Source organism: Meles meles, chromosome 1 (assembly GCF_922984935.1).
Source record: "Meles meles chromosome 1, mMelMel3.1 paternal haplotype, whole genome shotgun sequence".
NCBI lineage: Eukaryota > Metazoa > Chordata > Mammalia > Carnivora > Mustelidae > Meles > Meles meles.
The window spans coordinates 143,149,284-143,437,641 of NC_060066.1; the positions used below are offsets into that span (position 1 = coordinate 143,149,284).

Below are 288,358 nucleotides of genomic sequence, written 5' to 3' on the forward strand. Positions count from 1 at the left end.
TTAGGTGATCAAATGTCAGTTTCTTTGGTGTTAAGGTTCTACTAAGAGATTGGAAATTACCTTGGAAAGAAGGGAGAGGGAGGGGGAGAAAGAAGGAACCAAACTGTGATTCTAGAATCCTGTGATAATCACCCTTTGATCTGACTCCTAGCCTCACAGAGCCCTGGGGAATGACTGCACAGCTAGAAATTTCATAACATTCTTACAGTCCCAATACTTCTTGTATGTTGCCCGTTTGCTGGGAGGGCAGGGAGCATTTAGCAGTAAAACCTGAGTGCCAGGTCAGTTACTGCCCCGGAGCGCCCAGTGTTCTTTCCCAGTGTCACCGACAGGCGGACAGCTCTACTCATCCAGTTGCCCAAAGTTTGACTGCAGCTTTAAAATGAAAATTGATCCAACTTTGCTTCTTCTCTTTAACTTCCCAGTACTAATGATGGGAAAGAAATGTTTCCAGGCATTACTGTAATAATTTTGAGGCTTTGGGTTGGGAAAGATCACAGAGATAAGGCCGAGGCTACAGTCAATCGGTGTGTTGCACCAGACGCCATAGGGCAGTAGCAAAGTTTTGGGGAGGTTCTTGGCCACACCCTCACCCAGGTCAAGGTGAGCAAAAACAGGCATGGGAATCAAGTATTTGATGGCAAGACAGTGAGTTCTGTCTCTGTGATCCTAGTGTTTTGGGCAAACTCTAGCCTGTTTTACAAACTTTCACTTGGAAAATAGTCATCATTGCATAATTGGGGCAAAGGCAAGTCGAGCATTTGTAAGATGCAGTGCGTTGCAAACCCAAATGTCACTTCCCATCTGTCACCAAACATTGGGGTTTCTGACCCTGAGATATAACAGCTTCCCTGTTGACTGCAGAAGCCTCCTCAGAGGTTTTCGTGTCTCCCACCTTTCAGCTCGGGAGCCCATTCTCTACACCGCTGCACGTAGCTTTTGAAAACTCAAACGTGATGATCCTCTCCTTACAACCCCCATCACCCACTGGTTAAAATATAAACTGCTTAGCTCTAGAATTCAATACTTAAGTCTCCTTGGGGAAAACAGCAGAAAAACCGGAAGGGCAGAGCCCTTAGGGTCCTCCGCCTTAATAAGTCTCTGAATGCTTTCGTGGGTTGGGCCCACATGTATATTGGTTCTACATGGGTTTCAACCAACCAGTCTATCATGAATTCTGAAAGCACAATCTAATTATAAGATTCGGATGAAGTATATTGCTTTGAGTTGTTTTACTGATTTTGGAATTAAAATATATTGAAAATTCTATCTGAATGTTAGCATTGCCTCTCATAGTAAAAAGCTTATCTTTTTAACCTATGAGCCCAATTAGATGTCTAGAGAAGTGGGAGGACAGATTCATTTGTCATGAAATTAAGCCTATCAATGGACGAATATGGAGGTTTATATTTTGGGGCAAATTAAGGGGTCCCAGGCATCTAGAACTTGATTACCCCAGGTAGTTGGTGTTTCTGCTATCGCAAGGTTAAAACTAAGAGATGAGCTGTTAGGTGCATTAAATTAAAAGGTCTGAGAGGTGGGGTTAAGAATCTTTAACAATTACCTGTACCCCTGGGGATAAAAATACATTATATGTTTATAAAAAAAAAATTTGGAAGGGGAGGCGAACCATAAGAGACTATGGACTCTGAAAAACAACCTGAAGGTTTTGAAGGGTCAGGGGTGGGAGGTTGGGGGAACAGGTGGTGGGTCATAGGGAGGGCACGTTTTGCATGGAGCACTGGGTGTTGTGCAAAAACAATGAATACTGTTACGCTGAAAAAATAAAATGGTAAAAAAAAAAAAATCTTTAACAATTAAAAAATAGGTGGTTTACCAGGAAGGTAGGAAAGATTTTTGGTCACTGCTCTTCACTGCTCTTGGCCTCCTTTCTTCTCAAAAAAGAAAGGCCCAGCCTCTTTCGTCCATCTTTCCTATTCCTCACGCCCAGCACGTTCATGAATGATTCGGCACATATAGGCCTCCACACAGTGTGTCCAAATAAGTGAGTCCTTACCTTTTTCTTCCATCTTCACCACCGGAGATAACATGAGGACTTCTTCCATGCTTACTGTAACAGGAACTAAGTAAGTACTAAGTTAAGTGCACACACAAAACTGTTTTACAGATGAGGAAACAGCCTCAGAGACGTTGATTTGTCCAAGGTCGGATAGCTAGGAAGCGGGGCTGCTCCAGAGCCCATTTTCTAACTCCTATAAAACTAGATCTTTTTCACAGCCAGAGAACTATTTTGTAGCTGCATCTTTCAAATGTGACTTTTGATTGTCCCTCTCCGAGAGTCTGCAGAAGCAACACATGCATGGTGATTTGGTGAAGGGCTGTGGGGAAGAGGAGGGAGGCACTGGGTCTTACCAGAACACGAGAGATCAAGTGAAGTCTGAGACCTCTCTTCAAGGTGAATAGTAAGGACATCAAGTTTTTCCCAAAAAAGGGCATGTAGTCTCACCAAGCTGGTCATGTGGTTTTGAATAAACACAGGGCCAAAAGGCGGGAAGGAAGGAATAGCCCTTAGGGGTTATTTTCTTGTGAATCCCACAGTCCTTGTTTTCAACCCAAAAAGTCATCTATTCGAGGGACTTTATTCTTTCTCATAAAATGACACAGGTAAAAGGCAGCAGCAACAACAAACTCAGTATTTTTCCTGCAAGTGGTAACTGCATCATCGAAAAGTCCATTATACCTCATTTATGGCCTCGGAATATTTTTAAAGCTTGTGTTTAGTTTCATGCTACTAAAAGAAATAGAGCAAACCGCAGAGAGAACAGCCTTTAATTTTTCCTTGCTTGCTCATTCCTGGAGTAGAAAGGGGGAAAACTTGCACACTGAAGTCTTTGTTGGTGCCCCTGCTATTGCTTGTGTGAGGCACACCTGTGCTCTGTGCTAACAAAGCTGAGACAGGGCGGTAAGAAGACAAGGAAAAGCAGTGGGTGGGGAGATGCCTTCGGAGAAAACAAATGGACAGTGATCTGGGATGTGCATTTCTGTATTTGTTACTCGAGAGAAGGTTCCAAGAGCTTAACTGCCGCTTTAAAAAATAGTGACAGGGTGCCTGGCTCAGTCAGCAGACATGTGACTCTTGACCTTTAGGTCGTGAGTTCAAGCCCCATGTTGGGCACAGAGATTACTTTAAAAAAAACAAACTCACTAGCTTATTAAAAAAAAAAAAAGGAATGAACAAAGTACAGTGAGAATGTGAAGGATCAGGCGATAATCACTGCATATTAAGTTTGTTTTTCAGAGTATAAGCCCTCTTCCCCCCACTGAAAGAGGGCCAATCATTTTAGTCCGGGTTTCCTGAGCTTTACACAAGTATTTCTTGGCAGCGTACACTGTTCAAACAGAGTATGTGGACACAGCCACTTTCTGGAATATGCAAGTCTGGTCTCCTTTAGCACAATTAGCACCTACCATCTCCCACCTTTCTCATAGGAAATCTGTAGATAGAGACAAGAGTAGGAATCAGAACCAAGATTATCTGTGTTCTAGGCACACAAGGAGCCATTACAGTAACAACTTGTTGGTGAGAAGTAAAAATTCAGTGGCATTTGAAAATATTTATAAAAAGATCTTCTACAAAGTGACACGACTAGTGCTTTGCAGGGTCAGAAGGGCAGGCCAGCTTCCTAACAATATTCTAAAACAGTGTATACAAGCTATTAGTTATTAGTCTGCCCCAGGCCAGCACTTTGTATCCATGATGTCCAACCTTCACAACACTGTGTGCTCCATTTACTAAAGTCACACTGCTAAATGCAGGCCCTTCTGACTCTCAAATCCATGCTGTGCAGGTACAGACCAAATCCTGTTAAGAAAGTTTATCAGGGAACTGGTATGTTATTCATCACAATACTATACAATAAATATAAAAAGAATCAGTTATTTGCTAGAACTGTGAACTGGGAAGTGGCAATGTATGCAATTGAGAGTTTCTCCATTAAGGGTGAAAAAAAATCATTAAAAATGTGTATTCTGTAAAAACATTACGAGCATGTCTGCACTGTGTAATAAATGTTAATCAGGTTAACTACCCCCCCCATTTCTTTTTAATTCTAAACTGATAGTTTTCTTACTTCCTTTATTGTTCTACTTAAGTGTATATCCTAAGTATACTTGGTAAATTTTCTATATGAAATTTCAATACTAATTATGAAGTACCAAGCAAAAAGTGGCAGGGGCATGTCAGTCTGTCTGCATGTCACAAATAAGCCAGAAAACCACTACAGACCAATGATGATGCGTACGTTTCTGGTGGCAGTGATAGCTGAGACGTTCAACACGGAGTCCACTTGGAAGACGCCCATCAGTGCCAAGGCTACGGAAGAAAATATTAAAACAGGACACCAAACCATTTTTCCCCTTCCCACTGAGTGTTTATTTTATAGCATTTGCATCAGGTAATCAACTGAAACACTTCAACAACAGAAAGCTGGCAGAATGTTAAGGAAAAGGAGTGATTATCTCTCCAACAGATGTGACAAAATGGTTTCAAGTTGGAAACAGTATTGCATAAATGAATCAACTGAATGGGGGAGGAGGGAGGAGAGAGGAAGAGCTGAGACAGAGGAAGGAGTGAGCATCTTCCAACATGGACTATGAGGGGGGAAAGGCACTGTGTAGCTGTCTGTAGTATTCATAAAATAAAAGTCAAAATAGACAACCCATGTTTCTCAAAATTACATTCAACACTGCTTTAGAGCTGCTCACGCAACTGACTCAACAGAAAGCTGGGGAAGCTGTCTAAAAAATCAGATAGACAGCACCAGTGGGTCTAAATCACAGGCTCACCAGTAATGTGTTTTAAAGAGATCGTCACCATCAGGGTCCTTCTATAAATAGTACTGCAAAGGTCACAAAGCTGCAAGAACTTAAATTATAGGATAAATCTGACTAACTGATAGCCTATTTCAATCTCCAAAATTCCCACTGCGGGAAATCAGAAAGTAAGCTCCACTCCAGAGGAGCTGAATTGGCAGTGCATTTGAAACAGGGATACTCTTCCCTCAAAAGGCTGCCTGAGCAGCAGTCTGGTTGGCAGGGTACAGCAATTCTGCATAGGGTAAATGGATGCAAACATTTCGCAGAAATTGCCCTGCTTCCTCTCAAAATAGCACTAATTTATGGAGAGCAAATTTTCAAATCATAAAGTAGAAGCACCTGGGCCTCATACAGACCAACTTCATACAAGGTTACAGTACTGTACAGCACGCTACTTCTCAGAATAAAGGCTTCTAGGACCATAGATGTGTTTGAGAATATCAATGGGAAAACCCAGAGAGATGGCTTACACAGATGTTCTCTATGTGGAATTTGAATATAAATTAAAATACCAGCTTATGCACTTGGGAACCAGCCTTTAAATTCTCTAGTGCTTTTAATCATTTTTATTTCATTTTATTAGAAAAAGAGAATCATTGTCTACAAACTATTTTCTAACTATGCAAATACAATGAGCAAATCATCTACAATATCAAAATACTGTTTGTAAATCACTGATGGCACTAACAATTTTAGGAATTTGATAGGACAGAGTATTGAGAAAGACCAACAACAGATTTCAAATTATAGGCATTAACTGAATTTTAAGAATAGAAAATAAAATTTAAAGTTTAAAAGTCAGTAAGTTTAAGTTCTCTGACTTTCAATAATTTAAGCCCAATCATCAAGAATTCAGAAGCACCCAATATGTTCAAAGTTGCACAAATGGGTACAGATGATAGAAAAGTAATCCCCATGCAATGTTTTAAGTGTTGCTATCAGATATATTTAAGTGATACTTTACAGATTAAAGCTCCGTAAAATCAAAGTATATCCTCCCGATTACATTTTAAAACAGTCACAATAATTTATCAACAGTTGCCATTTCACAGCAATTAGAAAACAGGAGTTGATACAAGGTGAACAAAAAAAGTACTTTTTCCTCTTTTAGGAAACAAACATATGTATATATATACACACACACACTCACATACACACATAACATCATCTTTTAAAATTCAGAGTGGTTAATTTGCTTTTGTATTATATATATATATAAAAAAAAAATCCCTATGGTCAAAATACTGAAAAAGCGCAAAAGCTGAAAAAAGAAAACCACATTTGCCACTTTTAAAAAATACATTATTGTCTCAGTGGTTCTATTTTTTATTATTATTATTATTATAAAGTTAGGTATTATGAGGACTCTGCACTCGTCAGACTCCCAGGACTGTACTGGGCCAGACGAAATTCAATCTAACCCCTTCTCTGTCTCCAGGAAGGATACTCCCTAACCCATCCTACAAGATGATAGAATACATGCCTCTCTTATGAACTGTTAAACTGGGAAAGAAAACATGCCCACCTGGAAGCAATCTAAGTCATAAAAGTTCATGAATCTGTGGGAGAGACCGCCTGAATGAGAAAGCTATTCTTTGGATATAAGTTAGGAGCTTCTGGAAGTATATAAACTCTTTTAGGTCACTAGAATACAGACTTAAAAAATGATGTCTCCATATATACTGATCTATTACAGGGGTTGGTAAACTACAACCCATGGTGCCTATCTGGCATGTCACCTGTCTTGGTAATAAAGTATTATTGGAAATCAGCCGTGCTCACTCATGTATGTGTTGTCTATGGCTGCTTTTGTGTTCAAATGACAGAGATGAGTAGTTTGAAAGAGACTGTATAGACTGCAACGCCTAGAATAGTTATCCTCTGGATCTTTGTAGGAGGAGTTTACTGAACCCATAATGTAGGGCACCACGTGTACTCTAGTTTCCTAAGAATTAATGCACCTCAAGATTTTAGCATGTCCTCCAAGAATAACCTGCATACTGGGGGCTCCTTAGCAGATAAAATGTCAAACACCCTACCCTTGAAGTGGTGCTTGCCTTTTGGGTAAGGGAATAATTTGTATAGATTTTCAATAAATATCCATAAAAGTTAATAAATACACAGGAAAGAAAGCCAAATAAGGAAAGTATGCCTGTCGATGTTCTCTTGTTTTCCTATTACGGGGGTAGTGGGGTGGGTACTAAAACGATTCTTTCTGCCAGCTTCCTTCAGCTTTTCTTTAAATTTGGTTTTTGGTTTTTTTTTTTTGGTTTTTTTTGGTAAGTCATGCTTCCTCCTCACCTCCCATACAATTAATAACCTTTAAAGCAGCCTGCCTAAAAATGTTTATTTACCTAGTTTGGTGAGGTCTTGTTCAGGAATAGTATTTACTTAAAAACTAAACATAGTAAAGATTATTCTTTTAGAAAATATTCCTAAAATACTTTATCTCTGTTACTCTAAGAAGGGTAAGATGGTACAGGGAAATTAAACTCTGCAAAATATACCTTAAGAACCAGAGGTACAAAATAGCTACCATTTCTGAACGGTAATGTAAAATAAAAACAGACCAATCTCTCAAATTTGAAGAGCATATTTTCCCCTGCCCTGAGTCAGGTAATGAAGTCATTTTCAAACAGGGAACCTCCTGAACTCAAGCAGCTGTTCATGAATCTTTAAGAGTTCACAGGTGTTTCGTATTTCCATAGTTGTTGAAACAGGGAAGATAAAACAGAGAAGATATTTATCAAACACAAATTTATACCAAAATTAACCCTTTTTTTTCCACCAGCTTAGAAGTGGACTTTTCCTTTACTTTGTTAAAAAATGAACGGTACGGAACTGTACGTGATCGATGTTTCCATCACCCCTTACGTTTCTACAGTGCATTAGCGGATTCTCGTTTATTCCTCACAACACCCCTGTGAGGTAGGTACAGCAGGTATTAGTCTCCTCATTTCAAGACGAGGAAATTGAGGCAGAGAGGTTAAGTGACTTGCCCAAGATCACACAGCTGATAAGTGGCAGAGCCAGGACCAGAACTCAGGTTTTCTGACTTCTTGGCCAGTACTCTTCCCACTTGAATTACTGCCCCCAATTATGAATAATGTTCTGTGTATCAAAATTGAAAGGTTACTAAAGTCCATTTCAGTGATGTTTAACAGTAAAGTTAATTGAGAACTACAAGAACAGTAGGTCTGATGATTTTACTTGACATAATAAAACTGGTGCAAAACCATTTTTACCTAATTAACTTTAACCATTTTGGTCCAAATACATAAAATATGCAATATTTACAGCATTTTCCTTTCTTTTCTTTTTTTTTTTGTAAATGCAATGCTTTAAAACACATTATAAAGCACCTTAGTAAAAATAGTCTACAAGTTAAAGTACAGAAGAAGTAGGAAAATCCTACCCATACCACAGCTCACTAATGGAGTTATAATATGGAATCACCAATATGTCAGTATATGCTCTACAAATATCCCACGGAGGAACAAATACTAAACTTACTTTTCTGACATGAATGTAATGAAGCCTTAACTGAAACTCCAGACAATGTCAACATTCCTTGAAGTGTCTCCCCAGTCTTAGATACTGGGAAGACACGAATCAGAAATACTGCTTTGACTCTTTTAAAATTGGTTTTTAACACTAATGATCAATTTTTTTTAAAGAATATTAAAACGACCTACATAAATGTGGGCAATTCCAACTACCGCAGAAACATTCTTAGGATCAAACATTCCAATAAATTCCATGAGACATGATTCACAAAAACAAAGCACACACTGCCAAACAGTAACACTATTCAGTAGAGGTGTATGACCCAAAACCTCCAGGTGAAGGCGGAAGCAGCAAATGGATTAATCTTCATTCATGGTTAGCTGGGAAAAAAAATGTTTTGTCCAAAAGACACTATCAGAACTTACGTTTGAAATTGTATTTAGCCTCCAATTAGACCCCACTATGTGTTCATTTTAGGCGATGTGTAGGCTTTTTCCGGGCAGGAGGTTATAATTCCCACCAAAATTTAACCAGGAAAAAAGAAGAAGAAAAAAGAGGAAGAAAAAGGAAAAAAGGCTGAAACTGAAACCTCTGAGGCCACTGAAACTTACCAGCCAGCACCTACTTCCCGGGTGTTACTGCTCTCTAACTCGGCTCAACACACACTGTCTCTCACACCCATCAGCAACCCGACTTGTGGGGCTGAGGTGAAGACAGGGTCGAAGTTTTAGTTCAAGAACCCAACAGTCACACCTTGTACTCAGTTCGACTTAGGGTAAATCTTTTCATAGAAAAAGTTTTGTGCAAGGATGTAGAGGTCTCCGTCTTTTTCCCGTACAGCATGGGCTCTGATGAACTGGAACTGCTCCAGGGCAAATTCATAGAACTCGTTCTCCATTTTCCAAATGTCAGATTGCTGCAGTTTTGCAATGGTTTGTTTAGTTGGGAGTTTCTTTTCCGTGGTTTTCCTAAGATGAGATTTCTTTCCTACTTACGAAGGAAAAAAAGAAAAGGTGAATAATTCTAAGAACACACAAAAGAGCAGATGCTTCTTTATGTGGAGAGATGGATTAAGTTAATGTGGCACATTGAAGGACGGTAACATAACTGTTTTGCATTAATATCATTCAGGCAAGACTGGTGCCCTAATCATACTAAAACTGTGATTTATTCCTTTATAATGTAAATCCTTAACCTGTTAGAGACTTAATGAGATGTCAAATAAGAAAAGTAAGGATCACCACTCAGTAAAGTGCAGGCTGTCGCCTTACATGCTGTTCTAATATCAAATGCTTGGTGCTCTGACTAGTTTATTTTTTAAATATGATAAAATATCTCTTTTCAAACTTAATACATTCTCCATGTGTGAGAAGTTAGGGCATATGCATACTCTGGGAAGAGTTGCTATATTGGGTCTTACCAAAGAAGAGGGGAAAATCTCACATTAGATTGGACCAGAGCCCTGCCACTCAGCTATGTCATACAGTCAAGGCCCCTGAAGCACACTTTACCCTGGCAGACACAGCACCTGCTGATTATCATGGCTAGGACTCAGTTTCACCATCCCACCCTTACTCTAAATAGCATTAGGTCTAAACAGGTCTCAGGTGCAATACGGTCATAATGTTTGGTGTGTGGCATTAGTTAATATGACACATTTCTAACGAAGGCTGGTTCTGCAGCTCGTATCTTTCCACTAGTCCTACAATGCCTTCTAATTATTATCTAATGCATGTTTTATTTGCTCAAAAAATATTGAACAAACACCAGCTGTGCCAGGCCCTGTTTTGTATTGAAAATGCTAAGAAGGGGGGCGCCTGGGTGGCTCAGTGGGTTAAAGCCTCTGCCTTCAGCTCGGGTCATGATCCCAGGGTCCTGGGATTGAACCCCGAGTCGGGTGCTCTGCTTAGCAGGGAGCCTGCTTCCTCCTCTCTCTTTGCCTGCCTCTCTGTCTACTTGTGATCTCTGTCTGTCAAATAAATAAATAAAATCTTAAAAAAAAAAAAAAAGAAAAAGAAAATGCTAAGAAGAAACAGGCAATATAATATATCCGAGTTTCTGGAATTATTGGGCTTTACTCAAGAAATGTCAAATCACACATATTTTTCAAGTTGCAAACAAAGTTAAGGACAGCTTTAAAAAGAAACCTGTCCTTTACATACCTGTCCGGTAGAGTTCTGTAGCGCCCCTGAAAAACCGGGGCAAAGCTGCCTCCAGCAACATGATAAAATCTTCAAGTTCTTCAGTGACTCCCACCAGAAAATATTCATTAATTAGGTTATACTTGGCTTGATCCATAGCCCACCTGCTTCCCACATTCCTAAATCCAAAGAAAGGGAATTAGAAACCTGGCTGTGAAATCTGCTACCTATTTTTTTAATGCTGACACTAAAGATGATGGAGAAAATAAACACACATCCGTCCATCCAAAGCCTTAATGCCCTTTTATTACTGTCCTGGGAGCGGGGGAGTAAATTACTTGATTTCGAAGGTCCATCCCAGTTCTACGAATTTATGAAACATACTAAAGAAGTTAAATTAAAATCTCCTCACTAAAGTCCAAAAGACAATACCCTTTTATTGCTCTAAGGCAGGGGTTGGCAAACTTTTTCTGTAGAGTGCTAGAAAGTAAGTATCTTAGGCTTTGCAGGCCATATGTTCTTGGTTACAAATACTTAACTTTGCTCTTGCAGTGTGAAAATAGTCATAGACAGTAAGTAAATAAATGGAAATGGCTGTGTTCCAATAAAACTTCATTTATAAAAACAGATGATAGGCCAAATTTGGTCTCCAGATGGTAATCTGCCAATTTCTGTTCTAAAGATATGACTAAAAATTGAGAAGATGTTCTTCCTATACTTCCAGTTCTTCTTGTGCTGTTATTATGCTTTGATATAATGTATTGAGTAGGACCCTTAAGGTCCACAGTGATCCAGTAATATGTCTCACATAACGAGCAAAAGAATAAAGGCATTCCTTGCATTTCTCATCATGCTTTTAAGGAAGACACTAACTTTGAATGTGCTCCTATTTCTACTTTTCCTATTAAAACAATTAGGACAAATAAATATGTATAAAAATGTACCATTTTTAAAAAAAAAACTGAAAATTCTGCACATTCCGAGGAAATAAACTTTTTTAAAGATAAAAAAACCTTTATTTTCCACCTCATATTTATTAGCAGACCAAACCACAACCATAACCTTGGCTTTTCTCAAAGTAAAAGAAAATCAGTTAACAGTAAAATCAGGTGAATAATTTACCCACTAAGCCTTTTCTTGATAAAATGAATGGCTAAGGGACGCCTGGGTGACTCAGTGGGTTAAAGCCTCTGCCTTTGGCTCAGGTCATGATCCCAGAGTCTTGGAATCAAGCCCCACATCGGGCTCTCTGCTCAGCGGGGAGCCTGCTTCCTCCTCTCTCTCTGCCTGTCTCTCTGCCTACTTGTGATCTCTGTCAAATAAATAAATAAAATCTTTAAAAAATAAATAAATAATAAAATGAAAGGCTAAAAAATAAATAAAATGAAAGTCTAAAACAACAAGCTTAGGAGAAAATGAGTTTAATGAAATTATCCCTGGCCTCTAATTAGGAGATCTGCCAGAATATAGCAAAATATGTTTAACATCAAAACCAAAAAACTATGAGGCACCTGGATGGCTCAGTTGGTTAAGAGTCTGCTTTCGGCTCAGGTCATGATCTCAGGGTCCTGGGATGAATCCAGAATCAGGCCCTGCTCAGGAGGGAGCCTGCCTTTCCCTCTGCCCCTCCCCCTGCTTATACTCTCAACTCCCTCTGAAATAATAAAATAAAATAAAACAAAAAATGAAAAAAAAAAAAACCCCAAAATTAAAAACCAGCATCTGAGAAAACACTGCCAAGGATATGATGTATGAAGAATCTTTTCAATGCACTTAAAGGTAACTATGAAACTAGATTATTACTTAATTACATGTTATTTTTAGTCTGATCTTTCACTAATTTCCCTATACCTAGCCCTTGACTGGTATGTTCACACTTGTGAAACACAGATTATAGAGACAATAAAGATTATCAACTTAAGCTAACTTTATGTCCCTACCAGCATTCCGAGCTGTGGCCACAGAAGAACGGGATTTGAAGCCAGAGCTTCTCCGGAGCACAGTCTGAGCCGCCCTCGGCCACACATTCATCAAAGGTCTGGAACAGACACAAAACAGCACACAGGAGCCATAAACGCAGGTCTCACCTATCAAATACCTTAACAGGTTAAGTTATTAAATACACAGGCAGCAGCGGGTGGGATGAGCTAGTAAAATTAAAGAGATAGGCGGGTTACAAAAACATACTTGAGACATTAAGGAAAGTTAAATAGATTTTTTTTTGCCCATCTTTGTTTAATGCTGATGTATACAGGAGTTCTGTTTTGCTTTTACTGTACGAATTAAACCCTCCCCCACTCAGATAACAATTTGTCCTTGGGAATAAGTACTGCTTTATGTTGAATTTGTGTATTTGTACTTTCTAGCCACCTTCCAAAGGAAATTAAATAAAAACAAAGCTAAAGATATTCCACATGAAATAATCATTTGAAAAGAATAAAAGGAGGACTACACTGAAGTCTTCCCTCCTTTTCTCAACAAAACAAAACTCATTGTACCAAGCAGAAATGACCTCAGATACTGATAACTTGTGTGCCCTCCAGTCCAGGGCATCTGACTGAATTAATTAAAAGGGAAACAGACTCACAGGCTATGAATCTAAAATTAATCAGCTTCACTTCAAGTATGTACAGTCTGTCACAGGCATTTTACCAGTAGGCACTATCTATTTGAAATGATCCTGAGATGCCAGCGAACAAACTCGGGAGCTCCCGTTGTCCCAGTGAGACATCTACAAATGCCACCTGTTACTTCTGAGAAGAGAAAGTGTGGAAGAGTAGAAAGAGCGCAAGAGCTGAGTAAATACTCTGGAGCTTCTGGAACCAGGTTCAACTTTATTTTAAGTAAGTCTTTAAGGACTCCAAACCTCAATTTCTAATCTAGATAATTAGATACACTCCAAGGGTCCTTTTAACCAAAAATCTGTGAGACTAGAACCAGAAAATCCTTACACCTGGTGCCGGGTGGAGCTAGAGTGGAATGGTTCCTTATTGTGGTAACATTCAAAAGACAACAGCAGACCACAGCCCATAATTTGCCCATTCTTTTTATAAATGACCTTCTCCATGATATAGCAAAAAGGTCTATAACTTGGGTTTGAATCCTGAACCCAGAATTAAATTTTGTGTTTGTTTCCTTCTCTAAGAAAGGAGGACATGATCTTACTTTGAGGAAGAAATAAAATCACGGACGTAAGAGAATCTACCACAGTTGACTGTCCACTGCAGGCATGTGATAAGGGGAATGTGTCTATGTCTATGTGGGTCTCTCTCCCCACCCCACCTCCCTAATAGTCAAATACAATGTTTTATGTTTCCTGTTCTCCTTGACCTTCATGGCATCTGACCACCCTCCTCTTTCTGAAAATCTCTTGGTCTCTCTGCCCCTACTGGATCCTTATCTATATCTTTGGATACTCCCTGTTCTGGCTTTGTTGGTTCTCTGTGCCTTTGTGAATGTACTATCATTATCTTCTTTGAAGGCATATTTTGGTCCTTCTACCAGGTATGGAAATTCATCTCTGTGATCTTCTCCTTGCCCATTGCCTTCCTTAGCTTATTCACACTTCCTACTTCCTTGGTTTCATTTATAATTTCTAGGCGAAAGACATCTAAATCTCTACCTCCATCCAGATCCATCACTTCTCATCTTCTAATACCTAGGATGCATTTTCATTTGAATTTCCAATATTACTTCATGCTCAATACTTCTGGCAAAAGGATTATGCTGTCGGTGTAATTCAGACTAAAGATCTCAGAACATTTCCGAATCTTTCTTCTCCATCACTTAACATCAGATGAGGTAACATCTTTCCAATCCATCTTTTGTCAGTCTTGCTTCTATCAGGGTCCCACAATGCCATGTGTCTGTTCTTATAATCACTTTCTAATGGGCTCCCTGCCCTCCTTCCTTCAATTCCTTCAACGTGCTCTGTACAGTTACCAGATTAGTGTAAGGAGTCACTTCTGACATCCTCTACTCAGAAACCTTCAATGGTTTCCAATGTCTCAACCAAAAAACCCAAACTTTTTATCCTGGCTTTAAGAAATGTTTCATACTCTGACCTCGAAAAGCTAGTTATCTTATCTCTATGTGTAACTTCCGTGTTTACCAGATTAGCCTGTTTTGTAGTTTCTCAAGCATGTGATATATACCTTAAATCTAAATACCTTTGCTGATTACATTTTCTTCCTCTAAAAATGCCTTCCTTCACCAATCTGGTTTACAAGAAGACTATCTTTCCAATGATTCTGGTCCAAAGTTATTCTTACCTTCTTTGGACTGGTATAAATTAACTATATACTGCCTTATAACAGCCAGCTCTTAGGATGCAGTTATGTATATCTACGTATACATCTTTTTTTTTTTAAGATTTTATTTATTTGACATACAGAGATCACAAGTAGGCAGAGAGGCAGGCAGAGTTGGGGGTGGGGGACAGGCTCCCTGCTGAGCAGAGTGCCCAATGCGGGGCTCGATCCCAGGACCCTGAGATCATGACCTGAGCCGATGGCAGAGGCTTTAACCCACTGAGCCACCCAGGTGCCCTACATATACATCTTTATCTGAAGAACTTGCTTCATGTATTTTTTTTTTTAATGTGTATTATGTTCTCTCTCAACTCTTTGAAGGATCAAGCAGTATGCATTTGTGTCCTCCACAGCACACAATCTATTGCCATACAAATTGCACAATCGGTAGTTGCACATGATTGTAAAGACACCATTTTCAGGGATTTTCATAAATATTAAAGGCACAGTTCTAGTGAAGATGGAGTCAGGAACATTTTTTCATGAAGCATTCTGACAGTCCTTAGAGTTTTCTCAAATTCTTTTAGGATCTCTCTGTAGCTAGTTAGATACATATACCAAATTATAGATGCACACACACACACACAGACGTAAAGTGAAAACACCTGTTTACTCTTAAGACTCAATAAACCCCATATTTCAGTGGCCATAACATTATTTCTGAATTTTATAAGATGGTCCAACTTAGATGCACTGGCCTAAATCACTTTATAAAAAGTTTTATTATTATTTATGCCAACTTGTAGCTCATAACAATAAAGAAACCCGATGTATGTATCTATCTCTACCATGTTTCAATTTCCAAGAAATCTCTAGCTCAATGACCTGAGTGATGATATACTAGGTTTCTGATTCCATGCCTACCCAATTTAAAGAAGATCCTACATCACAGTGAGGTGCCTAAGGAGCTCAGAGGAAGTGCTCTGCCTCCTTATACCTCTATATGATTAGAGTCCCTGACAGAAAATAAACAAATTATTAAAATGATTGTGGGTGAATGCACAATCTCTGCTACCATTTTGTGTGCGTAAGATTCAAAGACATTGAAAAGATTTTGCTTAAATGTAAGAAACTAGGATATTAAAATGATGCAGTATTAAAAATTTCCATAGAGTTACTCAACTTTGGGAATTTACACATCCACTACTAGAATAAAAACTGATTAATGAATAAGCATGCATTAAATTCTCTAGTTAGCCAACTCCTAATTCCTGTGCTCTAAAGTGTTTCAGTATTTCAAATAAAACAATGTCTACATAATTTTTAAGTATATTTCTGGCTAGTAGTTTGAAATCTGCTAGCCCACCCGGGCACTCTCCAAAAGTCACTCTTCCATTGTTCCCAGAGTCATGGAGTTTTAGCCTCTCTTGCAGTTAGGTACAGGCATGTGACTAAGTTCTTGTCAGTGGACTTAAGGCAGAAGTGATATGAGTAGGTTCTGGGCCTCTTGGTTAAAAAGAAATTGCTTGCCCTCCATTTCCTTCCTTCCCAACAAGCTGGAAGGCAGAAGTAGTGGTGACCCTAATTCAACCAAGCACTTAAGGACAACTTCCTAAAGAACAGCAGAATAACAATATGGAAGGAAAGTAGGTCCCTGAATAACCGTGTGGAGCAGAAATTGCTCTAAGAGTCTGGACCCCCTCACTTTTAGGCTTTTAAGTATGATAAAAATGATCTAATTTAGGGGCGCCTGGGTAGCTTGGTAGGTTAAGCTTCTGATTTCAGCTCAGGTCATGAGCTCAGGGTTCTGGGATGGAGCCCCATTGGAGCCCTGTATCCCTCATGCTCCACACTCAGCAGGAAGTCTGCTCTCCCTCTCCCTTTCCTTCTGCCCCTTTCTCCCTGCTCATGCTCTCTCTCCCTCAAATAAATAAAATCTTTAAATAAATAAAATAAATAATCTTATTTAAATTATTTGGGCTTCTTTTAGAAGCTCAGTATCTACTTTAATTTGCCCAACAAATATTTTCTTAGACAATATAAAAGTAGAAAAATAGATTGGGTTTTGCTTCCTTTATCAGTTGGGGGAGGAATTTTGCTCCTATCAACTAAAAGAAACAACCCAAATGCAGCCAGTAGCAAGGAAGACATGGAGAAAAGAAGAGACCATGAAAAATCAGAAACTGGTGAATATACACGTGTGCCAGATTTTAGCATAACAGTAATTCTCCCTTTTCTACATATGTTTGATGAATAAAGTCAACCCGGTATTTCCTACTGAGAGAAGCCAGATGAAGACAACTCAATCCCATCTTTATCACACACACCTTGATGATTCAGTCCACTAAGATCACCGAGATGAGACGCTGCATTGACTCCCCAGCAGTGACATCAGCACTTGGGCTTCCATACCCGTAACACTTATGGCTATCACTCAAATCCATGACCATCAAAATCTTCCTATTAGCCTTCTCCTACATTTTGGTCATATTTCAGAAATAGGATTTTCTATACATAAATATTTCTCTCTTCTAAAATCTGAAGTCCTTCAAATAAAAGGCAAAAACAAAAATACTCCAGCCTCTCTTCCCCTCCCACAAAACCCAGTTCAGTACACCACAGAAACAAAAAATTATGATCAGTTTTTTCACTTAAAAACCATCTATGTTTAGAAAGAACAATTCATTGTGAGCAAGATCCAGATGTTTTTAAAAGCATGAATATCAAAATGTTCTTTAGACTATTTAAATTATTAGTTTAGATATTTAACTCCTAAAACTGAAGTTTAAAAAAACGTAATAAAAATGTGATGCTTGACAGTGATGGCAATTATATTTACATTGAAATCCTTTTCTGCAAAGGATCTGGCTTTACACTTTATACAGAAAACTGAAGCTAAGAGTAAGCTCCCCAGATTTCCTGCTTGGACAAAAGCTTATCTGCATCTCTAGCCCCCTGCTGCCCTCATCTTTCAAAAGGTATTTCCTTCTCCTATCTTTGAATACCATCCTCACCGCCTTCTGAGATCCTGCTCCAACAATTTTTCTCTAGTTTCTTATATTAGCCATCACCCTGCTCTCTTTAGATATATAATATGCCCAAGTGTCTGTCATCTTAAAGAAACATTTCCTGATGCTTTTTGTTCCTCCTAAAGCCAAACTTCTCTCTCAAGAGTGGTTTTTCCTCTAGGTCTTCACTTCATTTCTCAGTTACTCCCTGACCCTTTGGATTCTACTTACATCACTTTCTCAAACATCCCTAATGACCTCCCCAGTGACAAATCTAAGGGACAGTTTTAAATCCTCAATTTGCTAACTCCTTCACAAGTGAAATTATTTTCCCATCTATTTGGACTCATCGGGTTTGCCTTCTGATTCTTTTACCGCAGGCTCCTTGTCATGCTCCTCACTCTCTGCCTACTCCTTAAAGGTTAGCATGTCCCAGAGCTACATATTGGCTCCCCTTCTTTTTCATTTCGTCCTCTTTTCATATTCTAGGTCTTCCAAGTGCAATTTCATTCGATCTCTTGTTTCAATTCTCACCTAATGCTGATGACTCCCCAATCTATAATTTAGTTCAGACCTATTTTTTGAGATACAAATACAATTTTTAGTGGATACCTCCACTTAACTTATACATGACTAAGAAATAAGATCCAATTTGAACTCATCATCTCTTTCTTCAACTCCATGATAACTGACCCTTCTGCTTTCTCTCTTTTAATGAAAGGAAACACCTATGGTCCCATCAGAAACCGGGAAAGAAGACAAGTCAAGGCTGACCCTGGGTTGTGCACCTTTGGCTGAGATAGAGAATACTGGTCTATCTGAAGCGTTCAAATAAAAATGAGCTGTAAAGAATTATATTGCTATCCTGTGATGCTTTTTACATATAAAATACTAACTATCCAGGGGCGCCTGGGTGGCTCAATGGGTTAAAGCCTCTGCCTTCGGCTCAGGTCATGATCTCAGGGTCCTGGGATCGAGCCCCACATCGGGCTCTCTGCTCTGCAGGGAGCCTGATTCCTCCTCTCTCTCTGCCTGCCTCTCTGCCTAGTTGTGATTTCTCTCTGTCAAATAAATAAAAATATATAAAAAAAAATACTAACTATCCAAATAATACCTTTTTCACAAGCCTTTCTGAGACACAATTGTAAAATTCATGTTCCATAAACAAACAAAGGTCAGGGAACTGTGAATTGGTAAGAACGGTGGAGGCAGAATTTTGTAAGTTAATGAGAGAATCAGGCAGCACTAAGTATGGATTTCTTCTAACCTCATTACTACCTTTTATAAACTAATACATACTTTTAGGTAGAATATTCTAAATTCATTATAATACTTATAGCTGTCAATAAGTCTAGTTAATTTAGAGTAAGAAATTAAAAAAAATACAAATTGGAGTAGGAAGTGTAATCCCAAGAGCAATGAGTACTTTTTTTTTTTTAAAGGCTTTATTTATTTATTTGACAGAGAGAGATCACAAGTAGGCAGAGAGGCAGGCAGAGAAGGAGGGGGAAGCAGGCTCCCTGCTGGTTTAATCCCAGGACGCTGACTGAGATCATGACCCAAGCCAAAGGCAGAGGCTTTAACCCACTGAGCCACCCAGCCACCCCATGTACTTAATAAACTGATTCTCCTTTAGATTGTTATTTACAGCATGTAACTATTTACTCTTTCTAGAACTATGACCCCCTCCCCTTGGTGTTCCACTAACAAAACAAAAGTTAGTAAAAAAATTTAATAATCTATAGGGCAGTTCAAAACCAAAATATTTATGGGGCGCCTGGGTGGCTCAGTGGGTTAAAGCCTCTGCCTTCAGCTCAGGTCATGGTCCCAGGGTGCTGGGATCAAGCCCGGCATCGGGCTCTCTGCTCAGCGGGGAGGGAGCCTGCTTCCCTTCCTCACTCTCTGCCTGCTTCTCTGCCTACTTGTGATCTCTGTCTGTCAAATGAATAAATAAAATCTTTAAAAAAAAAAAACCAAAATATTTATAATATTTAGAAAATGTGAGTGATGAGAATTATAGGCACAGTTAATATTCCTTAGAAGCCATAAGAAGCCCTACGTTGAACAAAGAACTGAGGTTATTCAAACTTGGGTATCTGGCCGATATCTTCTCAAAATGAACAAAGTGTACCTGCCCCTTGGCAGAAAACAACTGACAGTGCTGGTAGCCCAGCGGTCCCCAAATGGAGCTGTTTTGACCCAGCAGGTGACATCTGGCAAGGTCTGCACACATTTTCAGTTCTCACCACTGGGGTGTATGGGGGGATGCTACTAGTTAGAGGTCAGAGATACTGGTTAACATCCTATGTGTACAAGCAGCCCCTTACCACAAGCTGTCTGGCCCAAAACAACAACAGTGTCGAGGCTGAGAAATCCTGTGGCAGCTGGTGACAAAAGTTAAGCTTTCAAGCAAAAATAAAAAATTTTGGAAAACTCAATCTGCCCCCATAAGTCTGATAGTTTCCCAATATGTAAAGACTTCTCTGATGAGATCAGTAATGATATTAATGAATGTCAATTTCTGGTATTGTATAATAAATGTGTCAACATTTGGAAGGTCCACATAACCTAGTGTATGAATATGTTTCCAAAGTCCAATGCATGATGATATACAATTACGCTCAGTTTAAAATATCCATTCAAAGTGTTTAAAAATATATAAATGGATTTTAATGTAGCAGAACATAAAAAGTTCACTGCTGTGGTTTCAGATTTCGTATTAGTGTAGTATTAAAGAAGAACACCCACAATCTTCTAAAAAAGGCTCTTAAAATCCTCTGTTTTCCGATTACATATCGGTGTAAACCTGGATCTTCTTTATACATTCAACCAAAAGAACATATTCAACAGATGGATTCAATAGCAGATATAAAAATCCAACTGTCTACATTAAGCCAGATATTTTTAAAAAGTTGCAAAAATGTAAAATACAACTCTATACTTTTTTGAAAAATGGTTATTTGCATTAAAATGCATTATTTATGTTACCGTATGATGGGTTTCCTACTGTTACTTTCAAATTAGTATTTTTAAAATTTCCCAGTAAACTGGGCATAAAATTTATTTATTGATACTGGCAAATGTCACACAAACAAAAGCTCTTTGGGGGGTCCCTAATAACTTAGGAGTAAACAGAGTTCTAAGACTACAAAGTTTAAGAATCACTGATTTCTCTATATAGTTCTTTAATGCTTGCCTCTGTATTATTTAATATACATCTTTTCCAGGTCCTGGACATTATACTAAGTAAATCTCCAGTCACAAATACAAAGAACAGAGTATATGAAATCACCTAAATAAAACAAATCATCTGTTCCTTACAAGATCAGCTGAAAGCTATCATAGATATACATGTCCCTGAAATGTGTTTGAAATTACTGTTTGACAGTGGAAGGAAGAAGCAGTTTAGATGATCAGGTACTGCAGTTTAAAACAATAGTTGCCGTGAGTGCTGAGCTGAATACTGCCTAATATACTTCGAGTATCATTTAATACAACTTAATGGAAATGAAGCCAATGCAAGGTATTTCCAACCTTTACCAGGTATTTCCTATGTCATCATAGCCACCTTTTAATCGCTCTTATCTTCAAATATGCTGCCATTTAAAAAATGTTATATGCCATCCACTCTTATCAACTCTATAGATATGAGTTTATTAATGAATGAAAGCTCTTTCCAGTTAAAAATATGGAGTTACTTGCATTAAAACAACATTATTTAACTAATTAGGTCCCAGAATGTTGCCAACACTTGTGTCATGAGAAACAAGACAAATTATTAAAAATGTGTATGTTTCAATACATTTCAAGACCAAAAAGGTCCATTTTGCCTATCATAAAGCAAAGTAATTGTTCTCTTTAATAAAGCATTTGTAGATGGCCCTGTCTTCATGAGAATTAATATAATACAAAAGTATTTTGCTGATTTACTAATATTACATCTAAATAAACAAGTATATTAATATGTATTTTATAATGACATAAAACCAAAGACAAAACCAAAAACAAACCAAACCCTATCATTATCAGGGTGAAGAATGGTTAAGTCTCCAGGCTTGGAGGGCATATCTACCTAAATCTTTCAAATATGAAAGGAAAATGATGTTAAAATATTTGCCTGAATTTTTCTGTGGGTATTGAGAATGCAACTTGGGAACATCTCTCATACGCAAATGTTGGGTAGAATGTTGTATTCCCTCCCTCCTTTTTAAAGGGAATAGAGGGCTTAAGACAGTGAGCTCTGGAATTAGAGTACCTGGATTTAAATTCCAGTTCTACCATTTACTGGTAGTACAATGCTGGACAAGGTACTTAACCTTTCTGTGCCTCAGTTTCCTTATCTGTAAAATAGAGACAAGAACAGCAGCTACCTCACAGAACCATTGTACAGGCTACCTGAAAAAATACATATAACTTAAAACAGTGCTTGTTAAAAAAAAACAAAAACAAACAAAAAAAACCCAGCGCTTGTTATAGATGTGAGCTAACAGTGTTTTATTAAGTGTTACTATTACCCAATTCCCCAAACAATCTAGGTCAGCCACCACTAAACCATGGTATCCAGGACTGACGGTGACAGACGGTGCATGCAGGAACCAATAGGACTACAAATCTTCTCTTTACCCACACTAATACTCCTTTGGTCAAAGGAGAGAGATGGATATTAACATCTATCGAGTAAAAACAGTGTAAATCAAAAGAAGGGGGGAAAAAAAACCAGTGTAAATCAAAGGGCTAAAATTAAAAAAAAAAAAAGGGGGAGGAGTCAAGATGGTGGAGAAGTAGCAGCCTGAGACTACATCAGGTAGCAGGAGATCAGCTCGATAGCTTATCTAAACATTGCAAACACCTACAAATCCAACGGGAGAGCGAAGAGAAGAAGAACAGCGACTCTAGAAACAGAAAATCAACCACTTTCTGAAAGGTAGGACTGGCGGAGAAGTGAATCTAAAACGACGGGAAGATAGACCGCGGGGGGAGAGGCCGGCTCCCGGCAAGCGGCAGAGGAACGGAGCACAAAATCAGGACTTTTAAAAGTCTGTTCCACTGAGGGACATTGCTCCAGAGGCTAAAGCAGGGTGAAGCCCACGTGGGGTCAGCGTGGCCCCAGGCCCCGCAGGGTCACAGAAGGATCGGGGGTGTCAGAGTGTCGGAGAGCTCGCAGGTATTAGAACGGAGAAGCCGGCTGCAGAGACAGAGCCGAGGACTGAACTCTCAGCTCGGGGTTACATTCAACTGGTCGCGGGCTGGGTGAGCTCGGAGCGCGGCTAGAGGCTGGGGATACGGGAGTGATTGGGTGCTGTCCTCTGGGGGCGCACTGAGGAGTGGGGCCCCAGGCTCTCGGCTCCTCCGGGCCGGAGACTGGGAGGCCGCCATTTTCATTCCCGTCCTCCGGAACTCTACGGAAAGCGTTCAGGGAACAGAAGCTCCCAAAAGCGAACCCGAGCAGATTACTTAGTCCGGCCGCCGGTAAGGGTGGTGCAATCCCGCCTCGGGCAAAGACACTTGAGAGTCACTACAACAGGCCCCTCCCCCAGAAGATCAACAAAATATCCAGCCAGGACGAAGTTCATCTATCAAGGAAAGTAGGTTCAATTCCTAAGACAGCAGAGCAATTCCAGAGGAGGAGAAAGCAAAGCACGGAACTCATGGCTTTCTCCCCATGATTCTTTAGTCTTGCGGCTACTTCAATTTTTCTTTTTCTTTTTTCAATTTTTTTTTTCTTTTTTCTTCTGCTAAATTTTTTAAAACTTTTACCCTTTTCTTTTTTAACGTTTTTTGACTAGTTCATCTAAATATATATTTTTTTCTTTTTTATATTTTTTTCTTTGTTTTATTTTTTAAATTTTTTTTTTTCCAGAACCTGTTTTTATCCCCTTTCTCCCCCCCACAATTAGGGGTCTCTTCTGATTTGGTTACAGCGCATTTTTCTGGGGTCTTTGCCACCCTTTTAGTAGTTTATTTGCTCCTTCATATCCTCTTATCTGGACAAAATGACAAGGCGGAAAAAATCACCACAAACAAAAGAACAAGAGACAATATCGAAGGCTAGGGACCTGATTAGGTGTTGATTAACACAGACATTGGTAATATGTCAGATCAAGAGTTCAGAATGACGATTCTGAACATTCTAGCCGGGCTCGAAAAAGGCATGGAAGATATTAGAGAAACCCTCTCTGGAGATATTAAAGCCCTTTCTGGAGAAATTAAAGAACTAAAATCTAACCAAGTTGAAATCAAAAAAGCTATTAATGAGGTGCAATCAAAAATGGAGTCTCTCACTGCTAGGATAAATGAGGCAGAAGAAAGAATTAGTGATATAGAAGACCAAATGACAGAATAAGGAAGCCGAGCAAAAGAGGGACAAACAGCTACTGGACCATGAGGGGAGAATTCGAGAGATAAGTGACACCATAAGACGAAACAACATTAGAATAATTGGGATTCCAGAAGAAGAAGAAACAGAGAGGGGAGCAGAAGGTCTATTGGAGAGAATCATTGGAGAGAATTTCCCTAATATGGCAAAGGGAACAAGCATTAAAATCCAGGAGATGCAGAGAACCCCCCTCAAAGTCAACAAGAATAGGTCCACACCCCGTCACCTAATAGTCAAATTTACAAGTCTTAGTGACAAAGAGAAAATCCTGAAAGCAGCCCGAGAAAAGAAGTCTGTAACATACAATGGTAAAAATATTAGATTGGCGGCAGACTTATCCACAGAGACCTGGCAGGCCAGAAAGAGCTGGCATGATATATTCAGAGCACTCAACGAGAAAAACATGCAGCCAAGAATACTCTATCCAGCTAGGCTATCATTGACAATAGAAGGAGAGATAAAAAGCTTCCAGGACAAACAAAAACTGAAAGAATTTGCAAACACCAAACCAGCTCTACAGGAAATATTGAAAGGGGTCCTCTAAACAAAGAGAGAGCCTAAAAGTAGTAGATCAGAAAGGTACAGAGACAATATACAGTAACAGTCACCTTACAGACTAATAATGGCACTAAATTCATATCTCTCAATAGTTACCCTGAATGTTAATGGGCTAAATGCCCCAATCAAAAGACACAGGGTATCAGAATGGATAAAAAAACAAAACCCATCAGTATGTTGCCTACAAGAAACTCATTTTAGATGCGAAGACACCTCCAGATTTAAAGTGAGGGGGTGGAAAACAATTTACCATGCTAATGGGCATCAGAAGAAAGCTGGGGTGGCAATCCTTATATCAGATCAATTAGATTTTAAGCCAAAGACTATAATAAGAGATGAGGAAGGACACTATATCCTACTCAAAGGGTATGTCCAACAAGAAGATCTAACAATTTTAAATATCTATGCCCCTAACGTGGGAGCAGCCAACTATATAAACCAATTAATAACAAAATCAAAGAAATACATCAATAATAATACAATAATAGTAGGGGACTTGAACACTCCCCTCACTGAAATGGACAGATCATCCAAGCAAAAGATCAACAAGGAAATAAAGGCCCTAAATGACACACTGGACCAGATGGACATCACAGATATATTCAGAACATTTCATCCCAAAGCAACAGAATACACATTCTTCTCTAGTGCACATGGAACCTTCTCCAGAATAGATCACATCCTGGGTCACAAATCAGGTCTCAACCGGTATCAAAAGGTTAGGATCATTCCCTGCATATTTTCAGACCACAATGCTCTGAAGCTAGAACTCAATCACAAGAGGAAAGCTGGAAAGAACCCAAATACATGGAGACTAAACAGCATCCTTCTAAAGAATGAATGGGTTAACCAGGAAATTAAAGAAGAATTGAAAAAATTCATGGAAACAAATGATAATGAAAATCTGTGGGACACAGCAAAGGCAGTCCTGAGAGGAAAATATACAGCGGTACAAGCCTTTCTCAAGAAACAAGAAAGGTCTCAAGTACACAACCTAACCCTACACGTAAAGGAGCTGGAGAAAGAACAAGAAAGAAACCCTAAACCCAGCAGGAGAAGAGAAATCATAAAGATCAGAGCAGAAATCAATGAAATAGAAACCAAAAAAACAATAGAAAAAATCAATGAAACTAGGAGCTGGTTCTTTGAAAGAATCAATAAGATTGATAAACCCCTGGCCAGATTCATCAAAAAGAAAAGAGAAAGGACCCAAATAAATAAAATCATGAATGAAAGAGGAGAGATCACAACTAACACCAAAGAAATACAGACAATTATAAGAACATACTATGAGCAACTCTACGCCAACAAATTTGACAATCTGGAAGAAATGGATGCATTCCTAGAGACATATAAACTACCACAACTGAACCAAGAAGAAATAGAAAACCTGAACAGGCCCATAACCAGTAAGGAGATTGAAACAGTCATCAAAAATCTCCAAACAAACAAAAGCCCAGGGCCAGACGGCTTCCCAGGGGAATTCTACCGAACATTTAAAGAAGAACTAATTCCTATTCTCCTGAAACTGTTCCAAAAAATAGAAATGGAAGGAAAACTTCCCAACTCATTTTATGAGGCCAGCATCACCTTGATCCCAAAACCAGACAAGGATCCCACCAAAAAAGAGAACTACAGACCAATATCCTTGATGAACACAGATGCAAAAATTCTCGCCAAAATACTAGCCAATAGGATTCAATAGTACATTAAAAGGATTATTCACCACGATCAAGTGGGATTTATTCCAGGGCTGCAGGGTTGGTTCAACATCCGCAAATCAATCAATGTGATAGAACACATTAATAAAAGAAAGAACAAGAACCATATGATACTCTCAATAGATGCTGAAAAAGCATTTGACAAAGTACAGCATCCCTTCCTGATCAAAACTCTTCAAAGTGTAGGGATAGAGGGCACATACCTCAGTATTATCAAAGCCATCTATGAAAAACCCACCGCAAATATCATTCTCAATGGAGAAAAACTGAAAGCTTTTCTGTTAAGGTCAGGAACACGGCAGGGATGTCCATTATCACCACTGCTATTCAACATAGTACTAGAAGTCCCAGCCTCAGCAATCAGACAACAAAAAGAAATTAAAGGCATCCAAATTGGTAAAGAAGAAGTCAAACTATCACTCTTCGCAGATGATATGATACTATATGTGGAAAACCCAAAAGACTCCACTCCAAAACTGCGAGAACTTGTACAGGAATTCAGTAAAGTGTCAGGATATAAAATCAATGCACAGAAATCAGTTGCATTTCTGTACACCAACAAGACTGAAGAAAGAGAAATTAATGAGTCAATCCCATTTACAATTGCACCCAAAACTATAAGATACCTAGGAATAAACCTAACCAAAGAGACTAAGAATCTATACACAGAAAATTATAAAGTACTCATGAAAGAAATTGAGGAAGACACAAAAAAATGGAAAAATGTTCCATGCTCCTGGATTGGAAGAATAAATATTGTGAAAATGTCTATGCTACCTAAGCAATCTACACATTTAATGCAATCCCTATCAAAATACCATCCATTTCTTTCAAAGAAATGGAACAAATAATCCTAAAATTTATATGGAACCAGAAAAGACCTCGAATAGCCAAAGGAATATTGAAAAAGAAAGCCAAAGTTGGTGGCATCACCATTCCGGACTTCAAGCTCTATTACAAAGCTGTCATCATCAAGACAGCATGGTACTGGCACAAAAACAGACACATAGATCAGTGGAACAGAATAGAGAGCCCAGAAATCGACCCTCAACTCTATGGTCAACTAATCTTCGACAAAGCAGGAAAGAATGTCCAATGGAAAAAAGACAGCCTCTTCAATAAATGGTGCTGGGAAAATTGGACAGCCACATGCAGAAAAATGAAATTGGACCACTTCCTTACACCACACACGAAAATAGACTCCAAATGGATGAAGGACCTCAATGTGAGAAAGGAATCCATCAAAATCCTTGAGGAGAATGCAGGCAGCAACCTCTTTGACCTCAGCCGTAGCAACATCTTCCTAGGAACAATGTCAAAGGCAAGGGAAGCAAGGGCAAAAATGAACTATTGGGATTTCATCAAGATCAAAAGCTTTTGCACAGCAAAGGAAACAGTTAACAAAACCAAAAGAGAACTGACAGAATGGGAGAAGATATTTGCAAACGACATATCAGATAAAGGGCTAGTATCCAAAATCTATAAGGAACTTAGCAAATTCAACACCCAAAAAACAAACAATCCAATCAAGAAATGGGCAGAGGACATGAACAGACATTTCTGCAAAGAAGACATCCAGATGGCCAACAGACACATGAAAAAGTGCTCCACGTCACTCGGCATCAGGGAAATACAAATCAAAACCACAATGAGATATCACCTCACACCAGTCAGAATGGCTAAAATTAACAAGTCAGGAAATGACAGATGCTGGAGAGGATGTGGAGAAAGGGGAACCCTCCTACACTGTTGGTGGGAATGCAAGCTGGTGCAACCACTCTGGAAAACAGCATGGAGGTTCCTCAAAATGTTGAAAATAGAACTACCCTATGACCCAGCAATTGCACTACTGGGTATTTACCCTAAAGATACAAACATAGTGATCCGAAGGGGCACGTGTACCCGAATGTTTATAGCAGCAATGTCTACAATAGCCAAACTATGGAAAGAACCTAGATGTCCATCAACAGATGAATGGATAAAGAAGATGTGGTATATATACACAATGGAATACTATGCAGCCATCAAAAGAAATGAAATCTTGCCATTTGCGACGACGTGGATGGAACTAGAGCGTATCATGCTTAGTGAAATAAGTCAATCGGAGAAAGACAACTATCATATGATCTCCCTGATATGAGGACATGGAGAAGCAACATGGAGGGGTAGGAGATAGGAGAAGAATAAATGAAACAAGATGGGATTGGGAGGGAGACAAACCATAAATGACTCTTAATCTCACAAAACAAACTGGGGGTTGCTGGGGGGAGGTGGGATTGGGAGAGGGGGAGGGGGCTATGGACATTGGGGAGGGTAAGTGCTATCGTGAGTGCTGTGAAGTGTGTAAACCTGGCGATACACAGACCTGTACCCCTGGGGATAAAAATACATTATATGTTTATTAAAAAAAAAAAAAATTTGGAAGGGGAGGCGAACCATAAGAGACTATGGACTCTGAAAAACAACCTGAGGGTTTTGAAGGGTCAGGGGTGGGAGGTTGGGGGAACAGGTGGTGGGTAATGGGGAGGGCACATTTTGCATGGAGCACTGGGTGTTGTGCAAAAAGAATGAATACTGTTACGCTGAAAAAATAAATAAAATGGAAAAAAAAAAGGAAGGAAGGAAGGAGGAAAGGAAGAAAGGGAAGAAGTGTTGGAGTGAATTTAGAAATAACTATCAGCAAATTCTAAAGTACTAGATCACAAAAGAGTTGTATTATTCCATTTTATAAAATGTTGTTGAATCACCATAATAACCTAAGTATATATATACATTTTAGAAGATTATCTAATACTAAGAGATCAGTGGATGCCTCCCCCCGCCAAAAAAAAAAAACCACAAAAGGTCTGGTCGATTATCTGTCTTTGGATCAGTACCTTATGCCTAAACCTTTGAGACTAAGGAAAGGAACAGCAATTTCTAGAAAAGAGAAAAAAGTAAATAAAACAAAATAAATCACCTCCTCATGTGACACACAAGGCACATATAACTTAAGTGAAAAATTAATTGCTGGATGTTAATTATTTTATCAGGTATCTCGCATCATGATTACATAACACTTTAGGTTCAAAAGGTGCAGAATTCACTCATTCAACTCATTTGCTAAAAGCACTTACCAGATGAACTAAGAAGCACTGTGCTAAACAATAGGGAAACAAGGAAGAATGAAATCTATCCCCTGCTTCAGGAAGTTTAGAATATCCTGGAGAAGACATATGGAAACAACTCAAATACCACAAATAAATGCTTTAAAAAAGGGGTTTGAATGGAGTCTCCGGGAGCCTTAAAAGCAATATGACTAACCTGTGGGGCACCAGAAAAGACTTCACCGAAGAGCTAACATCTGAGCTGGCCCTAAAAAGTGGATAGTTTTCCAGAGTGAAGGAGAAACATTCTAAATATGGGGAATAACACGTGTGCCCAAAGTACATGGTGACAGTAAGCATGGAGGACAGCAACACTTCTCGTGGCCGAAGCACTGGGCGTCTGAGGGAAAAGGCAGCAGGAGAAGTCAGTCTCAGATTGTGTCAGACTGTGTCTCCTGTGCTTTGAGTCAACTTGTGAGCAACGGGGTCCCAGGAAAGGTGTCCCACAAGCAAAGTGACATGTCAGTTTGGTTTCTCAGGAAAACAACACTGGTGCTACTCTGGGGATGCACTGAAAGAGAAGACAACCCAATTCTGAACCTGCTAATAAGTAAGAACTCTGGGACTATTCTCATCTCATCTGAAAAAACCCAGCTGCTTCAGCAAAACAGTGTTCCCAAACTGATGAGCACCAATCACAAATCAATATAAACTGCCACCATCGAGACTAAAAGAACCAAAGTACAATACACAAAATTCCTCATATGAATGAAGAATTACAACGGTCTCACAGAAAATTGTTAGGACTGTAGTAAGAGAAATATTCAGCCCTGGAACTAAAGTAAAGTATCTTTTTTGAAAGAACAAAAAACTATGTGTACACCAAAATATCAACTGTAAGTTTGACTTTTGCTTCTTTATACTTTTGGGTTCTTTTCAAAATTTCCACAATAAGCAAGTAGTAAGTAGTACATTAATAATAAAAAATTTTTTAAAAGCACACTGTTCATTGCAGTTGATAAACAATTATCTTTGTAAACATCCCCAAACTAAAATATTACCTTTTTGTCTCCTTGTTTTCGTCTTCTTAACCCAGGTCTATAATCATCTCCAAATCTCAGAAAGTAATAGTAAGAAACTAGCCTCTCGATAGGATCCCTTATGACATTAATGTAAATTGGCTTCTTCTTCACACCAAATCTGAAACAGAGCGAAAATGTAAAAGGTGAAATCTCTATTTTTGTTCTGTTTTGGGGTATCCTGAAATTAAAAGTTTGAGGTATAAATTCTATAAGGAAAGAAGAACACAAGTTTATTTAAATAAAATAGAATATGTGGAGATAAGGAAATTGTTTATGATTATTTATGTTACAATACAGTGAAACAGGAAATAAGAATTTAAAAATTACTGCTGAAGATAAAGAAGAGAAGGGAAATTTGAATGAAAGACAATTTTAAATTTTACTAGCAAGAATTATATAAAACATTTTAATTTTATGTAGCAATGATTTTTCATTTCTGGCCCACCAAACCAGACACCCGTTATCAATAGATACGTTAAATCCGCACAAGTGTGACCACTGGAGTCTACCTTCTGCTATTGCTGACTTTAAAGACAAGAGCGAAGGACATTTGGTTTCCAGCACTGTTTCCTTGGGGAATGAGAAAGTGAAGGAACAGGGGAGACAGAGAAGGCTTTTACTTTAGCAACCCATGCAACTCTGGGAATCATCCAACTGCCTCCTGTTCTAATATCCTCACTTGTCCCAGTCTTTAAACTTTTCGTGTTATCTTCACCTCTACTTTCCTTTATTCTTCATTTAGTACAGTTACCAATCATTTAGATTTTTGTGCTGTCAGCTTCCCCACAGATCTGACTTGTCCTCATCACTCCCTTCTTTTCCACCACCACCCTCTCCCAAGGTGTCTTGTTGGCATCACTGCAATAACCTCATTGGTTTTCTTGCAGCGGTGTCTCTCCTTTTCAATCTACCTTCCAGACCAATTCCCAACTGATATTACTAAAACAACATTTATTAGATCATTCTTCTTAGGAACTTGGAATAACTACTATTTGTGTTGACATCAAACTCAAACTCCTTTGGTTACTAATGCCTGCTGGCCTGTGTCTCGGGTACCATCTTACTGACCTTACTTTATTTTTAACTGTCCTTAAAGAAATCATCTGTTAGAGTTAGGCCCACCCCTTCTACCTCTCCCAGCATATAACACATTCCTATTTCTCCTTACATGACCCTGCTCATTCTGTCTTCCTTAACTAGAATGTCATTCTCATTTTTCTATTCTTTCTATTACATTAATTCATTTGAAAAATACTTTTTTGGTGCACCCAATACATGCCAGCACTATTCTCATACTAGGAGTACAATGGTAAGAAAAAAAAAAAGACAAAATTCCTTGCCCTAGTGGAGCCAACATTCTATTTGGGGGAGACAGAACATAAAAAATAAAATATGTGAGATGGTAAAAAGTACTAAGGAAAGGGGCGCCTGGGTGGCTCAGTGGGTTAAAGACTCTGCCTTCGGCTCAGGTCATGATCCCAGGGTCCTGGGATTGAGCCCCGCATCGAGCTCTCTGCTCCATGGGGAGCCTGCTTCCTCCTCTCTCTCTCTGCCTGCCTCTCTGCCTACTTGTGATCTCTCTCTGTCAAATAAATAAATAAAATCTTAAAAAAAAAAAAAAAGTACTAAGGAAAAAAATGATGCAGTGAAAGGGAATAGGGACTGCCAGAAGTGGGGAGAGTACAATTTGAAATAGGGATTTCCAGGCAGGCCTCTGGAACAGAATGTTCCTGGAGATGAAACTCCAGGAGTATGAAGCCCCCACCCCTTGCAAGCTGCGAACTGCCAGGCATTTTCAAGAATAGCAAGGAGATGAGCCTGGCTGCAGCAGAATCAGAAAGTGAGTAGGGAGAAGGGGGTGGGGTGGAACAAGTACAGATCAGAGGTTTACAAGCATCAGGAGGGAAGCCTGAGTCAGCAGAGAAGTGTCACGATATGGGTTGTAATGTATGAGACGGTGACTATAGTTACCAACAATGTATTGTAAACCTGAAGTTGCTATGGAGAACAGACTTCGAGCGTTCCTGCCATAAGGACAGCAACAGGATGGCAATTGTGTGACCTGAAGGATGTGGTAACTAACCTTACTGTGCTAAACACCAAACAATACATGTGTATCAAATCATCACATTGTACACCTTAAACTCACCCAATGTATATGTCAATACATCTCAATAAAGCAGGAGAGAAAAAAAACCACCATTGGCTGCTGTTTGGGAACACAATGCAGAGGGGCAATAAAGAAATCCTGTAAAGCCTAGGAAGCCTAGGGCTCAAGTGCTATCTGCTTTCACTGACACCTGCACCCGGGAGATAATGCTCTCCGGCGATTCCATTCATTGCTTGTCCTACTAGTGTTTCTCTTGTAAGTCTTACTAGCCATTAGAGAACAGCCATAGTACTGTACACTTCTTTTATATATTTCACAGGGCTGAGTATACATAAATACTTGCCTGCCGACTAGTACTAATTTGAAAGATTAAAAAAAATTTGCAATCTCTCCTAAAATAGGAATCACGATGAGAAATGAGAGACCTAAGCTTCAGTTGTGTGACTCTGATAAGAGAGAGTGAAAGTTGCTTATTCTTTTAACCACTCTTGATATGTTCGTTCATCTGTTCACAGAAACCTTCAATTTTAGCTCACAGCTTAGAACTTAAATTTCCTTTCTTACTAAAATCTTTTTCCAAAGGCACTAAAAAGCATATAGCTAAACTAACCAATTTCACATTTCCCCATTACTTCTGCCCACTGCAATCAATGTCTTACACTCAGCAGGCACTCTATAAATGTTTTCTACTTGGTTCTTAAGCAAATGAGCAGTGAAAAGAGAGAGTATAGAAGAGAAAAAGCAAGGTGCCTGGATAACACGATTCTTTCAGCCTCTGAATTACTGAAAATTAACAAACCAGGAAATTCCTAATTTACAAATAAGTTATATTCTATAAGAACCACTGGTGTGTGAGAAGGGGTCAGCGGTCATGACTTCTAGTTCTTTTCTCACCACTAAGTGACTTAAAGTCACTAAAATTCTGTGTATATGACGAAATACTGCAAACTACAGAAAGTCCCCTTTCAAACATCATTATAATATTAAAGCTGTAAGTTGATCAGAATAGGTATGCATTTTTTCCACTCAACTCATAAAACTGATAATGCAGTGAACAACTTTCTCACAAGTTTTTAAAAGAGGAAGCAGTATCATTGCCAAACATATGGCACTGCCACCTGAGGCATTACAGTAGAAGCTCCATGAGGCCAGGGACTGCTTCCCTCTTATTTACTCATGGCTTTATTGTTGGTGTTCAGCATAGTGCCGAACACACGGGTGTCAAATATTACAGAATGAGTTGAATAGACTGCTGGGAAGTAACCACTTAGTCAGCCTTTCTGTAGGACAGAGTACTCAGTAGCAAGAAGAGCCAGGGTGGGGGGGCTGGGGAGGAGCCATCAGAAATATACAGTTGAGGGGCACCTGGGTGGCTCAGTGGACTGAGCACTGGACTCTTGGTTTCAACTTGGGTCATGATCTCGGGGTTGTGAGATCAAGCCCCGAGTAAGGCGCCACGCTCAGTGTGGCATCTGCTTCAGATTCTCTGTCTCCGTCTCCCTCTGCCCTTCCCACTCATGCTCTTTCTCTCTCTCAAATCAATCAATCAATCTTGAGAAGAGAAGAAAAACAAAAACAAAAACACATTTGCTACCAGTGGAGAGTATTAATACTAGATAGCTATAAGGAGTGGAAAGCACAGGATGATGGGGCAATGACTCCAACCTTAAAATTGTGGGACTGCCTGGGAACCCTTTTACCATCTCTATTAGCCAGTGACCACCGCGAGTCATTCTCTTGGGAATAATCTCCCACGACTGCTTCCTCTTTCTTCCTCCCCACCCTCCCAAGTCCCTGACATGTGGGACAGACAGGAATTCTTACCAAGTGGCACTGAAAAGGAGATATGTCACTTTGCAAAATTCTTCTTGCTGTCTGGAAAATGACTTTCTGGGGCATGGCTCTGGTGGCATTTACATGTATGAAGTATGATTTTAATGAGATAACATGTACGAACTCATTCTGAAGATGGATAAGGCTGTTATTTATATATTAGGGTATGGTTATATAAACATGGAGGCAAGAGATTCTAACAGAAAACAGGCATGACAAAAATAGCATCTGGGTCATTCAACTCGGCTTCTTAGGAAACAAGCATCCTTTTAGGTTTGTGGATTTAATTCTTTTGCCAACGAGGTAGTTTTACACAGGGAGAAAATGTTCTCTATGGTTGTGAACTGCACATTTAACCCTGGCTGGGCATCTGAGCTGTCCTCAGAAGGGCTCAGATAAAGAAAAAAAGACAACCCATCTTCATTCCAGAGATATAAACTATTATTGACCTGTTAGAACATGATCTTCCTAGGAAGAGAACACCATATTTGGTAGGAATCTGCGATGTTCCATAAAGATCAAAAGGCAAAAAATATAATCTGAGCAGCAGGTTTGTAAGGAGATATTTTAGAGATCTTATTCTTCCACATCAGCATATGGGGTACAGCAAAGCAAGGAACATGATCTAGGCTCATGTTTTACGCCTACACTCTATATAGTTTGGATAAATGAGTAAACTTTGAGAATGGTTAAAAGAACAAGTGCATACTCAGAACATTTGAATGGGACCTTGTCGTCTAACGGGACAAAGCCTACATGGAACGTGATGAAGCTGCAAGAGGGCTGACTAGCCTTTGGGAAGCACAGTGCTTTGTGATTTCTGCTTCATACTAGATTTAACCTCTCTAGGAAAGCAGACACTGATATCTTATATATATTTATTCTGGACTCTCTAAGCCCCAAAGGGTTCAGAGAAACTGTCAAATCCTTCCCCATGTGGTACGTTCCCATGACCTTGTTTCAAAAACAGAGAATGACTTATTGGTATTTGTTGGTCCCACTGGTGATGTTGTGATTTTTTATAGTAGTTATTTACCTCTTAAAAAGGGCATTATCTGGGGCGCCTGGGTGGCTCAGTGGTTTAAGCCTCTGCCTTCGGCTCGGGTCATGATCTCAGGGTCCTGGGATCGAGCCCTGCATCGGGCTCTCTGCTTGGTGGGGAGCCTGTTTCTCCCTCTCTCTCTGCCTGCCTCTCTGCCTCCTTGTGACCTCTCTCTCTGTCAAATAAATGAATAAAATATTAAAAAAAAAAAGGGCATTATCTATTATGCATCTATGAGAATGGCCCAAACTTTAGAAAAAGAAAAAAAAAAGGCCCAACAATACCAACTTCTGACAAGAATGCATGGTACCTAGAACTCTCATACACTGCTGGTGAGACTGCAAATAGCACAGCCACAGGAAAAAACAGTTTTGCAGTGTCTTATAGAGTTACTCTACAACCCAGCAATCCCACTTCTATACACCGAAGAGAAATGAAGACATAGGTCCACATAAAATCTACGTGCAAATGTTCTAGCAGCTGTACTCAATTAGCACCAAAAACTGGAAACAATCTGAGTACCCAGAAATTGGTGGATGGATGAAGACTGTGGTGTATCCACACAATGGAATATTGCTCCTCCAAGAACTAACCACTGATAGATGCATATACTGGGCAAATGTCAAAAGCCTTATGCTAAGTGAAAGAAGCCAAACTCAAAAGACCTGGTGACTGATTAATGTATGTGGTGAAGAAAAGGGCTGTCCAAGATGACTCTAGTTTCTGGTTTTGATATCTTTTTTTTTTTCTTAAGATTTTATTTATTTGACGGAGAGAGAGAGAGAGAGAGCACGCGCACCAGCAGGCGGAACAGCAGAGGGAGAGGAAGAAGCAGGCTCCCTAATGTCGAGCTCTATCCCAGAACCCTGGGATCATGACCTGAGCCGAAGGCAGACGCCTAACCAACTGAGCCACTCAGGTGCCCCTGTGGCTTTGATGTCTTGGTGAAGAAAAATGGGCAAACTTCCCCAAAGGGAATAATGGGGGCAAAGACAGTCCTGAGCAATGCCTTATTAAGAGTTGAGAATAAGAAGGGCCAGCATAGATTCAGACAGGGAGAGGAAAACACCAGTAAGACAACATGGTAACTGAGAGAAGACAGAATTATAAAAGAACATAACACTGCTTTGTGTGAGACACGAAACCTACTGCTTCACATACATTATCATATTTAATCCTCACAACCACCAGGAAGTAGTTACTTTAATTATCTTCACTTCACAAATGGGGAAAAGGCAAATCTGCAGTAATGCGCCTGAAACCGCAGAGCCAGTAAGAAATGGGAGGATTTAATGGCAGATCTCCCTGGCTTGGGAGACTGCCCCCAAGCCATCTACAGCATCGGTGCTGTAGAAAGAGCTGGTCCAAGGTCAATAAAAAGGCAACTCTTGCATATTGCCTGTAATGATTATAATAACTTAAGAAATGCTCCTGTAATGTTATGACATATTTGCTGAAAGTGAGAAAAAATGGTGCAAACACAAACTTTAATAGGCCTAAAATACTGTCGCTTTAATACTCTCTAGGGTATTTCAGATCTAGTGAAGCATTCAGTTATGTGTTTCTTGCCCTGACATATCTGCTCTTTACTGAGTCACCTCAGTTTTTCTGAGACAACAGGGGTGATATGGAGAAACCAGAATGACAGTGGTAAACACCCATTTCTGGGGATAACCACAAAGGTTCACACCTGGCATGCACCTGAATAAGACTATTGTATCAAAAATAATTTTCACCAGGGGGAGGTGGCCCGGGAGAGGGTGGTCTGGTTATGGACTTTGGGGAGGGTATGTGCTATGGTGAGTGCTATGAAGTATGTAAACCTGGCGATTCACAGACCTATACCCCTGGGGCTCAAAATACATTATATGTTTATAAAAAAAATTTAAAAATAAATTAAAAAAAATTTCAAATATCTAAGACAGATGCTGACATGTCACCCATAGGTAGCTAGATCACAGAAAATCTCAGCAGATTGACAGAAACCAGCATTCACAAAGTTTTTTTTCAGCTGAATACTACTCATTATAAAGGAAAATATCACTGAAATAAATGAAAGAGGTGTTCTAATGTTTTTATTTTGTAAAATTTGAAATCAAAGTTGAGGTAATAGATGCTGCTGGTAAAGAAGGAGTATGAATGTAAAAAGGGAGGATGATCTGTAATATTTTCACTGTTTTAAATGAAATATAAAGAATAAATACAGAAAAATATGGGACTTCAGTGAACTGAGGATAAGAACTACAACTTATTTATTCAACTTTATATTACCTGCACTCTATGACATTTTGAAAATGTCCAATCTATACAAAATTTTTAGTGAAGAATTTCTAAATTTATGCCATTAATGATATCTGTATCATTTTAAAAACTGAGCTGTCCACCAGCTGAAATGAAAACAAAGGTAATTGAACACTAAAAAGAAAAATGGAAAAAGGAACCAGGAAATGTGCTTTTAAAAAAAAATCGGGAATAAGACTAAGTACAAAAAGCAAGACAGAACAGGAATACAGACTTGGAACAAGGAGAGGTTTCTGTTATTATGCTACAGTTTGAATAAAACCAGAAAACTACAGCCAAAACATGGCTTGAACACATATAGGCTTACAAATAAAATGTGTACTTCTTAGTGATCAGTCTAAACCAGAAATCACTTTTCATTTTTTATTGTCTTTACCTGCTTCCTGGGTTTCTTGGGATATACTGAGTTTATATGTTTTAAGGGACTCTTTTAAGGCAACTGAAAAGCTAAGTGATTAAACATTTCTTTCACCAAACTGGACTGTTCTCTCCTGAAGGCAAGTATTTTAATGGATTCCACAAAGTACTATGGCAGTCAAGAATATGTTTTGAAGAACAAAAGTATTCTAAAAATTGGTAAGGTGATGTTTCTTTTCTCTTCCTTACTCTTCACAGTCATTAGGTCTGTCAAACTAAAATTTATTGTAAAAGATACTAGTTACATCTACAATAGTTCTTGACTATATACATCAAAATACATTCCTGCTAGGTGATTTCTTTCAGGTATTTGTTTAAAATCTTGTAAAAGTCTATTGAAATTTTTCACAATACTTTTCACTTCCAAAAATATGAGACCAATTATAAAAATATTCAAAACCTTAAACATTCATGTTAGTATTTAATAAATGAGGTTAATCTTTTCAAGAAACTTTATACTTTTCAACTGCAAGAACCCCAGCATACACCAGAGCTTCAAGTACAAGACTCTTGCCAAAAGCAAAAGCACTCAATATATTATTTTAATAATGGAAACCTCAAGTATTAGAAACCAAGCTATGTGTGGAAAAATAAATCATTTAGGTGGAAGGGTAACAAACATTCAATTGAAGGATAATGCAGCCCTGAGGGAAAATACGCATATGAATGGAGTTTATGAAATTGGTTCAGTGCCTCTGCAAAGAAAAAATAATTAATTTATTTTAAAGCTACCTATAAAATGTTTTCAATATTGCAGTATGAATTATTTACAGAAAAATGTACATCTAATTTTAAAGTTACCATTTTACTGAAATATCTTGAGTACTGTGGAACTAGACATTGTTTTGTATATGTAATATCTGGGAGATTCCCTTTTAATTACATGCTCTTCAAAAAGCTATGGGTTAGTACCTAAATCAGTAATAATTCGTTCAACTCTTTTTCTTTTCAAATTTAGTAAGTTAAAATAACTGGGATATCAACTTAATTTTTAAATTTGACACAGAATACTCTAGAGTTGACAAATACATGAGAGTATTACTGTGAAGTTATGACTAGTAATGAAATGACTGAGGGAATATGTCTGAGCTTAAATCATTTTAAAAATACTTTTTAACTATGTCTTTCAAGTTAGTAAGGCCATTGGGGAAAAGATCTGGATTTGAAGTTTTACCGTAATGCTACAAAAAACATTCAAATGGATTCACAAAATAACCCATGTCTTGCTCTCCTAAAATAGTGTCACTTGCTTATACAAGACACATAAACAGAATAATAATAAATAACTTTAGAATATCACCTATATTTAGTCTACTGTGAATTTCTAAAATTACTGTGACAATAATCAACTTATGAACACTAGAGGGCAGTAAAACACCAAAAGGTGTATTTAAATTACATCTCTAAAAGTGGCAAAGGCAAGCCAGTACATTTTTTTAAAAATCAGAATCATAACAATTTAATAAATGTGTTTCTTTTTAGGTTGCTAAAGTTTAAAGCATTCTTTAGCAAGTCATTTTGGTACAACTTACTTTGCAAAATCCAAATAAGAAACATGTCCATGATAAAACCCTGGTTTCATCTCTTTCCAGGAAGTTATATTCTTTACGAAGCGTACCTAAACAGGAGAACACACTCATTACTGAAGTTCAATATAAAGGAAAATGAAATCTGATGATAGCAAAATACTTTCCATTTAGACATTTAAAACAAATCACACCAGTTTGACAATTACAGAGCTTGAAACACAGGTTTCAACTAAGGAGAGCACAGTGCGATCTGTAATTACCAATTCATCACAGAGGGAGCTATTATCACCACACTCAGAGGAGAGAGAGAGAATCCTGAAAGAAAAACCCACACAGTGCAATCATTACAATGCAGCACAGTGAGTAATTCACATGGGTGAGGGGAGGGTGGGTACCAACACACGCCCAAGTCTGTTTTTTACTCCCAGAGACTTGTTATTCATAAAAACTCATACTTATTAACGGCTCAACAAATAAAAAACAAAAAGTAATCCTCAAACCAAAATGATTAAAGAAAAGATGATGATTATCAGAGGACTTTAAATAATAAAGAGCAGATATCATTAGCTTGTTGATAAAAAAGTGTAAATATGCTGGAAAAAATTTTTTTAAACATTTTATTTATTTGACAGATCACAAGCAGGCAGAGAGGCAGGCAGAAAGCAGGGTGCGGGGGAGCAGGATCCCTGCTGAGCAGACAGCCTGATGTGGAGCTTGATCTCAGGACCCTGAGATCATGACCTGAGCTGAAGGCAGAGGTTTAACCCACTGAGCCACCCAGGAGCCCCTGCTGAAAAAAAATTTAAGAGCTGATTAATATAGAGCTTGACAAGCCTAAGTACCACTAGCTACAAAGCAGTGATACACTATTTCTCAAAGAAAAATGGCATGTACTTTTGATAAGCAAATTTCTGCATGATAAGCAGCAAGCAGTTGAGAATGTCTTCTGGGGACTAGGTACAGTGTGGTGGTGAAGGTGGAAAGGACAGGAACCCACCACCCTAAACTGCACTGAAAGTTTCTGCAAGCTGTGACCTCAGCCTGGAGCACAGGCCTGTGAACTGCGTATTTCTGACACCTTATCAATCTTGCATTTACATTTTTTTTTAAAGATTTTTATTTATTTATTTGACAGAGATCATAAGTAGGCAGAGAGGCAGACAGAGAGAGTGAGAGGGAAGCAGGCTCCCTGCTGAGCAGAGAGCCCGATGTGGGACTCGATCCCAGGACTCTGAGATCATGACCTGAGCTGAAGGCAGCAGCTTAAACCACTGAGCCACCCAGGCGCCCCTTGCATTTACATTTTAGAAGAGAGTTAATCACATGGAGATATATTGGACCACTTCTACCAGATTAGTCGATAAATTAATGGCAATGAATGATGATGGAGGCCTCCCAGAAAAGGCCTATTGGTAGTGCAGAGCACAAAACAGTGCAGAAGCAGCCACATGTCAGAGAAGTGAGCTAGGGAAGGTTCTGGGGAAATTTATTTATTTATTTATTTATTTATTTATTTTTTTTAAGATTTTATTTATTTATTTGACAGAGAGAGATCACAAGTAGACAGACAGGTAGGCAGAGAGAGAGAGAGGGAAGCAGGCTCGCTGCTGAGCAAAGAGCCCGATGTGGGACTCGATCCCAGGACCCTGAGATCATGACCTGAGCCGAAGGCAGCGGCTTAAACCACTGAGCCACCCAGGCGCCCCGGGAAATTTATTTTTTAGGAGAAGCGTTAATAACTCATATACTGGGGTGCCTGGGTGGCTCAGTCGCTTGGGCTGCTGCCTTCAGCTCAAGTCACAATTCCAGTGTCCTGGGATTAAACCCCATTACTGGGCTCCCTGCTCAGTGGGAGCCTGCTGTTCTCTCTGCCTGCCACTCCCCCTGCTTGTATACTCTTTATCTCTGACAAATAAATAAATCTTAGGGGAAAAAAAACCCCTCATATTAAGGGAAATAATGGAGTTCTTAGAAGGAAAGTTATAGGAACCTTATCTTATTATCTTATACGTACACACACATACTCTTAAATCTGAAAACTGAACGTAGATAAAATTATGTTGCATTAGAAAACACACAATTATATTTCAGCAGATATTTACGATTTTTCCCCACCGAAAAAAAAAAGAGCCAAAAAAATGTGTGATTTGAGGTTCTCATGTTCTTTCCTATCTGTTAAGGTTCCAAAGAGAATGAAACTATCAAATGGCAAATGAAAAAGAAACAGAAAATTAAAATTAGATAACCCAAAAACTGAATCCTCAAAAAAAATTCACATGTTGAATATGAAAAGTCCTTATAAACTGCCACTTACTGGTAAATTATTTCATAAAAGCCTTTGGTTCTGTGAAAATCAATTCTATTATTTCAGCCAAAAATGAGAGGGAAGTAGAAGGAAAAGAGAATAGGAATGGGAGGTGGTGGTTTAAGGATACTTTAAGGCATATTTAGCAACTCAGCTCTATTTTCCAGAAGCCCGGATTTAATGTGGATGTGATGGTGTGGGAGAGAAATGAAAAGAGGTGGCAGGTTGAAATCTGAGAAAATGGTGTTCTAGAAGCCACATGTTAGAGAGGATCAACAGTACCAACTTAAAAGTACACTGTAGTAAAAGACTCAGGTGGAAATAAGAGTTAGCTGTAAATATAAACTTCAAGGATCCTTCTTTCTTCCACCTTTCCTAAGGACAGTCAGGGTTAAACTGAACCTTCCTAAGGACACACCTTCTTGTTCCATGTGTCCTTCACCATCCAGTGTAGAGCTCAGGAAGCTAGATAATGCCTGGACTGCTTCAGGGCTTCTCAAACTCAAGATGCAAATGAATCATCTGGGATTCTGGTCAAAATGCAGATTTTGATTCTGTTGGTCTGGAGTGGGGCCCAAGACTCTGCACTTCTAACAAGTCTCCACAGGATGGCAGGTCAGTGGCTCACACGGAGGAGCAAGGTTTGAGCATAGGGAGTCACTGCTTGGCTTTATTTACACAAAGCTTGTTTTTGTACTGCTTTGCCAAGGGGCCCTGAGGTCTGTAAAAGCTCTTTGGCAAAGATATACTCTCATATTCACTGCTTTTATGATAAGAAAAAAAAAATGTACTGAAATAGAACAGATTTTTAAAGATTACCTTGTAAGCCACTGCACTACATCAAACAGAAGTAAGGGAAAGAGCAGAATGAACCCTGCCTACTCTGTCTCCTTTTACCCACACACAGTGATGCCTGAAGCATTCTGGAACCAGAGTATTCCAAGAAACGGTCTAAAAATGAATGAATTGGAAAAAAGGGTTGTGTTTCCAGTTGGGACTGAGGAAAGAGTTGAGTGATGGTGGAGAACAGAACAAGGTATGAATCTTCCATTGCTGTCATCAACTCAAAAGTCTCTTGTTTACAGAATCAGTATTTTAGAGGTTGAAAGGACTTAGGATATCCTGTCCTTTTTATTTTATAGATTAGAACACTGAAGCTCAAAACCCACATACCTTAGATTTTGGTCCAATCATCCTTCTATACCACAAGCTAATTTTCTTAATTTCTTATTGTTCAATTTAAGCAAAGATGAAAAAACCCAGAAGGATGTGAAAAGAAGGGAGAGTAGCATTTGCATCATTATTTTGATCAACAAACTTGGGCATTGAGAATTTCAAGTCTTATCCACTGCTAGGAAAACCCCTCAGGTCCAGTCATTCAAAACTCCTCATCCCACAAGCTCTCAAATTTCTGTTGATACGGCTCTCAAAATTGTTCATCTTCACCACATTCATTATAACCTCCATGTAGAATCCACCCTGTCCACTGTTCTCGTACTGGACAACCATTTTTGCAATTATGACCACTGACTTATTCTTGCCTTTTTATTATCCTGGGTAACCACAGGGATTGCTGAACACTGCTAGTCAAAAGTAAGAGACCTGGTTTAAACGTTTATATAAGACCTTGCATTTTATTTTCTAAATTCATTCTGAGGTAAATTCACATGGGTTATTATTGCTTTTAAATTCTCTACATTATTATGTTAAAGTCTGTCAAAACACACAGAATCTTTCTCTAATCTCCCAACTACGAGAATACTGAAGGTTCCATATTTAATATATATGTGCATATGTTTTTTCTTTCATCTCATCAACATTTAAGGTAATGTGTTAAAGTCTCATTAATAAAGCTGTGGCTAATTTACAATTTGCAATAAATCAGAAGATGCTGAGCTGAGACTGACTTTTCCTTTACAAAAAAGAAAAAAGTGCCAAGCAAACAAATGATGTCAATAAGGTTCAAGTGGTGGTTCAGACTAATTTGGAGACTAGGCAGAGCATTTAGAAGAGTCATTTACATACTGCTGAAATTCTATAATCATCCTTTGACTCCCTTTGAAGAGCAACCTTTTTAAAAAGTTTCCTTTTCAGGGCACCTGGGTTGTTCAGTCGGTTAGGCAGCTGACTCTTGATTTCAGCTCAGGTCACGATCTCAGGCTCATGATCTCTGCGTCTGGCTCTATGCTCAGCAGGCAGTCTGTGTCTTCTCCCTGTCCCTCTGGCACACTCCATTAAAATAAGTAAATCTCAAAAAAAAAAAAAAAAAAAAAGCTTCCTTTACAAAGTCTGAATTTAGCCACTTCTCCTTTTACCAAGTTAGCTGGTTCTCCCCAAAGTGCCCCCTGCAGAATTTTCTCTGCTTCTCTTCCCCCCTCCATCCCCACTCTCACCCTTTCATCTGTGAGCCTCACTGCAGTTCCCCTCGACCATTTTCTGCCCTCTCACCTCTCCTGCACTCTTAGTCTTTCAGTTTTTCTTCTGGTTTTCCCCTGCAGTGGGACATCCTGCTCAAGACCTCGAGATAAGGCTCTGGAACAGAGTGAGTGGAAGTGGAGATGAGGTGAGCAAACCGGCACGCCGTTCACTGTCTGGACTCTCACCAACTATACTTGGCACTAGTGAAAACGAAGGTGAGTAGGTGAAAGGAGCAAAGCAAAATCGTGGCAAATGGACTTAAGGAGACTGAAGACAGAAGAGACTGAACACAGTGGCTCAGGGAGAAGAAATAAAGTCATCACAGTGAATTTATTCAAGGAGTATTTCCATACTCTGATTGAAACAGGCTACCAAGAAGGATGTTTCAGAAGTAGTTGTTAGATATACTACATGAAAAGAGATGTTTTTATAGCTAGCCTGGAGCAGATCCAAAACTGTGATTTCTGTCAGGTTTTATAACTCAAGCAGAGTCAGGCAAGCAAGTCATCAGAGGAGACCTTTAGGGAAAACACAAGCGATGCAGGGAGTAGTGCTGTGATTTATCTGCTAGTGGACTCAGACCTGAACCAGTGTGGCAGAAAAAGCTCAGAAAGCACCATCTCTTAAGAGTATACCTAGACCTACATTCTTAATAAGATTCATCTCAACATTAATTATCTGAAAGAACTTGTTTTCACTATCTGTGAGTAGGAATGTCATCCTGACAATCCTGGCCAAATTCCAACTTTGTAATTACTACCTGGTGAATGAATACTACTATTAGCTTGGGTAATTACTATATACTAAACTCCTACTCATGCCTATACTTAAATAAACATCCATGGTACAGCTGTGTGTAGTTTTATGAGACTAAACTACAGAGGAAGTTTTTTACACAAAAAGGAAAAGTGAGTAACAATTGGATAAAATATAAAAAAGGTTCAGCAGCAATATAACATAATATTTCACCAAAGTCCAGAACTTTCTGTTCAGTCCTTTCTGCAGAAGGGTGGGTGTGTCCCAAATCACCTGAGCTAAGGGGAGAACATATTACCATCAATCAGAGGGGCTCATTCTGCCAGTAATCATCATCACTGGCATTGTGCTCAACTAAGAACTACTTTTAGAACCTAAGTCCATTCATTTGTTCTCTCTTTCATTCATTCATTCAACAAAAATTTTATGGAGCATATGTACTGTGTCTCAGACACCATTCTAAACACAAGAATACAGTGGTGAATAATATGATGAACAAGGTTCCTGCCTTTTAGGAGCTTATACAGAGGAAAAGACCAATAGAAAACAAATAAGTCAGTAAGTAATAGGAAAGATACATAAAGAATGATGATGGTGTACTATAACTTGGAAGAAGTATTTAATATATAGGATAGCCAAGTGAGGTTTTTCTGAGAGGGTGTCATCTAGAGGATGTTAAAAGGATAACATGAAGTCAATGGTGAGAGACCAGTCTAAGATAGACTGCTAAGCGCAGAGGCCTTGAAATGGGAAAGGTTTGGTACATTCAATGAACCAAAGGTCAGTGTGGCTAGTAAACAAGAAGATGAAGTAATTGACATGGGCTAGATTTAAAAGGACTGCTGGCCAAGGTAAGGAATTTGGATTTTGATGGGGAGGTTAGAATATGAATTTAAAGACAAAGTACTTCACCATCCTGGGAAGTCTATAATACGAATTTTCACATAACGCACTGAGAACTATGTTCTAGATGTTTGCTACTCAAACTGTGGTTCAAGGACCATAAGAATCAGTTTGGGCCTCAGGTTCCATCTTAGTCCTTTTGAATCGGAATGTGTATTTTAACTGGTGATTGATAAACACATTACAAGTTAGGAAGCACTCATCTTAGATGTGGTCTGGAAAATCAGAATCTGCAACAAACATCAAGTCATGCAAAAGACCAGAAGGTGCCCTAATAGCGAATTAAAAGAAAAAAATTACTAAGTTGTCCTACAGAGGATGCAAATTCTAGATATTTCTGATGTGTAGAAAGGAGTTAAATATGATCACAAACCTAAACAGATGAGTAGAAAAGAATTATGAAAGATCCTAAAAGACGCTGCCACTTAATACCTATCTGACAGTTACTTTAAAGACAAGATGTTCTCTAGAGCAGAGATATTTTCACGATAGCAGAGTAAACTTCATTTTCCAACTACAGGAGCTAATGAATCACCGGTCTCCTGCCAATCCCTACCAGTTCATTGAGTAAAGCATGCCTCAAAGAGAATTCCCATGACTGAGTCTGTCTCCCTCTCGTGGCTTACTCTTCCCATGCCTTGTATTCTCAAACGTTTATCTTTTCATTTGCCTGCTTGAACTTTCCCTCTTAATTTATTCCAATTTCTTAATTGTGAAAGATCCCTGAACTACAGAAAAGTTGAAAGAATAATACAGTCAACATCTGTATACTCATTCACTAAGATTCACTAACTTCCCATTTTTGCCTCTGTTTTCTCCACATGCACACACACACTTAATTTTTTTCTGAACCATCTGAAATCAAACAGCAGACATTTTTGACCAAGGATCCAGTTACAAATCACACATTACATTAGGATTTCAGATCTCTTAGTCTCCTCACCTCTAGAGAGGACTGCCTGGCCTCATCCCCAAACACACCTTATGTGGTTGTCACAATGTTGATACTTTACAAAAGTTCAGGATAATTATTCTGGAGAATGTTCTAACAAGATGGATTTGCCTGTTCATTCAAGATTAGGTCTGGATTAAACATTCTGATGAGAAACATTCTGGGTTAAATAATTTGGTGAAAGGGACGCCGGGTTGGCTTAGTTGTTAAACATCTGCCTTCTGCTCCGGTCATGATCCCAGGGTCCTCGGACCGGGTCCCACATTAGGCTCCCCGCTCAGTGAGAAGCCTGCTTCTACCTCTCCCACACCCACAGCTTGTGTTCCCTCTGGCTGTATCTCCTCTGTCAAATAAATAAATTAAATCTTTAAAAAATTAAATAAATAAATAAATACATACTTTGGCAGAAATATCATAAAATGATGTTTTCTTTAAATAATCATCATTTCTATATCTATGCTTTACGTTCCATGTAAGTTATAAATAAGCCTTCTGAAAGATGTGGCCTTGCTTTTTATTTCTTTAGGAATATAGCACAATCCCTGTATGTATTACATACTCAATAAATAAATGAAACCTTGAGAGCAGAGTGTACAACTGTTTCTAAGGACGGCAGAATATGCAGAGATAGCTATTACCTGCTCAAAAGTTCATACCTGACTCAACATATATGGACTTTGCCTCTAAAATTTGAGAAATAATTAAATATGTGAACAGTTTAGCACAGTGCCTTGTACAGTATGTATGAAATACATCCAAGAAAGAGCTGGAGCTAAAGAGTATTTCTCTACTTTGCCCCACACAAACAAATTTTAAATGCTGCTCATTATGTAATCTCACTGCTTTTAAGATAGTGTTTATGCTTCTCTTCTAATTTTTTTTCCTATATATAACTAACAAGCGATTGAAAGAAAAACAGCTTTATCTCATCCAAATGCAACTGGGAAAATCTATCACTACATGATGCCTGAAAATGTCATATGTGGGCAGCTTCCAGAGATTCTTATTTCATGAAAAAAAAAATGGTTAGTATCACTGTCAGACATCTTATAGCTGTCATACAACTTTGTAATGCTGGACAGAAAATAAGCAAGGTAACTATTTTTCTAAAAAATACTACTGAATAAGTCTAAAATTACTATAGGAGTATTAAGAGATGTTCCTTTAAGCCAAGATGTATTTTGAAAAGCAATCAAGTAAAGAAATTTAACATCTACCACACACTGTATAAAAATGGATTATTTAGGATACTTGCCCTTGGTATTCAATACTACATAATGAATAGTTTTTATGACCCACTTAGCTAAATAAGCTCATGTTTCTTCTCATTTACAGAAGAGTTATTTAGTTTGGCTGATGGATGTAGATTTTTGGTTTTATGAAAAAGAGTAACTGAGGATACTGCAGAGAGCCAAGAATTATATGGGCAGATGGTATGCCGTATACTATTAGACTTTACTAACAGCTCTTAAAGAAAGCAAACCTTAACCTTATGTATCAGTGTTACTCTCTTGCTTCAGAGTAGGATAAGAGTCAGCTCTGTAGTAAATAAATTCTGCTGTTTTCAGATACATTCTTAATTGTACGACTATCATAAAACATTTCTAATAATGCTACCTTAACATATTTAATCCTAGACAGTATTTCCAAATATTATCTTTTTTCCTCATAGGGCCCAATTCCCATTCACTTCAATATTTATAGAGAATTCTATTAATTTATAATTATAGTCAGAACTCCAGGTGTGGAGAAACTGTGCTACCATTGCTAAAGAGATAAGTGATTTTATTTCATAAGGTAATTTCCTCCACTTTTCTTAAGACTATGTCATATCTATCCATTTGTTTATCTAAAGTTTCTTGACAACTTAAAAGGCAAGGTTATGTTAAAAATAAAAGCCACATCGCTTCTCGGCCTTTTGGCTAAGATCAAGTGTAAAATAAAAGCCACAATTTCCGTTCTCCAGGAGTTTGTAGTTAATATTACATAAATTATTAGTAAAGATGAGATGAAGTTTAGGAGGCTAGTCACAAAACTGAACACAGGTATTCATTAAATAAAGATTTCTCTATCATAAAATGAGACAAAACAATGATTTCTATTGCAAGGTATCTTGCTGAAAATATTTCCTATTTTTAAAAGGATACCATAATAAAGAGCATTACTTTCTCTTCAAAAATTCAAGCTTTTAATAAGTTCATTAATTTCATAAATATTTAAATACATATAATATGCAAGAAAATATACCAAATATTGTGAAAATTTTTAAATTATAGAAAAGTTTGTTCAGCAGGGGCACCTGGGTGACTCAGTCAATTAAGTGTTTGCCATAGACTCAGGTCGTGATTCCACAGTCCTGGAATGGAGCTCCACATCTGGCTCCCTGCTCAGCAGGGAGGTCTGCTTCTCCTTGTCCCTATGTGCCTGTCCCCCAACCCCAACTCATGCACACACTCTCTCAAATAAATAAAATCTTAAAAAAAAAAAAAGTTGGTTTGTTACTATTCCCCAAGAGACTTACAATTCATTTGGGTCAGTACACATATCCCTTAGAGTGCTTTTGCCTCTTGAGATACAAAATATGAATGAGGAAATGTCCGAAAACATTTACTTATCTCCTACATGTTTACCTGGTCTTGTAGTGACATCACTGGATTATTTTTGGTAGTGTTGATGTGAAGAACATGATACTTATTCTTTGCACAAAGATCATAGGCAATATTGGTAAAGGAGGTGCTTGCAGTTTTGGGGACTCTGTTATAAATGATCACCATGTCCTCTTCCTCATCCAGCGTGGCCTCTTGCCGAGGGCCATCCATTGTATGTCGCTGCTCAATTTCTCGAACTTCATGTCTTGCAATTGCCCTTTCTACAAAGAAAAACAGTTGTGAGCTCACATTTAAAGACAATGAAAATAATTTCCCATTACTCAAACATAATTCGCCAATTTAGAAATGAGTAAGAGCACCTGAAGAAATGTTTTGAAGACCAATCAGAATTACTCTCTGAAGGATAATACACATGCATATACAGAAAAACAGAATAAACAGTCATCAAGTTTAGAATACCACAGTCCGGAGACCAGTGTAGTTCAAAAGTCACAGTTCATTTTTTTTTATTTTAGATTTAAAAAAATATATTTTATTGTTTATTTGAGAGAGAGTGCATGCACGTGCAGAAGTAGGGGGAGTGACAGGCAGAGGCAGAAGGAGAAGCAGGCCTCCTGAGGAACAGAGAGACTGATGCAGGGCTCCATCCCAGGACCCTGGGATCATGACCAGGGCCAAAGCCAGACGCTTAACCGACTGAGCCATCCAAGGTACCCCACACTACATTCTAATAGAATAGAATTTTACAGCCTGAATTAACTCTCAAACACACAAAGACAGATTGCATGGATACTAAACTTCACAGTAAGAAGTGCACTTAGAAAATAAGTCACTTGGAATTTAAGCAAAGATTTTGAAATTTATACTTAGTATTTAATTATTTCCTCATTTATCAAAAGGTAGCAGGGCAATGGCTATAAATGCTGGAGTGATTTTAGGTAACAAGAGTAGAAACTATACCAATACAAATCCTTTTTCTTTTTGGTGCTGTACTACATTCTAAGTTTGGGCTATGTTTGTTCGTTTGAGATTTTATTTATTTGAGAGAGAGAGAGGGAGAGGGAGAGAGAGAGCGCGAGCCTATAAGCAGGGGAGTGGCAGGCAGAGGGAGAGGGAGAAGCAGGCTTCCTGAGGAGCAGAGAGCCCAACGTGGGGCTCAATCCCAGGACCCCAGGATCATGACCTGAGCTGAAGGTAGATGCTTAACCGGTTGAGCCTATTACTATTATTCTTTGTTTAATATAAACTTCAGCTTTGAATGTTTTTTAGAATAAGGAAGCCAGCATGGGGAAAGAGATATCAGCGGATAAAAACCTGTAACAAGATTACAAGTTACCTTGCACAGAGACAGTTGCCCACACATACCATGCACCCTCCTACCACTAGATCTTTCTATAAGCTGTTTCACCTGCTTTGAACATTCTACCATTTTCCCTGTACCATAAGCTGCCTGGTGAACTCATGAACCTCCACATGGAATGTCATCATTGCTCAAAGGGGAAGCATTATCCAATCTCCCTAACTAGGTACAATCATACACATAACACATACATATGTCTCACATACCACATGTTTCATAATAGCAATTTTTTAATATTGTGTTATTGTTACCTGTCTACTATAAGGCATGACTTAATACAATGACATGAAAAAGCAATGAGGTAAAATTAGAGTTACAAGCACAGGCTTCAAATACTGTCAAACCATGCATTTTATATTTTGGTTCAGAAGATATGGTCACCACATTATAGACAATATACTCTGAGCTGAAAATCCACATTCGCAAGACTTGAATAAGAGTTCCAGGCCTGCTACTCACTAGCTGTGGGCTTTCCAAAACAGGAGGAGAAGTGCATATGTTCTATATGTATATGCATATATGTTTCCTTTTTATTTTCCTTCCCATTGGGACAGCTGGATGGGAATGTGCAGAGAAGGAAATGAGCTTAATGTTAAGCACACTGCTGGATTGCCTGGGATATCCAGGAGATGTTATGTAGATAATTGGGCACATAAGTCAAGAGTTGAGAATAAACATTCAAGTAGAAGACATCTGGGAAATCCATGGAATGCAACTGCCTACATAATATAGACTATGTAGCATGGGAAAGAGACTCTGGGACAGAATCTTAGGAAATACCACCATTTAAGGCGCAAGTAGAGACAATCTGTAGAAGGAGATTAAGAAGAAAGAAAGAAAAAGGAAGCAGGGCAGACTTTCAAGAATCACAGGCCACATGATAGCATATTACTTTTCAAATTGACAGTGCTTTCCAAATGGACCTATAAATCAAGGTAATATATGAGGCTATAAGCATCTACATAAGATTTGGAAGCTATCTCAGGTTAAATTCAACCAGTATTTATTGAGAACCTACATATATTATTATATTCAATAATTTTTAAGGACTCTTATCTCCCAAACAACCTCAAACTGTCATCAGATCCCAAATTATTATGATATTGTTACATACACACACTGTCCTCTTTCCACAAAGGGAAATAAAGCAGTGCTGCTGTCATTCAAGTGCTCACGGAAGTGTGAGAGGTCTCCTCAAGCAGCCCAGACATGCATGAAATTGCCTTTAGAAGATTCACCTACGGGGCGCCTGGGTGGCTCAGTGGATTAAGCCGCTGCCTTCGGCTCAGGTCACGATCTCAGGGTCCTGGGATCGAGCCCCGCATCGGGCTCCCTGCTCTGCAGGGAGCCTGCTTCCTCCTCTCTCTCTGCCTGCCTCTCTGCCTACTTGTGATCTCTCTCTCTGTCAAATAAATAAATAAAATCTTAAAAAAAAAAAAAAAGATTCACCTACAAGCAACAATGCTGGATTTACCTTAAATGGTTTTTCTGAAATCAAGTACTTGGAAAAGACTTTATGTGTTCTTTCATATATGGGTACCCATTTTACCTACAGAATACTCAATGACTAAACAAAAATCTGTGGGCACCTGGGTGGCTCAGTCAGTTGGGCATCTCTGCCTTTGGCTCAGGTCATTATCCCTGGGTCCTGGGATGGAGCCCCACATCAGGCTCCCTGCTCAGCCAGGAGTCTGCTTCTCGCTCTCTGCCCTTCTCCCTACTTGTGCGATCTCTTTCTCATTCTCTCTCAAATAAACAGATAATTTAAAAAAAAAAGAAAAGAAAAGAAAACCTGCAATATGAATAGTTTTTATAATTATTCCATCTACTTAATAAAATTTTACATACCCAATAACTGTCGGGAAAATTAGCTACTAAATTAAAAAATATTTTATTTTACTTTTTGAAGATTTTATTTATTTGACAGAAAGAACAAGCAGGGGGAGCGGCAAGAGGAGGGAGAGGGTGAAACAGACTCTCCACTGAGCAGGGAGGGAACCTGATGCCTGCCTTGATCCCAGGACCCTGGGATCATGATCTGAACTGAAGGCAGATGCTTAAACAACTGAGCCACCCAGACATCCCGCCTGGGTGGCTCAGTGGGTTAGGCCGCTGCCTTCGGCTCGGGTCATGGTCTCAGGGTCCTGGGATCGAGTCCCACATTGGGCTCTCTGCTCAGCAGAGAGCCTGCTTCCCTTCCTCTCTCTCTGCCTGCCTCTCTTGTGATTTCTCTCTGTCAAATAAATAAATAAATAAAATCTTTAAAAAAAAAATTTTTTTTTAAAAAGAAGCGTCCGTGGATATAATTTTTTTTAAATGATAAAACTCTAGCCAGATGTCACATGTAAAAATTAATCATAGGTCTTGGTTCATTATGTGTATTAAGTTACATGTACTACATATTAACACAATTTAAAAAGACACCTATGCAAGGTACAAATATGGGAGTCACTACTTTCCTCATTCAAATAACATATTTATATGCATTTTCAATTTTTCAAGTGTTTTTTACTTTGCTTTAACAAACAGCATAATTATTAACATAGTGCCTAAACTACATAAAAAGATGGAAATAGTGTGGAACATCAAGAACATTTTTGCTAGTAGTATTTGTTTATAAAATCAAATCTCGGAGTGCCTGGGTGGCTCAGTCAGTTAAACATCCAACTCTTGATTTCGGCTCAGGTCATGATCTCAGGGTCCTAATGTGGTGGAGCCCCAAGCTGGGCTCTGTGCTCAGCAGGGAGTCTGCTTAAGATCCTCCCCTCCACCCCTCCCCCTGTTCATGTTTTCTCTTCCTCTAAGGTAAATGAATCTTTTTTTTTTTAAATCAAATCTCACTTATTTGACTAATACTAATAACTGTTGATGGTAAAATACTAGTATCTATTTCCACCTTTGACAAATGTAAAGTCAGTACGTCCAGTCCAGCCACATTCTTTACTTCCTAGGTATTTGACAGTTCCAATTCTCTTTATCAAAGATGCTCTGCATCCAGTTACTACAGTTCCTCTGAGACTCTCTTAAATCAATGGGGAAGCTTTATTAGTTACAGCACGTTTGTAGTGTACTAGAGACTGTAGGCAGTAATTTAAAATACTCATGATGCTTTCTGAAGTAATTTTTTTCATGTTTGAGTAATTAATTTTAAAGAATCTGCTATGCAAGCTATTTCAGAACCCCCAGAAAATGTACAGCCTACAAACAACATGGGGGTGCAATCTGAGAGTCATGAAATTACAGACAGGCCAGGCACCACCGGCAGCTGGTACTAATGCGTCCAACACTGAGGACAGACCCAGAACTCCACGGGGTTCTAGTTCTAGACTCCTGTGCAAGGTGGCATGTATCTCTCAGCTCAATGAACTTTTCCCTGTGGCAGATTATCAACAAACTCAACTCTTATTTTTTTAAAGATTGTATTTATTTATTTAACAGAAAGAGAGATCACAAATAGAGAGACAGGCAAAGAGAAAGAGGGAAGCAGGCTCCCCGCCAAGCAGAGAGCCCAATGTGGGGCTTGATCCCAGGACCCCGAGATCAGGACCCAAGCCAAAGGCAGAGGCCCAACCTGCTGAGCCACCAGGCACTCCCAAACTCAACTCTTTTTTTTTTTTTTTAAAGATTGTTATTTATTTATTTGACTCAGAGAGAGATCACAAGTAGGCAGAGAGGCAGGCAGAGAGAGGAGGAAGCAGGCTCCCCGCGGAGCAGAGAGCCCAATGCGGGGCTCGATCCCAGGACCCTGAGATCATGACCTGAGCCGAAGGCAGCGGCTTAATCCACTGAGCCACCCAGGCGCCCCCCAAACTCAACTCTTAAAAGACCATTCATAACAGCAGTAATTACCTATTTCTGCATTGGCAAGGCATAAAAGGTCTTACTTCGTGCAAGAACGTAATGATCAAGACAAATATAAAACATGGCACTAAATACACCAAACCAGATCTACATAGCATCAAAGTCACAAAGATGTATCAGACCACAGAAAAATGAAAGGAAACAGAAGTGAAGAAAATATTTTTTTAAATCACGTCTTTAAATGATAATCTTTTTTTTTTTAACATTACGATTATTGTTTTGGGGAATACCTTTTCCCTTTGAACATTTACTAAATGTTAAATGTACTAAACAACTTATACATTTATAGAGAAAGAGAAATTATAGAGAAATAAGTTTTGTGTTTAGTACAAATTAGAGGACCCATGCATATATAACTCTCTCCCCCACTACAGTCAATTTTAAAATGGTCTTAGCAGAAAATAAATACTTCACAAATGTACAAAATGTATAGTATCTTTGTATTGTGGATAAGAGACCAGGACTTAAGGGAGAAAATAAAATAAGGAAACAGCAATACGTTGGCTTGTCTTAAAATACAGAAACTTATGCATGTTAAAGTTAAAAATTTATAGTTAGAATACAGGTAAATAAGTAATAAATAAAAGGCAAAGAATAATAAGAAAAAAATTACCAAATTTTAATATTTACAATATTTACAATTATAAGAAAAAAAAGAAATGAGCAATGACACCATTAATATCTCAGGTGATAATAAGCTAAGATGGTTTATAAGAGGTTTAAACCATATATGCAGGACAGTGCAAAGCAAAAGTATTCATGGCCTTATGACTTTTTGGGCCATGGAATCCTTTAAAATATGATGAAAACTATGGACCCTCTCCAAAAAAACTGACTTGTGCATTTCAGGAAAGGGGCTCTATGACCCCAGATTAACTACTTAAAAAAACAACCCTCCCCCCCCAAAAAAACCTCCAAGTACAGCAAGCCTAATAGTGTAATATTAAGTATAATAGTAAACTGCCTTAAGGCAATAGTGTATATATATAAAAAAAAAAAGTAGGTTGTTCATAAGGACTGTAGGTGAAGAAAAATCACTGAGGAAACTGGCAGTGTCCATCTGAGAATTGTCTATAGGTAAGGATGCCTTGGCACAAAACTTGACCCATCCAGACCCCATGGCAAGTAGGCCTGTTGCACAGCTAGATAAACTGGGCTCTAACAGCTTGATGCCATCATATCTGAATTAAAGGGGATCCTCAGCATTCTCTAGGGACAAACCTAGAATTGTGTAAATCCCCAACCATATTATGAAGTGTAATTTATTTCCCAAAATATGTGTATACTATGTAAACTAGGAAGAGACAAAGTTGTACCAAAAGTAAGTTATTATGAAGCTATTTAATGAATCCTTTCTTCAGCATCACTCACTGTAAATGTACTATCTAACCAAACACCACCTGATCCTCATGGATGCAGTACTTGGCAATGACCATAAATTAAATAAATCGGTTGTCTCATTGTATACATCATTTGTTTTAAGAATACTTTTCGTATGGATCAGTCTCCTTGAGCTCAATCACCATGGGGACTGACAAAATAAATTTCTACATGGAAGGCTGAAGGCTGGATGCTGAACACTGGCCAGTACTTTCCTGTGTGGTTTCCAGGCAGTCAACAAGGAGTGCTTGAGCTATCACTAAAAGTTATACATTTAAGTGGATCATCCTGTAAAAAAAAGAGCAGATAGCACCTTTCACTTTAAAGGAGCTGGAGTAGACCAATGCTTTGCTCTTCTTACCACTACGGACAACTAAAACCCCTGCACATTATATATAAGACAAGCGTAAGTCTCTAAAAGGTAGAGAGAGAAGGCAGCCAGCCAACTAGTTAGGGTTCTTGGGACTCAGGAATGACCAAGTGGCAAGTTCCCTTCGCATAGTCCAGCTTTGGAGCAATAGAGGCTGGTTGTCCAGAAATGGGCACACACAGAAAGAAGTAAAACAAAAGCCTATTCTCTCTAGGCAAAGGACCAAGGGAGGGACGGCAAAGCAAGACTGAAAACTCTCAGACATGACAACTCAACCTTAGTCAAACCCTACAGAAAAAACTGGTCCCATCTCCACCCTCACAGGGCAGGTAGGCAGCCCAGACTTCTACCCTCACAAGGCTGTAATGAGGTACTCAATGTCCCTGAGAGGGTGGTGTCAGAGAAGACCAAGCAGGGAGCCAGGACTTTCATTCCAGGCAGCAGGTATCAAGCCACCTCTACAGTGTCAGGAGACCAGGCAAACATACTTACTTCCACATGGCAGTGATGAGGGACCCTGCCCTTCCCCTTCTTGATAGTGTTAGAGGAGACAGAGTGGGGAATCAGGACTTGTGTCCTCCTCCAGTGTGATAAAGCCACTCCCACTTGCCCTGCAGCATCCATGAGCCCACCAGCTGTTGGCAGTGGCTGAGAGAGGACCTGGACTTCTATTTCCACTTGGAAGTGAAAAAGGATCTACCCTTCCCTTACCAGAGCAGCGTCAGAAAAAGTCAAATGAAACAGATTTAAATAAGATTCAGAGTCGCACATCAGAACAGAAAAATGTCCAAGTTTCAATTGAATACTATTCAACATATCAAGAACCAAGAAGATCTCAAACCCAATCAACAGAGACAATCAAGAAATGACAACATCCAGATGACAGAGATGTTAGAATTATTAAAGATTTAAAGTGGTCATGATAAAAAATGCTTTCATGAATAATTATGAACAAGCTTGAATAAGCTTGAACCAAATGAATAAACGGAAAGCCTCAGCAAATCGGCTGAGTGACAAAAAAAATATAAAAAAAGACTGAAATGGAAGCTTCAGAACTCAAAATTAAAACATCAAAATAAAAAACTGTGAGTAGACTCAATAGCAGAATAGTAGGTAGGAAAGGAGAAAAGTTTAGTAAATTATAAGACAGAACAAAAGAAATTACCCAACAGCAGCAACCGTGAGAAAATACATTGCAAACAACAGTAACAACAGAGCCTCAGGGAACTGGGGGATATAACAAAAGATCTATATATTTTAGAGAGAGAGAGAGAGAGCGAGAGAGAGCAAGTGCACACACAAGTGGGGGGAAGGAGCAGAGGGAAAGAGAGAATCCCAAGCAGACGTGACCCTGAGCACAGAGCCCAACATGGAGCACAATGTCACAACCCTAATCTCATGACCTGAGCAGAAACCAAGAGTTTGGATACTTAACCAACTGAGCCACCAAGCACCCCTCTGTAACAGAGTCTTGACAGGAGAAAGAAGGCAGGGCTATAAGGGTACTGAAAGAATTCACACCTGAAAATATGACATTCTGACAAGAGACCTAAGAAGGAAGATTCAAAATACTGAACAAACTCCAAACAAGGTAAACCAAAGAGATACATAATAGGACACATCATAATTAAACTTCTGAGAAACAGAGAAAAAAAATCTTGAAATTAGCCAGAGTATGAAGCCTTAACTATAGGAGAAAAGTGGAATAACAGTAGAATAACAGCATGAAATGGCACAATGTTTCTCAAGTGCTAAAACAAAAAAATCCTATACCCAGAGAAAATAATCTTCAGGAATGAAAATATAAATGAGATATTCTCATCTGAAAGAAAACTAAGCAAATTTACCACCAGCAGATCTACCTTAAAGATTAGCTAATGAAAGTTATCTAAACATTGTGTGATGTGGTTCTAAATATATACAGAGGAAGTATTAAAGACAATTATATTGTAAATGGCAGAAAAGGGATGTAAAGCTTTCCATACTTTACTTGGATTGGTAAAATTATGATACCAGGAGACTGTAACAAGTGATTTTTTTTTCTTTTAATTTTATTTATTTGTCAGAGAAAGAGAGAGAGAAGAGAGCACACAAGCCAGGAGAGCAGCAGGCTCCGCACTGAGTAAAAAGCCAGATGCAGGACTTGATCCCAGGACCCTGGCTAGGATCATGACCTGAGCTGAAGGCGGACGCTTAACTAACTGAACCACCCAGGCATCCTGTAAGAAGTGATATTTATATAAATAGAAAAAGCAACCATGAAAAAAGCTATATGAAGACTTTAAACTCAAAGTATATAAATCACAATTCTAAAAAAACATAAAACCTACAAGAATGCAGAAAGAAGAAAACAGAAACAACAAAACCAGAGAGAACAAACAAAAAATAAAAGTATCAAGGGACATTTTAAAAAGACATTGAAGCAAATTAAAAGAAAAGTTGTGGGATACAGCTCATGCAGGGCTGAGAGGGAAATTTACAACACTACATGTACACATCAAAAAAGAATAGCTTCCAACCAATCACCTAAGCTCCTACCTCAAAAACCAGAAAAAGAGCATGATAAAGCAAGAAGGAACGGAATAATAAAGAACAAAAACCAATGAAACTGAAAACAGAACAACAATATGGGGGAAAATTAATAAAACAAATAGCTGGTTCTTTGAAAAAATCAGTTAAATCGATAAAATTTTAGCAAGACTAATAAAAACAAAGACAAATTTTATTTTTTTTAAGATTTTATTTATTTGGCAGAAATCACAAGTAGGCAGAAAGGCAGAAATCACAAGTAGGCAGAAAGGCAAGCAGAGAGAGAGGAAGGGAAGCAGGCTCCCTGCTGTGCAGAGAGCCCGATCTGGGGCTCGATCCCAGAACCCTGGGATCATGACCTGAGCTGAACACAGAGGCTTAACCCACTGAGCCACCCAGGCGCCCCAAGACAAATTTTAATATTAGGAACAAAGAGGGCATAACTAGCGATTCTGCGGACATCAAAAGGATAGAAAAGTATACTACAAACAATTTCACACATATAAATCTGACAGCCTGATAAAATGGACAACTTCCTTGAAAATCAAACTGTGAGAACACATTCAATATGAAATTTGTAATTTGAACTGCTCTATAACTATTAAGGAAATTAAATTCATAACTTTGAAACTCCTAAAGAATGAAATACCCAGGGATCTGGCAAAACTGCATTTCTGTTCATGATAAAAACTCTCAGAAAAATAGGAATATAGAAGAAGTTCCTCTACAAAATCCTACAGCTACCATAAGAGTGAAAAACTGAAATTGAATGCTTTCCTTCTAATATCAGGAAGAAGGCCTACATAGAGTTTCATTACTCTTACTTAACATAGTGTTGGAAGTTCTAGCCAGTGCATTAAAGCAAAATAATAATACAAACAGCAGCAGTAGCAACAGCAGCATACAGATAGAAAAAGACAAAATAAAACTAACCTTATTTAAAAATGATATAATTTTCTATGAAGAAAATCACAAGCAATCTACAAAAACAATAGAAAACTAGAATAAGTCAGTTCAGCAAAGTTCTAGAATATAAAATAAAAATACAAAATCGAGGGGTGCCTGGATGACTCAGTAGTCTAAGTGTTCAACTACTAATTTTGGCTCAGGTCATGATCTCAGGGTCATGCCATCAAGCCTTGTGTCAGGCTCCATGCTGGGCATGCAGCCTGCTTGAGATTCTCTCTCTCCCTCTCCACCCCACCCAACACACACACTCTCTCTCTCCCCCCACCAAAAAAAAAATAAAAAATTAAAAAAAAATACAAAATACAATTGTATTTCTATACTAAACATAAAGACACAAAAATGACAATTCAATATCATTTACAATCACACACACAAAAAAACCCTGTTGTAAATCTAACAAAACATATACAGGACTTACATGCAGCAAAAAGGTTGCAAACCTCTAAAACTTGTTACAAGACATGAATCTATACATTCAAGCTCAATGAACTACAAGAAGGATGAACTCGAAGAGATCCACAGTGACAAATTAAATCAAACTGCTAAAAGCCAAGGCCAATGTGAGTATCTTGAAAGCAGCAAGAAAAAAGCCACTTATTAACAAAGGATCTGCAGTAAGATTAACAGTATATGTTGGTCCACTTGACCATGTCCCATAGAGTTCCTAAGGCTCTGGTCCCTTTCCTCATTAGTTTTTCTTTTCACCCCTGACTATAATTTTAATTGCTCTGGATGGAAACTGAAAATAGGAACAGATTGCTTGAGTCCCCATTTTCTATCAAAGTATTCATTTCAAGTGATTGAGATGCACGAAGAATGAAGTCTTAAAGTTGGTCTACCTATGATTTTTAACTATAATATTATATACTTAAAAAATAGGTGCCTGAAAAAAAGGTACTTCTATAATATCATCATTATGTATTTAACTATGTGGTTCAACTTCATCCCAATATACAAACAGACTAAATCTTAGACAACCAGTTAAATGCAGAGCACAGGCTCTGGAGTCAGATTAACATGACAACAGTATCCTGACATCAGTATTCAGGTGGGGATCTCTTCTTTGACACTCAGTTTCCTCATCTAGATGGCGATAATGATGGTGCCTCTTTGGGCTGTTTTAAAAAATCAAAACATGAGAATGTATACAAAAACTTACCACAGAGCATACATATAATAAATGACACATATAAAATTAAAATACATAGTGATAACTCCATGTAAGCTACTACCAATATTACTGTTTCATATAGATGATTAGTGTTTCTTAGATTGATAATAAAAGAAGGTTGTAACTTTGAAGAATTTCACATTTTTAATTTGTGTAATAATTGTAGTAAGTGTAAAAAACTGTAAAAATGCTTTACAAGCTTAGCAAGTATATTAAGTAAAATACAATTCATATTCTTTAACTTAGTAACCTAACAACAAAAAGAATTATACTGGTGGTCACTGGATTGATGAGACATTTAACAGCTACTTTAATGTTCTTACCTAAACATGTCAAGAGCATTAACCAATATATTTTTAGTGGCAGTTCATCAGTGAGATGAAGTTTGGAAAGAAATTTGATTTTTATAATGTATTTTCATTAATGTTAAGAATGGACGATTAATGCACAAGCATAATGTATATGTAAAACTGTATTACAAGGCCTAGAAGTCACTGCATGTAGAGGCAGTAAGTATTTGTTAAATTAAAAATAAATGAGTGTTTTATACACTATTGAGCGTCCTTCCCCCCCCCTTTTTTATTGTATTATGTTAGTCACCACATAGTACATCATTAGTTTTTGATGTAGTGTTCTGTGATTCACTGTTTGTATTTAACACCCAGTGCTCCATGCAATCCATGCCCTCCTTAATACCCATCACCTGGGTCACCCATTCCCATACTCCCCTCCCTTCTAAAATCCTTAGTTTGTTTCTTGGAGTCCATAGTCTCTCATGGTTCACCTCCCACTTCAGTTTCTCCCCCTTCATTTTTCCCTTCCTTTTCCTAATGTTCTTTCATGCTATTTATGTGCCACAAATAAGTGAAACCATATAATGATTGACTTTATCTGTTTGAACTTATTTCACTCAGCATCATCTCCTTCAGGCCCATCCATGTTGATGGAAAAGTTGGCTATTTATCCTTTATTTATCCTATTTATCTCTGAAGGATGAGTAATATTCCATTGTGTATCCTGACCACATCATTATCCATTCATCTGTTGTAGTGCATCTTGGCTCTTTTCACAGTTTGGTTATTGTGGACAATGCTGCTATGAACATTGGGGTGCATATGGTCCTTCTTTTCACTACATCTGCATCTCTGGGGTAAATACTCAGTAGTGCAATTGCAGGGTCATAGGGTAACTCTATTTTTAATTTTTTGAGGAACCTCCACACTGTTTTCCAAAGTGGTTGCACCAATTTGCATTCCCACCAACAGTGTAAGAGGGTTCCCCTTTCTCCACAACTTCTCTAACACCTGTTTTTTGCTTGTCAATTTTTGCCACAGAATGCACTTTATTGAAATAAATCTCTGCTAGTAATTTTTTTTAAAGTAAAATAAAGATATAATAATATGAAAGGTTTGAAGGTAGAAAAAAGTTCAGGGAAGACAAAAATTGTTCCTAAAGCATAAATGTAAACACTGGAGGAAAAAATACAATAGGAGGGACTCAATTATATGTAAACATTGCAATCCAGCTAAAATATTAACATTATACTGGCAGAAAGATTCAGAAATGTCCTCAAATTTTAGCATTAGTCCAAACTGCCATCAAAACAGATGTACTTTGATTACTGAAATAAATAGCATACCAATAAAATTAAAGCATTTTCAAAATCAAGAAAGAAATACCAATACTGTCTACAAAACTGAATTATTTTCAAGTTCAACAACTGCACCTATGCTCCACTGACTAGTAAGTAAAAAGGAGTAACTAGGACTCAACTCCAGGTTTGGAGATCATTAACTAAAACCTAATTCAATACCTGTTTGAGAACTGGAATTTGTGGTGCTGAAAACTTGCCATTATTTCATAAGAGCTTGATATATATCATTCTGTATAGCAATGGTTTTCAATTTGGCCATGTAACAGAATGACTTGCAGGATTTTTAAAGTATAGATTCCTGCCGTCCCACATTGTCCAGTTAACTAATTCAGGGCCCAAGGAATTTACATTTCTATCAAGTTCCAAGGTGATGCTGATATGATTGTCCACGAACGGAGAATTCAAGTTCTATACAGTATTTCTTTTGGTTTATTAAGAACACAGTTATAGAATTGTCTCTTTTCTATGTAAATAGTTCATTGCTATCCCAATTAATTTGGAATTTACAATAATTTTTGCAACAGTTTAGATCTGTAAAAAATAATAGTATTCAACTTCATGGTATAAACTAGTTGAAAGGGTGTTCCAGTTGAGATATCCATTTATGGCACTGATTCTTCTGAGCTAAGTGTGTGTCCCATCTCTCTCTCTGCTCCCTACCAACCATTAGGTCTCCAAAGCCTAGGAAATTTCTCCTTCAGGAATGCTATAACCATCATTATGGGAGGCATGCATGAAATATTTAAATTGTTCTTGAGAATAAACTGCTAACAAACCCATTTAATTGGAATATTTATTAATTCTAACTGACCTTTGCTGTTCCCATCCTTTTAGTCTGAAATAATAATTTTTGGATATAACCACTAATTCAAGAACCATGTTAAAGGTATTCATTTTGCTCAAAAAGTTGAAAATAGAGCTACCCTATGACCCAGCAATTGCACTACTGGGTATTTACCCTAAAGATACAAATGTAGTGATCCGAAGGGGCATGTACACCCGAATGTTTATAGCAGCGATGTCCACAATAGCCAAACTATGGAAAGAACCTAGATATCCATCAACAGATGAATGGATAAAGAAGATGTGGTATATATATATATACAATGGAATACTATGCAGCCATCAAAAGAAACGAAATCTTGCCATTTGCGACGACGTGGATGGAACTAGAGGGTATCATGCTTAGCGAAATAAGTCGTCAGAGAAAGACAACTATAATATGATCTCCCTGATATGAGGAAGTGGAGAAGCAACTTGGGGGGGAGGAAAAGAATAAATGAAACACAATGGGATCAGGAGGGAGACAAACCATAAGAGACTCTTAATCTCACAAAACGAACTGAGGGTTGCCGGGGGTAGGGGGGTAGGGAGAGGGTGGTTGGGTTATGGACATTGGGGAGGGTATGTGCTATGGTGAGTGCTGTGAAGTGTATAAACCTGGTGATTCACAGACCTGTACCCCTGGGGCTAATAATACATTATATGTTAATTTTAAAAATTAAATTAAAAAAATACAATAAAAAAAGGTATCCATTTTGCAGGATTCTACTACATATAAAGAAATTCTTTTTTTATTTTTTTAAGATTTTATTTATTTACTTGAGAGAGAGAGTGCACACACACACACACAGGCCGGGGTGGGGGAGGTCAAAGGGAGAGGGAGAAGCAAGCTCCCCGCTGAGCAGGAAGCCCAACACAGGGCTGAATCCCAGGCTCCTGAGATCAGGACCTGAGCTGAAGGCAGATGCTTAACTGACTGAGCCATCTAGGTGTCCCTATATATGAAGAAATTCTGATCAGATTAGTCTCAGTCTTACACATAAACTAGATATTACCTACAGTTATTGCTTTTTCTATTTTAATAACAAAGAGTTTGGATATTAATTTTTATCTTTTATAGTTTCATATCTTTGGAAAGTTGGTATCTGTATATTAAGAGTTACTAATACATAAACTACAATGAAAAGGAAGAAATTGTCAAACTGGATTAAAAAGGAAGACCCAACTATATCCTACCTAAAAGTAACCTGTACCTTAAATAAAAGAAAGAAATGATTTAAAAGGAAAAGGATGGAATGAAACATTTATCATGTTAACATAAATCAAAAGAAAGCTGGAGTGGTCATATTAATAATGAAGGATAGTAGGAAGACAGGCAGGCAGGGAACCCGTCCTAAGAGGAAACCACCCTTAAAAGGATTTTACACCACCCTGGAAGAAGCCTTTCACCCTTTCCCACAAAACAACTATCTGATATAGAGATGAACAAGTGGACAAAAATCTGGGTAGGTGACAGGTGCATGGAGTGGTTATCAGAGTAAAACAGCCCACCAATAAGTCCATAAAAACCCCTAGACTTAGAAACAGGTGGCAAACCTCTCACGTCCCCTCCCTCTTCGGGAGCTTTGTACTGTGGTTCAATAAACTTTGCTTTGCTGCCCACCATTCTTCGTCTGGCCTACCTCTTCATTCATTCTTCAAAGTGGCATGACCAAGAAATGTGAGAACTAAAGAAAAAGAAATCCTGCAACATTAATAACATGGACTTCAGAAGAAAGAATATTGCTGAGAAAAAAGGTTATTCTGTAATAATAAAGGAGTCATTTCATCAAGCAGACATAATGACCTTAAAAACCTGTGCACCTTCAGATTTCAAAATACACAAGTAAAAAACTAAAAATAAATAAATAAATAAAAGACAAATCCACAAGTGTAACTGGTGATTTCACCATAATGCTTTCAATAATTGACAGAATTATTAGAAAAGTAGACACAAACCCAGTAAATTGTTAGAAAGCCAGTAAAGATATAGAAAACTTGAATAATATTATTAACTAACTGCCCAACTGGCATTTGCAGAACACTCCAACCAGAACACAGAGACATATTCTTTTCAAGCGCACCTGGAACATTTAACAAGACAGACAATATTCTGAGTCATAAAACAAGGCTTGATAAATATGAAAGAATTCAAATCACACACTACAATGGAATTAAATTAACAACAAATAACAGAAAAGCTATTTGAGAAGTCTACAAATAATTCAACTAAACAACATGCTTTGAGTAACCCCAAATACAAGGAAAACACCAAAAGGCAACTAAAAAAGCAGAAGGAGAGATAAAAAGCTTCCAGGACAAACAAAAACTAAAAGAGCTTCTAAACACCAAACCAGCTCTACAGGAAATATTGAAAGGGGTCCATTAAGCAAAGAGAGCCTAACAGTAACAGACCAGAAAGGAACAGAGACAACATACAGTTAACAGTCACCTTACAGGCAATACAATGGCACTAAATTCGTATCTTTCAATAGTTACCCTGAATGTAAATGGGCTAAATGCCCTAATCTAAAGATACAGGGTATCAGAATGGAAGAAAAAAAAACAGGACCCACTGATATGCTGTCTGCAAAAAACTCATTTAAGAGTTTTTTAAAGTTTTTTAAAGACACCTCCAGATTTAAAGTAAGGGGGTGGAAAACCATTTACCATGCTAATGAACATCAAAAGAAAGCTGGGGTGGCAATCCTTATATCAGATAAAGTAGATTTTAAGCCAAAGACTATAATAAGAGATGAGGAAGGATGCTACAGCATACTTAAAGGGTCTGTCCAATAAGAAGATCTAACAATTTTAAATGTCTATGCCCCTAACATGGGAGAAGCCAATTATATAAACCAATTAATAAAAAAATCAAAGAAACATATGGACAACAATACAGTAATAGCAGGGGACTTTAACAGCCCCCCCCCACGGAAATGGACAGATCATCTAAGCAAAAGATCAACAAAGAAATAAAGGCTTTAAGTGACACACTAAACTAGATGGACATCACAGACATATTCAGAAAATTCCATCCCAAGGCAACAGAATACACATTCTTCTCTAGTGCGCATGGAACATTCTCCAGAATAGATCACATTCTGGTCACAAATCAGGTCTCCACTGGTACCAAAAGACGGGTTTCATTCCCTGCATATTTTCAGACCACAATGCTCTAAAACTAGAGCTCAATCACAAGAGGAAAGTTGGAAAGAACTCAAATACATGGAGGCTGAAGAGCACCCTACTAAAGAATGAATGGATCAACCAGGAAACTAAAAAAGAATTGAAAAAATTCATGGAAACAAATGAAAATGAAAACACAACTGTTTAAAATTTGTTGAACAGAGCGAAGGTGGTCCTGAGAAGAAAGTATATAGCAATACAAGCCTTTCTGAAGAAACAAGGAAGGTCTCAAATACACAACCTAACCCTGCACCTAAGCTGGAGAAAGAACAGCAAAGAAAGTCTAAACCCGGCAGAAGAGAAATAATGCAGAAATCATTATTAAAATAGAAACCAAAAGAACAGTAGAACAAATCAATGAAAGTAGAAGCCGGTTCTTTGAAAGAATTAATAAGATTGATAAAGTCCTCGCCAGACTTATGAAAAGGAAAAGAGAAAGGACACAAATTAATAAAATCATGAATGAAAGAGGAGAGATCACAACCAACACCAAAGAAATACAAACAATTGTAAGAACATATTATGAGCAACTATACACCAGCAAATCTGACAATATGGAAGAAATGGATGCATTCCTAGAGACCTATAAACTACCAAAGCGAACAAGGAAGAAACAGAAAACATGAACACACCCATAATCAGTAAGGAGATTGAAGAAGTCATCAAAAAATGTTCCAACAAACGAGAGCCAGGGCAAGGTGGATTCCCAAGAGAATTCTACCAAACATTTAAAGAAGAATTAATACCTATTTTCCTGAAACTGTTACAAAAAATAGAAATGGAAGGAAAATTTCCAAACTCATTTTATGAGGCCAACATGACCTTGTTCCCAAAATCAGACAGACTCCATCAAAAAGGAGAATTACAAACCAATATCCTTGATGAACATGGATGCCAAAATTCTCACCAAAATACTAGCCAATAGGATCCAACAGTACATTAAAAGGATCATTCACCACGATCAAGTGGGATTTATTCCTTAGCTGTATGGTTGGTTCAACAGCCACAAATCAATCAATGTGATACAATACATTAATAAAAGAAAGAACAAGAACCATATGATACCCTCAGCAGGTGCTGAAAAAGCATTTGACAAAGTACAGCATCCTTTCTTGATCAAAACTCTTCAAAGTGTAGGGACAGAGGGTACATACCTCAATATCATCAAAGCCATCTATGAAAAACCCACAGTGAATATCACTCTTAATGGGGAAAAACTGAGAGCTTTCCCCTAAGATCAGGAACACAGCAGGGCTGTCCACTATTACCACTGCTATTCAACGTAATATTAGAAAGTCCTAGCTTCAGCAATCACACAACAAAAAGAAATTAAAGTCATCTAAACTGGCAATGGAGACATCAAACTCTCACTCTTTGCAGATGGTATGACACTTTATGTGGAAAACCCAAAAGACTCCACTCCAAAACTGCTAGACCTCATACAGGAATTCAGTAAACTGTCAGGATATAAAATTAACGCACAGAAATCAGATGCATTTCTATACACAAACAGCAAGACAGAAGAGAGAAAAATTAAGGAGTTGATTCCATTTACCATTGCACCCAAACCGGAAGATACATAGGAATAATCCTAACCAAAGAGGCAAAGAATCTGTAAAGAAATCAAATAGAAAGAAATCAAAGAATCAGAAAACTATAAAGTACTCATGAAAGAAATTGAGGAAGACACAAGAAATGGAAAAATGCATTGTGAAAATGCCTATGCTACCTAAAGTAATCTAAACATTTAACGCAATCCCTATCAAAATACCATCAATTTTTTTCATAGAAATGGAAAAAATAATCCTAAAATTTATATGGAACCAGAAAAGACCTCAAATAGCCAGAGGAATGTTGAAAAAGAAAACCAAAGTTGGTGGTATCACAGTTCCAGACTTCAATTCTATTACAAAGCTGTAATCATCAAGACAGTATCATACTGGCACAAAAACAGACACATAGATCAATGGAACAGAAGAGAGAGCCCAGAAATGGACCCTCAACTCTATGGTCAACTAATCTTTGACAAAGCAGGAAAGAATGTCCAATGGAAAAAAGACAGTCTCTTCAATAAATGGTGTTGGGAAAATTGGACAGCCACATGCAGAAGAATGAAACTGGACCATTTCCTTATGCCACACACAAAAACAGACTCAAAGTGGATGAAAGACCTCAATGTGAGACAGGAATCCATCAAAATTCTTGAGGAGAACACAGGCAGCAACCTCTTCGACCTCAGCCTCAGCAACTTCTTCCTAGAAACAGAGCTAAAGGCAAGGGAAGCAAGGGCAGAAATGAACTATAAGGACGTCATCAAGATCAAAAGCTTTTGCACAGCAAAGGAAACAGTCAACAAAACCAAAGACGACTGACAGAATGGGAGAAAATATTTGCAAATGACATATTAGATAAAGGGCTAGTATCTAAATCTATAAAGAAATTATTACCTCAACACCCAAAGAACAAAAAATCCAATCAAGAAATGGGCAGAAGACATGAGCAGACATTTCTGCAAAGACGACATCCAGATGGCAAACAGACACATGAAAAAGTGCTCCACATCACTCGACATCAGGGAAATACAAATCAAAACCACAATGAGATACCACCTCACACCAGTCAGAAAGGCTAAAATTAACAAGTCAGGGAATGACAGATGTTGGCGAGGATGTGGAGAAAGGGGAACTCTCCTACACTGTTGGTAGGAATGTAAGCTGGTGCAGCCACTTTGGAAAACAGTATGGAGATTCCTCAAAAAGGTGAAAAGAGAGCTACGCTTAGACCCAACAATCATACTACTGGTGATTTACCCTACAGATACAAATGTAGTGATCCAAAGGGAAAAACTCACCCAAATGTTTATAGCAGCAATGTCCACAATAGCCAAACTATGGAAAGAACCTAGATGTCCATCAACAGATGAATGGATAATGAAGATGCGGTACACACACACACACACACACACACACACAATGGAATAATATGCAGCCCTCAAAAGAAATGAAATCCTGCCGTTTGCAGTGATGTGTACGGAACTAGAGGATACTATGCTAAGCGAAGTAAGTCAATCACAGAAAAACAATTATCATATGATCTCTCTGATATGAGGAATTTGAGAGGTAGGACAGGGATTGTGGTGGGTAGGAAAGGGAAAAAAATGAAACAAGATGCGTTCGGGAGGGAGACAAATAGTAAGAGGCTCTCAGTCTCACAAAACAAACTGAGTGCTACAGGGTAGGGGGTGGGGATACGGTGGCTGGGTTATGGACATTGGGGAGGGTATGTGCTATGGTGAGTGCTTTGAACTGTGTAAGCCTGATGATTCACAGACCTGTATTCCTGCAGTAAATAATACATTATATTGTAATTTAAAAAAATAAAAAGGAAAAGAAAATTACAAAACACTTTAAAAAAGTAAAGAAGACCTAAATAGAGAGATATACCATGTTCATGGTTAAAAGACTATTGTTAAGATGTCAATTCTCTTGCTAATTTATACATAGATGCCATGCACTTCTAATCAAAACTCTAGCAGGCTTTTTGGTATAATACAACTGTAAAACTTACATGGAAATGCAAAGGATCTAGAATAGCTAAAAACAATTTTGAAAAAGATCAGAATTAGTGAACTTACACTAGTTTATTGCAAGAATATTATCAAGTTACAGTAATGAAGACAGTGTGGTATTGGTTTAAAGAAACATCGAGATCAAAGAAACAGAACAGTTAATCTAAAAATATAATCATACATACATAACTGATTTTTGACAAAGTTAGCAAGGGAGTTCAATGGGAAAACTGATCACTTTTCAGTAAATGATATAGGAACAACTGGATGCTTAAAACAAATATGCTTAAAACATACTTCACACTACTTAGAATTCTTGCTTCACACTACATGGAAAAGCAAAATCAGAATGGATCATAGACCTAAACACAGAAATTAAAATTATATAACTTCTAGAAAAAATACAATCCTAGTAACTTTGGGTTTGCAAGTATTTCTTAAATTTACCATAAGCAGGAAATACAAAAACAAAAATCAATAGGTTCAACTTCAGTGAAATCAAAATACATGAAATTTAAAAGGAAAGTTCTAGAGGAGGAGGTAATATTAGCAAAATATATAGCTACCAAAAGATTTGCATGCAGTATATGCAGAAAACAACTAACCCAAGTTTTTTGAATGGACAAAGACCTGGATACTTCTCAAAAGGAGATACCAGTAACAGGTAAGAATGTGAAGAGATGGGGTGCCTGGGTGGCTCAGTGGGTTACGCCTCTGCCTTCAGCTCAGGTCATGATCTCAGGGTCTGGATCGAACCTCACATCAGGCTCTCTGCTTGACAGGGAGCCTGCTTCCTCCTCTCTCTCTCTCTCTCTGCCTGCCTCTCTGCCTACTTGTGATCTCTCTCTGTCAAATAAATAAGTAAAATCTTAAAAAAAAAAACGTGAAGAGATGTTCAAAATTCTTACTAGGGAAAGAAAATTAAAAATACAATAAGATACCACACATTACTTATAAAAATGGCTAAAATTTAAAGAATGCCCATACCATACTAAGTCTTCACAAGAATGTGGAGAAACTGGAATTCTCATGAACAGGTGGTGGGAATATAAAATTCGACAACTACTCTGGAAAACAGTTTGAGAGTTCTTAAAAAGTCAAACATACACCTGACCATACAACCCAGCCATTCTATGACTACGTATTTACCCAAGAAAAAATAAAAACATATATCCAAAGTCTTGTGACCAAATGTTCACTTTTATTTTTTTCTCACCTTTATTTTTAATAGTTGCAAACACAAAACATGAATATGTTCATCAAATAAATGACTAAACAAATGTAGTTTATCTATACAATGAATTACTATTCATTAAAAGGAAAGACCTATTGATATATGCACCACGAATCAATCTCAAAATATTATGGCAAGTTAAAGAAGACAGATCACTGCTTCCCTCCAGAAGAATACATACTATACAATATATACAGTAACAAAGAACAAAGTTACTAGTTTCATAACATTCACCTTTTGGTCAACTGTTCATCCACAAACTAGTTTACAGCCAGTTATATTTAATATTGTAATTGCATAAATCAGTGATACATGAGTATAAAAAGTAAGAGGGCTGTTGCTTCCATGAAAATCAAATTGGATGCTCTGGGAAGACCAAGTAAAAACTGCTCTTGAATCAGATATTGACAAGACAACTGCAAAAAATTTGAGAAAAAAAATTTGGAGATCTAGGCTGCTTCCCAAAGGTATTAGGGTTTTTTGGTTACTTATTAAAAGAAGCTCAAAGTGGAAAATACAGACCAAGTTTTGTAAGTGTGCTTTATAAAACAAAACTAATGTGGAACTCCCCTAAGTAGATTCATAGTCAAAGAAAAAAAAATTCTTTTATATTTCTGATATGTGCATGAATGAATGTACTCGTGTATTCTGACTTAAAATATTAAGGTATAATTCCCACATAAATCAAACAACAAAATAGGGGCTTAGCCTCGCTAAATTCGAAGAGTTTCTAGGGTCTTTTGAGTTTACTTTCTTCCAACTATAAAAGCTGATAAAAAGATGGATTCACAAAACCAGAAAAAATAAAATAATACAGAAGCTCACCATCCAAATACAACCCTTGTAAACACCTAGGATCATTTCTTCACTGTTTTCTTTTTCCCTATGCTTTTATTTAACAGTAATCATAACATATAAACACTTTTGTACCTGCCTCTTCTCCTTAACTTTACAAACATGGTAGTTCTCCCGTATCACTGAAAAAACTGTCTATTTCAAAACCTTGCAACTGGCCCAGGCTTTTAAAATTATAGAAGCCATACATGTACATACTAATGTCTATCTATGCTGAGGTACTAAGAGTCACTCATTTCTCTTTCTGTATTGAAAATCAGAAATTAAAGATAATATGGATTAAGAACAGCTAAAAAACTAGATTCCTGAAAGAGACATCCTAGGCAATAAACTGCTACTTTAAAAATAAGGCCTACCCAATTACTTCTTCCCTTTATTTTCATTTATCATCTCAGTTTATTTCAATCTATAAAAGCAGCTTCTTAGAAAGTCTGTAACAACCAGAAAATTGCTGCTCTCTCAAATAACAACCTGTGGCATTATCAAAGCACTTCCCACTTCAAAAGAGAACAGTAAAAATAATTATCTATGTGGACTTTTTAGACACCCTCACTTATGTGTCAAGACAGAAATAAATTCTGAAATCTCATGCCTGACGTCTAACTGCCACTTTCCTATGTTTGAATTCCAGAGAATCAATGAAATAAATATGATAAAGATGACATGAATGGTTAATGATGTCAACTAGGAAGCTAAGAACAGGTACAGCTGAAATGTCAAAAAAAATGTGCATACTGCCTATAATTGCTGTTTGTTTTTTTTTAATTGCTGTTTATTTAATGGCCTTCATTTTCTTATGTTCTAGTGCCATGTAACAAGAGTAACAGCACATTTCAAAAGTATATGACTGAACAATACTAGCATTCAATACACACAAAACCCTTCTCCTCCCAACTGGTTTAGCCTGTTGATTACCAAAAGTGTGTTGTAAGCTCAACTTCCATGGTTCTACATATATTTCAAAGTTTAAATTCTCTGAGACTTATAATACAAGGAAGGTATTTTCCAGTTATTTCCCAAACTGTCTAAAATAAGCATTACTTTCAGGAACCAAAGAAAATTTATTCTCAAAGAATGTATTATGGCACAAATATAGTCACTCAGCTAAGATACAGACTACTATATATTTCTATACATGCATTTTGTGGCTACATATACCCTTTTGTTGATAAACACTAAAGCCGATATTTAGAATCAGAGATGGTGCATTTAGTAAGGTCCTATTTTAGAAGCATTTTTATGGACTTCAGAACATAAACATCCACATTTTCACTAAGAAAGATGTCTTTTAGTTCCAAATGACCCCACTTACAGCATGGCACGGACTAACCGTGCAGAATATAAGGCAGGACTGTAACAATAAAATCTTTACTTTCACTTCTGACTACATTAGGATGGAATAAACAACAAATCTCCATCACTTGTTTAAGAAAGGGGGAAAGAACCCAGTAACTGTTTTGTTTTACAATAAATTTAGAATAAATTTTTTTGCTGTTGATTACTAAATCAGTTACTTAAAGTAAAAGGCACTTTAAAGAGGTTTACTTGGTCTATAAAATGATCCAATCTAAAGGCTTAACTTAAAGTCACATTTAAAGTAACACTAAAGACTAGTCTTCAGAATGCTCATCTTGAAAGTTTAACAGTTCTTGAATTTACAGAATTTTTACACTGTACCCAGAAATAGGATTAACTCTTAGGATACAGAACCAGGTTACTATCCCCTTCTATCAGTCCCGCTCCATACAAAACAGTGTTTAAATCATCATGAAGATCCTCCCTGGGATTACTTCTTTGCCTTGCAGCATTTTTTGAGTTAGAAGGCACAATTAACAGAACTGTTATCTATATAGAAATATTTGTTTTATGCATCTCCTTACACAGACATGTTGCTTTCCACAGGCAAAATCTAATCTTGAAGGGTGAAAAAAGGGGATAATACAAAGTAACATGGCTTCTCTTCACTTTCATTTTAAATAGCCACCATGAAAAGAGCTAGGTTTTAGACATGCAGTTAGCAAGGATGCACTCATTTAATTTTTTCATGTGGTATAAAGCTGAAAAAAAAGTCTGGAAAGGAAATTCCCAGGAATCATAGACTTTTTTACACAGTACTTCATTTAACATATTCCCTAACGTACAGTATTATAAAATATAGCCAATTATAATCTATTCAATGATGACTATGGAAATATATAATCTCCAATCAATGATATATTTATCAACTTGATGGTCTAGAAGAACTAAGTAATAACCCAAGCTCTCTTCATCAGGAAGTTAATTTGATTTGAAGGAAAAAGGCGTATATGTTTAGGCATGTTTGGTGGGAAATGCAAGAGAGCACTTTTTCTTTAACACAGCCAATACCTATCTGTACAAAAATACTAAAAGGAGGCATGGATAAAAAGGAAATGGGCTTTTCAGTTTTATTTTAATAACTGCTGTAAAAAGCAAATGCAACTCAAAATAGATTAAAGACTTAAATATAAGACTTGAAACTATAAGACTCCAAAAGAAAACACAGGGAAAAAGCTTCATGACACTGGTCTTGGCAATGATTCCTTAGCTGCAGTATCAAAAGCACAGGCAACAAAAGCAAAAATGGAGGGGTGCCTTGGTGGCTCAGTCAGTTAAGTGTCCGACTCTTGATTTAAGCTCAGGTCATGATTTCAGGATTGTGAGACTGAGCCCCACATTGGGCTCAGTGATGGGCATGGAGCCTGCTTGATATTCTCTCTCTCCTTCTCCCTGTGCCCCTCCTCCCACCGCTCACACATGTGCATGCATGTGCTTTCTGTTAAAAAAAAAAAAAAAAAGGAATATAAGCAAAAATAGATAAGCCAGACTACATCAAACTAAAAATCTACTGCATAGCAAAGGAAATAATTAACAGAGTGAAAAAGCAACCTATGGAATGGAAGAAATTACTTGGCAAACTATCGCAAGGAACTCCTATAACTCAGTAGCAAAAATGCAAAAGCCCAATTAAAAAAATGGACAAAAGACTTGGATAAACACTTTTCCAAACACATACAAAAGGACCAGAGGTACATGAAAAGATGCTCAACACACTCAGCATCAGGGAAATGCAAACCACAAAGACGTATCACCTCACACCTGTTAGGGTGAACATAATTTTTAAAAAGTGGAAAATAGTAAGTGTTAATAAGAATCTAGAGAAACTGGAATTCTTGTACACTGTTCATGGGAATACATAATGATGTAGCCACTACGGAAAACAGTACTGAGGTTCCTCAGAAAATTAAACAGAGGTACCACATGATCCAGCAATTATACTTTTGGGTATTTATCCAAAAGAACTGCAATCAGGCTCTTGAAGAGGTACTTGTACTCACATGTTCACTATAGCATGATTCATAACAGCCAAGAGGTAGAAACAACCTAAATATCTATCAATGGATGAATGGATAAAGAAAATGTGGTATATACACACAATGGAATACTATTTAGTCTTGATAAAAGAGGAAAATCCTGTCACACACAACAATATGGATGACCCTGGGGGATGTCATGCTACATGAAATGAAGCTGTCACAGAAGGACAAATACTACATGACTCCCACTTACATGAAGTATCTGAAGTGATCAAACTGACAAAAATAGAAACTAGAATGGTGGCCGCCAGAGGCTGAGAGATGGGAAAATGGGTGATTTTTTTTCAGTGGGTACATAGTCTCAGTTATGCAAGATAAAAAAAGTTCAAGCGATCAGGTATACAATAATTATGCTTACAGTTAGCAATAATATACTATACATACAAAAATTGTTATGAGGGTTAAAAAAATGCTCATGATTTTTTTTGCCAATTTACATTTTACATTAGAAATCTAAAAACAATTTATAATTGTACACAATAGGAATTTTATTAAATTATAGATTACTTTGACAAAGGGAAAAGCCATTTATTTGAATGTTTCAAATATTAATTAGTATTTTTTAAAGGATATGCAACAAAAGGTCTTGAGAGGTCTAGTTCCACCTACCCAATTTCCATTCTTCCTAATATGTAAGCACTCTTCTGATTGGTTATCCCTTCAGAAATCATTTTATACAAATATGAGCAAAAACAAATACCTCTTTTTGACACAAATATTAGGATAATATATATTTTTACACCTTACCTTTATTCCTTTTTAACTTAAATATATCTTAAGGATCTATCCATATCAAAACATAAAGACCTTCCTTGTTCCTTTCTTTTCCTCTGTAAAGCAGCACAGAATTTCAGTGTGTAGACGTACCATTATTTATTCAATCAATCCTACTGATGGGCATTTGGCTGGTTTCTGTTCTTTAGTCATAATAAAAATATCTTGCGATAATAGGGCCTATACATCAAGTTATGGAACTTTTCAGATCCTTAAGAACAATAGTAAGAGTGCTGAAAGCTTTGGATACAGAAATCTATTTTTCAACAGGTTTGGCTGACAACACTTCAGTGAATTTTTCCCTCATCTATAAAATGGAGTGCTGGGCTGGATGATAGCTCTATGGTCTCTATAATTTTTACCAGAATTTCCATAACATCTGTCACTACAGTAATTTTAGCTTTAGTTTTATAAACTTCAATTAATTTTCTTGACCTTATGTTTTTATTTGACACTTAATTTTGAATTTTCTCATGACAATAGCCTTAAAAGTAAATGTTAGAATAATATACAAGAGTAGTTTAATTACTTACACGTAGACTGAAGTTTCCAGAATGGCACACCCAAACCCAAAATAAAATGCATGGACTGCTAATTACGGTATGTTCTTAAGATAATTATTTCAATAGGTGTGATGGATATACACATCTGTATATTCAACGTATTTCAGTATTTACCTTAGTCATAAAAGAATCATTATAAGGTAACTGCTAGGTGTTAACAGGACAGCATATTGTCATAGAACAGACCACAGACACCCTGATCAAAAGAATGATCAGAGCAAAATCAAACATAATTTGATAACTTTTTAAATTGCAATATTAAGAGACAATAAAGTTTATGTCTATTTAGAACTAAACACCATTGGTTAAAATAAAGTATATTGCTCACTAATGCTAAAGCTTTTGCCTATCATTCTTCTCCCATAAAAGCATCTAAAATCAAATTCTACTAGATGAAACGAACACTGACCAAGAAACAAGATCCCAATAAAATGTTAAATGAGAAAAGAGGCCACAAAAATATACAGACAGTAGAATCTCAATTTTTATAGATATACACATACACACACAATATGTTGTGAGTACAAACTGGTACAAATCACACTGTGGGCAACTTTGCAATATAAAAATGTACATTCTTAAACCTGACGATTCATAGACCTGTACCCCTGGGGATAAAAATACATTATATGTTTATAAAAAAAATAAGAAATAAATAAAAAATTTTAAAAAATGTACATTCTGTGCCAAGAAATTTTATTTCCAGGCACCTTCTAGAAAAGCATTTGCTCATGTGTACAAAGAAATACCAACAATAATGCTGACAGCTGAACTGCTTATAATTGGTTTAAAAAAAAAAAGACATAACCTAAAATTCCATCAGCAGGAGAATAAATGAAACACAGTACATATAAGCTACATCATAGCTAACAGAACTAAATTTAGAAATATGAACATGGCTAGCCATCAGAATTGAGTGAAAATGAAAGCTGTATACCAAATGATGCATACAGGATGATAAACATCTCTGCAAATAAAAACATTTTTTCAATGGTTACACACATGTGAGAGAAAATATTTACCAAAAAATAGTAGATAAATACACATCCAACATATAATTACTTCTAAAAAAAAGAAACAGGGATCAGAATTAGAGATGGTCATCAAAAGGAACTTTAGCTTTATTTGAAATTTCTATACTTAGGAAATAATTGATGAAATTTTTAAAATGTACTGTGGTTAAAAGTCTAGAAGTAAGTATGCCAAAGCGTTAACATTTCATAATTCTGAGAGAATAGAAGTAATTTATTAATTACACTTTTCTGTATTCTCTTAATTTAAAAAAAATTTTTTTATAAGGAAACTATAGAGTACAACTTAGGTACATATTTATTAGGCCAGAGAATTTTATTTACAATTACAAACATGTAGAATAAACAGAATGACTAGAAAACATTTTAACTTGTGTTTTTCACAAGTTATGGTATGTTGAATAATCACAACAGTTACCCAACTCACAAACCACCTTAGTAACCTCCAATGGCTGTCTCACATCACAGGGAGACATCTTTCACTTTTGGACCAAAAGCAAACTATCACCAAGATAGTCAGTATTCAAAATATTATATAATTAGTAAACATTCAAGTGCCTCTTTTACCAGAAAATGAACATACTTCAAGTGACAAAGCAGAAGTTGTGAACAGATAAAGAAAATGTCAGTATCTGTGAATGTGATAAATTAAATAAAGAAATAAATCAATTCATATTATTCATTTCATTAGAAAAGAGGAAAAAAAACTCATTTCAATTACCAAAAATATATAACATGTCATTTAACAGATATTGCTGGGAAATGATGTGACATACACAAGTGAATTTTCTAGATAACTAGAACTCATCCTTTTAAAATCAAAACATTTTCATTTAACTATCTCAAAATTACATACGTCCCTGTGGTTTAAAACACTTACACCTTACACTTCAAGGTTTTCCTTGAAAACTACAAGTCAGCATTCACTCATCCATTCATTTAACAAATTAGATATGTCTTCGTAGACCTTGCAATCCAGATACTCTAATCTTGATATTAAATAGTCTGATTAAGGTAATTTTACTACTGATCAACTTCATTAAATAAAATAAAATTCTAAAAAATAGAATTTTTAAGCACTTTCACTTCATCTCCATACTCTACTCTTTCCTTGAATAAATCTTCTGGCCAAATTCCAACTATACTACGAATGGTATTTCTTATTTTCCCAATTAAATCAACAGTGCTAAATATCTAAGATAGTCACTTTTCTCAACAACTCATTTTATTTCCTAAACAACAGTACTGGAAGTTGAATTGTATTTTTTTTTTTTTTTAAGAGGGAAGGAGGGGGAGAGGGAGTAGATGAGAGGGAGAAGAAGAGGATGGAGAAAGAGAATCTTAAGCAGGCTCCATAACCCAGCGCAAGCCAAATGCGGGGCTCCATCTCACAACTCTGAGATCATGACCAGAACCAAAATCAAGAGTCATAACACTTAACCAACCCAGCCACCCAAGTGCCCTGGGAAGTTGAATTTTAAATCCTTCTGGGAAAAAAAGATTTACACAACACATATTAATTTATTTCAAGCTAAGTAGTCACTGGATCACCCTCAGGATCTTCACTTATAAAATATATATAATGCCAAACTTGCAAAATTATTATAGAACTTGTTGTATGTGTATATATAGTCTCTAAAGCAATGATGGTTATATAATGCATGAAAAATTGATAAATATAAACTATAATACAAATGGAAAACCAAGTCGAGAAGCTACTTGCCAAATTATCATGACAGTATTATTCTTTCATTGGCATGTAGGACCATTAGAAAATCTGGGCCATGGAATGCAACTATGTGATATGTCTAACAGAAAAAAAGGAATTTGCAACAGGGGCTCACTCATTTGAGTATGTGGAAAGTCTGAATTCTAAAGGAAAATATGTTTTTCAAGAAAAAACATTTTAAAAAAATGTTTAGGTAATGCTTAAAATAAGAACAGGTGACACTGTTGAAAATTACTCCTATTGCTGCTGCAATAAACTACCACAAATTTAGTGGTTCAGAATAGAAATTTTTTATCTTATAATTCCGGACCTTAGAAGTCCTAAAATCAAAGTGTTAGCAAGGTTATATTCCTTCTGGGGGCTCTAGGTAACATTCACTCCCTAGAATCTTCTTCTAGCTTCTAAGAGCTCTCTCGGTTCATTCCTAGACTCATGGCCTCTGCCTCTACCCTCCAAGCTAGCATCAGAGCATCTTCAAATATCTGATTATGACTCTTGATTCTATCTTCTCATCTCCTTTTCTATGACACTCCTGCCTCCCTCTTAAAAGGATCCTTAAATTACACAAGATTACCTAGATAATCCAGGATAATCTCCAGATCGCAAAATGCTTGATTTAATCATGACTTTAAATCTCTTTTGTCATGTAAAGTAACACATTCACAGGTTCTGGAACCTATTATTCAACCTACCACAATGGATATTTTTATCTATTTTTATAAAGATTACTGACACTTTAATTCTTTGATCCAATTTTAAAATAATCTTTTAAAAGGAAAAAGCTTACTACAAATACTTGGTAAAACTGCAATAGTTTCTCAACTGATAGAATTTGAAAGGTTTTTGAAAGTTCAAGATTCTTGCAAAACATTCTGATTTCTTAAAGCCTTACTCTACTAGCCTGACACTTTCTGAAAATGTAGTTTTCAAAAATTCACTCAAAAATGCATTTCTGAACATGTAATTCATGAAGTGGTCACACTTATTAGCACATTTACAACTTGAGGATAATTTTAGTGAATAATTTAAAATCCCATAATGAAAAGAGTTACAATTGCTTGAAGAATAAAATTATCAATCCATTATTAATTAATTTTCTCCCCTTAGAAATCTGAGAAAATCATATATAATAGTTACCCTGGAAGCCACAGATCACAGAAATTAAAGGAAAGAAAAAAAAAAAAAAACCCTAACTAGAATAATTATTTTCCAAGCATACAATATATACTGGTTAATTTTCCTGTAATACTAACATTTCCAATCTCAAAGAGCTTACATTTTCATCTGTCATGGAACAGTAACTTACTATGACTGTCTTCACTGCTATCTCATTAAGTCATTCTTACAACAAATCACATTTTTGTTTTAACACCCTGAAGTAAATTAAAAGGTAGGTGGTCTACTTTTTAGATTTAGTCAAGATTAAGAACTACTTCCCTCTTAAAAGGGGCAAGAGAAAAACAACTAGTGATGAACAAGGAAATTCCCCTAAGACTACTAGCTGATCTTAAGACAGAAACTTTATAGGCCAGAGAGAGTGGCAAAATATATTCAAAATGCTGAAAGAAAAACACAACCAAACAATACTGGACCCAGCAAGGTTATCACTCAGAATTGAAGGAGAGATAAGGAGTTTCCCAAAGAAAAGCTAAGAGTTCAACATCCAACCAGCCTTACAAGAAATATTAAAGGGACTTTTTTAAATGGGGGGGGGGGGTTAGGGGGGAAGACCATAAATAAGAGTAAGAAAATTATTAAAGAAAATATCTCACTGACAAAGGTAAACATATAGGAAGGGGAGATCAACCACATATACAACTGGTAGGGAGGTTATAAGACAAAAGTAGTAAAAATATCTAGATCTACAGTAATTAGTTGAGGAATACAGAAAATAAGACGTAAAATATATCAAAACCAGAAAATGTAAGGGAAAGAGTAAAAATGTAGTGCTTTGAGAATGCACATGAAATTAAGAGACTACCAACTTAAAATGGACTGTTATATACATAGGATGTTGTCTATAAACCTCTTTGTAACCACAAATCAAATACCTACAATAGATGCACAAAAAATAAAGACAATGGAATACAAACATAACACCCCAAGGAAAGGCACCAAATCCCAGGGGAGGCGAGCAAGAGAAGAAAAAAAGAAATGGAGAACTACGAAAACAACCAGAAAAAAATTGACAATAAGACAATGAGTACATAAGGGCACTTCATACTCATACTGCAGGGTTTTAGTAATCTAGTTACCATGTGACCCAGTCATTTAACTCCAGGAGAAAATTCATATTCCCCCCTAGCAAAGATTCTTCAAGACTTACTACTTCTGAAAACCTTACGGGGTTCTTGTAGTTCATTCATTCTAGTTTCCCAAATATGTGTCCATAATGCCTTTGAAGAGTATTTATGAATAAAATGATATGATGTCTCAGATATGCTACAGGGGGAGGTATAAATGAAATAGGATTGTATGTGAGTTCATATGCTGTAGCTTAGTGATAAGTAAATAGGGATTCATTTTACTATTCTAGTTATGCATCTTGAAAATGATTCACAAATATATATAATCTCAGCTTTCATAATTTATTAAAACATTTAAACAATGGCATTTATCATTATTATTTTTCAACCTAGAGCCTCATCATAATTAGAAGGCTGGGTTTACAACACACTAAATGGATTAGGAAAACCAAAGACTGAAAATGAGTCAGATGAAAGGGAGAAAATTATTTTTATAAAGGGCAGTCATCACAGATGGTCAAATGGAACCAGCTGTTCATCCATAAAATCTGTGGGAGTTAATCTGGAGCCTATTCAAAACTTTTAATTACACTGGTCTTCCAATATATATATTTCATAGCTTTTTAGGCCAAGAATATGTACTATTGGGACTACCTTTGTTATCAAATAATTGGGAAAAAATGCAACAAAAAGAAAGGAAAAGGAAAATGCATTCTTATTCAAAATAAGAATTCAGAATAGATGAACAGTTAAGCAGGATCATAAAAAAAAAAGAATCCTGACTACTTTGGAAATTAATCCCCGATAGTAAATAGCTATTCTAGCCAATCTAGAGAACCTACGACAATCTATATTTGTTCTGAGATAAAGTAAATAATTTCCCATAAACATCTACAAACGAATCAAAGTAATAAAGTTTCAAGTATATCAGTAACAGAAACACAGATGACCTTAACTTTGTGTCTTAAAAGTCAGTAATTCAGGAGCGCCTCGGTGGCTCAACCATTAAGAGTATGCCTTCAGCTCAGGTCATGATCCCAGAGTCCTGGGATCTAGCCCTACATCTCTCTCCCTCTGCCTGCCACTGCTCCTCCTCCTGCCTATGCTTGCTCACGCCCTCTCTGTCAAATAAATAAAATCTTTTTAAAAAGCTAGCTCAAATTAGAGCTTCAATTAAATTAGCATTTTAATGTTCAGCTCCATTTTGACCTTTAATATACAAAATTACAGAGTTGGGAAAGAGAACGGACATACCACAGTTACTCTAAAATAGATGAACTTTCTTCCAATATTGTTTATAGTAGTAACATCTTCTTCAAATATAAAGAAGTATATAAATTTGTAAGTTTCATGTCATATAACCAGTTTTAGTTTTTCTGTAATATAACTTTCTCATGAGCCTGGTATTCTCAGTCCACTCATGAACAGTCCTGTTGGTTATAACTTATTTGCAGAATAATGTTTATTGATTAACTGATACATTTAAGAGTAACTATTTTCTTATTTTTCTTCAGCTATCACTACCGGAGTCCTATTCAATAGATCACAGAATTTTTTACATTTTAAAACTGACCTGCAATCATTTTTAATAATTAACCATGTGTAATTCAATTATCTCTTGTGACAATGAAGAAAGAATGGTGCACTGAAGCAGTAAATTATGCCAAAAAAATTAAAATTATAATATCATGGTTGCAGAGTGGAACATTTTCCATTTTAGAGGACTGACACCTAAACTTTTTCATTTGTCCTTTAAAAAATTGTCACCCAATATTTTTAATCTTTCAAATTTTACCATTTCCATTATCTAAATAGCATTCTTTATTATGATTTAATATTGCAGTAGTAATTTAATCAGCAAATTTCAGACAACTATATAGTGAATATTCAGCCACAATTTAAGAACTAGGAAAGACCGAGGAGAAAGTGCTACTTGAAATGCTCATCAGAGAGCAGATAAGGACCCTGTGCCTGAGTATAAATTAAATTCACTACTTCCTAATCAACAAACTCTCGCTATCAAAAAATTTTTTTAGTCTAATTCAATACTGCACTAGTGCTCTAGCTGATTTACATTCTGGCACAAGCTCCCCATGTCCTCATGGACTGGTAATGAACATCTGTAAACTGGCAGGCAATCCTTGGACCACACCGAGGTGCATGACTTACAGATCATCTAGTTCAGTGGTTCTCCATCTTGAACCTACATGAGAATCAACCAGGAAGTGCTAGAAAATATGAATATCTGGGCTTTGTTGCAGAGATTCAGATTTAATTGGTATTGGCTGAGGTGTAAGTATTTTTGCTGATCTAGGCTCTCCCATTCTGTACATGAGAACACTGAGGCTTAGAGAACCAAACCAGTTATTCCCAATTTATGAGACCTGAGAATCAAAGAACATTCATTCATTACAAAATACTTTCCATTACACCCCAAACATAAGATTAGTTACAATTATTATACCACCATTTTACATTCAGGATACTGTAAGAATGGTAATGTTTATGAATTTGTTTCTTACTAATGAAATAAGGGATAATAAAGTATAAGGGAAGCATGATGTGGTTAAATTTAGGCTACCTAAATTTAAGTTAAATTTGGAATATCTACCTTAAGATACAAATAAATTTCCGTTACCAGAGAAAAATCCAAAAGGGGATAATACTAAGTTAAATACTCCGGGCTTTTCTTTAAAATACTGACTTTATTAATTCTTGAACAAGCTACTAGCAAATTAACTTGTTTTAAGTGAAAAGACATAAATATTTTTCTAATTTGAAAAGATCCTATGAGCATCAAAGGCAAATGGACTTTTTTTCTTTCTCTCCTGATTTAATGCTCACTGTGAAAACAGCCAACCAGCTCATCCTGGTCACTGATGAGGATGTTTTAAAATAAGGACTCTGGGGCTTTGTAACTCTTTCTATAAGGCTTATAAACCAGCAAAAGCATAGATGGGAGCAAGCTAGAACAAACATTTATAACTGCTGGAGTGCTTTGCTTCCTCTGCATTTGAAAATAAAACTGTATGAGGATTTGTTTTCATTTTTACTGAACTAATTTTTTTCTACAGCATGAAACCAAAAAGTAGTGTATATATTGTAAGTGAAACAGAATTCTACTTATAATATCAGTATATTTAACCTGGTCTTTATCTATCTGTATGTGTCCTTCAAAAACGTTTCTTCACCTTTCAGAGCTTCAGTTTCCTAAATGTGGATAAATCTTCTAGCCACTTATGCTAACATCATCTTTGTGGCCTCGATGAATTGGGTACCTCTCTCCTTTTTAGTTTACCCTCCAATATGCAGAGAGCTATCTCATTCTAATGAGTCTACAAGGAACCATTGAAGAAGAATATAAGGTAGCATATAACCAAGTATTCAACTGTATGGTTCAAAGAGTAAAATCATAAATTTCGGAAAAAACCGGGACAAACAAGAACTAGGACTTCTTTGTACATGAGATGGGTTCTGACCTGGGCTTTGAAAAGTAGGTAGAATTTTAGGATGGAGGAAAACTATGAAGCAGGGTGTACTAGCCTGCTAGGGCTGCTATAACAAAATACCAGACTGTGTGGCTTTAACAATACACATTATACAAATGCATAACAATATACATTTATACAATTATACATTTATACAATATACATTTATTTCTCATGGTTCTGGAGGAAGTCCAAGTTCAAGGTGCCACTAATTTGGCTCCTGGTGAGAGTTCTTTTTCTGGCTTGAAGACAGCCATCTTCTTGCTGGTGGAAAGAGTTCTCTGGTGTGTTTTTCTATTTTTAAGAGAGCACTAAATCCTATCATGAGGGCCTGTACCCATGACCTCACATAAAACTATCATCTCCCAAAGGACCCATCTGTAAATATAATCCACTGGGGGTTAGGGCTTCAAAACATGAATTTTGCAGGGACACAATTCAGTCCACAGCAGAGTATCCCATCAGAGAAGAATGACATTAGTGAAAGCATTGAAGCAATAATGAATATAGCATGTTAATGGAATGAGGCAGAGACCTGATTTTTTACATCCAATAAACCTTAGAATACGAGAAATTCCAAGAAATTCAAGGGATATAAAGAATGGGATCAGATTATGGAAGATCTAGAAAGTTAAAGATTTGACTGTGCTAGCAATCAGGAGACAGACACCAAATGTTACAGAGCAAAGCAGTGACAAAAGGAAAACACTCTAGCAATGGCAAAACTGAAGCTTGGCTTGCAGTAAGAGTTATAAAATATACCCCCAAACAACTTTAAACCAACATGTGCCCATAGTTAACTCAGTACAGGGGCCCTAGAGACTCAGAAGTTGCGATGGCCTACGGATAGGTATGAACTGAGATGTAAACCACACTGTAACCTGTAATTTTATACCAGATATTAATAAGTTATAGAACAACCTCAAAGTTGAAAATCTGGTTACGGACTCCTTGGATACTTTATTGTTTCACAATCATTGCTTTTGATTGACTTTTCTCAAACATCCTCATCCTCATCCTATCACCATCAAAACAAAATGAAAAAACAACCAAGTACCCCTTGTACCCACTTCTACTTCCCACCATCACAATGAATTTAATATAAAAAGAAAACACCTGGGAAAGTTTAGTTCTCATGTCTGAAGAGAGGATAATCCAGTTATTTCAACCAGGAACAGAACACTAGAGCAAATTTTGTTACCTTTGTGAAAACAGCTTCTGATTTCAGTAGAGGTAAAACAAAACAAAACAAAGCTACCCAACAACCACCCCCGCCCAACCAACTATGCTTTTTAGCTGAAACTTTATTTTTCAGTAGAAAAAAATGGTAAAGAATGGTGGCAGTAAACTTCAGAAATATAAGCGTTCCTGTTTTTACAGTGGTTTTTATTTTCATGTAATCCTTTTCAACTACGGAGTCTGAAAACGATGGGCCAATATTACCTTTAGCCTTGGAAAGAGCAATAACATTTCAGTTTGTAGGATGTTCCACTCAAATACAGTATCTGCTCCTTAGGAAATCTTTAAAATATGTTGCTAGGGCGCCTGGGTGGCTCAATGGGTTAAGCCGCTGCCTTCGGCTCAGGTCATGATCTCAGGGTCCTGGGATTGAGTCCCGCATCGGGCTCTCTGCTCAGCAGGGGGCCTGCTTCCCTCTCTTTCTCTCTGCCTGCTTCTCTGCCTACTTGTGATCTCTTTCTGTCAAGTAAATAAAAAAAATCTTTAAAAAAAAAAAATATGTTGCTATCCTCCCAAAACTAGGCTCTGCAAGGTGTGTATATGTATTCAATATACAGTATATTTCCCACTGTTAAAACTATCCAAAAGAAATTTTAATTTACCCTCTAATCTTTCCACTATTTATTTATAGGGTGGCAAACAAAACAATGTTTTCTGTTTTGTGTGGAAGAATAGAGAGCAAAATCTCTTTAGAAAAATTCACCAAACTGAGTATGCCAACCACAAGGGGCAAATGGTGTTATTTGTGGGAAGGCTCTTCCATGGTTATCCAAATTATTTTTTTATATTTTTTCTTCCCCTAGGAAAGTCTTTTCCAAGTAAACCGAATGAATAAAAAGCATAAAAACGTGGAAAAGTTCTGATTTGAAGGGTGATTCGAAGCCCAACAGGCTTCTAGCATGGCTCTCAGAGCTGGCAGTGAGGCACATTTGTAGGACCCTGAGGTTACCCGGTACGTGATCTAAAAATCACCATGCAGATTTACCTCAGCTGAGAGTTTCCTGACACGAAAATCACCTGACTGGTAGAGATATCTGAACGGTCTACTTAAAGTTTTGGTTATTGTCTAGTGTTAGCCTGTACCATTCAGCCCTTGAAAGGAATCTTATTAGACCTGGCAGAAGTAGGAGGGAGGTAAGTTAATGCCAGAAAACAGCCAGATATAATCTAAGGCAGTATTTCTTAATACTCTAAAAACTTCTGTCCCATTCTGATAACGAGATTTTTTTTTCCATTCTTCTCAGTTGAAGATCTGTAACTTTTCATCCCCACCAATTACTGAATTTTACTCCTGTGGGTTGTATTCAAAACACTATCTTCTTAATTTTCATTTTCCCAACATAAAATTATGCTATCGTGTGAAATATGCTTTCAAACAGTATCACCACCTATTCTGGTCTATCTCTAGGATACGAGTCTAGTTGAGAAAGAATGATATAAGTGCTTTATGCTGACTTCTCATTCAGGTTTTTAAAATTATGTCTCTTTCCTACAATTTTCAAACATGTTGTCTACTGTATGCTTCCCTTCCACTGATCAGTAGTAAAGTGATTTAATTACAGTGCTTACTTTACAAATATCTAAGACACAGAGTAACTCAGGGCATGAAACCACAACAATTTAATTAAGCAATTGTCCTTACTGGATAAAAGAAAGTGGACACTGAAGAAAGGATGTGGATGCAGCTCATGAGAATACCGGTTAGACAGACTTCCAGTTGGAGAAAAAAGGGCCGATACACGGAGCTATGTACAATGCTGAAAACTGACACTGCATTCTAATGTTATTCTATAACCAAAAATCTGCACTGTTCTCAACTAGTATTTTTAAGATCTGTTTATTTACTTGCAGGGGAAGAGCAGAGAGAGAGGGAGAGAGAAACCCAAGCACAGGACTGGATCTCATGACCCTGTGATTGGACCTGAGTCAAAACGAAGAATCAGATATTTAACTGACTGTTAACCACTCAGATGCCCCTTAACTAGTATTAACTAACTCACCTTCCTTATCTTCATGGCTGGTAAAAACTTTTCAGTCTGTTTCAGACTATTACCAACATAGCACTGTGGAGGGTTTTGATTAATATAAATGGGAAAAACTAATTTTAAATCTTACTACTAAAATCAACATATTAATAAATGGTTTCCATTAATTTTGGTTTTAATCAAGAATTTCCTGAACTTTGTACCTAATATCTTTTTTTTTTCTTCTAAGCTGGTAATTGAGTTTACTGTAGTTTTATGTTGCCATTCATGCAGAGACTGAAGTACAGACTTCACACATCTAAAGCGGCCAATATCCCCTAAACTCCACCCCTGAAATCCCATTAAAGCAGGTGCACAATTTAAAGCTTGCAACTGATGACATGGAAAGGAAACATCAAAAAGAACTTCCAAGAAACTGTGCCAATTTGTTTTCTGCTTTTTACTTAATCAGATATTCTTTACTTAACAATTGCAACCGAACTATAAATTCTAAATAATTTTGTTAAATGCTTCAAGTATTTGTTTTAATACTGTAAAACCTACCTTCCTTAAATAAAGGTATTGAGGTATTTTAAAGGCAGTAAGACTACTTACTAACACTTATGAAACTTCTATAAATCACTACAATGCCATGTGTGACCAAATCACACAATTCATCCAAAGCATTCCCTCAGGCAAAAGAAAAGGTGTTTCAAAAGGATGCTCAAACCTTATTTTTACAAGAGATGCATGCTAACACATGCTTAACAGCAACTAAAGGTTGCGCATTAGAAGACTCGACATATCTCAGTGACAGCAAGGGCCAACAGACAACTGTGGCTTCACTGAACTGAAATATAACTAACTGTATAACTAACTGAAATGCAATGGACATGTCCAGTTTTGTATCAGCACATCTGCTATGGATTCTAGTACCTGGGGGGGGGGGGGGGGGGACAGACTTTCTTCAAAAATACCAAACTATTCTTAATAAAAAATACAACTGTCATCTATTGGTTTACTTCTGTAAAGAAAAATGTATGTTTTAAATCATAAAGACAGCCTTATCCCTGTAAGTCCACCCTGCTCTAACTGTAAGAAACAAAACCCAAAAACCCACACTAGTAATTTTATTCAAATGATAAAATCTGTGTGAAAAGTCATACTTTAGGTTATAATTTCAATGTTACATTCTGCAATCTTAATTCCTGGAAGAATCACATAAAATAAAAAGAGTTTCTAGAGAGTCATGTTATTTTAGATAAAAATTTTTAACAAAGAGTTGAGGGGAAAGTAATTTGTTTGGAATTCTTGGTGAATCCAGTCATCCTTTCTGGAATGAGCACATTTCAAACCACTGATGAAAAGTGTGTGTACAGGTAAGTCCCTTCTAGAGAACAAAAGGACTTCAAAACACAAGTTTTCAACATGAAAAAATACATAAAAGTGGTATTAAAAACATGATAACAAAGATATTCCACTGAGATATCTCTGAGCCACTTTTTTTTTTTTTTAACATTTATTTATTTATTTGAGAGTGAGAGAGGGAGCACAAGTGGGATGAGGGACAGAGAGAGAGAAGCAGACTCCCTGTCCAGCAGGGAGCTCAATGTGGGGCTTGATCCTGAGACTCTGGGATCATGACCTGAGCTGAAGATGCTTAACCAACTGAGCCACCCAGCCCCTCTCTGAGCCATTCTAAACAATATTGTCTCTTAATTCCAAATTTACCTTTCTGTACTCTGCTGAGTGATCCTGGAGTTAGGGATGTGCAAACTTAACACTCATTCAACCCTCCAACACTTATTTAACCAGTTCCCTATATTAAGTTACCTTTATGGAAATGACCAGTGCATTTCTGTTTTAAACCCTGGCTGGTACAGTCTCTACAGTGATACCTGTACCTATGTAACCTTAGCTAGTCACCTTAACTGTAAAACATATCTTACAATTATTAAAATACACATTAAGCATGGTCAGCATACTATAAGGACATTTACTAAATTCTCCCATTTCAAAATTTTATTTTTGCTATTATAATTCAATCAAAGACACATACAAATTCAACCACAGACAATACATAAAACTTATAAAAATATCAGCTTTAGAATGGACGCTAAAAACCAAACAATATAACCTTGTATCAAAAAACATTCCTGTTTCAACGGCAACAGTTACCATTTATCAAGGGCATAATATAACACAGTTTTAGGTACTTTGCCTTTTCCTAATTCTGACAGCAATCCGATGAGATATTTTTTATTGTTCTTATCTCATAGTTAAGGAAATTTAAAAAGCTAAGTTTCTTGTCCAAGGTCACAATAGTTCCTAAGTGGCACAGCATTCAAACCCTAATACACTTGGTTCTAAAAAAGGACTACAAATCTCTCCATTTTACCATTAATCCTGACAGGAATCTCTGTACAAACAATTGCTACCAAAAGGCTTTATATCAATGCTCTTTCAATTGTTAATAGCTGTGAGCATGCTCTTACATTAGGCTGAAATGTGTCTCCCTGTACCTTCCATATCTATTATAGCCCTATTTTTGTCTTTTGGAAAATACAGAACATAAATAACGCCTCCTGATGACAACTCTTCAGATATTAAAAACTTAGCACGTCTGCCCTTCATCCTGTTTTCCTCCTCCTCCAATTTCTTCAATGGCTCTTCATCACTGTTTCTCTACAACGGATTATGTTGCAGTAGCATGACCCTAAAAGACACATTTAAACCAAAATCTGGATAACAGAATCATGTTCTAGGTATAGGGAAAGCTTGGTTGCTTGAAAACAAAAAACAAAACAAAACAAATCCCAGTAATTTGAATGAATACCTTAGTAACTCAAACGTCGTTAGTCTGTTTTACATTTCGTATTCTGTGTATCAAATTTTCTTACAGATATGAATGTTAAGAGACATGTCCATTTTCTCATTCAACATATCCTTATTTGTGTGCCTGGTAAGAGCTGGGTACTATGCACACCGTTGAAGAGAGAAACATTAATAAAACATGGTTCCTGTCCTTAAGGAACTCAAGATATTATCAAGATACTAGCACGGGCCTCAGTTCTATGCATATAAACACACAAAAAAATAATGTTTTCTATGTAAGTGGTAGCATGTTACACATACTGTTCTAAACTCTGGTTTTTAAACATATATTGAGGAACATTATGCACCAGTTTGTGTAAGTGGTTATCTTTAACAGGAGCACAGTACTCCTTAGATAAATTATTTAACTACTGACCTATGAACAGACGTATAAGATGCTTATAACCTCTTTCATTACAAACAACTGCAGCAATGAATATACTTATAAATGTATCATTTTGCATAAGTACTTATTATCTCTAGGGTAATGAGAATTTGTGGGTAAATTAGCATGTACATTTAAAATTTGATAAATCATCCCAAATTACTACCTATAAAAGTTAGGCCAAGTTCATGAATTCTGCCGTCTTACTTTGAAATGTTCATTTATTCCAACATAACTGATATACTGGGGTAAAGGTGAGCACAACACAAAGATTGTGTCTGCTTGTGGACTGATTTGATCCCTATGGAGCTCCTGATAAATGCAGAAAAATGTACCCAGTAGAACCGAGCAGGAGAGGAAAACATAAGTCACACATACCTCAAACATAGACAAGCTACCTCAGTCTCTACTGCTTGTGTCTTGAGCCTCACCCGTTCACACCTGATATTACAAGTTTCCGATCCATTTCAGATAACCTACCTTCTGCCACTTCACAATAACTCACAAGGTGCTACTCGTCCAACGTCCACTTCCACAAGAAAATGTCAGGTCTTTTTTAGGGGAAAAGGCCATTAAACACATATAACTCTGTGTTAAAATTTTTATTAGATTTGTTTATGTGTGTTTGACTAAAGAACAGTAGCTGGTGGGGGGGCGTCACAGAAATCAATCCTGTAAACACACCCTGATCTGACACTTCTAGCACAAAGGACTGTAAGAAAATATACTACGGTTGTTTAAACCATCCAATCTGTGCTAATTTACAATGGCAGCGCTAAGTAACTAATACAGGCCTAAAGAAAAGGGACAATGAAAACGATTAATCAAAGTCAGAACAGTAACTGAGTTAAAAACTCAGGAAACATAGTGCTACTTGGTAATTAAGAGTGCACTGGAACCATAAGAGACTATGGACTCTGAAAAACAACCTGAGGGTTTTGAAGGGTCAGGGGTGGGAGGTTGGGGGAACAGGTGGTGGGTGATGGGGAGGGCACGTTTTGCATGGAGCACTGGGTGTTGTGCAAAAAGAATGAATACTGTTACGCTGAAAAAATAAATAAATAAAAAGGGAAAAAAAAAAAAAAAAAAAAAAAAGAGTGCACTGGAAGGGTGCCTGGGTGGTGGCTCAGTTGGTTAAGGTTAAGTGTCTTACTTCAGCTCAGGTCATGATCCCAGGGTCCTGGGATCCGGCCCCACATCGGGCTCTCTGCTCAGAGGGGAGCCTGCTACTCCCTCTCCCAGTCCCTCTGCTTCTGTTCCTCCCCTCTAACTCATGCTCTCGCATGCCCACTCTGTCTCAAATAATCTTGTTTTTAAAAAAAAGAGTGCAGAGTGGAGCATGGAGGGCCGGAAGTAGGGTTTTCCTCACTTACTGTAGCACTGCATCTGCTGGCACAGAAAACAGATAAAAGAATGACCAGAGAGCAGTCAGTCAGACCTCAGAATGAGAGGTGCATGTGCAGTAGTGTGACAGAGGCAGCAGACACCGTGGGAACTCAAATCGGTTGGAAATGCTCAACACTTTATGTACTCCACGGACCATTATTTTCAACACCTTTCTTCTTTCTACTCTCAACTATAGAGCCAAAGAAATGTGAAATGGTTAGAGTTCCATATGATAAGGGGAACTGTTTTTATTTGGTAAATGTGAACACATTCCCAAAATAAAATTTAGCAAAAATTATACCGTCACATAATTAAGAACTCAACACCCCACCCACTCCTATAGCTAAACCACACAAAATAATGGAAGATATCTCCATGGTAATAGAAATAAGATATTTTCAAGGATATTCAAATTGACTTACTCTATTCTCCCCACCTGCCCAGCTTCCATTATTAGTATACATATGAGCAAACTGATCAATTTCTATGGGAGTCAGAGAAAGTTTTTATTGTTGACAGCACAAACACACACTTTAGAGCAGATGCTGCCATCAAATTGTAGTATTCAGTTACTCTGCTTTGGGAAATTAAGTGAAGTACTTATTTAAAAATGTTTAAAAATGTTTTCTCATTAGAATATACAATGATCATTTTAAATTCTATCTGCTGCAATAGGACATTTCTATCACCCTACAATCTGGACTATGCCGTAAACACTATTGTACTTGAACAGATGGAAATCATAAAGTGACATTTAGCTACAGATTTCCTGTCATATAGTTTTGCAAACTGAAAAAGGAGAAATCAACATTTGCAATCAACTAAAAACAAATTCTATCTCGTAAGCTACAGTGATGCTAATGTGACAGAGGAATAGAAATGCCCTCAATTTAATATACTGTAGCATCCAGGGAAAAGAAAATACTAAAATGATACCTCACAAAGTTAGTCAAGATAGTGATGTGTGGGGACAGAGCTAGCGAAAGTGTGATTTGTAAGATATCTACAATAAACTTGCCTGGCATTGTGCATACTAGTTTTAACTGATCAAGGGAAAGATGTTCCACTGAACTTACCATCTGATGGTTAAAACACCCAACAGTTTTAGGGAATACCCCTTCAAAATCAGAGTATTAATTTATTTTTATGGAAAATGGGGTGATGATACTTGCAACCTAGTTCATACAATTACTAAGGAAACTAATAAATTTATATAGTGTACTACAAACTGCATAGTTTTGTTGTTTTTTTTTAAACTTGGTAGATGGGTGGCTTATCTATTCACCATGTGACACAAATAAGGTCATATTGCTGATGCATATATCTGAAATTGTGAGTTCTGAATTTACAGCTTAAAAAATCAACAGAGCTCAAAATTAACATTATGATTAAATATATTCCACTCCCATGCTCAAGAACAGCAATCTAAAGAAACATCTTAATGAGAAATTTATATGTATTAGACTTCACGCATTTTACAAACATACAGTATTTCAGTCAAGATCCAATTAGGAATTAAAAACCACCCAGCAATTTGAACAGAGCAAGTGTTTTGGTTTTTGTTTGTTTTGTTTTAAAGTGGGCTCCACACCCAGTGTAGAGCCCAATGAGGGCTGAACTCTCCACTCTGAGATCAAGATCTGAGCTGAAATCGAGAGAGGGGCGCTTCACCGACCAAGCCACTCAGGCACCCCAAGGTTAAATTTAATGTAAAGAATTATTAACAGGATATTGGAGTAACAAGAGATTGCATACCAAGAAGAGAACTCTGAAGACTAAAAACAGCAGCTGTAAGGAGCAATCACTACCCACAGGACTGAAAGAGCGACCGAGAGAGAATGCCATGTCCCATGCCTGGCTAAGATCCAGACACTGTTGGAAAGGTTACAGCTACAGTTCACCCGGGGCACCGCACCAGCCGAACGTGCAGGAAATCCATCCTCCAGGATGTTAAAGAAAACCGTCCCTGGGGAGGTGTCTTACCAGAAGCCCTCCGTCAGGACAGCACGCAGAAGCCCCGCTGTTGCTACAGGCGCTAGAGGCGACATCAGGACTGTGCCACACAACTGCCTTGGCGGTGGAGGAGCGGCTGCGGAAGAATACACGGAGGAAGCCAGCAGCTGCTGGGGTTGCTGGGGCTGCTGGGGCTGCTGATCACCGCACACTGCAGGAGCCGGGGAAGCTGCAAGCCCGCCAGAACCAGGAAAGAAGCTGCCTTTCTCCTTCACTGGGACTGTGCCCAGCACCCTCCTCACTGACAAAACTTGACACTGTGCAAACTGGGAACGGAAAACAATTTAAAAGGTTCACCTCAGTTTTTCCAGAGCAGCCAGTGAAAGGTGAATATGGAGTTAAGAGGTAATACACTGATGAGTGGGATGCCCAGCTAGAAGTCTAAACTGCTGTAACATTTTACTTTCAAAACTAAAAGATATAAGTGAATGAGTCAAGGACAAAAGAATCTTAGATAAAACTCATTCCTCAAATCCCAATTTCCCTAATTTATTGAGGAAAGAACAATCATTCATATTTAAGACTCATCCAAGGGTGAAAGAATGATAAAATACAGAACTAGATTCTCATTTGGCACCTGTTTCTCTCAGAAACTCAGAGTAAGCCAGGAGGAAAAGCACACTTGTGAAAAAACAAAAACAAAAACATGCTCCTTCCTTATCAGGTGCAAGAGGAATTGGATGAGAGAAGAGAGACGAAGAGGGAAAAGCGCACAAAGAACTATATAAAAGTTTACATGTGTATGTCTGATTACCTACAACACAGGGGGAAGAATCCAACTAAAGCCAAAGCTACTAATTTTGGTTTTAGATAAAACCAAGGTATGCCGGGTGCCTGGGTGGCTCAGTGGGTTAAGCCTCTGCCTTTGGCTCAGGTCATGATCTCAGGATCCTGGGATCGAGCCCTCCATCAGGCTCTCTGCTCAACGGGGAGCCTGCTTCCCCCTCTTTCTCTCCCTGCCTCTCTGCCTACTTGTGATCTCTCTCTGTCAAATAAATAAAATCTTTAAAAACAAACAAAAAATCACACACAAAAAAAACAAAAAAACCAAGGTATACACTGAAACAGTAATGTTTTTGTTAATTTATTAACATAAGTTATACTGAGCTTTTCCAATTAATAAACCATCCTGTCATTCCTAGGAAGGATCTTTCTTAGCCTTTTTCCAGTTTTACTGAGATATAACTGACAGACATATGACATTGTATTAGTTTAAGCAGATGTATGGATCAATTCATTCACTATAATGAGTTTAAGTTAATACATCCATCACTCATAGAGCTAAAAAATTTTCCTTGTGATGAGAACTTAGGATTTACTGTCATAGCAACTTTCAAATATATAATACAATACTGCTAACTATAGTAACCATGCCGTGCATTACATCCCCAGATTCCTCTTGATCATACCTCCAGAGCGCCTTGGTTACTGGCATAGAAGTACAACAACTCTACTTGATTTTTTGCCCCCAAACAGACCCTCACCATCTCATGCCCAGATTATCAGAGTCTACTAGTGAGTCTCTCTGCCTCCGGCTCCTTTACTTTTATGTACTGAATGTTTTTAGATACTTGCTCTCTTCCAAAAGAGAAAGCTTATTTTAAAAAGACATCTGCAACATGATTGATAAAAAGGAAAAAAAAAGAGAAAAAAGAAAACAACTATGTCCCTTAAAGGTCAACACACCTGCCCTGTGAAGCTTCCAAGCACTCAAGGCAGAAAAGAAAATTCAATCTTTCACAGAAATCTTCATTACTAAAAATAAGGAAACATGCCATTTCCTGTAAGATTTACCCCAAAATAAACTCTCTTAGAACTTGTCATGGGGGATTGCCTGGCTGCTTCAATCAGTTAAGCCTTCGGCCCAGGTCATGATTCCAGGGTCCTGGGATGGAGTTCCATGTCCAGCTCCCTGCACAGTGGGGAGCCTGCTTGTATCCTGTCAGATAAATGGATAAAATTTTTTTTTTAAAGGGAACTTGTCATGTGTGAAATTACATAATACAATGAACAGTGTCCTCAACAATAATTTTCCAGTAAAGAGAATTCACAAAGCTTGTTTTTCCAAAGACTTCAACCAAAAAAAAAAAGGAAAGTTTAAAACTGAGGTACAGCTCAATAATTTTATAGAACAACCAGGGTGATTTGGTCCAAGTACATATTCTCCTAGGAACCCAAATAGATATAAGGAAAGGATTTAGAGTGCCTAAGGAAAGGATGGACTGCCTGTTCTTTGGACAAAATGTTTCCACATCTTATTCTTTAGATTCTAAGTAGTAGCCCCAGAATCCCAAAACGGGCAGGCTGATCTACGGCACATAGAGAAAACAAGGTAGGATTCTAATCCCCTTAGTAAATCATTGCCACTCTACCTCTATGTCTTCATACAAGCATTTAAGCCATAAGGTATTATATGAGTCCTAGGAAAAAACATTTTGTCTTCTACAAATTCACAGACTATAAATAATTGGCCTTGGGAAGAAAAACAGAGTTTGTATACGCCATTCAAATGCTATGCAATTTGAACCAGAGAACTAAAAGACATAATCACTACTCAAAAAGATAAGGTAAATAAAAATACTCAAATAAAGGGGCGTCTGGGTGTTTCTGTGGGTTAAAGCCTCTGCCTTTGGCTCAGGTCATGATCCCAGGATCCTGATATAGAGCCCCTCATCAGGCTCTCTGCTCAGCGGGGAGCCTGCTTCCCTACTTGTAATCTCTGTCGGTCAAATAAATAAAAACAAAATCTTTTTTTTTTTTTTTTAAAGATTTTATTTATTTATTTGACAGGCAGAGATCACAAGTAGGCAGAGAGGCAGGCAGAGAGAGAGGAGGAAGCAGGCTCCCTGCGGAGCAGAGAGCCCGATGCGGGGCTCGATCCCAGGACCCTGAGATCATGACCCGAGCCGAAGGCAGCGGCTTAATCCACTGAGCCACCCAGGCGCCCCTAAAAACAAAATCTTTTTAAAAAAATACTCAAATAAAAAGACCTAATGAGTGCTCGCTTCAGCAGCACATATACTTTAAAAAAAAAAACAAAAACAAAAACAAAAACCTAATGAATAATTATAAATAATTACTTTAGTAAATATAGGGCCTTGTTTTAAAATAAAATTGAAGAGAGTGACCAAAGAGGATGTGACAAACAGTTGGGTTTTGAGGAAAAAGGGCAAAATGAATGAAACTGCACAGCACAGGAAGAAATCTTTTAAATTACAGCATGTAGTTAAAATCAAAAGGCAAAATGTGGGATAAATGAGCTGCGGGCAGTTTCAGGATTCAGTTTAAGAAGGTTTCATTCAACTTGGAGGTGCTGAGAAATACCACTATAAACCAACCCTACCTTCCATATTACACTGACATCATTCCCTTATTTACCAACTGTGTCTACGCCAAATGAAAGAACAGAACAAACTGTACTATGTTTCTCTGACATTTTATTTGAAAAAGAATTATACTGAAAGGAGGGAAGAGGGAAATATGGGAGGGGCAGAGAAAGAAAAAGGAAAGGAGAGAGAGGAAAGGAGTAAAACAGAGGGAGTAATTAATTTACTAATTTGGAAAACTGCTGTATTACATTATCTTTCCTAAAACCGACTTCTCCCATCCAGGTTTCTAATGGGAGGTGAAGAGGTAATGAACGACCTGAAAATTAAATACCACCGAGGGTATACTATGAGTTCCAGAAGCCATGCCACTCTGTTTTTAACTGGGTCTATGCAGAGTGGGTTGATATATTTGTTTGGTTTTTTAAGATTTTATTTATTTCTTTGACAGAGAGAAAGAGAGAGCGATCACAAGTAGGCAGAGAGGCATGCAGAAAGAGAGAGGAGGAAGCAGGCTCTCTGCTGAGCAGAGAGCCCAATGCAGGGCTAGATCCCAGGACCCTGAGATCATGACCTGAGCCGAAGCAGAGGCTTAACCCACTGAGCCACCCAGGTGCCCCGACAAATTTGGCTTTAAAATCTGAGTTAAATGAGATATAATACTTAGAAAAACTTTCAGTCTCCTTGAGAAAAACAGCTAAATTACTTTTCATTGGTGGTAATGTTCAACTCTGATATATATCCAAAACTGTATCACTCCAAACCATAAAGTTTAACCTAGAGTACAATAGGCCATCTTAAGGTATTTCCTTCCAAATGCCCTTCTAGAAAACACCTAACCTAAAGCTTGATACCAAAAAAAGTACTGCTGAGAAAAGGCTTATGATATAGGCATTCCAAAACTATACTTTGTGCAATGAACGTTAACAGTGATAGAGAAATCTATGATTTGGATACAAGTACCAATAAAAAGGTAAAAATACTGATGGGGAAGTAATTTTCAGGGAAAGAAAAAAAAAAAAACGGTGGACAACTTCTAAACATTATTGGCAGTTTCTATTATCTGAAAGCACTGCAACAATTATTATGGAGAGGTGTGAATCAATTAGTTATGAATAAATGCACTGCTCATATACTGAAGAAAAACTTAAATAATTACGTTACTACCCAGATCCAAAGAAAAGAATTGAGTAAGAATTCAAGTTAACCTTCCTGGCCACTAAAAATATATAAATTAATATGTCCTAGGTATGCTAGTTCCATCTCCAAAATCATGTATAAAGAAGAAAGTTACAGCATCAATTCCTCAAAGTACATACCTGAGACCTAAATCTGTCATTTTGACAAACTACCTTTAGCTTTGGAGTGTACTGCTACCAAGTAAGAAAAATTCTTGTCCCTGGTAGAGGTGCTCAGTATGATATTAAGATTTAAATTATGCTGATTTTGCTAGGTAAGACAGATGGCTGTCCTATAAAATAACAACACATAATGCCCTAATTCTATTATTAATGAATGAGTTGAGGAATGAAAAGGAAAGAGAGTAAGTTTACAGAATTAAACCTTTCAAACACTGGGGAGGGGCGCCTGGGTGGCTCAGTGGGTTAAAGCCTCTGCCTTCAGCTCAGGTCATGATCCCAGGGTCCTGGGATTGAGCCCCGCATGGCATCGGGCTCTCTGCTCGGCAGGGAGCCTGCTTCCCTTCCTCTCTCTCTCTCTCTCTGTGCGTCTCTGCCTACTTGTGATCTCTGTGTAGTTGTGATCTCTGTCTGTCAAATAAATGAATAAAATCTTTAAAAAAAAAAAAGAACACTGGGGAGAACAGCAGAAGTAGCTCATTTGGAAGGACGTTAGACTGAAGAAAGATGGGGATACAGTTTTGGCAAAAAGTTAAAGTTAATAACTACAGAACAACAACATAATGAAACCAGTGTAGAAAGAAGTTCAGAATCCCTATTTTATTTTTGGCATGATTTGCTGTTCATTAACAAGAGTATTTCTCTGCAACAGATGTGAAGAAGTCTCAAAAGTAGTTGGGTTATGGGACTGCCACTATTCTCACATATTCTAGTATATTTTTATTCAGGATAATTTTTTTTTAAATCTCATTGGTTATCACCAGGACACTATGCTGCCTAAAAATTTCCTCAAAAATCTTAACAATACTGTAAGATAGGTACTATTCTTAAAAATGAGAAGTTGTACCATAGAGAGGTTTAGGAACTTGTTCAAGATGGCAAAGCTGGTGAGGAACAGAGCTAAGATTGAAAGCCTAAAAGAGAACAGAAAAGTTTCTGGTTTCAATCCCTCCCATTTTCCTGATAGTTTTCTAGGTGAGTTGGTATTGTTAGTTAAATGCAATTTCCACAGGAAAACTAATTCTGAATTACATTAAAGAACAAATGTTACAGAAGAAAACCTCTTCTGTGACTTGGGACCTCCTTTTGTATTTCATCACAACTGGCAGCTCGGAGCCAAGAATACTGTAAGGAGTAAAGCATAGGTAGGCGCCTGGCAGGAGCCTGGAAGAGCAGAGGCAGGCAAGGGTGGCATTACAGAATAACAAGCTTTGGAGCTTAGCAAGCACATAATTCAGTCCAGTTTGATTGAAATACTAAGTCATAGTTCATGCTGTTTTGTTAAGATTTTATTTATTTCAGAGAGAGACAGAGCATGAGTGGGGACAGAGGGAGAGGAAGAAGCAGACTCCCTGCTGAGCAGGGACTACCCACCGCCCCCGCCCCCCCCACATGGGGCTCAACTGAACCTGGAGATCCTGACCTGAGCTGAGGGCAGAGGCTTAACCCACTGAGCTACCCAGGCCCTCCCTTTATACTGTTTTATTCTGAAGACTTTATAAAACTCAAGAATTAGAGTAAACAACACAAATTTGAGCTCTAATGTTTCTGTTTCTGATATGTTAAAATTTCCATTTGTTATTTTATTCATTTTCCTGCCTCGAGTAACTCCTGTGGCCCTAACTCGGTACTTTTAACAATTCTCTTGCCTCCTACTTTTATTTGGTTATTAATTCTTGGCTTCATCCCAGAAATCTCTGTCAAATCCTATCTTTTCTATCTACAAGGCCACTGTAATAGACTTTTAAAAATCTCTAGCATGAATATTAACTCATTCCCCTAAATGCAGTAATTCTTCATTGTTATTCATGTTCCATAAAGGAGACAGGATGTTATGATTAGAGGGTGGTTATTATTTTAGCCTATTTAAAAAAAATTCTTGGGGCACCCGGGTGGCTCAGTGGGTTAAAGCCTCTGCCTTCGGCTCAGGTCATGATCCCAGGGTCCTGGGATTGAGCCCCACATCAGGCTCTCTGCTCAATGGGGAGCCTACTTCCCCCTCCTCTCTGGCTGTCTCTCTGCCTACTTGTGATCTCTCTCTCTCTCTCTGTTAAACAAACAAAAATCTTCAATTAAAAAAAAAATTCTTGATGGCATAAATCCAAATTCCTTAGGTTGGCAGACTAAACTTGTGGTAATAAGCCCCAAACTAACCATTTCCACTTTATCTATCCCCATATTTCCTTCTCCACAGTGAATTTCTCCCTATTCTCTGGTAAATACAGTCTTGTACAGCTACCTTCACTCTAACTACTGTTCCTTCTCCCTGGGCTATCCCTCTAAACCTCCTACTCACCCTAAAAAGCCGGCTAAACTCCCACTTTTCTTGAAAACATCTGAGGAAGGCCTCTAGACATGAAGTTACAATAATTTGCTTCCATCTAGAATACAGCAAGAAGACATTTTACAGTTACTCACGATTTGTTAAGTCTGTCTTCCACCCAAGACATCTAGTTCATCTTTATAACTTAAACTTCACATCCAAAGCCTGGCATACAGTAGGTACTTGATTATTGTTCATTGTTCAAGCAATTAAGAGTACCATATTGGAGTGACATTAGCAAGACCATAGATTAAGAAGTCCTAGCCCTTATTTCCCCCATGGAAATATCAATTTAACAACATAAAGACCAAAATACTTTATAAGATTTCTAGAGTCCAGTTAAAAACTTGCAGTACCCCAGCCAAGCCCAAGGCCAAAAAGAGCTGCGCTGAAATGGGTAAAAAGAAAATCTCACTATCCCCACATCAATCCTTCCACCCAGCCAGGACAGATCAGCATCAGGAGACAGCTCTGGCTTTGAACTTCTCCCTGGGGGTAGAGGGAGAGAAAAATGCAGTTTGTATCCAAGATTCTAGATTTTTGGAAAGAATACCTGAGGAACTAGTTTTTGTCACACTCAACTCTTAATCAAGAAAACAAAATACTTGTGCAGTGAAAACTACAAACCAGGGGTGCCTGGGTGGCTCAGTGGGTTAAAGCCTCTGCCTTCAGCTCAGGTCATGATTCCATGGTCTTGGGATTGAGCCCCTCATCGAGCTCTCTACTCAGCGGGGAGCCTGTTTCCCCCTACCCCCTGCCTGCCTCTCTGCCTACTTGTGATCTCTGTCTGTCAAATAAATAAAAATAAAATCTTTACAAAACTACAAACCACTGTTGCAAGAAATTAAAGACAGCACAAATAAATGGAAAGACACCCCAAGTTCATCAATTAAAAGACCTAATATTGTTAAAACATCTATACTACCAAAAATGTTCTGTAGATTTCAATGTAATCCCTATCATAATCCCAATTACTTTTTTTCCCAGAAAAAAAAAAAAAATCCTAAAATTCACATGGAACTACAAAGGACCCCAAAGAGCCAAAACAGTCTTGAGGATAAAGAACCAAGCTGAGGGTCTCACACTTCCTAATTTCAAAACATATTATAAAACTACAGTAATTAGAAGAGTATGGTATTGGCATAAAGATGGACATATACACCAATGAAACATATACATCAATGAAACCAATGAAACCCAGAAAAAATCCACATATATGCAGTCAAATCATCTTCTACAAAGGTGCCAGGACAACACAGTGGGAAAAGGATGGTTGCTAACAAATCATGCTGGGAAACTGAATATCCACATGCAAAAGAATGAAACCAGACCCTTATCTTATACCATACATAAAAATCAACTGAAAATGGATTAAAGACTTAAATATGAGACCTGAAACTATAAAACTCTTCGAAAAAACACAGGGGAAAAGTTTCATGATACTAGTCTTGGAAATGATTTCTTGGACAAGATATCAAAAGCACAAGGCAAAATTAGACAAGCAGGACTATATCAAACTAAAATCTTCTGTTAATGACTCCTCCTGTTAACAAATCAATTAACAAAATGAAAGGGCAACTTACCGAATGGAAGAAAGTATTTGCAAACCATATATCTGATTAAGAATGAATATCCAAAATATATAAGGGTCTCCTATAACTCAATAGTGAAAATACATCTGAAATACACACTTTTCTAAAAAAGATATACAAATGGCATACAAAATACAATTATGTATTGGAAAAGACACCATTCATCAACAGGGAAATGCAAATCAAAACCACAATAAGATATTACCTCATACTTGTTAGGATGGCTACAATCCAAAAAAACCAAAAAATTAACAAATGCTGGCAAAAATATGAAGAAACTGGAATCCTGGTACACTGTTGGTAAGAATGTAAAATGCTGTGTGGAAAACAGTACTAAGGTTCCTTAGAAAATTAAATATAGAAATACCATATGATCTAGCAACTCGACTTCTGGGTTTTTATCCAAAAAAAATTAAATCAGGATCTTGAACAGATACTTGCATTCCCAGGTTCATTACAGCATGATTCACAATAGCCAAGAGATGGAAAAAACTTAAAGGTCCCTCAACAAACGAATGAAGAAAATGTGGTATATACATACAATGGAATATTATTTAGTCTTTAAAAAAAAAAAAAAGGAGGGGCGTCTGCCTTCAGCTCAGGTCATGATCCCAGGGTCCTGGGGTCGAGCCCCACATCGGACTCCCTGCTCAACAGGAAGCCTGCTCCTCTCTCTCCCGCTCCCTGTGCCTATGCGTGCTCTCTCTCTCTGTCAAATAAATAAAAGCTTTAAAATAAAAACTTTAAAAAAAGAAGCAATCCTGTCATATGCAACAAAATGCATGTATGTGGAGGACATTCTGCTAAATAAGTTAGTCACAGAAGGTCAAATGCTGCAGGATTACACTTTTTATGAAGTATCCAAAGTAGTCAAACTCACAGAATCAGAAAGAAGAACGGTGGTGGCCAGAGGATGGGGTGGTGGGCGGAAAGGAGGACTTGCTGTGCAATTGGGTACAGTTTCAGTTACACTGGATGAAAAAGTTCTAATGATCTGCTCTACAAAACTATACTTTATAGTTACAAATACTGTACTTTACACTTCAAAGTTTGTTAAGAGAGTGCTCTCATGTTACGTCTTTATGCTTTTTATCACCAAAACACCCAAACAAAACAAAAAACTAAAACACTACAATGTCAGCAACATATCTTTGGGAGCACTACAGGCAAAGAGTGTGCTATACAGGTTGGCCAGTCACAGGGGTTCAGGTTGCTAGGACTGAAATCCGTAATTTTACAAAGAGAAAAATTTTAAGCAGATGCAACTTTCAAAGTGGCAATACTAATCAGAATGGAGATTGTGTCAGGTTACTATTAAGTGTAAATTAGGATATGTAAACACAAGGAAGCATACTTAAAATCTGAACAGAAAGAAACTGAACTCTTCTGACAGATACGGCTGTACCCTTGAGAGGAGCTTGGGGATCACTTTCACTGTGTGGTAACCACAGATCTTTTTAAAAGGGGGCGGGGCGCCTGGGTGGTGCAGTGGATTGAGGGTCTGACTCTTGGTTTCAGCTCAGGTCATGATCTCAGGGTTGTGAGATCAAGCCCCATGCACCTGGATCCATGATAAATGCAGTGTCTGCTTGGGAATCTCTCTCTCCCCATCCACCTGTGTGGGTGCGCCTTCTCTCCCTCTCCTCCCCTCCCTCACCCTCTCTCTCTCTTTAAAATAAATAAATATTTAAACACACACAGGCGCGCATGCGCGCACATGCACACGCACACATATAACATGGGGGTGAAGGGAGGGTGGGAGCCAGAAGAGAACTGATATCCCAGATTCTGGATGGTATTTAAGGGAGAGGAGTCAAAGTACTTGATGGAATTCTTAGAAACAAACATTACTTCAGTTTCTAAGCCAAGAATTACTGAGGAATTTGATTTATTGAGAGCAGTGAAACCTATCATATCAAGCTTGAGGATGTCAGCTTTTTTTTTTTAAGATTTTATTTATTCATTTGACAGAGCTCACAAGTAGGCAGAGAGGCAGGCAGAGAAAGGGAGAGGAGGAAGCAGGCTCCCTGCTGAGCAGAGAGCGGAATGTGGGGCTCGATCGCAGGACCTGGGGATCATGACCTAAACTGAAGGTAGAGGTTTTAACCCACTGAGCCACCCAGGCGTCCTTGAGGATGTCAACTCTTAAGCACTGGCATGGATTCTCATTAAAAGAAAAAAATAATTTGGGACGATACAGAAACTATCAAACCCCACCTTAAACCCAACATTCTCTTAAATAAGACAATGCATATAGAAGTGCATGGTAAACTATAAAGTCTGACATGTTACTTATAGATATATAGGTTTATATAGTTACATATTAATAGTTTAGTAATACATAGCAATATTTATATATTGCTAATTTCTAGTGCAGTTATTTTATGACACAGATAATCTCAGCCATCTAGATAGCTTTAGTATCACATAAAAAATATTAATTCAATCATAGTTATTTTCTGTTTACTTAATCATAAAGGTAACACTTAACCAGTGTTTGGTATACCACGTTCTAGCCGAATTAACATTTTATTTTTATTAAAATATTTTATCTAGCATTTTATTATTTTTCCTTATACAGCCCATCTTCTATACCAATTCTCCTCACACAAAGTTGCTAACACTAAGCATATGCCACTAGATGGGCACTAAGTAAATAATTCCATCATAATCTCATATCATTTTGTAACAACATATCCTATATCCAAAGTCCCTTGCATTCATTAAGTGGCAAATGTTCATTTAACAGTATGTTCCTAAGTCTAAGCAGAAAATCCAGCACTGTTAACAATACCATACATTAATACATGTTAACATGTTAACACAAAATCCATTTTTAAAATTTCTAGACTCCTTTTTATTCTCTGAAAAACTACTTATAATAGACAGTGTAGACTTGAGGGCTTCTATATACACATTTAGTCTTTTCCTTTCATCTTTTTCTAGTCTAGATTGCCTCTTCCTTCCCCATAAGTTGCCTCAAATTCTCTGTGTATTCATAAAAGTTATTTTTAAAAATGTTTAAAAATAACATTTAAAAAAAAGATTTTTTATTTATTTGACAGAGAGAGAGAGATCACAAGTAGGCAGAGAGGCAGGCAGAGGGGGAGGGGGAAGCATGCTCCCCACTGAGCAGAGAGCCTGATGAGGGGCTGGATCCCCTGACCCTGAGATCATGACCCAAGCCGAAGACAGAGACCTAACCCACTGAGCCACCCAGGTGCCCCTAAATATAACACTTAAAAGTAAAACAAATGTGATTGCTCGGAAACTTTTTTTTAATTTCCACAAATATTTTAGGTTGAATGGACGGCATTTTGCAGTGATACAGAATTAGAGTTAGAATTTAGTGATTTAATTTTGGAGAAGACTGCATCAAGTAAACCAAGAATTCTGCTTCAATTACTCTAGCAACCAAACACAGCATTTATTATTACAATCATAACATCGGAAATGTGTTGACAACTTTTTAACCAAAACCATCAAGGATATGGGGGGATAAGGGGAAAAAAGCTATCTATTTAAAATGTGGCTTATTAAGGTTTATTCTGAATACTCTAACTTTGTCTATACTTCACCATCTTAAGACCAATTTTCTTCTCTAATCCTAGGAAGCTGCCTGAAAGACTAGGAAACATAAGCACAGTTTTTTAAATCCGGTTTAATGAAAGATGGGCAGGAAAGGAGCCCTGGAAAATCTGAAATACATCAATACTACTAAGTCCCAGTCACTATATACTGAAGGAGTAACCTTCAGGTTTTATTGGGCTTGGTTCGGATGGGAGAACTTGAGCTCAACAATCCCATTAATCTGACTGGATAAGAGAAGCCCTTTGTCCATTTACAGTGGGGAGAGAAATATACTGAAAGGTATTGAGAATACTGTTTCAGATCTGGTGTTGGTTAGGTTCCTAATGAGGCAGCTTCTAAGGAGTGGACTGTTTGTTTTAAGGAGCGGATTATAAGCAGCCTACGCAGAAGTGTGAGACCATTTTAACATTACCAAAACCCCAAATAGTTTAATAAATGAAATGGAACATGGTTTTATAATATATAAAACCACGAGGACAATTTAAATAAAATTTAAGAAGTTAAATTAAAAAAATAAAACAAAACCACTAGGACAAACCTCCATTATAGCACTTATAATTGTATATTTATTAACAGTCTTTTTCAGAACTCAGGATCTACAGATTACAATCATCAGTTGATAGTCTGCTAAATGCAGAATGTTTTGCTTTTTAAGACACTTTGAGTCTACGTTCTAAAATGTACTAGTTGGTTTTAAATCAAATAAATACAAACCAAGCAAAATTTTAAAATAATTTTTAAATTAAAAATAAAGTCAAGGTAAAAAATAAATAAATAAACAAACAAAGTCAGTCAGTCAAGGTATCCTAGTCAGATGCAGCAAATGACAGAACAAAGAAGGCAGAGAACTATTCTGATATAGTAAAAAACAAAACTCCCCAATCTACAAATGAAGTAAGACCCAAAATATACTAAGATATACCAAAAAGTAAGCTTTGTAAAAAAGACAATACAACTTATAATTAACCTTGACAATTTCCAGGGCAGAGTGATACGTATTTTGAGCAGCTGGTTGTTAAATTTGTGTGACAGATCTTTGTAACCCACTAAAATTTCAGTACTGCTCTTTTTCAAATGCTAACAACAAACACATGATCAACATTATGTAAATATACCCTTTCTGATCAGAACCAGGCAGAACATTTTATTAAGATATGCACACAATACACAAAAGTCAGTTCGTATTACCACAATAACATTTCTACAGTAATAACTAAGCATTAAGCAGAATCCAGGTTGGCTTACGGAAGGCAATACAATAAACAAATACCTAACAGTAAAAATTAGAAAATGTATATTGCTTTTATCAAAGTGAAAGCAAAGATGTATATTTTTATTTCTGTGTGCCTTTATTGAATTTTAATAATAAGAAACCTTACTTTAAAAGCTTTGGTACTTCAAAATATTTTAAATTTATATCCATATAAATACAAGAGAAGAATATCTACTTTTAGTCTACTTACGAAAATTCCTAATATGAAATATAAAATTATATAATATGAAGTAATTTGTTATTCTACATTTCTCTATTGGTTCCTTAAACCCATAAAAGGTACGCTATCAAATATGTAAGAGGAGTAAAAGATAATTTTTTTCTATATTACGATTAACTTTTTTTTTTTTAGTAACTCAGACGAGGTCACCAGTATGGATATCAATGACACCATATGCTCTGTAAACTAATCTGAGTACATTCACTATTGTCAATGATTTTACTGTTACTTCCTAATTCCTGTTCAATAATTCATAAACAGTAATTAAGGAAAAAAGACAAAAATCATATAAAAGCTAAAAAAAAAGTCTCTACCTCTCTATAATAAACAGTAGGGGTAAGTAAGGGCTAGTTGGTAAGGGTAGGAAGATAGAAATTTTAAGACCTATGTGATAGATTTTATTACTGTCCTAATATTAGCTGCCCCTCTTTCCTGGGTCTATTTCTACAGAAGAGTTGTATTTCCTGTTTCTGTCTGACCTGTTTTTACCAATGAAATGTGAAGTGACAAGCGCCAGTTTAAGACCCATCATAAAGTTCCATCACTTTTCCTTCTCCTTCAGGTCTCAGAATGAGGATGGCACCTTGCAGAGAGCCACAGCAGATCCACAAAATACACATAACATGAGAATAATTAAGCCTCAGAGCTTCAGAGTTGTGTAGTACCACATTATAGCAAAAGGTCTCTAATATACCATATCTATGGCATGTTAGAGAGGTACCTGATATTATAAATATGGACACTAAATCATGAAATGGTACATAACCATGACAACCATTCAATATAAAGCCCATTTCTGTATAAGCCCATTGTACTTAGGGAAGTACAAGCCTAGTTAAATGTCAGGAGACTGCCATAACAAGGCCAGCTGTTCCCATTTTCTTGGGTGTCTCTCCGATGTCTGCGACTGCATTTAATTTGAGCCTGCTTAACCTTTCTACCACTCTTCAAAGATTACGGAAGGTCAATAATCACACTTCTTATATTACACACAGGGTAAAGGTAAAAACATAATGCACATTGGACACAACGGAGGGGATAGCAGGCAGCTAGACATTAACAATCATGGACAGAGGAATTTTCTGATCTCAAACTCCTTCTCAATTTTGCATTTGGGTAGGTACAGAATTAGCTATTTAACATTGGTGTGAGGGATTTTTACTAAATTGGGCTTACCTAACCTTCTTAAGATATAGCTAACCAAATATAAACAGTTATTATATCTATATAAATTCTTTTTAATTCTGTTCAGTATTGTTTCGTAATAAATTCACCTACTTGCCATTTTAAAAGTCTTGTCAAAACATGAATTCATGTGCTGGGCTAAAAGGTTACATACTGCTGAGTTTAGAAAGTTCACTGGAGAAATGTGTTGAAGCTTTTAGATAACTGATAGTGGAATAAATGCTACTGAATAAGGCATTCACATGTCATTTTTGCTCAGCAATTATATTTCAAAATATCACAGTATATACTTTGTCAAAACATGGCACAAGCAATCAGTCTTCATTTTTGCTTGAGTGCTGGATATAATTTAATTATCAAATGTCAAATATGAGCCATTAACCAATGGTATATACAAACTTCAACATGTCATACATTATTTTGCTCTGAGAACATGAGCTATGGAAAGAAAAATGAACATTTTTATTTCTATGTAAGACTTGTTGAACTTGTCTTATAATTATTCAGTTCCCCAATGTATGTTGACTATTTAGGGAAGAATTTAAGTTGACTCTGAGATTTAATATAGGAGTTATCTGATTTAAACCACTTTTCAGGAAGCCTAGACCTAAAGCAGTCATCAAGAATGCTCAATTTAAGTAATCTTCTGATACAGTATTGTTTTCTTTTATCCACAATTCAGAAACATGAATACTTCTTTTAGCCATTATAGGCTATGATTTAAAGAAGCGTTTTTGCTTTTAGATTAATTTTGTAAATAAGGTTAGAAGACAGAATGATTTGTACCATTTTATTTTACTGAAAATAGAGATAACATAATTGAGATGATTGTTTTAAAACTGGATGAAGAGAAGTGTGCAAAAATCCTAAGTACAGCATTTAAAGGAGATTTCTATTCCACTGCGTTTATGTGATAGAGATAGCAACATGCTACTTAAAAATACTGAGAAGCCATGTATCATGGAGTAAGCTCAGTATTTTAAAAAAATACCATATCAGCTATAACACTTGATATGTCAGAGGAGTGCCACACATTTAGAAGTGAAAATCAAAAACAAAACTCTGAATGCAGAATAACAGATGAGAAGTAAAACGAAAGAGGTGGTTTCTCCACCACATTTTAACCAACTTTGCAATGCACGGGTACCAGTGTAACTGTCTCATAAACATTCAGTTCGCATCCTTCTGTGTGTTCTGATATCCAGAGGCCTGTGCCAGTCATTGTGGAAATCTTGGCAGGATCTACAAATTAAATATTTGGTAAATCTTTTCATTCATGTGCGAGGAAGCCAAGGACCACAAATTCTAAAGGAGACAGAAAGATGCAAGTACCTGTATGTGTATCACTTAGGATTTTATATGACTGTATGTATGTGAGGGTATATGTATGAAAGTGTATTTGAGAGTACATTTTTTTGGTAAGCTTTAGCAAATAGTCTCATAAACTCTGATGAATTGGAGTTCCTAAATGGCTGAGATCCATCAGCTTTTGGTAGCCATCAGCTTGAAGAAGAGAAAGAGGTTATCTAGGGGCAGTCCACAGATAATTTGTTAACCCACAAACTTTAATGGTATTATTAGAAAAGAATTTAATCTTCCTACTACACAATGGATATCCCTATCCACCTAGTTGAAAAGCACCATTTTAAAATGGTCTCTCTTTTGTAAGATTGCTATTTCAATCTATGTAACAGAGAGGGAAATAAGTTTCAAGTTAAAAAATAACTAGTAACCACAGGGGCACCTGGCTGGTTCAGTTGGTAGAGTACGCAACTCTTGATCTCAGGGTTGTAAGTTAGAGCCCAATGTCGGGTGTACAGATTACTTTAAAAAAAAATAAAATAAAATCAGGGTACCTGGCTGGCTCAGTCAGTGGAGCATACAGCTGGCTCTTGTGAGTTGGAGGTTGTGAGTTTGAGCCCCACATTAGATCCAGATATTACTTCAAAAAATAAAATGCTCAAAAAAATACTATTAACTACATAATGAAAGGACTAGAAAAGTTATACAACGGAATGTTAATAATGAACTTATCCCTAACTCTAACTCAGCAGCTGCTAGTAAACAAAAATTATTGCTGGGGCGCCTGGGTGGCTCAGTGGGTTAAGCTGCTGCCTTCGGCTCAGGTCATGATCTCAGGGTCCTGGGATCGAGTCCCGCATCTGGCTCTCTGCTCAGCGGAGAGCCTGCTTCCCTTCCTCTCTCTCTGCCTGCCTCTCTTATGATTTCTCTCTGTCAAATAAATAAGTAAAATCTTTAAAAAAAAAAATTATTGCTAATAAAGGGACTAAGCCAACATATTCTGCTAGCAAATATCTGAAGATTCATTTCAGATTAATCATATGTTAACATTAGAAAAAATTAACTAAAATCATTCAAACTTTACTTAGAATACTCATTGCATAAGTTACCTTTAAGTAGCAATTTTAAACTTCAATAATTTCAAGTAGAATGAGTCAATATAATAAAATGATTCAATCTATTCCAATCAGAATTTTCACCTTGACCATTTTAATTAATTAAAATCTATAATCATTTGACTATTAATCATTTGTGCACAGAATTACTGAATTGTTACCTTAATAAATGCAATCTAATGGTAATAGGCCTCAACAATCAGCAGGCAAGTATTGCTTATATATGCAAACCAGCCTCTGCTAACTGCTAAGTGCTCTGTGTGCATTATTTACTTTGATATCCTTAATTTAAGGATTCCCTGCATATTTCTGTAGTGCTATAAGGGCGAACTAGCTCAGCAACTCCTAGGGTTCATAGCATTACCTAATGTCTTCTCCTGGATATTTTGACAACAAAAAAATGAGCTGAGTGGGTTATGTCAATGCTAAAATTTTCATTAATTCACTACTGTCCCCAGGCATTAGTGGTGCATTTTAAGGTACTGGAAAACACTACAAGGAAAACAGTAAGTACTTCTCAAATCTTACTGGGAGGCTAAATAGCCTATGACAAAACTTACTAGCATGCTTTGAGAATTTCATAAAAATATTCACCTAAAATTTTGTTTTCATAATTAGAAAGGAATTTTTCCTGTTCTATCTGGTATTTAAAATATTATAAAAACCCCTACTTTTATAGGAAAATAATATGGCTCTAGCAATATGTTCTTTACATGAAAGTAGAGGCAAAAGTAACATAATCTTCCACTGATTGCAAAACTGCTAATAGAAATCTATTCTTAAAAAATAAAAAATAAAAAAAAAAGCAAACCATAAGAGACTATGGACTCTGAAAAACAACCTGAGGGTTTTGAAGGGTTGGGGGTGGGAGGTTGGGGGAACAGGTGGTGGGTAATAGGGAGGGCACATATTGCATGGAGCACTGGGTGTTGTGCAGAAACAATGAATACTGTTACGCTGAAAAAATAAAAAAAAAATCTATTCTTTTCTGCAAGTATACTCATTCTAAAAAAATTGGAACTAAATACTTACTTCACAGAAGAGAGTTCTTCCACATACACCAGATTTTGGTAATGCAATTAGAGGAGAACAAACGTTGACGTGTGATGTTTTTCACTGATTTCATTTTAGAAGCATCTCAGTTCTTCTAATAAAGGAGAATCTCTTAAACACACCACAAAAGCAATCTAAACACTCCTATCCAACAAGTGATGATTTGTAATGAGTCTTAAAAATATTTACCCCATTCCTATTGTACAATCCATGATTGACTGGGCTGAACAAAAACATTAAAGGCAAATGTATAGAATTTTGCCATTAATGTCTCTGCTTAATTCTGTTACTATAATCTTTTTAAGATTCTTCTCTTTATAGCTACTCTCCATCTCCCTAAATTATTTTCTCCCTAGTTCTCTCCATTAATGGAGGCTAACTAAAATACATACTCATTTAACCTTTAATTATTAAAACCAAGACTGCTTACAAGATCATATATAAGTGTTAACTATTCTTTCAACTGGTGTAAATCATTGACATCTATTTAAACACAGAACTTCTAATATCACTCAATTTTGGCTTTTATTGTAGTTAGTTTTTTAAAGATTATATATTACTGTTCACTGTATCATTAAATACAGCAATTCTTAAGGGTCAATTTTTTCAATACATGAAACTAGATTAAAATATTTTCTTTGCCTAAAAAGTTACTGGGATTAATCTGAACATTTAGAAAAATTACAGGATCAGTTATACGCCCCGCCCCCGCAAAGTTTCTCAAACTATCAAGGCATAAAACATGAAAAGCTCAAGAAAAATGACAAAGCCAACTTACATAGAAGAGACTCTGCCTATAAGTGGGTAAAAGAGAGTTTACACATAATAAATGATCCTTCTGAATTTGAATGTTATAGCCAAAGATACACACTGGGTATTTAAAAAACATTTACTGGAGGAACTTGATAACTATCTTTAAACAGCTCAACTGCCATCATGTGGAACTGCAGATGTGATTAGGCTTAAATTGTTAACTCAAAAAAAAAAGTTAACTCCAGAAGTCAAAACTGACACTACAGAATAGAAAATAAGAGGCACCTCTACTTTAACTAATAAGGAATTTCCCAATAATGACAGCTACTTAAAAGTGAAATTGACCATCTTTCACTAATGTTATTGTTTCTAGAAATTTTAAGTAGATGACTTATGCTGGCCTATCAAAAATAATATGGAGATTTCTACACTGATTTAGAGTGAACTTTGTAGCTTCTCTCATTCTATGCTTAATATTTGATAAACATGAGCTCTTTAGCAGCTTAGTGTTCACCATGAATCCCCTGCCAATATTGCTAGATAGGATATTTTTCTTTTATATTCTCATATCAAATTACGTATCAATGAGTTCAGGGAACACATCAAACTGGTACACAAATTTTTATTTGGTCATGACATCAAGTCATGACATGACTCAATACAGACACATATATTCCTTTTATAAAGACTTATAAATAATATTTGCTATATGATACACTCCTCTGACAGAGAAGCATCTCTTTAGTAAATGATGGCATATAGTAATAGCTCAGAACCTGAAGTTAAATATTTGAGATGAATGGCTATCATTCAATTATTTTTTAATCAATACTGTAAATAATAAATAGCAAAATATTATTATTTAAATAACAAAAGTATTTGGAAACTATGCCACCAAACATAGTTTCCAAATACATTTATTATTTAAATAATATTAGCCACATACTAAGAATCCTATTGCTAAAAAACACAAAATACACTAAACTGCAGACTAATAGCCACACAAATACATATCTGACAGTGCCTATAAAGGTAACCTATAAATTACATATCTGACAGTGCCTATAAATTCAAGACAAGCATAAAATTATAAAAATTGACTCTTTTTGTTCTAATACAAACCCAGAATAAGCACCCCTAAACACATGTGATTAAATGGGTCAATGGTAACGTAAACATTTAACTCTATAATGCCATTTCACAAAAAGGAAAAAAATAAAAGCATCTCAACAGCTTTTCATGTGAACACTATGCATTCAAATTTTATTTTTTAACTTTGCTTAACTGGATATAAAATCCCATCTAATACGAATACTATGATAAATTCCTATCCAACCCAAAGGCCGTGTAAACATTATTCTTTTTTTTCTGAACCTCAGTCTTGACTAATTTCATATCTAACACAACAAAGATGTAAAACATCTTAAACAGCTGTTGATTTAATCCTATCCCCTACTTCAAAGAAATCAACCATAACCAACCATTACTCAAACTTTTGAGACAACACGCCTTGCTTTCCCTTCTGAAAGATCCTTCTTCATCTGACCCATCACTTATTAAAGACCCATTCTTAGTCTGGACTGGGATCCTGGGACCATCAGGGTTCCCTAGCTCACACAGTACATGGAGTTCAAACCCCACCTCTGCACCTACCGCTTCAAAAGAACAACAATACATTAATACATGTTAAACTTCTATGAAAGATTTTAATGAGTTCCACTGCTAAAAAATTTGAGGAGCTACTGCTCTAGCCTATAGGCTAGACTGATCAGTGATTCCCAAAAAGCCTCCAAAGATCCCCAAAAGGTCCAATCAGGAGTAAAACAAGGATTTTCAGAATTGTTGGTGACCAAAAAATGGACCAAAGTATTCAGTGGGAAAAAATTTTAAAAAAATTGGTATTTTGTTGAAAAGGCATGTAAAAGAATAAGAATTTTATGTAATAATAATAATCTAAAAACTACACTAAGATAAGCAAGATACACAGGCTTACCATGTTAAGTCTAAATAGTACCTACATACAATGTTGTCACCTACCGAAGACTCAGAAGCAGGTGTTACTAAAAAAATACAATGGGAACTTATTACAATAAAAACCTCTCTTAGTCTTTTTAAAATTATAGCTTAAAGTTCTTTATTCTAAGGTCCAAAGTTCTAAAAGGCTCCTTCACTTAATTTCAGAGCATAACTGTTTTGAACCCAAAATAAAATGCAGACTATGAGTCAATAAATCTGGAATGGGACCCAAGATTCTGTGTTTCTAATAAGCTCCCAGGTGATGGCCAGAGAATTTCATCCCAAGGATCAAAGTCTCAGTAGCAAGGTTTTAGAAGAATTTCTAAACACAGGTCATGAGATAAGATTTTGGGTAAGAAGTAACAGTATCTCACACATCTGTGAATTTTATTGAAAAGTTCAGCTGAAGATGTCTGACACATGGCAACAACAAACATACATTGTGATCAAAAGAACACTAACTTTTTAAAAAGCTGTGTTGTGTGTACATGCATGCACACATGTATAGGAAAAGAAACCTAAGAAAACTGAAGACCTCCTCAAGACCTAACAAAAGCAATCTTAAAAAAAAAATTAATAATTCCAATTAAGGAGAAAACAGGAATGACTTTTGTACTTTTGTAGTAGAACTATTGTGACCATCAAGTAAATAGAGACATTATGTCACTTGAGAGAACATCAATTTTTTGAGTGTTTCTCTTTACGTATTGCTTGAAAACTCTCTAGTGCACTAGACTTATTGACCTAGACTAGCATATTTGAGAAGGTACTTTAAAAATAATTCTCAGAAATAGCTCTGTAGAAAATTCACTGACGGGGCGCCTGGGTGGCTCAGTGGATTAAGCCGCTGCCTTCGGCTCAGGTCATGATCTCAGGGTCCTGGGATCGAGCCCCGCATCGGGCTCTCTGCTCCGCAGGGAGCCTGCTTCCTCCTCTCTCTCTCTGCCTGCCTCTCTGCCTACTTGTGATCTCTCTCTCTCTCTCTCTGTCAAATAAATAAATAAATAAATCTTTAAAAAAATATATATATATAAAAAAAAAAAAAGAAAATTCACTGACCTGTAAAAAAAAAAAAAAAAAAAAAAACATGCTCCTCAGGGCTGTTATGTTCCTGTGGATGCTGAATGCATTTGGTCATGCCTTAAGTGTTCTGGTCAATTCTGAGCACATTTTAGTGCTTACATCAAATTTCCCTGACCACTTAAAAGTCAGTTGTATATGACAGCAAAGACAAATTGAAAACTTTTAGCAAAATAAAACAAACAAAAAGAACTTAAAGAATTATATATAAACCAATACAAGGATGTCCATGACCTCTAAGTACTTACCTTCTGTAACAATCAGGTACAGCAAATGAAAAGTTAGTAAGAAACATATACTGCTTTTCAAATAATGTGCAGTTATGACCCAAAGATATATCAATTTATTTAACCTCTAAAAACTCAAGCAATATTTGCATTTGGGACATAGCCTCCTCTGTATTTTATAAGACAAATGATCACAATATCTGGTCTATTATATTTCTTTAAAGAAATTCTCTTTCATCTTTAGGTCTTAAAAACAAAGTAACTATACACATGTGAATATATCCCTGCAGGTGTATATAGATAATGGCTTAAGTGTGCCACTTACTAGTTCTGATGGACTTGAAATCTAATCTGCATCCCCAGGGTGGCTGAAATTTCTGCTCAGCTCTTTATCCTCACATTCAGCATTGTCATATGGGTTTCAAAGTCCTATTCTGGGCCTGGTAGTTATTAAAGTACCACACTTGAGGAAGAGTTTACATGCAGATAATATATGTGGGATATTCAGTTCCCTACAACTTTGTCTCAGGGATTTGGCCTCAGTTCCAATTCTCTGGGCCCTTCACCCAGTGAAAATATTGTTTTCTGCCTGAGCTCATTGAGAAGCAGAAAATTTCCTCAAGGGAAAAACCAGAATAAAGATGGAGACCACTCATGAGCTTTCCTTTTCTGAAGGAGCACAGTCCCTCAAATCCTGCTTACACCGCTTGCTCTCCAAGGCCTTCAACTAGTTGTTCTGTATATATGGCCCAACTGTTGTAACTGGTTTCAGTAGAAGCATTCATCTGATGCAAGCCACCCAACACAGCCTGAACCAGAAGGCTCACCCACTTACTGTGCTTTTCACTTCTAAGTCTGGTTTCTTTTCAAATCTATGTTGCTTCGTATGGTTTCCTTACAGATATTTTCATGTGTGTCACAATTTGTAAGCACATTTTTTTTTAATATTTATTTATCAGAGAAAGGGGGGGGGGGCGGTACAAGGACAGACTCCCTGCAGACTCCCAGTGGAGGTGGAACCCATGACCCATAAGATCACGATATGAGCCAAAATCACAAGTCAGATGCTCAACCAACTGGGCCACCCAGGTGCCCCAGCACAGTTATTTTAAACCTGTGTCTAATAATTTCAGGATGTGAAGTATGCAGTTTTGATTCTGTTAACTCCTGTTGGTTCTGATTAGTTCAATTGCCTTGTAATCTTAGACCACCTGCTCAAAAGTGTATTTGTAAGTAAGAGTTCATTATAAGATAATGTGATTCATCTACAGAAGTTTACATTGGCTTTTGGAAGACACTACCAGATTAGACAATTGCCAACCAAGTTAGGCTACATGTATCTGCAACTCAAGTATGTATAAAAGGCAGTTGATGGCCATACTTCCCAGTTATTTCTTTTAAAAATATCTTTCCATTTAAATTCTCTATTCTGCTCAGCATTCAAATATTCCTATCTGGTTACAGGCTGTTATGTAAAAAGTGGTTATTTTTTTCAGAGCTTCAGTATTTTTAAAGCATTTAAAAATATATTTTATCCAGTATATTTACTCTCAGTGAAAAAGCTAATCTGAATAATTTAGCTTACCATTTTAAGAAACCAGACACCACTGGTACTATCTCATCATCATAATTATCACCCTTTCAGCAAGACCTTCCATGAGCACTAAATCTAAAATAACTCCCCCAATCACTCTTTATCACTCTATCCTCTATTGTTTCCTTCCTAGCACTTACTGCTCTATGAAATTATCTTGTTTATTTTTTTACTATCCCTGAATATAACATAAGCTCCAATGAAGCAGGAAGTCTATCATGTATCTTGTATAGCAACTCACCCCCAAAATTTACCTAGCACAGTTAATGATGTGGTATAGTTGTTCCAGCACATGTTAAAGGAATATAGTAAACAACAAACTAGGCTGCAAATCTGAAATTTCCAAATAAAGTAGTAAGATCAAGGGAGATGGGGCAGGGAATGGGGTGGAGAACACCTTTCATTTCATTTCTCTCTTTAGACAAACCTACAGTTTCTAACAGCTTAGTCCCAAGTGACCAAATCTAATCCGTTCTATCTAACTCTTCATCACATCTCTATGTTGCCAAGAACTGCTAATAGAGAAAGAAGAAAAATATAATACTGGTGTTAAGAGCCCTCAAGTATATTTAAATTTTATTTTTAAATATGTACTTCTGAAAACAAACAGGTCAATTACAAAACCAACTGTAAATGTTTGTTTTAATTTCCCAATTGAGAAACAAGAAATCCAACAGTTAAATAACCATACAGGTTTGGACTCTTTCATCTCAAAGCGTAATAATAAGATGAGAACTAGGTAAGGGAGAAAAACTTCCTAAGTTAAAACTTTATAATTTCTTTTAAAGATTTGAGAGAGAGAGAGAGAGAGAGAGAATGTAAGTGTGTGTGAATGGGGGGCAGGGGAGGGGCAAATGGAGAAGGAGAGAAAAATCCCAGACTCCCCACTAAGCACAGAGCCCAATGCATGCATGACCTGAGCCCAAATCAAGAGTGGGATGTTTAAACCAACTGAGCCACCCAGGCGTCCCTGAGAATTTTTAATTTTTAACATATATAGTACCTTTATGTTAAAAATATTTTAAACAAACAATAACCAACTTTATTCTTTATTCTTAGCATAACTAGTGTTACCAAAAAAGTTTTGTCAATGGAAAAGAACTAGAAATCGGAAATAATCACATTCCTATTCTACTTTTATTCAGTTAATAGAACCCCAGAAAACTTCATTATTTAACACAAATTTGTACTTTTTGTTGTTTGAAGGTCCATGAACAAGATACTGCAAATCAGAATGTTAAGCAATAAAGCATGCATTTTTAGTCTACTAATTCTTCAAGAATACAGCTTCCATTTTGGAATAAAAGACAGAGCCTAAAGCATTAGCTTCAACTTATCCAGCATTAGGTTCAATCACTGCAATCTCCCCTACAAGTCTCACATCTCCCAAAGATTACAGGCCATTCTCATACTCTCCTTTTGAAACCACCACTATTATCATTTTTTTTTTTTTAAGAAACCGAATACTCTCCTTTTGAAACCACCACTATTATCATTTTTTTTTTTAAAGAAACCGAATCTTCCAAAAGCAGGGGAGGGCATCTTTCTGTTAAAAATTTCAATCTCACATCACAGCCCTTATCACAAATATTTTGTATTCTAGAATTGGCCAACAGTCAATAGTCAAGTGTTTTCACTATGAGACCTAGTAAGCTGGAACAAAACAATTTTGCTGTCCATAATTAGAGAAAACAAGCACCCCATCCAATTTATCTACACATCACATAAATACACCCACTGAAGAGCAGTGAAAAGCAAACTGTGTAAAACTGCATATTCTGTAGGACATTAGTTTGTACCTATACAAACACCAGTTTATCAAAATGCATCAAGAGAGAATGCAATCATATTGAATAGATTATATGATTATGAAATGATCATATTAAGTTTTCCCTCTTGGCATAATTTGGCAAATGTTAATTTATGTAAATGTGCAATGATAATTTATACATAATAGAATTCATATAGAAACGGGGCTAAGGTCCCTCTTTAATATACTTCTTAAAACACTACATTTATAAACTAAGTATCAATATGGTTGTATAGTATATTATCAGCTTTTAAATTATCTAGAAATAATGACAATAATACTTTATAGATTTCATTTATTTAGGGGAGGTGGAGAGAACACAATCAGGGGGAGAGACAAAGGGAGAGGGAGATGCAGACTCCCTGCTGAGCAGGGAGCCGGTCACAGGACTCTACCTCAGGACCCAAAGATCACGACCTGAGCGGAATGCAGAAACTTAACCAACTGAGCCACCCAGGCGCCCCAAGACAACAAAACTTTAAAACAGAATGTGCTCACAGACATGAAAACAGGAGACAAAAATACTGCTGTGTTTTTGCAAAGAGGAAGCAATTTTGATGTAAGTATCAGACAAGCATGTGTAGATTTAGGGGCACCACCTCCCCATACTCTTGTGAGGTTTTAGACTTCTAAGTATGGCTACACAGATTACCAACAGGATTTTTTATCGCAGAGGATTCAAAAGCTTTTTAAATGAAAGCCAGTACATATAAAGCAACAGAAAATTAAAGTATTACCAAGCTCCAATTAACTTTCAGAGTATTAGTTACTCAAAAGGAATAGTTTTCCAGATAACTGCAATCTAATCTCCTTGAGACTCGAGGAATATTTAATAATTTTGGTTACTAAAATGTATCTTCCTTCTTAGAGTGATTGGATGTACTTTAAACTCTTGATACAAAAGATTAGCAGAAGACACCACCACAAAATAGGACCAGAACCTCAGGACATGCCACCTAATGTATGCTGCCTTGGTTATTGACGATTTTGAGCTGCAAGAACTTGTGAAATAGCAAATGCAGGGAGACGTTTTATCTGCCTAAAGACAGATCCTCTAAAAGGAACTCCCCTGTCACAAATTCCCTCCCCAGTTTCATCTACCAGAGCACTAACTCCTATCACAGGGAAGGAGACTAGAAGCCAACACCACACCCTGACAAACTTGGTCACAAGTGATTGTATCTCACATCTATTCTGTAAGGACCCACTTACCTTTGCTAAAAACCCTTTATTCTTCCCTAAAATGCCTCCACGTCCCTTCCCCTATTAAGACGGTAACTAAGCTGGGGCCCCTGGGTGGTTCAGTGGGTTAAAGCCTCTGCCTTCGGCTCAGGTCATGATCCCAGGGTCCTGGGATCGAGCCCCCCATCAGGCTCTCTGCTCAGCGGGGAGCCTGCTTCCTCCTCTCTCTACCTGCCTCTCTGCCTACTTGTGATCTCTGTCTGTCAAATAAATAAATAAATAAATCTTTAAAAAAAAAAAAAAAAAGAGGGTAACTAAGGGGGCGCCTGCATGGCTCAGTGGGTTGAGCCTCTGTCTTCCCCTCACGTCATGATCCCAGGGTCCTGGGACTGAGCCCCGCATTGGGCTCTCTGCTTAGCAGGGAGCCTGCTCCCCCCACCCCCACCTTTCTGCCTATTTGTGATCCCTCTGTCAAATAAATAAATAAAATCTTAAAAAAAAAAAAGATGGTAACTAAGTCTAAACCATTTCAGGAAGTTACTCCTTTTTCCCTGGGTATCTCTTATATATACATGAGGCATACATGTGAATAAAGATTGGTTTTCTCCTGTTAATCCATCTTTTATTACAGGGGACTCAACTGAGAATTCCCATGGATAGAGGGAAAATTATTTTTCCTGGTCTACAATACAGTATTATCGGTATCAAAGGGCCAAATTTGCGGGCCATTTTTATACATTTTCTCATTTAATGCATAAAACAGCTACATGAGACAGGTCTTATTTCCATTTTGCAGATGAGAAAATAAAGCCTTGGAAACATTTGTTGTCAGAGGAAATGGCATGCTAGGAATTTACCCTTAAGGAGGTTTTACTCCACATACAAACTTTCAAAATAAGTTGTTCACCCAATTAAAAAAAAAACTATCACCATGGTTTTTACCTGACATGCATATACACAGAGCTTATTTTTTTTTAATCTGACATGAATACAACCTCAATAGCAAAGGTAGACACACTATATACTAAGACCCAGAATCTTGAAAAATGTGGAAAATAGAGGTTATGTTATATTCTACTATTTCCTTACATTTCTTAATGTGAACAAAAGGTAAAATATATTTGTAGTATAAATTAAACTTCAAATGTCTTTAAGACAATGGGCCCATGTCCTTCTGAATCCCTCACCCCAAGAGAATTGGGATCCGTCTATTAACTGACTTAAAGAACGAAACGAAAAATAAAGAATGCATATCTAGGTAGACTGGGGTGAAGAGATAGGAGAAGAAAATAAATTCAGATATAAAAGCAAAAAGAGATGGAAAAAAAAATCAAAGGAGTAGCAAAATGAATTGTATTTCTTAAAAAGACTTTGGGAATGGAAACAAAAAAAAACCCATAGGACAGGGAGGTTCTTACTAGAGGTAATAAACACCCCAGAGGTTTAGGCAATGGAGATACTACAGAGGAAATACAATATAGAGAGAGGAGCAGAGTCTAAATACTTGTTGAGACCTATTACGTTGGCATTTGTGTTCTGCAATGTCATACTGTGACCTACAGTTCCCTCTTCCCACAGGTGTAGGTAAGGCAGGATAAAGTCGTGAACAACAGCCACAGTGAAATCTCTTACCAACCCTGCCACCATCCTCATCACCTTTGCTTCTAATCATGCAATTGGAAGAATTAGGAGACTATTTTTTTGTTGTTTTTAAATCTTACTTTCCACCTTCTTGATGTGACCTCAAAAGGACAGACAGACTTCGATCTTCATCCAGACCTTCCTCTCCACTGCAAATGAAGCAGAAGTGAGAGATACCAGCAACTCTAATTTGGAGCAGCAGGAGAAGTGAGTCTCTCATCCTGGAAATTTGAATTGTAAAGGAGGGGGAGAATGGCAACCCAGTGGCCACAGACTCAAAAAGCAAAAACCGAGACAGTGGAAATTAACAAACCCGGAGGAACAACGCTCTAAATTTAAAGGAAGAAGCTGTGTGTGCTTGGTTAAGGGTAACTTCTCTTATACATGGACCAAATGGGTTGTTACTATGCAGGAGAGATGTGCATATACTCTTAAGCACAATCTAAAAACTTAAATAGAAGAGTTTTCTGAGTAGCATGAAAATATTCCAGGGAATAAGAATGACCTGTATAGCCTCAAAAGAGAAGAGAAAAGAATATATATAGGTGCCAATAGGTACACTTAAAAGTTAAGTGTCAACAACACCTGTTCCTAAAAAATAATAATAGCTGTACTATGGAATTTCTCAGAATTCTGTTTGAGGATATCTGGGAAAATAAAGTAAGGAGGGCATGGTCAGAGTATGGACTGCAAATAATGTGAAGTAGGTCTATGAATTTTCAATATTTATTGTATGAGTAATGCCTGAGATCCACCATGATCCCTCATAGGAGCCATGATACAGTCAAATCACATACAAGCTTCCTTGACCATGTATCCACTATCAGCCACTTCTGTTAACCACTGATATTATCTAGCATGGAAAACTGATGGAAACAAGGGAAGAATAGTTGGTGATCTTTCCTCTTCTGACTAGTTTGGGAAATAATAGCTTTTCATGTTGAATGCTTAAAATTATTTGATCCACATGGATGGTTTAGGGATATCTGAAATAAACCTGCTCCTTATTATTAATTCCTCTCGTTTATACAGATCAAGCTCACTTACAGGGCAAGCAACATTTACCAAAACAAATAGGAAAAAGCAGTGTTTCTCCTACTAGAAAACATATAAAAGGCAAAGAATTGAGAGAATTTTAATACAGAGCTAAGGAAAAAGCATAATATGGATTTCTTGCAACCTACAGTTATCCATAATATGGTATAATATAACTGAAAAATTAAAATACAGATAAGCAAAACCTTCTAATTCTGACCATTATCTTCTAACTTAACAATAAAAAACTTTTCTTCAGTTGCTAAAAATTTGTAAGACTGATTCAAACTTTACTAGCATTCACTGCTAACCTGTGAAATATTAAAGAACATACAAAGACAAATGAGAGGTTCTGTTAAAAAAAAAATCTGTAATTCGGATAACTACTCTCTGAATGAATAGTGAGTTCACTTCATATGTGTACTTTGAAATGAGCATCAGCACTGTCTGTTTTTTCCTCCAGGGCAAGCAAACATTTATTTAAAAATATATATATCTAATAATAATAATCTCTCTGCAAAATCAAAAATAAAGATATCTTTTGAAATCTGTTCAAATGCTCTACCATATTATTTTTGGGTAAATTATGTCAGTAAAAAGTTTCTTATTCTACCACAGACAAACACTAGAATTTATACAATACTCGTGAAGAACTGTGAGGAAAGACTGAAAAGTGAGTGACCTCAGTCCGTTAAAGATTTAGATATCTGTGACACATGAACATGGCAGTAAATATAGTAATAGAAATAAAACTAAAAGTAATTCCTCTGAATTACCAGAACAATCTGGTAGGGTACTTATATTTCACAATAATCATGATTAATAAAACCACATTCAAAGAAAGTCTTATTTAGAATCAAAAAATCTCAAGAGACTGAAAAATATATAATGGGTTGTACAGCATTTCCAATTCCTGAAAAACCAAAAGCACTTTCAGAAATGTGTATTTACTTCTTCAAGAAATATTTATTGAGAACCCATAATATTTTGGCACTGTTACAGATACCAGAGATATATCAACAAAAATAATTACTCTAGCAGAATGAAACATAATTTTTTAGAAAACCAAATGAATAGACTACATAGCACATTAAAAGGTGATAAAGAGTAAGGAGAAAAATAAAGCTGTGAGGATTAGATGCACTGAGATGGGTTAGAACTGTAGTTTTAAACAGCATTGGCAGGGAAGGTCTTAATGCAATAGTGTTATTTAATGGAAAAGCCAAAGGTGAGGAAATCAATCATGCAGGTCTCAGAGGCAAGGGTGCCAGGTGGAAAAACAGCAAAAGCAAATGCCCTGTAGCAAAAGCAGGATATAGTCTAGAAACAGCAAGAAGACAATGTTCCTAGACCAAAGTGAATGGGGATAAAGTAATAGGAGATTCGGTCAGAAAGGTAAAGATAGGGTCAGACAGTTAATGGAAAAGTGGATCACAGTAAGATTTAGGTCATGGCCAAGGCAAAAGGAGCTGGAGCAAGCTGCTGTGTGGTAGCGGCCTCCAGATGCAGAGGCTTCCAGAGCAAAGCAAAGGGAGTAGCAACTTTTTATCTACTTTCGTAGTATACTTACTCTATCTACTTTCATAGTATAGTTTTGAGAGCCCTTCCTGGAAGCTCAATCTGTTCCTCTAGCCCAACAATCACCCTGGTTATAAGAACCTTTTTAAAAATCTATGTTAAAACTTAGCTACAGTGCATTCTTTATCTGTGACTAAGCATCCTGTCTAAACCAAACCTGATAAAGGAGAGCCTAAGGGCTGTAGCTCTGAAGTCGGCAGAGGAAAAAGCCCTCCCAGGTCCATTAGGGAGCATCACCTAGGCCTAGAGTGACTAACAAAAAGCAAAGGTCATGGGAGTTAGGTAGTGTATTATTTCTATGGATGCCATAACAACACACCATAAATTTAGTGGCTCAAAACAACACAAATTTATTATCTTACAATTCTGGAGATAAGTCCCAAATGGATCTCACTAGGCAAAACTCAAGGGGTCAATAGGACTGCCTTTCTTCGGAGAGTCTCTAGGGGAGAATCTGTTTCCTTGCCTTTTCTACTTTTTCTAGAACCCTCATTTTCTGGCTCATGCCCCTTTCGTCTTCAGGGCAGCAACACCAGTCAACTCTTTCTCACATGGCATCATTCTGACATTGACACTCCTGCTTCCCTCTTCCACATTTAAGGATCTTTGTGTTTACACTAGGCACATCTGGATAATCCAGGACAATCTTTAAAGTCAGCTGATACCAACTTTAATTTCATCTGCTACCTTAATTGCCCTTTATCGTATCTACCATAGGCAAGAGAATCAAAAGTCTGGCTGGGTAATATGGTACTCAGTATACAACAATTGTTTAGCAGTAAGATACCAATCTAGTGGAACTGATTCAACCCTGAAGTTGACAAAGTATGTAGCCAAGGTAACTAATACACAGGGGCCAGGAAAGGGTTTTTACTTTGTGGATTTACACATATAAATATTTATATAAAAAGTTATTTCAAAAATTCACTGCAAGATACAAACCTTAATTCACATATTTAATCACGTTTAATAACTTTAGAAGTAAAACAATATTTATCAAATGCACCAGATAAAATAATCCTTAACTATATGAAATTAGGGCTATTCTGAAAATCTGGGAGGCTTTTTCAATTTTTGAAGAAATAAAGCCAAGTTCATTAATGTATTACAAATATAAGGAACTCCTTAACATACAATAAACATAGAAAGTCCATAAACTTAAAAGGATTTTATAAAAGAAAAATAATTTGTGTTACTTTCTAAAAACCAGATGTCAATTCCTACTTCTAGTTAACAGAAATGGTTGATTTCCTTTGTATAGTTGCTGGATATCAAAATTATTAGGTAAGGGCTAAGCAAGATAGGTAGTCTAAAGGTAAAAACTTGTAGTTATAAAATAAATAAGCCCTGGATATGTAATGTACAACATGTGGATACAGTAATACTATATTTTATATCTGAAAGTTACTGAAACAGTAGATTAAAAGTTATCACAAGAAAAAACAATGTGTCATTATGTGTGGTGAAGGATGTTAAAAAAAATTATTAGTAGTATAAATTAAGGTAGAAGTAAGGAGGACAAGCCTGCAGTAAAATATTGTAAAAAATATTTAGATGCTCTGGTCTTTTAAAACACTTTTTTTTTAAACAATAAAATCTCTCTAAACTAGTTAAGACTTAAGATGTCAGATTTTTTTGGTCAAATAAACAATGTAGGATTTTTGGTGGGGGGGGATTTAATCCCACTTTTAAAAAATCAATTGTGATGTGCACCATGTTGGAAATGGGAATATTCTGTTAAGGTATATACGGCTGCCTGGGTCGCTCAGTTGACTAGGTGCCTTCGGCTGAGATCATGATCCTGGAGTCATCGGATCCAGTCGTCATTGGACTCCAGGGAGTCTGCTTGTCCCTCTGACCCTCCCCTAGCTCATCCTCTCTCTCTCTCAAATAAATAAATAAAATCTTAAAAAAATAAAAAATAAAAAAAAAAGGTATATGGGGCGCCTGAGTGGCTCAGTGGGTTAAGCCTCTGTCTTCGGCTCAGGTCATGATCATGATCATGATCACAGGGTGCTGGGACTGAGCCCTGCATCCAGCTCTCCGCTCAGTGACGAGTCTGCTTCCCCCTCTCTCTCTGCCTGCCTCTCTGCCTACTTGTCATCTCTCTCCCTCTGTGTCAAATAAATAAATAAAATCTTTAAAAAAAGTATATACTTTCAAAAACTATTTAACCACAAATTCCAGAAACCACACTATAGAATAGCTTTAAATTAACAACTTCCATCACCTTTACCTAAAAAACACTGGATCTAAACATACTGGCTTAGAATTGGCCAAGAACTGGCATTATACAGATTCATAAATAACTCTGAGGAACTAAAACACTTTAAAAAGGACCTTGATTTATAAACCAGAATGCCAGTCTATGGTATTACTTAATGGACAAAACTAAGACACGGGAGCCTCTACCCCTTTTTGTCAAAAGTCATTCAATAAGCATCTCCATATTAAAAAAAAAAAAAAAAAAAAAAAAGCTAAACTATTTAACTAGTAATTAATGAATATCAGTGATTAAGGAATAAAACAATAAATGAATATCAACATCTAGGGAATTGAGGGGGATTTATACATCTTGTAATTTCTTGCAAATGTTAACAGGATACTTAATAGTTTATTGTATTCAACTGGATTACACTGTTATCTCTAAGAAGTTGCCTAACTTACTTCTTTTAAACACAATGCAAATGAAGCTTTGAAAAATCCCATAAGAAAATAGGATTAAGCTGAGTATATCTTAAATCTCTCATTTCCCTTCCTTTTCAAATCCTAATTAATCACCTTACCTCTACTTCTTCTAATTTCAAGGTGGGATAGAGAATGGAAATGACAACAGGGGACAATCACTTTTGAGAAAAACTTCTTCCTAGAGAGCTGAGATGACAAAATGAGTTCAAAGCTAGGTATCATGTAAACTAGGCAGCTAAAAGATGTAGCTAGGAATTTTGAATCAGACATCAGAAATCTATGAAGATATCCATTTCTAGGCCTTATTGAACATTTTATCTAGTTTTTTAGTTACTGTTTTTCTAAACCTGAAATATACAATACTAACTTGTAACTCTGGAAAAATTGAGTCACACTACTAGGCCCCAAATTTCTCTTCTACAATATCTACTTTTACAGGGTTAGAGACACTGCCTGCTCTGTAAGACCTGGTGAATATCAGATGTCTAGTAAGTGGCTATTACTCAGCTGAAATTTATTTCTTTAGAAGGGGCATTTTTGTACTAGTCAGCAAAAGGTGACAGGAAGGGTTCACTGAAGAGTTCTCTAGCCCTGGTGGTCTTAAACAGTCAGAACGCCAGAGTCCAGGATAAAAGGAGTGAGAGCGCAAGTGTCAGGGCTAACCGGCTCTCTTCTTTCTTCCTTCAAAGACATCTGAAGCTCCAATTCCTGCTATAGCTTCCTTCTACCTCTGCTCCTCTGCCATAGCAACACACAGCTTCCTCCGCAGAGCCCCTTTCTGGAACATCATTTTATTACTACGTAATATATTGTACCTGCTATATATCCTTCCTACTCACGGATGATTCTGTCAAATCAGAATCTGACATCAATTTAGAATAACAAGGTTATTAAAAATTTAGTGATATTTTATGGTCTTATACATTACCAGTAGACATCTCTTCCTAGCTAAAATTAACATTCTTCTTTAATCACAATAAACTCTTGATTTACTTGGCATGAATTCAAGGTAAACAAAATGTTAATACTGAGCAACATAAGAGAAAGTAAAACTAAACAGCATCCCTAAATTCCTTTCCTTTATTGTATATGTAATTATTTGTAATTTCTAAAGTAATAGGATGTGCACACTGTAGAAATTTCAGGAAATTTAGGGGAAAAAAAAGAAGTGGCTCATCATCCTAAAACCACTGTTAGCATTTTTTGGTATTATCTAACAGTGCTTTTCATTTTTTAATATGAGGTTGTAACTGGAATATATACAACATAAAATGCTATAATACGTATGCTTTAATATGTTAACCATTTTCCCTGAATATTATATACATCATCTTTGAAGTCACTGTTTTATAAATAAATTCCACAGGAGTTATTATGTTTTAGTTTTGTGTTCATTAGTTTATGGTCTGTCTCTCTCACTGAATAGGTTAGACACTGTGATTCTCTTATTCATCACTGCATTCTCCCTGCTTAGTACAGTGCCAGGCATGAAGTAGGCATACGACACATATTTGTGAATAAATGAATAAATGAACATATTTAGCCATTCTTGTACTGTGAAATAATTCTTTGCCCTTAAAGCAACAGCTTATGCAGTATAATCTTTTACATTGATCAAAATTTTCTAAGGGAAACATAATAAATCCAGTGAAGAGAGGAATAATCCTAAGTAGAAGTAAAAAAAAAAAAAAGTGTGAAGGATACACTTCACACACATTAGGATGGCTACTACCAAACAAAACAAAACACAAAACAAAAAAAAAAGAAAACAGCAAGTATTAGTAGCAGGATGTAGAAAAACGACAACTCTTGTGCACTGCTAGTGGGATATAAAATGGTGCTGTGGAAAAATGGTATGGTTATTTTTCAAAACTTACACAGAGAATTACTATAAGATCCAGCAATGGCACTTATGGGTATATACCCAAAAGAAGTGAAAGCAGGGAATCCAACAGATATATTTGCACACCATGTTCATAGCAGCAGTATTTATGATACCCAAAAGGTAGAAGCAATTCAAGTGTCCACTGATTAATAGATAAACAAAATGTAATATACACATCTAGCGGAGTATTACTTAGCCTTAAAAAGCAATGAAATTCTGATACATAAGTATGAACCTTGAAGACATTATATTAAAGGAAGTTAAGCATAAAAAGGGCAAATACTGCATGATTCCTTTTAAATGAAATACCTGAAATGTCAAGTTCACAGAGATAAAACCAGAACAGTGGTTTCCAGGGATTGGAGAGAGAGGGAAATGGGGAGTTACTGCATAACAGGTGTAGAGTTTCAGTTAGGGATGATGAAAAAGTTGCAGCAATAGGAGTTGTGAATGTATTTAATGTCACTGAAGTATACATTTAAAAATGGTTAAAATTGTAAACTTTTATGTAATAAATATATTTCAGGGGCGCCTGGGTAGCTCAGTGGGTTAAAGTCTCTGCCTTCGGCTCAGGTCATGATCTCAGGGTCCTGGGATCGAGCCCCACATTGGGCTCTCTGCTCCGCGGGAAGCCTGCTTCCTCCTCTCTCTCTGCCTGCCTCTCTGCCTAGTAGTGATTTCTCTCTGTCAAATAAACAAAATAAAAAATAAATAAATAAATAAATATATTTCATCATAACAAAAAATAAAATACAGGAACGAATAAAGATAAAAATTCACAGTAAAACAAACCAACTAATCAAGCCAGGGATCAGTGTTTTTCAATTGAAAGATTTCAACTTTTAGGTAACACTATCAAAAGGAACAAAGATATAGTTCAATACCCATTTTATCATCATCAGTGTATTATATTCTCAATCACAAATAATTCCATCTCTATTATTATGCATGTGTCATTGTTCAATGAGGAATGTAATTATGGTGAATCAGATATCTTCAATGTTCAGATCTTCTGTAAATGCCAAATTATACAACCAGAGATTTATTAAACATTCAACTATAATATCATCTCATGATTTAGATGCTATTATTTAAATATTAAGTCTGACCCCTTGGCTGTATGAATATAGGGTACAAGAAAAAAAACATTTCTCAGGGGTGTCTGGGTGGCTCAGTTGGTTAAGCATCTGCCTTCAACTCAGGTCATGATCTTAGGGTCCTGGAATCCAGCCCCGCATCAGGATCCCTGCTCAGTGGGGAGCCTGCTTCTCCCTTTCCCTCTGCTGCTCCCCCTGCTTGTGCTTTCTCTTGCTCTTGGTCAAATAAACAAAATCTTAAAAAACAAACAAACAAACAAAACAAAACACTTCTCAACGAATTTAAAATTGATATTCTACACCTTAAAAACAGGATAGAAAAAAAAACAAGATAGAAAACGCCTTTTAATATTACATATTCCTACCTTTGAGAGTAAAACGTCTAGTATAGATATATATATGAATTTGTGCCACCTTTGACAATGCCCAATGTTATTTATTTACTAAAGCAGGCAAGATACATATAGTTGATAAATTCTTAAAATACCCTAAAAATTTAAAAATACTTAGTTCTCCAAGATTTTTATTAAATTTTACACGTGTCTGAACAACACAGTAAACAATGCTCTGAACTTTTCGTTTTACTTTTAAATTTCCATGATGTCCATCTCAATATTTCTGCGTGTCTCAAAAGCAAAAACAACAGGTGTTGCCTTCAGCTATTACATTCATTCCCTCAAGTACTTAGCCTTAAAAACATTACCAAATAGCTGAAAGAACAGAGAAACAAAGACTCCAATAAATTGGTGACACTGTCTTTCTTTTGTGCTTCAGATTAAAAGCCTTTCCTATTTGAAAGGTTAAATTTAAGTGGCATCCTCATTTAAATACGTAACTTCTAGTATTTTATTAGAGGTCTGTCACATGTTCAAATGACCAAAGAATCATAATCTGTCTCAGTAAATATTACTATAATCGCTTCATCATCTCAGAATATGACATTACAAATATGTGTCTTAAAGCTGCCAAGCCTATATGATACAAAATATATCAAATTAATCAAAGACATGGTTGTTAGCCTTACCATGCACTGAGACACTGAACATAACTCAGTGTGTACATTAAGAACCAAAATCACATAAATTGACAGTAATGCACACAGAAATAGTCATTTATCAATAAAGGCCTCTCTCCCAAATAAAAGAACGTGACTTTTTGAGATACACACAATGGAGTAAGAAGATTCTCTCCAGTATTTCTACACTGTCTGTTGACCAAAAATTCCTTAAGCAAAAAGACTACATTTTTAGTTGGAGGTTAATATCCATTACATAGATAATTATTAATCTGGCAAGAGTTGAACTAGCATTCTTCCTACAAATAAGGTAATGTAAAACAAAATATTCAGTTAGTCTTCAAAAATCACTTATACCAACCAGATTCTAATGCCATGGTTTTCAAAAGAACAAGTGGAAAGTGAAGGGCTATAGGGAACAAGAGATCCTGGGATATGTTACTTTCTTTTAAAAACATGGATATACAATTTTATAAAAAGATCAATCTGTACGTTCTCATGGTCTGGAATAATACTCAAAAGTAAACCCTTTCTTTACATACAATTTGGATATGTTTCACAGAATTAGTCAAAAGTAATATTGTATTATTTTTTAAATATTTTTCTTCTATATTTTTCTTCTTTAGAAATGTCCAGCTTTATCTGTTTTTAACTGAGAAGAATCCATTTTAATTATATCTTACCAAAGCCAATGGTTTTATTAAGCTTTAGTCTTTCTGACTCACATCCCATTAGGAAGTATTCAGCATTGTCCCAATGAAAGCTTTCTAACAGAACAGTTCATCCTTCCTACTCACGGGAATAAGCAGCCAGATAGATCACTTCAATGGCAGAGATAAAAGATGAAATAGCAAGTTACTTTGCCATGGCAACAACTTTTAAAATTCTAAACAGATCACTTTCTCCTATTTAAATATAAATGCAATCTAAAGCAGCTGCTACACTGACTGACAACTTCTCAATCAAAATCTATTACCATGAGAGTTTCCAAGTTAGGATGGTAACAATATCCGCTACTGAACAGATACAGAAGCTTAAAATATATCATCCCAAACTATGTTTCAGCTATAGATATCTAAATTGCAGCATTTGAGATTTATCTTTTTTTTTAAGATTTTATTTATTTGAAAGACAGAGATCACAAGTAGGCAGAGAGGCAGACAGAGAGAGGAGGAAGCAGGCTCCCCGCTGAGCAGAGAGCCGGATGCGGGTCTCAATCCCAGGACCCTGAGACCATGACCTGAGCCCAAGGCAGAGGCTTTAACCCACTGAGCCACCCAGGCGCCCCTTGAGATTTATCTTAATGATGTGTTTAAAGAAGTGTACTTTGGTTTTGTTCTAGAGAATTAAGACAAATAAACATCCCAAATACACATTTGCTATGGTTTTTTTAAGTATGGGGTTGGAAAGCTGGATCTTATGAGAGCTATTTAAATCTTCCAAAGTATTTGTCAAAATGTACAGCCAACAGAAATAGCTAGTAGAATATAACAGTAATAGAATAGTGATTAATAAATGTCATCAGTTACATTTAAAACAACATACTAGGAGCGCCTGGGTGGTTCAGTGGATTAAACCTCTGCCTTTGGCTCGGGTCATGATCTCAGGGTCCTGAGCAGGGAGCCTGCGTTTCCCCCCATCCCCCTCTGCCTGCCTCTCTGCTTACTTGTGATCTCTGTCAAATAAACACATAAAATCTTTAAAACAACAACAACAACATAGTATTTGGCAGAAGGTATAAAATATACAGTATCTTAAAATGAACCTAAATTTGGGGCGCCTGGGTGGCGCAGTCATTAAGCGTCTACCTTCAGATGCGGGATGGAGCCCCGCATCCTGGCTCTACTCAGCGGGGAGTCCGCTTCCTCCTCCTCTCTCTCTCTCTCTCTGCCTGCCTCTCTGCCTACTTGTGATCTCTGTCAAACAAATAAATAAAATCTTTAAAAAAAAAAGAATATAAAAACCAGCACTTACTTGCTTCTCATAGAAACTATGCAGGTTATATAGGTCAGCCTTCTGGGCTAACAGTGAACATTTTTCTGCCTCTTTCCCTCATCAGTTAGACTAAAGCTATACAGGTTTGACAAAAATATCACAGAAATGATATGGGTTCATGAAGTCAATATGTTTTATTTACTCATGATGTTGATTTTTTTTCACTTGGTTAAGGTTGTTTCTGCCAGTTTCTTTACTGTAAAGCTGTATCTTTCCCTTTGTAGATAAAAAAATTTCTTGGGGGATACTTTGAGACTTTGCAGATAACAGTCAAGGACCCTTTATCTTGCTTCCCCCCCCCCTTTCCCAAGACCTACTGATTTATTATTCAAAATTGATCTTTTTTTTCCTTGGGTCCCACCCAGTTTCAGGTCAGTTTCCTTAAATTCAGTTCTTTGTTTGAAGGATCAGGTATGTAAAATGCTGGGAATGTAAAAATGAAAAAAATGAGCAAAACCCAAATCCTGTAGTATCACTTAATAGTATGCTTTCTTGTCAGAGGAGCTTGATTTCAGATCCTCATTTTGAGTCTTGGAATTATGTAAAATTGTGCAGTTTGCTTAACTTGACTGAACCAAACATTAATCTCACGGAATTATTAATGAGAAATAAGTATGAAATTCTAGAAAAGGCAGAACTAATCTGTAATAATAGTGCATCATTAGATGCCTGGGGCTAAGGGTAGGAAGTTGAGTCCAAAGGGGGCTGAGGAAGCTTTTTGAGATGAAGGAAGTTCCTAAATCTTAATTATTTTTCCAAAACTCATCATACTGTACATTTGAAATTAGCATATTTTATTGTATACAAATCATATGTCATTGAAATTAATTTAAAAACCAAAGTTGTTCTTTTTGAACGTAGTTTTCCATTTAATAATGCAAGATATGATTACTTGGAATCCATAAAAGTCTTTGGTTTTCGAAATCATCTAGCTCACCTAGTTCAGAGGAGCCTTGTGACACCTTAGGTATTTGCATGGTGATCAAAGAGTTCATTCAAGTCTGTAGTCTTTATATTTTAGTATGTCTTAGGTCTAAGACTCTTAAGTCATGTTTTCTTAAGTGGATTCCAAACCCCTATAACCTTTGGTATGCTTAGAATCCAGAGTCTTTAGTCTTCTTAGAACTTTTTAAATGAATTATCTAGGAGGGGTTTGGGTTAATCATCCACGAGGTCAAGTTAACTAAAATCAACTTCTTGAGACACTTTGAGTACAGAGTTTTGTCTCTCCTTTGCAACTCTAGAACTTGCTGGACCCTGATGAGCCCGTCGGAGTTCTTATTTGGTAACTTGTAGTTTTTAAGATTCATTTTGTCAGTGTACCCAGGCACATATATACATATAAGCCTTATTTAATTTATTCTTAGACTGCTTAAGAACTGTGGTAGAGAAATAATTTTTATATGTGTATTTTACATTTTTTAAAGATTTATTTATCTTTTAGAGAGTCCGTGTGCGTGAGTTGGGGGAAGGGACAGAGAAAAAGGGAGAAGGAGAGAGAGAATCTCAAGCAGACTCCCCAGAGTGTAGAGTCTGACACAGGGCTCAATCTCAAAACCCTGAGATTACAACAAGAGCTGAAATCATGAGTCTGACGCTTAACCAGCTGAGCCACCTGGGCACCCCTTACGTGTGTATTTTAAAATACTGTGTAATTTAAGAGTCATAGCTATAGAAAGTAGATCAGTGTTTTATAATTCTGGTTTATTTTGATGTTAGGCAAAGGAAGCGATGCAGTTGGGAGTTGTAGTGCTCAAAATGCTAATTGGCAGCAGCATGTCAGAGGCCTTTAATTTTGTTTTTCTCTGAAGTAAATGCAGTTGGTAGCACTCCCCCTGGAAGGATCAAAGGCCAAGAGAATTAAGTACAAACAATGACATATAGTTTTTTTATATGGTAATATATTTAAATAGAAATTCTGAATCTACAGGTAGCTACTAAATGACAGACTGTAAAGGCAAGGGCAGAGCTTTCGATTCTTGAAGCTGATGCTTAATATAACTTTGTTAGTGATACCAAGATGACTTTGAACTGTGCTGGATAAATTACAACTATGTGTTGCTTTTACATCTGAAGTAAATAATCAGTATTGGATTTTTACCTCAAATTTAAGTTGGGTTTTTTTTTAAGATTTTATTTATTTGACAGAAAGAGACACAGAGAGAGAGGGAGGGAACAGAAGCAGGGGGAGTGGAGGAGAAGAAGGAGGCTTCCCGCAGAGCAGGGAGTCTGATGCTGGGCTTGATCCCAGGACTCTCGGATCAGGACCTGAGCCACACAGGTGCCCCTGGTTTGTATATTCTTAAATGGTCTCGTGACTGCCTGTATCTCTCACCAACAGTATCAAGCTGAATGGTAAGTTAAGCACCAGAGAAATCTTGGGAAAGCAGTTTTATGAAGTAGTAGAAATTCGAAGAAAACATTTATAATCTAATACTCCCTGCACATTCCCTCCCTCTTGAGCACTAAACCACCAGCTTCATACAGCGAAAGTACAGCTCTTTCTGCCAGTGGGTCCTGTCACCATACTACTTGAATAAACTTAAGCTTACTAAGTTGTGCCATGAAACATCTCAACAATTTTTTCTTTTTTTTTTTTTTTAAGATTGTATTTATTTGAGAGAAAGAGAAAGCAAACGAGTACAAGGAGGAGCAGAGGGAGAGGTACAAGCAGACTCTGCGCTGAGCACGGAGCCCAACTAGGGGCTCAATCTCATGATTCTGAGATTATGACTTCAGGAGAAATCAAGAGTTGGACACTTAAAAAAAAAAAAGAGAGAGAGAGAGTGTGTTGGACATTTAACTCACTGAGCCACCCAGATGCCCCAAGAATTCTTTCTTGACCTTAGTGCTCAATGATCCGGCAACATAATGAGAAAACACTAAACAACTAAGTAGAGGTCATGAAAGACAAAGAAAGTCTGAGGAAATATTACAAACTACAGAAGAATAAAGATGAAATAACAACTAAAAGCTATCTGGTTCCTGAAATGGATCCTGACCCAAAAAAGAGCATTAATGGAAAAACAGGTAAAATTCAAATAAGGTCTATACTTTACTTAACAGTATTGTACTAACGTTAATTTCTTAGTTATGATAACTGTCCAATGATTATGCAAGATGTTAACATCAGGTGAAGCTGGTAAGGGATATATAGAAACTCTGTCCTATTTTTGCAACCTTTCTGTTAAGTCTAAAATTAACTCAAAATAAAGATAAGAAAAGGGAGGACCTTGAATATTTTTCTGCAACTAAAAATACTTCAAAATCTTTTTTTTTTTAAGATTTTATTTATTTATTTGACAGACAGAGATCACAAGTAGGCGGGGGGGGCAGGGTGGGGACAGGAAGCAGGCTACCCACTGAGCAGAGAGCCCAATGCAGGGCTTGATCTCAGGACCCTGAGCTGAAGGCAGAGGCTTTAACCCACTGAGCCACCCAGGTGCCCCAATACTTCAAAATCTTATAGTAATGAATGCATTTAAACCAAACCTGTAATAAAACTATGTATAGTCAATTTTTGTTATATTCAAAACATGCCAACATTTATTGAACATCATCTCTATGTAAGATGGTATAGAATGTGGTGACATGGTGACTGCCTTCAAGCCACTTCTGATTTAATAAGTGAGCTATGAGAGGGGCTCATGGGTGACTTAGTCAGTTAAGCGTCCATCTTTGGCTCAGGTCATGATCTCAGGTCCTAGGAAGGAGCCCCATGTTGGGCTCCTTGCTCAGCAGGAAGTCTGCTTTTCCCTCTCCTTCTGTCCCTGTCCCTCATTTCTGCTCTCTCCCTCAAATAAATAAATAAAATTGTTTAAAAGAGAGAGAGAGAGAGAGAGAGAGGGAGAGAGAGAAATACAAAAATGTTGAAGGTCAAAATCTTGAAAGCATTGGTTCAAAACACAAAACCACTTACACTGAAAAGTAATAGTTTTCATATCTTCTGAGACTGGAATATTTTTGCTTTTTTCATCTTTTAAGAGTAAAGCATTGAACTTCAGATAGAGTATTAAAGGTAAGTACTAGATTCTAACTTTCAGAAAATTCCTACAAGTTCTTAATAAAAACATGAGATACTATAGAATACAATTTGAAAATCCTAACAAAACACAACATGTATGATCGGTATATGCTGCAGGGACATTGTTTCATCTGTAGTGAACAAAAGGAAACAAACTTCTGCTGTAAAATGCTCATTTCCATGTTCTTAAGACTGAAATTGTTAAGATGCTACCATTTGTATACAAATCCTACATGTTCATGAGCAAGCTGTCTATCCAGTCTTGGGGCAGACATCTGACCTAAGCAGAGTCCCTCATAAAATGACAGTCCAATTATACTTTAGTTAAGCTCTTTTGGTTTAAAACAAATTTAAGAAATTATAAATAAGAGGGAAGCAGTCAGCTTTATTGGAAAGATTGGAAGGATACTAGGTTAAGTTCACAGAACTAAAGAAAGAAATCATCAGAATGACAGAACCAGGGGAGTTCTGTAAAGATCTTAATAGTACTTATTTATGGACCTTCCTCTTGAACACCACCATCTCTATGTTAAGCCACAATTTAATCTGTTTCAGGAGGGCAAGAATTTTATCTGTCTTTTCCACAATATCTATCATATAATAGGCCTTCAACAGACATTTGCTGAATGAACTGATAAAATTAGCTAAAGTAATTCCTGAATAAGAAAATGCAATTGGCCCAGTTTATTTCAGGAATCTGCCCCTTGATCCTAGATAAGGTGATGCCATTTTGAGGCCTTTTCCATAAACAAGACACTTGTAAATGATGCTAATGGTTACCTACTAGATACATAAATATTAAAATATGGCCTGTAAATTATTCTATCATATCAAAGAAAGGCATTTTTATGTAGTTTAAAGGCCTCTAGATCTGCCTATTTGTATCACTCCTTAATTTTCTTATACTTTTTCTCAAAAACAATGTGCAAATCAAAACAACTTTAAACATGGACAATCACCCATGCCACTACTGGCAAAACTGAATAAAAAACATAAATGCTAAAATTAGGCTTAAAATCTTTTAACTTGGATTTTATTAAGCAGATTTATTCACTCGGTTTTTGATTCATAACTGATCTGTATTTCTTTCAAATTCTTCTCCATATTGTTAGATTACTAACATAGAATATTATCTTAACCATGTGTACTTACATTAACATATTATCATCTGTAAAATGTTCATTGATAGAATGAATAACCTAAACAAGGTTTAATCATTCTGTTATGAAATGTTAAAGTTATCTCTTTTACTGAATACTCTTAATTTTTTTAAAAAAATTTTTAAAGATTTTTATGTAAGTCAGTACTGTCAGTAAACAGGTTTAATCTGTTATAACTCACAAGCAAAAGCCAACTAAACAAAGAATAATTTATCAAATTGTATTTATAAATTTATAATATTAGCTCCTCTACTTCATATGATCATAACTCTAAATTTCAGAATACCTATATAAATGCCTATTTGTTTATAATGTGTTTTAAAATGTAACATTATTATAAAAGTCTAGCCTTTGGAAAGAAAACCATTAAAATCATTCCAACCTTCAAACTGAGAAGAATTATCTGAAATTAGCTGAGAAATGACTTGCAGCTGTAAGTCAACCCCTCTACCCCTCAATATTTTATACACATGCACAATTGTTTACAAAGCTACTTCAGCAAGTTAGTATCAGAGATATGGACTCCATTAGACAAATTAAGATGTTTGCTTCAGAAAGAGAAGGCACCAAAGGCAAATGTATCCTTAAAAGAAAATCTAACTAAGGTTTCGAATAAACTAACTAGATATTTGTGACCGGGAACAGAATTTTAAACCTGAAAAGCAATTTTAAACCTGAAAGATTAATGTAACTTTTGTATGAACAGGCTTTTAAGAAAGAATCTGTAAAGGTAGATCAAAGTAATGTTGCTATAAGTCAAGTAAGAAAATTATACTTGGGATTTTGGACCACGAAATATGAAATCAAATTACCTTCCATCCTGATTGACCTTGTATCAGATGTGTAACTTAGAGTAAATTACTTAACTTCTCTATGTTTCAATTTCCTGATTTGTAAACACCTCATAGGTTTGTAAATATCAGTGCAATGTTACGCGCAAAACATTTGGAACCATATTTAGCACTTAGATGTTAATACAGGCTACTAATTTTTTAAAAAACTGTTAGATAAAGTAAGGGAGATTTTTTTACATAAAGACATTGCTGTGGTGTATTTCTAAGGATCAATTAGTTGTCCCCTTTTAGAGCTCAACCTTGGATTAACCATACCAACCTAACAAAATAACTCTCATGAGGGGTGGTTCTAAGAAACTCCTTTTAACACTTACTCCCACCCTAAATTTTTCAAATAAGATCAAATGAACTAATTCTAGGAATTGAAAAAATTTATGTAAATGGTTGTTGACTCATAGCATCACTTATAATGCTGAAAAACTACAAATACAAATGTCTAATAATAGAGGACCAGTTAAAATTATACTCAATATTCACAATAATCAATAATCACAAATGAATATCACCACAACTAACAATTTTCATAAGGCTTTACTAAGTTCCAGGCACCGTTCCAAGTGCTTAGCATATATGAGTTCATTTAATCCACAACTCTATAAAGTAGATCATTTTTTTTCTCCATTTTAGATATGAAATGATAAAATAACCTACCCTAAATCAAATGACTAGAGAAAGAACCAAGACTTTAGCCCATGCAGTTCCAGTACCAATGCTCTTAACCATAGGCTAGGAAAGTAACAATGCAAAAAACTTAGGTTACTATCTTGATTGGATTGGGCATATTATACCTTCAGTACAGATGATCCCTGAACAATACTGGGGTTAGGGGTGGTGACCTACCCTGCACCCCCCACCCCCCCTCCCTCCACCGCACAAACACCTGCATATAACTTAACTATAGTTAAGTCGACCTAAAACTTAACTACAAATAGCCTACTGTTGACCAGAAGCCTTATCTATAATAAAAGCTGATCAACACATATTTTGTGTATGTGCTATATATTGTATTCTTATAATACAGAGAAAAGAAAATGTCATTAAGAAAATCATAAGGAAGAGAAAATACATATATAGTACTGTACTTATCAGAAAAAAATCTGTGTGTAAGTGGACCCATGAAGTTCAAACCCATGTTGCTCAAGGGTCAACTATACCTGTGGAGAGCTTTTGTTTTGTTTTTAATCTCTGCTTGCAACACCTATTCCGGATGTTCCCTCAAAGCAAACAAAGATAGTAAGTATACAAATGCTTTTCACAGAACTTTGATATGGTCCATAAAGGCTTAACAATTTTCAAATCAATGGCTCTTAATCTTAGATGAATATTAGAAGTCATCTGGACATTTATAAAACATACCAATACCCAGGTCCCACATCAGAGTTCCACTTTTAAGACTCATCCTTATCATAGTCCAATTAAATCAGAATCCCTGAGAATGGGGCTCAGACATATTTTTTTTTAATTCCTCAGTAATTCTTACTGGAGACAAGGTTGAGATCCACGGCTTTAAACACTAAGGGTCTTGATGGGAGGAGATATTTACGTGAGTTTTCAGCAGTTCCTACCAACAATCAAGAATACTATTAGCAAACATTAAATAACAGAAATATTGGCCAAACAACAACAAACAAACAAACAAAAAACCACCTCCGGAATCAAGAGCCGGAACTAATCAAGGCCATGAGATTAAAAGGAAGAAAAAGGAGGAAGGTCCATGAAGTAACTACTTCTAAAGTCAATGATCAATGCTTTACCCTGTGGATAAGAGCAAGCTGAGATACCAGCATTCCTTCTGGGGGTACTGGCTTATTACTGGTAGAAACGTAAAAGCGGAATGCCCTTGAGCCTGATACAGAAAACTTAAATTATGTGAAAGAAAAACAATGATGTGAAAGAAAGCCTTAGAAAAGAGGGCAGTGTAAAGGGCCACACTTGAAGAGCAATCATGTGACTCAGCAATGAACCAGTCCTTGTACAGCCTGGAGCACCCTGGCTCTAAATCATCTCCCTGGCCCAGAAAATCTCAAGTCCCCAAACTGAAGGGAATTCTAATTGCTAGTACTCCCAAGGAACCTGACACAGGTAAACACAGGAAAATCCTCCTTGGAGGAAAGTAATAACGTCCAAGGCTTCAAATTAGCTCTATAAATAATTTCTTAACTACAAAGCCCAACATACAATCAAAGGAGATGAGACCACTCTGTAAGACCCAACAGGGGGTGAAAATAAGCACAAAAAACGATCTACCAGGACTCCAGAATTGGAATTGTCTATCAGTGATGATGAACCAATTATGCTTATGTTCAAGGAGGTTTTTTTTTTTTTGAAAGATTTTATTTATCTACTTATTCATCAGAGAGAAAGCAAGAGCGCGAGAGCGCGAGTGCACAAGCAGGCAGGTGCGGAGAGAGAAGCAGGCTCCCTGACAAGCAAGGAGCCCAACGCAGGACCTGATCCCAGGACCCCTGGATCATGACCAGAGCCAAATACAGCAGCCCAACCAAACCACCCAGGCACTCCTGTTCAAAGAGTTTTTTAGAAAAGAGTAGAAAAGGGACGCCTGGGTGGCTCAGTTGGTTAAGTATCTGCCTGCCTTCAGCTTAGGCCATGATCCCCAGGTCCTGGGATCCAGTCCCACATCCAGCTCCCTGCCCAGCAGGGAGTCTGCTTCTCCCTCGGCCTCTTCCCTCCCCCCGCCTCTTCCCTCCCCCCGCCCCTCACGCTCTCTCTCTCAAATAAATAAAATCTTATAAAAAACAAAACAAAAAAACACCTAAGCAGACTTCAAAAAGAAACAACCAAAAATTCTATAGTGGAAAAAGAGGACCTAAAGAAGTCAACCAATGAGATGAACAGAAAATTAGATACATCTGAAGAGCTTTACTGAACTAAAATATCAAAATAAACTATGCTGAAAGAAGCAGAATGAGAAAGTAACAAAGTACAGAAAAGGCAGAGAAAACAATGAGATATTCTAATATACATTTAAGAGGAATGCACAAGAATAAAAAGAAAATATGTGGTAGAGACAACATTTGAAGAGATCATGGCTATGTATATTCCAAAAGTATGTCAGTCCATATTATCCCAGGAGCCCAATAAATAGAAAGGAAAATTAAGACCTACATAAAGAAAAAAATAAAAGTTTTTTTCAGGAAAAAGAAAAAAAAATCCCAGAAGTAGTAAAAGTAGAAAGTAAGACCAAATAAAAATGGACAGTCCTGGGGCATCTATGGAATGAAAACAAATCAGGCTGGGGTATGGCGGATGCAGAAAAGGGAGAGAGAAGGGGCGCCTGGGTGGCTCAGTGGGTTAAAGCCTCTGCCTTCAGCTCAGGTCATGATCCCAGGGTCCTGGGATCGAGCCCCGCATCGGGCTCTCTGCTTGGCAGGGAGCCTGCTTCCTCCTCTCTCTCTCTCTCTGCCTGCCTCTCTCCCTACTTGTGATCTCTATCTGTCAAGTGAATAAATAAAATCTTAAAAAAAAAAAAAAAAAGAAAAGGGAGAGAGAAAAAAGAGGGAGGGGAAGGGATGGGTAATTAGGGGTAAGAAGAGAAATCTGTATAAATTCCAGAAATGAAAAAAAACTTAAGTCCCATCATCTTGGTTCCAAACAATTACACAGGAAAGAAGAAAGAATTAAAAATCCCAAATTAAAACAAATACCCCAAAACACATAAGATATGGTATGAGATCTATGGTCCATAACTCCTCACCCTCAACCCTAGCACCACAGTATTTTTGATAAAAATCTAAACACAAACATAGTTCATCTTCAGAGAAAATACTTTAAAAGCTCATCTGGATCATAAAACCTAGATCATAAAACATTTTACCAAAGAAGTTACGACTGATGAACAGAGATCAGATTCCCAGTCAATTCCACAAAAACATACTTCACCTAAGAATTACAGGCTGCAATGACAATGACACAGTCTTTTATTTTTTATTTTATTTTATTTTTTTAAGTCTAAGATAAAATGTTTGAGAGTTTTAGTGTCAGGAAACCTTTTCCTCAGTTGCCAGGTACCAAGACATGCTTATATAACATCAGAAACCCTGACATCTGGTCTAGGGAATGGGGATAGACTATGTAGGTTCTGGTAGTACCCAAAAGTATTTGCCCTGCTTTTGGAGTAAGACATAGTTAAGCAGTTGGAAAAGAGAAGTCTATAATCATGAAGGGTGGTGAAATGATGAGGTCATGGGGTAAATCAGGAGGAAAAGCTGAAAAAATAAGTTGTATGTTTTTTCCAAAAAGAAGTGAGAAATACATGTTCCTACCTAAATGATACACATACGTAAAAAACTCATATATTTGGAACAATATTACTTACATGGAATTAGTACAAAGAATTTGACGAAAGTATCTTTATTCTATTCTTTCAGCAAAAAATCCAATTTTCTACCCTACTTAGCTGAATGGTACTAATGATTTCATATTCCTGTCTCAAAATAAATAATAGAGAATAAAATTAGTTTACAACTCTTATTTTCAACAGGGTTGAAATTAAATTCCCAAATATATGATTTTTAACATCTTAAATCTTAAAACCTAGCAGCATGAAGTTTTGTTTTTCAAGCAAACCAAAGATACTTAAACAGTCCACAGGAATAAAGGTCAGAAGAACCACTTGTGATTCAAACGTGACCTAAGCCAAAACCATACAAACACATTCATTTGTTTTTGCCAGAACTTCAAGAATATTGCCACCAAATACATATATATGCTTTGGATATCATGCAAAACCTATATCCGAATAAATAAATCTCCAGAGAGTGAAGTGGTCCCCTATTAACTAGTTAATAGGACACTTTAAAAAAACTACATATCCTAAAACTCGTTCAAAGACTACATAAAGAACTATAATTATATTAATAAACTTAGCAAGTATCTCAAGTGTAGCTGCTTTTGTTTATATTGTGTACCCAAGATCCCTAATAGTTAAAAAAAAAAAATCAAGAGAATCAATTAGATAAATTCCTAGTAATATGTTCGAAAATAAGGCAATATAATTTACTATGCTCTTCCTTTCATAAAGAAAAAAAAGGTCCTTGTTGAAATAATTCCCTTGTATACTAGAGTGAACGTAAATCCCTAAAGAATGGAATACGTTCCATTATTTTTATTTTTTTAATTTTTTTTACATTCCATTATTTTAAAAAATAATCCAATAAAATTTAGTAAGAGATATTTATACCACAGCTTAAAATGTAAAAAACAAAAGCTGTACCAACAGTATTGTTAACAAAATAGTTAATGGACAGGAAATATTACTTAAGAGATGATTACAAATGTATTTAACAAAAGATTTTTATTTAATGGGGCGCCTGGGTGGCTCAGTGGATTAAGCCGCTGCCTTCAGCTCAGGTCATGATCTCAGGGTCCTGGGATCGAGCCCCGCATCGGGCTCTCTGCTCCGCGGGGAGCCTGCTTCCTCCTCTCTCTCTCTGCTTACTTGTGATCTCTCTCTGTGTCAAATAAATAAATAAAAAATCTTTAAAAAAAAAAAAAGATTTTTATTTAAGAAGTCCATTAAAAAGATATACCTCCCATCAGGTTTCTAATCCAACTGAGAAATAATATTAGTAAGAATTCCCCCCATACTCATTAGTATGAGTATCTTCCAGTGGCTACATCCAAGCAGAAGCCTATGGGATCAGTCCAAGATAGAAGTGACAATTCAGAAATGAATCTAAAAGCTAAAAGGCAAATAATAACACAAAATACACCCAAAACTCTCTTTTGGTATTAGTAGATATCATATAGACCTTACATTTTATCCACTTATTCAGGTCATATCCTGTCTACACTATACGTTCTCCTAAAGAAAGTAGAAAAATAGTCCTATATTCCTCACTTAAATGCTATTTTTAAAAATTCATTATGGTATTTAAAAAGTCTAAGGATTATTTCTAAGTAGTTCAAGCCCCACAGTATATCAAGGGTCATCTACTCCACTAGTTAGATTTTAATCACTGGCTGGAGATTTTAATCACCTAAGGAGTTAAAAAAACAAAATACAACAAAATTCCCAGCACCCCCCCCCAACCAGCCCCCCAGACCAATTAGATCAGAATCTCCAAAAGTGGACCCCAGGCACTGGCAGTTCCTTTAAAACTTCCCAAAGTGATTTCAATGTGCAGCTAGGCTTGAGAACCACTAGTCCATACAAGATATTGTTAAAATTCTAAGGATTAAAAACTAAAATATACTCAACAGCACCCTAATACCATAGCCAGAAGAGGGCAGCAAGGAACTATCATGGAAAGTCCCATTAGGAAAAATAAGGTGCTAAGTAAGAAGCTGTGCTCAGGGAAAGACCCCATGGAAATTCAAGTGCTCTGGGAGAAATGGCACACCTCAACTGGGAACTAAGGAATGGTAAGGAACCAAGAGATAAGCCAGCAAACAGGAGTTGAAGGAAGAAGAGAGAACCAGGAAATGTCAAAGAAGTTGCCTCATGTAAAAAAAAAGGACAGAAACTTTCTCTAAACAGAGAAAGTCTAGATTCACTAGCAAGCAGAAGATAATTCTCCAAAATATGACAGAGGCTAGAACAATTTCTTGAAGCCTCCATCTTCAACAATAACAGTCCCAGAGGAAGTAGAAAAATAGTGTGACTCTTGAGAAGTGGTTTTCGAATTCACAAAAGTAGAGTAACTTTAGCATAAAACAGGTAGCTTTAAAAAATCTTGGGCAACATAATATAAATGACTAATAGGAAATGTTGGGAGTATTCCATAATAAAGAACACATACTCATCTTAAAATTGAAACTACAGAACATTTAGCAAAAAGTATTAAAACTTCATATGCTCTTCCATAGGATGCTTGAAAAAAAATTGACATTCCAATTCAGACATCTATAATTATTTATACCCTATATATATTTTGGGGGGAAAAAAACCTCTCATTTTAAAAACTAATCCTTTTCGTGGCCATTAGGAAACTCAGAGCTCTTCAGAACCTTTTTTCTGGGTCTTTGAAGGCTGCAGGATATGGCATACATTTTTGTATATTAACATTATCCTTAGAACTATTATCTTCCTTTTGTTCACTTTCCAGTCATCCTAATTTCCTTAGCTATTTACTCTATCTTACTGTATTAGTGAAAAATAAATACAGTCTTTTTTGAAATGAGACAAATTAAGGGACTCAATTAAAATATGATCCAGACTCATCTAAGCTTTGCTATTGGATCACTTAGTACTTTATAAGCTCTATCAAGACTACTACAAATCCATGACACTCACAAGGAGTCCAGGTGTGAGTTTACCAGTACAAATACATCTTGACGATCGAAGAACTACCCTAAGCATATGGGATTGTCATTCTTTATAAATGAAGACACAATGTATCTATTACTACCAATATCCCTACCTACTAAAAACAACAAATTAAACAAAAGAATTATGCCTTTAACATCCAAAGACTGGCACTGAATCAACAGTTACTTGTTCATTATTTTTAAAATACAAATAAAATTACTGAAGAGTATTTTGAAAGGTATTTTAGCTTTAAGATTTAAATTTTTGACAATTTTTCTCACTTTTTGACAGAAACTGAGACAGAAAGGCATTCAAAATGTCTTCAGACTCTTTGATTTAAGCTAAAACTTTAGCCTCTACCCTCATTCAAAAAAACATACAGCAAAACCACTTGTTCCTATACCGCCATCATTAGCCAGGGGCTGGGGAACAGGAGAATCATAACCTTAGAAAAAAATCAATTATCAGATTTTCACTTGTAATCACAAATGCTTAGCTGACCACTGCATCCAGGTGAGCTTCATGTCCTAATCAATCATTTGTGTGAAAATTTCATATTTTATAACTGTATTAACTCAGTCTTTATTATCTTAAAATCACTTCATGTGTAGCCTCAACTCTATGCTGTGGCTCTTTAAAATGCGTACTGTTCATTTACTACTTTTATGACATGCTGAATTATGTTTAAATTTCCTGGGAATAAAGACGATGCTTAATTCATCTTTGTACCTCTCAATATTTAGCACAATGCTACTGATGACAGTAAATATAGTCCCAAGGAAGTCTTTTTCCTTGTTACTTTTTAATTATTACATATAGATCTTACATACATTATACTGCATAAAACTAAATGTACAGAATAATTACAACAGAATTATTAATAATTCCCAAAAGGTAGAAACCCAGACGTTCTTCAAGGAATAAATAAATGAACAAGTCATGGCATATACATATAATGGAATATTATTCGGTCATAAAAAGGAATGAAGTGTTGATACATGCCACAACTTGAATGAATCTCAAAAACATTATGCTAAGTGAAAGAAGTGAGACAAAAAGGTCACATACAGTATGATTCCTTCACATAACATATTCAGTATGGGCAAATCCATGGAGACAAAAACCAGATTCAAGATTACAAGGGGCTTGGAGGATAGACATTACTGAACTTCCAGGTAAAGCTACAGTAATCAAGACAGTGTGGTGGTGGTGAAAGAACAGACAAGATCAATGAAAACAAAAGAGCCCAGAATTGACCCACATAGTCAAATAATCTTTGATAAAGGAGCCACAATGGGAAAAGCACAGTCTTTTCAACAAATGGTGCTGGAGCAATAGGACATTCTCGTGTAAAAAAAGAATTTAAACACAGATCTTACATCTTTTACAAGAATTACCTTAAAGTTGATCATAGACCTAAACGTAAAACACAAACCCACAAAACTCAGGGTGCCTGGCTGGCTCAGTTGGAAGAGCATGTACTCTTGATCTCAGGTTCATGAGTTAAAGTCGCACCTTGGGTGTAGACATTATTTGAATAAACAAAACTTAAACACACACACACACACAAAACTATAAAACTCCTAGAAGAAAACATTCAAGAAAATCTAGATGACCATAGGTTTTGAGATGACTTTTTAGACACATTTCAATGTTAAATACATTTTTTATTGTCCAAAGATTCAGGAATGAGGAGTCCTATTTTACAGTTTCTGAATATATTCCCTAATTCCTTAAATTCAACTAGCAAGGCTCTCTGTGAAACTAATAAGACAACAATACTCAAAGTCCAAACAGAGAAAATCATGAAGCAACATAAACCTTTCTAAATGCAGGATAATTTACAATGGAGATGTATCAAGCACCATAAAGTGAGCTGGTATTTTTCCTGGTGGGGAAATCTTTTTAATGGCACCGTGTAAAGAATCTGCCCATCCTTCCACATAGACTATAGGTTTTCCTGTAAGAAAATCACAAGTCAAGAGAGCAAAGCAAAAAGTCTGATCTTACGAAGTGAAGTAAAGACATCACAAGGAGATAATCTGAAGGGGAAAAAAAAAAGTTCCTTCTACCATTAGTTCCTTTTGGGCAGGTTCGCAAAGCCCAAAACCAGATTTTCATGGGAGTACTATTGATATTTTTCTGTAACCACAGTGGCCAACTGGGAATACTATTTGAAACTATCTTCCAGCTGAAAGTATCTAGGCCACACTACGTTTTAAAAAATTTTAAGGACTTGACTGATTCCTTTTCAGCACTGTATCAGACATAGAATTATTTGTTCAGAAAAATCTTGGCTTTACCTGCAGGTTCTCTATTGGCCTACTTTCCTCTGCATGTGGGACAACCTTGAATTCAAAAAGAAGTTTTTTTAAATCCGAATTTTCAGAAAAAGAAACTGTTAGATAATAGAAAATATGTACTGGTCTCTGCCCCCCAGTTCCTGGCATAGAGCTCCCAAATCCCTTATTTCCTGGGTGATAAAAGTGTCTTTTGTTCTAATGAGGTGGTGTGGAAGGGCTGCTAGAAAAAATACAGGTGTAACTGGGCTTGTAACTGTCCTCTGAAGGCAGCGGGGGCATTTTTGTGGGACTGCCCTTAACCTGTGGGATTTGATGCTATCTCCAGGAAGATAGTGTCAGAATTGAGTTAAATTGTAGAAGATCCATCTGGTGTCACAGAGAAATTCCTGCTGTGGGGAAAAAAAACCTACACACATTTGGTGACCAAAAATATGAATTCCATGTAAGTAGTAAAGAAGACAGAGAGAAGGCAGACCTGGTAGGGAAGAACTGAATTTCTTCTCTGCACAGAAGGTGGAAAAGAGAGTTTTTCTTTTACATAAATTATCACTTGAATGTTTACCCCTTAAAGCAATAAATACACACCTAGTGTGTATTACCTAGTTGATAACCCAAACTGTCATTCAAGCTCTTTCCTTGCCCAATTCTTATCAACAGAGATTTAAAGAAAATTATATATATGTATTATACATCAATATGTATATAAACATATACTTACACATAATTTATAAATATGTATGTACATATACATAGATATAGAAGGACAGAAAGAGAACTTTTATCTGAAGGATACAGATTAACCACTTCTTGATATACTCTGGGTTTTATTTTTGGATCAAGATTACTTATTTAGATTCCGTACCCCCCACCTCCAGTAAAAATTATACCTCAGCATCATGACCTCAGGTTTCATTTAGGACACAGTAAGAAAACAGCTTTGTGAAACCCACTACATCATTCAGTACTCCCTACATGAAGCCCCATTCAAGAACTTTCTTTCAGAAATATGCACTAGGAAAGTTTTTGCCCCCTCCAAGGAACAAGTGTGTTTTATTTTTTATTTTATTTTATTTTTGACTTCAGACAGAAGGAAACTCTCAGAGCCAAATTCTCAGATCAAATTCATCAAGCTGTACACTTAGATTTATACATTAAAACTCAAAAACAATTTTTTTCATGGCAAACTAAGAAATGATGTGTGTTCTAATTGTTCCTGTAGTCTCGACTTTCTACTCTAATTTATATTTAACCCTGATGCTGAAACTATATTCCTTTACCATCTCTTTTATTTTCCTTTGATACAGAGGTAACCTGGAAGAGTCCTACAACATACATGGAAGCAGAACAGAACAGACTGAAGCTGTGACATAGCCAATCCTGACCAGTGAATTATCAATCTCCTAGAGAAGATGAATAAAATTCATACCAATTGCTTATAGCATATGGGCTATTTATAACTAGTTGAATAGTGTATAATTAAATGATTTGGTAAATCTATTAACATTATGTATTAAATCTATTAATATCAGGTTATTCTCAAAAGTCTTTTTATCTTAAAATCCAAATTCAGGAATCTCAAGCAGGTATTATTTATAATAAATATCTGAATCAAAGTGGGCAATGCTAAAAGTTGAGACACCGACAGCATGTTAGCAATAAGTGCTATTAAGATAATTTATATGCAGAAGGCACCTGGGTGGCTCAGTTCATTAAACGACCAACTCTTGGTTTCAGATCAGGTCACGATCTCAGGGTTGTGAAATTGAGCCCCACTTGGGGCTCTGCACTGAGTGCAGTGTCTGCTTGAGATTCTCTCACTCTCTGCACCTCCGTCTGCCCCTCTAAATAAATAGATAGACAGATTTATATGTGAATACTTCTCAAATGAATTCCAATTTGCCAAAAAGGAAAGAACAAATCTAAATAATTTACTGTCAATAAATTACAGCTGAAACAAATACTGAAACATATAAACTCCTGGGGTGTCTGGCTGGCTCAGTCAGTGCAGCATGCAACTCTCAATCTCAGGGTTGTGGGTTCGAGCCCCACCTTGGATATAGAGATTAAAAATACAATCCTTAAAAAAAAAGACAAAAACATATAAGCAACTAAAAAATGCTTTAACTTGTGTTGTTTCCTTGCCTGAAATGCCTATCTTCCTATCACGTAGTTGAACCAATTTACAACTCCTGAACAGAGAGAGGTTCAGCTCAATACCACCTTCTATTATCACTTGCATGTTGTACCTTTTCTCTTTAAAAGGCTATGCAAACTTGACAAATCTATTCCATTGCAATCACATAGCAGGAAAGATGGGGGGGAGGGGGCATTTCCTGGAATTGTCTGCTAAGCAAACAAAACAAGACTTTTCTCTTACTCCAACTTAGTATTTTGAAAAAGTTCAAACCTAAAATAAGTTCTAAGAATGTACAATGAAGACCCTTATGTCCTTCTCCTGATCATTAAGTTTTAAAGGGGTTAAAACTGGTTTTAAAACTGGTTCTTGAGGAGGATAAGAAAAAATCTGAGACATTACAAGAAGGTTGTGAAACCAAGACTGACCAACTATTAACATTTTGTCAATTTGCTTTCTCTCTTTACTTACGTGCGCGTGCACGCACACACACTTTTTTTTTTTTGGTTGAACCATTTAAAAGTTACCTGCTGCATCATGAACTTCATTCTTTAAAATGTCAATAAATATCCTGAGAATATAAGTATTTTCCTCTAAAATCAATATAATTAGCACACCCAGAAAAATCTACGATGATGATGATGATTTACTACCCATTCTCAAATTTCTCTAATCACTCTAAAAATGGCCTTTGTATCTGTTTGACCCTCCAATCCAAGACACAATGAAGGATCCAGCACACAGTTAACTTCCATGTCTCTATAGTCTCCTTTAATTTACCTGTTTAGTATTTCATGATACCAATATTTCTGAAGGATGTAAGCCAAATTTTTGTAGATTTCCTATTTGTACTTGATGTTTTTTCATTAAACTATAATTTTAAAAAGACAGTGTTAAGTACTACATAAGTGAAGTTGCATTCTTCTTTGTGCATCACATCAACAAACATTTAATATCAGTTCATCTTACAATGTTGTCTGATCACCTACATAAAAACTACTAAGATTTCTCCATATCCTGTCCCATTAATCCTTCCATTCAATGATTTCAGCATCTTATCACACTCAAATGTTTCTGTGGTGCTTATTCCACTTACAGATTTTCTATTTCTATAATTTTTTCTACATTTAGTATTGGTTTAAAAAAAGAGCAATGGCCCATTTCCAACTATGGACCTAAAGGTCTGGTGTTCTGACAGCCAAGGGGAAGTTAAATGAAGCGATTTGGGGGTCTCCTGAAGAGCATCTCTGCATCTTACTATCTTTTATATGGGATTCTGTTTAAAATTTCATGATTAAAGGGTTCTACTAATTGGGAGAAAAATACTAAAAACCACTAGCTTAGAATAGCACTGTCCAATTCAACCTTCTGCAGTGATGAAAACATTCTACACCATCAGTGGTGGCTACTGACCACATGTAACCATCAAGCACTTGAAATGTGGCTGGTAGGACCTAGGAACAGAATTTTTAATTTAAATTTACTACTTAAATGCAAATATACATACATTAAAAAACAGCTTTAAAAAATAATAAGATGGTAAAAGAAGTAATAACTATCACCTGAGAACTTTCTAAATGCCACATTTTACATAAGGTGCTCTACAGGTATTCTTCATTTAATTTTTTTTTTTTTAAAGATTTAATTTATTTGACAGATAGAGATCATAAGTAGGGAGAGAGGCAGGCAGAGAGAGAGAGGAGGAAGCAGGCTCCCTGCCAAGCAGAGAGCCCGACGCGGGGCTCGATCCTAGGACCCTGGGATCATGACCTGAGCGAAAGGCAGAGGCTTTAACCCACTGAGCCACCCAGGCACCCCTCTTCATTTAATTTTTACTATGAACCTCTAACCAAAAGTACATCATTTTGGGGGGGAAAAAAGTATACCATTTTGAGAACTGTTTCATAATGAAATTATCCATGTAATTAGAGCGTAGTTCTCTGGAACAAAATGCATTTAGAAAGTCTAGGGTCCATTAAACTGTTAATTGGATCTGTATTTTAATATGCTAAAAATTTTAATACAGAAGTAAAAGATTAGTTGGAGGAAATCAACTCTAATTGCTAGTTTTTAAAAAATTAACAATACCTCTACTATTCTGATATTTTTAAAAAAATGGCAGAGTTTAATTTCTAATGTTATTGAAATCTTAAGACTATGGACCATATTGTGCCTAGAGGAAGTGATAAGTTTTTCAAATGTAAAACAACCCGTGATTCCAGTCAATAAGCAAATATAGAGGTCTGGTTAAATTAAGCTATTTTGAAAATTTCATTACTGACAGAGTAATGAAACTATGAAACTATGCTTTAAACAGCAAGATCACAAGTGGTCTCCTTCCAACACTGATGCCTTTTATACATGTAAGATATACAGTGAAATATTTCCCCCCTCCTCCTCCCCACTCAAAAAAGAGATCTGAAAAGTCTGCCTGGAAGGCTTCATATATGATAAACACAACCACAGAGATCCATAAAATCAGAACTTCAGTCCCTGATATAATACAATTTGCAAAAACCTCAACAGTTTACATTTGGAACTTTAGCTTAACAGTGTTTTATCAGTATCATGATTACTCAAAATTCTACCTTCTTTCTCTCTTCTGGACCTTCAACATACATTGCTCTTCTTCTTGGGACACCCTTTGCTGTGGGATACCATCTTCTCCAAACTCTGTATATATGCTGTTCACTCGCCCAGGAATACCCTTTTAACCTTAAGCCTACCCTCTCTCCTTCCTTCAATCTACATAGGTTGGTGTGGGAGGATGAAATAAAAATGTCTGGCATATATCAACTCTAAAGAAAGGGCAATCTTTCCTATCTCTACATACAGCTAGCACACAGTACCTAGTCCATGACAGGCATACTCGAAGCACCCACTGAAAAGGAAAAATGTTTTGAGGTGAAAAGAGGGAAGGGAATTAAAGCGATAGGGTATGTTCTTTCAGCATACAAGAATCTGAATATCTTAAGAGAAAATTCAGTTAAACAGGACACCTTCAAGAAAACTAAGCAAGTTGGGGCGCCTGGGTGGCTCAGTGGGTTAAAGCCTCTGCCTTCGGCTCAGGTCATGGTCCCGGGGTTCTGGGATCGAGCCCCGCATCGGGCTCTCTGCTTGGCAGGGAGCCTGCTTCCTCCTCTCTCTCTCTCTATGCCTGCCTCTCTCCCTACTTGTGATTTCTATCTGTCAAATAAATAAATAAAATCTTAAAAAAAAAAAAAGAAAAGAAAACTAAGCAAGTTAATTTTCACATTACTATACCTGCAGGGGTATGTAATATGCAAACAGAAGTTTTTTTCTTGAAATAAAAAAGTACGCGGAGGTCATACTCCTGACACCCTGTTTACTTTTTAACATATTTTCCTCATATTGAGACTAAACAACGGCCTAGTTTGTCTAAGATACTATGATGCCTGTTGGATAGACCAGTTTCCCACTGGTCTATCCAATTTCTGCCTGTGAGCTGCCACATGATCGTTCTTTGGTCCAGACAGCTTTTTTAAAGGCGGCTATAAAGCAACAGCCTTGGAAGACAGGGATAATGTCTCCTTCTGGATCAAGAATTTGGACTCCTTAAACCCAGGGTTGCTCTCCAGTAATGCACCTCATTGGGTGTGTAGCTGTCACCCAAGCCACTTCATGGGGCTTCACAGCCCATCATACACTAAGTGACACTCATACACTGATACTCAAGTCTTCTTACCAGCATCCAGGAAGCTATGGCAGTCTCACTGACCAATTTAAAATAAAATCTAGGAATTTACCTATCCATAAAAGTAATCATGTGGAAGAATCAGAGGCCTCACAAATCTTTTTTTTTTTTTCTTACTTACAGTTTTTCAGAACATATATGGGTATCTTTTGTGAACACTGGAAAGGATACCTTCATGGTATCCGTCAGCAATATAGTCATTAGGTTATTAAGCTATTCAAAGGCACCTGGGTGGCTCAGTGGGTTAAAGACTTTGCCTTCGGCTCAGGTCATGATCCCAGGGTCCTAGGATCAAGCCCCGCACTGGGCTCTCTGCTCAGCGGTGAGCCTGCTTCCAGCCCCCTCTCTCTGCCTGCCTCTCTGCCTACTTGTGACCTCTCTCTGTCAAATAAATAAATAAAATCTTCAAAAGAAAAAATAAGCTACGTGTTTTCAGACACCTATTTCAAAACACAAGAATCTTTTACATGCTTTCTAGGCACAAGGCCTGTATGCTTCCTGATTAAAGATGCTCTCAATGTGATGGGCTCTTTTCATCAAAAGAGGGTCAGTATACGTACTTTCCTCAAAGAGGGATCAGTATATATATTTTGTGAAAGATTCCCAGAAGATTCTAACATAAAACCGCATGTATCTCATCCAGCTAAGACCCTCGCTTTAGAAGTCCCACCTCATAACCATTAAGAGACTGAAAGTTACGGTAGTGGTCTACATGTATTAAATAGGGTGGCGGGGTGATGGACATTGGGAAGGTTAAGTGTATAGCTAGAAATTAAAAAAAAAAAAAAAAAAAGACGGGAGCTGCACTAGGGTAGTGCCGTTTGGTAGAAAGAGTTCTAGCTCTAGGTGCACTTGGTGGCTCATTGGTTAAGCCTCTGCCTTCGGCTCAGGTCATGACCTCAGGGTCCTGGGATGGAGCCCCACATTGGGTTCTCTGCTCAGCGGGAAGCCTGCTTCCCCCTCTCTCTGCCTGCCTCTCTACCTAATTGTGATTTCTCTCTCTGTCAAATAAATAAATAAAATCTTAAAAAAAAAAAAAAGAGTTCTAGCTCTAACAGCCTTAAGTAAGTAAGTAGCTGCAGCCACATCATCTAATTTCTTGCTTCTTCCACCTCACCTATATGGAAAAGACTTTAGTGGACAAGTATTAAGATCCCTTTAACTCCAAATTTCTCTAATTCTCATGCTATCAGTTACTAAAACTGCTGTGGTTCAATGGAAGACATTCATTCACCTACTACAACAATAACAAAAATACTTCTGTTTAGCATTCCTTTAAAATATAAAGAATGCCACTTCAGGGTTAGAGAAAAAATTAAAACAAACACATATGAATCAGCTTCTAAATTCAAGGAGCCAGAAAGTACGTAGCCACATTATTAGTAAAACCAGATGCTTCTGGCCCAGACCTAAGCTGTCAAATACTTAGAGCGATGAGCATCTCTATGAACATACAGGTTGGAGCATCTGTCCGAGAGGCCTCCTATTATTTTAAAGAGCCAAGCCTTATATATCAAGAAGTTATTTGTTATCCAAAATAAATAGTCTTCTTTGGGGGGCCATCGGTTCATGATCCTGTACTAGTGGATTTATACTCGAAGTTCTTTCAGAAGAACATAGCTTGGCACCTTAATAATCATGGCTCCTCACTCAGTCCAGTATGACAGTAATTGCCTAGTCTATGAGAACAAAGTTCAGGACCATTACAGATTTCTTGTATAAAATCTACAGGTCAGTACAAAGTAATTTTAATTGGCTAGCAAGGCCTGTGATGGCCACATATCTTAAGAGAGATGTGGATTCAAATCCAACTTAACTCTTTTGAGTCTTATCAACCTATTTAACCTAAGCCCCAGTTTTTCAGAGGGTATTATGAGTACATAGGAATGCTATTTGTAAAAATTAAATGAGATTACTTCATAAGGGCTTGACAAAGACTTGGATACACAGTAGGTGGTCAATAATTGATAGATAATACTACTAAATGACCCGGAACTCACTGAGTTCCACAATCTTTTACCTCTCTTCCCAATGGTATCACCTCCAATAACCTAACGATACTGTACATTTTTACCATACCATATCACAGTTGATATGTTGAATAAACTATATGTGCCTCCATTTTCATACTTTTGATCATGCTATACTCTCTGCCTGAATCTTCCCTGTCAAATTCTTATCCATTCTTAAAATCCTTGATCAGGGCGCCTGGGTGGCTCAGTGGGTTAAGCCGCTGCCTTCGGCTCAGGTCATGATCTCAGGGTCCTGGGATCGAGTCCCACATCGGGCTCTCTGCTCAACGGAGAGCCTGCTTCCCTTCCTCTCTCTCTGCCTGCCTCTCTTGTTATTTCTCTCTGTGAAATAAATAAATAAAATCTTTTAAAAAAAAAAAAAAATCCTTGATCAAATTCTATTCTCCTTCAAAGGAACTTTAAATACCTACTCCTTTCAGAAAGTCAGTCAGAATGCTGGTGCTTGCAGCTGGTGCTCCAAAGGAAACAAATTATTAATCCCCGAGAAATTTTAGAAGACTCTAAGAGATAACAGGTGCTGTTTTGTAGAAGGAAGAAACTAGCAGCCTGAACATGAGAAATAAGTCAAAGGAAGAGATCACTTTGAAGTTAAACTTACAGCAAAAGTGGGGCCAAGATAGCAAAAGGCCCAGTATACACAGGAGTTGCTTCAGGACTATTTGTGTTAATGAACATAAGAGGAAAGGGCTGGAAAATTAAAAATTTTGTTCTTCACACTTCTATGCAGATTCAGGAGCAAGGATACCTATGTTAGAGAAAAAGGCCCACTATAGCCATTATAGTCTTTAAGCAAATATGCTTTCCACCATTAAAAAAAAAACAAACAAAAAAACCCTAAGTATCAAGATACCACTGAGAAAAATGTCAATTTTCACTAATGCTTCATTTTTTCAGTTCCCAAGGTCAAAAAATTTTATGTAGTTCTGACACTTAAGCTTTTCTGATTATATTCAAATTTACTTCCCATTCTACCTCAAAAGTCAAATCCTCAAAAGCAGCTACCTGTCCGCAAAACTTTGTTTAGGCTTCCTATCCACTCTCACAAACATCTTCCATTACCAAAAAATTTTTCATAATTTTTTAGTATTTTCATAAAACCAATCAATAGCCTCTTTCACAATGCATGATCCCCAAAGGAAATGCACAATATGCTAAATCTTTCAAAATGTAAGAAGACTTCAGAAATAAAAATTCTGAATTAAAACTTTTTCTTTGGGGACCAGATTCTCCCACTTGCCCAGATGCTGATCAATACAAGATTAGAGTAAATTTACTCTTCTTTCTTCAATAAGAACGCAAAGTTCTTTCTTCATAAAAAGTTAGATACAAAGCTCAGTATCAGACATTTAAGCCTTATTAATATTCAATGATTCTTTTGTAATATTAATACCAAGACTTCACACTAAGTACAAAGTTCTAAATGTCTTATTCTCAATTTCTAGGATCCTTTTAGTTAGATCATCCGATCTAAAATCAGTATTTTTTGTTCAAAATTTATTATTAATATACCTTCAACAAGCCTTTAATATGACATTCTAACATTTAATTTTAGATTATAAAGGTCATCATAGTATTTTAAAGCCAGAAGAAACCTCACACATCTCGTGCTTGTTATGAAATGAAAACCTTACAGTAAACCTAGAAGAATAGAGTCCAGGAAGTTTGGTAATTGAGTATACATGAAGGGGAACGGAGTCAAGGATCACTCTTGGTTTTCAAGTCTAAGAGATATGGCAATATTAAGGAATCACTCACCAAAGCAGAGTTCAAAAGGGAAATTAATTGGGGGCAGGAAGAGTGGAATGCAGGAAAAGTTGTTTTGTTGTTTTAAATAAATGGAGTATGATGCTAACCTTACCTTATCAATAAAGAGAAGCATATTTCTTTGAGAGATGGATGGGGGCAGGGGGAAAAGGAGAAGAGGCCATTCACTACCTCAGCTTGAAGCAGGAAATCTGTCCATCTGTAACACATACATGGATCCTTTCGCATTACCCACAAAGAGCTAAATTAGTGCCCCAGGAAAAGTCCTCCAAAAAGATGATTTTTTTTTAGAAATAATACAAAATATTTCCACTATTTCTGAAATAATTTTACTTATACTTTTGAACTCTAAAAAGGTTTATCATCTTTGTTTTACCCTCTTCTAAATTACTTCACCCCTTTTCATGTGAACCAAATAGAACAGCATAAAGAATCAGGATAATTTGATCAACAATAACCTATTTCAGAAATGCACTGTAAATTACAGTCTGAATGAATTCTATTCATTATCTAAAATTTAAAGGGACTGAGCTCTTATTTGACAGAGATAAAAGACTTGACTGGTTTTGGTGATGCCAGCACTATTAATTGTGCCTGCCAATAACCTAGTCCCATAAACACTGAATTCTGTTCATCCAATGGTTCCTTGTCAACAAGCCATAATCACATTTCGACACACATTACAAGATTTTAACAAAGTAGAATTAATCCTCTGTGTCCCCTTACAGCCTAGGTTCACAAGCTTTTACAAGTTTTTAACAGGAAAGTCTTTAAACGATCAGTATAGGACATTCAGATTCAGGATGAAAAAAGACTATATGCAGAATTGGTTTTATCACTATTAATAACTTCTAAGTGGGGTTTCAAGTTTCTGCTCATAAAGAATTTCCCTCCCAAATTTCACTCATTTTGATTTCACTCATTTGATGTATTATGTAAGAAACTGATTTGGTTTATGAAAATACTTCTGAAAATGATAAACTCCACACAGTGGTTACCTGTGCAAAGGAAAAGAGGGAAATGGGTTTAGTTAGAAGTACCAGAAGCTTTGACATATCTGTAATGTTTTAGTATAAATGTGGAAATATCTTAATACTTAATAAAGCCAGGGGCGCCTGGGTGGCTCAGCGGGTTAAGCCGCTGCCTTCGGCTCGGGTCATGATCTCAGGGTCCTGGGATCGAGTCCCACATCGGGCTCTCTGCTCAGCAGCGAGCCTGCTTCCCTCTCTCTCTCTCTGCCTGCCTCTCTGTCTACTTGTGATCTCTCTCTGTCAAATAAATAAATAAAATCTTTAAAAAAAAAAAATACTTAATAAAGCCAAATGGTGGGTACACAGGCTATACGGTAAGCATATGACCAGGAGGAAAATTTTATGAATTGCCTTCTCTGTCTCTCAACCCACCATTCCTACCCCCAACTCCAGGAAAAACTCTATGGGTAAGAGAAATTTTGGTCAAAAGGAAAGAAGAAATTTGGGGAATGTTATACATTTAATAAGAAGACAGATCTAGACAGTTTACAAAAGTTAACTTAGAAGAATGGTGTCACAGCACAACAGACAAGTAGTAAAGACTCCAGAAAACAGGCAAGCACCAAATACGAATAATGATACAATTTTGCCAAGAATCAATCAGCCTTGATCTGTAACCATTCATGGAGATGCTTCTAAAATTATCCTTAATATCATCTTTTTCCAGTTCTATAGATTACAGATGTTTGATTGGTCTATGAACAGCTTATCTCCCTCCCAATGTGTTTTTAATAATCGTTTCCCCAAGTTGTATGGGAATACTGGTTTAATTCTCCCATACCCACACATGCTGAAATAAGATGGTCACCTTTCCCCAAGTGACATCAGCTACTCTGAACAGAACATTAAATGTGAGTTTAAATTTAACTGGCCTTCCTAGCATAGCCTATAGAATTTGAAAACCTATATGAAGTCACCTAAACAAGCTCTTAAATATGAAGTTTTAGTAAACTGTAATTAACTATTATTAGAATGATGCATCTATTTTAATAACATTTAATAACACAAAAAACTTCAACAATCTGTTCCAATTTTGATAAATGAGGAAAAAAGGACTAAAACGCACATAGCGCATTTACAAAACACCTTGTGAAAATATACTGCTAACAGGAAATGTATTAAGTGAGATTTTATTCATCCCCCGAATTATGTAAGTTATGAAATTAACCAAAAAACCCCAGTATTTCTCTACTTTACTTTTTCTTATATTTTGAAGGAAATAATAGCTCACTATGAAAGGCAGTGTAACTGTTAAGCCTTTTAATCTTTTCACCAAATCTGGCAAACCTTCAAAATACAGGTAGCATCAACAATGCTTATTTTAAGGTAACCACAGTAAATTCAAAAACACAATTTAAAATATAATAGTCTTGTAACTATGGGAAGAATTTTTAGGAGTTAATTCTAAAATACATTAGTGTGTGCTCAAAATGAATTGATTCAGTCTGAGTTGCTAGAACAAAAGCTTTCAACCTTAGCTAGCTGCACGTGATTCTCACAGGTAACTGAGGCCCAGGCCATTCCCCAAACCAAACAAATCAATCTTTGGAGGGTCAGACCCAGCCAGCACTGTGTTTGTTTCTTCATTTGTTTGTTTCCCCAAACCAAACAAATCAATCTTTGGAGGGTCAGACCCAGCCAGCACTGTGTTTGTTTCTTCATTTGTTTGTTTGTTTACGCTTATGAAGCGACTCTAATAAGTGACTAACATTGAGAACCACCACTCTAGGATTCTAACAGTATTAACTTGATTCCCTATTCCACAAACAGAAAATGCAAACATATACATGGAGTAAAAAAAAAACTAAGTAGTCTTTATTTGTGGTACAACATACAGTAACTTTTTTCTTTTTTTCTTTTAAGATTTTATTTATTTGAGAGAGAGTACATGAGGGGAGAATGTCAGAGGGAGAAGCAGACTCCCCATGGAGCTGGGAACCCCATGCTGGACTAGATCCTGGGACTCCGGGATCATGACCTGAGCCGAAGGCAGTTGCTTAACTAACTGAGCCACCCGGCGCCCCCGGTAACATTTTTCCAAGTGATCCTGATATAATGCAGTTCAAATTAATTTTCCCATCACAAAAACAGACTCAGCAAATGGATAAGAGATAACCCACAGATCTGGGAGGAATGGAAACACCTTTTACAACTGATCATTGTACAGAACTGCAGTTAGTCTGTACCCTGAAATAAGTGTGAGATGAAACATTTATCTTTCCTAAGGACTTACATTTAGCCCTTGTTCTTAACGAAAATAAAAGTCCAAAAGGTTAATGATGAAATGGCTTAACCCTATCTATGAGAAATCACCCAGTCTGAAAGCAAACCTCAAGAAGCCCTCCTACACACTTTATATGGCAAGAAATTTAAATTGAACCTATTTGCATAAACACTTCACAACTTAAAAAAAAAAAAAACTTCAGTTTTACATATGCTCAAGGACTAATTAGTATTCAGAATGAAAGACCATACAGAAACTAAAATCCAATCTCTCCCTTAAAGGAAGATTCTTCTACCAGCTCAATTATGTATTGTTTTTTTTTTCCCCCAAAATAGCATTTACTGTATCCTAATAGTAGTTTGCATTTTACTGCTTTAACATTTCTTAGGATCTCTAAAAATCAATTAATCCACCCAACATTTCTCTGAGGTGGATACTAATCAGTTAACCACATATTATTCACAAGTCCTTATTTTTTTTTCCCCAACTCCTTATTTCTATGGCTGAGAAAAACTTACTCATAAGCACTTACTGATCTGAGCCAAAGGTGAATGATACAAAAGAAGAAATACCTGAACACTTGCCAAGGTTCACATTTTTGTTTTTGCTTTTCTACTAATCCTCACCACCTCAGCCAATAAAAGGAAGTTGTAATGTGAACATTTATCCCACTGTTTTTCATAACTGGGCTACCACAAAAGCTACATAGGGAGTCCTTGCCTTCCAGAAAAAAAAAAAAACAAAAAAAACCACGCTGTCCAAAAAAACTGAGTATAAAGAACTCAACTGGAAAGAGAATGAAAAAGCTTAAAAGAGAAATGGGCAGGAGGAATTGTTCACAGCAACTTAACTGAAAGTGATTGATATCTGTACTGGGAAAGAAGATTCTAATTTAAAAAATTAAGCAACGGTGGTAGAAAATCCCCCTAATGCCAAATAGAAAAGCCTATGTACAAGTTAATCTCAAAATTTCAAGCTGTTTACCCTTAAAAAGACCACCTACTTTCTCATTAACTTACTAAAGAACTTCTGAAAAAAAAGAAATCTGTATAGTCCATCTTCAAATGTAAAACAGAATATACTTTATATACCCTGTTCTACCAATGCACCTTTTCTTTGACTAGAAGAAATCAACATACAATCTTTATCTTTCCTTCCAGAGGATTTCAGAGAATTAATGTTACAGTAACAGCTCAGTGAAAGGAATGCAAGCTAAAAACATTTAACAAGTGATCTGGTTAGATATCAGAGAAGAACTACTGTGTACACATGTAACCAAAGTCAATGACAAAATAAAATTCATTTTAAAGGATTAATTTATTATATTGTTATGATATATAAGCACAAGTATGTTTTACCAGCTTTTACCTACGTTACTGAAATAAGTTTAAGACAGGTGCAAGTGGAAGAACCAATGAATGTCAATACAAAAGATAAAGGTGCCCAAAGAAAACAATATAGGTACAATATAACTGGCTCAAGTTTGAAAGAGACACATACATACAAGATAGAAGGAAATGCACAGGATTTTAAAAATTATTAAAGACTGAAGCTAGAATAAGAAATTCACTCTTTTCCCACAAATAACATACTAAAAAAGTTGGAGAAGAAAGCATTCCTAAATGAGAAGGACACTGAGTAAAATGTCATTCACGGCTCATCTGAAATAAAATGGTCCATTATTTTGTGATTCCTTAATGCTAAGTCACAGCAAAACTCTGACATCATCTTAAAGTCATCAGAAATAAGAATGCATACTAAACTTAAACTGCAGGGGAGTTAACATTTGATGTTCCTGAAAAAGTTAATGCTCTCTATAATTAAGTATAAAACATTAATTTCTTTGTACTCCCACAATTAATTCCATATCCATCTAACTGAAGGAATCTTGACATATTTAAATACTCAACAATGGCTATACCTCTAAACAAATACCTGCAGAAGAAAGGGAGGGAGGAACAGGCTTATTAGACTTCTATTCTTCAAAGAACATACTTTTTTGATGAGTATAATTAAACACTGGAATAGTGTTTAATCTGAATTTTATAAAAGTAATTAATTCTAGAATACCATTTCTATGGAATAAACACATGCCCCAGAATCAAATTCATCTGAATAGCTTAAAATATATCTTTTGCATTGCTATAGGAGATAACAAAGAAAAATGGTTAAATGCAAAATGAATAAAAATTTTTTAAACTTCAGCTTGAGCCAAACTATGTAACTTTAAGTTAATTTTTAACCTAAACCAATTTACTACTCCCCTGTAAAGAAACAACATTGACACCTGTTTTAGGAAGTTGTGAAGATTAAATGAGATAATTTGTATAATGTGATTAGAATTCCAGAAACATGACAAAACACTTATTACATATTAATGATTAATCTTAATATCAAATATTAGAGAAATCAACTAATCATATATATCTACAAGCTAATTTTCCTCTTAAATGTGAAGCCCAAGGACAATTACATAAAAATCAGAAAAAGATAATTATAACTTAGAAATCTAGCCAGTGCAATATGACGGGATACAGTAAGAAACAAAAATAACACTATTAGCAAATGAGAAAATTACATTCCTAAAAACCTCAATGAAAGCGACCAAAAAGCTTTTAGAATTCAAATCTGTTAGCAAAGTAGCTTCCTGAAAATTATCATCATTCTCACTCTTCAATAGGGGGAGGGGGAGAGGTTGAGGAAGGATGAGAGGGCAGGGAAGAGGTGTGTAGTAAAAGATCAGTCCAAAAACAGCAGATATATATATATATATATATATATATATATACACATATGTGTGTGTGTGTATTGTATGTAAAAAATTATGGAATCCAAAAAGGCCATAGTTAATAGTATCATACCAATGTGTCAATTCCCTGGCTTTGATAACTGTATTATAGTTTTATAAGATGCCATCACTGGGGGAGCTAGATAACATTAAACATTACACAGGAAGTCTGTGTACTCTACTTATGCAACTTCCATGTGCATCTAAAATTATTTCAAAATAGAAAGGTCTTAAAAATGCACAAAATACATCTCACGAGAAACTTGTGTATCTGAAAACAAATTATAAACTTCCAAATGTAAAAGAAAGCCTGAATGAACAAAGATTAATCTTTCCAGATGGGAAAGTACAAAAATAACACTATCATTCTAATCATATTATTTATCTGAAGCATTTCAATTATCCTATGCCCTTTTTTAAACAAAATAATTCTGTCACAATAATCCTAATGCCTTTTTTTCTTTTTAACAAAATGATTCTGAGGTTCAACTGGAATAACAAACAAGTAAAGCAAAGAATCATGCAGGAAAGATTACCCCTACCAGGTACTAAAGAAAATAATTGGGCTATGAGAACTGAAAGCAGAAAACCCTAACATCCAAGAATTGTTAAGCAAAGTAGTTCAAACAAATGGCCCAGATACACACCCTATTCCCTATATCCCTACAAACCTAAATTCTAGGTAGACTAAAAACATAAAAGTCAAAAAATAAAAGTACAGAATAAGACTATATGACTACTTACAAAATATCACTAAGGGTGTTTCTGGTTAGATGTGAAAAGAGCTTAGAAGTCATTACTACCATCCTCACAGTAAGAAAAAAGCTGAACAAACTGAAAATCAACAACTCTTGTTAGATCCATCAGAGAACTGAGGACCAGGCAAACTGCTGCCCTGAAAATTGGAGAGAGAGGTGAATACAGAGAAACACAGAAACTGTGAGGCCCAGAGGTGGGGTCGGTATCCCTGGGAACAGAAACAACAATTGATGAATTACTCAAAGTTCCCTGTGGACTAACTTGAGAACAAATCAGGGAATGGGCAGACTTGGGGAGGAGGACTTTCCTAAGTGTTACCTCCAGGTGCACCCACAGGTTCACACTATGAAGACCTGAGAAAAACTCCCTCATACTTCTAGAGAGGAATGGGGGAAAGCAGCCATTTGAAATAGCCCAAGGCTCTCTCTCTTCTCCGTAACAAATTCCAGTCCTCAAAGGAAAGCAGTTTGCCATCAAAGGAAACTACTTTACCAAAGCCTAACCAACCCTGAGTAAAGGAAATACCTAACTTCAATCCTCTCTAGACTCCTGGTGTCACCTAAGTGTTGAGCAGTGAAGGGCAGGGGAACACTCCACAAAGTCAGTGCCAAGAGGCACGGGCTCATTCAAAGACTTAGACCAGGAAAGATCCTTCAGTTATATAAAAGTTTGTTTTATGAAATGTAATCGCTCCATTCATAATTTTGTCTTGTTTTTCCAATTGGTATATACAACTTTCAGAGTGCTCATATTTGGAAGGCTGGAAGGGCCCAGACTTTGAAAGAGTGTCTTGCTTTTACTCTTCTAGTTTTTAACGAAAGCTATATAAAGCTTGTGGATTAAACAGTAAATTTCAAAATTATGGATATATATTTAAATATATCAAAAAATATGTGTTCTATTATCCTATAATTATAGAACACTTCCTTTCCCCTCATACTTACCTACCAATAATAAGGCTCATATCTTAGAGTTACTAGAGAAACCCAAAGACAGGAAGAACATTAGAGGGAATTTTTAACCTGACACCACCGTTAAAATAATCAGTAAATACAACCTCCTAGACAGATAACATAAAACCTCACACTGAGTCCTATTTACCTGAGTTCTTTTTACTCAATATATCACACCCAGCTATCAAAAAATCACAAGACACGCTAAAAGACAAAAAAACATGTGAAGAGGCAAAGTAAGCATCAGAATCAAACTCAGATATAACAGGTGTTTTTAGAATTACCACATCTGAGAATTTAATATCTATGACTAATAGACTGAGGGCTTCGATGGAAAAAGTGGACACCATGAAGGAACAGGTGGATAATGTAACCAATGTAAGCAGAGATATGGAAACCATACGAAAGAATCAAAAGGAATGACAAAAATCAACTAATACTGTAACAGAAATGAATGCCTTTAATGGGTTAACAGACTGGACACAGCCAAGAAAGGAACCAGTAAGCTTGAAGAAATATCAATATGAATTCCCAAACTAAAAAACTGAGAGGAAAAAATCATAAGCAAAAACAAAAACAATATCCAAGAACTGTGGAACGATTGCAAAATGTGTAACATATACACAATAAAAATATCAGAAGAGGGAAAAAGAAAGATGAAATCTGAATAATGGCTGAAAAGTTTTCAAAATAGATGATAACAAATCACACACCATAAAGCTCAGGGACCATCAAACAGAATACTGAAAAAATCTACACTTAGGCACATCATATTCAAATACAGAAAAGCAAAGAGAAAATCTTGAAGGAAACCAGAGGAAATAACACCCTATCTAAGAGAAACATCAAGAATTATACCAGAATTCTCTTCAGAAACCATGCAAGCAAGAGACTGAAGTAAAATGTTTTAAAAAGTGTTTAAAGGAAAAACAAAACAAAACACGAAAACTACATCAACCTAGAATTCTGCATCCAGCAAAATGATTCTTCAAATGTGAAGGACATTATCAAGATTTTCTAAGAGAAACAAAAATTGATGCAATTTGTTAACAGTGGACCTGCCTATAGGAAAGGTTAAAAGTGCTTCAGAGACAAAAATTATAGATGTTAGAAACTAAATTTATATAAAGAAATGAAAACACCTACATGAGGATTAAACCAGAATACCATTAAACACATACTCAAATAAAATTGTATTTATATTTATTACATCTTTATTTAAATATACATATACACACATACATATATTTTTTTAAAAAGGCAAAATCCCTAAAGGATGAATAATTTTAATTATATCAAAATCTATGGTATACATAAAAATACCATGAACCAAACTGAAAAGCCAATTACTATCTAGGGAAAACTGTGAAGTTAATAGTCTTAATACCTTAAAAAAAAAAAAAAGAAAGAAAGAAAGAAAGCATTCATAGATTCATAGAGTGGGGAGGGAGTAAAAGATGGACCTCTCTGGTGAACTTGGGAGATGGAATTGGGCATGCTTTGTTCAATGTCACATTAGTTCTTTTTCACTTACAGCCAGTATTTATCTGAAGATGCACCCAGTTTTTGCTGTTCTGTGCTGTAGACCTAAAGGAAAGCCTATATTCTGGCCCCTATCAAGAGGCCTTCAGTTGTTCAGTGCAGTAAATTACTGGATAAATTGTAATCAGAGATGAAGAGTACTGAGGTCATTGTGGTGACACATCTAAGCTAAACCTTCCAATCCAGCTTTATTCAATCAAAATTCTGATCTCCACTTGTAAATTTCTGATCTCCATCTGATTCTCTTATGTGTTTGCTCAAATGGTAGAAAATTTCAGTGGGAGGGGGAGTGAATTAATTATCTGCTCCCCAGACCCAAGCAGTTCTCTCCACATCAACCAAGTTTATAATTTCATCTAAATGTTTCACAAACCAAGTATTCACAAGGTATGCAGACGGAAATACATATATGGAAAGATACATAATTAAAAAAAAAAAAAAAGAACAATTCTTTAGTATATCAGAGAGCATTTTCCTTCTTGGACTTTGAGTATCATGAGGCGTCAGAAGGATGGAATTACACACGGATTTACACTATAAAGCTAATAAAGTTTAAATTTTTGGTTCATACACTTAGCAAGGGCCTCTTCCAAAAGCCACAGGCATGATTTTATATTCATAATTCTGTACTTTTTTTTTTTTTTTCTTAAAAAGGACCCCTGAAATTATAAAAGCTAGAGGCCTCATAACCCCTGAATTAGCTCTGGATGAAACCCACAAGGGAAAGTAATATAAAATCAAATGCATTCTAGATTGGGATTTTAAATTTCAACCCAACTAAAGAGATTCTGAAACTCATATGTTATTATATTTAGAATATTATACTAAATGAAACAAAATCAGTACAAGTGGTTACTTCATAGTTTACCATAATGAAAGGCTGAAATCCTATCAAAAGACTCCTATTTCCCCACCTTAGAAAGGGGGCTTATTATGCCACTATTATGTTAGCTATTGTGATAACAACCCAGGAACATGTTTATGATTTGATGTTAAATGAAAAGATAAATTATGATCAGTTTTATCTCAGAAACCTACGTGAAAGAAACTTGCAAAGAATAATGGGCTTGTTAATATGTGAAACAAACATTAGTTTTTCTTTACCCTTTTTCCAAATAACCTATAATTACTTTTACAATTTAAATTTTTAAATTATAATTTTAAGCTATGTCTATAAAGAAATCAAAATGATTTGTATAGTTTTAAAACTTGCAAAACCAATTCCACACAGTTCCAAAATATTTTTAACTACATTATTTTTAATGTATAACTTTCTCATGGTGACTATTTTGAAAAATAGTATCATTGTGTGTCCTGTTATCTTATAAGCATACCATAACTGCATTACTTTCTTCAGAACTATGCTCAGAAGCTTTTAAGGAAGACAGGTTCACCATACTAACTTAACCTAGATTGTCACATTTTTCCTGCCTTCTTCTGTTCCTCTCTTGAAAAGAGCTCCCACTTTTTTGTCTGATAGTGCATGTGCTTTTAGTAACCAGATCTTACTTATCTCCCATTATTAATGCCGTTCTAATACAGAAGGCAGACTATTACTATTAGGTATTACTACTCATTGAATCAGTAATTTTAATTTTATAAACCATAAGTTAATAAGTTTGATCATTACCCTAGCCTAAAATAAAACGTTATATGACTTTTGTGCATCAGTTTATTTATTCAGGAATATTTTCAACCCCAGGCAAGATAATTAGGTTGCTATTGCTTAGACTATAAAATGAATTAGTATATAATGCCAGTGTACTATACTCCAAACAACCAAAGGAATGGTTAAAAAAATAATAATAAAGAAAAGAAAAATTAAGGCAACAGCTCTCCTCAAAACTATCTTTAAGCTTTGGCAATTTTAGCCTTTAATGTTATTCTAACAATACTTTAAATCATATATTTGAAAACTGTAGCTTAGCAATGTCAACTTAGTCCGATTTTTCTTAGTTATCATAGCTATATGGGTAAGTTATGAACATTTTTTTAGATTTTCTTAAATTAAAAAGCAAATAGAAAGATTACTTACATACCACAATATTTTTTCTAAATAATCAACAATGTGTTCTTAAATTCTGTCAAAATGCAGTTAATAATCAATACATAAGGTTCTACCCTTACTGGGTTTTACAGTGAAAACCTTAAATCACAGTCAGAGCCTGTAGCATCATAGTAAGAGCAGTATCACAAAGCATTTATGCTACAATATTATATAACCTCAATTCTTATGATTAGATGCCTGATTTTCCCAAACTGTCTTTGTTATTACTAAATAATATGACCTTTCCACTTCACTTGCATTGTGTAAACCAAATGCAAGTATGTAATGTTTCCCTGACTCCTTAAATAAAAGGCAGCAATGATGTTATTTCTCCAAAATTTACCTCAGAGGCTGAAGTAAGCATTATATTTAACCGTACTTGAAAGTTGAAAAGTCTCTGATGCTGTGTAAGATTCAAGAATTCTATTCTTTAGGATTCTCATAATTTCAGCATTAAACCTATAATATGATCTATTCCATGTTCAAATAAAAAAGTAAGAAAGTTTAAATTCCTCAATTAAGATAAAGGATACAGAACACATTTTCCCTCTGTACTTGAGAAAATGATAATGAATCACTTTGGGAAAATTGACAATAAAGGAACTATCACATAAAACTTTTTCCATATGGAGAAGTAGGCTTGGGTTCTTTCTTCCTCCACTAATTTAACTATCAACCCCTTAAAAATTTATTTAGAAGCAAAGGAATTATTTTATACACACATACACACACACACACACACACACACACAGAAATTCCCTTGTCACAAATCAAATTTAACGTGCATTTTATAAAAGTCTATCCTTAAACTGTCAAGTTGGCAAAGATCAGTAGGCAAGAATGAAGGAACTTCAGTCATGTTAAAAAGAGAGGACTTTTCTGTAATATTTATGAGAGTAAACAGATGTCTATCTTTAGGAGCAAATAATAATATGAACTGCCAATGATTTTTACTCCTTCCTAAGAGAGGAAAAAATACTTCATCTGTATGTCAAACCTTTAACTCATGTAACATCATCATTTGATTTATATAAACATTTATAAGACAAGTGTAATCCTATGAGGTAGGGCATTGGGCAAAGCCTACAGCAGCAAAAAAACAAACTGAAAACTACATTAAACCAAAAAGACAACAGCAACAAAAGGAAGATAAATATATTACCATCACTATTAATAACAACCTATAATTGTAGTTTTTCTATTGTAGTTTTTATAGTTTACAAACATTTTCATGTTCATTACATCATTTGAGGATCATTTTATCTTCCTATTCTCTAAGGAAAGCAGAAATAACATTTATATTAAATGAAGCTATGCAAATAAAACATTTAAAATATGCCTAGCTTACAGTAAGTACTCAACAAGTATTAGTTATTATTGTCTGTTAGAGATGGAGGTTCAGAGGTCATGATGGCTTGCCAGTGGTGGGAAAAGCAGAAAACCACTGAAGAAAGGGGCCTAGTAGTTAAGAAGGAAGAGATTCAAATCAAAAAAAAAAAAAAAAAAAGATCAAAAGGAAGCTAGAGTGGTCATGAGAAAGATGAGTTGTTGCTAGTCACAAGCTTAATTAGTCAGAGTTCTAACCTAGGGCAGAAGAGAAAGGGAGCATAATGGCATCTCACCAATAAGACATTCCTGGATAGGTTCACCCCAAATCAGGGAGAGACTATTACTGACAATTCCTAGGTTCAGGAGCAAAAGTCACACATACTCCTAATTTTCTTTGCTCAGAAATCTACTTTGAGACAATCAAATATCATTTGAGACAATCAAATATCATTTTGTTTCAATCTTCAAAACATAAAGGGAGGATAAGAAATTTATGTTCTAGAGGACAATGGTGAATGTTTTTTCTTCTATCCTATTTAACAAAATGAAGAAGCTGTCCACTAAAATATACCTGAAGATCATGTCAACCCAGTTTTTCTAATCAGCTCTTCGATGGAAGAAACAATTGAACTAAACTGGCTTTCCGCCACAGGTGTGTAACACATAGGGCACATGCAACACTTTACTGGAGATGCTTGTATTTTACTAAAAAAAAAATACTACAGTGAAATAAAAAATGCTGGCAATTAGAGGCAGCTTCCTAAAATCTAAATACAAAATAATCACAAACTTCTCAGTTGTATTTGATCAACAATCTTCACGTCTAAACCAACTGAACTAGTTTCAGTATGATAGGGACAAAGCTAAAACTAAGTCAAATGCAAGGTTGAAGGAGGATTTTATCAATTTTAATTCAACTCAATTTACTCAAAGCTCCAATATTCTTCCCTACATTCAAAATATTATATTTATCACTGACTACTTAAGATATTTTCCTTTTACATCACACCTTAGAAACTGAAAAAACCATAGACAGCCCTAATTAATCACTAAGCTCTTTTCTGATGAATAAAAATAGGGTCGAGTTTATAACTCTTTACTGAAGACCAAATAAAAATTCGTTTTTGCAGTAGGATTTCAGTTATGATATTTACACTGTGCAGCTAGATTTTTTAAATTCTTATCTTTTAAAAGTTACTATTAACCAAAATAACACATATACTGTATTAACAATATTAACTAAAATAACATACTAAAACATGAAGAAAACTACAGCAAGGCCCATTTTAGTAAACTTAAAACCTAGTGAAAATCTTAAAAGCAGTAAAAAGAAAAAAGGATATCATGTACAGCTGAACAAAGATAATAATGATGCAGCCTCTTAAGAAACATAAGCCAAGACAATGGAGCAACTGCTATAAAGTACTGAAATAAAAAATATATATTAACGTAGACTTCTATACCCAGCAAAAATATCTAAGGCAACTAGGGGCTTTTTTAGACATACAAAAGTGAAAAAAAATTCATCACCAGTAGACTTGCAGTGTAACTATCTTTTTAAAATCATTTTTATTTGAGACAGAGAAAATGAGCAGTGGGGAAAGGCAGAGGAAGAAGGAGAATCAGGCTCCCCACTGAGCTGGAAGCCCAATGCAGGGCTTGATCCCAAGACCCTGGGATCATGACCTGAGCTGAAGGCAGACGCTTAACAGCTGAGACACCCAGGTGCCCCAGTATAACTAATTTTAAAAGAAATCCTTCAGGGGAGCCTGGGTGACTCAGTGGGTTAATGCCTCTGCCTTCAGCTCAGGTCATGATCCCAGGTTCTGGGATCGAGCCCCACATCAGGCTCTCTGCTCTGCGGACAGCCTGTTTCCTCCTCTCTCTCTCTGCCTGCCTCTCTGGCTACTTGTGATCTCTGTCTGTCAAATAAATAAATAAAATCTTTAAAAAAAAAAAAAAAAAGAAATCCTTCAGGATCAAGGAAAATAGTACCAGATGAAAACCTGCATTCTACACAAAGGTATGAAGAGCACTGGGAATGGAAAATGAATGAGTAAATATAAAACAGGAATTTTTACTCTCTTCAAGAGATAACTGTTTAAAATAACAATGTTACAGAACCTATATGTAAAAATAAGATATATAATAACAATAGCAAAAAGCCAGGCAAGAGGAAACAGAAGTATAGTAAGATTCTTACACATGACATAGTATAATGTATACCATAAACCCTAAAGCAATCACTAAAAAAAAAAAAAAAAAAATCACAAAAAAGTGTACCACTCGTCAACAAATGAGATAAAATGTAATAACAAAATACTTAATTCTAAAGAAGCCAGAAAGAGAAAAAGAGGGAAAAGGAACAGATGGAACAAATAGAAAATAGTAACACACATATTCAAACCCAGCCATATCAATAATTACAATAGTAAATGTTCTAAACACCACCATTTACAAGGGAGATTATGAAATGGCTGCAAGCCCCAACTACATGCTGCCTACAAGAAATCCACTTTAAATAAAAGGACAAACAGGTTAACAGCAAAGAGTGGAAAAGATCTATCATGCTAACACTAATCAAAAGAAAACTGAAGTGGCTAATCAGACCAAATAGGTTTCAGAGCAAAGAATATTACCAAGGATAAAAAGGGACATTTCATAATGAAAAAGGGGTTAATTAGTCAAGAAGACATGACATTCCTACACATTTATGCACCTAATCATAGTACTTCAAAATACATGAAGCAAAAAGTAACAGAGCTTCAAGTAAAAATAGAGAAATTCGCCATTATTATCAGAGATTTCAAAATCCCTCTCACTATAATTGCTGGAACAAGTGGCAGGAAGGAAATCAAGGAGACAGAAGAACAACTTTACCAACCAACTAGACCTAATTGGCATGTACTGCATACTCCACCCTATAACAACAGAATATACATTTTTCAGGTTCACACAGAACACTTAACTAAGACAGTTTATATACTGAGGCATAAAACAAACCCAGATAAATTTTAGGATTTATGCAAAGAGATTCAAGAAATTCAAATGTATGCTGCCCCCTTCCATAATACACAGTTGTAACTGATCAGTAACTGCCAGCTAAAAACCCCATTTCCCAACCTCACCCCTTGCATATAGTGAACAGTCTTTATCAATAAACTAAGGATAAAAGAGGCCAAAAAAGCTTAGGGGGGCCTCCTCAACCTTTTCATGTCCTTCATGGCAGGAAGTACCCAAGACCCTGAATCAATCACCCATGTAGAAGAAAACCATCCACCAAAATGATCGCCTAATAAGTGAATGGAAAAAAAAAAAGTCATTTGCCATGTTTAGCCAGTAAAACTGGGGGCTTTGTTTTAAAAGCAGCTAGCATCACTCTAACTCAGGAAGCTTCCAAAGAGTTTTATGCTCAGTGACATGATTTGATTTACATCTTAAAAGGATCACTCTAGCTGTTATATTAAGAATAGTCTGTAGAAGGAGACCAAAAAAAAAAAAAAAAGTCTTGTAGAAAGGCAAGTGTGGCAGCAGACTAGTTAAGACATGGCAGTAATCCAGGGAAAAGATGACGGTATCTTGAATTAGGGTGATAACAGTACAAGTGTTGAGTAGTAGTCATATTCTAGAAATATTTGAAGGTAAAGCTAACGGGATTTTTCTGACAGATTAGATGCAGAATGTGAAAAAAGAAAAGTCAAGTAAAACCTTGGCAACTGAAAGGATAGAGCTGCCATCAACTGAGATAGGGAAGGTCAAAGATAAAATAGATTCAGGTTGGATGAGGCAGTGGACAGAGTTATCAGAAGATCCATTTTGGACACCCATGAGTTTGAGAGGTCTATTAATCACTCAAAGCCAAACTCAAGTGAGCAGCCAAATTCCTAGGAAATAGGCCTGAATTAGAAATATGTATTTGGAAGTTGTCAGCATATAAGTCACCCACTAAGAGAGAATAAATTGAGAAGAGTTCCTAGAACTGAGCCCTGGGTTATGCTTATGCTAAGAGGTTGAGGAGAAAAGGAGAGCCTAACACAGCCACCAATAAGATAGGAAGAAAACCAAGAGTATGGTATCTTGCAAGCAAGGTAAAGAAAACTTACCAAAAAAGAAGTGACCAATTATGTCAAATCCCACTGACAGGTCAAATAAAATGAAGAACAAAAATTGACCAAGGGCTTAAGGAAATTACTGTTGAGTCAGACAATTAGAGTACGACGAGACAAGTTTTTAGTGTTACTACAAAGGGAAGCTAAAATATGGAACTGAGGTTGGCCAAGAAAAGGGTAGTCAAGAGAAACTACTGCTTTGGTTTTTGGGTGGGAGAAATAATAGCATGTCCATATGCTAGTGAGAATGCTCAGCAGAAAGAGAAGTAATGATTATAGGCGAATGAAGGAAAACTTCTGGAATCGTGCCTTGTAGGTTAGGAAAGTGGATCAGGTGCACAAGTGGTCCAAGAGGCAGATAATCTAGACAATCTAGATAATCTAACAGGGAGAAAGGTGGAGTACATAAACAGTTACTAGTAGGTGGGTAGATAATTGTAAGTAATTAGGCTACACTGAACCATGACTAGCAAGTCGAGGTATCTATATCTATAAGCTTTCCCTCAAAAGCGGACTTCCGGAGAGCAGTGTTTGAATATTCATTATTGTTTCAATTCCACTAGGGGCCAAAAAGCTATTAGAAGTCTTAACAGAGTGGTACACAGACTTCCTGGGATTACCTTAATTGAGACCAATTGTTTCTAGTGATTACTCATGGCACTAGATATACTATCCAGGACTCATAAGTGAGGCACTAATTAGCAATTTTAGAATAACTGCATTCCAATTAATCCAAAGTCTTCAAAACTCCTGTGAATTTTTCAAACAATTTCAGAAGTAGAGAAATCTATCATTCTTGGCAACATTACAGGTACTGTTGAATCATTTCAGACACTTTAAATACTACCAAATTCCAAAGAGCAGACTCAACTTTACTCCTGGAGTTAGTTCGTTAGTTTAGGAAGATCTTAAGAACACAGACAATAACATAATTTTCACCAATGAAGAGGACTAAATAGTCCATTCTGAGTTACTGTTCTCATTTAAAAGATTATGTCCTAAGGTATTCACAAACTCACATAGCAGTATTAGAAGCATCTGAACAGCAAATATTATTTTAAATCCTTAGACCCTATAGAAAATTAATAATAAAGCCTATTAATTCTAACATTTATGTAACAGAAGTTTCACTGCACTATTCCATCAGTCAACATTAGCAACAGGTGTCTCTTGAGATTCAGAAAAAACCACTTTGTAAAAGCAACAAATTCTGATATACAATTCTGAGAGCTAAGTAAGTAGTAAGCTAAGTAACACTTTTCATCAACTCCGTGTCATCTTCCATATCTCATTAGAAAAATTAAGTATACATTTTAGTAAAATGAAATTTTTCAACATAATATCCCACAGAACTTCTTTCATAACAAATGTGTTTGTATCCTAAATGTAACTCACAAGCTCCATAATATATTAATACTAAAGGCAAAGAAAAGCAATGAAATAGAAAAAAATTTTTAAAAAGCTAAGAAATAAAAAAATTGTATTCATTAAATACAAATCATTTACTGCAAGTCAGTGTTTCCTACCATTAAAGGGATCACATATGCCTTTGCAAATATGATGAAAGCTACGCATGTAATTTCAGGGAATTCATGGATGCCTTGAAGCCTATATATAGGTCCTGCAAGTTTAGAGAATCTGTAATTAGTCGGAAAAAATGCAGTTCAAAATCAATCCAAAAACACAGGAAAATTTAATATATGAAAAAAGGAATTGTAATATATGAAAAAAATAACCGTAACATATAGTGGGAAATGAATTATTAGTATATTATTTGCCACAGTTGCTATTCATTGAAAGAAATGACAATAAATCTCTATAAATACATGAATGCTTTAATGAACTACATGTAAAAAATAAAAATTATAAGATACTATGGCAAAATATAGAGAATGTATATAATCTTGGTTGGAGACAATCTTCTCAAGTAACAGAAGAAACCTACTTGCCTAAATTGATAGATCTGACTGTGTAAATTTTGTAACTTATGCATAAGCTTACAGAAAGCTTTACAGTTACAGAAAATAAATGCAGACTTTTCTCCTCCTACAACAGAAATAACCTATTTCAGTTGCTTCATTGGGTAATATAATTATGTTCATTATTTGGATACAAACAAGCAGACATTACACTAAACCAATTTCTTTGTGTCAGAAATTAGATTTTTCCAGAATTATATTCATTCTTAGCAATAAATGCAATTAAACATTGATATTACTGTTTAAAAATTCTATTCAAACTGCTAAATCTTAGTGTAATGTCAATATAAAGTCCCAAGCAACCTGGTATAATTAAAGAAGCACTTGATTTAGAATCACACATACCTGGGTTCCAAACCTGACTCGGCCACCATTAGTTATGTGGTCAAGTTATATAACCTTTGAGCCTATTCCTGCATCTGTAAAAATAGCTTTCTATGGTGTTCTTGGAAGATTACATAAGAATATCACATATGGAAGTGCCTAGTACAGAGTCTGATTGTCAAATTATGCCTTCTGCCTTCCTTGCCTAAGAAAGATTTACTAACTGGTAACATCTGTTTTTGAACTGTTTTTTGTAAGACTTTTCTTTTCAAGAAATCAAGACTGCTGACAAAGTCATACATTTCACCTGCCATATTTTTGCAATTCCAGAGCATTATTCATTCCTTCAAGTGTTTTGTATTTGAGCTCCTTTTTTTGGCTCTTTTTTTGAGTATGTTATTTGATCTCTTTTTATTATTTCTGATAGAATTTAAAGGTTTCTTGTAAAAAATCATGGGAAAAAAAACACATTATTTTCCACCTGTGGCTTTCCACATGTTAAGATAATCCTCTTTTTAAAATCAATTAGGCTGTATCTATGGAAACCACTTTAAAGTGTTATGAAAAAAAATCTGAGGCAAAAAAAGAAAATAAAAAATTAAAGTTATCCTAGCCTCTGTAATGTGCTCAAGAAATACAGAGATTCAACAAAGAAAAAATACAAATCTTAATTTTAATATAACTTTCAAATTTCTCTAAGAGGAGTCATTTTTTTCTGTCAAATTGGATCATTAAAGAGGCCAGAAAATGACCCCAAATGCTAAGTGGATCCAAACAAAAAGGAAAAGTGTATTGGCCAACATTCAATGTTTAAGGTGAGTAATTTTTTCCATTACACAAGACACATAATTAATAAAATCATGGTAAATAAATTTTATATTTCTTCAAAACTGTATAGGGTAAAACTTACCCTAGAGTTGATGAATGGAATTATCCTGAGCTCCTCCTTCAACTTTGGTTGCACTTCAATTAGATTTATTTGATACTGTTTCATAGACTGTTCTTTAAAATGTTTCCAAGGCTTTTTGCAAAATCTGCCGAAACTATAGCCAGCTATACTTCTAATATTACAATTATTTACTAATACATTTAGTTGTTACTCAGTCTAAATGATTTTGCTGCTGGTATTTTATTGCTTGCTTCTCAAAAAGTAATTAAAACAATGCTGAGGTGAAAGTATACACATAAAAACACATTACTTCTCCATATTCAAACTAGAGTCTCTAGAGCTGATTTTTAAATGCCATGTACATTTTTAAATCAAAATGTACAGCAGACATTCTTTCAACACTCCCTCCCCCATCCCAAACTCCTCCCAAATGCCAAAGTTCCCTACTAATCTGAAAGTACCTATTATCTGGTCTTTCACAACTTCATACTCCAACATTACATACTTCAGACCCCTTTTCTCATTAAAGCAAGCACTGTTAACTCCTTAAGGTACTTAAGCATCTGGTTTGTTTATTGCATAATCTTACTTTTCCTTCCACCAACTTAAATCTCACTGTAATTCCCCTTCAGCGTTCCCTTCTCTCCTAAACGCACTCCATCAACATCGCCGGGGGCCACATACACAAACATTCCTATTAAGCCCAAAATATTAATAAAATTTAGCTCCACTAAAAAAGGTACTTAAAAGTCTCGTGCCTCCTTTCAGTAGCACGCTTGAAGCTTTTTATTTGCTTTCCTGTTCTACCTTGGCAGCCTATTTCTCCCGTCAGTTGTGTGGTCCCTTGCTGCCCCCAGCACAAGAGTGCAACTCACTACAGTATATTTCTTTTACTCACCATGATTCCCAGTATCTCCCTCCATTTCCGGCCATCCATCCCTTGGTGAACCCCCTGGTCCACAAAAGATCTGTATCCAGGTGCCCACACCTCAAATTAGAATACCCCTCGACTGACACTGCCGGGGCTTTCTGTAGACTCAGGAAAACAGAGAAGGCTGAGCGTTCCTGCCTCCTCCAGCAGTTCCCGCTCCCTACCGAGTTCGGTCTTCCCTTGCTTCTCCCCCGTGGAATGCCTACTTCTGGTAACCCTTAGGCACGGGAAAGCCCACCTTAGCAACCTCTGCCCGGTGACCTCGCGAGCCCAGCAAGCCACTCAAGCTTAATTCACATCATTCTTGGAGCTTGTGTTTTCGATGCCCCCAGTCCCAGCTCTCGCTGCAAGCTCTTTCACCCTCTTGCCCCCGAGCCAGACCGCAGGTTGCGACGGGAGCAACTGGATATGCCTCCCTGGCCCGGCCCCTTGCACACCACTCACCCCGAAGTGGCTCTGCTCCTTACCTAGCTTAGATCGGGACTCCTCCAGTTTCTGGATTTGGTTCTCCAAGAAGAGCATCGCCACTGCGAAGGCCACCACCGCCAGCAGCTGCAACTTGGGCGGCATCATAATCCTAAGGAGCCCCATGAAACCCGCTGCTCGGGATCAAGACATACCGCGGGGGGCGGGGAGCGGGGCCCCGGAGGCGAGTGAGACGCCGGGGGGCAGCCCACCGAGCGGGGAGAAAGGCAGGGAGAGCGCGACAGCGAGAGAACCACCGCAGCGACCCCCCTTCTCGCCGCCCCAGTCCCCCGCCCCCAGGCGCCAGTACCAACGCCGCCGGTGCCCGCTTCTCCTGGACCGACTCAACGGCCGCCCCCTCCAAAAGCCCGCGCAGCAAACACAGCGCGAAGCGGCTGCCGAGCTCTCGCCTCTCTACTGCCTCAGTCCCCGACCCCTGCGCCCGCCTGCCTGCCCGCCTCCTTCTCTTCCTTCCTTCCCTCCCTCCTTTGCTCGCGGCCGCGCGCTCCTCCGCCAGTGCTGCGGCTGCGGCTGCGCCGCCCTCGGCTCCGCCCCCTGCCCATCCCCCTCCGCCACCACGCGCACGCATCCACGTACGCTGCTCGGCAACCAGAGGCTCCACCCTCGGCTCGCGTTCAGTTGTGCCTATTGGACCGAAGAAACCCGAAGCCTCACTCTTGGTTCGTGTTACTGTTGGTTTTCTTTGCCTTAGGTGTCAACCAAAGCGGCATGCGATTGGGTAAAGGAGGCCGGCTGAAACCGGCGAAGGCGGGGCTTCTTGGCGGCTTGACGAATTGTCGTGAATAAAAGGAAGGCGCTCGGAGCCGTACAGATTTGGGGAGTTTAGGAAAATGCCTGATAGGGGTTTTCGGAAGGACCCTGCGACTTTGTATTTATATTAAATATAAAGATACTTGACTACCTTTAAGTTTCAATATACTTCTAGGTAATACCTGTCTCTGAAGAGTAAGAGACTTGGTAACAACGGCCTTTAACAGACTGTTTTGGATAAGGCTCTGGAGTGGACGCCCCTAGCTGAGAGGTCCTCCGGGCATTAGGAAACCTACGGAAGATGGTAGCGATGGCGGCTGGGTCGTTTGTGTCGCTCCGGCCGGCGTTTGCGCTGCGGTTGTTCTTGGCTGCTGTACTTCAAGCGGTAAGTGGAGATCATCTCCGCAGCAGCCCAGGGCGAGTGGGGAATGTTGCGCTGAGGAATATGAAACATTCGGTCCTGCATGGTAGCCACGCTTGGAAAGGGTGGGAAGACTGGGCTTCCTTAGGGACTGGTCCGACCGGAATGCTACGTGGCATCTTTTCTCATTTGATGCTTTTCCCTTCCCGCCCCGGATTTCTAGCGGTTCTTTCTCTTGACTTCAGAGTATCTTGAATTGTACTTCTTTTGCAGAGTTCCAATTAAAAACAACCTATAAACCTCACGGTGTGGGGGGGGGGCGGTAGAAAGCAATGAATCTTAGAAAGGAATGAAAATTGTTTTTAACAGGGCAGAATACAAAAGACTACCGTTCTTCGTGATAAGGCTCTCCCTAAATCTTAGACGAAAGCCCCCATATCTGTGGTCCAGGGTACACTTCTGTTAACTTTTTTCTCTCAATTGTTAGTGGTTTCTAATTCGCTGTTAGCTTTTTATCTCCGATCTCTGTTACTCATTTGCTGCTGGATGCATTTCAGTACCGTTTGTGGTTTTAAACGTTGTTGTTGTTGTAATAAAAGGAGCTATTCTATACTAAAGCACAATTTATTTTTGAAATCGATTTTCTAAAACGATAGCCTTTTTCTCGTTTAAAATTTGGCAGTGTTAACCAGCTTTTTAAACTTGGGTTCTTCATTAACCCAACAGACGCGCTCTTAATCTTTGAGTGGAGAAGGGCTAATTTTGTCTTATTTTTCTATTCATTCATGTACAACTTAGTATTGGTTTATGTCTCCTAAGAAGCTTGCGATCCGTATTCTGCTATGTGAGTAACTTTTTTTCTGGGCACTGCGGAAGCTTTTACACGTTTCATTAATCAGCTTAATTCTTCAGGTATTTTCATTACTGAGCCTGCTGAACAGTTTTCTCCTAGGAGACATGGTTTCATTGACTTCACCATGATTTAGGGGAGTTAATGCCTCTACCAAAGACGTCCATAAACAGCCCGCGCTTTTCTTTCCTCAAAGAGTTTGAAGTTCCTGCCTTTTGTTTTTGCAACCATACCTTAAAGATGGATTTTTAACTTCTCTAATTAGCATCATAGTACTTTGTTATTCAGGCATTTGGTGCCCCCTTAGAAATTACCAAAAGACCCCTCTCTACTGGAGAATTTTTGTTGTTCTTGTTTTGCCAGTCTTAGATAATTAGAGTCTACCACAATGCAAAGGTAAGGAATAACATTTCACGTTGACTTCTGATTTCTCTGTCTTTAATTATCAATGTTGTGTAACCACCCCAAATTTTGTTGCCTTAAAATAACAATTTCTCATAATTTTGTGGGTCTGCCGTACAGTTCCTGTTTTCCTCTGGCTCATGTAATGTAGTTGTGTTCAACTAGTAGGACCTCTGAACAGAAAGGTCCAAGATGGCTTCATTCTTTGTTGGTGCTGTCAGCAAGGGTGCCTTGGTTCTCCTCCATGTGACCTCTCATCCTCCAGCCCAACTTCTTTTCATGGCAGTCTCAGAATAGTGCTCCTGAAGAGCAAAAAAGCTGCAGTGCCTCCTGAAGGCTAGCCTTGAAAATCACATATATTACTTCCACCTCACGATATTTGTCAAAGTAAATCATACGACTGGTCTAGATTTCACGGATGGAGAAGTAGACTCCATCTTTGCACAGGAGGAGTGACAAACTTGGCAAAGAAATTACATACCAGGATAGGAGGAATTTATGGCCATTAAATAATCTACCATGACCATCCACATAAGTCAAAAAGTTGGGTATCATCTTTGACATTTTTTTATATACCTTACATCAGGCAATTACCAACTCTTGTTGATTTTACTTCCTAAATATCACTCAGATTCATGCACTTAATGTTAATTCCTCATTCAAGCCACCAACATCTCTCTCATTAGCATTAATAGCCTTCTAGTTCACACTTCTTTTTTTTTTTTTAAAGATTTTATTTATTTGTTTGACAGACAGAGATCACAAGTAGGCAGAGAGGCAGGCAGAGAGAGAGGAGGAAGCAGGCTCCCTGTGGAGCAGAGAGCCTGATGTGGGGCTTGATCCCAGGACCCTGGTATCATGACCTGAGCCGAAGACAGAGGCTTTAATCCACTGAGCCACTCAGGCACTCCTAGTTCACACTTCTAACTATCAGAACCTAAATGGTTGGCTTTGTAAGTTTCCCAGTTGCCCAAGCCAGCAAGTAGTCATTTTAAAATTTTTTTTCATTCTCTCAATCCAATTAGTCATTAAACCCTTGAAAGTCTCCGAGCCGGTCCACTTAATTCTATGTCCACAGGCAGTACCTAAATTCTGACCACCTTTTTTGCTTGCTTGGAATTCCCCCAACAGTTTCCTTAAACTGGGTTCCATATTTCATTTTCTTCCTTTCTAATCCAAGCTCTACAATGCATCCACAGTCATCTTTTTCAAACTTTATTATAATTCTTCAGTGGTTCCCTGTTGATTTTAAGGTGAAGTCTGTTCTCCTGAACATTCCTTAACAAGGCCTGTTCGCTTCATACTTATTTGTTTAGCCAGGCTTAAGCCCCAGAACTTACCTCTGCTGCAAGAGCCAAAAGATAAGGTGAAGGATTGGGGTCATTTGTTTTAGCCTGTCTCACATACCATGTTCTTCCTCAACCAGGCCTAAAGTGTTTATGTAAAATGCAAAGCTTAATTTACATGCCATCTCCAGATATGCAGATTCAGATATACTCTCTCCCTTGCATATTCTGTCATCATATCTTAAACTGTATTACACAGATACACAATCTTAACAGTACCATACCTTATGTGTTTGTATCCCTCCACTCCCCCTGCTCCATGCCAAGAATATAGCTAAAGGGAATACAGAGACATTATTTTGGTTTGTTTCTTTTTTTTCATATGGTGCCTCATATATATTCACTAAAATCGCTCAGAGCAGGGCATGTGGGTGACTCAGTTGGTTAAGCATCTTACTCTTGATTTCAATTCAGGTCATGATTTCAGGGTTGTGAGATAGAGCCCCACATGAGGCTTGTGCTGGGCATTGAGCCTGCTTAAGATTCTCTGGCCACCCCCTCTCTCTGCCTCTCCCCTCCCCCAAAAAACAAAGCCTTGAGTCTGCAAAACTAATGGTAGAAGAGCTAGAAAGAAGTAATTCACTCATGAAACTCAAGTTAACCTTGTATCTCCACTACACTTCTCCTCTATCCCATGTCTAATAATTAAAACATAAGTAGTGTTTGGTATTTCTTAAGAGGGTTTTTTAGAGTACTAGAAAGTGAATAATGCAAACCTCTGTCAGGGACCCACTCTGTCCTGGGTAGAAAACTAGATGTTTCATTCACTTTTTCTCCTTTAATCCTCAAAACTGCTAGATAAATCATAGTTATTCCTATTCAGAATTTCAGAAGTAAGATTGCTCTGTGCTAGCATTTGAATCAAGATGTCATCAGACTCCAAAAACACATCTTGCATATTTATGCCACCTGTCAGTAGGTGTGCAGTAAATGCCAGAATAACACCAATAATATGATTGCATGATCATTCACTTGAAATTTTTGTTTTGTAAAACATGCTTTGGCAATAACAATTTCTTATATTTGTTAACAAGTTCATGATTTCAAAGTGATTTCACTTTTATTGCCTATGTTAGTTACCATGGTTGAAAAACAAATCACCATAAACTTTATTGGTATAAAACAATTATTTTGCTTTTAGATTTTGTGGGTCAGCAATTCAGACAGGTCACAGCAGGGTGAGTTATGTGTTCCAAGGTGTCTCTGCTGAACGACAGGTCTGAAATATGAAGTTCTTTATTCATGTCTAATTGATGATGGTTGTCAGCTAGGGGCTTCAGTTGCTCTCTACATGGGACTCTCCATGTTGTCCCTCTGATTTAGGTTACCTTATAGCATGGTGGCTAAGTTCCAAAGTTGAGTTTTCTGGGCGAGGCAAAGACACAGTGTCTAGGAGTACTTACCATGCAGAGGCTGGTTCCTTTTTTTGTGACCTACCCTCAAAAACCACAGAGTATCCCTTCTTTTGTACTGTGTTGGTCAGAATCAGTCACAAGCCCCTGCCCAGATTCAAGGGAAGGGAATATAAACTACTTCTCGTTAGAAGAGTGCCAGTCACTTTGTAAGAACACCATGTGGGGTAGGGCGCCTAGGTGGCTCAGTGGGTTAAGCCGCTGCCTTCGGCTCAGGTCATGATCTCAGGGTCCTGGGATCGAGTCCCGCATTGGGCTCTCTGCTCAACGGAGAGCCTGCTTCCCTTCCTCTCTCTCTCTGCCTGCCTCTCTTGTGATTTCTCTCTGTCAAAAAAAAAAAAAAAAAAAAAAAAAAGAACACCATGTGGGGTGATGTATATGTATTGGTGTGGCCATCTGTGGAAAATACAAATTAACCTGTGAAATAGGTCAAGCATATCACTTTACTAATCAAGAAATTACTCAAAGTACTACTACAGTAGCACGTGTCTTCGGTGCCTCCCACGGGGCTGCAATCTATTTTAAATATTACATACATTCCACGTTATTACTGAGGTAAAATGAAAGATGTATAAGGTATCAAATTAGGGTATTGACTGGCTGGCACAAGACCAATGGGATAATCAACATTTGGGGAGAGTATGCCAGCACTCCTTAGTTTCTTACATTGGCAAATGCCCTTGGGTTTTTATCTACCTTGTTCATCCTGAAGAAGGTTTGACAAACTATTACTGGTGGGCCAAGTTCAGCTGGCCCTGTTTATGTGAAGTTTTATTGGAAGACACCCACTCACTTACTTTTGTCTGTGCTGCTTTTGTGCTATTGTACCTAAGTTGAGTAGTTGCAACAGAAGTGAGGGTTTTGGGGGTGGGGGGGGGTGGAGGAGGGGTGAGCCTGGTGGTGGGTATTATGGAGGGCACGTATTGCATGGGGCACTGGGTGTGGTGCACAAACAATGAATTTTGGAACACTGAAAAAAAATAAAATTCAAAAAAAAAAAAACATTTAGCCACCAAAGCCTAGCATAGTTACTATCTGGCCCTCTATATAAAGTTTGCATACCCTTGATCTAAACGATCAGCCAATTCCAGTCAAACAATCTGAAATTCCCCCTACTTGAGGCTGTAGTTTTCACCAGTTCATTTGTTCAGCACACATGAGAATTAGCACAAGTGCTTTAAATACAGAGTAGTAATAGTTTAATGCTTGGCGTCGAAAGAGTTCACAGTACTAGGGAATCAGACAACTCTACATTTACGTAGTAGTGTCATGAGTGATGCTGTCTTAGAACTGTGCACAAATTTATTTCTCTGAAAAGCACTATGGCTAAAGATTAGGATCTGACTCCACCCCCCTCCGCAGCCCCCTACCGCCCCAGAGGGTTTACTGAAGACTGATACTGATCAGGTTCTTGGAAATAAGTTGAAATTAAGAAGGTGAAAAGGAGCCTTAGATGTAGGAAAAGTATGAGCAAATGTATGAATAGAAATTTTATTCTTCTAGGAATTCGTTATAGTTGAAAAGTAGAATGGGATTGGAGAAGTAAATAAAGGTAGGACTGGCAATGACCATTTAAGCCACTGAGGCAAGAAATGATTTGAAAGCTCTTTAAGAAACAGAATTGTCAAGGCTTGTTAATTAATTGTTTATAAGAATGGCAGAAAATATAGAATCTAGGGTGGCTGACCTGGGCAACTAGATGGTCCGGGAAAATAGCACCATTTTACTAAGTTATTAGGTACATTGGGAGGAATAGATTTAAGCAGAAAAGATAAGTTTCAGTGTCGGAGATCTTGAATATGCTATGCCAATGGAACATATAATATAAATGAGGTCAGTTGGACTGTTGGCTTTGGAAGTTTGACACTCAAGTAAAAGACTCAGGAGTTCTTAGTAAGTGGGTATTTGAAGCCTTGGGGAAGATGCAGTCATCTATAGAAAATATGTAAGGCAAAGAGAGAGCCAGGAATAGAAATGGAAACAGCAGCACGTAAGAAGGAGGACAGGCGATGGGAAGAACAGCTGGAGCCTTTTGAATGCCTTTTTATTTAGTGATTTTTGGCAAGTTTAGTTGAGTGGTAGAGTCAGAAGCTAGACTATAGTAACAATTCAGAGGTGACAGAATGTGGGGAGAGCAATTAAAACCGTAAGGTTTGAGTAGGCTGAAGAATTGAGGTTTACCAATTAAATTAAATCCCTATGGAAGTGCAGAAGATAAGCTCCAAACCACGGGTAGAGGGATTGACCTTAAATGAAGGTATACTATATTTACTGAGACATGCATGAGAGAATGGATAATGGAAGAGAACAGATATTTTTGAAAGCCTGCTTTTGCTGATTGTTCTGATTGGTTGCATAAGTCATTTCATTCATCTTACCTCAACCTGTTTTATGTAAGAATTATTGTTTTCCAATATAAATATAGAATAGCTTTTTATTTCTCATTTTGTTTATTTTCAGGTGTCTGCGTTCGGGGCAGAGTTTTCATCAGAGGCTTGCAGAGAGTTGGGCTTCTCCAGCAATTTGCTCTGCAGCTCTTGTGATCTTCTTGGACAGTTTAACCTGCTTCAGCTGGATCCTGACTGTAGAGGATGCTGTCAGGAAGAAGCACAATTTGAAACAAAAAAGGTTATTGTTTTCTAGTATCTCTCTTCCATTGGTTGGTGTCGTTGAGATATGGTGAAATGTTAAATTGCCTTATCAACTTAAATATAAAATCTCTAGCTTTTACATTTTGTGGTTTTAGAAAGTCAACTGATTTCTTTCTGGGCCACTAGACCAATTAAAGCAACTAGGTTTATATACCAGGACCCCATTCTACCATGGTGGTTTAGCAGAGGAGTTACAAAATTACTATACCATGCTTGGATCCTTCTGGCCACATGAAGATGCTGCTATTAATTTGTAATAAGAACTCACTCTTACAGTGAAATTTGAGATGAAAGTATAGCACCTACGTGCCTGGATGGTTCAATGGGGTAAGCATCTGCCTTCAGCTCAGGTCATGATCCCAAGGTCCTGGGACCAAGCACTGCATCAGGCTCCCTACTCACCGGGGAGTCTGCTTCTCCCTCTGCCCCTCACCCCTCTTGTGCTTTCTCTCTCTTTCGTGCACGTTCTCCCTCTCTCTCTGCCAGATAAATAAATAAAATCTTTTTAAAAAAGGAAAGTATAGCAGCTACTACCTGGAACATAATTATAGGTGATAAATAAACTTTTTATCTAGTTAACAAAGAATATGATCTGTTAACTTATGTGGCTGTTACTAATATTTATAGACACCTACTCTCATCTTTAACACATGAAAACAGCTAAGGATAGGTAGTTCTGACTGTCCTATAAAATCTACCATTTTGTCCCATTGTTCAAATTAATAGTTAACTTACTCAGTTCATAAAAGCCCCTATACTTTTTAAAACGAAGAAGTAGCCCGAAAAGATCATTTATATAAGCCAGATAAAACTGAATCGGTGAGTCCCCTGTGTTGAATGAGAAAAAGAGTTAGCATCTCTGTTAGGTTTCCTTTTCACATTCTCTTTCACTTGTACACACTGAATTCTGTTTCGAGGTGTTAACAGTTTGTAAAGCTTTCTGTAATTGTATCTTGCTAGGTAGTAAAGGTTTATTTCTAACACCAAGTATCGTTTTACCGTTCTAAAAAAGTAAGCAAACCTTTAAAAGTGTTAATATTTAACCAGAATTTAATATTCAGTTCCTCAGTTGTGAACCTGAAATTCCTCCTGTCCTCAAGATAGCTTCTAAGTCTTCTGTATTTTTCATTTTCTTGGTTCACATATACTGTTGATATATTTTCACATTTAGAAGATTTTTAGGGGTGGCTGGGTAGCTCAGTCGGTTAAGCGTCTGCTTTTGGCTCAGGGCATAATCCTGGGGTCTTGGGATCAAGCCCTGCATTGGGCTCCCAGCTCAGTGGGGAGCCTGCTTCTCCCTCTGCCAGTCCCCTTGCTTGTGCTCTCTCACTCGCACTCTGTCGAAGAAATAAATCTTAAAAAAAAAAAAAAAAAAAAATTTCTATGTATATGAATTAGTCTTCATTGCATGTAAGGTCATATCTAAACAAGTTTTAAAAACTTGATTTTAAATAGATTTAAGATGTATGACTTAACTAATTTAGTAAGACCCTTCCCTCTTGATTTTGGGGGACATGGATTTATTTATTTACTTATTTATTTAGAGATATTCGTGTGGGACAAATAGCCAAAGGAATCTGTATGTCATCTTCTAATCATAATGCTGTTATTCTATGGTCCATACTACTTAATCAACAATCATTATTTCCTGAGACACCAAACTTAAAAGAATTCAATAACAAGGGGTGTTTTATAATAATAAACAGTGTTTATCACACTCCTCATCTTATAATTAGGGTGAATTGAGAAGCTCTCTCGTTTAAGTGGTATCAAATACTCCTAAATTGTAAACCAGTGCATATAAAAGCTTTTTTTTACTTACTGCCCTTTCTCAGTAATCCTTCATAGCATACCATTTTTATGTTATACTTTTTTTTATTACAACCAAGCTTAAATCACATGCTTCTCAAATTATATTCCCATTCACTTTTTAATTATTAATTGAGCTTTGTGTGGTATCTTGACACTTCTCAGCACTTACAGTTCAGCAATAATCATCAGCAAATAGTCTACCAGTTAATAGATGCCTAACTAATTACAAGCTGAAGTAATTGTAAGTATAAGAGAGCCTGTAACCTAACATAACTTTTATGCTGTATTCATTGTTTTTTCTTCACACCTCTCCCCTCATCTCTACAATGTACTTCTCATTAAGCATTTGCTAGCACAGTGTTGTACAAAATCAGTGAATGGTAGAACCAAAACATGTCAGAAACCCTTAGAAATATTGCTGGACATACAGAGTATGGCATGTTGGACAAGCCTCCATTTAGATGCAAACCACATTCAAGTATAAAAGTAAGACTTGAGGGACACCTGGGTGGCTCAGTGGATTAAAGCCACTGCCTTTGGCTCAGGCTCCGCATCAGGCTTCCTGCTCAGCGAGGAGCCTGCTTCACCCTCTCTCTCTCTCTGCCTGCCTCTCTGCCTATTTGTGATCTCTGTCTGTCAAATAAATAAATAAAATCTTAAAAAAAAAAAAAAGTAAGACTTGATTTAATGTGTGCAGCACTGCTGTCTAGACCACTGGTACAGGAGCATATGCGATATATGCAGTATTTTTGTCTATCTCAACCTTGGCTTAAGGCTTAATTTTGAAATCATAGTTTAATTTAGTCTTAGTTTAATAAAAGTAAAAATCTGCATAGACTAGTACCTTACATTAAAAACATTAAAAGTACTTAAACATGTCTCAGTGTGTATATGTCTGTGTAAATCATTGTAAATATAAATTCTTTAGAAGACAAAATTACTTTGTATACAGGAATGTTCTAGCAATTTATATATAATTAAGAAGTGTGGGGTGCCTGGGTGGCTCAGTAGGTGAAGCCTCTGCCTTCAGCTCAGGTCATGATCCCTGGGTCCTGGGATCGAGCCCCACATCGGGCGCTCTGCTCAGCAAGGAACCTGCTTCCTCCTCTCTCTCTCTCTCTCGTTGCCTCTCTGCCTACTTGTGATCTCTCTCTGTCAAATAAATAAATAAAATCTTTAATAAAAAAAAAGTGTAACCAGTATCATTCACTTTGGTTCTTAGTGATGTGGTTTATAAGCCTTTCCAGAGATGAGGCTAATCATTTTTAGTAATGCTTACTCACTTAACAGGCTGAAGTTAGTCTTTGATAGCCAGAAGCTTAAAATTTGCTTAAAAAAAAAATCTTAATAGCAGAAAATGTCTTTTAAATCTCTTACTCCGTAAATATGTACTCCATTATTTTTATTGGGTCTTCTCCCCTACCCATTCTGTTCATATAGGACCTACTAGTAAGCATCTAGCTTACTAGTTAGATACTAGTAGCTAATGATACTAGTATCATTACTAGCTAGAATGAGAATTTTTGATAAGTTAATTTACTACTAGCTAAATACTAGCTAGAATGAGAATTTTTGATAAGTTAATTTACTACTAGTTTTGTTCATAACTATGTATCTAGATACCATTTATATACATTAGGATATTGGCTTAATTGTAAAGAGTGTACTGATCTGTAGTTGGAAGAAAAAAGGTAAACTAATGAATGGAAAAAATATTAAAAAAATAAGAAAAAATATTTGACTTTAAATATTTAAATCTTGGTGCTACTTTTATACAGTTAGTATCTTATACAGATAGCATGAGTAATTTCAGCTTAATATATAAAATCTTAAGATGGAAAGGAAGAGAGCATTTTTTTTTTCCACTACTGACTGGCATTTTCCTTGTGGTGGGACAACATAGTAACTGCCAGTTCCCAAGTGTTGTATCTTTTAGCTTTTCCCATGAGAAAAGGATTAATTTGTTCTCATTGATATTTTTGAAATATTTTAGGCAGGGATTATTACTAGCTCAGGTTAGATCACTAACCAGTTGTTGGCCAAGATAGAGATTAATACAAGGCCCATTGACTGCCACAGCAGCTATGTGGAATGTTGCACTAAGGTACACACAGATGAAGCACTGAAGAGCAGATACTAGGTAAGCAATCCCATAGATAAGTGTTACTCTCCCCTCCATCCCACACCCCGCAGTGACTAGAGTAAATAGCTACTACTTGATCTGTCTTTTTAAAGATTTAGCTCAAGTGTCTACCCTTTTGGGAAGGTTTCCCTAATTTCAGCTCCCTTACCTCTCTACCACTAGGACTCCCAGGTTATGTTACCTCCACCTCTGTATTCTCAAAGCACTGAAGAGACCTTGATACGTACTTACCTTCACTATATTGTATCTATTATTTTGCTTTTCTTTCTCGTCCCATAAAATTATGCTCTTTGAAGTCTAGGATGGTGTCTTTCTGAATCCCTGGCCTTTAGCGTATAGTATTTCATAAGTTTTTGTCCTTGAGTGAGGCTGTTTTTAACTAAGAATAAGTTGGAAACGGTGATCGATTTTTTTTTTTCATTAAACGCTTACCAAGTGCTTTTTATATACCAGGCACCAGCCTAGGCATTGCTGATAGAAAAATTGAAGGGCATTGGGCATCTGGGTGGCTCAGTTGGCTAAGCATCCAACTCGTGATTTTAGCTCAGGTCATAATCTCAAGGTCTTGAGATCAAGCCCTGAATCGGGTTCCATGCTCATTGCAGAGTTGGCTTGAGATTCTCTCTCTCCCTCTCTCCCTCCCCCCCTGCTCAATCACTGTATCTGTCTGTCTTAAACAAAAAAAAAAAAAAAAACTGAAGGGCAGTCCCTACCTTCAAGGAGCTTACAGTCAGTCTAGTGGGAAGATAGACTGGTAAGCAGGCAAGTAAGGCTAGAGGGATAGGTGTGGTGTGCTAGGAGTAAAGGGACCAAAGCTTAAGAGAGGGAGGATCTAGGTTGAGAATTGATAGAAAATGTACCCAGGAGAGTAGAAGAAATGGGAATCGAAGTGGCATCTCTGGATATGGGAGATAGACCAAGAGTGCAAGGTGGCAAGGGATGAGTCCAGAAATACAAGCAGGAACCAGGACATTGTGAGTCTTACAAGCCCTGCTAAGAGGTCTGGACTTTCTCTTGAGGGAATGGGAGCCAGTGGAAGTTTGTAGGCAAGAGAGTAACTTAATCAACTACTGGTAGACATAGAAAAGGTAATTTAAAAATATATAGGTATATATGTCCATATATTTCACTTATGCTGAATAAAAAGATTTGTCTTTATGTTGGCAGTTATCGATTAATAACACTTGTTATAACTGTTCATCTAAGTGTAGATCTCTCATTTGTCTATTTTATTTATAAAGATACTGCAAGCATCCCAAATCTAAAAAGAGACATTAATTAATTTTTTAACACAGATTTTGAGATCGAGTTCTGACTGCTATAACCTTAATAGGTATTTTTTCAAACAGTACACCACTATCAGATTAAAAGTTTCCTGGAATTTTCCTGAGGATAAGCATAAATCAAATTTTTTTTTATTAAGAAATTTTTTAACTTCTATTATCTGAAATTTATAAGATTATAGTATTTCAATAGATGGGTGTTTTTCTCATCTTTTTATAATCTTAGCAGTTCTGTGTATTTGAACTTGATTAAGGCAACTTGTGCTTTTTTCCTCTCATTCATTTAAGGTTTTCATATCTTAATGATTTCAGCTTCTTCCAGATGTAGTTATGATAGGATTTTTGTATTTTTCCTTCATTGCTTGCCCCTATTTCCTTAGATGGCACCTGTTCTCTTTAAGATCTTAATTCATCAAGATCCTTAGAGTCCCACTGCTTCCCTTTTTCTTTCAAAATATTTTTATTTATTATTTAATTAAATAATTATCAGTTATTTAATTGGTTTTTAGTACCTGTTCTTTTGCATTTATACCTACCTTATCTGTGTGTTATCTTCCTGAAGATTTGGCTAGTGATGAAACCAGCATACCTTCGGAGAGAAAAAAAATTGAGTTAGCTGGATTAGTCAAAAATATGAACCCAAAAGCAAGTGATTTCAACTTAATTTGTTGTTTATTCTTGATTGTGTAAGGAGGGAATTTAGAGTAGTGGTTAAGAGCACAGGCTCTGGAACCAAACTAGGTTCAGAAAGTCTTGGGGCTCCTGGGTGGTCCAGACGGTTAAGCGGCTTCCTTTGGCTCGGGTCATAGTCCTGGTATTTAGCCCCACGTCGGGCTCCATGCTCAGTCAGGACTCTGCTTCTCCCTCTGCCTCTTCCCCCCCCTTGCTCATGTGCTTGCTTGCTCTCTTTCAAATGAATAAATCAAATCTTTTTTAAAAAAGTAGTCTTTACTCAGCTGACAATCTTGGACAAATTACATGATCACTCTGTGTCTTTTTCCTTATGAATTGGAGATAATAATAGTTAACATCTCATAGGGTGGTTATGAGGATTAAACAAGTTAATATGTATACACTGCTTAGAATAGTTCCTGGTGTATAATAATCCTAGGTGAATAGTTGAGGCTGGTGGTAGTATCTGATTTGCTGATTAAAAACAAAAAATTTAGAGGACCCAAGAATAGCATAGTAATAATTGCTGTTGGCAAAGTAGGATTTTAAAAAAATAGGTAAGAGATACAACATGAACTATTATACTTGCCAGTTTTAAAAATTTGGAACCAAATTTTCTGTTTCTCCACTTTTGAGCTCCTGAATCAGTTGAATCAAGAACAAGAAGAAATATGATAATAGAATTAGTAGTATAAAAACTTTTTGACCATTCACAACTACTTGTTTATGTGGAACAAAATGCAGAAATAAATTATGCAGACATAACCCTGATTTCAAATTTTTGAGTCCTGCTGATTAACATATTTTTATAAGAAAAATACTACAAAAATGAATTTTAAAAATATGTAGCATTCTGAGCATTTTAAAATGCATATGAAAATTGCATTTGAAGAGAAAGCATTTTACTAAAAAAAAATTTCAAAACCAGGGCACTTGGGTGGCTCATCGGTTAAGCATCTTGATTTTGGCTCAGGTCATGATCTCAGGGTCAGGAGACTGAGCCCCTCATTGAACTCATGCTGGGCATGGAGGCTGTTTAAGATCTTTCTCCCTCTGCCCTTCCCACCCACTCCCACTCACATGTGCCCTCTCTCTCTCAAAAAAATTGATAAAGTGGAGTTTTGTCTTAGGACAAACCTATTCCAGAAATTAAATGAGACCCTTTTTTTAAAGTCAATTTAGGGGGTGCCTGGGTTGCTCAGTTGTTTAAGCATTTGCCTTTGGCCCAGGTCATGATCCCAGGGTCCTGGGATCAAGCGCTGTATAGGGCTCTGTGCTCAACAGGGAGCCTGCTTCTCCCTCTGCCTCTGCTGCTCCCCCTACTTGTGCTTGTTCATGTGGTCTCTCTCTCTCTCTCTCTCTCTGTCAAATTAAATAAAATCCTTTAAAAAAATAAAATAAATTTATAAAGTAAGTTTAGAATAAAATATATTACCGGTTTTCAAAGTTTCAGATGACACATCAGTTTGAGGCTATGATATTCTTTGAAAGCAGAAATAACATAACAGAAAGTAAATTAAACTATTTGTAGTATAAAAATGATCACTTTGTGAAAAAAAGCAAGTTATCAGACTAATTGCAGTTATTTTCCTACTATAATTCCTCTGCTGCTTATCTTTGTAAACTAATACATGGTAACAGATTTCAAAGGTTAAGAAAGTTTTGGAGGAGAAAAGCTTAAAAGTGACTTTCAAAATTTCTTTTATTTGAATTTTGGAACATCTTGGTCTCACTTACAGGATACAAGTAGAAGCCTAGACTACAGATCACCAAATTATACCATTACTGGTTCCGGAAAATAGCTCAACAGTTCAGACATTTGTTAGAGTGCTTTTATTTTCACTTAAAAATATACTAAGATAATATTAAAAAGTAAAAAATATTTATCTTTGGTAATGATTGTATTACACTAAATTAGAATAAGTGGGCCTAAATAGTGCATAAAATAATTTTAAGAATATAGTTAGATCCCTTCCACTTCCCACTCCATTACTTGACTAGAATTAGACTAATGCTAATTGGTCCATTTGGTATAGCATATAGTAGCATTCCCATTTTCTCCCTTCACATTTACATGCATTCCTAGCAAGCCAGAGACAGTAGAGAGGAAATATTAATATAGGTTTAGTTTATTAGAAGTTTATCCCCTTTTCCCTGTTTATTAACCTTTTTTGAAAGAGTTTAGTTATTATCTTAGCTACTAGTTTTATGACTTTGAGTTGTTAGCAAGCAAATTACTTTGGAATCTTCACTTTTGTTGAGTAATTAACTGGCTCACTTTGAGTATTTATTGTACCTTGGTTATACACTAAAGTACCTAACCTACATTATTTAATCCTTATAGCAACTATAATGTAATACTAACATCCCTGTTTAACAGAAGAGGAAACTAGGGTGTTATCTATCCAAAGTTACCTAAGCAATTAAGTGCCATAACCTGGCTTCATCTCAAGTCTTTTTGACTCCAGATTACCAGGTTTTTATTTTTACTTCATTTTTTTAAAGATTTTATTATTTGAAATAGAGCACAAGTGGGTGGGATGGGCAGAGGGAGAGGGGGAAGCAGGCCCTCATACTGAGCAGGGAGCCAAAAGCAGGACTCGGTTCCAGCACCCTGGGATCATGACCTGAGCCAAAGGCAGACTCATAACCAACTGAGCCACCCAGGCGCTCTAGAGTCTCAAGTTTTTACCTCTATTCTGTCTCTCATCTTGAAAATGTGAATACCTATTTCACAGGCTTACTGGAAGAAAATGAATGAGTTAAATATAAAACACCAGACTGACTTTTCGAAGGTCCCTTTTGCATTTCTAGTTAAAAAACACAATTCCATCACTAGTTTTTAAATTACTTAATCTTTATTTTTCAGTATACAATAGACATTAATGACTCCCATTACTTGGTGTTTTTGAGGATATATTAACAAATTTGGCTTATTTAAGGCCCAAACATTTTAAATAAGTCACATAGTATTTCATAATTCAGGTAAAAGAACATCAAAACATTTAGTTCTATTCAATTTACATGGAAAATCTGTAGCCAATTTCAGAGTAATTTAGAAGTCAGCTTAAGCAACATTATTCAAGAAAGTGGCATGTGTTGAGCTTTAGCCTATCTGCTACGGGTAGAGATGTTACTGGTGTGTGAAACGTAGAAGGATGGTTAAGCCAACTGTGCATGAAATTGTAGTCACTAAAGAAATTTCACAGTCGCTTAAAATAGCTTCATTTTTGTAGTGTGTCTGTAGCATCAATACATGAACTGATTTCTTCAAAGGAAACAAATATAAATCTTCAACAGATTATTTTAATTATAATAAAAAATATTAGTCACTAAGGAGCTTTTTTAAAAGATGTGAATAATGTTTGGCAACAGTTCTAATTCACTGAAAGAATCTCTAAGACTCTTGCATACCAACACAAATATTTACTTAATAATAGCCACTAACATTTGTTACTAGATAAAGGGTGCTGTTGCAAGTCCATTATCTGAGTTAATTTATGTAATCTTCACAACTCTGCAATAAGTACCATTATTATCCACATTTTCTAATTGAGTCTAAGACATAGAGATCTTACCTAAGGTCATCAGCTAGTAAATGGTTATAAATATATGTATCATATTTATGTAACAGAAGTCTTAAACATTTTGTATAATTATTTAATTGAACTGAAATATTTAATCTTAGTATTTTCTAAATGTAGCATTTCATCTGTCTTTAATTTTAAAATGTCAGTTTTTTTGGTATTTATAAATTAGGATCAAGAGTCTAAGCATATTAAAACATTTTAATCACATTTGCAGATTACAATATTAAAAAGGAAATAAACCATTAAAGTAATTCATGTTCTGTTTCCAGGCTGCCTTACAATTGTATTTCCTAGACATACCTATCTCAGAGTCAAAATAAACTTTGTTTATACACTAAATATTTCTTCTTGGGGCACCTAGGTGGCTCAGTCAATTAAGTGGCTGCCTTTGGCTCAGGTCATGATTCCAGGGTCCCGGGATGGAGCAGCGCATCACGCTCTCTGCCTACTTGTGCTCTTTATCTCTCTGTTCAATAAATAATAAAAAAGTCTTTTAAAAAAATAATAAAAAATATTTCTTCTTGGTGTAGGCTTGGAGAATGTCAAAGTAAGACAGTAGTCACTGTCCTCGAGGAGTCAAGTAGAAGAAATAGGCATGGAAGTAAAATGCAGTTGGCAGGATATTTTATTAGGCTAAAACATAATACCCAGTGTTAGGAAGGTGCCCATTTAAAGAGTTAGAAATAAAATAAATAGAAGTTGGAAAAAGGACAACATCTATATATTCTCAAAGTTGATGTATTCAGAACTATAGATAATAACCACATTAATCACTATAAAAGTGACCAACAGAAGAACTAAAAATAGTTAAAAAGTTATTGAGTACAGGTGGGAGGCAGAGGAAAAGTTTTACTTCTGTACCCTTCTGTACAGTTCCTTTATTATTTCCAGATGCATTGGTTTCTTTAAAGAATTAAGCAAGGGGGCGCCTGGGTGGCTCAGTGGATTAAGCCTCTGCCTTCGGCTCAGGTCAATGATCCCAGGGTTCTGGGATCGAGCCCCACATCGGGCTCTCTGCTCAGCGGGGAGCCTGCTTCTCCCTCTCTCTCTGCCTGACTCACTGCCTAATAAATAAATAAAAAATCTAAAAAAAAAAAAAAGAATTAAGCAAGAAGTGTGGTGTAAATAAAATATACTCAGGTACCATGATAGCACACAGAAGGAAGGACATACAACCTTTTGACAGTTGAGATAAATACCACCACTTGCTTATACAGAAGTTGCTGCTTATGCTAACTTGGAAAATTATTAGGAGAAAGTCCTCTCTGGCAAAAGGAAAATTTAGTGAAAAGGCAAAGTCATGAAAAAGATGGCCTTCTTAGATAAATCAAATAGCTTGGTTATGATGATAGATGATGCTGGTTAGGAAGAGTAGTGCCTGTATGTCTTGAAAAGAAGTTTGGACTCTGTCCTGTAGGCAGGGGACAAAATTAAAAGGTTATAAAAACAACGGGCATCAGATTTGTATTTCAGTGAATTTTGTCATCAGTATGAAGGATAGTTGGTAGGATAGAGGGGAACACTGTTGCCAGAAAAATAACCTACATTGCCATTTTCCAGAGGCAAGATAAAGGGCTTAAGCCAACACATTGGTAGTAAAAATGGAGAAGGGACAGATCTGAAAAGATTTAGGCAATAAAACCTTCAGGATCTATGGATTTACTGGGTTGGAAAGGTAAGTAAAGATGCCTTGAGAAACTGGTAGCCTCAATGAAAGAAGGCTACAGTAGACTTCAGCTAGTTACAAGGTAGCCCCTTAGTGCAATGGTGGGGGATGGGAGAAGGGGCTTAAGTAAGGAGGATAACTTTTCATAAAAGCATACCCCTTAGGTAGAAACTGCATTTTCTGTTTTCCTTTTGAAGAAATGTGTTAAAAGCTCATCTGGGTACTGTAATGAGCTCTAAACTTGATAGTGTGCTTGTCAGAAAGTGGGCAGAAACTCAAAATATGTACAACAGCCTAGTGTCTTTTGTTCTACTTTCATATTGACACTCTTAGTGTTTAAGATATTTAGGCTTTTGGGTTATTATAATTTATTTTTGTATCTTAGTATATATGAGGTGATTACATTTAGTCTTAATAGAGAGCAACCATAATATAATTTGTGCCAGTTGTTGTTTTTTATTTCAGATATTTGCAGCCTTGCTTAAAGATGATCATAATTGCCCATTTTGTGACAAATAATGATGTTCAGTATTGGTATGGTTAACAATTGAATTCTCTTTTAAAAAGCAGCCTTTGCTGCTATATAATAGCATCCCTGTGGTATTTTTTGGAGGCTATTGAATATTTGGGTGTTGAACTATACTTTGTCTGGATCTCAGTTCTTCATATTAAGAGGAAAATGGGCTGTATTTTTCAAACATTTAGGAGCAAAAAGACAATGAAATTTTTATTAAGTACTACTTTGCTATTTTCTAAAATATTTTTACCAAGGGGCTAGTTGGTTTTAATTTAAAACTACTTACTAGGGGCTCCTGGGTGACTCAGTCATTAAGTGTCTGCCTTCGGCTCAGGTCGTGATCCCAGGGTCCTAGAGTCGAGCCCCCACATCAGGCTCCCTGCTCAGTGGGAAGCTTCCTTCTCCTCTCCCACTCCCCCACTCTCTCTTATGTGTCTCTCTCTGTCAAATAAATAATTAAAATTTTAAAAAACAAACAAAAAAACTACTTACTAAGATATTTAAGCTGAGGGAGGTACCTGGTGGCTCAGTCAGTTCAGCCTCTGCCTTCATGTCAGGGCTCTGGGATCAAGTCCCACATTGGACCTCTGCTCAGGAGGGAGCCTGCTTTTCCCTCTCCCTTTACCTGCCACTGTGCTTCCTTGGGATGTCTCTCTTTCTCTCTTTTTCTCTGTCAAATTAATAGAAAAAATCTTTAGGAAAAAAAAGATACTCAAGCTCAGGATCATTCTGATCCAGGATACCAATTCTTTGGATGTTTTGACCTCAGGAAATATAGTGGTGTTGTGTCTGGTTATTTCTTTTCATTCTATTATATTTCCTAAATATCAGTAGAATTAAATGCATTGTTCCCAGGTGATGACCCTGGATTATTCATACCAGTAACTATTGATGGGGAAGGGGGTGTGGGGTGTATCTGTGGGTGTGTTTGTTTTCAGGTGAAAGTCTAATCATTATAGTCCTAACTCTTGATTATGAAGGTCTCTTTGTTTTAGGTACGTGAACAAATTCTGTTATTCATCACAATACTGGAAGAAACCTTGTTGTTTTCCCTCAGATTTTGTGGTTAGAATAGTCTAATTTAATTTAGAATGTAGTGATGTAAAAAAAAAATCTATTTCTTGGTTTTTGTTTCATTTTATTGTACTTTATTTTAATACATTTTCAATAAGCTTTTCAATGGAACAGTAATTGTATCTTAGTGAAAGATTCCCCCAGAATCCCAAAGAAAGATTCCTTGCTTTGTAGCTTTCTCAATCTTAAGGCAGAAACTAAAGATACAAATATAAATATCATTTTATAGTGTAGTAGAATAAGCTTTATCCTTAGCTTCCTTAGATATAGTCTTTGCTTTGTTTTTTCAGAGTTCATTAGAAAGGACCTAAAAATATTATAATCTTAAGGATATATTATTAGAGAATTATATTTACCAGCTTCATTTGCTAATAAAATAGTAAAGTTGAACTTATTTCCCTAATCCTCCATATTCATTCATTGTGCCTTTGCAAGAATGCCATTAGTCAAAGTGTGTGGAAGTGTCAGCAGATAAACCAGTTACCTGCTGCTTCAGTGACTGGAAGTGAAATCTTGACAAAAGCTTTATTACTAGGGGCGCCTGGGTGGCTCTGTGGGTTAAAGCCTCTGCCTTCTGCTCAAGTCATGATCCTGGGATCGAGCCCCACATTGGGCTCTCTGCTCAGTGGGGAGCTTGCTCCCCCCTTCTCTCTCCTGCCTCTCTGCCTACTTGTGATCTCTGTCTGTCAAATAAATAAATAAAATCTTTTTTTAAAAAATGAACAATTGTTTGTATTTGATGTTAGTTTTGATCTCTCCTCTTTCATTCATGATTTACTGATTTGGGACCTTTCTCTTTTCTTTTTGATAAATCTGGCCGGGGCTTATCAATTTTATTAATTCTTTCAGAGAACCAGCTCCTAGTTTCATTGATCAGTTCTCCTGTTCTTTTGGTTTCTATCTCATTGATTTCTGCTCTGATCTTTATTATTTCTCTTCAGATGGGTTTAGGCTTTCTTTGCTGTTCTTTCTCAAGCTCCGCTAAGTGTAGGGTTAGGTTGTGTACTTGAGACCTTTCTTGTTTCTTGAGAAAGGCTTGTATCCCTATATACTTTCCTCTCAGGACTGCCTTTGCTGTGTCCCACAGATTTTAAACAGTTGTGTTTTCATTTTCATTTGTTTCCATGATTTTTTTTAATTCTTCTTTAGTTTCCTGGTTGACCCATTCATTCTGAAGTAGGATGCTCTTCAGGCTCTATGTATTTGCGTTCATTCCAACTTTTCTCTTCTGGTTGAGTTTTGGTTTCAGAGCATTGTGGTCTGAAAATATGCAGGGAATGATCCTAGTCTTTTGGTACCAGTTGAGACCTAATTTGTGACCCAGGATGTGATCTATTCTGGAGAATGGTCCATTTGCACTAGAGAAGAATGTGTATTCTGTTGCTTTGGGATGGAATGTTCTGAATATAACTGTGATGTCCATCTGGAACAATGTGTCTTTTAAAGCCTTTATTTCTTTGTTATTCTTTTGCTTAGATGATCTGTCCATTTCGGGGTGGGTGTTAAAGTTCCCTACTGTTATTGTATTATTGTCCATGTGTTTTTTTGATTTTGTTATTAACTGGTTCATATAATTGGCTGCTCCCATGTTAGGGGCATAGGTATTTAAAATTGTTAGATCTTCTTGTTGGACAGATCCTTTAAGTGTGATACAGTGTTCTTCCTCATCTATTATAGTCTTTGGCTTAAAATCTACTTTATCTGATATAAGGATTGCTATTCTTTTGATATCCATCAGCATGGTAAATGGTTTTCCACTCCCTCACTTTGAATCTGGAGGTGTCATTGGGTCTAAAATGAGTTTCTTATAGACAGCATATCGATGGGTTTTGTTTTTTTATCCATTCTGATACCCCGTGTCTTTTGGTTGGGGCATTTAGCCCATTTACATTCAGGGTGACTATTGAACGATATGAATTTAGTGCCACTGTATTGCCTGTAAGCTGTTACTGTATATGGTCTCTGTTCCTTTTTGGTCTGTGTTACTTTTAGGCTCTCTCTTTGCTTAGAGGATCCCTTTCAATATTTCCTGTAGGGCTGTTTAGTATTTGCAAATTCTTTTAACTTTTGTTTGTCCTGGAAGCTTTTTATCTCTCCTTCTATTTTCAATGACAGCCTAGCTGGATATAGTATTCTTGGCTGTATATTTTTCTCACTTAGTGTTCTGAATATATCATGCCAGTTCTTTCTGGCCTGCCAGGTCTCTGTGGATAGGTCTACTGCCAGTCAATTATTTCTGCGTTGTATGTTACAGACCTCTTGTGCCAAGCTGCTTTCAGGATTTTCTCTTTGTCACTAAGTCTTTTAAGTTTTACTATTAGATGATGGGGTGTGGAGCTATTTTTATTGATTCTGAGGGGGGTTCTCTGTGCCTCCTGGATTTTGATGCTTGTTCCCCCTGCCATATTAGGGCAATTCTCTAGTATAATTTGCTCCAATATACCTTTTGCACCTCTCTCTTTCTTTCTTCTTCTTCTGGGATCCCAATTATTCTAATATTGTTTTGTCTTATGGTATCACTTATCTCTCAAATTCTCCCCTTGTGTTCCTGTAGTTGTTTGTCTCTCTTTTGCTCAGCTTCTTTATTCTCTGTCATTTGGTCTTCTATATCACTAATTCTCTCTTCTGTCTCATTTATCCTAGCAGTAAGAGCCTCCATTTTTTATTATACCTCATTAATAGCTTTTTTGATTTCAACTTGGTTAGATTTTAGTTCTTTTATTTCTCCAGAAAGGGATTGTCTAGTATCTTCTGTGCTTTTTTCAAACCCACCTAGCACCTTGGTAATCATCATTCTGACTAGTTCTGACATCTTACTAATGTCCATATTGATTAGGTCCCTAGCCATTGGTACTGCCTCTTGTTCTTTTTTTGTGGTGAGTTTTTCCTTCTTGTCATTTTATCCAGATAAAAATAGATAAATGAGAGAATATAATACTGAAAGAGTAGCAGCGACCCCAGAAAAATATACACTAACCAAATGGGAAGGTACCCGAAACCAGGCAGAGAAGAGAGAAAGGGGGGGAAATTATACACACACACACACACACACACACACACACACACACACATATGTTAGACTGGTGAATAGAGCCACACACTTGATTTTGGGTGTGCTTTGGTCTGTTAGAAGAAACTGCCTCCCAAAATTTTAAAGAAAGAAAAACTTAAATATATACAAAAATAAGGATAAACACGAGGAAGGGATGGAATATGATTGTGAAGGTGAAAATTTAAAAAGATTCTAAAAAAGGAATTGATAAGAAATTGGTTGAATAAAGAAAAAAAATGTGATCAGGCTAGAAACTAGAACAAAACCATGCACTTGATTTAAGGTATATTTGATCTGTTAGAAAAATCTGTATCCAGGGGCGCCTGGGTGGCTCTGGGTTAAAGCCTCTGCCTTCGACTCAGGTCATGATCCTGGGGTCCTGGGATCGAGCCCCACATAGGGCTCTCTGCTCAGTGGGGAGCCTGCTTCCTCCTCTCTCTCTGTCTGCTTCTCTGCCTACTTGTGATCTCCATCTGTCAAATAAATAAATAAATAATCTTTTTTTTAAAAAAAGGAAAGAAAAATATGTATCCCAAAATTTTAAAGAAAGTAAAACATATATGTATAGAAAAAATAAGGTTAAATACAGTGAAGGGATAGAATATGACTATAAAAATGAAAATTTAAAAAGATTTTTTAAAAAGTATTGATAAAATAGTTGTAAAACGTTAAAATAGGAAAGAGGAAAAATTTTTAAAAATAGAATAAGAAAAAAAAAATTTTTAATTTAACTTTAAAAGACTAAAGAATCATGGGGAGAAAAGCCATGAATTCTGTGTTCTATACTCCCATAGCTCTGAAGTTTTGCAGTTCTCATTGGTTGGTGAACCTGGTCTTGGCTGGATGTTCTTGCTGATCTTCTTGGGGGAGGGGTCTGTTGCAGTGATTCTTAAATATCTTTGCCCAAGGTGGAATTAGACCGCCCTTGCTAGGGGCCAGGCTAAGTAATATGCTCGGGTTCGCTCTCAGGAGCTTTTATTCCCTGAAAGCTTTCCATATGCCTTTGGAGAACAGGAATGAAAATGGTGGCTCCTAGGGGCACCTGGGTGGCTCAGTAGGTTAAGCCTCTGCCTTTGGCTCAGGTCATGATCTCAGGGTCCTGGGATCGAGCACCGCGTCGGGCTCTCTGCTCTGCGGGGAGCCTGCTTCCTCCTCTCTCTCTGCCTGCCTCTCTGCCAAGTTGTGATTTCTCTCTGTCAAATAAATAAAATATTTAAAAAAAAAATGGTGGCCTCCCCAATCTCCAACCCCATAGGAGCTAAGAGCCAGGACCCCACTCCTCAGGGCACCCTCAGAGAAAAGCACTCAATCCCTCCCATCTCCTTGGTCTGTGGCCACACTCCACCCTCACCTGGCCTGTGACCAAGAGTTTCTGTCTCTGGCGCATGGCCCTGTTTGGAGTCTCCACACCCAGTAGATTTCTGCAGTGGGCTCCCCCATCACTCCTCCAGAGGTGGAAGGAGGGGTCCTCCCCAAACTGCCACTTGTGGAGTCCCTGCTCAAAGAGCAGTGGCCCGACTGTGCCTTGGATCACGGTTTAAGGTAAAGCCCAAGCTGAGAGTCCCCCCTCCTCAGCTCCATCTGTGTAGTCAACTTCCCCGCTCTGATACCTGGAGCTTTTACACACTCAGACACCCCTGGTCTTTCTATGTTCCTGTGGGTCCTGAGACCACACTGTCCCTGCGAGGGCTCCACCCCCTCCTTAGCCTCTAGAATGACTTCTCTCAGTGGAGCAGACTTTTAAAAGTTTCAGTTTGGGGGCACCTGGGTGGCTCAGTGGGTTAATAAGCCCCTGCCTTTGGCTCAGGCCATCAGGGTCGTGGGATCAAGTCCCACATCAGGCTGGCTGTTCAGCGGGGAGCCTGCTTCCCCTCCCTCTCTCTCTGCCTGCCTCTCTGCCTACTTGTGATCTCTGTGTCAAATAAATAAAATCTTTAAAAAAAAAAAAAAAAAGGTTTCAATTTTGTGCTCTGTTGCTCTGCTGCATGGTGGGAGCCAGCCCCTCTTCCCGCAGTCTGTCTTCCCGAATATTGCCTCGGATTCACTTCTCCAAAAGTCCTACCTTCCAGAAAGTGGTTGATTTTCTGTTCCTAGAATTGCTGCTCTTCTCTTCGATCTCTTGTTGAGTTTGTAAGTGTTCAGAATGGTTTGATAAGTATCTAGTTGAACTCCTAGGACCCTATGATATTTAGGTCTCTTATTCTGCCTTCTTGCTCCTCCCCCAAGTATTAATTCTTTAAATGTTTGATAGAATACATCTGTAAAGCCATCTGATCCTGGACTTGTTTGTTGGGAATTTTTTGAATACTGATTCAGTTTCATGGCTAGTAATTGGTCTGTTCAAATTTTGTGTTTCTTACTGATTCAGTTTTGAAAGGTTATATATTTCTAGAAATTTATCCATTTCTTGATTGTCCAATCTGTTATACAATTTTTCATAATAACCTCCTATAAACGTTGTATGTCTATGGTGTTATTTTTCCTTCATTTCTGATTTTAAGACACCTTCCTCTCTCTCTCCCTTTCTCTCTTTCTTTTTTTGGGGGGGGGGGGGATAAGTCTGGCTAAATACTTATTATAAGCTTTGTTTATCTGTTCCAAGCCCAGCTCCTGGTGTCAGTGATCTGTCCTATTGGGTTTTTAGTCTCCATGTATTTATTTCTGCTCTAATCTGTATTATTTCTTCCTTCCTACTGTCTTTGGGCTTTGTTTCTTCTTTTTCTGTCTCCTTTAGGTTTAAGGTTAGGTTGTTTGAGATACTTCTTATTTCTTGAGGTAGGCCTATATTGCTGTAGTCTTTAATCTTTTTTTTTTTTTTAAAGATTTTATTTATTTATTTGACAGAGATCACAAGTAGGAAGAGAGGCAGGCAGAGAGAGAGAGGAGGAAGCAGGCTCCCTGCCAAGCAGAGAGCCCGATGCGGGGCTTGATCCCAGGACTCTGGGATCATGACCTGAGCGAAAGGCAGAGGCTTTAACCCGCTGAGCCACCCAGGCGCCCCTGTAGTCTTTAATCTTAAAACAATTTTTGCCATATCCCCCAAATTTTGGATCATGTTTTCATTTGTCTCCGTGTATCTTTCGATATCTTCTTTGATTTCTCAGTAGACCCATTCATAGTTTAGTAGCATGTTATTTGTATTTGTGTATCTGTGTTCTTTCCATATCTCTTATGTATTTGTGTTCTTTCCATATCTCTTCTTGAGTGATTTTCATACAGTTGTGGTCAGAAAAGGTGCATGATATGATTTCAGTCTTTTCTAATTTATTTGGACTTGTTTGTGGCCTAACATGATCTTTTTGGGAGAATGTTCCACATGCACTTGGCTTCTGGATGGCTCTGTTGTTGGTTAAGCATCTGACTCTTGATTTTGGCCCAGGTAGTGATCTTGAGGTTGTGGGAATCAACCCCACATATTGTTCAGCTCTTGCACAGAATCTGCTTGGAATTCTCTCTCCTTCTCCCTCTGTCCCTCCTTATTGTGCATGCACTCTCTCCCAAATAAAATCTTTAATTTTAAAAAAAGTATTCCTCTTTGGATGGAATGTTCTGAATACATCTGTTAGGCCCATGTGGTCTAATGTATCATTCGTAGCAACTGTTTCCTTGTTGATTTTCTCTCTGGATGATCTATACATTGATGTAAGTGGGGTGCTAAAGTTCCTTTCTATTACTGTGTTACTGTAAACTTCTTTATGTTAAACTTCTGTTATATTAAACTTCTATTAATAATTGCTTTATGGGCTTGGGTGCTCCTATATTGGATACATAGATACTTAAAATTTTTATACCCTCTTGTTGGAAATAACAAGTGTTGGCAAATATATGGAAAAATGTTGGTGGAAATACAAATTGGTATAGCCACCACGGAAAACAGTATGACGTTTCCCCCCCAAACTTTGTTTTAAGATTTTATTTATTTATTTGACAGAAAGACAGCAAGAGAGGGAATTTAGCAAGAGTGGGAGAGGGAAGAAGTAGGCTCACCATGGATCAGGGAGTCTGATGCAGGGCTCGATACCGGGACCCTGGGATCGTGACCTGAACTGAAGGCAGAGGCTTAACGACTGAGCTATCCAGACACCCCTCTCCCCAAAATAAATAAAATTTTATTTTATTTAAAAATAAAATTACTATATGATCCAATAATCCCACTACTGGTTATTTACCCAAAGAAAATGAAAATGCTCACTTAAAGAGAGTTAGGCACCCCATGTTTATTGCAACATTATCTACAATAGTTCAGATATGAAAGCAACCCACGTATCCATCAATAGGTGAATGGATAAAGATGTTTATGCATACACACGCATGCATAAGTGCACACACATACAGTGGAATATTACTCAACCATAAAAAATGAAATCTTGCCTCTTGCTACAACATGGATGGATCTAGAAGATATAATATTAAGTGAAATAAGTTAGAGAAAGACAAGTATTTCTATTATTTCACTATGGAATTTAAGAAAGAAAATGAACAACAAAAAAACTCAAATACAGAGAATGAACTGGTGGCTGTCAGAGGATGGAGGTGGATAAGGGGGACTGCTGAAATAAAGGGCATTAAAAGTACACACTTATCTTGGTGAGCACTGAGTAATGTATAGAACTGAATCACCATATCGTACACTTGAAACTGATATAACACTATGTTAATTATACTTCAGTTTTAAACACCACTATTCTTTAAATGAGGTGGAAGTTAGGGAATTCAAAAGTCATGTTACTAATAAGGCAGATTAGTTACAGAGCTGAAGTAGTTTGATATTTTTGCTTCCCATCAGGAGAATGGTTTAGAAAGTTTAGGAAAACCTATTAATCATAACTTATATAGGGAAATAGGTGTGGACTCCCAAGGGAAAGATGCAACTTTGCATGTCATTTTTATATTTTTCTGAAGGTATCCATGTATTTTCATTTAAGTTATTTGGATTATTATAATATAATGGAATAAGTACCTGCTGGAGTCTAGAGATAGATTCTCTGTTAAAATGAGCTTCTTGAGGCCTACAAAAAAGAGGCCTACCAACTTGGTATTTTAAAAATTAGCTTGTTCTGTAAAAGTTACATCACTTTTTTGATTTATCTTCCATTGTGTAATTATCCACAAATGTTGAAGGTCAGCATTTTTTCTATGCCAGTGATGTTACTTTAAATAAAGTCCAAATGCTAAGGGAGAAAGTCAAGGAATTACAAGTTTAACCTTTTTAAATCCTTTCATCCTTTATGCCCTAGAGAATTCCTATTATAAGTTACATATTTTTATGTGAATTTGTGTAATGCCAACGATGCTTATGATTATGTCATTGGAAATCTTTCAGAATTTGTAGTTAAATTACTTACTTAACATGAAAAACCAGTGTTTTTCTATGAACACAAATTCATAAGTGAAATGCCAACTGTCATCACAAATTAAGGCTTTTAGGGAAACCTGAGTGACTTAGTTGAGCATCTGCCTTCAGCTCAGGTCATGATGGGATTGAGCCCCATGTTGGGCTCTCTGGTTGAGCTCTCTGGTCAGGCTCTGCTCAGCAGGGAGCTTTTCCCTCTCCCTCTGCCTGTTGCTCCCCCTGCTTGTGCACACTTGCTCGCTCTCTTTCTGTCAAATAGATAAAATCTTTTTTAAAAATTAACTAAGGCTTTTAGAATTTATTAATAATGTTAGGCAGCTCTAAGATAAATTTTCTTTTTGTTTACCCTACACTGAAACTAAGTACAACAAACTCTACAAGTATGTCGAAGGAACTTGAAATATTTTTAAAGTTATGTAACAAAAAAAGAGGTATTTAATTCTGTTAAATGAGTAATTCTCTCCAACATACATACATTGAGAAGCTTTGTGTCTAGTTCTGGGGATAGTTATGATAAATAAGACATTTCCTTTCCACAGTTAAGTTACAGAATACTTACAGCGCATTATAAGAACAGAATTCTGGGGTGCCTGGGTGGCTCTGTCAGTTAAGAGTCTGCCTTCAGCTCAGGTCATGATCCAGGGATCCTGGGAATTAAGCCCCACATCTGGCTCTGCTCAGCAGAGAGCCTGCTTCTCCCTCGCCCTCTGCTGCTTCCCCTGCTTGTGTGAGCGTGTGTGCACGCTCTTTCTGTCAAATAAGTAAGATCTTTAAGAAAAAAGAAAGAAAGAAAAAACTGGAATTCTGCAGAAAGTACCTGCAGGATAGGAAATCAACAAAAGTTTTTCTGGACAAAGTCACATCTGAGCTGCCTCTTCATTGAACATGTTTCTAATATTTTTAACCATTTGTTTTGTTGTACAGAGAAGTGCTTTCCATGAATGCCTTAGAAGTCTGCTGGGATACAGACTCCTTCAGTCCTTGCAAAAGCCAAATAGGGACAGGGATGCACAGGGCCCACCAAGCTAGTCATCTCCAGTTCTAAGCATCCTCCTCTTACCCCAGTACTTCATGAAGTTGTTAACCATTTTCCACGTGTCATGATATGGAGAATATTGGGAAACAGTTTTGTAGTCATGAAGTCATTAACCATTTTCCACATGTCATGTTATGGAGAATATTGGGAAACAGTTTTGTAGAGAAATGCTATTATGTAAGGTAATGGAATCTCCACTTAGTTTCCAGGGGATCACAGACTTAACAAGTAAAAGCTAAATCTAATAACTGAATTTTAATATGGCCTTACTACTTCTTTAACTTTCTTAATTCTGGTAATATATATATAGAGAGAGAGCATAAACTTCACCATTTTAACTATTTTTAAGTGTCCGTATATTTCCAGAACTTTTTCATCTTTCTAAACTGAAACTCCATTCTCAATATATAATGCTCCTCCTCTTCCCTCTCCCAGCCCCTGGCAACCACCGTTTGACTTTCTGTCTCCCAACTTGACTGCTCTAAGTACTTCAAAAAAGTGGAATCATGTAGTATTTATCCTTTTGTAATTGCTTTATTTCCTGTCTGCAAGATTCATGCATGTTATAGCATGTGTCATAATTTTCTCTTTTTAAGACAATATTTCATTATATGTATATACCACATTTGTTTATCCGTTCATTGGCCAATAGACATTTGGTTTGCCTCTAACTTCTGGCTAGAAGTAGAATTGCTGAATCATATAATTCTATGTTTAATTTTTTAAGGAACCGCTGTTTTATTTTCATAGTGCCTGTACTATTTTACCTTACCAGCAGCAGTGACCAAGGTTCTGATTTTTCCACATCTTCACCACCACTGGTTTTCTGTGTTGTTGTTTTCAATCATAGTGTGTGAAATGGTTGATAGCTCATTGTGATTCTTATTTGCTTTTTTCTTAACGATTAGTGATGTTGAACATCTTTCATGATCTTATTGGTAATATGACCTGATATTTTTAAAGATATTCTGTGGGCTTGTCTAACAAGAGTAACTAAAAAGCAGCTTACTGCATAAAATGCATAAAATTAGATCACCCTAATACCAAATTGTTAATGCTGCAGAGAATCTTTGGAGATCATCAGAGTTCTTAATTTGAAATTCATCAGTGGTTTCATAGAGACCATGAATAGCCTCAAAGCAAAAGTTCATCAGATTCTCAAAAGTATCTGTGGCCCTCAAAAATTTAAGAACTATTGATCTAGGTCAGAATCTCCAAAGTGGTTAAAAAAAAAAAATTATCTCTTGGGTTTAAATGGAATTAAAGTAAATTTCTAATTTCTACTCTGTACTTTTTTATATTTTCCTAAGTATTTAAAATAATCATCCTGCATAGTGCATGGGATATTTATGCTATTTTAGAACTTAAAAGTAAAATCCATCTTCAGCTTTTAGACCTACAATAAAAAGTGTAAAGACTAACAAGAAATAAAATGGATATAGTATGTTTTTATAATTGCCTGCCTTCTCTTAGAGCCTTAGCATCCCCATGTCACTACAAAAAGAATGGTCAGGCTCTACACTGAAAAAAAGTGATGTTTACCATTGAATCCATTTCAGCTGAATTCATTGTAATAAAATTTTTGCATTATAGTTTTTTATAATGAGCTTTTACTATAAATTGTGCAGGTCCTATATAGCTAGAAAAGCAGTATTTATCATTTAATTCATTTTAAGTGAATTTCATTAAGGAAAAATATTTGCATTTAAATTCTTTCTAATGAGGGGTGCTTGGGTGGCTCAGTCAGTTAAACGCCCGTTCTTGGTTTTGGCTCAGGTCTGATGTCATGATCTCATGATCTCATGATCTCATGGTTTGTGAGATAGAGCCCCACCTCAGGCCTCTCTCCCTCCCCCACACACTCGCACACACGTGTGCACAGTCTCTCTTCCTCTCTGTCTCTCTCAGATCTTTAACAAAAATTATAACGATATTTTACTGGTTTTCTAGTATCTTTACGTAGTATATACTATAATTAATTTTTAAAAGTATTGAGGTTATATTTAATTTTAAATATTGATTGCTTAATTTTAACCAACTAGAAAGAACTCTCCTTAAATACCTATATTGGATAGATGAATACAAACCTGTGTTCAATCTAGCATTCTAAAAAAACTATAGGAAATCTTCAGAATTTTGTGAAAAACTTAAAAAGACATTTTACCTATTCAGACTCATTGTCAATTCACATCTCCTTCAATCTCTTACTAAGTAGGGCTTAAATTCCTCAATCATTTAACATCCATGGGCCTCATTTCCTCTTCTGTCAGAATGGAACTACATAGTTCTCTCCAGCTGTGAATATTTGATTCTGTCTGTTTAACTGTAATATTTATTTTAACTGAAATAACTATATTTTTAAAATTACAACAGGGGTGCCCGAGTGGCTCAGTTGTTTAAGCTTCCGACTCTTGATTTTTGTCTCTGGTCATGATCTCAGGGTCATTGAGACTGAGCCCTACCATCAGGCTCCCAGTGTAAAGTCTGCTTGAAAGACTCTCACCCTTCCTCTCTTCCCTCCCGCCCCCACTCGTGCTTTCTCTTTCCCTTCCCAAAATAAATAAAATCTTAAAATTATACCAGTTTTTTAAATTCTTGTTTTTCCTTTTGCAGCTTTATGCAGGAGCTATTCTTGAAGTTTGTGGATGAAAATTGGGGAGGTTCCCTCAAGTCCAAGGTATGTAAAATTTTCTCCAGTAAATTCTCACTTTAATTTAAAATCAGTATTTTACAAGAATACTTTCATTACATATTCCCAAGAATAAGAATTTTTAGGATTATACTTTCTCAGCAGTGTATGTATTTTTTCCACATTCTGTTTTCTGGAGGTAGAGTTTTATAGTAATCATTGAATATAAGGTTATTTTAAGTAGGCATAATGTATGATACAACACATGATGAAGTGGTTATATTCTTAGGAGGGCCTTTCCTTTACTTAAGTGTAAATTTACAGGAGCCTTTGATTTACCAAATATAAATGTAATTCCTTTAAATAACACACCATTCTAATGTATCTTAAGTGTAAGTTGATTTCTATAAAATGCTCATAAGGAACAGTTGGAGTAAGTGAGAATAGACCTGTACAAAGTGACAAATCGTTAAAGAGAATTAATTACCATAGAACTTGAGGTACAGAGGAAAAGCAGTCATCCATGTACATCCTCACAGGAAATTTTCAGGAAAAACATTTGAAAGGATAATTGTGAAAATGTGTTCTTTTGGTTGACATCAAATAGTAATGGAGCTTTGCATCTCCAGAAAAGACTTGGACTAAGACTTTTCTATTCTGTCCTGGCATGTCATTTGAGAATCAGTTTTATAAAACTGAAATTGTATAAAGGTAATGAAGTGTTTTGTTTGTTTCATTTGTAACTGAAATATGTAAGTGCTTGATTTATACACCTTATTTTTATCTCTGCTCACTTTCTCATGGCTTCTACCTTGTTTACTTAATGGCAAGGGAATTTTTTGGACTTAGTATCTTTTAAATTACCTGTGTTCACACATGCCCTTTATTGCTGACCTAGAATTATTTTATAATAATATATTGCTCTTTTTGGCACAGAAATGTAATAGAATAATAGTTTGGCTTGGGAACTATATTATATGAGGCCCAGAGTAGATACACATCTAATTAAATACATTCTTTGTCAGAATAAATATATTCTCCTATAGGAGAGAATGTATCTACTGCTTAGGGAAAAATTCCTCATGCCGATTTTTTTTTTTTTTTTTTTTTGCCTTCAGCACACTCAGAAGTGTACCATAGTTGATTTTGGTTTTTATATCACTTCTCTAAATGATAGTTTGATCATCCTTATTCCTAGAAATTGCTTTTTAATTACATTATTCACATTTATTGACTTGTTTTACTAATAATCTTTTGTGACTTAGATTTTCATGAGGTTAAGAATAGCTTTGATACTACCACAGTTAGCGTTATTTGTGATAGCAGATTTTATTATGTCTTTGGTAGTAATTTCTACAGTCGGAAGTTCAGTCTTTAAAAGCTTGAGTGGAGTTTATCAATCCTTATAGTGGAATTTAATTCTATATATTTCTTATATGTAGTTAAATTGTCATACTTAGGACACATGTATTCATACTGTCTTTTCCTTTTGAAAGCAATTGGATTTCAATTCTGTGTATAAATATTTAATACACAAGTTTTTTTAAATGGAAGTGATAATTTCTGTAATGTGTATCCATATTCAGTACAATTATGTGTAATTCCAGTGTTTCGGAGTCCATGAGGCGGTGGTATATTTTAAGTATAACCATTATTATATTCCCACTTTTTGACTCACTATCTTTTTTTTTTTTTTTTTTGTATTTTATTTATTTATTTGCCAGACAGAGATCAAGAGTAGGCAGAGCGGGGGAGGCGGGGGAAGCAGGCTCCCTGCTGAGCAGAGAGCCCAATATGGGGCTTGATCCCAGGACCCTGGAATCATGACCTGAGCCAAAGGCAGAGGCTTTAACATGCTGAGCCACCCAGGCACCCCTCTTACTCACTATCTTATAGATAATCTATAATAGGGCATGAAGGAGAGTTGTCATTTTTTACAGTAATTACAAATACTAAGCTAATTTTCATGTCATCATTGCATTATGGTCTTTTGTCATCAACATCCAGTAGCCTCTGGGATTATCATAACTTTCATTATACTTTATCTTAACAATAATTGTAATTTTTTAAATTCACCTAATTTAAAACAGACAGGTCATAAAACAGAAAAGTAAATTAATGTTAAATAATACCAGAAGAGAGAATCAAATTCTGAAACATTTTATTGAACTTAACACTCAGTGTTTGTGGAAAAAAATGTCCCAGATTATATTCCAAAACCAGTTCTAGGTTCAGCTCCTAAGATTCTTCTAATTTCCATGTTTTGGTTGTGTTAAGTATGAATACTTTCTTATAATCCTTAGTATTTTTAATTATTGAGGAATAATTGACATATAATGTTTCCTGTGTACAGCATACTGATTTGGTAATTTTATATATATATATGTATATATATATATCACAGTGCTAACCACATTAAGTGTAGTCATCATCTGACACCATACAATGTTATTACAATATTATTGACTATATTCTTTTTATTTTTGTGACTTAGTATTTATTTTATAACTGGAAACTGGTATCTCTTAATCCCCTTTAATCACCCAACCCCTCCATCCACTTCCTCTGTGGCAGTCACCAGTTCTCTGTATTTAAGAATCTGTTCATTTTTTGGTTATTTCACTTATTTTTTGGATTCCACAAATATGTGAAATGATATGGTATTTGTCTTTCTCTGTCTGGCTTATTTCACTTAGCTTAATCACTCTAGACCCATCCATGTTGTCACAAATGGAAAGATCTCATTCTTTTCTGTAGCTGAGTAATATTCCATTGTGTATTCTACACTTTTCTTTTTTTAATTAAAATATAGCTGACACACAATTTTACATCAATTTCAGGTGTAATTTGTGTAAGTTGTAGTAATTGGACAAGTCCGTACTTTATGCTGTACTCACCATGGCTGAGTTGTCACGCATGCTATTACAGTACCATTGATTGCCTTCTCTATGACTTATTCATTCTGTAATTAGAAGCCCTTATCTTCCACTCCCATTCATCCATTTTGTCCATCTCCCCCACCATACCTTTTTTTTTTTTTTAAGATTTTATCTATTTATTTGACAGACAGAGATCACAAGTAGGCAGAGAGGCAGGCAGAGACAGAGAGGGGGGAAGCAGGCTCCCTGCTGAGCAGAGAGCCTGATGAGGGGCCCTATCCCAGGATCCCGGGATCATGACCTGAGCCAAAGGCAGAGGCTTTAACCCACTGAGCGAGCCACCGAGGCGCCCCATTGTGAAGATTTTATTTATTTGACAGAGACACAGTGAGAGAGGGAACATAAGCAGAGGGAGTGGAAGATGGGGAAGCAGGCTTCCTGCTGAGCAGGGATGGATTCTAGGACCCTGAGATCATGACCTGAGCAGAAGGCAGATGCTTAACGAGTAAGCATTCCATAGCCTGTCTTCGAGATCAGTTATCCATTGTTCTGCATCTGCTAACCTACTGTTGATTCTCCAGTTTTTTCATTTCAGTTCTTATATTCTTCAACTCTGATAGTTCTTCTTTATATTTTCTCTTTGTTGAAGTCCTCAGTTCTTTTACTTGCTTCAGTCCAGTGAGCATCTTTATGATCATTACTTTTTTTAAATTCTTTATCAGACCATTCCTTAGCTATGTTCATTTAGTTCTTTTCCTGAGGTTCTGTCTTATTCTTGCTTTGGTAGCATATTCTTCTGTCTCTCCAGTCTGCTTTACTTTCTAAAGTGCTTGTTTCTGTGAATTAAGCAGAACAGCCACTTCTAAACTTAGAGGAATGGTCTTGTGTATGGTTGTCCCCTGGGTAGACTGTGAAGCTGATCAAGTGTGTGCTGGGGTGTCCTGGGGCTCTCCAGAAAGCACCCTGGCAAGGCAGCTTGATTCAGGGTAAGGCATGGGCCTGGGAGAGGTCCTAAAGTATTCTCTGTAGGGGGCATTTTGGTAGAACATCTGTAGCTGAAGTAGGTATGGGGCAAGGTGGTCCTGGAGCTCTCCGTGCCCACGGTGCCCTGAGAGGACAGCTAAAGCTGCAATGGATGGGGTCTGTGGCTGCCCCCAGGGCTCCCCAGGCAGAAAGCACCTGGTGGGACAGCTGAAGCTGAAGTGGGTGAGGTCAGGGTATCACAGATTGCTCAGTGCAGCGAGTGTCCTGGCAGGGAACTAAAACTGGGCCAGCATGGGCTGGGGGTTCCTGAGCCAGGAGGTCCCAGTAATCTCTGTGCCAGGGGTGTCCTAGGAAGCTCTAAGGAGCCAAAGAGGTGTGGAGCTGGAGTGTTCCAGAGTGCTTTGTGTTCTTGTCACATTGGCACAACTGCTGATCTGACCAGGGGTATCCTGGTGTGGACTGTGCTGAAACTGCTTGGTGGAGTGGTTGGGGTCAATATGGGCTGGGGACCCAGGAAGCAACATGCTGGTTAGGGTACCTGGACCCTCCTCCCATCCAAGTTATCAAGGTATGGAGAACATCGTAAACCATGTTTCTCACCCGCCCCTCCAACCTGGAGAGAGTGCCAGCAGCTGTCCCCCCATCTAGCAGAGTTCTAGTGCTGGATATTTAAATTCTCCTTGAACTTTTAAACACCCCCTCACCCTGCCCATGCCCCACTATATCTGGGGCTGGTGTCGGCTGGGGGCCCTGGTCTTGATTACATTGTCACGGTGGAGAGAGAATGTAAATCATGGTATTCACCTGCTCTTTTTTTTTTTTTTTAAGATTTTATTTATTTGATAGAGATGACAAGTAGGCAGAGAGAGAGGAGGAAGCAGGCTCCCTGCTGAGCAGAGAGCCCAATGTGGGGCTCAATCCCAGGACCCTGGGATCATGACCTGAGCCGAAGGGAGAAGCCTTAACCCACCGAGCCACCCAGGCACCCCTTCACCTGCTCTTTTGACCAAGAGAGTTCCAGCAGCTTCCTCATTATTTGGCAAGGTTCTGGGACTCGTTCCTTTATGTTCTATAAGTTCTTTTAAACCTCAGCTTTTTTTCTGTGCCCCAGAGCACCCAGGGCTCAGTGGGCTAGGGGTCAGTGTAGCAGCCTCTGCCACAGGACAGACAAATCTGCTCACAGAATCTGCTCGCCTTCAGTACTGTCCCTCTCCACGACAGACCCACTGTCTCTCTCCTGCCGTTCTCTATGCCCTCTCTCTCTTTTGTTGTAAGAAGCTGTTCACTCAGCCCTCATTTCTTCAGGAGAACTTGCTCCATAAATAGGTCTAAGTTTGTGTCTGTGGAGAAGGTGAGTTCAGGGTCTTCCTGAGTTGCTGTCTTGGAGCAGAACCTTCCTGGTATGGTATATCCATTCATCTATCGATGGACACTTGGGTGGCTTCCACATCTAGGCTTTTGTAAGTAATGCTGCAGGAAACATAGAAGGTAAGTGTATCTTTTCAAGTTAATGTTTTCATTTCTTTGAAAACCCTGTTTCTATTTAATTTTTTTGAGGAACCTCCGTACTATTTTCCCATCAGCAGTACATGAGGTTTCCCTTTTCTTCACATGATAGCCAACACTTTTTATTTTTTGTCTTTTTCATATTAGCCATCCTGATTTGTGTGAAGTGATCTCTTTGTGGATTTGATTTACATTAACCTGGTGATCAGTGATAGCATCTTTTCATGTGTGTGTTGGCCACACATATGTCTTCTTTGAAAAAATGTCTATTTAGGTCATCTGCCCAGTTATTAATCAGATTGTTTGGTTTTTGCTGTTGAGTTGTATATTCTCACATGTTATTTGCATATCTTCTGTTCATGAGGTTGCCTTTTTGTTTTGTTGATGGTTTTCTGTGCTGTGTAGAGGCTTTTTGTTTTTGCTGCAGTCCCAACAGTTTATATTTTTTCTTTACCTGAGGAGACATTTCCATAAAATGTTGCTAAGGCCAATAATGGAGAGATTATAATCAATGTTTTCTTTTAGGAGTTTAATGATTTTGGGCCTCACATTTAGGTCCTTAATCCATTTTGAGTTTATTTTTGTGAATGGTGTTGGAAACTGGTCCAGCTTAATTCTTTTGCATATGCCTGTCCAGTTTTCCCAAAACTATTTATTGACGTTACTGTCTTTTTCCTTTTGTATATTGTGTTATAGATTAATTGATGATTTAAGCATGGGTTTTATTTCTGGGCTCTATCCTATGCCATGACCTCTGTGTCTGCTTTTGTGCTTATATAATACTGTTTTGATTACTGTAGCTTTGGTAGTATATCTTGAAATCTGGGATTGTGTTACCTCTAGCTTTGTTTTTCTTAAGATTACTTTGGATATTGAAGGTCTTTTACATTTCCGTAAAAATTTTAGGATTATCTGTTCTTGTTCTGTGAAAAATGCTATTGGTATTTGATAGGAAATTCATTGAATCTGTAGATTGTTTTGGGTAGTGTGGACTTTTTTTTTTTTAATATTTTATTTATTTCACAGAGAGAGAGATCACAAGTAGGCAGAGAGGCAGGCAGAGAGATGGGGAAACAGGCTCCCCACTGAGCAGAGAGCCCAATGCGGGGCTCAATCCCAGGATCCTGAGATCATGACCCGAGCCAAAGGCAGTGGCTTAACCCACTGAGCCACTCAGGCGCCCCTAGTGTGGACATTTTTAACAATAATTCCTCCAGGGCACCTGGGTGGTGTAGTCAGTTAAGTATCTTCCTTGACTCAGGTCATGATCTCAGGGTCCTGGGACCCAGCCTGGCATCTGGCTCCCTGCTCAGCAGAGTCTGCTTCTCACTGTCCCTCTGTCCTTCCCTCCACTCATGTTCTCTCTCTCTCTCCACCCCACAAATAAAATCTTTAAAAAAAAATAGTAGTTCCTCTGGTTCATGAGCACAGAATATCTTTCCATTGTTATTGTCATGTACAGTTTCTTTCATTAGTGTCCCATAGTTTTCAGAATATTGGTGTTTCACTTCCGTGGTTTATTATTTGAAGGTATTTTATTCTTTTGGTACAGTTTAAATAGAATTGTTCTCTTAATTTCTCTTTCTGCTACTTCATTATTAGTGTATAGAAATAAAACCAATTTCTGTGTATTAATTTTCTATCCTGAAACAGCTGAATGTATCTGTTCTAATCAGTTTTGGTGGTCTTTAGTGTTTTCTATATAAAGTATCTAGTCATCTGCAAATGGTAACAGTTTTGCTTCTTTACAAATTTGGTCATGATCACTCCTCTGCAGCTAGGATTTCCAGTACTGTGTTGTTTAAGTGTGGACGTCCTTATCTTGTTCCTGATCCTAGGGGAAAATCTTTCAGCATTTCACCATTGAGTGTGATGTTAGCTGTGGGTTTTTCATATATGGCCTTTATTATGTTGAGGTGTATTCCCTCCTAACCCAAACTCATTTTAAGATTGTATCCTAAGTGGGGCGCCTGGGTGGCTCAGTGGTTTAAGCCGCTGCCTTCGGCTCAGGTCATGATCTCAGGGTCCTGGGATCGAGTCCCACATCGGGCTCTCTGCTTGGCGGGGAGCCTGCTTCCCTCTCACTCTCTCTGCCTGCCTCTCTGCCTATTGTGATCTCTCTCTGTCAAATAAATAAATAAAATCTTTAAAAAAAAAAAAAAAAGATTGTATCCTGAGCAAAGGTAAAATTTGTCAGATGCCTTTTATACATCCATTGAGATGATGATATGGTTTGTATCCTTCCTCTTATTAATGTGTATCACAATGATTTGAAATACTGAACTGATCCCTCTTTTTCTTGATGAGTCTTCCTCTTTTTAGAGTACCAGCTCTGGAGTAATGTTGGTGGACATACAAATTGATACTGAACTTCTCTAATTTTTTTTTTTTTTGGTTGCTATTTTAGTTTTTAGTTGCTATTTCATTTATTTCCACTCTTTTTTTTTTTAAGATTTTATTTATTTACTTAAAGGAGAGTATGCACATGAGCAGAGGAGAGGGGCAAAGGGAGAGAGAAAAGGAGACTCCCTGCTGAGCAGGGGGCCCGATGGGGATTTGATCCCAGGACCTCAGCCAGGATCATGACCCAAGCCAAAGGCAGATGCCCCTCCACTCTAATCTTTATCATTTCCCTTTTTCATGGGCTTTGTTTGTTCTTTCTCTAGTTCCTTTAGATGTAAGGTGAGGTTTTTCTTGTTTCTGGAGGTAGGCATGTATCTCCATAAATTTCCCTCTTGGAACTGCTTTTGCTGCATCCCAAAGATTTTTGGACCATTGTGTTTTCATTTTTATTTCTCTTCATGTATATTTTTATTTCCTCTTTGATTTTTATTGTTGTTGTTGTTGACCGATTGGTGTTCAGTAGTGTGTTTTCTTAACCTTCATGTGTTTTCGCTTTTTGAGTTTTTTTCTTGTAATTTATTTTTTGTTTCATACCTTTATGGTCAGAAAAGATACATGATTTTAGACTTCTAAAATTATTCAGACTTCTTTGTGGCCTAAGATAGGATCTGCCCTGGAGAATGTACCATGTGCACTTGAACGTATATTCAGCAGTTTTTGGATGGAATATTCTGTTTATACCTGTTTTGTCTCGTCTAATGTGTCATTCAAAGCTACTTTTTTCCTTGTTGATTTTCTATCCACAGTGAGTCACCTGCTATTGTATTACTGCTGATTTCTTACTTTATACCTTTTATAATTGCTTTATGTGTATTTAGGTGATACTGTTTTGGGTGCAGAGATATTTATAATTGTTAAATCCTTTCATTCTGTAATGCCCTTCTTTGTCTCTTGCTACAGTCTGATAAAAGTATTCCTACCAATCTTTTTCTTTCTCTTCCGTTTGCATGGAATATCTTTACCCATACCTTCATTTTTCACTCTGTATGTGTCTAAGTCTGAAGCAAGTCTCTTGTAAACAAGATACAGATAGGTCCTTTTTGTTGTTGTTTACCCATTCAGTCACCCTTTGTCTTTTGATTGGAGCATTTGGTCCATTTACTTTTTTTTTTTTTTTTAAGAGAGAGAGAGAATGCTAGTGCAGGCATACGCAGGGAGGGGCAAAGGGAGAAAGAGAATTTAAGCAGGGCTTGATCTCAGAACTCTGAGATCATGACCTGAGCCTAAATCAAGAGACAGACACTTGGGCGCCTGGGTGGGTCAGTTGGTTAAGTATCTGCCTTTGGCTCAGGTCATGATCCTGGAGTCCCAGGATAGAGTCCCACAACAGGCTCCCTGCTCAGCAGGGAGTCTGCTTCTCCCTCTGACCCTCCACTTCAACTTCTCTCTCTCAAATAAATAATAAAAGCAAAAAGAGAGAGAGAGAGAGAGACATTTAACCCACTGTACCAGGTGCCCCATATTCTATTTACATTTAATTAAATATTCATAGGTGTATCCTTATTGTCATTTTGTTAATTGCTTTGTGGTTGTTTTTGTAGTTCTCTGTCTTGTTCTCTTTTGTTTTGATGGCTTTCTTAAACATGCTTGGATCCCTTTTTAGTTTTTGAATGTATCGTAGGCTTCTTTTTGGTTATTATTTGGTTCACATATAACATTCTGTGTGTATAACAGTCTATATAATATAAAGTCGATGGCCACTTTTACGTGTATGATTTCATATTTTACATCTTTTTATTTTGTGTATCCCTTGACTCATTTTTGTAGATATAATTGATTTTTGCTATTTTTTATGTTTCAGTCTCCACATTGGCTTAATCTACCACCTTTATCTTTGAGAATTTTTCCTTTTCCTAATTTTCTTCTCATTTATGGCCTTTTCTTTCTGCTTAAGTGGTGATGAACTCCTTTAACTTTTGTCTGGAACTTTTTTTTTCTCCTATTCTTAACCATAACCTCACTGAGTATTCTTGCTCGAAGGTTTTTACCTTGTAGCACTTTGAATATATCATGCCACTCCCTTCTGACCTCAAAGTTTCTGGTGAAAAATGGGGTTTCCCTGATTGTAACTATTTTCTCTTGCTTTGCTTTTAAGATTCTTTTTGTCTTTAATCCTTGATATTTTAATTATTATGTGTCTTGTTGTGGACCTCCTTTGAGTTATCTTTTTAGGGGCTCTGCATGCTTCCTGAATCTGAATGTTTATTTCCTTTCCTCAGGTTAGGGAAATTTTCAGCCATTGTTTTAAAATAAGTTTTCTGATCCCTTGTTTTTTCTCTTCTCTTTCTGGCATCCCTGTAATATGAATGTGTTACAATGGATGATGTTGCACATTTTCCATAACCAATTCTCATTTTTTATTCTCTTTGATGTTTGGCTTGGTTACTTTCTGTTACCTTGTCTTTTGGATTGCTGATCCATTCTTCTGCATTCCGTCATCTGCTGTTGATTCCTTCTAGTGTATTTTTCATTTTAGTTATTGAACTCTTCAATTCTGACTGGTTCTTTTTTGTATTTTCTCTTTGTTGAAGTTGTCACTGTGTTCATCTACTCTTCTCAAATCCACTGAGTATCTTTGACTGTTAGTTTAAAATTTCATCAGGCATATTGCTTATCTGTTTCATTTAGCTCTTTTACTATGATTTTTGTCATGTTCTTTCATCTGGGACAGATGCCTTGCTCTTCATTTTATCTTACTCTGTGTTTGTGTGTATTATGTCAACTACAACCTTTGGTCTTGAAAGTAGATCCCAGGGTCCTGAGATTGAATCCCACATTGGGCTCCCTGCTCAGCAGAGGAGCCTGCTTCTCCTTCCCCCTGCTTGTGTGTGTACCTACTCTCTCTCTCTTTCTCTCTGACAAATAAGTGAAATCTTTAAAAAAAAAAAAATGCAGTTATGTTCTGAGGAAGTGGTCTTGTGGTGCCCTAGAGCATAGTCCATTTTTCTCATCAGCACCGCATGCTCCAGGGGTATCCCCTCTGTGGGCTGCATGTGTCCTTCTATTGTGGTTGAGCTGTGATCGCCTTCAGTGCAGCTGATTGCAGTCACCCACTTTGCCTTCTGTGGGCACACTGGGCAGGTTTTGCTCCCCATGCTGTTGAGAGGCTCACCTTTGGCTGGTGTGGGCTCATTGGTGGGTGGACCAGCAGTCATCCTAGTTGTCCACACTTAGCTTCTCTGCCATAGCTGCAGGAACAAGGAAGAGCAGGGCTTCCTCCCTGTTCAGCTAAGAGGATCAGCTTCATGAACTGCAGTCATGCTGGGTGAGGGATTATCTTTCCCCCTCTCCAGGCCAGGAGTCACTTTCAGTGGCCCTGTGGACCTAATGTTTTATCATTTGTAGTAGCATGAAAAATAATAGATGACAATACCTTCTTAAGCATGAGTCTTACAATGTTAAGTATATGTGTGTGTCTCAAAAAAATTTTTTCCCTAATTATGTAGATACCACACACTTTGTGTGAAAGGCTAGATAAAATTTTTCAGCTTGACGGCAGTAGAGGTCTATGCTACAACTATTGAACTCTGCTTCTGTAGTATAGAAGCAGCCTTAGACAATATTTAAATGTGTAGCTTTGTTCCAGTAAAACTGTACTTCCTGAAGCAGCAGCCTAGATTATGGACCTCAGACTATATTTTGCCAATTCCTTATTAGAATCGTATACCTTTGAAGGCAGAAAAAATTTTTAAAGTAATGTAGGACCATTTTTTTTTTTTTTTTTTTGGTTTTTACTTCTTAATACCGACTGTGATTTCACTTCTCATACCACCTTCTCATGCCAGTAGTAATCCCTTGAGGATCATGAGGCGACGTTGGAGTTTTCCTGTAAGTAGTATCATTCATGAGTATTCACTTCATCAGTTTTTCTCATTTATAAAATGGGTAGTAGATGGTTTAGAACCAATAAAAACCTACCTTATAAGATTGTTTTGATGATTAAATAACACACTTAAAGCACTTATTATGTGCATGGCACCAACAAATACAAAGTAAACCATTCTGTAATTCTGTGAATTATTGAGTGCTTACTGTGTGTCAAACACTATTTTAGTACCGAGAATATTACTTGGAGGATACTGTTTTTGTTACATACTTTCTCTTTAGGTAATAAATTTCCATTAGTAATAATCAGGCATTTCTGCATTCCTTTATCTGCCATCTGTAAAAAATAAAAATAGCTCAGATCAGTATATCAGTTATAACTGTAGCCTGACTTCTTATAATAAGCAGAATTTTATTTGCTGCCAGCCATTCTTCTACCTATGATATTCTGGCTCCTGTTTCTATCAGTTTACCTCCTGACGGTTAAATCTTACTCGACTCTAGCATTTGAAACTCTCTTCCCTTTACTTCTGTGAATTTGTTACCTCCTAGTTTTTCCTACATCTAACAAGACTTTCATTCTCCTTTCCTGGCATCTCCTCTACCACCCACCTTTCAAATGTTAGTTATAGTCAGGGTCTGTCTTTATATTTTCTTCTTTTATTAGTCTCTTGAATGTCCCAGTCCCTCTGTTCCAATTACAGTATTTACCTGATGTCACTCTTAATCTGTAGCTGTAGGTCACAGCTTTCTGTTGTTAGAAAGCACATTTCTGACTGCAAGTGGACATGTTTGTTTGTATGGCCTTATAGATACCTTAAATCTGTGTACATATGAATCATCTGAAAATCTTGTTAATTGTAAATTCTGTAAACTTGGGGGTGCATTCTGAGATTCTGCATTTCTTGTAATCCTCTAGGCTGTGGCCCACATTTTTGGTAGAGAGGCCTTAAACCCAGCATATCCAGAAACTGAATTTATACTCTTGTCTTACAAAAGAATACCATCTTCTTTCCTCTTTCCCCAAATGGCAATATGACCAAGCACTTTCACACTTTATACCCAGTTAGAGATACCAAATGGTATCTCTTCCCTTCCTTAAATCCTTAAGAACTTTCAAATCATATTCCCTTGGCCTTCTTTGATTTTAATCAAGCCTTTGGCATCTTTCTCCAGAAAGATTAGTTACTTGTTACCTGGTCCAGGTATCTTTGTTCCCTTTTCTTTCTTTTGTTGCATCCTCTACACAAGTACCAAAAAGAACTTTTCTAATAGACGTACTTGATTTCTGTGGCCCTCCCCATCACATACAGAATAAATGACAAATTCAATAGCTTCACAATACAAGACCCATCACAACATGCTTTTCTTGATTGTTGTTCACACCTCTAGTTCACATGCACAACTATCTGCATGTCTGAGCTCTGTCCTCTAAGGCTTTGCGTATATTGCATGTTCCTCCTGGCTTATGCCTCTTCCAGTTCTTGTGGCAAACTGCTACTCATTAAAAATTTAGTCTAAACGTTTTTTGTGGCCTTTAGCACTTTATATTCCACAGCTGCCACATAATATCATAATGTTTTTATTTGCTTTCTTGGTCTTTTTCCTCTGCCAAACTAGGAACTCTTAAATTCCAGAATTTTTTTGTGTCATTTATCTAATTATCTAATTCAAGGATGCCTCCGCTTTTGACAAATGGGAATCCAGTGAAAAGCCTGTGTTTATATTGTTTAATATATCCTGATAAGTTTATAGTCTTCAAACATTCTTTTTCTGATTTTATCTTTCTGTACTAAGAAGTTATATTTTTCATTTGTCTTCATTGTTGTACCTCCAGTCTCCTCAGCTTCTTTCAGTTGTTTAAGTTGCTTTTCTCTTGAATGTTTTCAAGTGCTTTTAAATTGTCATCTTGGGAAGACCCAAATGACTCATAATTCTACACTCTAGATGGTGTGTATATAATAGTAAATTTTCTTATTTTAGAGATACTCAGGTATCCAGAAACTTGCTTAAGCATAGTTGAGAATTCAGTTCTGTTGTCTGCTGTTGTTGGCCGTTGTTTGTATTGTTTCTGAGTATGATATATGACATTTTTATTTAGAATATATGATGATTCGTTATTTTTATCAACAGGAAAACATATGTCATTCCTTATAATTTTATATGATAGTTCACAGGTCTTAACCATAATTTCTGTAACCCCTTAAAATGAAATCAAGTCTTAAAACCAGTGGAATACATTGTATGACTGACTCCTTCTGATGTGATCAAAGGTGTATCATTACATCTAGCCAAGTGTATTGTCTTTTTCATTTATGTTTTCACTTATTTTAAAAATAAATTAATTTAAACATTTTTCTGTAACCCTAAGACATATCCTATTATCTTGTTATCCCCAGTTTTATCTTCTTTCTGGAACTAGGAAGATAACTTTTTTGTTGTTGTTGTTGTTTACAGTTACCTTTTTTTTTTAATTTTTATTTAAAGATTTTATTAATTTTTTTTAATATTTTATTTATTTGACAGAGAGAAATCACAACTAGGCAGAGAGGCAGGCAGAGAGAGGAGGGAGCAGGCTCCCTGCGGAGCAGATTGCCCCATGCAGGGCTCAATCCCAGGACCCTGGGATCATGACCTGAGCCGAAGGCAGAGGCTTTACTGAGCCACCGAAGCGCCCAAAGATTTTATTAATTTATTTGACAGAGATCACAAGTAGGCAGAGAGAGAGAAGGAAGCAGGGTCCCCGCTGAGCAGAGAACCCAATGCAGGGCTCAATTCCAGGACTCTGGGATCATGACCTGAGCCGAAGGCAGAGGCCTTAACCCACTGAGCCACCCAGGTGCCCCTATAGTTACCTTTGAAGAGTCTGAATTAGAAGAGTTCTACAGGTTTCTGAGTAATAGATATAGCAAAACTAAGCTCATCTCTAAGGGAGCTGTGCAGATGACCTATTTATAAGAATCCAGAGTGAAAAGCTGAAACATTTCACGTGTTTTATAATCACTTCTGTGTATTTGATCACTTTAAAGTACTATTCACAAAACTGCCTTTATAGGGGCGCCTGGGTGGCTCAGTGGGTTAAGCCGCTGCCTTCGGCTCGGGTCATGATCTCAGGGTCCTGGGATCGAGCCCCGCATCGGGCTCTCTGCTCCGCGGGGAGCCTGCTTCCTCCTCTCTCTCTGCCTACTTGTGATCTCTCTCTCTGTCAAATAAAAAAAAATCTTTAAAAAAAAAAAAAACTGCCTTTATAACTACCAAATAAGTTGGCATAAGAACATTTTCTGGAAATGCAGTGGCTGGATTTTTTTTTTTTTTTTTTTTTTTAAGATTTTATTTACTTGTCAGAGAGCACAAGCAGGGGGAGTGGCTGACTGAAGGAGAGGCAGGCTCCCTGCTGAGCAGGGACTGCTCTCCCCCACCACTTTTGGGACTCTGGGGTCATGACCTGGGCTGAATGCATATGCATAACTGGACCGAGCCACTCAGGCATTCCAGTGACATGGATTTCTTTAGGAATCTTCAAACTGATGTTATTGAGCTTTTTTAAAGCAGCAGGAAATAAACTAGAAAAGTTATTATGCATCTTTTTGTAAGTGTTATACTCTTGTATAGCCTATCCTACTGCCATGTGTACAAAAAAGCACCCAAGTATCTGTTAAGTTAATTCACCACTTGTAAAATGTGATTTGCTACTACAGGGTATTTAACAGATATCCCCCTCATTCAAGATCAGGAGGCTTTGTAGATCTATGCTTAGCAGAGTAAAGAACGATGAAAATAGTCATTAGTGACTCATATTAAATTTATTCATTTCAGCCTATTAGAAAATCTGTCAAATGAATGAATATTATTAAGTGTGCTAGCCTCTATTAATGGATACAGAAAAGATATAAGAACAGTCCTTTTCCCCTAGAGATGTTTTTTATGCAGTAGACAACACAGTATTAACCAGTGTTTTGCACAGGTGTGCATAATAGCATTTACCAAAGGGATGGTGTAAAATGCAACAGGATACCATGAGATCATTTTTTGCTTTGGGATTCAGGAGTCTGCAGAGTATTTGGACAAATTCTAAAGGATGGAATTAAGACAGAAAAAATTCTAATAAACAGACTAACAATCAGCTTTATTTTGAACTAAATTCTGTAGGGGAAGTATAGATAGGATATCTGAGTCTCTTCCAACAAGTTCTTAATCTTAAAAAGAAAAACTACTTTGGGGCGCCTGGGTGGCTCAGTGGGTTAAGCCGCTGCCTTCAGCTCAGGTCATGATCTCAGGGTCCTGGGATCGAGTCCCGCATCGGGCTCTCTGCTCAGCGGAGAGCCTGCTTCCCTTCCTCTCTCTCTGCCTGCCTCTCTTGTGATTTCTCTCTGTCAAATAAATAAATAAAATCTTTAAAAAAAAAAAGAAAAGAAAAACTACTTGCATTTAGGCAATAAAACAAAGAGTAGAGACCTTCATAATGAAACTTATCTATAATGCTATTGCTAGTTAATTGTAAGTTTAAGAAATAAGTTCTCATGTCACCATAAAATCTAAGAACTATCAAGTATTTATATGAAATAACTTACTTGTATTTTAGAAAAATGTGTTCTAAATTTAATTTGAACAGTTTTATGTGATCATTGCTGGGGAAAAAATGGTAAAATATAGATCAACAGTTCAAAAAAAGGAAGAACGTTGATTTAAAACTTCCCCAAGAGGCACATGGGTGGCTCAGTCGGTTAAATATCTGCCTTCAGCTCAGGTCATGACCCTTGGGTCCTTGGATCAAGCTCCATATTGGGCTTCCCTGCCCAGCAAAGAACGTACTTCTCCGCTCCCTCTCCCGCTCTCCCTGCTTGAGCTCTGTCAAATTAACAAAGTCTTTTTAAAATTTTTTAAAAAATGAAACTTCCCCAAACCTTGTACTCCAGATATAGTCCTCTATTAAAATAATAATTAACATTTTTAAAGGTTATATATATTGTGCCACATATTTTATATTTGCTGGCTTAATTTTTTTAAGATTTATGAATAAATATGTTTAAATTTTTTTGTGACAAGCAGAAGAAACAAACTGATCTCAAACTTGCTTTTTATTTGAGTTTGCTTCTGTGTCACTAAGCAGGATAATTCTTTATTGTGTTAGTCGCCATAAAATACATCATTAGTTTTTGATGCAGTGTTCCAAAGTGTTCCAAAGTTTCATTGTTTATGTCCAACACCCAGTGCTCTATGCAATATGTGCCTTCCTTAATACCCATCACGAGGCTTACCCATCCCCGTCCTTCCCTCCCCTCTAAAACCCTGTTTATTTCAGTCCAAGTCTCTCGTGGTTCATCTCCCCCTCCAATTTCCCCCCCTCCACTTTTCCTTTCCTTCTCCTACTATCCTCCATGTTATTCCTTATGTTCCACAAATAAGTGAAACCATATAATTCACTTTCTCTGCTTGATTTATTTCACTCAGCATAATTTCCAGTCACATCCATGTTGATGCAAAAGTTGGCTATTCATCCTTTCTGATGGCTGAGTAATATTCCACTGTATAAATGGACCATATCTTCTTTATCCCTTCCTCTGTTGAAGGGCATCTCAGCTCTTTCCACAGTTCAGCTGTTGTGGACATTGCTGCTATATGAACATTGGAGTACAGGTGGCCCTTCTTTTCACTACATCTGTAGTGATGTAGTGATGTAGATACATCTGTATCTTTGGGGTAGGTACCCAGTAGTGCAATTGCTGGGTCACAGGGTAGATCTATTTTTAATTTTTTGAGGAATCTCCACACTGTTTTCCAAAGTGGTTGTACCAATTTGCATTTCCCATCAACAGTTTAAGAGGGTTCCCTTCTCTCCACATCCTCTCCAACATTTGTTGTTTTCTGCCTTGTTAATCTTTGCCATTCTAACTGGTGTAAGGTGGTATCTCAATGTGATTTTGACTTGAATTTCCATGATGGCTAATGATGATGAACATTTTTTCATGTGTCTGCTAGCCATTTGTATGTCTTCATTGGAGAAGTGTCTGTTCATGTCTTCTGCCCATTTTTGGTTTTGGGGTGTTGAGTTTGAGTAGTTCTTTAAAGACTTAGGTATCAGCCCTTTGTCTATAGTGTCATTTGCAAATATCTTCTTCCATTTCATGGGTTGCCTCTTTGTTTCATGGACTGTTTCCTTTGCTGTGTAGAAGCTTTTTATCTTGAAGAAGTCCCAAAAGTTCATTTTCGCTTTTGTTTCCTTTGCTGTTGGAGGCATGTCTTGAAGTTGCTGTGGCCAATGTTGAAGAGGTTACTGCCTGTGTCCTCCTCCAGGATTTTGATGGATTCCTGTATCATATTGAGATCTTTCATCCATTTTGAGTTTGTCTTTGTGTATGGTATAAGAGAATGGTCAGGTTTCATTCTTCTATACATAGCTGTCCAGTTTTCCCAGCACATTTATTGAAGAGACTGTCTTTTTTCCACTAGATATTTTTTCCTGCTTTGTCGGAGATTATTTGACCATAGAGTTGAGGGTCCATATCTGGGATCTCAACTCTGTTCCACTGGTCTGTGTGTCTGTTTTTGTGCCCCTACAGTGCGGTCTTGGTGATCAAAGCTTTGTAGTAAAGCTTAAAATCAGGCAGTGTGATGCCCCCAGTTTTGTTTTGTTTTTTTCATTCAATATTCCGTTGGTGATTCAGGGTCTTTTCTGGTTGCATACAAAATTTAGGATTGTTTGTTCCAGCACTTTGAAAAAGGCCAATAGGTTAATTTGTAATGATTAGATGCATTCTGTGATGTGGTTCACATTAATTTATTTTACCTGTAGCTTCTTAACACTCAGATTTTTTCCAAATTTCTAGATCTGGTTAATAGGACCTTATATAGTTTTACATTATATTGTACAGTTATTTCCTCAGAATAAACAAATACCCAACAGGGAACTTTCAGATTTAAAGAGTATGTAAGTTTTAAGACTTTGGGTTCATTTTGCTAAATACCTCTTTGGAAATGTCTATATTTCTCCCGCAAATAACCCCCAGGAAAATCCCTCTCTCCATCCCTTCTCTAACCTTAAGTATTCTTTTTAATTTTTGCACTGAATGAGGATACCTCATTGTTTTGACATTTGGTTTTTAGAATGAACATTTAAAATGTTTATTGACCACTTGTATATTTGTACATTACATCCTCCTGTCCTTAGTCCATTTGTCCACTACTATGTATTTAATAATTTATGAGCACTTTGATACGTTGTTAGAAATTTTCCATAGTGGATCATTTATAACTTTTAATTTTTACTTTTAATTTTGTTTCTAGTGTTGTTTAACTGTCCTGAAGTTTTCATTTTTGTATAGGCATATCAATAAAGCATTTACTCTGTGGTCATAGTGAGGAAGAAGAATTTTATATTCCATATTGAAGTTGTGTATGTTACCTTCTCTGTAATACTTCTCACAGCCGAAATTATTAGTGTGATTACTGGTTTAGTATCTTTCTTCCTCACGGGACTGTAAGCTCCATAAGAGCAAGAATCTTGTTTTGTATAGCTTTATCTCTGTTGTCTGGCATACGGTTCAGTCTGCAGTAAATATTTGTTGAATGAAGTGAAAATCTTAAACCATCTGGAATTCATTTAGATACAAGATGGAAAAATAAGTAGCTGTATCCTATTTTTCCCAACTAGTTTGACAAGTTTTCTCCAGTGTGTTAAATAATTCACACGTACACACACCCCCCCCACACACACACGTGTCATTCTTTCCTTCCCTTTGATAGTTTTACTGTATTAAACAATGACAGATACTTGAGTCTCTCTAGATTTCCTAACCAGTTTTTTCTATTCCAGTATCACATCATCTATTAACAATGGAACAAATTCTCCTCCAATATTTCACTTTTTCTAAATTACCCAGACTTCTTACATTGTTTACTCTTGTCACAGAGCTTACTACCAGGCCCTCAGAATCCCATTAGAATTTGGGATTTGGATTAAGTTTGAAGCAATTAACATCTTAAAATACTTACTCTTCTCATTGAAGAGTATGATATGCCTTTCCATTTATTTATATGTTTGAATTTCTTTAGTTTTTTTAATATAGGATCTAATGTTTTACTGATTGTATTTGTACTTTTTATATTAATCTTTGAGCTAGCTTGAGTTTGGAAGTGAATAATTGGAATTTTTTCTTAAGCTTTTGTCAGGAGCGATAAACCCAAACTATTCAGAGGACTACAAATCAAGGTAAGAGGATTTTATTGGAATTCCTTTTTTCCAGTATATTTTTTAATTAAAATATTTGAGGTTTTTTTTTTTTAATACCTTAGAGTAACTTTAGGTATACAGAAAAATTGATCCACAAGTATGCTGTTCCCATATATACCCCCTCCCTCATTGTATCTTGCCACTCAGTTTCCCTTACTAACATCTTGAACTTATGTGGTACAATTGATAAACCAATACAGATGCATTATTAACTAAATTCCATAACTAGCATTGGGATTTTTTTGTACGGCAGAGTTCTAGTTTTGCCAAATGTATATAATACCGTGTATATACCATTACAGTATCTTAAAGAATAGTTTCATTGCCCTAAAAATCTCCTGCGCTCTACCTGTTCATACTTCTTCCTGCCTCACCCACTCCCCCAAACCCCTGGCAACCACTGATCTTAACTCCCTGTAGTTTACCCTTTGCAGAAGGTCATATGGTTGAAATCATACAGCATGTATCCTTTTCAAATGGCTTCTTGGACTTAGCAGTATGCAATTAAGGTTCTTCCCCTATCTTCCTTGTAGCACATTTCTTGGTAACACTAAATAATATGAATATTCAAAAAAAATTAAAAATAATACAAATATTCTGTTATACCATGGTTTTCATATTCACCAATGGAAGGACATCTTGGTCGCTTCCAGTCTTTGGCAATTATGAGTAAAGCTGCCGTACACATTTTTGTGTAGGCATAAGTTTTCAACTTACTCATTACCTAGAAGCACAATTGCCAGATCATACAGTACAATTTTTAGCTTTTTAAGAAATTCTCGAACTGTCTTCTAAATTGGCAGTATTATGTTGTATACCCACTAGTTACAAAAGTTTGTTTCCCTATCATCTCTAGCATTAAATATTGTCCGTGCTTGGCATTTTAGCCATTGTAATAAGTACATGGTATTAACTCGTTTTATTTTGCATTCCCTAATTGAGCATCTTTTCATAAGCCTGTTTGCCATCTGTAGATCTTATTTTGGGTATCTGTTCAGCTCTTTAGCCCATTTTTTAAATTTTTAATTGTGATAATATTAAATTTACCTTCTAAAGTATTCTTTAACTTACAGTTGGGCAACAGATCTGAAATTTCCTCATCTTGCAGAACAAACTCTATACCCATTAAACACTAATTCCCCCTCTCCTCCTCCCAGCTCTTTGACCAGCCACCCTTTTGCATTGTTTCTGTGATTTCCACTATTTTAGATACTTCATAGGAGTTGAATCATGCAGTATTCATCCTATCATGGCTGCTTTATTTCACTTACTATGATGTCCCCAAGATTCAGCCACCTTGAAGCATATGACAGGATGCTTTTTCTCCATCTGTTGATACAATATTTTTCTTATTTAGCCTATTGATGGGGATGTATTCATTGATTTTTAAATGTTATACCAGCTTGTAGACCTGGAATAAATCCAAATTGGTCATGGTATATAATTCCTTCATACATTAGTAGGTTTGATAATGTTTTGTTGAGGATTTTTACAGCTACATTCTACATAAATTTTTCTTTTGTGGACTAAAATGAGTTTTTGAACAGTCAAATCTTTTAAAATAGTTTATAGATAATCTAATCAAAAATAGTTAAGTAGTAATGGTATGCATTGCAAATGGGTGGAGAATATACCAAATGCTAGAGTTCACAAACTAGAGAACTGAAGCATAAATTGCTGAAAGAAATTCTAAGAGCTGCCTTCCTCATCACTACTGCCTTTTGGGTTATGTGGTTCTACTTAATTTAGCACTGAAGATTGATTTCTTAATGAATTGGGATTGTGTTTGTCATTGTTAGTGATCATGTTGGTCACTGTTAGAATTGCTCAGTTCTGTCGGATATTACTAGGGTCAACTACTGGGTCTCAAGTTTCAGAGTCCAGCCTAATTACAAACTAATTACAAATACAATACAAAAAATGTATTTAAGAAAAATTCAAAACTCAGTACAGAATGTTGATAATTTGGTGCACGGCCTATTCCAGCAGTGGTCTTACACAGTCATTCTCATCGTAAACTTGTTTTCTCAAGGTTTTAAGTTCATGTGGACTTTGAGTGTTGTGTATAAAATAAATACTTGTTTACATTCAGTCACCTTAAATTTCAGACAATCTCGATACCAACAGGTGTTTTTCTTTTTAGAGGTAAATGTAATTACTTCTCCTTTTTTGAAATCCTGTAACACCTATTATAACATATAAGCCTTTTGGCTAAACCTGGTTGAATTGTTTGGTTTTTGCTTGAGGCTGAGAAGGCTCTTCTAAGCAGATAAAAAATCACGTCCTTCTTTTTGTAGTATGTTCGTGGTTCCGATCCTGTATTAAAGCTTTTGGATGACAACGGGAACATTGCTGAAGAATTAAGCATCCTCAAATGGAACACAGACAGTGTTGAAGAATTTCTGAGTGAAAAGTTGGAACGCATATAAATCTTGCTTCAATTTGTCCTATCCTTTTGTTACTTTATCAGATGAAATATTACAGTACCTAGAGAATATTTTACTTTTGCTTCCTTCCTTTGATCACTTTCTGTGAGGCATTAAACATCTCATTAACAGTGGAAGTGGTAGCACAGCCCGCGGTATCTGAGGAGTCGGCAAGCTTAACAAAACCCAGTTCACATAAATTTCCTTCCTTCCACATTTGTCGGTACCACTAACGAAAAGCTTCGTAACAGAGTTGGCTAATTATGCAAATGATAGTTTGTAATTTGTTCACTTTTACAAACAACAGATTTTTAGATTAGGGAGGTTAATAAGGGAGATGCCCCATACATGTGCTGTGTGCTCTCTGAAAGCACCAGCAAGAACTACAAAGCAAGTAAGAGCCACTGAGCCTCAACAGATTGCCTGCTTCTCATTCTCCCGGCTGCCCTTTTAATAGAAATGTTATAGTTCATAATGAATGTGCTGCGGTAAAACTTTATGGCTTCATTATTGTAAAACAGATTCAAGATCTACAGTCAGAGTGAAACATTCAGAGATTTGCATTAATGAAGACTACACAGAAAACCTTCAGGAGGATTTGTGTGGATCTGATATTTAGCAAATTTTTGTGCTTCCCACTCTTACAGAAAAATAAATAATGATCATTTAAGATCAAAATATAAATAAAGTTTCCCAAAAAATTGAATTTGAAATTCTTCTGATCTGTCCTCTCATGTTTAAAAATGCTGCATTTCTCTGTGTGTTTTTATTTTTTCATAGAAGCCCTGTTTTATCTAGAATGTTAAGATGGCTACAGTGTTTCAAACTTATTGTGAGTAATATTGCTTTATACTTGTCTAGCAGTTTCTCAAAGTGCTTTTATCCGTGAATGCTTTTTTTTTAGTGATATCTCCTTTAAGGGATAGCTTTTAAAATACAGAATTTTTATAGCTATTAAAAATGATTTTTCTTGCTTGACCTTTTGTCTGGTGGTTTACAAAGAACATCCATCCAAATGAATTTAGGTCATTTAAACCTCTTATCATATTGGTCTAATTTTTTTTTTAAGATTTTATTTATTTATTTGACAGATCACAAGTAGGCAGAGAGGCAGGCAGAGACAGACGGTGGGAGAAGCAGGCTCCTGCTGAGCAGAGAGCCCGATGTGGGACTCGATCCCAGGACCCTGGGATCATGACCTGAGCCAAAGGCAGCGACTTAACCCACTGAGCCACCCAGGCACTCCCATATTGGTCTAATCTTATGTCAGCTTAATCTCAGGATAAACTCTTTTAATCTAGAAACTTTAAAAAAGTAAGAATTAAGCTGTCAATGAAGGATATTTGGAAATCTTTAAAGACACTACCAGGAAATGTTTTTATAGAATATTTTTAAGAGATTGGTTACTATTACTAGCATCTTGTATTATCTCCTATTTTAAATTAAGTACATTTGTAAAGCCATGAAGAGAGTAAACCCTAGGCAAGTTGGTTAATCAAAATAAAATACTATGAGAAGTCTTGGCCAACAGACTAGGATCTATTTTTGATCATTTAGAGTAATGGGAGAGCCATCGTTTTGATAGTACAAGACCGTGGATGGTGGGGCACTACTCCCCAGTGGCCATTATTGCTTCAGAACAAGAGGGAGGGCAAGCCCGTCAGGGATAGTGGGAAGAACAGCGGGAGGAGGTGCCACCACCTACAGATGAACAGTAGGAGAGAAGGGATAAAACTTCAAAACGGGGATTGGCACAGGAAACTAATTGGACTGCTGTCTGGGCAGGAAGAGCCAGTTAAATGAGTGCTGGCATTGGTTTAAAAAAAAAAAAAATTGAAAAGCTTACAAACTCTATTCAAGTTATTATATTCAAGTAATTATGAGAGAGCAAAGAGGCTAAAGAACCCCATAGTATCGCAGAGCTTGAAGTTCTTGAGTTGACAAATAACCATGTATCCACCAAGCTCTACTATTTTAATTGGGAAGCTCAGATTAATCCGTCAATTCCAACTATTTTTCACGAGTTCTAATCAAAGAACAGCTCAAAGCTCTTTAAAAAAAAAAAAAAGACAAATGAGAGAGAAATACTGATCCAGAAAATGCTATTTTGTAGGCCAGTTCTGAAATTTGATTAAACTTACTCTGGTTCACAAATATGGATATGTAATACTTGATATTTATAAATTTGTTTCCCCGCCAGAATGTTACTTATAACTTAAAATAGTTGATTTATCTCTAAATTCCTAAATTTGGCAGAAGCCTCCTAAAAGGAACGATGAACAAATACTGACATTTCCTGTTTTAAGAGGATTTGAAGCTTAGAAGCCAGTCTAAAAATAAAGATAATTTAAAAAAAAAAAAAAACTTGTGAAAGCAAATACTGCAAAACTTTGGAAATTAAAATTGGCCTTCTCTTATATGAGAAAGCAAATACATTGGAACGACGAGTACGGATTCCAGATATGAGCACAACTAGGTAAGTATTTTTTACTTGAAAATTAAAATGTCTTTTAATTACATTCTGTGGTGACAGAATTTGCTCTACGAAAAGGCCTGCATTTGTGATCAGAAATTCAGAGTAGACTTTTGGCAGACATTTTACCTTCAAACTGCCCCTTTGTCAGAAATCAGTAACATGAGACATGGATATTTAGAAATGCCAAGGCAGTTATTAAGAATAATTGTCTGCAGCCTCTATAACTAGTCCTGCCCTGTTAGCCCCTCCTGAAATATTACAGATACAGCTTTTTTATCTACAGCATTATGAAGAGAGTGAAGTTTAGTCCTAAAAAAAAAGTTTGGGGGCGCCTGGGTGGCTCAGTGGGTTAAAGCCTCTGCCTTCGGCTCAGGTCATGATCCCGGGGTCCTGGGATTGAGCCCCACATAGGGCTCTCTGCTCTGCGGGGAGCCTGCTTCCTCCTCTCTGTCTGCCTGCCTCTCTGCTTCGTTGTGATTTCTCTCTGTCAAATGAATAAAATATTAAAAAAAAAAAAAAAGTTTGGTAGAAAAGCTAAGCTATACTTGATACTTCTTATTCATGAATTCCATATTTACAAATACACCTACTCATTAAAGTTATCTGTTACCCCACAGTTGTAATAACAAGGGTACTTTTGAAGTCGTTTGCGGATGGGCGTGGAACAAAACTTGAGTCCTTCAGTGCAGCACATTACCAGCTAAAGTCAAATGGGGACCCTGCCTTGCTTGAGCTCTCATGCTGTAAACTAGTATCCTTTCATAGTCTAATTCGTTTTTTGCATTTTTTGCTTTATGTTGGTGATTTAGCCTTTTAAAATGGCCCCCAAGTATAGTGCTAAAATGCTGTCCAGTGTCCCTAATAACAGCAAGAAGGCTAGGATGCACTTTACAGAAAAAATGCATTTAGTGAAGTTTTGTTGAGGCATGGCTTGTGGGCCATGAGTTCAGTGATTATAAATGAACAATATGCATTAAAGGGTCTTTAAATAGAAACACATAAAACAAGACTATAGATAGGTTGACAAAAATTTTGTGACCAGAGGCTTCCAGGAACTTCACCCTGCCTATATGTCCCCTGAGAGCAATGGTCTGTTGTAAGTTCAGTGTGCAGCAACTTCATAGAATGACTATGAGCACTGAGAATGGATTATATAACTTTGCATTTTTGTTTTTGAGATACAGTTCACATTTAAAACCCACTTAAAGTATGCAATTCGGTGTGTTTTTAGTATATTCAGGGCCGTGCAACCATCATCACTATCTAAATTTAGAACATGTTCATCCCTCAAACAAATCTTATCTATACCCATTAGCAGTGGCTCCCAAGGCCACCCCCCCCACCAACGCTGACAATTACTAATCTTGCCTCTTCTGGATATTTCGTATAAATGGGACCATACAATAAATGGCCATTTGTCAGGGTCTTTCATTTAGTAGGTCTTTAAGCTTCAACTGTATTACACCAGATATCATTAGTACGTTATTGCTTTTTATGGCTAATTCTCCTTTGTATGACTGTACCAAATTTGATCCATTATTTGGTAGTCAACTCGGGTTGTTTCCACTTTGGGGCTGTTATGGATAATGCAACTGTATATATTCACGTACAAGTCTGTGGAAATATTTTCATTTCTCTAAGATCTATTATTCGGAAGGGAACTGCTGAGTCATACTATCTATGTTTAACTCACAGAGGCACAGCCAAACTTTTCCAAAGTGGCTACATCATTTTACATTACCAGTCATGTACAGGGTCCCAGTTTCTGTACATCCTAAATTTCCTGATCTCATTAAGAAGAGTACTCATCAGAGGCTACTAAAATGTGTTAAATACTTTGCCCTCCATTAACTGGTCCTCAGACTGCAATTGTTTAATTCTTTATATGCTCTGTTTTATTTGCTCAATTTTATCTGCCTCTTCTGCCTACAGTCACCTTACTGGATTTCCTTTTCCTCTTCCCCAACCTCAGTTATTAAAAAAAAACTAATGACCCCAGGGCACCCACCCAGTTGGTTAAGCATCAGACTTTTTTTTTTTTTAACTGAAAATTTTATTTATTTGATAGACAGAGATTACAAGTAGAGAGGCAGGCAGGGAGAGAGGAGGAAGCAGGCCCCCTGCTCAGCAGGGGGCCCCAAGACCAGGACCTGAGCCGAAGGCAGAGCCTTTAACCCACTGAGCTACCCAGGCGCCCCAAGCATTGGACTCTTTTTTTTTTTTTTTAAGATTTTTTTTTTATTTATTTATTAGAGAGAGATCACAAGTAGGCAGAGAGGCAGGCAGAGAGAGAGGAGGAAGCAGGCTCCCTGCAGAGCAGAGAGCCCGATGCGGGGCTCGATCCCAGGACCCTGAGATCATGACCTGAGCCGAAGGCAGCGGCTTAATCCACTGAGCCACCCAGGCGCCCCAAGCATTGGACTCTTGATTTCGGCTCAGGTCATGATCTCAGAGCCATGAGAAAGCCCCAAGGCAGGCTCTGCATGAGGATGGAGCCTGCTTAAGATTCTCTCCCTCTTCTTCTACCTAACCCACCCCACCCCATCCTGCTCCATCACGCACACATACTCCTCTAAAAAAAAATATATATATATATATATACACATATATGCCTAATGTCCCCGTGTCTCATAGAAGTCACATTCTAGTGAAAGCCAACAATTAAAGCAGAAATAGAGCAATTATGGTAAAAATTATGAAAAAGTTACTAGAAGGGAATTACAAAGGGAACTAATGAACTTAGAGATCTCTGAAGAATACGGTATTTAAACTGAGGCCTAAAATACGAACAGAAACTATCCAGGTAAAGAGTGAATTAACATGCCTTCCAGTAAGAAGAGAGAACATGTGCAAAGATCCTGACTTAGGAGGAAGTCTAGAAATTTCACATACCTGTCAGAAGGCCAGTGTGTCTAGAAACTAGTAACCCAGGGGAAAGGGTAGTAGGAAATGAAGTTGTGAAGGTAGGCTGGGAAGATTTAATACATGTCATCCTAAGAATTCAGCTGTATTCTAAGTTGCTTTCAGAATAAAACCTTGAGCAGGGGCAACACAAAATCCAGTATGGTCAACTCTAGAGGTCATGAACAATCAACCAATACCCATTTATGCCTGCGTAAACAAATACCTTATCTGTGCTCTCACTAAGGACTAATAATCTCTTCAGGAACCTCTAGTTTATTACTTGCTTTTTAAAACTATTCCTCCAGGGTGTCTGGGCGGCGCAGTCAGTTAAGGGTCCGACTTTTGATTTTGGCTCAGGTCATGATGTCAGGATTGTGAAATCAAGCCCTGTGTCCAGCTCCACACTGGTTAAGATTCTCTCTCTTGGGGTGCCTGGGTGGCTCAGTGGGTTAAGCCGCTGCCTTTGGCTCAGGTCATGATCTCAGGGTCCTGGGATCGAGTCCCGCATCGGGGCTCTCTGCTCGGCAGGGGGCCTGCTTCCCTCTCTCCCTCTCTGCCTGCCTCTCTATCTACTTGTGATCTCTCTGTCAAATAAATAAATAAAATATTTGAAAAAAAAAAAAAAAAGATTCTCTTCCCCTTCCCCCCCCCCACCCTTAAAAATTTTTTTTTTCAATTACTCTTCACCTTGCTTTTAGGACAAAAAAAGAAGCCTGAGCATAAATGTTAAATTTTATGAGTCCAATATTCATTTGTATAGATACTAAGTGGATTAAAATATTCACTAGTTATGTGAACTAACAGAAAGTGACTATTCACACCACACTCGGGCATTCTTCCTTGCCATCTTTAAACACTAATCTTAGTTCTACTTCCCTTGATAGATTGTGGAGCTCCAGCCTTGAAACTATTTGACTCAACATCTAAGGATGGTCTTTTCTGTCACCACCTCTATAGTAACTAGTACTGGAGTTCATGGGATTGGTTTGACATCTTCCTATACGCAGACCTTTGACCTATAAGTCCCTGGTTCCTGTTGCATAATCTTTCACATCATGAAGGCCTAACTATTCTGTTTGCCATTCAAGATTTGAAATTAAATCTCTTGGCCTGAATTATGTTTCCATTCTTCCCTGGCTTGAACATCTGGATTCTCATCTACAGCCCAGACTTTTTTTTTTTTTTAAGATTTAGAGAACATATGCACATGAGTAGGGGGAGGGGCAGAGGGAGAAGGAGAATTTCAAGCAGACTCCATGTCTAGTGCAGAGCTGGAAATAGAGCTCAGTCTCAAGATCCTGAGATCATGACCCAAGCCAAAACCAAGAGTCAGATGCTTAACCGACTGAGCCACCCAGGCACAGCTATGCCAGACTTTCTGATCTGATTTCAGTCTTTTCCTGACAAACATCTCCTTTAAATCCACATATTTTCTCTCTGCATCTTAGTCCAACAGTATAGAACTGTCAGTTCTTTCCTGTATGGAATGAAATTAGTCCATCTCTACCCCTTGCCTGTCCACCTGGGGTTAGCTAGATCTTACCCAGAAGCCCAGTCCAGATCCCAGCCGAACACCTTAGTCTTACTGCATAACAAACCACTCCAAAAAATTAATGGGCTAAAACCATAACTGTTTTGCTCACAAATATATGCTTTGGGTAAGGCTCAGTGAGGACAGCTCATTTCTGCTCCACCCACCATCATCTGGGACAAGATGATCCACTTCCAAGGTGATCACTCATACAGCTGGGAAACTGGCCCTGCTGGCAATTCCTTTCCAGTAGGCAGCTTCGGCTTCCTCACATTGTGGTGAGGACACAAAAACAAGCAGGAAGTGGAAACTGCCCTTTTCTTTACAGCCTGGGCCCAAATATGACATGGTGTCACTTCCACCATATCCAAGGGGTCAAGCAGTCACAAAGTCCAGGGACTCCCCCAAAATCTGGAGTTTTGAAACTCAGTCATGTACCCTAGATAAAAACGCTGGAACACAAGGTGAACAGAGTTCTGACAGAAACCAGAGAGGAAAGTGATTGATCTGTGACGGCGCACTGAGGAGTGGGGGGTAGGGGCACAAATTTTCAGCAGAGCTAGAGAGTGGGGTGCCACCATGCCCACCCATCAGCGCTGGAAGACTTCAAGGAGCAAAACAGCACCACCTAGTGGAGTCTGGAACCACTTACACCAAGGCCTGCCTCCCCTGTGCACTGGAGCCATATTTCCACTAGGGCGATTCCACCTGAGAAACCACGACAGGTCCCTCCCCCAGATGACCAGCACAAACAACTCGCTCACACCATGTTTGCTGTTTATAGAGTTCTGCAAAGCTTGAGCTCATGGCGAAAACCATGAAAACTTATATAGCACTCTTGGTATTTTTATTCTTTAGTCTTATTATTATTGTTTTTCGTGATTTTATTTTTTCAATTCCTCTTTCACTTTTAAATTATTTTTATATATACTTTATATTTTATTTTTTCTTTACGTTTTTATAAATATATATGAATATTCATATTTTCTATATACATTTAAATATATTTTATGTACATATATAAATTTATATATAAAATATATTTTACATATATTTTTATATAGTTAACACAATGGCACTCAATTCATATCTTTCAATAGTTACTCTGAATGTTAATGGACTAAATGTTCCAATCAAAAGATACAGGGTATCACAGTGGATAAAAAGGTAAGACCCATCAATATGCTTCTTACAAGAGACTCATTTTAGACCCAAAGGCACCTCCAGATTGAAAGTGAAGGGGTGGAAAACCATTTATCATGCTAATGGACATCAAAAGAAAGCTGGAGTAGCCATCCTTATATCAGACACTAGAATGTAATAAGACCAAAGAATGTAGTAAGAGATGAAGAAAGACAGTATATCATAATAAAGGGGTCCATCTAACAGGAAGATCTAACAATCGTAAATATTTATGCCCCTAACTTGGGAGCAGCCAATATATAAGTCAATAACAAAATTAGAGAAACTCATTGATTACATAATAGTAGGGGACTTCAACACACCACTCTCAGCAATGGACAGATGACCTAAGCAGAAGATCAATAAAGGGCTTTGAATGACACAGGAACAGATGGACTTACCATATATTCAGAGCATTTCATCCTAATGTAGCAGAGTACACATTCTTTGAGTGCACATGGAACATTCTCCAGAATAGATACATACTGGGTCACAAATCAGGACAAAAAGATTGAGATCATACCATGCATATTTTCAAACCATAATGCTTCGACACTTGAAGTCAACCACAAGAAAAAAATTAGAAGGACTACAAATACATGGAAGTTAAAGAACATCCTACCAAAGAATGAATGGGTCAACCAGGAAATTAAGGAAAATTTTTAAAAATATATGGAAGTAGGTGAAAATGAAAACAGTTCAGAACCTTTAGGATGCAGCAAAGGTGGTCTTAAGAGGGAGATATATAGCAATACAGGCCTTCAAGACACAAAGTCTCAAATACACAACCCAACCCTTACACCTAAAGGAGCTGGAAAAAAAAATAGTAAAATCTAAATCCAACAGGAGAAGAGAAATAAAAATTAGAGCAGAAATCAATGATACAGAAATCAGAATAACAGTAGAATAGATCAACAAAACCAGGAGCTGGTACTCTGAAAGAATTAACAAGATTGATTAAACCCCTAGCTAGACTTCCCAAAAAGAAAAGAGAAAGCACCCAAATAAATAAAACTGAAGTAAAAAAGGAGAGATCACAACCAGTACCAAAGAAATATAAAAAATTATAAAAGAACATTAGGAGCAATTATATGCCAACTAACTTAAGGCAATCTGGAAGAAATGGATAAATTCCTAGAAACAGACTACCAAAACTGAAATAGAAAGAAATAGAAAACCTGAACAGACCCATAACTAGCAAAGAAATTGAAGTAGGAATCAAAAATCTCCCAACAAACCAGAGCCCAAGGCTCGATGCCTTCCCAGGGTAATTCTACCAAACATTTAAAGAAGAATTAATATTTATTCTTCTGAAACCATTCCAAAATAAAATAGAAATGGAAGGAAAACTTCCAAACTCATTTTATGAGGCCACCATTACCTTGATCCCAAAACCAGACAAAAACCCCACTAAAAAGGAGAATTATAGATCAATATTCCTGATGAACATAGTTACAAATATTCTCAATAAGATACTAGCTAACAGGATCCAACAGTACATTAAAGGATTATTCACCACGACCAAGTGGGATTTACACCTGGGCTACAGGGCTGGTTCAGCATCCGGAAAGCAACCAATGTGATACATCAGATTAACAAAAGAAAGGATAAGAACCATATGATCCTCTCGATAGAAGAAAGAAAGAGTAGAAAAAGTATTTGACAAAATACAGCATCGGTTCTTGATAAAGACCCTTCACAATGTAGGAATAGAGGGAAAATACCTCAGCATCATCAAAGTCATATACAAAAACCCCGCAGTGAATATCATCCTCAACAGGGAAAAACGGAGGTTTTTCTCCTAAGGTCAGGAACATGGCAGAGACATCCACTGTCACCACTGTTGTTCAGTAGAGAAGTCCTAGCCTCAGCAATCAGACAACAGAAAGAAGTATAATGCATCCAAATCAGCAAAGAAGTCGAACTTTCACTCTTCACAGACATGATACTCTGTGTAGAAAACCCAAAAGACTCCACCAAAAAATTGCTAGAACTAATACAGGAATTTAGCAAAGTCGCAGGATATAAAACCAATGCACAGATGCCTGTGGTCTTTCTATACTCTAACAATGAAACAGCATAAAAGAGAAACCAAGGAATCAATCCAGTTTACAATTGCACCAAAAACCCTAAGATACCTAGGAATAAGCCTAACCAAAGAGGTAAAAGTTCTGTACTCTGAAAACTACAGAACACTTCTGAAAGAAATTGAGGAAGACACAAAGAAATGAAAAAATATTCCATGCTCATGGATTGGAAAAACAAATATTGTTAAAGTTTCTATACTACCCACAGCAATCTACACATTCAATACAATCCCTATCAAAATACCACCAGCGTTTTTCACAGAGCTGGAACCAACCATTCTGAAATTTGTATGGAGCCAGAAAAGACCCTGACTAGCCAGAGGAATGTTGAAAAAGAAAACCAAAATTGGAGGCATCACAATTCCGGACTTCAAGCTCTATTACAAAGCTGTTATCATCAAGACAGCATGGTACTGGCACAAAAACAGACACAGAAACAGAATAGAGACCCCAGAAATGGACCCTCAACTCTATGGTCAACTAGTCCTCAACAAAGCAGGAAAGATTATTCAATGGGAAAAAAAATAAGACTTTATATTTTTATTTATGTTGATACATTTATAAATTAAAATAAACAGTACAGACAACTGGAGATTTTGTTACTCCCTTTTTTTTTTTTCTCCCCCCATTGGTCTTTGACTTTCGTGTGCCCTCCCTGTGACTTCCCTTGGCTTGGACTACAAATCTGCTTCAGTCTCACATTCCTTGGTGCTAGTCATTTATGAAAGTGGTCCCTCTGCCCTCTCTTTTAATATTTGGCCTCATGCTGATTTTTCTCAATTGCTGGCTACATAAGAACTTTGTCTCTCTCGTGCTCTCATGACATCTTGAGGTACTGAGGATTAAGACTTCAACATATAAATTGGGAAGGGAGAACACAATTCAGCCCAAAATACTGTCAGCAACCTGATTTCCTGGCAGGTAAGGAAAGAATGGAGTGGAGAATTTGGGAGGTGGGAAGGAGGAAAAATTTTGGGAGAAACTTGAATGAGACAAGAGAGAGCTAGATTGGGTTGGAGCTTCAAGGATGATTTGTTTTGTTCTATTTTAGTGTGAGAGAAACCTGAGTGCATTTTTAAGCAGAGGGGAATATGCCTGTGAAGGAGAGGTAAAGAGAGAACGTGTGGAGAGGTTCGGCTTCAACCAGAAGGAGAAGCCTAGAAGACAAGCAAGAAGAACAAGCTAGAGCGTAGGCAACATGGCAGGAAGACAATATGGAAAGTGTAGGGACCTCTGCTTTCTCAGTGACATGGGAGGCCAAGCACGTTCATCAGGATTTGAGAAAGAAGACCAAAATGCACAATGGATATGTTTTAAAAGGTTTGGAATAGTTGCTGAGGAAAGTAGAAGAAATAGTGGATGGAGGACAGATCTAGAGTGACATTGATCATCCTATTTGGAGTCTAACCCTGTATCTTCACTAAGTTCATCTGTGAATTTGGGTACATTATCTAATTATTTTTCATGTTATTCTCCTCTGTGATAAAGGGTTAAGGATAGGTACTGTGAACATTCTGCACTACCGTGAAGATTAAATAAGATCATGGTTTAATTTTCAGTGACATTAGTAGCATTGTTTCTTGCATTACTCAACACCAGTACCCTGGTTTAGCTGACTAGTTCTAACTTCTCCTTTTTCTTTAGTCAGACTTCACCTGGGCCATTTATCAAAGGCACACTTGTCTGATTATATAGATTTGATAATGATATTCCATTTTCCATTCAGAAGTTAAGCCTGGAGGGCTCACCAGCCCATGGAGTCTTAACTATATCCAGAATATCCCAAATAAAGCCTTTTCTCAAAGAAAATAAAAACATACACATACCAAAACATTTTCAAATTAAAATGGGCCCGGAACAGATATATTTCTGCCAAGAATAATCTCTGCTCTACTCAAAGCTGGTTTATAGGATTGTAAATTGAGACCAGCCTTTGCTACTTACTCTATAGGGGCAGTGAGTCAGGATTTCCTGAAATTAAGCAATCATGTAAAATGCATTAGTGGCTTCTAAAAGACCTCTGCTTCCTTGTGCTAAGAAATTAACCTGTTTTCTACTTGGCAGCTCTTTTATATTCTCCAGTGACCTTAGTTAAGGTCCTTCCATCAGCCTCAGAGTCAGTATGACATTGTAGCTAAGATTCATCAATGAGAACTTACTTTGTTCTAGAAACCATAAGCCAGGTGCTGACTGTTGCCTATCAGTGAGAAGGTCTGAGTCCAAGTCTGATTCATGATTTGTTTTTAGTCAAAGCTCCACTAGCTATTAGAACAAGTTCAATTCCTTGGGTTAGAATTAAGCCAATTCTAACCAAGTCTAGGTCTCACCTTTCAAAGGATTCCTGATTGCTAATCTCTGTTGTCATTTTACTTGATCTTTCTATGCCAATTTCACTTTGGTCTTGGAACCAAACCAAGACACCTTGGTCTTTCAACACACTTTTCCTAGTTCTCTTCTCTCCTTTGTTGGTCCTTCTCCTCTGCTCACCCTACAAATATCCCTCCATTGCCCACACTCTGGCTGGTGTCCAAAATTCAAACGGTAGCAGGGGCCAGGCCCGGCAGGTAACTTACACACAGTTCAGATAGAATTACTAGGGAGGGATAAGAACTCTGGCCAAGAAAACACATACTCCATAGAAGGGCACCCACAACTGAAAGTTTCTTAAACACCATCTTAGCCAAAAACCCTGTCATGGACTGCATTAGATTGTACAGCTCAGGACAGCTCTTCTCAGGATCCCAGTCTCCCCGTCCAGGATCCTGAGGGCAGGACCCATTTATAGGGCATTCTGTAGACCACATAACCCCTGCAAAATTAAGCAATAATCATTCCTGACTTTGAGTTTAGGGGCTTGGGGCAAATTGCCCAACTGGATTTACTTTTAATCTATAAAATAGACTTTTCCTAGAGACGCCCTTACATTTGTTTGATGTGACACAAGCATTTTACTAAGTGGCAGTGACATCATTTAGATCTTAAAGGTTTTCCAAAGGGCCCTTTCTATGTCTGTAACATGGACGTGTCACCCTCATGCACCCTGAGGCCCCATCATCTGTGTCACCCACCCAGAGTTCACTTACATCTGTCTCTCAGGCGGAACTCAGGAGGGAACATCATCGTTCATAACAAGGAAAGAATTCACCTTCTCTACCCAGAAATAGGAGGGTTTTTTTATGCTCTGCCTGTGCAGTGTTAGAAGACTCTATTCCCCGGGGCTTAACATTACAAATGTGTGTTTAACATCTTTGCTCCCTGAAGTTCAATTTTCTGTAAGAAAATGTTTCAAAGAAGAATCTGAATGACAATCCTACCTCCGAAGGTGCTTTCTCTTATACAAACCGAGACATTTGAAAAAATAGAGCATTTTGCGAGAGTTCTTGAAATGACGTAGTCTCGTCCAGTGTTCATGTTTGCTGAAGCTGCTGCATGAACGCCAGAGGAATTACTCTACAGACAGAGAATAAAAAGATCCTGCGGGTTTTCCAGCTCCACCAGCATCACCAGCTCGGCAAGGCCAGTGTAGTTTGGCTCAAGAACCACTGGTCCTCATTTTTCAACTTGCCAAAGAAGTGAAATTTAGTTTGAAATAAAAGAGGACCCAGGTTAGGGGCAACTGGCTGGCTCAGTCATTAAGCATCCTCCTTCGGCTCAGGTCATGATCTCGGGGTCCTGGCATTGGGCTGCCTGCTCAGCAGGAAGCCTGCTTCTCCCTCTCCCCCTCCCCCTGCTTATGTTCCCTCTCTCACTGTATCTTTGTCAAATACATACATAAAATAAAATAAAATAAAATCTCCTATGTTGAAATCCTAGTCCTCAGTGTAATGGTATTAAGGTGTGAAGACTTTGGGAGATGTTTAGGTCATCTAAGTGGAATCCTCATGAATGAAATTTGTGTCCCCATGAAAGGGCCATAGGGCCAACTCTGAGGACATGGCAAGAAGATGGTTATCTGTGAATAAAGAAGCAAGCATTCATCAGACACTGAATCTGCTGGTGCCTTGGTCTTGAACTTCCCAGACTCCAGAATGGTGAGAATTTCATGTGTGTGATTTATTAAGCCCCCCAGTCTATGGTATTTTGTGATAGCCCACTGACCTAAGACCATCTCATTCTCTATAGGGGGATGGCATTTCAAGTTTGCTCTGTACAATTCAGTGTTTGAAGCTATCCCACACTGGGGCTATCCCTTCAGTTTTCAGGTAAAGTTGTGGGCTATTACGTTTTTTGCTGCTCCTCACACATTACATTGCTCAGTGAACACTGGAACTCAGTAAGTAGATATTCATAATACCTGTAATGTGCAGGAGGAACTTTCCTTATGTTTGAGGATCAAGACTGCAGTTCAGCTTTTAAGAAGTCAGCTTCATTCCAGCAAAGTCTGAGCAACTGCAAGAAACTTGGTCAGAAAGGACAGAACAAGCAGTCCCGGCCCAAAGAACATAAGATCCTCCTTATAGGAGAGTCATTTCCTGGGACATGCAAGGAATTTCCTTGACAGGAACATTTAGGTCTTTTCTAAAGATCCAATTTTCCCCCGCCACACACCACCACCTCACCTCTGTTTCACACAGACTAAGAACCCTTCTGTGGGGTTACTAGCATTTGTGGAGGACAGGCACCCTCTAGAATCATTCAGAGGAGGATTTTGGTCTCTTGTGGACTGCTTGCTCTAAGGCAAAGCCACAAGGGGATACTTGTTCCTCTTTGGTGACAAGGAGATAAATACTAGTTAAAATTCAACTTCAGAGGCAGCGACATGCACGTGACCCTACGCCACTAGCAACAACAGAATGGACTTAGAAAGGGAATTTTTCCCCCCAGAAGTTTCTTCTCAGTGACAAAAATGACTAATTTCTCTACCATGAGGCAATCAATCTGTGATGTACAAGGTTAATTGCGGTCATATTTGATCAAATTGAAGTTTTATCAGGATTCTTTCCATTGGATTGCTGCAAATCTGACTCAAACTAGCCTAAGCCAAAAAGGGAATTTAGTGGCAAACCTAACTGAGAAGCCCCAGTGTTGTCCAACTTTAGGCTTGGCCATAGGGCGGGAATTGGTGAACTGTAGCCCATTGTCTGTTTTTGTAAGTAAAGTTGTATTAACATACAGCCATGCTTGTTCTCAGACATATTTTCTATGGCTGCTTTCAAACTACAACAGCAGCATTCAGTACTTGCAAGAGAGACCTGAGAGCCTGCAAAACCTAAAATATTTACTATGTAGTCATTTCTAGGAAAAGTTTGCCAGCCTCAGGCCTTGGGGCTCAAATCATGTCATTAGGATTCTCTCTCTTGGTTATGATGGTTGTTGGAAATGGTTTCACTTTTGGGCTTCATAGGTGTTCCCAACAACTCTAGTAACTTGGAAAAGTCCTTGCATTTACTCTCAATTGACAACCTGGGGAGTTTCCCACCCTTGGATTGATGCCTGTAGTAAAGAGGATGGATTTACATTGATTGGCTTAGGCCTGGGTTACAACCAGGAGCCTAGTTACTGGGATTGGGTCAGCCATGTCCAAGCCACAGGGGCTGAAAACAAGGGAGAGGCTGTCCAAGGGAAAGGATGCTAGGAAGGCAAAACCTACAAATGCCCATTACTAAACTTCTCCGTCCAATTCATGGTTGGGCGCATCCTGATCTTGGACATTTCTCAAGTCCTGCCAACGAGACCTTTATGTGATTTCATAGACACTTAAGAAATTACCAGTAATAACAACCAGTTGTTACTGATGAGGTCCCAGCGCCAAACAGTATTCAAGCACTTAATAAATATTATCTCACTTATCTTCCCAACAGCTCTAAAAATTAGGTTTTTTAATTTCCATTTTACTAATGAAGCAACTAAGGAAGAGAGGTTTAACTACAACTTGTCCTGAAAGTCCCAGCAGCAGAGCTGGAATCTAGATTTCTCTAACTCTGATGTTGACTTGTGCTGACTTCCCTCACCAGCCTGGTAGGAGCCTCACATTTCTGAGAAACCCCTACCATACTCTCAGTGCCTGAATAATACTTGAGTATGGAATTGGGGACCAGGAGGCCTGAATTCTTGTGTACAGCTCCGCCACTAAGTCACTTGGAGACTTAACACATTACTTCCTAAAGTTTGGGGATCTCTGTTTCCTCATCTGTAATAAACAGCTTCAACTACTAGAACTACATAGAACTATGGTCTACAGAGAAGAAGGGCTTGTGTGGCAGTGCCTAAGAGTATGCCATAGTGGGCGAGGGGACACCCAACAGATGGCTCCCTCCATCCTCCTTCCATAACATCATTTCCATTACTTTCTATCGGGCTTTTTCTTTTTTTTTTTTTTTTTCTATCGGGCTTTTTCTTAAGTTTAATACACAAAGAAGAAAGGTTTCTATTGGGAAAAAAAAAAAAAAATAACTGTGAGACCAGTAGAGCTCCAAGATCTCTACCAATATTCTCTGCTTGTTCTTGCAAATCCCCTCTTTGTTTTTCTCCTGGGAGGCTCATCTGTACAGACTGCATCAACAGGTTCTCTGTCCTCTGGCTTCCTACTGGGTTGGGCCAATGAAAGAGAGTGCCAGAAAAACAAAGGGTGGAAGGAGATAGAGGTTGGGGTGTTAATTGTCAGAGGCGGAGTTTGACCAGTACAGCTCCTGCTGGATGGTCCTTTCCAGGTTTGGGTGAATGCGTCATTCACATTCACAAGCCCCATATGGTCTAGAGGTGGTAATGACTCACTGCTGTTGCTAGTCCTGGGGTACATCACCATCCCTGGGAACCTAATTGCAATGAAAATGTGTCTACGTCCATACTTTGTAAATAGTCCCTTCTTTAAATATTCCTCCTTTGTCTATTTTGAATGGGCCATCAGAACCCTGACTGTATAAGCTAATCCATTATTCTGTGCATAGTAAACTTAGGTTCACCTACTCCATATCCATTCCCATACCACTTAAATGTCTGCTAAATGCCAGGCACACTTGACAGTGAATAGTTCTTTTAGCTCTACCAATCTTTCAGCCTTTGCCTCGAAACCCTCTATCAGAATTTTTTTTAAAGATTTTATTTATTTATTTCACAGGGAAATCACAAGTAGGCAGATAGGCAGAGAGAGGGGGAAGCAGGCTCCCTGCTGAGCAGAGAGCCCGATGTGGGGCTCAATCCCAGGACCCTGAGATGACCTAAGCCAAAGGTAGAGTCTTAACCCAGTGAGCCACCCAGGTGCCCCAGAATTTTTCTTTCTTTTTTTTTTTTTTTAAACAAAACAAAGCAAAAGATAGAAAAATAAATGGACATCTGGGGGTTTCTTTCCAAATATCGAAAAGAGTAGCCACATGCTTTCCCCAAGTGTTATTGCTTGTATTTCTTTACGCCTCCATTTAACAAACGTTATGGAGTTATCTGTATTCTAGGCATTTGGATTGGCTCTGGAGATATAGGCTCAGCACAAATGTCAAGGATTTTACAGAGGGAAAGATAAAATTTACCTCTCATATTTGTGATTTACTTTCAGACTTGCAGAGATATCCTGCAGCATCAAAGACAGCTCAGGATCAATATTTCAATAAGGATTGCAATGAAAATGTGCCTGGCTAACTTTAGTTACTCTGAAAATAAATTTTGCTGTTAAAATATAATAGGTTTCTAAAATGAATTCTCATTCATTTGGATTCTACTGATTTAGATTTTAATTCATTAAAATATTCATCTTCACAACTGATTGGAATTTCTAAATATGGTAATTCCTTCCTCTGCAGATTATCAGAGCCTTTTTCATTAAGTAAGGAATTCAGTATAAAATTTCAGGGTTAGTTGGATTAAGACAAATACATAAAGAATTTAAAATAATGTAAAAATAATGGAGGAATATGGGTGCCTGGGTGGCTCCATGGGTTAAGCCACTGCCTTTAGCTCAGGTCCTGATCCTGGGGTCCTGGGATCGAGTCCCGCATCGAGCTCTCTGCTTTGGCAGGGAACCTGCTTCCCCCTCTCAATCTCTGCCTGCCTCTCTACCTACTAGTGCTCTCTGTCAAATAAAATTTTTTAAAAATCTTTAAAAAATAATGGAGGAATAGAAGAATTGTGAGAAGCATTATGCTCAGAGAAAGGACAACACTAAGGAGATAATATCTGAATTGTAGGACCAGGGAGGATTGGTTGATAGAGCTTCAAAGAGGGAGAGAAATGTTCCAGATCAAGAAAAGAGCAGTACCATAAGCTCACTAGCAGGAAATTACAGAATGTGCTTCAGACACTATAAATAGTTCTATTGACTATAATATCCATGGGGGAGACATCTATTATTTTTACCACTCAAAAACCACAACTATTCATCTAGTTGTGGTTCTTCTTTTAGTATATAATGATACTACATATTATACTTTGAGAATAACCCTCCCTGGTGTTATCTGATTAGATGGGAGTCAGGTTATAGGAGACAGACAACCTTAAGTTTCAAAGGTGGGCCTTGCTTAGTCTCAGTTAATCAGCTGGTCTAGCTCACGAGCAAAAGTGATTGGTGTAAATTGGCTTATGTACGTATCATTGAACCAATGAGAATCAGGTGCCGGACTTCTATTTGAATGTGGCAGAGATCCAGTGAGATTTCAACTTTGAGAGGCTTCTTTTCACTGGATTTGAAGTTAAGAGGATGTGGAGGCAGGAGCTACTGCAGCTAGCTTGTGACACTGAGGGGAAAATCTAAGAATGAAGCCAGGATAGAGGAAAGACATCTTTTAGACAGACGAACTGATCTCCAATATACTGCTGAAGCTGAAGTAATCCTTACGTATGCCATTAACCAATTATTACATTTATCAACACAATCCCTTTATTTCCTAAGCCAGTTTTAACTGGGATTTTTTTTCCATTAAATTCTTTATTATTATTTAATTAATTGGGATTTTTAAGTCTACATGTAGAAGAAAGGAAAGTGACAAGACTGGAAGATAGGGGCGCCTGGGTGGCTCAGTGGATTGAGTCGCTGCCTTCGGCTCAGGTCATGATCTCTGGGTCCTGGGATCGGGCCCGCATTGGGCTCTCTGCTCCGCGGGGAGCCTGCCCCCTCCTCTCTCTCTGCCTGCCTCTCTGCCTACTTGTGATCTCTCTCTCTGTCAAATAAATAAATAAAATCTTTAAAAAAAAAAAAAAGACTAGAAGATAGTTTGAAACCAGAGTACAAAAGACTTTGAATACCAGGTTTTGGACCAGATTCAATAGCAAGAATTTTTGCAAGGATGAACATAATTCTTAGATTTTCCTTCAGGGTGTACAAAGCACTTTCATACAAATTATCTCATTGCCTCTTTAGTTACCAATGCAATACACTTTAGTCACAATTCATGAACAAGGACATGGAGTCCCAGGAAGGTTAAATGACTTGCTTAAAGTCATGCAGCTCATGAAAGAGCAAGCAAAGCCTCCATCTTGGATCTTTGGTTCTGAATCCATGATGCTAACAACAAAGCTGTCTCACCAACATATGCAAAGTGCTAAATCTGATGATCTCAGTGGATTCTCAACTGCAGAGATATCTCTCTGGTCTCATGATCTATCACTCTTGTAATTGATGTAACTTTTGGACAGAATGAGGTGATGCTGGTACAGATCCCTTCCGACCCTAGGAAACCTCTAGAGTATGTTGCCAAGGAGAGAAGAACATGGGCTTCAAATACATAAGGCACTTCACTATTCCTTAACAGCACGGCCACTGGGCAAGTCAAGTAATATTTCCTCATTTGTAAAATGCTGATGAGCATAATTCCCACCAGGGTCAGTATGAGAAGATGGAACATTCTTGCCACAGAACAGGCATTAAGTAAATGTCAGCTCTTTCTTACGGAGGGTCATAGAAGCAAGGCTTTAGAATCAGACAGAAGTGGGTTCAAATCTGACTTTGCTCCTGAAGTCACTCCATGACCCCAGCTATACGGTAAGTTCCAGGACGGCAGGGACCACACCTGTCCTCGTTCCAGCTGAATCTACAATGGCCCTAGGAGGCAGTCAGTAAATGCTGGAATGAATTTAAGCAAATGACTTAAGCTTGCCTTTCTTTTCTTTTTTGTTTGTTGTTTTTTTTTTTTAAAGATTTTATTTATTTATTTGACAGAGAGAGAGAGAGAGAGAGATCACAAGTAGGCAGAGAGAGAGAGAGGGAAGCAGGCTCTCTGCTCGGCAGGGAGCCTGATGCGGGACTCGATCCCAGGACCCTGAGATCATGACCTGAGCCGAAGGCAGCGGCTTAACCCACTGAACCACCCAGGCGCCCCTTGTTTGTTGTTTTTTAACAATTTATTTATCTGTTAGAGAAAAGGAGAACATGTGTGCACAAGTGAGGGGCGGGCCAGAGGGAGAGAATCTTCAAGCAGACTCAGGGCTCGATCTCGATGAGATCATGACCTGAGCCAAAATCAAGAGTCCAACTCTCAACCAACTGAGCCACCCAGGCAACCCAGCAAATGACTTAAGTTTTCTAAGCCTGAATTTAAAAAAAAAAAAGAAAAAAGATTGAGATAATATACAAGACTATTGTAAGGCATAGAGGATACGATACATAAGGAATGAAGGAATGTAAGGGTAGGAAGGATACATATAAGACACTTAGCTCCATGCCTGACCCACAGTAATTGCTCAGTAAATAATATTTGCGGCTAATTTCTACTGCATGCTCTCCATGTATCTATCACTGTTCTAAACACTCTATATATTCATTCACCTAATTCAACTCTCCCCCTTCCCTACTGTACAGATAAATGAATTGCGGCCCTATTTTTATTGTTATCTAAATATGTGATGCTGCTGTAGGCCCCAAGACTTGTAAGACCAACTCGTTCTTTTTAAGGTTTGGGACCCTCAAGGCATCTAATTCAGGGTCTGTTCAGTGAGGGCTTCTCTTTTTTCTCTTTTGCATTATGAGGAAGAAATAAAAGCTTCTTTCTTTAAAAACACAATGAAGACTTTCTCTGGTCCTCCTCCTCCTTCCCCCATTATTTCCAGAGAGTGAGGTTGCACTGCCTGAGGTTTTGTCTGGCAGGAGCCCTTTAATTCAAAGACCGCCAACAACTCAATTAGCCAGCCGGGCCTTTGCCCTCTCCTGGCCCGCCCTGTCGGACCTCCGGGTTCCAACGGGCTCTGGGTTTTTTTTTGCCTGAATTGCCGGCTGCCATCTGCTGGCCAAATTCACTTAGAAGTATCACACTGATGTTTTTCGAGTTTCTGAAGGAAGCTCCAGGGGTTTCTCAGCACAAACAGCCCTGCCTCCTGAGGCGTCTTCAAGGGGCCGCCCCAGGGGCAGCGTGAGCAGATCCACCAGGCCTAGCAGGCCTCAGTTTCCCCCGAAGTGCTCAGGCAAACATGGCTGGCAGCAGATTTCCCCTCAGGAACACAGAGGTGAATTTTCACTTCATCTCACAGATGAAGGCAGGACGGCTCAGACCATTATCCCTAAACTAATCTTCTTCCAGTCCTACAACTATGCCGTTGTGTCTGGGGCCAGGTGTTTCACCCCCTTCACCCCGCCCTCCCATCCCCCACCAACTTCCCTGATGTGCTTTCATCCATCCTAATGACTTGCACAAGACTCGGATTACCAACATAATCATCTATGAACTTTTTTTTTCGGTCAACAATTCCACTGGAAAGGTTATCAGGATAGTAAAAGTCATCCCCTATATCCTTCTCCTAGAGGCCCCACTTAAGTTTTCCCAACTGTTTCCCAACTCCCAACTATAGCAAAGGAGTCAACCCAGAATCACATGTTGCTCCCTTTGTCATGTTTTTCCAGTATCATCCAATCTGGAACGTTCTTCATTTTTTCCTTGAAGGTCTATTAGGACTCCCATAACCTTGGCATTTTTAAATAAATCACATGCCAGTCATTCTTACAGACTGTCCTTCAATTTGGCATTTGTCTGATGTTGTCTCAGGATGAAACCCGGTTTATGGATTTGGGGCTAAAATATCATACATACTATGTGCCTTTTCATTGTATCTTAACTGTCGGAACACAAGGTCTATTTGTCGGTTTCTTTTTCTTTTCTTTTTTTTTTTAAGATTTTATTTATTTATTTGACAGATAGAGATCACAAGTAGGCAGAGAGGCAGGCAGAGAGAGAGGTGGAAGCAGGCTCCCCCTGAGCAGAGAGCCTGATGCGGGGCTTGACCCCAGGACCCTGGGATCCTGACCAGAGCTGAAGGCAGAGGCTTACCCCACTGAGCCACCCAGGCACCCTATTTGTCAGTTTCTGATGGTGTTAATTTTGATCATTTTCATTAAGAGTATCTGCCAGATTTCTCTACTGTGAAGTCACTCTTTTTTCTAATTGCATTTATAATTCCTTTCCTACTGCTCCTGTAACATACTACCGTAAATCTGTTATCTTACCGTTCTGGAGGTCACAAGTCCGATGGGTTTCCCGGATCTAAAATCAGAGTATCTGCAGGGCTGTATTACCAATGAAGGCTTGAGGAGAGGATCTGTTTCCTTGCTTTTCCAACTTCTACAGGCTATCTGCATTCTTGGCTCATGCGCCTTCCTCCCATCTTCAAATCTTTCTCTGACTCCAAGCCCTGCTCCTTCTCTTACATCTCTTTCTCTGCCTCCTTTTCCCAGCTCCCTTTGGCTTATAAGGGTAGTTGTGGTTCCATTGGGACCATCTGGATTAAACTCCCCATGTCAAGATCATTAACTTAATCACAGCTGCTAAGTACCCTCCACCGTGTAAGAAAAACGTGCTCACAGGTTCTAGGATAATATGTGGATGTTTTTGAGGGGCTGTTAGGCTGTCTATGATGGTAATTAATCAATATTTTGTGGAGAGAGATTTTTTTTTTAAAGATTTTATTTATTTATTTGACAGGCAGAGATCACAAGTAGGCAGAGGCAGGCAGAGAGAGAGAGGAAGAGAAGCAGGCTCCCCACCAAGCAGAGAGTCCAATGCGGGGCTCGATCCCAGGACCCTGGGATCATGACCCGAGCCGAAGGCAGCGGCTTTAACCCACTGAGCCACCCAGGCACCCCGGAGAGAGATTTTGAGACTATGGAAACTTCTGTTACTTATCCCACTTTCACCCAGGAGTTTTAGCATCCACTGTTGTTTCTTGCCTGATTATTACTATAGTTATTACTGATACTATGATGTTCTAATTCTGTCATTCTTCCTTTCCACATTATTTGGCTTTCTACTGTAAGGGGAAGCTTTCTTTTCTCTCCATAGATTTTTTTTATTCATTCCCGTATTTATATCAGTGTGGACTTCTTAGGTTCCTTCTTTTGTTTCATAGATTAGAATCCATTATTATCAGTATTTATTCTTTTAAAAAATTTTTTTTAATTTTTTAAATTTCTTTTCAGCGTAACAGTGTTCATTGTTTTTGCACCACACCCAGCGCTCCATGCAATACGTGCCCTCCCTATTACCCACCACCTGGTTCCCCCAACCTCCCACCCCCGCCCCTTCAAAACCCTCAGGTTGTTTTTCAGAGTCTATAGTCTCTCATGGTTCATCTCCCCTTCCAATTTCCCTCAACTCCCTTCTCCTCTCCATCTCCCCATGCCCTCCATGTTATTTGTTATGCTCCACAAATAAGTGAAACCATATGATACTTGACTCTCTCTGCTTGACTTATTTCGCTCAACATAATTTCTTCCAGTCCCGTCCATGTTGCTACAAAAGTTGGGTATTCATCCTTTCTGATAGAGGCATAATACTCCATCATGTATATGGACCACATCTTCCTTATCCATTCGTCCGTTGAAGAGCATCTTGGTTCTTTCCACAGTTTGGCGACCGTGGCCATTATCAGTATTTATTCTGACTTTTGAATTGTCCCGGATTTGGCCAGCGGGAGCCTTTTGAAGTTGCCTTTTATGTCCTTTTCACATTCCCTGTCATTGTTTGAGCTCTTCCTTAACTTTCTGATAGTCCCAGCTCCTCTTGTCATTTCTTTCCTCCTACTCTGGAATCAGCCATTTCTCTAAGGAGACCTGATTCCTTCTAGTGGAGAGAGATGCTCTGAAACCAAGACCTGGGCAGTACTGCTAGGGCAGTATGCTCCTTGCTGCTGGGCTATCACTGCTTCCAAGTCCTTTCAGGTGCAGGCCTAGGAAATACACACTTACATTTCTCTATTTCTATCTACCTGCACATAGCGAAAACTGAGAGTTCACAATGATGTCTACGATTCTAATTTACCACCATGGGATTCATTTTAGGTTTTCTTCTTTGCATATTTATGCTGCCTTCGTGCTCAGTCTTCCTGAATGTAGTGGATCTCCTCACCCCACTGGAGTGAGCTCCCCATTTCCTGCGACACCATCCCTGCTCAGGCCTGCCTCCTCCATTTGGCCTGCCTACCCTGTTTGCAACTCCCTAATCGCCTTTTGGGGGAGAAAGGAGAAAAGAAAGGCATGTGCAGGGATTTTTTTTTTCCTTTTTTAAAAAATTAACATATAATATATTATTTGCCCCAGGGGTACAGGTCTGTGAATCGTCAGGCTTACACAATTCACTACACTCACCATAGCACATACCCTCCCCAATGTCCATAACCCAGCCACCCTCTCCCTACCCAACCCCCACCACTGCAACCCTCAGTTTGTTTCCTGAGATTAAGAGTCTCATGATTTGTCTCCCTCCCTCTCCCATCTTGTTTCATTTTTTTCCCTCCCTAACCCCCATGACCCCTGACCCTGCCTCTCAATTTTATTTTAAGGGAAGGAAGGGAAGGGAAAGAGGAGAAGACAGTCATGTGCATTTTTAATAGACTTGCCCTCTTTACCACTATTGTAATTGTTTGTTTAACATTATTTTCTCCATTAAAATTTAAACTCCTTGGAGACAATGGCCATGGGCACCTTGCTCACTGTGGATTGAATCCCCAAGGCCTAGCACATTGTCTAGCAAATAGTAGGCACTCAACATATTTTAAACTAAATGATTAGGTCATGGAAAACAATAAGAGCAACATTGTAACTACTGAACAGTTTATAACACAACCAAGGGTTCACCATCCATACAGTTACCAGCGTCTACGTAGCCCAAATCATCTGTGACCTTTTTCAACTAGAAACCTTTATTATTTATTGAGCCTTAATTGTTACTAAACGTTTCTTTGGTTTTGGAGTCTAATGTTATTTCAAACAGATTTTTAAAAACAAGTACTTCAGTGCAAAGTAGTATTAGAAGACAATTTCAAAAATCATTGTCCCACAGCATTTGGTGAATTGATCTTGGCAGCGCAGGCAAGACAATGGAGTCTTCCAGAGTTTCGTTGTGAGAAATAACTACTGTCGTACCTAGCTTTGTGCCAACACACTGGGCGCATTCCTTTATGCCTGGCCCGTCCCATCATTCTCCTACAAGCATTTTTAAAAAGAAGTGTAAATTATTTGTCCCCAGCTTCTGCCAGCCAATGTCAAATACAGTCTTAACTCTACAGAGCCTCCCTTCTCCGCTCTTTGTTTCCTCTCTGCCACAAAGTCCTAATGCATTCGTGCTTCCCCAGAAAACAGGCGTCCTTTTCAGTGACTGATGGAGAGAAACAGCTGGACTCTCTCAGAGGGCATGGCAGAAAGGGAGGGAACAGGCTGAAACACAGCTGTTGCCAGGGCTGGAAGCTGTTGCTCAGCACAAAGCGTTACAACTTCGGGCATAAAGAGGCATACTTTCTTTCCTCTCTCAGACAAACTGCCTCTCAGGGGTCACTCTGTTTCAGTGGAAAAGGAACAGAAGTGGTGCTGTCTCCCAGAAGACGCATCAGTGAGGAATGGGAGGGAGATGAGGGCAAGAACTCAGTCTCTCCTGGTCTCTGCCGTAAACCCCACGGCCACCTTCCAAGTGTCCCCTGCTGGCAGTCATGGCTTGCTGGCCATGGAGACCAGGAAAAGTAAAGGGTTGGAAATCCAGAGGGCTACCTCTGACTCCAGCCCCTGGGGAAAGCCATGAATTGACCTCCCCACTTTTTTTTTATATATATTTTATTTATTTGACAGAGAGAAATCACAACTAGGCAGAGAGAGAGGAGGAAGCAGGCTCCCCACGGAGCAGAGAGCCCGATGCAGGGCTCGATGCAGGGCTCGATGCGGGGCTCGATCCCAGGACCCTGGGATCATGACCTGAGCCGAAGGCAGAGGCTTTAACCCACTGAGCCACCCAGGCGCCCCTGACCTTCCCACTTTTAACTGTCTCATTTGCAACCGGACTTCCTAGCTCAGGGGTTCTTAACTCTGGGGGCCTAGAATCATTTTTATTAAAAATCCCAGTGTCCAGGAACCACTGCAACTAATTCTAGTTTAGGTGGGGTTCAGGCCCAAGTCCATTCATAAGTGGCCCTGTGGTTTCTGGGTGCAGCCAGCGCTGAGAACCACCGTCCCTACCCTTGGTCCTTGTCGAGGTGTGTGAGGATGAAACCAGGAACACCAGGGAGCATACACTTTCCCTGCACAGTGGTTCTCTCCCTTGACACACATTCGAATCACCTAGGGATCTTTCTAAACCCCCAGTGCCCAGGGGAATTATACTGTAGTCTCTTGGGATGGGATCCATATCTTTTTAAAGCTTCTCAGGAGATTAAAATGGGCAGATGAGTTTGACCACCACTGAGCTGGAGTGTTTCCCAGTGTCTTCTGAAATGGTGCTTCTCAACTGTCTGTGGCAAAAGGCTAGGTTTTTTTTCCCCCTTTTCATTCTTTGCTGGTAATTTTGTAAAATACAATAAAAATGCATCACTAGAGGGGTGCCTGTGTAGCTCAGTTGGTTAAGCATCTGGCTCTTGATCTCAGCTTAGGTCTCAGTCTTGGGGCTGTGAGTTCAAGTCCCATGTTGGGCTCTTAAAAAAAAAAAACACGTAACTAGAAAAATGAGATTTAAAAAGCAGACATAAAAATATAAGCCTAGATATTTTAGTTATTAGATCAAAGTCAAAAATTGCTGTTAAGTTTCTAAATTGTCTTGATTTCCGTACTTATGGACATGAACATTGGGAACCAGAGCTGGTGGGTGAGCCACACTTGGAATAACAGTGTTGTAGAAACACCATTACAGGAGCTGTAGATACATGGTGTATGTGAGAGAGGGAATCAAATAGATTTGGTAAACACGGTACACTATACTTTTAGTTTAGGACATCAGGGGCCCTCGACTATTAAGGATTCTGAGAAGTTCTCTGTAACAAAAATTGTTTCATTTTTTAAAATTAATTAATTTATTTTTTAAGTAGACTCCATGCCCAGCATGGGGCTAGAACTCACAACCCTGAGGTCAAGAGTCACACACTCTACCGACTGAGCAAGCCAGGTGCCCCTGCTTCAGTTTATTTAATTCATGGTTTTCCAGTCTTAAAGGATGGGGATATTTCTCCCCACCTCAGCAACTCTATTACACACATATAAAGTGTAAACTAGCTATTTAGTCTCAGTCTTACAAGGCAGCCAGACTCACCAGAAAGAGAGACACATCTCCATGCGGTTATTCCCTGCATTGCCCTATGCCCAGCTGTGTCTCACTCATCTGTGGCTCCAATCTCAGGACCAGCATTAGCTGCTACCCAAAGACATCCAGATAGCCATCAGGTCCTGCCAGACCTTCCCCTAAATGTGTTAAATGTGTTGGTGTCTGTCCACTTCTGGCCACTGGCTCTACCTGAACCCCAACATCTCTGTCAGATTGCTGAAACCCTCCTTGCTGGTCTCTCTCCCCTTGCTGGGCTCGACCTCCTCTGATCTCTTTACAGCGAAACCAGGCTGATCCCAAGGAAATTCTCTTCTGATCGTTACCACTCCCTGGCCCATGACTCCTCTTTGGCCGCCTACTGTCTTCAGTGTCTTCGCCCTGACTAGCAGCGTCTCTGCCTGTCCCTCCAGCGTCAGCTTTCATCACTCCCCACGTGTTCACACTGAACTAGCAGCGATCTCCATAGACAGTTACCTCTAGCTGTTCCCGCCTCTCCTCTCGCCCTGCTCTCTCTGCCGATGACGTCTTCAGGGTCAGCCTCGATGTCCCCGCCCAGGAAGCTTCCCCACACCCACCAGCCTAGGTGGGTATCCCTCTCCTGTGCTCCCTCAAGACCACTTATCATACAGACTGGGGTTTTTTTTTTTTAAAGATTTTATCTATTTATTTGACAGGCAGAGATCACAAGTAGGCAGAGAGGTAGGCAGAGAGGTAGGCAGAGAGGCAGGCAGAGAGAGAGAGAGGAGGAAGCAGGCTCCCCACTTGAGCAGAGAGCCCGACACGGGGCTCGATCCCAGGACCCCGAGACCATGCCCTGAGCAGAAGGCAGGGGCTTTAATCCACTGAGCCAGCCAGGCGCCCCCAGACTGGGTTTTGATCAGGTGTTGACCCCACTGGACTTGAGCTCTCCAGGACAGGTTTACCTGCTCATTGTCTATCCCCAGCACCTGGCGTTCTGCCTCGCACAGGCAAGGTCATCAATACATACTTGTTGACAGAATGGATGGATGAGGGAGCAAATGAAACCCATGCCATCTATGCCTGAACTACGGGAGCCCCAGGCACCCCTGAAGATTGCATTTCAGCATCTCAAAAAGTGTCCAGTCCCAGCGTGTACCTCCATTCAAACTTCATCATCAATCCAGCTGCCAAAGGCTCTTCCTGTTTCTCTTCCAAGGATTCTCACTCTCTGTTCGGCTCCTTCAAGCTGGCATCATTGTGGGCTGACCTGCCCGGTTTGTGGTTTGGGTTTTGCCTTGCCAAAACTGCCTCTCATTGTCAGTCACAGTTCACACCCAAGAATGCTGGGTCCTCCTTTCCTGACGATGGATCAGCAGTTGGGCTTTCCCTTTTCCTGGTGTTGGGGGGAGGGCGGCGAGAGCATCTAGGCCTAGGGCATTGCATCTACTTACCTCAGTCCTCCAGGCCAGGTTGATCTGGCCAGTGCAGCGGAGGACCTTCTGAGACTTGTGGAATTTCAAACCTCCCAGGCTGGTTATTCTGTTTGCTCCTGTACAAGCATTCGCTGCCCTTCTCTGTCCAGCTCTGTGCATCACATTGGCTTCCATGCCCTGGGGGTTCCTGTTGGATTTAACGAATATGAGGCACCAAAAGGAGATTGGAGGTCGGGAGGAGAGAGAAGTCTAGAATGTATTCCTTGGCTCTGTCCCATCAGGCTGGGGTTTTGGTAACGCCTGAATTCCTTTATACCACAATTCCTGTGGGCTGACCTCTCTTCCAGGGCTCCACTTCTCACCAGCTTCTGGTAACATCCTTCTCTACCCTTGCCCCTTTCAGGCTGTGGGAGGTGACAGCTTCCTGCTGCTGTGAGTCCCAGGATGCTTCTTGTCTCTTGCTGGTTTACTTCACCTTGCCCACACTTCTATAAATAATTTCCTGATTAAACTCTCTTTAAGTCACCCTTAGAGGGCATCATCTGTCCTGCTGGGACCTTGTGTGATGAAATCCTCTTCTAATATCACGTCTTCACCTCACAGAAGCTAGAACTCAGGTCTCCTGGACTAGTCCGGAGACTAGTCCACCCCCACTATCATCACCGCCCTTGCTCTGGAATCTAGAATCTTCTTTCTTTCTTTGAGATTTTATTTGTAAGCAATCTCTACACCCAACGTGGGACTTAAATCCACAATCCCAAGATCAAGAGTCATATGCCCCACTCACTGAGCCAATGAGGTGCCTCTAGAATCTAGATATTAAACATGTAATAATAATAATATCATCATTGAATTTTTCTTATATGCCAAATATCATGCTAAGTGTTCTACATAAATGAGCTCATTTAATCCTTACAGCAAGCCTGTGAAGCAACACTGTGAGGCAGGTATTATTTATTACCTCCATTTTAAAAATTAAAAAATCTGGGGGCGCTTGGGTGGCTCAGGCATTAAGCGTCTGCCTTCGGCTCAGGTCATGATCCCGGGGTCCTGGGATTGAGCCCTGCATCGGGCTCCCTGCTCTGCTTTCCCCTCTCCCACCCCCCTGCTTGTATTCCTTCTCTTGCTGTCTCTCTCTCTCACTGTCAAATAAATAAATAAAAAATCTTAAAAAAAAAAAAGAAAAATCTGAACCTTACGGAGCTTATGTTCCCTGGCAGAAGTCACGCGTCAGGGAAACAGCGGACCAGGGCTCTGTGTCTGACCGCTTAACTCTAGAGCTGGTACTATTAGAACTCCTGGGTTATATGCTGGTGGGATGACCCCACCATTCTACTGATTCTTGGAGCTTACTGTCCACCTAAATCGCATCACACGGTAGATGTGGTCTGGCTGGGGTGGCTAGGAAATCAGGACGAGGGGGAACCTGCCCAGGAAAGGGCACAGAGCTGAGACAGTTCTGATTGAACAAAGGGGCTGGCACAGCGTCAGAGGCGGTGTCTTAACCCAAGAAAGGGCAGAACAGGCTTCAAGTGGAAAAAGCTGCAGGCAGTTCACAACCCACTCCCCAACATGACCAGCTTTGGTGCCTATAAGGCTAAGGAACGAAAGCTCTGGAGTTCCCAGCATGAAGTCAGACTTAGGCTTGGATGTTAAAGAGCAGCAGAGCAGATGCAGTCATGGCAGGGCATCTGGGCCAGAGTCAAAGTAAATGTTGTCTATTTACCACTGACATCTCCAGATAAAGGAAGAGAAAACATGAGCCTTTGAACACAGGAAGACCAAGCTTCTCTCTCTCTCTCTAGCATTCCTCATTTTCAAGTGGCCCAAAAGTGTTGAAAATGAGACCTTTATTTTGTCACTTCCTGGTCCGCCACTAAGAGTCAAAACCCCGAGTTCTATACTTCCTTGTTTCCTTGTACATGTGTTTTTAAAAATTGCTATTTTTTAAATAAAAATACACTTCGTGAAAATGTAAAAAAAGACACAGAGAAAAAAATGAAATGAAGAAAATCACCTTTCATCTCACTTTCCTTAGATAACTGTTAATCACACTTTGATGTATAATATGATTGTCAAATTGCCCAAGAGAACTCCTTGGAATATGGATGCATCTAGTTCGCAGCACCCAAGAGAACACATGGACAGTGTTCCAGGTCTGTCACTTGGGTCACACCGTGCTGTTCCCTTTAACTTCCACTAGCATTTAGCGTTCTGCATGAGATTTTAAGGGGGGTACACAGAGCTGCTGTAAAAAAACATGAAAACGACCACTCTGCATCTTGATGTTTAATGGCTTCACAGTCTGTAGATGACCCATTCTTGGTCAAACTATCTGCCCAAATTCAGACAAGGTCTGTCTTTAGAGACGTATCTGGGAAAGGACAACAAGAGGTCATCAGTTGAGAGTTTGAATTCTCTTCTTCATTGTCACGTTTCTTTTACTAGAATGAAATTGAAAACTCTTCAGTTCCCAAAGACTCTTTAAGACTGTTGGTTGTGTGAGTACCTCAGTTTCTTTCTCTATCAATTATTTTATTAAACTCACCTCCATGAAAAATAACCACTTGGGAAAAGAAAAGTAGTGGCATTTAATGAATAGCTGCCATATTTGTTCCTCCTGAGTTCAGAGCTGCGGGTGAACTCCTGTATTCTTTCCAAAGGCAGAGAGTAAACGATTCTAAGATGTTTTCCCAAGAAGCACGGAGTGTTAGGAGGTTTTTTTTTGTTTGTTTTGTTTTTCCCTCTGTGCTAGATTGCAGAATGAAGTTCCTGGTGTCAGTGACATTTCTATACTATATAGTTACCTACAGATGAAGAAAATGAAGAGAAGAGACACCACATGCTATAACCATTTTCCCAAGCTCCCTTCATGTTCTCTGAAGAATGACGTTATTATAGATTAGTTCCATCATGAGTACTTTTCTGAGGTGAACTATGATTCCACAAGCACTATATCTATGAGGTGGCAATTTTGGAAAACAGTATTACGTACATGATGGCGCCATTGTGCCTGTGAAAAGCAGTGAATGCTCTCAACAGAAAGTGTGCTTCTAGAGGGAAGAGAAATGTTGAGGACCCAGCAGAGGAGAAAGAGGAGGCCATGGTAGCGGGTCAAGGTGCTGTCTCCCTGATCCTTTGCACAAACCCTGGTGCCTGTTAGGAGGCTTGGGCTCCATTTTCTATCAGTGCCTCCTGGTAAGGTTTAAACTCCACACCTTCCAGGCTCATCCCACTTAAGCGTGTTTTATTTGCAGACAGAGAGCTGTCAGATCTTTCTTTTTCTTTTTTGAAGTGGCAATTTCCCAATTCATTATTCCAATTTTAGCAGTTTTGCTTCTACTCATAATTGTGTAGAGACATTTTAAAGCTTTAATTCATTTTGCAATCCTAAATAGTTCCCCTTTAATCGTTCATGTCAGACACCTATTAACATTTCTTAAAAATTTATAAAACAGTTCTGATCTGTCAGGAAAAAAGTGCCTCTTTAAAATGCAGATTATTAATTTGCTGCCTGTTCTCCATGTTAATGTGTTTTCTATCAGTCACTGGTTTCACAAAACTATTCATACAAGGCTTAATATTCAGAAGGTAATTTTATAGCTTTACACACAGGAAGTGTTTTCCTACACTCTTAGTTTTAAATATGCTCTCTGTCAACCTCTTCTATTTGTTGTATTTTGCTTATATCTTTGACTCTTCCCAGTATCTTTCATCCGGAGGAACTGATGACCCCTACTTGTGGGAAATGAGATAGCCATATAAACAGCGGTTAAGAGCAAGCCTTGGAAATCAGGCAGGCATGGGTCTGAGTCAGCATGGCCTCTTCCTAGCTAGAGGACCTTAAATAAGTTAAAATCTTCTGAGCATCAGGTTCTACAACTGTTACATTGGGCAACAGTATCTACCTCACAGGTAAAGGTCAAGGTGAAGACCCTAGCATGGCCAATAGTAACTGCTTTCTGACTTGTACACTACATATACACACATGTGCCTACACGCGTGTACCCACACACATGCGTGCACACACGCACACACACACAGTCTAGTATAGTCCGTTGCCCTTGTGGTTACTGTCCATCCTTCATCTTTAGGGTAGGATAGTTGAGAGCCATTTCTACTACTCCCAGGAACAATTAGAATAAAGGCATAAGAAAATGCAGAGATGGAGGATGGAAGTCATCCAGGTTTATTATCTTCCTCTACGGTACTGGATACAGACTAAGTTGGTAGAACTCATGGATATAAATAAAAACTTACATAGGCAAGGAAATAATGTGAAATGAGTTCTAAGATATCCTGAGATGTTACAAAGATTATTTTTACCATCTTCCATTTATAAAAACTCTTAACTACAACTCAGAATTTTCAAATAGGCAGGTACATGTGTAGTTAATAAACAATGGCTGAGTATTACTCCATACCTAAGAGATGCTGAAGAGAATATTAAAAACACGAGACCATCCTGCTTATAGAGTAGTGAGGCCCTGGGGACTGGGTAAAAAAATCCTGTGAACCACTTAAAATGTCCTCTTCTGTGAAACTGGGTAATAGGAAATATCTCACAGAGGTGTTGTCAAAGAGAGACAATGGACGTAACAGTACCAAGCCCTGTGCCTGGTCCATAGGGAGTGCTCAATAACTGTTAGCCCCTTCCCTTCAGAGAGCTTACAGGGTTTGTAAGGAGAATTAGAAAAGATGGTTCAAACGCCAACATGCTAAGTGTAATCACGGACAGAGAGTAATAGGTGGCTCTAGAATGGTGAACGAAGGCTCCGGGAAGAAGGGGGTCTTAACCAAGTAAGGCAGAGCTGACGAGAAGGTATCAGTCATCGATCCACAAGTCCCTCCAGTTTTCTACTCTTCAGTGAGGGAGGGGCCTACCTCTGGGCACAAGTCCTTCCTAGACGGCAGGACTCCCTCCAGAGCCCTGTCATCATTTGCTTCAGGATGAATCAGTTTGGGTTATGAGTCCTCTGAGTCCCGAACAGCAGGCTGACTGGTACACTATTCTTCAGAGTCCCCTCCCAAAAACCAGTGTAAGCAGATTATGTTGGCACCAAGAGGCAAGGCCATATTCCATTGCTTTCCAGGCTGTGAAAATGAGAGGAATCTTGCCTGCTGTCACCCATTTTTTTTCCAATGAGGATCTCACCTAGGACGTTCCCCCTTTTTTTAACAAAAATATTTATTTATTTATTTGACAGGGAGAGAGAGAGAGCAGAAGCAGGGGAAGTGGCAGGCAGAGGGAGAGGGAGAAGCGGGCTTCCTGCTGAGTAGGGAGCCCAATGTGGTGCTCGATCCCAGGACCCTGGGATCATGACCTCAGCTGAAGGCAGCTGCTTAACCGAATGAGCCACCCACGTGCCCCAGTCACCCAGTTTTTAAGCTAGAACCTGGTTCTTGTCTTCAACAGTTATATTTCAGTTTTTAAAAAGCAAGTAAGGAAGGAGGATGCTTCAGACAAAACAAACCTTCTCTGCTATCTCCTTTCATCTGATAAAGGCCCCATTCTCCCCTTCTTGCCCACTTTGGAATCCAAAGGAATCTCAGCATCCAGCAGCAGAATCTCACTGGCAAGTCCCAGTGGCCCCAGGCACAAAACACAGCTGTCCCTTCTCCAGGTGACCTGTTGCTTTTCCTACACTACCCATTCACTCATATCTGTATGTTCACTTGCCCCCCTTTTCTCTGACCGTAGCCAAGGGAAAGCTCATGGGAGGGAAGCAGTTTTGAGAAAAACTGAGGACTTGGTTGGGCTTACGGACCTAAGCAGTGTGTTTACCCTCATGCCCTCTGCAAGTGGCCCCTGAAGCCACAAATGGATTTCTTTCCTCTGAGTACTCTCTCTAACAGCTAGGCATATCTCTTCATTCCAGACACCAACTAAAGAGAGAACTGTGTTCACATTTTCCCTTTCCTCTAGAGAACAAAAAAAAACCAAAAAACAAACCCAAGTTAGAGCTGGAAAATAGCTACAAATACACTTCTGAAAACTTGACACTTACAGCCCTGACAAGTTTTAGTCAGGACATCAGCAACCCTGGGGAGCATCTCATGGGCCACAGCAGTGAGAAAGAACTCTCTCTGCCTCCAGCAAGAGCAGGGCCTGCAGTTGGGGGTGGGGAGGGCAGATGAAGCTCTTTCCAACGGAGGGTCCTGTATTCCTAGCACCAGGGCTTCTTAAGGACTTCTGAGCAGAGTGAGCAGGTGGTGAGGGAACATAAAACCTTGCCATCTGGAACAGCTGAAGGAAAGCAGAACAGTCTTCAAATGCAAAAAGTGTTCTTATGAAGAAAAGAAATTAGATTTGTTCCAAATGAACTTGGATCAGGGAGTAGGTCTACAACCAGCAACTGGAATCAGGTATCTGTATTCTAAACGGCCAACTTGCCAAACAAAAGGACTATTTTCAGAAGTAGAAGTATCATAGTTGAGGTTGTATTGGTCAACTTTCAAAGTCCCTTTTAATCTTGAGATACTGTAAAGAGCAAGGGAGAGAGGTGCTACGGTTTCCTTTCCTTTCTCTTCTCAACATCCCCTAGTGTGGTTTGGACACCCCACATGATTCTGGGAGTCCATTCTGTGTGAGCCAGTGGGAGAACTGGACTATAACAGTTAGCTAATCTCTCTCTCTCACACACACACACACATGTGCGCACACACACACCCCTATGATTAATTCAGTCTTTACTGTGCATGTCTCTGTATATTAAATGACAAGAATTTTCTAGGGTGTTTAAAAGAAATGGTTTTTCTTCTCTGCTACATATGACTCAGGAAGCAAGAAGTCCTAGTTCCTACTGGCAGATACTGGGGACCATCATAAAAGCCATCTTTAAGAAAAAAAGGCAGACTTGGAGAAAGGAAAGACACAGGGACCTTGGTGACATTGTTGTCTTGAATCAAGACTTACCTGAAGTCAGACCTACCTCTGGGCCTTCAGTGTTATGAATCAACAAAACCCCTTGCTTGTGTAGCCTGTTTTAGTTGGGTTTTCTCTTATTTGCAAATGAAATTGTCTTGATCAAAGCCAGGGTACTAATAGAAGTATAAATCTCAGTCCCCGCCCTCAAAGAGCTTCCAATATGATTGGGGAGATGAAATATTTATAGGATTAAACAGAACGATATAATATAGAAGAAGAATATAAGACATATTAGATATGACTGTATAAGATAAAGTAGCAAATGGTATCACCCAAAACATGAAAAACCACAAGAAAGACTGAAAATAATTCTGTAAGCTACTGAAGAACAGGGGCTGTGTTCTGTCTCCTTCCTCGTTATTTCTTGTAACTGTGGTGAGGCCTTGGATGCAATGACAGACAGCACTGTCCCTGGAGCCAGATTGTACAGACTTGACTTCCAGCTTACTACCTGTGTGATCGTGGACTAGTAACTTAACTTTTCTGCACTTTAATCTTCTCATCTCCAAAATGGACATGAAACAGTAATTTTCTCTTAGGGTATACAATGTACAGTAAATATAGCTATTACCATGATTCAAAAAACAGGTTTTGAATACCTATGATATATCCAATGCTGTATTTGGAATAGGATGACAATGCATGAAACAGACTTTGCCCTTAAGGAGGCTACAACTTTGATGAAGGGTCTGGAATAGTGACCAGGCAACTGGATGAGAAGAAGAGGAGAAGAGGATGAGGAGGAGAAGGCGGAGGGGCAAGTGAAGGAGGAAGAAAGATGGGTGGACGGTAGAGATCTCCTTCCCAAGTGGTCTCTTTGATTGACAGAAGTAGAATTATTTTCCAGAGAGTCTCTGGGAGGCTTGGGAGGGGGATGGAGGCCTGAGGACAGCTGTTCACAGGAAATAGTGTGGGATCCAAGCAGGAAAAGCACATGGTGGCTGCTGTGGGTGATACAGCTGATAGAAAGTTTCATGGACCACGTGGGACCCCCTTTTAGAAATACTTGGGAGAGAGGGGTGGGACTTCCAGGGAAGAGCTGAATTCCTGCTTGTGTGTGTGTGTGTGTGTGTGTGTGTGTGTGAATGCAAGTGGTGGTGGTGGTGGTTCATGTATACCCTTGTAATTTGGGCAGAACTGTAAAGAAATCTCATTTTCTAGTCATAGGCTGGAGGCCTGGTGTTTGAATCAGACCAGCTGGTGTTAAGAAAAAAAAAACCAAAAACATACCGGGCAAGGTTTGAAGTATTTATTATTTTGTTTCCATGTCACTTGAGTGGGGGTATTTTTGCTAACTCTCTGGGTCCATAGGATACATTACTTTGCCAGCTGGCCTCATTGTGGACTTTCCAAAAGCCTCAGAGTAGCACAGCTGAGTGGGACCACAGTACAGTTTCCACAAGCTCACAAGGGCATTTTCTACCAATCAGAGAAGATAGGAGGTTTCTTTTTATAAAACTAGAAGTAGTATTAGAAGCCTTCTTTTTAAGGTGAATGATACTTGTTAGATTTTTTTTCAAAGCCACACTGTATTTTTAAAAGTAACTTGGGACAATACTTTCTAAAGGTCTTTGTTTAATTATGGGAAAGCTAAATACACTCTGTAAAAAACTGATAATGAAATATTTGATCAGAAATTTCTATTCATGGTACAAAAAATCATCTACCATTTTATGCAGTTGAATTTACTTCTGATGGCAAATGCACTATATGAAAACCCTCAATGGTCTGGGAATAGATGTTTCTTTTAGAAAATCAACGGCATTGTGCTCTGAATACTTGGAATCTGACTAATCCTGAGGAAAATTCCTTTGATGAAGAGATTCAAATCTGGATATTTTGCCAGATCTGGCATATTTTACCATCCTTTGTTTTAGGAGGAAGTTGGTGCATTTATCTTGTGTTCTGTTACCTTGAGGATGACATTATTTCTTTTGATAAATGGAAATGCTTTAAAAAAAAAAAAAAGAAAAAGAAAAGAAAAAGTCCTCGAGTGCCCTGCCCAAGACCTTGGTCTCCATGACTGCAGTGAACTCCAAGATTTCTAACTGCCTGTTGTCTAACTCTTCATGCCTGAGAACTTTCTCTAGAACTGAGGCAAACTGCCATTTAGGAGGCAGGATATACTGGAGAATTAATATTACCCAGGAATAGTCCTCAATAAATGACTGATTGGAAATGGTGTGTAAATACCCAAGTTTGACCCTCCTTGGGTGAGATAATTCTGACATGTGTATTTTATAATGTTTCTTGCAGTTTCCTTATGGGATTAAGCACCAACATCAAGCACAATGATAATAGGGTCAATGATTTACTCTAATTAAACAAGAAGGTCATTAAACTGAGGTTTTTTTGTTTTTTGTGTTTTTTTTTTTTAAGATTTTATTTATTTATTTGACAGACGGAGATCACAAGCAGGCAGAAAGAGGCAGGCAGAGAGACAGGGGGAAGGGAAACAGGCTCCCCGCTGAGCAGAGAGCCCAATGCCGGACTCGATCCCAGGACCCTGAGATCATGACCCGAGCCAAAGGCAGAGGCCCAACACACTGAGCCACCAAGGTGCCCCCGGTTTTTTGTTTTTGTTTTTTTTTAAAGATTTTATTTATTTATTTGAGAGAGAGAACAAAAACAGGAAGGAGGGGCAGAGGGAGAAGGAAGAAGCAGACCCTCCTCCACAGCAGGGAGCATGATACAGGGTTCCATTCCAGGACCCTGGGATCATGACCTGAGCCAAAGGCAGACACTTAACTGATGGAGCCACCCAGGTGCCCCTAGACAGAGGTTCTAACACTTTAATGGCCTACGTAAGCAAACCAAAACTTAAGCATACAATGCTTCAAGACTCAGGTACAAAACTAAAGACAACCAATCACAAAGAGCCAACTATGCTTTCCCAAATAATGCAACTACTTAAGCTAGAGCCAATCAAATAATCCCTTCTCTTGGTTTCTGCCTCTTCTCTGTAAAAGTCTTTCCCCCAGCTCCGATCTATAGAGTTTGGTGCTGCCCAGTGCAAATCCATTTTTGCCCAAATAAACTTCTTTTTTATGGCCGAGTAATATCACATTATATGCAGATACCACATCTTCCTTATCCATTCATCTATCAGTGGAAACTTGGGCTGCTTTCATATCTTGGCTGTTCTAAGTAATGCTGCAATAAACATGGGGATCCATGTATCTTTTTAAATTTCCATCTGCTAGATTGGATGCAATTTGATTCACAAGTTCAATAGAGCCAATAAGATCTTCATAATGGTCTAAAAAGTAAAGAAATATCACAGGATATACATCAGCATCCTCTGAAAATTGTACTTTTCAGGGATTAATCTTAAAGGAATCTGAATGGATTTCTTCAGGATCACAATATATTCTTTTCCCCCATGTCAAATTGCGATCAGTGATGTAAAAAGTGAAGATAATGAATTTCTACCTCCCACTGTACCTTGTTAGAGAGTCCTGAAGGATTGTCCCATTATCAGCTAATGAACCCCCCCTGCTCTCCAAGGAGTCTGGTTAAACACTCCATTTGAAAACTCAGAAAAGATCAACGAGGAGCACCCCCTGCTCTCTGACACCAGGCAATTTATAGTGGAAAACTTTTGCATATTATCGGGAATTAAGCAGAGGTAGTTCAGGAGACCTTCTCAAAGCCTGAGTTCAAATAGGCTCTTCTCTTCCTTGATCTCTTTAAAAGCCAGCAACCCCCAAATGCTGGCAGAAGGGAGCATTTTCTCGTTGTAAATTGAATGACCTGATTTTTATCTCTAGTTGGATTCCAGGAGGAAGCATGATGTCATTTCAACCACTGGCCAGAAAACTTGCTTAATGAGCCCTTTGAGCTTACTGGCAGCCAAGAAGGTCTTTGTTTACACTGCTTAGAAACAGAGGTCAAAGATCCTCTTTCTCTGACTTGAAGGAACAAAGGGACAGGCTTGCTAACCAGACCTTTTCTGTGAGTAAGTTTTAGAGAAAGGCAGACATAAATACAACGGGCTTCCCGCAAAAATGTTATAAAGTCCAAGAGGTCAATCAGACCAGAAAGAGAAGGAGCTGAACTGCCATCAAAGATGAGTTTTCCGCCTTCTTACCGAGGTGCATAAATCATCTCTATCCCACCACAAGTGGGGGCTGAGTTTTGGCCCAGGATCCTGCAGCAGGTGTGTGCCCCTCTCCTCGTCCCCACTCTCCCCAACTCCTACACCAAACCCCAGCCCCCAGCTTCCCTCAGCTGTCTGAGCAGTTGCCCAAGGGCTCAAGTGGTCCCCGCCGACTAGCAGCTGTTGAGATACATTCTGAGAGCCAGAGCGAGTGGATCTCTACAGTCTGGTTACTGACTATGGAGGGCAATATCAGCACAATAAGAAGAGAACAAGGGGAGTGGCTGATTTCTGCTTAGGGTGCATAGTACATTATATATTAGGCAAAAAGGTTGAGTATTAAGGAAAACACAGTGAAGCCCTTTCTCCAATAGAAATAGTATAAACCCTCCGAGAATTTTTCTTTTTAGAGAGAACAGCTTTACTGGAGTAGAATGAACATAAACTGCCCATGATTAAAGTGTACAATTTGATAATTTTGGCATATCCATTACCACAATCAGGATCATGACCCCCAAAAATTTCCTCTCTGGAAGCTCTCCTTTCCATGACTGGCCCTTCCACATGCCCCATTCCCCCACGCCCAGGTGACCTCATCTGCTTTCTGTCTCTAAAGGTTATTTTGGACTTCCTAGAGTTTTCCATAAGTAGAATCACACATAATATGCTCTTTTTAAAATCCAAGTTCTTTCACTCAGCCTATTATTCACGTCGTTGTGTGTGTCAGGTTCATTCCTTTTACTGTTGAGTCATATCCCATTTGTGGCTAGACCACAATCTGTCAGTTTGTCTACTGATAGACATTTGGTTGTTTCCAGTTTCAGATTATTACAAATAAAGCTACTGGGGTGCCTCGGTGGCTCAGTCAGTTAAATGTCTGCCTTGGGCTGGTCCCAGAGTCCCAAGTCTGGTTCCCTGCTCAGCGGGGAGTCTGCTTTTCCCCCTGCCCCTTCCCTAGCTCCTGCTCTCTCTCTCAAATAAAAAAATAAAATCTTTTAAAAAAATAAATAAAGCTACTATGAACATTTAAAAACAAGTCTGAATATGGACATACAGTTTACCTTGAGTAAATACCTAGGAATAAAATGGTTGGCTCATATAGTAAGAGTACATCTAGCCTTTAAAGAAACTGCCAGACTCCTTTCCAAAGGGCTTGCATTATTTTACCTCCCCACCAGCAGTGTTTGAGGGCTCCAGTTCTTCCACACCCTCACCGATAGTTGGTATGGTCAGTCTTTCTAACGGTGAACATTCTGGTAGATACATAGTAGTATTACATTGTGGTTATAGTTGGCATTTTCCCAGTAACTCGTGATGATGGGCATCTTTTCCTGTGTTTGCTATTTGTATATCTTTTTGGCGAAATGTCTGTTTAAATCTTTTGTCATTTTTTAAAAAGATCTTATTTATTTATTTGAGAGAGAGAGACTATGAGAGGGGAGAAGGTCAGAGAGAGAAGCAGACCCCGCATGGACCTGGGAGCCGGACGCGGGACTCAATCCTGGGACTCCAGGATCATGACCTGAGCCAAAGGCAGTTGCCCAACCAACTGAGCCACCCAGGAGCCCTCTTTTGTCATTTTCTGATTAGGATGTTTGTTTTCTTATTATTGTTTTGAAAGTACTTAAAAGGTGCTTGGCTGGCTCGGGGCGGGGGCGGGGGGATGGTGGAGCATGGGGCTCTTTATCTCACGGTTGTGAGTTCAAGCCCCATGTTGGGTGTAGAGATTACTTAAAATAAAATCTAAAAAAAAAAAAAAGAAAGTACTTTATGTATTCTGGTTATAAGTCTTCTATCAGATCTACTATGCAAATATTTCCTATCAGTCTGTATCTTGTCTTCCTATTCTCTTAACAGTTCTTAGAAAGAGCAGAAATTCTTAATTTTGATGAAGTCCAATTTACCCAATTTTCTGGTGCGATTATTTTTGAAAGGTTAGAACACTACATAGGTAATGTGATGGACTTGATATAATTTTAAGTGCCTTCTCAGATTTATGACTTGATTTTTATTAAATTTTTTTTTGTTTTTTAAGTGTTCTTTTTTAATGTAGTTAGATTTATCTTAAGTTAGTGTTTGTTTTAATGCATTTTTCTGTCTTCAGAGTTCATTCCTTATTTTAGATTTTATTTTATTTTATTTTTAAAATATTTATTTATTTGAGAGAGAGAGTACGCATAGAGGGAGAGGGAAGGGGTGAGGCCAGCTCCCTGCTGAGCAGGAACCTGATGGGGGGCTCCATCCCAGAACCCTGGGATCATAACCTGAGCAGAAGGCAGACACTTAATCCACTGAGCCACCTGGGTGCCCCCCTAATTTTAGGTTAAAAAAAACTATTAGGGGCGCCTGGGTGGCTCAGAGGGTTAAGTCTCTGCCTTCAGCTCAGGTCATGATCTTAGGGTCCTGGGATGGAGCCCCACATCAGGCTCTTGGATCAGCAGGGAGCCTGCTTCCCCCCCCCCCAGGCCTGCCTCTCTGCTACTTGTGATCTCCTTCTCTCTGTCAAATAAATAAATAAAATCTTAAAAAAAATTACAGTCTTTTAGCTGAGTAATCCGAACTTTGACTGTTTTCCTAATTTTGAAAACATCATACTTGAAACCAAAGTAGAAATATAATCTTCCGCAATTGTTAATTCAAAAATAATTTGTTCTTTATTTCCTCCTGGAATGCTCTGAAGGGAAGTCATCCCTCAGTATTGGATTTAATGTAGGAAGTTTCTGTTTTAATAACAATTTATTTTTACACTTGATCTTAGCAAAAAGGCTGAGAAGTGATTAAAACAATTTTTATAAATCTACCTAGTTTTCCAATATTCTTAAATTTTTATTTTTTCTCCAATATTCTCACATTCTTCCATGCAGTTTTAATTGTTTTTACCCCACGTATTTATTAAACTGTTTAATGTTTATTTCATATTTACATATGAAATATGTATTCTTAAACATTCCTTTTCTCCTTATATTTTTCTTTAACCTATATGATTTTCTCTGAAAGTTACCACCTTCCATTTATTCCCATTACCTTTTGTAAAATGACAATAAGATAAAATACCAGATAGTCTGGTTTTTCATCTTATTATTTTTCTCATCACTTTGTATGACTTGATTTTTAAATATGGTCTAGCAAGTTCTTTCCTGGTCAAGTTTTGTTATGAAAACAATCAAATAGCTACAGGATATCCAGGTTCCAGGGCATACTTATTTCAAGCGAAATTTGATAAATAAGAATTTCAGTACCGGAAGGAAATGTGGACTGAAACAGAAGGGTGTGGTGGTGCTATTTTTATAAGCATAGCTCCAGGAAAGGATAAAGCCACCACGCTAAGCTTCTGGGGGCTGTGGGAAGAGCAGCTTTGTCTTCATCTGCAGGGGATAATAAGGGCCAGAAAATTAGGCCCAAATCACCCATGAATCAGAAAGAAAAAAGATTCCAGGTCTGCCACTGAAGAAGGAATGAGCCATGGCACTTTACACAGACATTGGCCCGCTGTTCATTTTAGCATCAGAAATTCTCTGCATGTCTCCAAAGGAAGCCAGAGCCTTACTTTTTTTTTTTTTTTTAAGATTTTATCTATTTATTTGAGAGAGACAGAGAGAGCACGAGTTGGGGGAGGGACAGAGGGAGAAGCAGACTTCCCACTAAGCATAGAGCCTGACATGGGGCTTGATCCCAGGACCCCAAGATCATGACCTAAGCTGAAGTCAGAGGCTTAACCGATGAAGCCACCTAGGCGCCCCCAGAGCCTTACTGTTTTAAATTATTTACAATTTAGATGAAGGACCATGCCCAGACTTCAATAATAAAAGTAACGGTTAGGAACCAGAGCATATGCTTGCTAGAGGAGTTTTCTCACAGTATCTCATGTAAACTCCTGACACACCTATGAGGGAGGGCCTGGTGCTGTCTCCTTTTACAGCTGAGGAAGCTGAGGCCCTGGGAGATTAAGTGAGAAGGACACCAGACAGTTCTGACTTCAAGGTCTGGGCTCTTCTTCCCCGTCCTCTATTGACGCTTCCTTAGGGCACTTCATAACGGGTCTCTTTTCTCTCCATGAGAGGTCTTCAGCTGTATCTCGTTTATTTAAGTCTATTCCCTATTTAAGGAAATCACCTCAGAGGGGGACTATAAGGACAAATATGAGCACAGTTGAGTCTGGGAGGGGCGGTGGGTTCTTGTGCACCAGCACCCTGCCCGTGTCCCTCAGCCCCTGCACTCTGGTGTGGGAGCTGCCTTCAGCACTTGTACTCCCCGGGGAGTGCCCTGTGAGAAGTCTGTCTCCCTCAGGAGACTGGGAGCCCCTGAGGGTAGGGGCTGTCATCCTAGTACCAGTGTTTAGCTGATTCTTGATATACATTTACTGACTGAGGGGATGAAGAAATCTCCTAACCTAGCCCTGATGAGGTCTTTGATTCTAAATTTACATGGTTAAGAAAGACTGATTGCTTCATGTAAAAACTCAGTCAGCATCCAAGGAACCCAAGGCATGCCAGTTTAATTATCCCCAGAGCCAAGTGGTCAGACCAGCTCCGAAGATCGCTCAGTTATCTTTATTCTCTGGTTACCAGAATGATTCAGAGCCTCTTAGTGGACATGGGTAGGCTAAAAACTAGAGACTTTGATATATACAACCACAAGATTATGCTTAATCCTCCTGAGGAGCCTATACTCATGGAAGGAAGGAAGTGAGGAACTTCACCGAGGGACGCCTTCAAAAGAATCATTGTCATAACATTTGTCCTTTATAGAGTCTTGGCTGCTGTTGCACTGTTCTTTGCATGCATGAACTCGCCTTATCTCCAACACAAGACAAATGAACAGTGAATCACCAATAATAGTGCAAACTGATCATCTTTTTATAATTTGAATCAACTAACATGGTTTTATAGTATAGTTATTTACATGCTTTTATCTTTTAAATTCCATACCTGAATTGCATGTGATTTTTGGCCCACCATTAAGGTATTATAATATACCTTATTTGTTTGTGTATTCACCTTTACAGAGAGCTTTATGTCCTTATAATTTCATATGCATTTGTGTTGCTGTCAAGCATCCTTTTGTTTCAACGTGAAGGGCTCCCTTTAGCAATTCTTGCAGAAGCTAGTCTAGTGATGATGAATCCCTTCAGCTTTTGTTTCTTTGGGAAAGTTTTAATCTCCCCATCATTTTGTGGGGGTGGGGGAGAGAGGTAGAGGGAAGAGAGAGTCCTAGGCAGGCTCCATGCCCAGCACAGAGCCCAAGGCAGGGTTCCATCTCATGACCCTGAGTTCAGGACCTGAGCTGAAATCAAGAGTCAGAGGCTTAACTGACTGAGCCATCCAGACACCCCTTCCCTTCATTTTTTTTTTTTTAAGATTTATTCATTTATTTGAGAGGGAAGATAGAGAAAGAAGGAACATGAGGTAGGGGGGCAGCAGAGGGAGAGAATCTTCAAGGAGACTCCCCCTTGAGCAGAGAGCCCAACAAATGTTTGATTCCATGACTCATGAGATTATGACCTGAACCAAAACCAAGAGTTGGATGCTCAACCCATTGTACCCTTCCCGTTCATTTCTGAAGGACAGTTTTGTCTTCTTGAGAAAGCAACTCGTCATATACAAGGAAGCTCCCCAGATAAACAAAAGTTGAGTGAGTTCATCGTCACTACCCCTGCTGATTTGGTTCAAATGAAACACATTTTCTTGCTCATTTCAAGTAGCTGTTCTTGGCTTTGAACTTGCCTTGGGTACCATGACTTCCAAACTGATTTCTGGAGTTCTCATAAGGCTTTTTTATTATGTTGTTGTTAAGCCAGTCTCTCTCTCTCTCTCTCTCTTTTTAAGAATTTATTTATTTATATGAGAGAGAGAGAGCAGAGCAGGGGGAGGGACAGAGGGAGAAGCAGGTTCTGGGACTCTAGGATCATGACCTGAGCCGAAGGCGGACACTTAACTGATGGAGCCACTTAGGTGCCCCTATGTCAGTGTCTTTCTAGGGGAACAAGGTCTGGAGCTCCCTATTCTGCCATCTTGTTATGTCACTCCATAACCTACATGGTATTTTTGCTAAAAATGTTGAACCTGAGTCTAAACATGAGGAAGGAATCAAACAGATCCAGGAGAAATCTGAAGACAACTAGCATGCGTATGTCAAAAGTGTTAATGTCATAAAAGTTCTCCTCCACCCTCGAAAAAGCAGAGAGAGTATTCTAGTTTATGGGGCGGGGGGGTGGGGCGGGGAGCAACAGATATGACAGTACAACACATGAAGCTTGATTAGATTCTGAATTTTTAAAAGAAAGACATAAAAATCATTTTGAGGATAGTTGAGGATATTTGGATATGTACTGCTTATTTAAAATCAACAGGAAAAAAAATCAACAGGAAATGTCTTAGGTGTGGTAATGACATGGTGGGTATGTAGAAAGATGTGCTTGTTAGGCGATGCTACAGTATTTAAGGGGGAAATGCATGATGTCTATAGTACACACACCTACAGAATGAGCAAATATGTAACAAAATGTTAACTGTTGGTGAATCTATATAAAGGTTATCAAGGTATACTTGAAACTTTTCATAGATTTGTTTTTCAAAATAAAAAGTTGAGGAGATAAACCTTATAAAAACCCTGTGGGACGTATTTTCTCTCATCAAGATTTTTTTTTTAAGGATTTATTTATTTATTTCAGAGAGAGCCCAGATGGGAGTGGCAGAGGGAGAGGAAGAGAGAATCTCAAGTAGACTCTGTGGTGAGCATGAGGCCCGACACGGGGCTCAATCTCACGACCATGAGATCACTACCTGAGCTGAAACCAAGAGCTGGATGTTTAACCAACTGTGCCTCAAGATATTCTTTTCTTTTCTTTTTAAAAGATTTTATTTATTTGACAGACAGAGATTACAAGTAGGCAGAGAGGCAGGCAGAGAAAGGAGGAAGCAGGCTCCCTGCTGAGCAGAAAACCCAATGCAGGGCTTGATCCCAGGACCCTGGGATCATGACCTGAGCCGAACGCAGAGGTTTTAACCCACTGAGCCACTCAGGGGCCCCAAGATATTCTTTTCTTAAATGTTTTTATTTAAATTCCAGTTAGTTAACATATCATGTTATATTAGTCTCAGGTGTACAGTATAGTGATTCAACACGTCCATATATCACCCATTGCTCATCACACAAGTGCCCTCCTTAATCTCTATCACCTACTTCACCCATCCCTACCCTCCTCTCCTCTGCTAACCATCAGGGTGATCTCTATAGTTAAGAGGCTGTTTCTTGGTTTGTTTCTCTCTCTTTTCCCCTTTGCTCATTTGTTTTATTTCTTAAATTCCACATATGAATGAAACCATATGGTATTTATATTTCTCTGACTGACTTATTTTGCTTAGTGTAATACTCTCTGGCTCCTTGCTCCATCCATATCGTTGCAAATGGCAAGATTTCATTCTTTTTTATGGCTGAGTAATATTTCATTACTCAACAATAGTCAAACTATGGGAAGAGCCCAAGTGTCCATCAACTGATGAATGGATAAAGAAGATGTGATATATATTGAATATAGGCTATTATTGATAATGCTGCTATCCTTTCTAATCAGTATTTTTATGTTCTTTGGGTAAATACTTAGTAGTGCAACTGCTGGGTCATAGGGCAATTCCATTTTTAACCTTTGAGGAACCTCCATATTGTTTTCCAGATTGGCTGCACCAGTTTCATCAAGATATTTTGACCACCTCACTATACAGATGAGAAAACTGAAGGTCAGAGTGATGAGCAGCCTAGTCTATGCCACACAATAGAAAAGCTGGGAGTTCAACCTGAGTAGGTTCATGCAATTTAAATATCATATTAAAATGAATCCACAGCACTTGACATAAGAATTGTTGTGGCCACTTTTTCATAGAGAAGAAATCTGAGGCCCTGAGAGGAGGCGGGATGGCCAGAGTCACGTGTAGGAGGTTAAGCCAGAGCGTCAGCCCAGTGCTTCCTTCGGAGTTTGGTGCTCATTGCATTATGTGTTGTTGAGATAGGTAGAGACAGAGACAGAGAGAGAGAAAAAAATTGACTGATTGATTTGGCAAGGGCTAAAAGCCTTACATTTTCTTTCCCCAATAAACTCCCTACCATTTACCCTGACAAATATTTTAGTAAGATCTGGGAATGGGGCCAATCATGAGATATGGCAACTGCTGGCTCAGTTACTGTCTGATGAAGCCAATGTATGCGCTCTTCCCTTTGTCGGCCCTCCTCCTCTCCTGACCCCTGCTCATCCCACTCTACTCTCTCCCCTCTCTTCACTCAGTCCTACAGGACTTACTCCTACTCATTCTTCAGGCCTCCTATTAAACTCCATTTATTTGAGGACATTTTTCTTAATCTTCACCGACCCTTACCCCACACCATCCCGTAGGCTAAGATCCCCTTTCTTTCGGAGATCTCTGTGATCACAGCTCATATATATTGGGCACAAAGTATGAGCCGTTAATATGTATAAATTCATTTAGTCCTCAAATTCTCTGACATTGATAGCAATACTGTCATCCGCATTTTTTAAAAGATTTTATTTATTCATTTGACAGACAGAGATCACAAGTAGGCAGAGAGGCAGGCAGAGAGGCAGGCAGAGAGACAGTGGGAAGCAGGCTTCCCACTGAGCAGAGAGCCTGATGCAGGGCTCGATCCCAGGTCCCTGGGATCATGACCTGAGCCGAAGGCAGAGGCTTAAACCCCTGAGTCACCCTGGTGCCCCCGAATTTTATGATACAGAAATCAAGACAATGAAAAGCTAGCTAACTTCCCTAAGATCACACGGCTGGGATCACAGATATCTGGTTCTGAGCCTAAACTTTTAATCACTATGTAGTAATTGTTGTTCTTAATTCACACACAGAGCAATTCCAAATAGTTATTTACTGTATGTCTCCCCTGTTTCAGCGAAAGCGCTATAGCTTGTTCACTAGTATATTCTGGCCCTCAGCTGTGGGCCTGTCATCATCAGGGCCCAATAAATATTTGTTGAGTGAATAGTAATGTGGGTAGTGTTATGGGAAGAACAAGGTGGCAGGAGTCAAACAGGTCAGAGTCCGTCACTTGGCTACTTACCAATTAGGTGCTTCTGGATGGGTCAGTTGACTTTGCAGCAGAGTGGTTTTTATACCTGAAAAGTGGAAATTAAATTACTGTGTGACTATATTGCAACTCTGTGGAAAACCGCATCTGAATTGCACTCCTGTTTAAAGGTCAGTTATGACGGCTTATTGTACCTGATGGGTAACTGGAACATTGTTTTTCTACTTCCAAAAGAGAAATAAGGCAGAGACGCCTTGAGAATTCGTCACACGGATGGTTTACAACCTCTTACTTCTTCGATCACCTAGAAATTACTGTTGCATCTACGTCTCTCCTTTGAATTCCAGTGCTGTGTTCCAACTGCTTGGAGAAAAGGGTCACAGGATAAGAGAGTGAAACTATTTAGTAGTGCTTTACCTCTGTTATCTCACTTAATGCCCACCACAACCGTGTTTTGTTCAGTATTTCTATGCTTATTTCTCAGACGTGGACACTGAGGCTCAGAGAGCCCCAAGTCTGACTTTTTTTTTTTTTTTTTAATTGACAGAGAGAGAGATCACAAGTAGGCAGAGAGGCAGGCAGAGAGAGAGGAGGAAGCAGGCTCCCTGCGGAGCAGAGAGCCCGATGCGGGGCTCGATCCCAGGAGCCTGGGATCATGACCTGAGCCCAAGGCAGCGGCTTAATCCACTGAGCCACCCAGGCGCCCCCCAAGTCTGACTTTTATAGAATGACAGGTTGGTGATTTGCACCTTGGTCTTCTAGCTTTCCCCACCACAGCATAAAAGTTCTCTTCTAGAACTTAAGGTCTGTGTTTGATACCCGTTTATTCACTCCACCCACTTACTTATGCACAAACATTGTACACCTGCCGACTTCCAGGAGCTACACTAGAGACATTGGCCAAAGAAACGAATAGGACACAGTCTTTTCTTTTTGAAGCTAACGGTCTAGCAGGGGAGACTACAAAGGCAGATGGCAGTACAAGGTGACAAAGGCTTGATCTGCTATGGGATCAACAGTTTGCCTTAGATACTCGAGGAGGCAGTCAGGAGGGGACATTGGTGGGTCTTGGAGGAGGAGCAGACACTTGACTGATACCGCTGTGCCTTTTAATCCACTTTGTACATTTCCATGTCTTATCCTCCCCCAACCCACATACATGCACAGTAGGTCCCCAAATTGTTGAACGCAGCCTTGGAACAGGACTGTGGCTGTAACGCGATCAAATATCACCACTTAATTCTTACCCCCAAATCTCAAACAGATGGTTTTTCATTACCTGTACCAGGATACTTATCAGTGGAACATGTTGTCTCTTATTTTGTAAGGGGAGAAACTATGGAGCAAGGCAGTTTGGTTACTTGCGGAAAGTCACACAGTATTCAGTGTCAAAACCCTAGCGGGCTCTGTCCTCTGGGCTCCCAATCCCCGATGCTCGCCGTGGTAGCAGTCAACACCTGAAAGTGCCCATCTCTTCAAAGAACAGGTGGAGATAGAGCCTGAGCAGACATGTGTTTTATCACCGTGGGTGAGGGAAGGGTCCACAAAGGTGCATTCAGTATAGAAAAGCTAATGATTTATTAGGCTCTTGAAATTTAGGCAATTTCTTACCACCTGGACATTAATGGCTGCAATCAGTTATCCACCTTGGTCTGACCCTGGGAAAAACCTGCCAAGTGCTATCCTGCCCGATAGAAACCACTTTACTGCCAAGAAGAAAAGGGTTTTTTGTTGTTGTTGTTGTTGTTTTTTTTTTTTGCCACTGAATTCATAGAGGGGGAAGCAGTTCTAAGAGGTCCGGAATCTGAAGTTTCATTAAGGCACCATATCTCTCCGACTTTCTCATATGTCTTCATCTGTTTCATTGACCCTCTTTGATGGAATATACTAGCAGGTGCTGCAAAGTGCTTTTTAATACTTTAGTAAACAGTTGAGAAAGAAGCCTCATTACAGATAAAGCGAGGAGTGACGTTGGGCAGCCCATTTATCTTCCTTGAGATGAAATAAGGGTTATTGTTCAATTAGGATAAAATAAAATCTCATGTTACTCTCCTAATGTCTTG

At 37.8% G+C, this 288,358-nt stretch overlaps 2 protein-coding genes and 1 pseudogene across 3 annotated transcripts; 2 read left to right on the top strand and 1 right to left on the bottom strand.

Moving 5' to 3' along the window:
- Positions 1-7,657: 7,657 nt before the first annotated feature.
- Positions 7,658-182,831, bottom strand: HS2ST1 (heparan sulfate 2-O-sulfotransferase 1). 2 transcript variants are annotated; one of them, XM_046024601.1, is made up of 7 exons: positions 182,353-182,831; positions 49,762-50,000; positions 39,801-39,886; positions 30,545-30,683; positions 12,425-12,522; positions 10,506-10,663; positions 7,658-9,333 (listed from the first exon to the last, which is right to left on the bottom strand). In XM_046024601.1, the coding sequence occupies exons 1-7, from the start codon at positions 182,474-182,476 to the stop codon at positions 9,104-9,106; spliced, it is 1,074 nt and encodes a 357-aa protein (XP_045880557.1). In that variant the 5' UTR covers positions 182,477-182,831; the 3' UTR covers positions 7,658-9,103. The 2 variants fall into 2 exon arrangements, with proteins under 2 accessions (XP_045880557.1, XP_045880564.1); XM_046024608.1 differs by having other exon boundaries at positions 7,658-9,330; positions 182,353-182,826.
- LOC123927695 lies at positions 49,034-49,208 on the top strand (annotated as a pseudogene).
- A 393-nt stretch (positions 182,832-183,224) lies between the features above and the next one.
- SELENOF (selenoprotein F) lies at positions 183,225-238,201 on the top strand. Its single transcript, XM_046025834.1, has 5 exons — positions 183,225-183,506; positions 189,953-190,120; positions 214,955-215,018; positions 234,727-234,776; positions 237,095-238,201. The coding sequence occupies exons 1-5, from the start codon at positions 183,423-183,425 to the stop codon at positions 237,224-237,226; spliced, it is 498 nt and encodes a 165-aa protein (XP_045881790.1). The 5' UTR covers positions 183,225-183,422; the 3' UTR covers positions 237,227-238,201.
- Positions 238,202-288,358: the final 50,157 nt, after the last annotated feature.

What these genes read in the sequence shown, in the direction of transcription:
- HS2ST1 (XM_046024601.1), bottom strand. Translation starts at nt 182,476, where the DNA reads ATGGGGCTCCTTAGGATTATGATGCCGCCCAAGTTGCAGCTGCTGGCG. An exon ending in GGAGTCCCGATCTAAGCTAG is followed by an intron (nt 50,001 to 182,352) that starts GTAAGGAGCAGA and finishes TTTTCTTTGTAG; the next exon opens with AAAGGGCAATTGCAAGACAT. An exon ending in TGATGTCACTACAAGACCAG is followed by an intron (nt 39,887 to 49,761) that starts GTAAACATGTAG and finishes TCTCCTGTTTAG; the next exon opens with GTACGCTTCGTAAAGAATAT.